At 36.4% G+C, this 227,686-nt stretch overlaps 4 protein-coding genes across 16 annotated transcripts; 2 read left to right on the forward strand and 2 right to left on the reverse strand.

Annotated features, from left to right (window-relative positions):
- The first annotated feature begins 3,005 nt into the window (after positions 1-3,005).
- Positions 3,006-183,077, forward strand: LOC145681091 (ankyrin repeat domain-containing protein 10-like). 13 transcript variants are annotated; one of them, XR_014130725.1, is made up of 8 exons: positions 3,007-3,376; positions 63,143-63,295; positions 95,280-95,371; positions 99,422-99,531; positions 103,144-103,578; positions 120,088-120,261; positions 126,827-127,047; positions 178,479-178,613. XR_014130725.1 is itself a non-coding variant. In XM_081752470.1 (7 exons), the coding sequence occupies exons 1-6, from the start codon at positions 3,164-3,166 to the stop codon at positions 112,790-112,792; spliced, it is 1,116 nt and encodes a 371-aa protein (XP_081608596.1). In that variant the 5' UTR covers positions 3,007-3,163; the 3' UTR covers positions 112,793-112,828; positions 178,479-178,616. The 13 variants fall into 13 exon arrangements, 8 of the variants coding, with proteins under 8 accessions (XP_081608593.1, XP_081608599.1, XP_081608596.1 ...); XR_014130726.1 differs by lacking the exon at positions 178,479-178,613 and adding an exon at positions 133,473-133,637; XR_014130724.1 differs by lacking the exon at positions 178,479-178,613 and adding an exon at positions 130,898-131,036.
- LOC145681090 (uncharacterized) lies at positions 29,943-37,160 on the reverse strand. The gene is made up of 2 exons (XM_081752465.1): positions 33,997-37,160; positions 29,943-31,064 (listed from the first exon to the last, which is right to left on the reverse strand). The coding sequence occupies exons 1-2, from the start codon at positions 36,107-36,109 to the stop codon at positions 31,051-31,053; spliced, it is 2,127 nt and encodes a 708-aa protein (XP_081608591.1). The 5' UTR covers positions 36,110-37,160; the 3' UTR covers positions 29,943-31,050.
- Positions 183,078-189,240: 6,163 nt separating the features above from the next.
- LOC145682238 (general transcription factor II-I repeat domain-containing protein 2A-like) lies at positions 189,241-191,049 on the forward strand. Its single transcript, XM_081753821.1, has one exon. The coding sequence runs from the start codon at positions 189,241-189,243 to the stop codon at positions 191,047-191,049; it is 1,809 nt and encodes a 602-aa protein (XP_081609947.1).
- Positions 191,050-222,401: 31,352 nt separating this feature from the next.
- LOC145682239 (uncharacterized) lies at positions 222,402-223,259 on the reverse strand. The gene has a single exon (XM_081753822.1). The coding sequence runs from the start codon at positions 223,257-223,259 to the stop codon at positions 222,402-222,404; it is 858 nt and encodes a 285-aa protein (XP_081609948.1).
- Positions 223,260-227,686: the final 4,427 nt, after the last annotated feature.

Below are 227,686 nucleotides of genomic sequence, written 5' to 3' on the forward strand. Positions count from 1 at the left end.
AATTAGTGCCAACATGCGTGAAGGGAGCTCGGAAAAGCAGTTCATTAAAATGCAAGAGACAAATAGCCTGTTAGTTCCTTTAATTTTCGACGTATACCTCCCTTCCAACCAGTGTTAGTGTTTGTTCCATCACACCCAAGAACCTCTACTTCATCAAAACAATCTTCGATTTGGTTCATGATGCACTCGAAAATAGCCGTGGTCTTGTCATGGCCAGAGCCAGAAGATGGTGTCACGTCACCAACGTATTGAGAGTTAGATTCAGCCACAAGTGATAAGTGCTCTTCTCTAACGATGCCTGCGTGTGTTTTAGTGTCTTCCCTACCATCAAAGTATAGGCTTTTAATGGGATCATCATTTCGAGAACTTACTTTTAAATTCCGAGCAACCTTAAGTTCCGCACGCCTTATTTTGCTCCTGTCCACAATTAAAGAAGAGTTATGTTGCTAGATTGTTGAGAGGTTATAATTCCAGCTTTTAAAGCTGCCTGAAGCACAGTTGATGTTATATGTCCCACAGCCCTTTTGATTACATTGTATCTCTGAGCAATCACAGCAGTTTCAATCAAATCTAGCTTCGGTTTAGATGTTCTGTCTCTGGGTTTGGTCTCTTCCTCAGAAGAGCTTTCCTCTGCTTTCTCTTCAAGGTCTGCTTCATTGTCACTGAAGTCATTTTTGTGATATATTAAATAATATTGACTTTTAAAAAAAAGAAATACAGAATTTTCTGTGAAAATAGTGTCTAGCAAACTATTATCTGTAATGGCCAATTCATATAAGCTGAAGGCAACAGTAACCAAATATAGCGCTTGAGAAATGGCGCCCAATTTGAAGCGTATCCGGCTCATTCCTGATAATGACGCTGAGTTACGCAGATCGGGACAGGAGAAGGGCGTTGCAGCTGGGAGTGTCATGGTGAAAAATAACAATGCTCTGCTACCACTATGAACCACCAGTAGAAGGAAAAGGCAAGGACGAAAATAGCTGTAGAAACGCTTAATTGTACTGAATTTACCCCCTTTGCCGGCCCCAGAGTAGGCACCCCTATCCCACCGCAGGGGCATATAACTGACATTTTGAGACTTGAATGTCAGTTTTCATAGCATCTGGCATGTATAAATCCAAAAATATGTTTACTTTAACATAGGGGCCTAACTAAAAATAATGAACAATTTTGGTATTTTTTGTAATTTTCAGTAGAATTTTGAAATTTTGAGGCAATAGTTCTCACAGAAGATATTATCTGATTTGAAAAAAAAAAAAAATCTATACCTGTAATGTCCATGTGGGTGGGCCACTTTTGCCAGGTATTACATTTCGTTCCGAAAAAAAAAGTGGCAAAACGACCCACCCTATTGACAATCAGTGGTGGTACGTACGTTGATAAGCAGACCTCCGCATTTTCCAATAACTTACCCAGCTTACATCCCCAACCTCTTGATGTTCTGACTGTTCCAATCAATCATGTTCTTGCTTCAGTGGACCCGTGCACAGCTACTGATCACACATATAATTTAGCAGATACAGACGTTTTTACCACACAAGAGAGAATGCAGAGGATAAGGCAACACCTCTTAACTTGCAAGTGAGTACCATTTTGAAATGTGTGCAACATTTACTTGTTTCAAGGGGATTTATATCACACTTAAAAGATTCTTACATCATATCAACCCTTGGCATTTTTATTGAAATCTGCTAGGTTCATTACTTTGTAACTACTTTTCCTGCAGACATCCCAACATGATATTTACACAACATGTGGACACAATGACACTACATAACATGTGTTTCCTTCACAAAAATTAAAAACGCATTTTTCAGATATTTTAGGTTAAAGACCACAGTGTGTGACCTTAACCCCAAAAATAACAGAAATTGTCTACACCTATTTTTTTTATTGAAAGGGCATTCCTTTATCTTTATGAGCCCAATTTGACGTTTCTACCTAAATTAGAAGCGAAGTTATGATTTTTTTTTTCATTCAGCATGTTTGCGAGAAATGGCACTTTTTGTCAGGTTGGCGACACTGCTATCTGACTACTTGTCAATGGGAGCTTATAACTTGGTAAATGGTGTTTAATTAACAAGCTCTTGCTTTTCATCACCTTTCATCACAAATTGAGATGGTGAGGTTAAAAAGTCCTTTTTCTGTGATGATTTAGCATGGATTACCCAATTATAACTCTAAATCGGAATTGATTTTGCGAAAACAGTCAAGATTTTTTGTCAATCGATCTGTTTCGTCACCCTGAATAAATTGTTGAACATAATTATATTTATTGGGTCACTAGAAATATTGATGACTCGTAAAGTAAATTGAGACTGTAATCCGAAAATGATTTCCCACGAATGCCCAAAATATGTCAATCGATTTCTTTCTTTGTCCTGAGTCGATTGATGTCTATTATCTATAAGAATTATTATTTAAAATAGATTTAACCGTTTTGTGTTGGATTATGCCGTTCAAATTTTGGTTTGAGGATTTTCGTGATAAAATAGAAAAAGTAACTTATGGGTTCTATTTTATAAAGGTTTGCGTTAACGCAACGTAAAATCTGCGACAATCTCCATGAACAAGTCATAATAACTTCTTAAACTTTTGCATTGCATTCCTATATGCAGAAGTTTGCGAAAACTGGTACAGAGAAACCTCTTTATTTGCTAAAATTCTTAACAGTTTAAAAGTGGGGAAGTGATATGGATGGAAATGCATATGAATTTAGAAATACACCTTATATTGCTTGAATCAATGGAAAATTCCCAGAGGTGTTAAGGAGATACCATTTCAAAGGTTGTTATGATTTTAAAAATTATTTCAGATTGGAGATATTAAGCTCAATACTTTACTTTATATCACAAAGTAAACATAACTATATTATTTGTAGACTCATGCAATAATGTTAGTTTTTCGTAAAATATTAGATTCTAATTTCATTTCCATTTTAGCCAGTGTACAACTTCCTTCAGGTTCTCATGTCATCTGCTAGCAATTGTGCAACGGGATTGGTCAACAGCCGGTTTGGTTCTGCCAACGAGAAAAACAAGCAGACGTAGGAGATTAGAGGAGGGAAAAAAGCCGGTGTCTGGCAGAAAAGTGTGTGTTTAAGTTGTATGGTTATTTACTTCAAAGTTCTGAATATTATTTAGAACATTGTTTAATCAAAATGATGAATTCTGAGTCGAATAATATTTTCGGACAGTGGAGTGAGCAAAACGAGATCGTTTTGCGTGAAAACTTTCCGTTACACAAATCATGCCGAGATGGTGATGTACAAACCCTTTGTTTACTATTACTTCGTGATGGCGAGGCAGCTTTATTGAAAGAAGATCCATTTTATGGATGGACAGCGTCACATTGGGCATGTTACTTTGGAAAGGTAAGTAAATATACATAGTTAGAAACAAGGGGGAGTAGACGTGTGTACACATGTTTACTTTCTTTACGACAGCTAGTCTCGTGCTTTTTGTAATCCATGCATGTGAAAATTATAGATGCTAATTTAGGCTTAAGATCGGATATAGTTTTTATCTTGAAAAGTGTAATTTGTGTCTTGGTCGTTCAGGTGGAACCAATTAATCTCTATTTTAATTAGGAATAACTGAGTAATGAATGAAATTGCTTAATATTCAACGTGTAGAACATTAAAAGACATCAGTGGCGCGAAAAGTAACTGTTTAATAATTTAGGCCTATAGCCAAACAATACATTCAGTATTTATTTTAGTAAAATTTTACTGTGCGATACGTGGGGAAGTGCAGTAGAATACATTAGATATGAAAGTCCAAGTAATGTTTGATTCCACTTTCATATACGCTATGTTCCACTCTTCATGATCTTAAAATGAAATTATTATTATTTGCTTTTTAGTTGAACGCCCCGTGGTTAAGTCCGTAAGGCAGAAGGAAACATTTCTAATGAAAGTGCTCTCTCTTACCGGGGATCAAACCCAGGACCACTTGCTTTAGGTACACGCGCTAGCCACTAGATCAGCGGGAAGGGTTTGTCTTGTTACATAAGAGTATTACAGTGACAATATGTCCGAATCAACAAGGGTCGTTAATATTTAGATATTTGGAGCATCAAACATTTATCTTGTATGACGGAGGGGGCGTAACTTGCATTAACCCCCACTAGATTATAAAACGTCCATTAGGATAAGTTTTGCTCGGTTTACCATATTATAAATAATCCTGGCGATGAATATTCTAGAACACAGGTCAATCTCCAGTCCACCACCAAGAAGCCAAATTAGGTGGATTATGACAAAGTAAACTATTTCAAACTATTAAATAACCAAAATACTACTTGCATAAAGGGAATTCTTCCAGTAACCTACCTACATTATAAAATAACAGTGGGGGCATACCCGACATATATATTTTTTTCGAACATATGTTATTAGAAGAAATCCTTCAATGTAAGTAGACTGAAGTTCGATATTCTGTTTCGGTAATATATTTCAACGATAAAAAAAAGTCCAAAAAGTGGGAGGAAAGAAGACAGAAAAGAATGAGGAACAAAATAGCGAACCAAAACAAAGTTCGTAAAATATATTTCATTCGTTTCATAAACGGAGACCTATGTTCTAGAACCATCCCGCTTGCTTCGTTTCTTTACCAAAGTTTAATATTTAATTCACATGTATTGCCGAGCGAGCGTCAGTGAGTGAAGGCGGGTTAGAGCCCCGGCAGGGCACGTTGTTTTGTTATAATTACAGCTAAATGGGAAGGGGGATCTGTGTTCTAGAACCTTACCCATCATGGCTGGACTTAACGGAAGTTAACGAAGCTATTTACAGAACTACTGGGGCTCTAATACTATGTTCAAATTTACAATTTTATGTATACCGTAAAATCATCACAAGTTAGAGGTATCAGCATTAGTAGTTAAAAAGGTCTTTTACTACCGTATTATTCTAGAATTTCTACTTTATGATATTTTACTACTTGTGAACAACATATTATTTGGATATTGTAGTTCTGGCGCGCCACATTTTGGAAGATTTAAGGGTATTACTCGAGCAGACGGTTCTACCAAATTTTGACACATTTCTTACATTTTCAGATTGTTAGCTTTGTATTCCATTTAGCAGAGCATGCACTAAATGAGGAGCTCCCATTACTACTTGTAGATTGACTTCAGGAGGGCTTAGTAAATAGTGTGGACATATGGCATAAAAACTACAGTGCATAAAATACGAACCAATTTGTGCTATATGGCCACTAACAACAAGAATGCTATCCAACAGATTCAGGGCAGGAGCACAGCAGAGGTACCGTGCGGTAGCGAGGAGATGCGTCCGTAGGCAGCAGGCGCGTCAAGGACGGGAGGTATACGTATAAACGAAAGAAAGTGGAAGAACGCGCACATACGCTACTTTCGCTATTACACGAAATTCATTTCAATATGCTGTGCACTGGCAGTAATGACTTATTCATATTCTCATTCCTTCATGAGCTTATCCGTGCTTAAGCGGTTAGCGTACGCGCCTTTGGCGTGGGAGGCCCGGGTTCGATTCCCGGCGGGAACTCATGTGGTTCGGATTCCACGTTAATCAGTAGGTCCACGTCTCATAGCCTCGCCGCTGAACGGGACGTTAAACTCAAATTCAACTCAACTCTCATTGCTTCATGAAAAATGTTTCACATCTTATTTTACTAAATTTTCTATTTGTTAGAACTGTCTGCGCGAGTGAACCTGATTTATGGTAAAATTGATTACTTTGTATGAAATGGCATATTTGTAAGGTACGAATTTCTGCAGGCGATAGATTTTGTATTTCCGGTAGAACTTACCTATGTGAATTTTAGATGTATGAATGATGTCCACTGCAGAAATAACGAAGAGCGCGGCTACGTTATTTATTGTTTTCCCAAAAGTTCCCTCGCGTATGTAACTGTAGACATAAGCCGCTCTCTTGCTTTCAGCTTTTACATAGAAATTCTTTAAGGAGTATCCCTAGTGGAAAGAAAGAATGTGAAATCTTTCATTCTTACGTGTCCACGATATTGCCGTGTTGCTAAAGGAGACTGATTAGGTTGTCTACTGATACTGAAAATACTGGAAATAGTCTACTTGCATTATACTGGAATTTAATTTTGATACTGGAAATATTGGAAATCCACTGGAATTTTGAAGCACATGCTGGAAAAATCATGAAACTGGTAATTTGTTAACAATACTTTTTTGTAATTTTTTTAAGTCTTAGAAACAATTTTGTATTCATTGAGATTGTAAATTTTTCAAAAGCAAGAGTTGTGTACATTTTGTAATCAGACATTTAAAGCAATTGGTGGAGTGGAGAGCTGTTAGGGGAGTTGGGAGGCCCTTTAAAAATGTTAAAAATAAAGTATAGCCTACTTTCGATGGTAAAACAATTACAAACCTGAAATCAAGAGTGTGAGTATCCCTAATGAACTTTAAAAAATAATTGTATTAGGTACAGGAATTTTGCTGATAATTATACTGAATATACTGGAATTTTGAAAATGAAACTTAGTAGACATCCTGCTGATGATGATAATGAATGAAATGGTAAAATAAAATGGAATAATACGATATTGGTATTGAGAAAAATGAAATGGAATAATACAGATGAAAATGTCTTAAAATTGAATACATTTGAACAGCGCTTTGCAGTAATGAGGTTTAACCTGCTACTGTTAATTTGGTCAGTTTTGTTACTTATACCATAGTCCAAACTTCAAATTTGCTTTTGTGTTATCCGTACGTTTTTTCCTACCATTAGGTCCGAATATCAAATGTATAAGTATGGGTTTCTGTAAAATGTTTTATTTCATGTTCAATATTTTGTGTGGCGAAACTTCTAAAGAGACTATAATGAGGCAGCATTTTGCTGCTATTTAAATGCGTATGGGTTTAATGAAAAAAAAGTTCAGATAAGGCATTGGACCAACTTTCGCCATCAGAACCAGGGTTGTTGAAATTTCCTCAAGCACATAAATGTCTAGCTTTGTTTTTTTGGGATAAAACTGAGTAGCTCTCCCTCTTCCCCCCAAAAAATAGTAATTCTAAAAATATATTTCAAAATTTGGATTGATGACATTAATGTGATTATAATTACTTTCTTCAGTTGTGTTTCTGTGTACACGCCTAGTTTCAGAATCGACTTAAAATACCACATGAACTTTCGCCAGGGTGAAACCTTGGCCTTTCGTACCGAAGACGTGCGCTATTCTCATAGCCACGAGGGATTTCACTTAAAAAGGATATTGCTAAAAATACCTCTATTTTGTCAACAGTATAGGTTATAATTATTTACATACAAATGAAAAGAAGTTATAGTGATAAAGAAAAAAAATATTTTCGTATGATAATTACAAATTCGGATTTTTTTATTTATTTATTTATTTATTTATTTTTGTAGTACCATAATTTAAATTAAAAGATTCTATAAATGCTTCATTTTAAAAATGAAGCTATCGAAAACCTATCTCTGTTTTCTTAACGACTTCGAAATCTACACTTGTGAAACGGAAAAGAGTTGCATTAAAAAGGAAGTGGGGAAGGAACGCTCAAGTTCTTCTGGCTCATTTTGTGGGATTAGTGATACATAGGTAAAAATAACTTATCAACCAGAAATGAGATATTTTTCTTTTAAAGTTTCCAGCATTTCAGTTCTTCCAAAAGGGCTGACATTATTATTATTATTATTATTATTATTATTATTATTATTATTATTATTATTATTTAAGAAGTTCGTGTATTAAAACTTTTTTTTTTTCATTTCTGGCTCCTAACTTCGAATATTTTTCCTAGCGTGTTTGATGAAAGTAAAGTAGTCTTTACTCAAGGTAGCTGGCCCGCAATTTGAATCCTGAAAGTAATAAGTGGTACTGTTCTATATTTAGCCTCAATAGAATTATCTACATCTTTATTACTGTACGTATTTCCGAAATAATAGTCGAGCGCCAATAGGGCATGGTGTGTCTGGAAACTTGGATGGGCGTCGCAGTTTTCCTTTGTGCTACAAGGGAATTCCATAGTGTGTGTGCTATTGAACATGAATGCGTAAATGTAACTTTAAGTAGAAATTCGCTTCTACAGGTCGTGAATGGTTGCAAGTGGAATATTACACCATTCCGCATGCAGTGTATCACTCAATTCTGTGAGAGAAGAAATCTGCGCTGACAACTTCGCACTTCATTGAACGTGTTAGTTTCATCCTGATACCCTCAAACCCCACCGCAGCAGCTTCAGCTCTGTAAATAACTGCATTATCTTACTGGAATATGGTCACTGCCTGGAAATATTTAGAACATAGGATGCACGTTGACCCCCAAAATGGCTACAATCACAGGCAGTGACACGAGCGATAAATGTCAGCACAAGACCCATTGGAATCCAAGATATTGCGGTTCCCAACAACCAAGGTCTCAAGTGGGTCCAGCCCGAAAGAGAAAGAAAGAAAAAAAAAAAAAAACGCGTTAACACGCACCTTGGATTTTGAGTTTAACGTCTCTTTTAGCAGCGAGGCTATATAAGCTTTTTGTTAGAGACGGTTTGAGCTTTTTGTTAGTATATTATTAGTACAACTAAGGTGATCACATTGAAACTGATTTTTGTCAGATTTTAGACTTCCTTTGGCAAATTAGATGCTTTCATATTAAAGTATACAACAACGTTCCACATAAGACCTTTATAAAGTTCAGAATGCATTGAATGAATAATTAAAAAAAAGAAAAGCTCACCTTAGCTTGAGATAATTATAGAACAAATTAATGTATGGATCATGCTTATAACCTATTTGAAGTAAAATATGTAATTGTATATTTTAGAAAATACTTTCCGTGAATAGTGTGATTTCCGACTTGACGATGCCGCGGGACGTTATCTTTCATACGTTTGACGGGCTTAAGGCCGTAGGTGCCGGTACTGCCAGTAAATACGCGAATACATTAGTTTGGTAACATAAGTATTCTTCAGTAAAAATTTGGTTTTCCAGTTTGGTCCAGTCAGTTGTTGCCACTCTTTAAATAAGCATTCTGTAAAATCAACACCAGCAATAACGTAAGTTGAATGCTCGGAGTTCCGAAGACTACGAAATGCTATTTCAAGTACTGAATTCAAACTTTCGTAAATAGTGGAATATTCGGTATACAGTAAAGAAAGCTGCATTTTTCGGGAAAAACCCGTCATGAAAGAAGTGGTCGGGAAATTTCCGTAATTGAATACAGAAAGCATCGGAAGTGAATACTTCAAAAATAACTGTTTATTTTGCGCTGGAAGATATTTAATATAAGACATTGTGAAACATTTACTTTATAAAATATGAATTATATCTTTGTTAATTGTTTTAAATTAATTTTCGGGAAAGAACAGTCTTGCAACAAATGCTCGGAAAAATCCCGTAATTGAACGCACAAAGTATCGGAAGTGATCTTCAATAATAGTCATTTATTTTACGATGGTAAATATTTTTTATGTAAGACATTTTGAAACATTTATTTTATAAAACATGAATTATATCTTTGTTTTAAATTAATATATTTGGTGTTCATATTTGGCGAATGTCTCAGGCTTCTGGGATGACTCGATATATATTTGTTAGTTTGTCTGCCTGTACTACATACTCTACATGTTACAACTTTCGGTCTTTTAAATAGAAATTTTCAGAGCAGAAGCACGAGACACTCTAAATTAGCTGTACGTATTTTGGCGGCGATCCAACGTAAAATTTCAAAATGTCGGTCATTTTTCAAAAACCGCAATGAATAGAAAATTGTTGCAGTTGTGACAGTGACAGTTTTGAAATATTAATACAATTTTAACACTTTTACCCTGAAGACATTGAAAGGTTTCGAAAAAAAAAAAAAAAAACAAACCCGAAAATACCCATATGGGCCCAGTTCTTTCATTTTTTTTTTTTTTTTTTTTTTTTTTTTTTTTTAACGGGTAATCCTGACAGCATCGCAGAGCCACCACCGTATTTCACTGTTTGGCAAACACACTGCAAATCAAACATTTCTTGGGCACCCGCCACACACAAACACAGCCAGTGGTTTGGAATAAGCATATTACGGTTCCAGTTATCAGCAGTCCATGTTGCGTATTGGCGGCACCGTTGGCTTCACCCGTTGAGTCCAATCGCATATATTCATGTCATGTAGCTTCCTGTGGATTGTGATTGTCGACACAGTAGTGGCCTGAGATCCTCCGTCACTTACCATAGTAACACTTCACTGAGCTTTAATGCTCTGCGGAACCCCTCTTTGATCTCCTTATTCTACATGGATTGCAACTTTTAACAGTAGTTATTTCTGCATGTTGACAGGCACTGAGTTTTATTCCGACCACTGTCCCTCTTCGATGTAATTTTTCCATGTTTTGTAGGTCATCATGATCGTGGACACTATCCCTCGCGATACTCTTGACATGATTGTCATGCTCGTGCAAATAACCGAGCCCCATCAGTTTTCAATTTTTCGAAGGTAGAGGGGTCTCCCATTTTACACTATCACCGTCTGCTCAGTTCACTGCACATTGTTCTACTGGTTCTCACGTAGTCCAGAACTTACCTTAACACCATTCGTCCAGCAAGTCCTATGTCATAGATTATTAGCACTGGGATGTGAGGTACAACTCTTGCAAAATTCCGAGCCATGTTGGCATAATTGGTAATGAAGAGGCAGATTGTGGAACGAGAGTTGGCGCCCACGGGGGAAGAGAGCTCTCTACGCATATTGAGCACAGATCTGCACTCACTATTCACTGCTCAGTTCCATCAGCGCTTGCATCTCGAATGGGACTAGGCTGCTGTAAATTACTTAGTGTCTGGTGTACACTTAAAATAATGAACTGGTGTCTGCATTACCAGATTAAGATCTCGATAGGAGGAACTTTGCATCGGAGATTCATGCTTAATATGCGGATGTATACTGCGTAGCGACGACTCACCATTGTGAGGGTCCTGTGGAGCTAGGCAAAGTATTCAGCATTTGCTTGTGGATTGTGCTTATCTTGGTCAGCCTCAAGCTGACTTTGCCTTACCAGTAGCAACTTACCAAGAGTACTCGGAGATGTCACCGAACGAGCTTCCTAGCTTTCTTCGTCAACTTCATGTCCTATCATCATTGTGATTGTCCTAGTATTTATACTTAATTCATTTCTCGCTCGCTCGTATGTGTTTATCTCTTGTCTATTGCAGTCACTAAATACGTTCTTAATTTCAAGTGACAATCCTGACATGTATTTGACTTTCATTTTATCGTTCATACTACCTCGGGCCATTTGTATTCACCGTTATCGCGTAGCCCCAGAAAGAAGATTAATATCCCAGTGTTACTGATTTTACCTTTGTGCTTTTGTCAATGTATCCGCGTTGTTTCTATGTACTGTTCTTTCGTGGTAGACTCGTTACTATGTTTTACATGTTGACTGGTGCAAAATTACCTTTGTAATATAACTAGAGGTACGAGTTTGCGTCAGAAGCAATGCGCGATAAAAGGAAGTGCGTCAGAATTAAGTATTTCAGTTTCTTGACGTTTTATGATATTGTGTGTACTTTCATTGGTTTCCGTTGTGCGATAAAACGAAAAATTGGCAGTTTTGCGCGAAATTTCTAACACACGATATTTTAAATACGATTTCATTAATTTAAACGCCAGTTTTGCGCTAACGAAACTGTGGAACATGGCATGAACGGTGCGTTTTGGGTAATTCGTACACGGCTGTTGAGAACATTGATTGATTTTGAGTTTAGCGTACCTTTCGGCAGCGAGGGTATGTGGGACGTGAACCTATTGATTAACGTGGAATCCGAACCACATGAGCTCTCGCCGGGAATCGAACCCGGGTTTCCCACGCTAAAGGCGCGTACGCTAACCCCGTAGCCACGAGGGAGCATGTTGCGCGTTAGCTATCACCATCACAGCTAGATGGAGCAGTTTTAATTAGCTAGCCAATGGCATAGACAGGTGATAAGTGACAAACGTACAACAATGAAGGAGGAAAATGTGGAAACATGTAACATACTTATGTTTAATGCCTAAATGTAACTTGTGCGTATGTGTTTTCAGAAGACATCAAAACTTTCGTACTCAGTAAGTTCAGTTTTTGATTTTCCTTCAGTTTGATTTAAAAGTGAATATATAACTCTTTATAAGTGAAATTTACAATGTCAAATGAAATGTTTAGTGTGTTTTTAGGTAATGGTTTATTTCTGTAGTAATCAGTGAATAAAAGGAACAATTTTTAAAATGTCAGGGAATATCTTTTCCACAAAAGCTACAAAATGCGAAACTTTATTTGGTAAATGTGACAAAACACGAAATATGAAAAACGAAACGCAAAAGTTTGAAATTCTTAGTTCCAGAAACTCGTGCCTCTAAATATAACGCACCCAGTTTCATTCCGTTTGCCCTTACACCAGCAGCAGCAGCCTGGCGCTGTGGTCGTTCCTAATTGTTGCCAACCGAGACGTCTGACGTATTTCCCACTCCAGGTGTTCCTATTTAATTTATAAGGGTATGCATTTTAATAACCGGTAAATAAACTTCTATGAGTCTCGAAAGCACTAATTCTATAAAGAATGATAGATAGTTGACTGGAAGAACGAAATGGCTTACCGGTATCGATCATATTTTTTTTTTATGAATTCTCGGTCACGTCGGATTTGAAAGAGTTGTAAATTCCAAACGGGAAGTCTTATTTACATAAAATAACTTGTAAACTTCATCTTAAACATGACATAATATCTCCATTTCTCCTGATAACCGATTTTATTATTATTATTTAAGCGGCTGTAACTGCACCATAAACATAAGCAATACCTAGTTTAATTCGTAATAAAGCAGAACATCAAATGCTGGTCTGGTAATATGGAACTAACAAGGAGAAGTTTACTAAATTTAAATATGCTCTCAGAATTCTTCTTTGCGTTTTTATTTTCATTTGTTTAAAATTCTTAATTATCTTGATTTATACGCAGCAAAAAGTAGAAGCGCCAGGCAATAAGTCAAATGTTTTTTTTTTTTTTTTTTTTTTTTTTTTTTTTTTAGTTTACGTCCTACGACTCTGCCCTTTAGAATAATGGAGACAGATAATTAATGAAATTGAATACTTGTGAAATTCAATTTTTGTGCTCCTATTGGGAATCGAACCCTGGACTACATGCGGCAAAGAAATACGTGCTAGCCACTAGATAAGTGGGGAGGACTGAAAAATAAGGGTAGCTTTCCGTAATCTGTTGGATACCTCAATGGCAAAACCTGCCAACTATTGAAACTTGAAAAATATTGGTGTTGATAGCTTCACAGTAGGCATATGAACATTTCTTTGAGGCTTTCCCACAGTCATTAGTGGTTGGGATAAAAGCTTTCAGGAGTGGACGGTGAATGTAATCCCCTGATATTTGGCAGATATCTCCTTTCGAACTATAGTATTATCTGTCAGGAAAGTAAATGTACACCTATTTTTCGAGTCTGGCATTCCTGCGCTCCATCCGTGGAGAGTATGAGAATTAAATCAATCAAATTTTTGCTGAGGGGCAAAAAAAAAAAAAAAAAAAAGTTTAATCTGAATAAGACATTGCAGAGGGGAACAAGCTGTGAATACGAATAGTGCATAGTGTAAATAAAGGACGACACCGAAAGAGAAAGCCAGAAACAGCTGTTAAACTTAGAAAAGAGAGTAAAAATTGTTGAAGTGGGAACATGAAACACAAACACAACAAATACGCCGACAACTAAAAGTTCACCATGTCATGATCTTGGTGTAGTGGTTAAGGTGATGGCTTACAAATGCAAAGGTCGACAGTTCGAATCTTCAATGAGGACATTTTTAAAAATTTTTGTTAATAATACATGCAGCTCATGAGAGATGGTAAAAGAGGTCGTATTTAGTTTTTCGTAGCAATTATTATTGGTAATGTTTAGTACTGATAATACTTTTTGTCTATGCGTATTGCTTTTATTCTTTTCTTCATTTCAAAAGAGAAGAATATCCGAACAAATGCCACAAAAAATCCTCATATTTTAAATGTAAATGCCATTTGCAATTAGTAAAGAATAAAAATTCAACGTTCCGATGTAGCTGCAAAAAGTAAAAAGAAAAACATGGAAGTGGACCATACTCATGGTTATTAAAAATATAATTTCTAAATGCCTTACACCTCCCGACCACTTTTCTACGTTAGCAAGTAAGAGGTTTGTGTTTAGGTTAGGCTGGTCAATACGTTTTGCAAAGGGGCCCGGTTTAGCTCTGACGCACCACAGGTGCGAGAAGGGAGCAAAACACTTTTTCTCTCTCCCTATGTGTGTCTATTTATCTATCTATCTGTATATATATAACGCTATTTGTCAATGCCATAACCACCCTAATTTTCAGCGGATTGAGACAAAACTTTGCACAAACATTAATTGTTGAAATATCTTTTCGTTAACCAGAATAATGAGATGAAAATGTTCAAAATGGCGGCCCTTCAAACTCTTAAAGACTTTCAAGGGAACCAAATTTCGCCCATAAATAGGTATTCAGAAAGTTTGAATAACTTTTCCTCTTTTACTGAAATATTTGTGTGCAATGACTTATTGAAACATTGGACCCGATTAATCGCATAAAGAAGGTTCACGCCCTTTTCGCTACGGTCAAATTTTTTTGCAGGAGGGGGTTATTTTGGTATCGGAACAAGATGATTGTTAGTGATGATATGAAATTACCCATTGAAAGTGAAGTAACTTGTGAAACGTGTTATTTGAAAGAATAATATAATAAATGTGCTTTCCTCTAACACAGAGAACTGTAAATCATGTATTTCGAGTTCGGGTGCGTGAATGGCGAGGAGTGTTATTTGATTTGGTTTTTAGTAACACATTGCATTGCAAATAAAGGTAGGCAACATTAGTGGTAAGTAAAATAATAATAATAATAATAGGTGTTGTTTGTGGCAAGGCAATATCTTCCTCAATTCTTCTTCAAACGTAATGATTATAACGCAATATCTCCCTTACAAACAAAATATTAGCAATTTATATCGAGAGAACGGGAAACTGTTGAGTGATGAGAGCAACGTTGGACAGTATGCACTCATAGTACTCAGAAAAATAAGCGATTTCAATGCAGAATGAACGAAGAGTCATTGTCATGGGTAGTCATGGATCCACGGCAGAGCCCTCTTTAGGGAAAATTTCGATAACTTATATCGAGAGAACAGAAGGTGATAGTGAGATGGGACCAACGTTGGACACCGTGGACCCATAAGGCGCATCGAAAAAAATTAGGGGGGGGAGGCGCCAGCCAGCCTTACTTATTTCCACATAATAATATAAAATTATATTGTCGAAATACACACACGAGTTAGCTAGTAATATTTCATATTATTATTATTAGTATTATCGACAGCGTCTTTTTATTACGTGTGCATGTTTGGCATGAAGCCAAAGAGAAGATCCATCATTCGTAGAAAGAATAAGAATAGTCAGTTACTTTACTGTGAACGACAGCGAAAAATACGAAAAGATTGGCTGTAGCGAAAAGAAACAACACTTTCTCTCAAATAGAAAAAAAAATCAAGCCGAGATAGATTCGAACTCATATGGATGGCGCGAACAACCAGTTCATTGTCCACATTTTTTTTAACTGACTCACCGAACGTGTTTTAGTAACTTACTTATTGCTAATTTTACTTGCTTCACTCGTTTAACTTGCTTTTTCTAACAGCTTATAAATACAGGGACACGAACACAGAAACATAAGAAACAGTTAAAAATCATAGATGCTCTCCCGCCAGGAATCGAACCCGGGACACCATACACCAAAGGCGCACGTGCTAGCCACTAGACCAGCGGGGAGGGTACCGCTCACTCTCTGTGTCTTTAGGGATTACGACCACTGTATTGCCAGTTATCACTTCTGTGCGTTGTATATTATGATCACATGTTTCTTCTTTGCTGGAAGAGTTAAACCTACATTCTATGTAATACATGAGGTATTTAGACCTACATGCTCTTCATATAATGTAATAAAAGGGTCATGCTGGGAATAAGATAAAGAACATTCCTTGGACAAAACGGAAACTATTGGCATCAGAAATATTTATCTAGGAGGCATGCGCAGTAGTATATTTCAGAATAGTTACTGTTTAGTTCAGTAAACGAAGAAAGGGGTATAAAAAAGCAAATATCGCACCCCCACTAGAAGAGTGTTACATCTCGAAATTCAATGTTTTTAGAAAACGGCGTTTGAAATTTCAAGAAGCTTAAGCTCTTTCTGCTGGCTACAAGTACAAGTAGCCGGTGATTGTATAGCTGCAAGGGGACTTCCTAAACATCAATGATCATGCGCTAACAGAAAATACCTCAGTATAACAACGTTATTACTTAAAAAAATATAATAATCTTAGATGTAACACTATTCGAATAGGACTTTTCATGTAATTGCAGATATAACATACAAAATATAATGGAATTTTCATGACATTTTCACATTTTTATGGCTCTCTTATCCACATCCGCTCCAATTCTCTCTCTCTAAACGTCTAATGTGTGATTGGGGTGAAAGGTGGTGATGTGCAAGTAAGATATTAAAAAATAGAGTAGGTGAATCAAAAAAATAAACAAAAAATATAGTATAACTTTTGTTATAAGTATCTTCAAAAATATTTTTAAAAAAAAATCTTGTTGAAGTGAAAACTAACATGAATCACACATTCTTTTTATTAACAAATCTATGCAGCTTCTATTTATTTACAATAGTAGAATAATGAGGATTTTTTCCTTAAAAATAATTCTTCAGTGTTATGCAGTTCAATAAAAACACAATTCGGAATCACTGAACGTGTAAACTTAATAAAATATAACTACAACATTAAAGTGTGTGATAATTTTAAACAGATTTTAAAAATAATTCTTCAGTGTAATGCAGTTTAATAAAAGGATACACAATTCGTTATCACTGAGGTGTAACCTTAATGGAACATAATCACAACATTAAAGAGTACAATAGTTTGAAACAGACTATTATAAAATTTACAAATTCCAATTGTTAAGAATTGAGTTTATTTTGTGATGTTCAAAGATGCATAAAAACCCTTATAAGCTTGTGGTATGGCGGAGCAGTTCACCAGAGACATAAGATCTTCCTTCTTTCGTGCAGGAATGCCCGGAGGTGTTTTGTATGCTGGTTTTATTCCCCATACGTTGAATCTCTCAATCCCAGAATAGGAAGCTGGGGTCGCAGAAACAGTATGCTTTCGGGTGGTTCTTGCTTCATGAGTCGTACGTTTAGATTGGTCAACAAACACTTCTTCGAAATCAGATGCACCATAAGATGTTTTGTAGTAAAACTTCAATGGGTTATCCTTCTCAACATTGAAAATTCTGATATCATTGAAACTGAAGCATTCAAATTTACTATTCACGTTGAAATTATTGCCTACTTTATCGGCTAGATCCTTGAAATTCACAATATCTTCATGAGCGTGCTCAATAACATTGAAATATGGCTTTTTTTTTTTTTTTTTGGCGTTCCTTATTATCTGGTAATACTGGGAAGGAACATAAATTGCACCAGCCTTACGTGATCTTTTAATTTCTTTTTCTATCACAGAGTGGACAGCATCACCCTCGTTTTGCGTGTGACCTTTAACAAGATATTTATGTGTGATGCTATTTACATTGTCCAGTTTGTAAACAGCATACATGTACATCACAAATAAGTACTTATTTTTCTGTTGTCCTCCACAATTGTCTGAATAAAATATAAAGTCTACCTTATTTGAAGACTTTTCAGAAATATTTGCCATGTACTTGTATACACAAGTTGAAATCTCAATAGAGCCCCTTTTTCCTTCTTCCTCGTGCCACACATTACAAACAGTTTCCTTACTCTTGACATCATAAAAGGTTGAAGTTGTATGTCAATAGTTTTGACTTATAATAAAAGAGTGATACGTCACCATTAGGTGTTGGCAGAGCTGCTTGCAAATCATAGCAACAGACGATGACTCCAGCTGATTCCACTCTCTTATCGGCTTCTTTCTCTGCTCTACAGAGATCTTTCTCTTTTAGATGAGTGTCATATTTTAATGTAAGCTCTGCGTCAACACAATTAGCAGATTTGGCATTGGAATATTCTACACACAACTCGCACAAGTCTTTTTTGGGGACAAAAAAGCCTAGGTTAAATTCGAAATTGAAATTTTTTTCAAACAGTGATTGTATCCCGTACTGTTTTCCTTCTTTCTTACACATTTCGACATAATCACGGTAAATACCTACAATAGTTTTTCCTCCATCGATATACTCTCTATTACTTTGTGATCTCAAGTAGTGACTCTCAATTCTAGGGATTGAGTTAATGTGTTTCCGCATATCATCTTTTATTTCGTCGGGTATTTTCCGATGGCGATCATGCTTCCCTCTTAAATCTTGCTCAATAAAACCATCTTCTGATTTCTTCTTCATTACCGTGCTAACAACTCTGTGATTTATATCTAACGTGGACATAAAGAAATGTTTGCATACACGTATTTTTTCTTCCCCTTTGAAGAAATAGTACGCCACATTTAAACCTCTTTTAGTCGTTGTAGTTCTTGTTCCTCTGTTTACTTGTGTGGTACATCTTGAAATAAATTCTCTTTGACGGTTAATGTCTCCCATTTCCCAAAAATCTGAGAATATCTTTCTCCGATAATCTTCATCCATTTTGGTTGAACAAGCAAACTTACAATTCTGACAAGCTTTTCTCAATGATCTGGTTGCGACTTCCTTATGTGTAGTCCTTGATACATATTTTTGACCAGCATTTCTAAGTTGTTTTACAACATTTTCTTTCCATAATGTGTTGCTGGAAGTTGCACGGAACTGTCACATTTAGGGAAAAACTTGTTTCGCAAATTTCTAATAGTTCGATAATCAACCGATTGGAAAAAAGAGTCGTATTCAAAAGGCATCGGTTTCCAACACTCTCCTTCAAATCTTAAACCAGTAGTTTCAGTTCTTTTAGTCTGCTCTAGGTTTTCTTTACAATCATTACCAGAATCACTTTCATTCTTGTGTGCACTGGATAGCCCATCATAAACCATATCCACTATACGTCGCCCGCGCTCCATTTTCTGAAAAGATATAAAAAATAACATCGTAAAATTCTAATATTGATTAGTATTATTTTACATTAAATTACCAATGTCATGTAGCATACAAAATGAACCTGAAGCTCCTGGAAATGAATACAGAAAGTTAAAAATGAAATGAACGCTCCACACGGGAATTGAGATTATTTTGTCTCAAATTGAAATTACAATTTTGCATTTTAATAATCAAGGTAGTATTTATTAAAAACAAAACTATAATAATGGATCTGAAAAAAAATACATATGTTTGGCATTCTGATAATTTTTAATACCATTATGTCCGGTGGAGACAAAAGTGATTCGGATTCTACGAAAATGAAATACACTTAAATTCACAGAGAAAACATAATAGAGCACTTATGGAGGCGTGCTTTTGAAGCTGGAATTGGCAGGCGTCAAGGCATGAACTAGATGTCAGCGTAATGTCACTCGTAACGTCATTATTTGCTTTAGTTCTTCATAGCACCAGCCACAGCAACTATGGCTGTTTCTATCGGCTTCAATATGCGCAATGCTTTATAAAAGGAAATACGAGGATTTAATTCTCCATAATATCTATGGTTAAATTTCCCTACAACATTTGCGGTTGGAGGAATAAACAGCAGACAGTAACCCAATACCAGGAACAATCCCACTTCTGTAAGTTAGAAAATGCAGATGAAAACAGACAACAATGCTATTCCTGTAAAATAATAATACTAATAATAATAATTCTTCGTGAGCCTCAGCGAAGTTTAGATACTCTTATACTATTCTGATATTTAATTGATTTTTAGAAGGGATATTTACGAAAAATGTTGTCGGAAACAGCATACCTTGGAAAATCGAAAATAGTATTACGATAAATTTAAAGTGACATTATTCAAGATGTAATAATATTTCGTCGTGTTATAATGCTAAGTGATGTAACTGTAAAGTAGGTACATTATTGGAAACATCAATATCCTTTTACATTAATACATTTACCTCCCATTTAGGTAAAAGATGACTGTTACATAATGTTAGATTACAACAAGAAGAGTGAGATGGGAAATAAATACTGTTTTCAAGAAGTCGAATATGGGTGTATCTATATAAATAACGTTGTTCTACAAAATGCAATCAATTGAACATTTAACAATAGAAGACGAATACAGTTGCATCTGCATATGTAACGGTCATCTGTTGAAGAGAATTCAAAAAGTAACTTACCTTCAGCCGAATACAGTTGCAACTGAGATGTAACTGTCCTCAGCGATGTTCACCCTTCGGAAGCTCGCTCACTACTGACGTATAGATGATGCAACACTACTAGACAGTCGTAGGCTGTCATTTATCCAAAACCGATGACCGTTATTAACGCTCCCAAGCGGAAACCAGACGAGATATCATTATAATTTTTTTACAGGTGAAAGAGCGCACTTTTCTTTACTAGATTATCGGTTTATCTCAAAATCGCTATTTTCGGAGATGTAACACTCTTCTAGTGGGGGTGCGATATGTCGCGTCAACGAGATCGACCAAAGTTGACAGAGGAGGAAGCAGATGTGTAATAATACAACAACTTGGTTAAATTGATAATTGGTTCTTTATTCTGTAGTAGATCGTATCACAACTTTACGGGAGAGCAGAGGAAGACTTACTAACGCTGTCATAGTAAGCTTTAGTAACACGATCATACAGACACAAATTGATGTAACTGTGAGTACTAAAACTTGGATTTAACGAAAGCCGTTTAGATATTCAGTGGTTTGCAGGGTTGTATAAGACACAAAGAGTTAAGTCACAATACAATTCTTCATACCTCAGCCTCCAGTAGCTAGATACATGCAATTTCTGGTTAGATACTGAAACTGCTGTCGGATTTTAATACATGACGTATTGCAGGATACAAAATGCTTTGCATTACTTATTTGTTTGTAGACAGCTACTAGCTTAGTGTTCTGAAATTTGTGTATAAACTAGGGGTAGCCAATTCCGGAATTATTACTTTCCGGACTCCCGAAGGCAAAATTGGACGATTGCCGGAATTCGGAAAATTTCGATTTTGGAATAATTCCGGAATTCGGAAAAATCCGGAATTTAGAAATTTCTGATTTCGTTAACATTCCGGAATTCGGAACAATCCGGATTTTTTCGAAGTCCGGAGTTTTTCTCAATTCCGGAATTTTCTAAATTCCGGATTCTTCCCGAGTTCCGGAATTCTTCTGAATTAGGGAGTATAACTGAATTCCATAAATTTCCAAAATCCGAAAAGTGAAAGTTCCGCTTCCGAAAAATGAATTTATTTTGGTTAATATGAATCGTGGTGGAAATAAGTCTTTGACCAGGTAATGGCGACTGCTTTGAAAGAAATAGAGCGTATGAGAATTCAATCTGTCATATTTGTATTTTCGTGTGGAGAAAAATTAAACTTGTGAACCAACGGTTTAATTAAAACTCAAGTTATGTAAACTTTGCCGACATCATAAAAGAAATACATTTTGAATCGAAGAAATATAACATACAAGTTTGCAAGCGGAGACAAAGAAACCTAACGTAACCAGACTAAAGACGAATCGTTTACCGCGTAGCGATCAAGGTCAAGCTGTTTTCGAGGGCGAGTTTCGAGTTGAGTCGACTTTGATAATGGCTCGCTTGGTCGTTCAGCTCGTTTTAACTCATTTTGAAATAATGGCCTGATTAGACTGGAAAGCGAAAGCCATGAGAAATGTAAGCAGTAATGTGGAATACTTTGTGTTGCTCACGGCAGGGGTGCGTCTCGTGTCGTAAATTTTAGTGCATCTCGTGGGGCACTTTTAGTGTATCTCGTCTCGTCTAGATAACAAGAAGACAAGTTTTTTTTATTATTATGAGACAGCCTTAAATGTCGTAAGACCAACTCGGGTAGTGATATCAACCTGCTCGGTTCGTATCAACTGAGCGAACAGCTCGAGTCGGCTCAGTAGGGATGAGACGATGACCCGAGCCGGCTCAGTTGGAACGACCCATCGACTCGGCTCAATTGAGCCGATGGCTCGAGCTTTCTCGGTTGGGACGGGTCCCCTACTCGGCTCATGTGAACCGGTTCAAGCCAGCTAAGTTGAAACTAAACCATCGGCACGTTTCGATTCAGCTCAACTAAGCCAATGGCTCAAATCGGCTCGGTTGGGTGAGCTGTTGGCTCGGCTTACTTCTGGGTTCGGTTCGATAGTGAATGAGCTGTAAGCCGAGCCGTTGAGAGCCCTAAACCCGGTCCCAGCTGTTTTGAACATGTTTGGCTGAAGCCTATAACTTTTAACAATTTTTGGCTCGAGCCCGAATACTTGCCCCTTCGGAACTCAAACCCAGAACGTGACCGATGTCTTTGCCTCCTGAAGACTTCTCGACGACCGAGATCGACAGTCAATTAGCTTTTACTATTCAGATACAAACAGTATATCTTTTAATTATACACGGTGTTGATATATTATTATTATTATTATTATTATTATTATTATTATTATTATTATTATTATTAATAATAATAATAATAATAAAAGTTTTAAACTTGCCGTTGAAATTTGGCAAAACTTACTTAAAAGTAGATTTCGGGGAAAGGGTTCCGTACCTTCAAGACACACCTCTGCAACTACCAACATTTTAAACTACAACTTTAAATTGAAGTTTCATGTAGAAAGTATTCTACTGTATGTTTTAAGGAAAATAACTGTAATTAATATAACTGAATATCACGCAACAGTAAGCTATATAATAAACTAATTTTTAGGATATGCAGAGGTAAATATAAAAGCTTTGCTACAAAATACCTACACAGAGCATAATTCAATGAGCTCTGAAATATAATGTAACGAAATAGTCTATGAAATTAGTCTACAGAGCAATTGTTACTTAAAGAATGGACATACACTATTTCAAGAATCGAGACAAGACGGGAAATGTTTACCATACTTTTCGTCTCGTCTCGGTTCTCATCTCCAAAGAGAGACGAAAATTTTGAGTTAGCCTTGACCCGTCTCGAATGTAAAATGTTTATTCTCATGTTATTTTATTTGTTTTAGAAACGAGATGAGAAACTCCTCTTCTGGTGAGCAACATTAAGCCAAACCGAAATATTCTTTCCAAATGTCACGTTTCTGCTTGTAATGGTATGACCTGAGCGATAATTAGCTCCTAGCTTTTAATCTTCTACGAGATGATAATAATTATTATTAGTTTATTATTATTACTATTATTATTCCTGAAGATTTGATAGTTCAAGTATTGAAACATCCGAGTATTCAAGTTTCTGAATATAATAAAACGTATGTTATCGCCGATCAATCGCCATCAAAAATCCTAAATAAGAAAAAAATTACAATGTGCATTCGCACAAGCACCTTGATCACTGATCCGCGATCGCTACGCGGTAAAAGATTCGTTTTTAGTCTGGTTACGTTAGATTTCTTTGTCTCCGCTTGCAAACTTGTATGTTATATTTCTTCGATACAAAATGTCTTTCGTATTTCTTTTATGAAGTCGGCAAAGTTTACATTAATAACTTGAGTTGTTCTTAAAAAGCTGGTTCACAAGTTGGTTTTTTCTCCACACGAAACTACCAATATGACAGATTGAATTCTCATACACCCCATTTCTTTCAAAGCAGTCGCCATTACCTGGTCAAAGACTTATTTCCGCCACGATTCATAATAACCAAAATAAATTCATTTTTGGAAGCAGAACTTTCACTTTCCGAATTTCGGAAAACTATGGAATTCAGTTAAACTCCGGAATTCAGAAGAATTTCGGAACTCGGAAACAATCCGGAATTTAGAAAAATTCCGGAATGTTAACGAAATCAGAAATTTCTAAATTCCGGATTTTTCCGAATTCCGGAATTATTCCAAAATCGAAATTTTTCGAATTCCGGAATTTGTCCGGTTTTATTTCGGGAGTCCGGAAAGTAATAATTCCGGAATTGGCTATCCCTAGTTTATACACAACCTTTCAGAATACTAAGCTAGTAGCTGTCTACAAACAAATAAGTAATGCAAAGCATTTTGTATCCTGCAATACGTCATGTATTAAAATCCGACAGCAGTTTCAGTATCTAACCAGAAATTGCATGTATCTAGCTATTGGAAGCTGAGGTATGAAGAATTGTATTGTGTCTTATCTTTTTGTGTCTTATACAACCCTGCAAACCACTGAATATCTAAACGGCTTTCGTTAAATTCAAGTTGTAGTACTCAGTTACATCCATTTGTATCTGTATGATCGTGTTACTAAAGCTTACTATGACAGCGTTAGTAAGTCTCTCTGCTCTCCCGTAAAGTTGTGATACGATCTACTACAGAATAAAGAACCAATTATCGATTTAACCAAGTTGTTGTATTATTACACATCTGCTTCCGCCTCTGTCAACTTTGGTCGATCTCGTTGACGCGACATATTTGTTTTTTTTTACCCCTTTCTTCGTTTACTGAACTAAACAGTAACTATTCTGAAATATACTACTGCGCATACCTCCTAGATAAATACTTCTGATGCCTATAGTTTCCGTTTTGTCCAAGGAATGTACTTTTTCTTATTCCCAGCATGACCCTTTTATTACATTATATGAAGAGCATGTAGGTTTAAATACCTCATGTATTACATAGAATGTAGGTTTAACTCTTCCAGCAAAGAAGAAACATGTGATCATAATATACAACGCACAGAAGTGATAGCTGGCAATACAATGGTCGTAATCCCTAACGACACAGAGAGTGAGCGGTGCCCTCCCCGCTGGTCTAGTGGCTAGCACGTGCGCCTTTGGTGTATGGTGTCCCGGGTTCGATTCCTGGCGGGAGAGCATCTATGATTTTTAACTGTTTCTTATGTTTCTGTGTTCGTGTCCCTGTCGTTATAAGCTGTTAGAAAAAGCAAGTTAAACGAGTGAAGCAAGTAAAATTAGCAATAAGTAAGTTACTAAAACACGTTCGGTGAGTCAGTTAAAAACAATGTGGACAATGAACTGGTTGTTCGCGCCATCCATATGAGTTCGAATCTATCTCGGCTTGATTTTTTTTCTATTTGAGAGAAAGTGTTGTTTCTTTTCGCTACAGCCACTCTTTTCGTATTTTTCGCTGTCGTTCACAGTAAAGTAACTGACTATTCTTATTCTTTCTACGAATGATGGATCTTCTCTTTGGCTTCATGCCAAACATGCACACGTAATAAAAAGACGCCGTCGATAATACTAATAATAATAATAATAATAATAATATGAAATATTACTAGCTAACTCGTGTGTGTATTTCGACAATATAATTTTATATTATTATGTGGATATAAGTAAGGCTGGCTGGCGCCTAACCCCTAATTTTTTTCGATGCGCCTTATGGGTCCACGGTGTCCAACGTTGGTCCCATCTCACTATCACCTTCTGTTCTCTCGATATAAGTTATCGAAATTTTGCCTAAAGAGGGCTCTGCCGTGGATCCATGACTACCCATGACAATGACTCTTCGTTCATTCTGCATTGAAATCGCTTATTTTTCTGATAACTATGAGTGCATACTGTTCAACGTTGCTCCCATCACTCTACAATTTCCCGTTCTCTCGATATAAATTGCTAATATTTTGCTTGTAAGGGAGATATGGCGTTACAATTATTACGTTTGAAAAAGAATTGAGGAAGATATTGCCTTGCCACAAACAACACCTATTATTATTATTATTATTATTATTATTTTACATACCACTAATGTTGCCTACCTTTATTTGCAATGCAATGTGTTACTAAAAACCAAATCAAATAACACTCCTCGCCATTCACGCTCCCGAACGCGAAATACATGATTTACAGTTCTCTGTGTTAGGGGAAAGCACATTTATTATATTATTCTTTCAAATAACACGTTTCACAAGTTACTTCACTTTCAATGTGTAATTTCATATCATCACTAACAATCATCTTGTTTCGATACCAAAATAACCCCCTCCTGCAAAAAAAAAAAAAAAAAAAAAAACTGACCGTAGCGAAAGGGCGTGAACCTTCTTTATGCGATTAATCGGGTCCAATATTTCAATAAGTCTCTGCATACAAATATTTCAGTAAAAGAGGAAAAGTTATTTAAACTTTCTGAATACCTATTTATGGGCGAAATTTGGTTCCCTTGGAAGTTTTTAAGAGTTTGAAGGGCCGCCATTTTTAACATTTTCATCTGATTATTCTCGTTAACGAACTCATCAAGATATTTCAATAATTAACGTTTGTGCCAAGTTTCGTCTCAATCCGCTGAAAATTAGGGTGGTTATAGCATTGACAAATAGCGTTATACATATACAGATAGATAGATAAATACACACACATAGGGAGAGAGAAAAAGTGTTTTGCTCCCTTCTCGCACCTGTGGTGCGTCAGAGCTAAACCGGGCCCCTTTGCAAAACGTATTGACCTGCCTAACCTAAACACAAACCTCTTACTTGCTAACGTAGAAACGTTGTCGGGAGGTGTAAGGCATTTAGAAATTGTATTTTTAATAACCATGAGTATGGTCCACTTCTATGTTTTTCTTTTTACTTTTTGCAGCTAAATCGGAACGTTGAATTTTTATTCTTTACTAATTGCAAATGACGTTTAGATTAAAATATGAGGAATTTTGGTGGCATTTGTTCAGATATTTCTCTCTTTTGAAATGAAGAAAAGAATAAAAGCAATACGCATAGACAAAAAGTATTATCAGTACTAAACATTACCAATAATAATTGCTACGAGAAACTAAATATGACATCTTTTACCATCTCTCATGAGCTGCATGTATTAACAAAAAATTTTAAAAATGTCCTCACCGAAGATTCGAACTGGCAACCTTTGCATTTGTAAACCAGCACCTTAACCACTACACCAAGATCATGACATGGTGAACGTTTAGTTGTCGGCGTATTTGTTGTGTTTGTGTTTCATGTTTCCACTTAGACAATTTTTACTCTTTTTTTCTAAGTTTAACAACTGTTTCTGGCTTTCTCTTTCGGTGTCGTCCTTTATTTACACTATGCACTATTCGTATTCACAGCTTGTTCCCCTCTGCAATGTCTTATTCAGATTAAACTTTTCTTTTTGCCCCTCAGTAAACATTTGATAGATTTAATTTTCAAACTATCCACGGATGGAGCGCAGGAATGCCAGACTCGAAAAATAGGTGTACATTTACTTTCCTGACAGATAATACATCTAATGTTCAGTAGATATATACGAAGAGCATCCAGAAAGTAAGTTCCAATGTACTATAAAATGAGAGACAATCATGAGAAGAAAATAGTCTTACTATTGTGGAGTTAGTGATTGGTAACCTACTTTTCAACATATGCACTGTCCTTGTATATGCATTTCTTGTAAAGGGGCACCAGCATCTTGCCGATAGATCTCTGATCCTGGGGAAACCTGATCGCCGCGTGTACCTCTTACTCAATGGGAGAGTGCGCACAGTAATATCCCCATATCACAGTTATCTCACCACCCACTCCACTCCTGCGCATGCGCGTCCAGCTTTGACCACTCGTGCCATCTTGCGGCATTTTTGGAAATTACTTTCTGAACGCGCCTCGTATTTTTTGAAGTGTAGTTACAAGCAGGGATAATTTAATATAATGGATAGAAAGTAGAGGTTATACGTCAAACTTTTAAATAACTACGGGATTTTTGAAAAAGTATAAGTTAACTGTTCCCTAAGCTTATAAGACATCGCTAGCTTATTATGAGTTCATACGAACCAGTATTTTTCTCTTTTTTTCCATTGTAAATTTTGTAGTGCAGAGTAAAGCTCATTTTCTCTCTCTCTCTGAAATAGTGAATGAGGAGAAAAAAGTGGTTTGCTAAAGTATTTTGCAGCCATTTGGCGATTGTGATCAGTAAGTAGTAAAACGCGAAATAGCCAGCTGTAATTGTATTCGTTGTTCAAATGGTGATTAACTCTTTGACTAACTGAATTGAGAAGTAAAGTTAGTACAATTGAGCGAAGGGACTTGTGAAAGATTGCATTATGCTGTTTTCGTTAATGAACTGCCCTGAAAGAACTGGCGTTAATTTCAACAATAGAACAATGAGGATGTCCAGCACATACTCGGCACATTTTAAATGGTAATGAAAAGGCTGCAAACCATTGTAAGATACGAAACAAGCAGCATACCTAATCAAGGATTACTAAAAATTTCACTATATATTTCTAAGTTTAACTTCGCTCAGTTTCAGTGGCGTAACTAAAGGCTAGGCTTGGGAGCCTCCCCGTAGACAGCGTGGAATGGGACCCCTTCTCTATATCCTACTTCACGATTTGAGGCCCCCTTGATGGCTTTCCCCCCCGCAATGCGGGATCAGCGGGGCCCTTATTTACGCCATTGCTCAGTGTTTCTTTTCTAAATAAAAAGAAGTAAAATTCGGAGAGAACAATCTTATGCTCCATTATGACATCACAGTGACATGTTCAGTTTCACCTATCCTTTTCGTAGTATTTTCTACATTGTAAAGCACCGTGTCCTTCAAATTTTATTTTTCCCGTTTGTTTTACATACAATTTGACTTCTTTTTCAACGGACGAAATACATGCAAGAATTGTGACGATAAGAGTATCCGAAGCAATACAGTCATTTATAGGATACTAACTGAAATACCCTTTATTTGCTCGAGAAGAAAAGTTTATGAAAAGTAATGAAAAGTATAGTTTTGAATCCCTTTCTACCCTTAGGCCGAGTCGACTCAAGTGCTATCTATGTTAAAAAGTTCATTTCAAATGGTGCGGGCATTGTTCTTTGTAAAAGAAAGAAAAAAACTATGGTACGCATTTCAATTAGTGTAATGATAAAAATGCAGATCCACTCAGGTGCTAATCTTTTCAAAAATTGATTTTAACTCTTAACTGTTCTGGTAAAAAAATTCACATTTGTCTGCTGGTGGGGTATCTGAAAACCCCACATTAAAAATTACACTTTAAATCTTGTAGTAATAGTTGCAGACATGATTACACACAATCAGGACAAGGCTACAAATTATATTCCTTGCAAATTCTTGCACTTGTAAAAATACACCTTACAAGGGACATCACTCAAGTGTCTGGCTCCGATTTCAATGATTTTTTTTTCTGATGAGGGCATGCATGCATTATTTGTCATGACAGAAATTTTTATTATTAAAATGAGGTGTCACATGCTATGGTTTTTATTTTTTCAAAACTTCACTTTCATTCAAAATGGCGGATTTCAAGATGGCTGCTGTCAGGTTACCCTTACCTTACCACTTCCCTCTAGGCCTAATATGTATTACTGAAGATTTTTTTATTCACTTATCATTAATACGCGGGTTAGAAGCGGAAGTAAGGGACAGATGATGAACTGTGTTCACTTTTTTTCTGTATGACATGAATGGTCACTCTCAATGTTAAACTCACTATCCGTATTTGATTCAACGTCAGATTCTAACTCGTTCTGATTTATGGTAGCGATTTCGCCCTCATCTCAAGGCTTACTATTACCGTAACCTTTAGTAGTACTTTCAGTATGAAGATACAACCTTGTTTTTTTTTTTTTTTATAACAACAATTTTCTTTGAGAGCAAAAGTAAAATTTAATAAAGAAAATAAACTTCCGTAACTGTGCTCCTGGGGTATTTTTATACCCCAGCAAGATGTTATTATTACCGAATTCATAAGGAGGTTCAAACAGCATCATATGCACAAGTCCACTACAAAATGAAATTACGTTGAAAAACAAACATCTGCCGACAATAAGAAAATGTACATTGCTGGAAGGAGGCGGTGGGGTATTTAAATACCCCAAAAGCACGGTTAAGGGTTTGTAGCGATTTAGAGGTTAAAATACTCCGAAAGAAAAAAAAAATGTTTGCTCATACAAATTAAGTGGCGGCGGAATGAGATATGCATGGAAATAGTTTGATTAACACTATCTGTTTAGTCCTCTTTTTATTGTAACTAGTAACAGAAAATATATATATATATAACAACAAGAAGATAAATAGGTAATACTCATGAAAAATGTTCTTTGGCTGTAATTCTATTTTCACTTAGATTTTAACAATTTCAATTTTAAATTTCCACAACACTAAATATAGAATGTCTCTCATAGGTTCGTTCGATTTACTAGTTAATTTCACTTCGAAAGTTCCTTTAAATAAGTTCAGTCAACAGCCATTAAAGCTTATTGAAGCTAACAAACTAACACATGTTGGCTCGAGTTTAACAAGAAAATTCTTAAATAGCAAAATTACCTCAGTTGAGCTACTAGCACAAAAAAAACATATATGAATACACCAGACATATATAATAAGCACATTAAATATTAATAGACACTAGTTATAGACATGAGGACTAAGAAATGTAATTTAAATATATATAACATGGCACGAAAGAAGCAAGAAATCACGTAAATTCTTTTCTCTCCTAATATCCGAAATTGCCAAACGCATCGCCTGAAAAGTTATTTCTATTAAGAATCAAACCTGATTTACAAAATAGCATGCTTTAGAGTATTTTCATTGCCGAAAAATCATGAAAATTCATGATTGTAGAGGAGAGTCGTTGCCACCACGTTCTTCACTTAGTTCAGAAACCACAATGGCGGTCATTCCTTCTACATCAAGGAAGAAGGTTTTATATTTCAGAGAATCGCCAGTAGAGGCGCTCACATTACAGGTGAGCGTAAATGTCCTCATTCTATAACCTATTAAGTTTCTAATATCAATTTACAATATTTTCATTTATGTGTCGATTACGTTACATAAAAATTCCCTGTCCCCGCCAAAAATATATATGTATAAATACATATATATTTTAGACTACAGAAGTTAATCGGCACATAAAGGATAATAGACTATGACCATTGCAAAAATAAAAAAAATATAATACATACAGTAATTCCAGCGACGACCACTTACAACTTATGGACACAATACTTATGGATGAAATACCGCGGTATTATGATAGATGATACACTCTTTCACATCTCACTACACTAAGACACTATACACTTCACTGCCAGATATCTGGAAAATACAAAAATGAAAAACACACAAAATAACTGTACAGAATATTATTGTTACATTTAAAAAAATTTTTTTTTATTACATTTTACGTTTGGCTTACTGAATTATAAGGCTTAACGTGATTAACATTTCTCTTAATGATACGCTTAGGATTTGCAACCTCTTGCAACCACAATGTATTTAAATTAGGTTTGCTCAAAACTTTAAAGGGACCTTCAAATAAAGGACTTAATTTAGGAGTAAAATGATTGATAATTGAGGCCTTTTGGAACTTCTTTACCAAAACTAACTGGTCTCTATGATAATTTGGCAAGTTTCTGGTTTTAGAGTAACATTTCTGCTTTCTCTTCCAAGATCGATCAATATTTTCAACAAGTTTCGCCATTTTCTCTTCTTTATCAGGAGTACCATCTAGTTCTTCCAAATTTAATTCCCATAGAACATCCAAGGGTGAAGACAACTTACGACCAAGATAGATCTCCGCCGGCTCAAATCCAGTCGATTCTGAGACACACATGTTGAGCGTATACTGTATTTTCTTAATGTATTGGGCCCAATCTGATTGATGCTCATTAACATACGTTCTCAGAATGTTCTTAATCGATCGAATCTGTCTCTCCGCCTGGTTGCTGCTAGGTGAGTAGGGAGCCGTAGTAATGTCCTGAATACCAAGGCTAAAAAGATGTTGCTTCATGTAGAAACTTGTGAAGATCTGCGCACGATCGTGGACGACTTTATTAGGAATTCCCAGAAGAAAGTAAAGGTTTTCCAGCTTACTGCAAATAACCTTGGAGTTTAAAGATCTTAGTGGTTCAATCATCACAAACCTGGATGCAGCGTCACAAACAATGAATAGATGCCTAAACGGTCCTGAATTTGGGAACGGCCCGGCGGTATCAAAATACCAGCAGTGGTTAGGTCTGGTTGTTTTCCGGGAGTAATAAACACCCTGTTTCTTCCTATTACCATCCTTGCACGTCTGACATCGCAAGCATCCTTGGACGTACTTCCTTACGTCGAGGAATAAGTTCTTCCAACTGCATCTTTGGGCAATCTTGGCTGCTGTCCGTGAAAAGCCGGTGTGACATCCACCCACTTCATCCTCGTGAAAGAATTTCATGATGCTGTATTTCATGGCTTCAGGCACTAAAATCCTCCATCCTTGATTTTTCCTTCCTTTAGTTTTGACAAAAAGAACACCATCATTTATTTTGTATTTGTCAGCAAGCTGACCCTGCTTAACCTGCTCTATAATTCCTTTTATTTCTTGGTCTTCACTTTGTAACTCCTTAAGAGGACGACTGAACACAGGTGCATTCCAGAAATTAGCCAAAGATAAATTTACTGTTTGTCCTTTAAAATCTTGAATTTCGTTATATTGATCGTCAAAATTATGAAATTCCACCCCATTGTTAACTCTAGACCAGAAATCTGCCAAAAAGTTCTGAGACGTTCTTAAATGAATAATTTTAAATTGAAATCGCGATATTTTTTCAATTAACGTTCCATACTTCCTCATTCTTTTGTGATTACGCAATAGCCATGTTAAGGAAGAGTTGTCAGAAAATATAGTACAAGGCTTAATCAAATACATTTCAAATTTCTGGAGCGCCAAACAGAGAGATTTAAGTTCCAATTCAAAAATGTTCTTAGACCAATCGGACTCAGGAACAGCCTTAGAAAACAAAGCTACAGGTCTTAAAAGTTTTTCCTCATCATACTGCGAAAGAATTGCAGAAAATCTTTTAAACGAGCTGTCACAATGAATAACAAAAGGTTTATCCATATCAGGCACACGCAAAATTACATGATCTACAAAAGCCTGTTTTACTCGTTGTAAGGCTTCCTGTTCTTGTGGTCCCCAATGAAATTTATTTTTTTACAGAACGTAATTTATGCAAAGGAGCCATAATTTCGGCATAATCCGGTATGTATTTCTTATAATAATTAAAGTAACCACAAATGCGATTAACGCCCCTCCTGTTTTTAGGCTGAGGTAGATTTTGCACAGCTTCTACACGCTCGGGATCTATTCCAGAAAAGCCACCTTCAAATTCATATCCTAAAAATTTTATCTTTGTTTGAAATAATGATAATTTCTTTTTCGAAACAGTTATACCCCATTTACGCAATCTTTCTAACACTTCTTCTAATATTTGCTTGTGCGTTTCAACATCTTTGGTGTGTATAAGAAAATCGTCACAAAATACTTCTAAGTTTTTACCTATCATATCACCAAAGATCTTGTGCATAAAGCTAGTTAAAACAAACGTACTACATCTAAACCCCATTGGGAGTTTACGATGAACAAGCAAGCGAGTGGGCGTGCAAATGGTAGTATATTTCTTGCTTTCTTCAGAGATGTTCATCTGAAAGAAACTTTTCCGAATATCTAACCGAGAAAACAGAGTATCTTGGCCTAAATTGGCTATAGTAGCCTCTACATGTGGGCTAGGAAAACTGGTTACCCTAACTTTCTTATTAATTTCTGAGAAGGCCACAACTAAACGTTTAGATTTATCGTTATTCGTCACCAAAAAACATGGAGACGAATAAGGAGAATAGGGAACCTCTTCTAAAACGCCCTCTTTTATTAGCTCATCAATATGGGATTCCAGTTCTTTTAATTTACTTCCTGTAACTTGGTACGGTTGTAATCTAACAGGTGTGGGATCTTCCATTTCTATCTCATAAGTAAAATCTTTAATTTGGCCTAAAGAATTCGAGATAACATCTGAATAGGAATTACATAAATTTTGAACATATTCTACCAATTCAGGATACTTCTCTTTTAAACTATCTGAAATTTCAATATTATCTACCTCATTATTTTCATTCTCGACCAATTCGTAATTTTTATTGGTGTCCTTATATAATTCCCTGGAATTGAAAACATTATTAAAACAACATAATTGATTAGGAATAGTGCTACCTGCGGTTTGTCCTTGGACTGGCTCCTCCTCCCTCCTTCCTTCCTTCCTAGGATCCTCATTCAAACTCCGTATGGTGCTACTAGGATAGTTCCTTTTCCTTTGAACAGGCGCCTTGGGTTTGGAATAGGTGGATTTTGGTTGACTAAACACAGATTTAAACTCACTGGAAGAAATATCTGAACGTACAACGTTAGCAGGCACTAAATCTTCCCTCCAGTGTAAAGGCACTGTTAGGTTTAACGTGGTGATAATAAGTTTCTTTTGGGATATGTCTATAATAACCTTATTGTCCAAAATGAACTGATTTCCCAATAGAAGATCGAAATGGGTTGAGTTTGTTACGTAAAACCACAAGTGAAAGTCTGTATCACCAATTTTGATGGTAATTTTGACCTTTTGATGGAGCGTTACAACAGTCTCACCTATTCCCACAGTGGTGAAGTTCGTGGGTATAATGTTTACTTGTACCCTATTACGTATAAGGTTCAGAAATTTCCTACTTATCAAATTTACACAAGACGCTGAGTCCAAAATACAAGAATTTGAAACACCATCCACTATTACTGGAATAAATAGCACTTGTTTGTCCCTTTCTAGATGATTTAACAAAGTTCGAGGTAAGAATTTTCCTTGAGATGTAACTTTGGGTAAGGAAGGACAGGAGTTCTGAAAATGTCCAGTTTGTTTGCATCTAAAGCACTTAATATTCCTTTCCATACGGGATTTTTGAGGTGAAGAGTTTTTATCCGAAACATCCATTGGTTTAGAAAAGTTCAAAATACCTTGAGCGAATTTTACATTCCCCTTTAATTTACTATAATCATTATTATACCTGATAAAGTGGTCGCAAGATTGAGCAATGGTCATAAGCTCGGGTACAGTAGTAGGTATCTGACTTGTGAAATATCTTGCATAAATATGCGGAGGTACTAAATTTGTTACTATGTCGCAAAACACATGATCGTCATAGTGAAGACCCAAAACATTAGCAATACTTAGTTTTTCTTGTAAGAAGGTATACATATTTTCGTGCTCTAACATAATTCTGTAAAAATACTGACTCACAAATTGTGTTCTACTAATTGTAGATACGAATCTTGCAAGCAAACTAGAACAAATCTGTCCCCAATTATTAGATATACTCAAGAAGGAATATAAGGTGCGGTTAAACTCACCACGAGTTTGTTCTAAACTCGCAACTAAAATTACCTCTATAGTCATTTCTTGACGCCTAATTATTTCGTCTAGACGAACCAAAAATATGAAAGAAGAATGACTTTCAGATCCGTCAACCACCGGTAAAGAATGAATTTGTTTCTGCAATGCAACATAGGCACTCTGGGATACATGCTTTCGAAAGTCACATGCTAAGGCGGGTCTAGCCATAGTGAAACCTAAGTTGTCATTACCTAAAATAGGCCTACCAGTTTCAAGATTATTACTCAAATGATTTTGAAATATATTAGTACTCTTAATATCAGCATAAGGCTGTTTTACGTGAGTTTCTTCAGTGTCACCCCTAATTACATCTGTGCCACGAGGCATATTAACAGTTACATGTGAATCTAAATTTTGACTTCTTTCAATGTTAGACCTAAGAAAATGCGGGTTAGATTCAGATAAGATACAACCATGAAACTGAGTTTCGGGGTAATGAATATTTCTTACTTGTGATTCCTCAATTGAACCCACTTTTCTTATGCTAATTCTCTGCCCTTGCAAAATATTAGAAGTTTGAGCATGAGCACCCATTTGCATTCGAGAAAAGGTAGACATTATTTTGTGCGGTTTGAATTGATTAGCTCGTAATAAATGCGGCGCAAAATCGCACCCTGTAGTTTGAATTTCATTATAAGATGAAGAACTCCCTTCTGAATAATTACCTACACAGTGATTTAAACAATTTAATGGTTCACACGCACCCCTTACTGGCACATGTTCCGTAATTGGAAATGTGGTTTGAATTCCTACATTACAAGTACCCTCCATTTCATTTCTATGGCGGCCTTCATCTTTACCTGCACTCAATTCAGATCCTTCTACTGTACTTTCATAATCAGACATGTTCTCACTATCAGAAAATTCTATAAGTAAATTCTCTCGTCGTGCCATGTTACCCTTTTCACAATAATTACTAATTTCTTTTTTTTTTTATTTCCATGCACGCACAATGTGTAGCCCTTTTTACCAAAGCTAACACAAGGCGATTGTGGTTTCTGAACTTAAAATATAATTTGTATGTAGCGATTTAGAGGTTAAAATACTCCGAAAGAAAAAAAAAAAAATGTTTGCTCATACAAATTAAGTGGCGGCGGAATGAGATATGCATGGAAATAGTTTGATTAACACTATCTATGTTTAGTCCTCTTTTTATTGTAACTAGTAACAGAAAATATATATATATATAACAACAAGAAGATAAATAGGTAATACTCATGAAAAATGTTCTTTGGCTGTAATTCTATTTTCACTTAGATTTTAACAATTTCAATTTTAAATTTCCACAACACTAAATATAGAATGTCTCTCATAGGTTCGTTCGATTTACTAGTTAATTTCACTTCGAAAGTTCCTTTAAATAAGTTCAGTCAACAGCCATTAAAGCTTATTGAAGCTAACAAACTAACACATGTTGGCTCGAGTTTAACAAGAAAATTCTTAAATAGCAAAATTACCTCAGTTGAGCTACTAGCACAAAAAAAACATATATGAATACACCAGACATATATAATAAGCACATTAAATATTAATAGACACTAGTTATAGACATGAGGACTAAGAAATGTAATTTAAATATATATAACATGGCACGAAAGAAGCAAGAAATCACGTAAATTCTTTTCTCTCCTAATATCCGAAATTGCCAAACGCATCGCCTGAAAAGTTATTTCTATTAAGAATCAAACCTGATTTACAAAATAGCATGCTTTAGAGTATTTTCATTGCCGAAAAATCATGAAAATTCATGATTGTAGAGGAGAGTCGTTGCCACCACGTTCTTCACTTAGTTCAGAAACCACAATGGCGGTCATTCCTTCTACATCAAGGAAGAAGGTTTTATATTTCAGAGAATCGCCAGTAGAGGCGCTCACATTACAGGTGAGCGTAAATGTCCTCATTCTATAACCTATTAAGTTTCTAATATCAATTTACAATATTTTCATTTATGTGTCGATTACGTTACAGGTTAAACTCTTCAATCATTTTTATATTTCACCATTTTATGAATTCAAAACAAGAAAATGTAGAAAATACATCCTTTTCCTTTTTAGAAGAAAAATTTTCTCACGTTTGAACATGTTTATTGTTTTTAATAAGGAGTTTATAGGCCTATAGCAAGTTTCGTCTGTTTAACTTGGTGGGCTCCAGGAGTGCTTTATTTTTGGCAAATTTTTAACCCTCTCCACCGCATAGGATACGCATCTTAATCTTACAGCTTGCAGTTTCTTCCGGGGCTTCAAGAATCGCCTAATACCTTCTAGCTATGCAAATGTCAATCAAAGTTAATTTTCTTATTAGGCGAAAGTTGAATTTTTTTTTTTTTTTAAACTTGGTTTAGCTCGCATATGTTGGTAGTTCTGCACCTCATTAATAGTTAACATTTCCTCTTGAAATTATTTTCTCGCCCTTATTAAATAGTCCAATATGTAGGAAGAAATTTTGACAAACCAAGCAAAAATTAGTAGCTTAACGAAACTTGCAGGATAGTTTTCTTTCATCAAGTATAGTAAAATCCTAAAAGTCCCCGAACATCCCTCTTGAGCTTCATCCAGTATGGCTGCCATATCAATTTGGCCGCTATCTTCTACAGTACAATCATCTTTTCCTTGATTTTGTGCCTTAGGTTCAATTATACGGTCTTTGAACCTACACAAAAATGTTTTGTAAATAAAATTTCCTTTGATATATAATCCATCTCTGTAGGTCAGGTAAATATAAAGTTACAAATAATAGAGTAGTCTTGTATCGCTTAATCTTTGTTTTAATTCCACGGTTATGTCGGCTAGGCTAAAGGACACAGTGATGATGAGAAATGAATGAAATGGTGGAATGAATAGTGGGAGAACCCTGAGAAAACCCACGTACACGGTGTCCACCACAAAGTTCACTTGGCGCGAGTTGGAATCGAACCAGGGACCCTGTATACCAGAGGTGAACGCTCTACCATTTAGCCAGCGTGGCCCCTCGCTTAATCTTGTACCTGTGTTTGTTTTAAGCGTATTGTTCTGATTCCCTTGTTTTTTATACATATAATGTTAATATAATCAAAAAAGTATAGGAAATGTCAACATGCTCTGCCAGCTTGCCAGTTTCATCCTGTTATTTTTTGATTCCCAAAATGGTATTTCCCTACAATTAATGTGCATGTCTGAGAAAAACAATTTGAACATGAACAGTTGGACTAAGTACATGAGAGTTTTACATTTGCAATACACCAGTTTCAGAAAAAAGAGTTTGGCGCTGGCATTTCCAAACAAGTAAATGGATAGCATTATTCATTTTCTTCTCCAATCCTCAATCAATTGCTAGAATATCTTGCTCCTGCCAAGTTTACTCCTGATGGTACACTTTCAATACGTGTCGTCTGCTCGCATTTGCTCTTATGGACAAATCTAAGGAATGAGTGACAGGGTGAAATAAGTCTTCTATATGTGAAATATACACAGAAAGCCAGCGCGTCACATTATGCGAGGCATAAAAGTGTTATTGGAAATGTTATCATACTTTTACTAGTTCTTCAGAATTTGTTGCAGATTTGTTGAAAATACTCACAACTTGATGCAATTACCTATTCATTTCTCGAGTAGTTTCTAACAAGTTTTCTTCCATTTTTGGAACAAAGACAGTCATGCCACTTTCTAAAAATTCATGTAAAAACACTATCACATCTGTATTTTTCTGTATTCCCTCCTGTATTTTCATGTATTTAAACATTCTGCCTGGTTGACGAAATCTGGCTTCTTTATGAAAGTGTTTTAAAAAATCAGAAAAATACGCTTGAAAGAAACAGATAAAAGACTAAGCGATACAAGCGTACTCTATTATTTGTAACTTTATATCTACCTAACCTACAGATAGGTGTTATGTAAAGAAATTTTATTTACAAAATGTTTTGTCATAAGTTCCAAGGCCGTATAATTGAATCTAAAGAAGGTTCAAAAGGAGGCTTGAATCACAAGAAATAGACATAATAACAGTACCTTAATGCAGCGTCTCACTACATTTCGTTTAGATGTGACTGGTGATTCTTGATACTTTATTTTATGATCTATGCAGCCTCTCATAGGATGTCACTTCATTTTACGTTTTCTGTAAGATGTTTTGTAACTTCATATAACATTATCACAGCTCGATGTCAAGCTTATGCAGGGAGTCTATCGGTCACGAATGTTACGAAAAAGTCACGAAATCAGAAAACGGTCATGAAAGTCACGAAATTTAGCTTTTGGGTCACTTTTTTGTTTTGTAACTGTACAAATGTAAGTACAGATTGGAAAGTTTTGTTGTATAAAACGTCAAAATTTACCACCAAAAATGTCTATGATCGGCTTTAGAAGCTACCAAATCGCAAGCAAAGTACGTTTCTATCGCATGGATGAAAATTTGGTCAAATTCGCTCTTGAAAATGTTAGGAAATTTTATGATTTGGTAAAGAAAAGGTCACGAAAAAGTCACAAAATTTTTGGAATTTTAGTAGACACCCTGTTATACTATCTATTCATATACCGTATTTGTGCTTATACTGATTCTTGGTGCTTTGTTTAATTTATTATATGATTTATGCAAACTCGTAGAATTTACTTCATGTTATGTTTTCCGTAACACATTTTGTAACTTTATGTAACATTTTCTTATCTTGATATCAAGTATATAACATCTAGTCATGTATTGTAATTGTGCTTACACCATTTTAATAAATACTTTTTGAATATATTTTTTCTAAATTTAGAAACTGGGTCATTTCTTGTCAGTACTACCAACATAATTTTGCATTAGGCAAATCTTGACTAGGCGAAAGTTGGTCACAGTTTCTTCTTTACAGTTAGTTACTTCAAGCTTACTATGTGGACAAGCACACACACACACACACACACACACACATACACACATACATACATACACACACACATACATACATACATACATACATACATACATACATACATACATACATACATATATATATATATACATATACATATATATATATATATATATAAAAGAGAACGTACAAAATCCTTTGTTCCCTCATCACGCTAATACGGCTGAACCAATTTCTTTTATTTTTGGGGGGTTATTAGGATTTGGACCCTAGATGGTTTTTATCATATCACTTTAATTTTTAATTACCAGTGTCTTGAGATAATTGACCATTCAAGTGTCCATAACGTACAGATCCTTTGTTAGTTCATCATAGGTAAAAATAAACGTATTTATATGCAACCCGCATGACCGTGTCACTCGGCGGGTTAACATAAATGACAGGCGATATAATGTTAACATTTACTGCAATCTACTATGGTTTTTATCATATCACTTGAAAGCGAAAACTTCCGGGGTGACCGCAGCGAAGCGGGGCGGGTTAACATAAATGACAGGCGATATAATGTTAACATTTAATGCAATCTTCTATGGTTTTTATCATATCACTTGAAAGCGAAAAAGTAAAAATTATCTAAGTAACAAAGTTTATTGCGTTCCGGGGTGACCGCAGCGAAGCGGGGTGAACGCTGCTAGTATATATATATATATATATATATATATATATATATATATATATATATATATATATATATATATATATATATATATATATACCGGGTGCACCATTTATAATGTCCCACCTTTATAACAGAGTAACCAAGAGAGAGAGAGAAGCGAAACTTTGCACAAAGCAACTACACGAAGGGGGACATCTATCCATATATTGGGTAACATCACCAGGTGAATAGTGTTGCCAACCCAATATAAAGTTATGATTTTTTAAATGGAATGACCTAAATTTAATTTCATAATTCAAATCAGCAATGAAAATAAAGACGAAAGAGATGACACTCGCCAATCAGTGTTGCATACTTTTTGAGAAATATTGTTAAACATGTGTCAAATTTAAACACCTTTAACACACACAAGGAATGAAGTAGTAACTATTTGTGCACATTAAATGAAATACTGGGAAGAGCTCTTTAAAATGACTTCAAGTTTAGAAGGATCAGTTAAACAGTGGTGCCACAAGAGAAGAGAGAAAAATTGAATTTGGAAATAGTGCAATAACTTGGAAAAGGTCCCTAGTACAGTATGGTTTAAAATTCATAGAGCAAATCAGTATGTCATAAGGAGCATTGTCACGTTTATTTGAGATCGATAAGTCAAGTACTTACCGAGAAATTCGGTACTCTGTAAAAGCTGAGAATTTTGTGCTGTAGAAGATGGTAACGCTGTTTCTAAATTCCCTTTTTTCTCTCAGCCTTGGAGATATCGTGAAGAAATGATTAAAACGAAATAAAACTTTAATCAATGGATATACAATGAAATGAAACCCATTTGAGATCCTGAAGGGACTAATTAAACGTAATGTGGATATAAATTATTCTTGAGTTAGTAATACGAATTCACATTTCAACAAGATGGTAGAAATACGTTTACGAGAATTACCTAATAACTATTTCGTTCGGTGAATATACTCATTCTCGTGCAACTTTAGGGGAGTAATATCGAAACAATTCAAAATTATCTGTAAATATTACTGACTTGTTACCACTTCTTTTTTAAACACGAATGAATGAAGTAAGTAACAGTTTGTTCCAATTGAAGCAATACAAAGGATGATTTGCAAACACTATTTCTTTGGTTGTGTTGTAGCTGGTGGGTGTAGCCAAGTGGTGTAACCAAGATAATTACTCACTTTCTTCGCTTGCACGTCTAAGGAGATCATTCGGAAGCAATGTTCAAGAAATTGTACATACAAGAAATGCAAGAAGTCAGTATAACTGCTATGCTGATGATCACTAACAAAATGTTAAATATTGCTTTGCGTTGACGCAATCCATATCCGAATAGTTCCCCAAGTCTCTCGCATTACCTATCAGGTCACAAGGAACTTAATATTTTAGTCATTGGCCCTAACTGAGTATTTTATTTATTTATTATTATTTTGCTACCATATTATAAATCTCTGCAAAGGTTAGCTATATGAATTGTAGCCTATATGCACCAATGAAATAGGCATTTTTCTGATAATACCTAATTATATGTACCATAAAATTCGCGTATTTTTTTTTAAATTTCTACTTTCCCGCCAACTTGTCAATCTGCACGTTATCTTCTGTATTTGTCAGCTCATGTATTGAATGTGTAGTTATAAATCATCGAATAAGTTTGAAACGCGCTACTGCCTTTCATGTGACGCTCGACATAATGTTTTAAGCACAGTTTTAGGAATATTCCTCGTGCAGCTTTACTTTTACCGCGCCACTCGAAATAATTGTTCAAAAATTACAATTCTTTCACAAATTCCTTCTTATTGTTTACTAAATGATTTGCGCTGACCGACATGGAAACATGTCAAATGGCATATTTAAATTTCAATGGGACCATCATAATCAATTGTAGAAAAATTAAAATTCTTCTAGGATTTGCGTGTAAATACGGCATCCGGTTGTATGCATAAAAACTGCAATGCAAAGAACAAGAAAGAACCTGTGCTAGTACCTAGTCCGCTAAAAAGCACGAATGCTATCTTAAGAAGTCACGGCAGGGCGGGAGCTCTAGAGAAGGGGTGAATCCGAAGAGAGCATGTGCGTCAGCGAAGGTTGGCATATTCAAAAATGAGGATAGTGAAAACGAGTGGATTTTGGCATTGATATGAGTTTCAATAATAGTTGTCACTGTTTCATACTTGTAGCATTCCAATTGTAAACATAAAATACAACTTCTGTACACTGCGCACAAATACAGCACCGGTGGAAAATAGTTTTTAATACAACCATTATTTATATGCACTCAATTATTTTATCCGTAGTAAGGATTTTACACTATACTCCGCGTCACGCGAAATGGCGTGTGGCATCAACCAATAAACTCACAGTGCGCTGTTACTAAACCTTCAGGGAGGAATCCAATCATTCATAATTAATTTTGTTGGTATTTTTGGACAATTATGAATGATTAGGTTCCTCCCTGAAGGTATAGTAACAGCGCACTGCGATCTTGTTAGCTGATGCCATACGCCAATTAGAGGGACGCGAACTATAGTAATCTACACTTGTAAACATAAAATACAGGTGTATTACTTTGTATTTTACTCTATCGCCTGCAGAAAATTGTTCTTTATATCTTTTCATGCTAAGTACGGAATTTTACCTGTAAATCTTTCAAAATTTGGTGCGCCAAAATAAACCAGCACCATATTTACTATAAATTCAAAGGTAAATAAATTGACCAAAATGCAAGCAGTAAGACTGATATAATGTACTATACAGAGGCTCACGCACAACAATGCGTGATATGTTTAACTTTTGTAATATAGTGCTGATGGGGTTCACTAATATTTTACTTAGGTGTTTTTTCTTTCTTTTTGACCTTGAACATAAAATATGACTTAGGATATGTAGGTTGGCTTTGGTTAGCTTAGTTTAGTATACATTTGGTAAACTCCTTGTATGATACTGCAGCAAACGTAAAATTTTGTGAATTCTGCATTAATATAAAATCATAGGTTCAAGTTTTCTCTTACACACAACTGCTAGGTCGTAATTAATGAATGTCTTAAAATGTGTTATACGGCTTCATTCTACAAGGGGTTGTGTTAGCGAAATGTAAAGTATGGCTTTTTTTTTTTTGTTTTTTCTTTGCGATACTCGGTATGCAATTATAATTATTTATTGCATTATGTGTGTTCGTTTGCGAACATTATTAGGAAATTAGACTCATATACTGATATTTAGCTTGGCACATAGACTTACTTGTTATGGTACCAATAGTTTCTAATGTTTCCATTTAGTGTTTAGATATACCGTTACGTACAATATTATGTCCTAGTAACTGTTCGAAATATTTTTTGCAATATATTGTACAACAGTCATTTCAATAGTTCTGCACACTGAAAGATGTTATGCAAGCTAATAATTTATTGTACAAAATACCTTTACAGGCCTTCAATACAATCTCCATACTTGTTTATGACAGCTTCCCAATATTTGGCAAATTCTGTATTCTGGATAGGGCACCTTCATTGTTGAGGTGTCTGATCACTCGGGTTACCTCACTGAAAGCTTCGCCAATCGAATCTAAACGTTTACCACAGTATGGTTCTTTTGATCTGGGAAACAAATCAAAGTCTGGTTGGCTCAAATCAGTACTATATTGAGAAGGGAAGTATTTCCCATCCATACTTGTTAAGTGTCACCCTTACTTGTAGAGCAGTATGCGGCCTTGCATTATCATTCAGAATGAGGACACCAGCTGCAACCATGTCACGATTCCTTTCAATAGTTTTCGGGCGCAAAACATTTTGCAGAAAGAGCTTGTAGTATACGCCTGGTATAGACATCCCCTGTGTCACTCTATTGTAGCCATCTCTCCATTTGTATCATACACGAAGATCATCGTGAGTTAAACGTTTGATTGTTGCTAGCGAAATTTCTTCGGGCTTGAAGAGTCTGAACTGTTTTATTGTGACGACTGAAACTTCAGTTCTGGTTCAAACTCTCGTATCCAGGTTTCATCAATTGCAATAGTCGTTTGGAAAAACTGATCTTCTTCTGTTTGATAACGTTGAAGCAATTTTTCTGCGATTGTTTTGCAACATGCTTTCTGCTCTTTACTCAGATCATGCGGAATTCATCTCATCTTCAGCTTCACCTTCTCAGTAATGATTCTGTAAAGTGACAGATATTTTGGCCTCATATGCAATTTTCTCACATGTTTTCGTCGACCCTCTTTCAAAATGTCATTCAGAATAATCTCAGGAGTGTAGTCTGTTGCAATTGATGGTCTTTCATTTCTTGGGGTGTCCGCAGTGCTTACACGATCTTCATGAAAACGAGCTGAGCATCAAAATACAGTGCTACGATCCACTACACTATTTCGACAAACCTCCCGCAAAGCATTGTAAATTTCAGTTTGATTTTTTCCACATAGAGTTTCGATGTTGATATAGGAACGCTTATCATCATGTGTAACCGAACCTCAGTCCGGTTCACCACTGAATTTCTCATAGCACAACTATGCAAACCGGAAAACACAAAAACAGTCGTCAAACTCTGACCCACAACTAACCTAAAAATGAACTTGATCAAACCACTCAAACGGTCGTGCATAGGCTGTGTGCAAGACTTTTGAAATGACCCTCGTACTTATATCGTAATAGTCCTCTCATTTCGTAATAGTCTGCGTCAACACAAAGCGAAAATAAGTCTTTCGGTTTTACTTTCACATGGTGACGTGTTTGTTTCCTACGGACACAGTTCCACGTTTGCTTATCCTGAACTCCAAAATATGTTACATCATAATGACCACATAGGACAGGATGGTGCTTGTCTCTCTCCCTTGTCTTCCTTTATGCGTATACACACTGTCGCTGACATGCCTCCTCCATACGGACAAAAGCCCGTGTGAGTTTCCAACTTCATTCTGTTCAAATAGATGAAATTATAGTTTCTAGTGACCAATATGCAGAAATTTGTACGTATTTTTCCGAGAATAATCGTTTTTCAGACATATCATTTTGCAGTATATCATTGTGAAGAATTATGCAAAAAGCAAAAGATTTTGATTGAATTATTATAGGAAAATAATGTGGTTATGCCTTCTTAAAGTTAACCCTTTATGGACGGAATTATTTTCCTGTTGAAGAAAAAAATTGTTTTCGGTATCAAGCTGTGATCCACACTGAAGACGCCAGGCTTCGCTACTTGTCAAATATAATCCTCGAAACGTAACGGATATGAAACGTTCGTCGTTTCGAATAAAAAAAATGCTCGGGCTTGCAATACAACAATGCGTTGAAACGTTACAAATTTGTTTTCGTCGTCCATATCGGGTTAAGCTGCGAGGGCACGGTTGCTCAGTGGTAGAGCGCTTACCTCTGGTGCATTGGGTCCCTGATACGATTTCCGGTCCAATAAGTTTGTGGTGGATAACATCGTGTCCATGGTGTTTTCGGGCACTCTCGCTTTCTCTCACACTCTCATCCCATTAATTCTTTTATCATCAGTCATTTGCCTTAATCACTGTCCACCTTAGCCTAAATGGCATAATCGTGGAATGTTATACAGAAAGTTAAGCTGCGCAAAGGAATACGATGTTGCATATAATTTACAGAAGATCTATGGAATATTCTTTACACAGTAAGTTTACACTATTTTGCTTACAAACATTCCCACCTTTGCTAACGCGCCCGGTGCCTATAGACACCTTGAGTTTCCACTACTTTAGGGCCTATGTTTACCAGAAGGGGTCCAGCTCTTTTCTATAAAAATGTTACAATTTTGGTAATTTCTGTTCACATTCGGTTAGTTTAGAGTAGGTTACGTTAGTTTAGACTAGCTTAGGTTAGTTTAGTTTAGTTTAGGTTAGGTTAGTTTATGTTAAATTAGTTTAGGGGTCCCGCATAATTTTCCAAAAAAATGATAGAATTTCGCTTATTTCTATAATATTAGGTAAGTTTAGGTTAGTTCAGGTTAACTTACGTTAGTTCATGTTAGGTTAGGTTAGATTTGGTTACGTTGTTACGTCTAAGTACTTGCATCATTCATTTCTCCTGTAAATTTTGTGTTTTTTACGTGCTTCTGGACCCCTTGTACTAAACATATTCCTACTTTAGCCCTGACTTGGTTAAATACTTTCATGCTTTTTGTGGCCATCCAGCACAGATTTGAGTTTTTTTTTTTTACAACTACTCGTTTACTCGTCAGCTCACTACGAATCCAAGTGTTCATGGACCCACCAGGTTCTCCGTTTCTTAACCGATCAGATACATTTCTTGTTTTTAATGACCACCTAACATGGGTTGTTTGGTGTTTGTTCCACTATAGCTTTTATGGCATATTTCTATATGCTGTACTTTTACTCATAACGTTTGAGTCCTCATAAGGAAATCGGCACCTATGAATGCATAAATGCAACTTACTTCTTAAAAAACAATTTAGACATTATTTGTAGGTAATTTCGTGGTGAATGAAATACAAAATAACTTGTGTATCTTCCTCTAAAATTGGACAGTACGTGTAAATATTGGATGATCTGAAAAATTTTGCTACCATTTAGGAGAACTTAGCCTATGTATTGTCAATTAAAATTTTACAACTATTAATAACTACGTTTTATTGTCTTTTCTAACTTATATTCAGGAGAAAGAAATTAAATGATCAAGAAACAATTATTCATAACATACATTACAAAATTCATGAAACAGAAAAAATATACTGTTTCCTTTTTTAAATAGTTTGCTTTTATTAGGCATGTCACAGAATATAACTTGTGTAACAGATTAGTACTTTAATATTTCTCCAACTCAGAGAGAAAAAAGGGAATTTTGAAACACCTTTACCATCTTCTACAGCACAAAATTCTCAGCTTTTACAAAGTACCGAATATCTCGGAAAGTACTTGATTTATCGATCTCAAATAAACGTGACAATGCTCCTTATGACATACTGATTTGCTCTATGAATTTTAAACCATACTGTACTAGGGACCCTTTCCAAGTTATTGCACTATTTCCAAATTCAATTTTTCTCTCTTCTCTTGTGGCACCACTGTTTAAGTGATCCTTCTAAACTTGAAATCATTTTAAAGAGCTCTTCCCAGTATTTCATTTAATGTGCACAAATAGTTACTACTTCATTCCTTGTGTGTGTTAAAGGTGTTTAAATTTGACACATGTTTAACAATATTTCTCAAAAAGTATGCAACACTGATTGGCGAGTGTCATCTCTTTCGTCTTTATTTTCATTGCTGATTTGAATTATGAAATTAAATTTAGGTCATTCCATTTAAAAAATCATAACTTTATATTGGGTTGGCAACACTGTTCATCTGGTGATGTTACCCAATATATGGATAGATGTCCCCCTTCGTGTAGTTGCTTTGTGCAAAGTTTCGCTTCTCTCTCTCTCTTGGTTACTCTGTTATAAAGGTGGGACATTATAAATGGTGCACCCGGTATATATATATATATATATATATATATATATATATATATATATATATATATATATATATATATATATATATATATATAATATATAAAAAGCTTATGAACTTCCCCGAAGTATTTCAAAGGAAATTAAGAAATGCTTAATCAAATCTTTATCTGGAGCGTTGCGTTATTCGGGTTAGAAAAATTTAAGAAAAAAATAAAAGTTGGAAGCTCTTGATGTATTGACGCAGAATGTTAATTCGCTTCTGATCACAAATGAAGAATGAGGAAATTTTGATAGAGAGAAAAAGGCAGATTCTGACAACTGTAGAAAGAAGGAACTATTATCCATCTAATACGTCATCCAAAGTTGATTCATGTTTGAAGGAAAAGAAGGGAGGGTCGGAAAAATACCTCGATTACAGTAGGTAGGAAGCAAATCGTAGCGTTGGTAATGTGTTAACGAAAGATTTGCTCAAGTTTTTCTAGTTTTTGTTATTTGTATAATAATCGTTGTAAGCACTGGTGAAACCAACTAGATGCAGTATAGAAATAGTAACGATTGGATTTATTGAAGTAGTGTTTTAACAACAGAAATATGAAACAAAGTATATGGGTTGCGGAATTGAGCTGAGTGAGCGAATGTAGTGTAGCATAACATTGCCCCTTAAGGATGATTTAAAGGGATAAGTTTTGGCGATATATGCCACTACAGTCTTCGTATCTCTCTAATGTATTTTTTACCTTTCACGAAAATTTACCATTTCTCTTATAAATTTCAACCTAGAGACTTCAAATTTTTAAAGAAGGAACTTCATAACCTGTCAAAGGCAACAACCCGTGCCGACTTTTTATTCAGAATTTTCTTCATTGTTGAAATAGTTTCATTGTTAAAGGTTTGGATATCCATTCCAACAATCAAGCTATTTCAACAATAAAGAAAATTCTAAATAAAAAATCGGCATGGATTGTTGCCTTCGATAGGTTACGAAGTTTCTTCTCTAAAAATTTGAAGTCTCGAGGTTGAAATTTGTAAGAAAACTCGTGAATTTTCGTGAAAGATAAAACATACACTAGAGAGTTACGAAGGCTGTAGTGACATCTATCGCAAAACTTGTCCCTTTAAACTAACCTTAGTTTGTATTTTCCAAAGTCCAACTGCGAGTCAGTATTAACAATAAGTTAGCATTAACAGATTTTCGCTACCATTCCTGAAGTGTATGTAGGCTGTCTGAAAAGAAATCAGTTTTAAAAATTGCAAAACTCGATTTTAAGTTTTGCACTGGTTTTCGAAAAACTAATAGCCTAGGCGCCAGATATGCCTGGATGTTTTGGTATTGTATTAGCTAAGCGCCAAACTAGTAATTTCCTAGCACCTGAGATTTTTCGAGCTCTGCTATATACCATATTTGATGCTTGAATTCGTTGTTCATTAGTATTAAAATGATATATCTGATATAGTGAGAGAATAACTATAAAAGAAATGCAGAAAGGGAACATTTATATGCAGTAAATCAACCTCCTCCTATCGATAACAGCGGAAAATTGAAAAAAAAAAAAATAAGAGAGCGGAAAATTGAAAGAAAAAATAGGGAAACAAAAGCTAAAGTAAGTTTAGTTTTCGTTCCTGTGTTGTCCTTGCATAAACCATGCTGGAACCAGATTTCTTTCCTTGCAAAAATTCAGATGTTCCTCAGCTGACGCAGTTTCGTTCTGAGAAATCTTTCAGGGTCATTGGAAAAGTTAATGAATAAAACTTTTTTTTTTTTTTTTTAACAGTTTCGTGGGAGTTCAGTGCTCATTTGTGATAATTGAAATAGCTGCTGCCTCACTGCAGTATGAAGTAAAATTTTAAGCGATGCAATTCTGCTAATTAGAGTGACGTAACACAGGGTAGGATTCATTGTTGGCTTCTGTTTCTGTAATTATGGTTCTTTGAGTCTTATAAATTATCTGATAGCCTTTGACTATTGTGGTATTTATGCAGATTGTCGAATATATACTGCAGTGAAACATCCTAATAACGGACGTCGATAGGACACAGTTATTTGTCCATTACTGAGAGGCTTCACCCATTTAGATTACTCACAGCTGATGCGGTAATTATATAATATATACCTAGTTGTAGTAAATGTATTAGTTACAAAAGAGAATATAGGCTGATGTTGGAATACTGTTTATTGTTCGAATTATTGGGGAAGTGAGAGGTAACGAAATAAAAGTATCGATTGGAGGGGGGGGGGTATGTGGATGTGTATTGCGAAATACAGGGTGACCCATAAAACCACTCACAGTTTAAAGGGTAATAAAACAGAGTATTGCAGGTAAAATTTGCTTATTCAAAAATATAAAATGGTATTGAAACCAATTTCAAATGAAATAATTGTCAGTACAATTTGAAGACTATTTCTGAAGACTACAATTTGTAATTGCTGAATATTCTTAGACATACGAGCAATTTTAGGTCGACTAGATTATTTTTTCAGCGCTGAGCTAGTTGTTCGGAAATTCTCGATCCGCTGCAAGTTAGTCTTCCGATCAGGAATATTTTTTATTACATGGAAAACAGCCTGTAAGCGAAATGCTTTTTAGACAGTAATCACAGAACTGCTGCTTTTGAAAAACATTTCGACTATATACGTGATGAGCTCCTGATCAAATCATAATGACGACTGAAAACAGCAGAAGAGTAGTGAGCAGAAAGGATAACACTTGGCTTGCTGTTCCGCTGATAGTGCTACAACAGATAGAGATGTTTTTTTTTTTTTTTTTTTAAATTTATTTATTGGGTATTACTGATAGTAACTGTATTGTCAATTGATGTCATTACAACGAGAACAAAGTAATTACAAATTATTACCAATACCATTTTATGTTTTCGAATAAATAAGTTTCTATCTGCAATACTTTTCGTTGTATTAGTCATTAAAATGTGGGAGGTTGTATTGGGTCACGTGGTATAACTCTTGTGATCATTTTCTTAATAAAAGTCATACCACTATAAAAGGACTTTAATTCACTTACTGACATTTAATAAAACTAACCCAATAAAATAATGAACATTATTATTAAATAATAAAAAATATATACAGAACTAACCAGTCATGGCGGTTTATGAATTTACTGCAAAAAAAGTCTACAATAGTATAACCTATTGAACCTTAGTTTCTGATCAAAAGAGGGATGGAGGAAGGAAGGGATATTGTTGTAAAATTCAACATGGGAAGCTCAAAAACATTTGCCGAACTGCACTCATATTGAGTGAACACACTATATAAATGTTGCGGGTAAAAGTGTGTCCATGTCCTTTACTGGGAGTGTCCATAAAAGGGAGGGCTCTTACAATAATACACATATTTGCCGGAACAAAAAAGTTTGTCCATATTATGGTGTCCGTCAAGGGAGGCTTCACTGAGTTAAGCGGTTAATATCAGCAACTCGTTGCTCGTCAACGTAAGAGAAATTAGTGAGTGGGCCGAACGTAAATTTTAAAAATCAAATTAAGTAAGGAATATGAAAATTTAGAAATCATTAATCGCAATGAATTTTGTTCTGAATGCATGTAGCAAAGAAATAAAATTTCTTCTGGTTATTTTACTAATTTGGACTACAGTTATTTAGTATTTGGTTCATACGAGCCTATAGACAAATGTAAACTAGTAAATTGAGGCTTTATCAGTTTATCATGTTTCGTACGTTTACATAATTTTAGTTTTGCTCGGGAGGAAAGTTCCATTTTCTCAGGCCTGTAGTCTGCGGCGCGAGTGTATATGAAAAACTGTGTCATTGCGGCGATAGTCTGAAGTTTCCTTTTTTTATTCGTCCGACGATAGTGAAAATGTAGGTCGAGCAGTTGAAAAGGAAAGTGGTTCTTATAGTACACACATATGTAATAGCATTGAACTGTGGGTGTTACGTAAAGGAAGTAGGTTCTGAAGATCCGGAAGGTGGAAGATTAATTTCAATAAATTTGAGCTGCATTTTTTGTGCATGGATATTCTATTAATGATCACACTTTTTTCAAGCTTCTTAAAATAGTGCAAAATAGTATTCAGGGGATGCTTGTTATTATTGAGCGAGCAGTTTATTACTTAATCATGTTAATTGATTTGAAGTTGTTTCGATAGAGTATTTTATAAATAGTAAAATGCTGCGCTGAAATTTTAAGGCGCGTAATCTGCCTTTATATATCAGGAGAGGTCAGAGACTAGGTAAACATTCACATTTTTTTTTTTTTTTGCTATTATCTCACTTTAAAAAAAAATAATTTAAATGATCCACATTATTGACAATAAATCATGCAAGTTTCAATGCAATCGAGTGGACAATATCAAAAGAAATAATATATTTAACAAAATGTGGGACCTAACTTCTTTGTTTCTACCACTGTGCCAGGGCTGGCAAAAAACAAGTTTTCTGGTTTAAATAAATTTGCTTTAATTATATATGGATAGAAATAAGTTTGTTAGGCCTTAATATCCTTATACAACAACTGGGTTACGAAGAATGGGACATACAGATTAAATAGAGGTAGTTTTTTTTTATTTTTTTTATTTTATTTTATTTTATTTATTTTTTATTTTTTATTTTATTTTTTTTTTTTTTTTTGGTATTAGGTTACCGTATACGTTTATATTTTCACATATTGATTTCTTCCGTTATGTTAATAAAGGAAATAGCCCTGGGCCTTTTTAAAATGGTTCTATGCGATTTTGTTAACATTTTTTTAAAGAAAGAAAAAGAGGAATTTATTTCTAACGTACCATTAAAAACACAACCCAGCAATGTAACTTCTGGAATTCAGAGCGAAAATGTAACAGGTTGCGTTTTTACCTCCTGTCTAACCGGCACCTCAACCTTATGATTAAGAATAATTTCGTTTTAGCATCTGTCAACATTGTTTCGATCATATCGCAGTTTGTCTATTGTAATATTACCGTGAGGAACAGAAGTTACTGTGAACTAATAATCAGAACTCAAACTGCTTCTGAATATCGATATGTCTTGCAAATATTTTGAACGCATACAAAAGGATGCAGGACTGTTAAGAGATGCTTTCTTCATTAAAATACTGTTAGAAGGCAACACAGATTTGTATAATGCACTTGGTTAGGTTTGAATGTAGCGTCTTTCAGTACCGAGTGATGAGACAAGGATGTACGGGTTGACGTTGAATCCAAGCTGCATGATCTCCCACCGATAATTGTAATATACTTCTTTGTGTTTTGTGTGTTGTAGTTCTTTTTAAAGATGCTGCATCAGTTTTCAATCAAAATTATTCTGCGTTACTATGTGAAACCATATATGTTCGTTATATGTAAATTCGCAGTTTCGTATAGTATTTTCAATTTTTTCCTGGAAAATGGTAAAATCTTGTCTCAAAACTCGGGCAACCCTAACTTGCAGTGGAATGGTATCACTAGTCTGTTTTGGCTCGAGAGAAATCGTGCTACATCGGGACTCGAACGCGAGGCCCCTTGATTACAAAGACAGCGTGGCTACCAACTTATCCATGGAGAACGCTTCATAGAAATACGTTGTACTGATCTTGCATATTTGTGAATATTTAGAACCTCTTCAGGACAAGAATACATACGGCTGCACAAGTGAAATCGCGTTACACAGTTATACACGTTATTAAAATAAATGGATAATTTCAAAAGACAACAGAATACCTAATTTAGTCCAAGTTAGTTCAGTGAGTCAGAAATAAACGACCTAATTTGCATGTCAATAAAAGAAGTGAATAAAGATACGAATCATTTGAGTTCACTCTGGCTCTAAACCATTATACGTGCACAGAAAATACTTTTGATTTCAAAAAAAATAGCTTATATTCTCGTATCTGGGGTTTGTAACGTATGAGAAAAAAAGACCTGGTGGTTTTGAGATATGAGGAAATTTCACCATGAAGTTCACACGATTTTTGCTTTCTTTTTGTTTAAATGAATTTAAAAATGTTTAAACCAGCTAAACCTGCAGTGTACGGACTATAATGACCATAAAAATATTAGTCGTACTTCATATCACAATGGAGAAATATTTGAAGTAATGTCGACTGTGTATAGCGTATGTGTCAAGAGACTTCAGGAACTTTGTAAGCTAGTAACCCGTGAATATATCCCGATCGATATGTCCCACATCGTTGACACGTCATTCCGAAGCTCTCATTAGCAATAGAAAGAGTATGGTTTATGTTTTCGCATCTAGTACTAGTACAACCAATTTAATGCTAGAAAATTTAACTTTAGGCTGCCATTTTCAGAAGAATGTGTAATATTGGTTCCATCAGATACTATTTATTGAATTGCTAGTAATGTGCATGATTTGAGTACAAATATATATATTCGTACTCAAATCATGCACATTACTAGCAATTCAATAAATAGTATCTGATGGAACCAATATTATACATTTTTCTGAATTTTCGGATCCAGGTCTGGAACCGGTTCTGAATTTATGTGCGATGTCGTCTCGTAAGGAGGAATGTGTGTAATCAAACAGGAATTTTTTGTAAGGTAGAACTGATTATAAGGATGAATTATCTCTACAGATTTTGTGGGACCCCACAGACCCGTCATTTTGAAACAGTTATATCGAGAAAAAGTGTTTGGAGTGCAAGTTGGTGGTATATTGATGAGTGCTACTAACGTTTGCCAGTTTTCAGTTGACCCTCCTTTCCATTTGTAATTTCTAAGTCCGTCACCCCTCTTTTCGGGAGAGGGAGATTCTGCAAAAATTTATACATTGTCAGTATATTTTCCCATGGCTTATTTGTTACGTCCAATTATTCCTAAGGCTGTATAATCGGATTTTCCAGTCGGCTATTTCAGGTGTAATGTAATGTAAACATTTTCGTCCAACGCCCTGTATTACAAATTTGTCGTTATTTTCTCAAGGTGTAACCGCTAAACCCGAGCTGCCGGCAGGCTGTGAACAGTGTGCTAAATAAAGTGGTGGAAACGACAGGCAGGCGGCCGCTTGTCTCATTTGGCTAAACAAACTGGGTAACTGGCAAACTCGTTGGCTGAACAGGCAAATTGTTAAACTCATTTGGCTAAACACCTACTGGTGTACCGATATTTTTTTTCTGAGGGACACAAACAGGTCTGGGCGAGGAGGGCACAAGCCGTGGTTGTCTTTGCAGTGTTTTGAAGGTCAACTTTGTGCCTCCTTTACGAGTCTTTGGGAGGTGTTCGAATCCAGGTCTGGAACCGGGTTTTCGAATCAAGGTCTGGAACCGGTTCTGAAAACCGGCTCTTCAAGAACCGGTGGAACCGGAACTTCGTGGCCATTCCTAATTGCGATGACATTAGGACACGTCAACTAGCCCGGTAACTTCCAGAGACAGTTCCTTCATTATTTATTTTAAGCATATTGACGAGGGTTAAGTCGAAGTCCTTATCTTCTCTTTATTTCTTTAAGATATTTTGCATAAATATTATACTACCACGTGCAAACAACGAGCCATACTTGTCGTTATTAGTTTATTTCACTGATATTGACAGGAATAACACCGAAGTCATTGCTGTCTTTTTTTTGTTTCACTCATTTCTTTTTGCAGTATTTTGCATAAACCTTATCCCCTCTCGTACGAAAAAAGGGCATTTTAGCTGGTCTTGTATAAAACTGAAGTAAAGGACAGGGAAACTAAATTCATTAAAAAAGATGTATTATTCTGTCTCAATTAAACATTCTTTCTTCCCAATTGTAACATATTTACCCTTGATAAGGTGTAAAAATGACGTGTGTGTGTCTGTCATCAGATTTTCGCATAAGAAGGAGTCGCTAAGAGCCACTAAATTTCGTACACAGATAGATCTAAGCGCATACGAAGCTGTTTGTTCGATTTTCGACTCGAGGGGGAGGGGATTGAGGACGTCAGGCATTTCTAGAAATTCAATCTCAGAAGGTTCTCAAGGTAGACAACTCAAACTACTCTCCTGTGTTGCAGGTTCCATACTGTTCGCCCCCTACAAAGAACTGACACTTCCGTTAGTTTAAAATATAAAAGTAACCAAAAAGGTTCTGTCGCTTTTTTACGCACTACCATCGAACATCGATATGTCACCGAAGACGTACCTGAAAGATCAAAAATAGTCCTCATCAGCATCGACGACCATCTGCCAACGTTCTAGAAAGCCATGGATTCTATCGCGGAAGAACTTGATGGGCCGTGAAGCGAAGATATTTGATGGGCCGTCAAGTGCATTTTGCACTTCTAGGGATTTGAACTGACGTCCTCTAAGGTGGCTGTCCAAGGAATGGAACAGGTGATAATCGGATGGTGCAGTGTCCGGGAAGTAAGGTGGATGCAATAGTGTTTCCCATCCAAGGCGTAGAATAGTGTCCCGGGTAGTGATGAGCAAATGCAAGACCAAGACCCGGGTGGTCTTGGTCTTAGTCTTGCACTGGAACCTTTGTTCTTGGTCTTGATCTTGCACACCCAGTCTTGTTGGTCTTGCAAGTTTTGCTTTTGAGAAATCTTACGCTTTTCATAAGTAAATTTTACTCTGGATATAAGGGATAATAAATTCTGCAAAGCGCCAATAGTAACGGAAATACAATATATGTTTCTAAATATAATATACACTGTAGTTCACCTTCGTGAAAGTATGATGATAGTGTACAACGTAGGCGATGACCTTTATTTTTTTTAAAATGGTATCCCACGCTTCACTACTTATAAGATAAATCACAACGTTTCGTAATCTATCTTATATATTTTTAATAGATCCAATATTCCACCGGTTCCCAAACTGGAGGGCTACCCCTGAGACGCTTAAGACGGCACAGATTACTGAAATACCATGAATTGCAAACTTACTTTTACTTTCTAAATGCGTCAGATTTTTTTCTTTTCAACCACGATTAACTAATCGTCGTATTGAACATACTTCCAATTAAATATTGAGATTTTATTTTACTGATTCCAATATGTACTCTGTGGGGCAGAAACATGGACATTACTCAAAAGCGAAGAAAAAAAAATGAGGTTTTTTGAAACGTGAGCAGGAGAAAAAGGACAGAATTAGCTGGGCTGAACGGAAACGAATGAGGTGTTAGAAGTAGTAGGGGAGAAAAGAAGAATTTTAGATGTAATTAAGAGGAGAAAGAGGAACTGGTTGGGACATTGGCTGAGGAGGAACTGTGTTATGAGGGTTCGTTCTAGAGGGTATGTTGGAAGGAAAGAGGGGGAGGGGTGAAGGAGGAAGGTATTAAATCAAGAGCATTGCTACGTCAATAGAGAGAGACTAGCCGAGGACCGCTGTACATCAAAGCTTCTCAATTGCAGCAAGTGATCTGCCAATAATGGGATACCGGTAATAATGATGATAAGTTTAGCAATATTGGCCAAAAAAAAAAAAAAAAGAAAAGAAAAGAAAATGATTATAATCAAACCTGTTAGAATAATTAGTGAAAACTGAAAACGACTCAACTGTCTGTCTTTTGTGTAAACTCAATTTATATAAATACTTTTGACCTATGTTAGAAATAGAAAATAACGGCATCAAATTCCAAGTTATATGAAATAACTGTACATAATCACACTCATTTTGATTATGGATTATTTATTGTTGTATAATGTTAAATCGCTCAACCCTCGATGTGCCGTATACCTAAGGAGGCTAAAAGTTATCTTTATAAAGAATTATTCAACGTAGTATTCAACGCATACGCCCATGAAATCAAACTTGCGGTTACATGCACTAAGTTTTTGTCAGTGTCATGAAAATGTTCTTTCGATATTAATTTTAGGAGCCCACATTCAAAATTTCCAACGAGTGTTTGAGCCTGGGAGCCATACCCATGTTGTTGGCAGCTATGGTATACAAAATTACCGATGTTCAATACTATATTTCTCTTTAGTTTTGGAAGAAGAACAGGGTTCATGACATTTGGGCGCAGACGTTAGGGCGCAAAACCTTTTATTCAAATAATTTACCTATCTGTATATGTTATACTATATTTCATACCTAGAGGCCGGATGTTTAGGCACTGGAAATTTCGAAACACTTCCACAAATAATTTTGCAAAAACTAAAAAATAACATCTTAAACACAGCAAAGTTTCTGCACATCATGCACAACTTGTCTACTCTCCACTATGCAGGTCGCGATATCCGAACTCTGTACTATGTGGCTTACTTTTAAAAGAATATTTCTTTTTAATAAAATAAAACATATGTAATAAAGAAATGTAATTTGTGTACAAAAAAAAACTTTTTCGTTAATGTTTAGTTATTTTAAAGATGTAAATGTGACTATATATTCATACTGCACTGTGTACTTGATTTTTTTAAAGTTAGACATTATAGAATTTATCTTAAAATGTGTACAATACTGTACACTCATGTCTAAAATTATTGTCGCATATATATACATATGTTGTTCTAGGAATATAATTTGATAACGAATTCGCCCGGTATTTCTTATAGTGTTAGTATGTGTATAATCGGCAAAGACATGTATGCGGCAAATTTCACGTCAAAAGAGCAGTAAATAAGAACAATAAAACGAAAATAAAATTTTCTTGTCGATTTAGCAACATTTCGTTTTACTAATCTTAATTTTTGTATTTATAATTCTTTTCCTATGAAATTTACCACAAAGATACATTTACCGATTATATACATAGTATCAATATTAAAAGTATCCTGCAAAATCATTATTAAATTATGTTCTTACAAGAAGAGTTATAGATTTGCGACAATAATTTTGGACATGAGTGTACATATTTTCATTTTTGCACTTTCATTTTCTACCTAGTCGTACCATAAATACTGACACAATATTGGAAGTGAATTATTATGAAGATGTTAGATACTTTAATATCCTTAATATATAGGTTACTTACAAGTTTAATGAACTCATAGCACCAACTACTTTTCAAATCGGTCACCTTTGGCAGTCACACAGTCCTTAAGTCTCTGCGTCCACTCATCTATAGAATTACGCACTGTCTCTATAGAGAAACCCGCCACTGCCTTTACCAGGGAAAGTTTCAGAGTGCCAATATTAGTATGTCTCTTCTTACAGACCATGCCCTCAAGCACTGACCACAACTTGTAGTCCAACGGGTTGAGGTCAGGGCTGATAACAGGCCAATCATCTGGAGCAGTGAAGTCCGGGTCATTTCTTCTCAGTTACTCCTCGGTAAAGCGTGCATTGTGGGCTGGTGCGGAATCCTGTTGTAAGGTCCAATGTTGGTTCCTGATCAAAATGTCACTCAAAGGCTTCACAACAGGATTCAAAACGGTATTTTCGTACACTCTTGGCCGACATTTTCATCCCCCGCTTCCCCCCCCCCCACAAAAATGCAGCTTTGTGGTGTCATCATACGCCACCTTGAGTGAGGCCGGATGATGGCCTTTCTGGATCTTCGGGGTTTTCTCCCGAGCTTCCTGGGAAGTCCAAGCATACATTTGGTCATTTTGTCGATTGAAAGCTTCCTCAATGTTGAATATTTTTTCATCTGTGAAAGACTTCTCCTGTGTCCATTGTTGCGTAATGCTGCAATAGTTTTTTGCTTTTATCACCCTCTGCTCTTTATGACGTACATTGAGGAAGTGACCTGTACTTCGTCGGTAAGCCTTCAACCCCAAGTCACTTCTAAACACACGATACATTGATATTTTGGAAATGTTCAGCTCACGAGAAAGCTGTACTGACTGCTTTCGTACAGGATTTTTCTGAATACGGGCTGTCATTGGTTCCAGTAACTTTTTGGTTCTTACGCTGCGTGGGAGGCCTTGCCTTGGGCGATCATCAACTGTCCCAGTCTCTGTGAATCGCTTAATGGTCCGATACACGGACAATTTGCTAATATTCAACTTCTTACGTGTTGTGAATATCACGGGGGCTGATTGACACAATTTATGAAGAGTTTTTCCTGCTGCATGATTTTTGTAATCGACCCACTCCATAGCTACACTTTCTCTATGACAGCTCAACTCAGAATGATATACTCCACTCGCTTGCACAGGCGAATTGACTGCGACCTTAAAAACTAGATGTACACCCTACCTCAAAACGTGTGTCGGTATTTATGATATGACTAGGTATAATAAATTATTTAAACGCATGGTACAAGAAGAACAACGTTATTTCCAATAAAGATGTGGAATCTGTGTGACAGAGTTCTCAATGACCATAGTCAAGAACAAATAACCACGCCGAAGCAGCTCATCGTGGACTGCAATCGGAGCTTCAAATGGGCCATCCGTCAGTTTGGCGCTTTTTTGATGCACGTAGGATACAAAAAAGCAGGACTTACTGTACGAGGAAATGCTTCGAGAAGAAGAGTCGCCCAAGAAAAAGAGAATATATTCAAACAGATGAAAGGATTCGCTATTTGTACAAAATTTTGAAACTGTTGACATCGTAGAATACTTACGGGATTTGGCCAATAATTCCGCCATGGAATGATAATGTCATAATAAATGTAACATGTCAAGACAAATAAATTATTCAATATCTATAGTATATTTCACTGTCGTTTCCTTTCCAATTATCTCTATTGCAAATATAGTAATAAACAGTAATACAATGATATGGATAGCTACGAAAGTTACGAATATCCAAAATGCCTGTCTGTTCCTTTGCGTTAGAGATGATACAGACTTCGCAGAAGTTTATTTTGAGGTGTCATAGGATGCCTGCAGCAAATTTTAAGATCAGTACAGATTCATACTAAAAAAAAAAAAAAAAAAAAAAAAAAAAAAAAAAAAAAAAAAAATGTACGGGTCATGCTGCTATTTTCTTAAAATTAGGCTATATCATTCTAGAAACAAAATAATTAGATCCGTGTATTTTTCTTTCTGCGTTATACAAAAATTTAGTAGAACTAAACCAAGCATTTAATGCAACTGAGACTTTCAATGACTGTTTACCTTACGATATAGTACTATAACGCAGTGGTGCCCCCCCCCCTTATGTCCATGACGCACCCTCCCAATTGTCTACCCGTAGGTGTTCTTCCATGAAAAAAAATCTTCTTTTCGATTAATTTTTACACTTCCTCAAACATATTTATTCAGATTTTTACCCCCCCTTAATATTTCAATGACGCACTTTGCGTCATAGCCCACCCCTTGTGGGCACCCCTGCTATAACGTAACGAAAATTTAGAGTTTTTAAAGATAAATTTTTAAGGAAATTGGGATCAAATTTAATCTTTCTGAATTTTTAATTTTAAGTTGTGCAGTTATTTGTTTATCTTTGTGATATTAATGCTATTTTTCAAGGCTTTTAGTGCGTAGACATCCGGGTTCTAGTTATGAAATGCCTGATAACTCATTTAAATAGATTAACCTATTCAGATAGGGCTTTGCGCCCAAATGTCTCGCGCCCAAACGGCAACGTAAATGTCCTGCTCCGGAAGAACACCACTAATAGGTTTTGAAATGAAATGAAATATCTAGTTTAACGTCCCAAGAGTATGCAGCGAGGCTAAGGGACACGATAATGAGAAATATTTGAAATGATGGAATAAAGTAGGAGGAAAGGGGGAAACTCCGACAAAACCCACGCACACGATGTTTGTCCAGCAAAAAAGCTTATATGGCGCAAGATGACACATGTGTGGCTTTAAAACTAGTAATAACTACAGAAAACGCAAACAGCTGATTCAAAAAACGACATACTATAGCTATATACTACAGGGGCAGACCGACACTCACGGATTGCATAAACTACGGGAACACATTCACTCAGGCGGCATTTTTACTGAAGCCAAGAAATTCAAGTGAAAAATATAATGATTTTTCCCCTTCCTTTTTACATTCTATATATATAAAAAAAATAGTAGTAGTACCGGTACTTGTGCAAGAGTCTTGGTCTTGCATGCAAGACTTGCACAAACTGCAAGACCAAGACTCTTGAGCTCATCACTAGTCCAGGGCCATCCTAGCCACGTGAGGCTTAGCGTTATCCTGTAGCAGGAGGACCCTTTGCGATTCAGAAGTGCTGGCTCCAGAGTTTTGAATTTTTCTTGAATACGGCTCGCGTGCTGACAGTACATAGTTGCATTGATGCTGTGGTCACCTGGTAGCATTTTCCGATGCACGATGCTGCGAGCTGTCAACCAAACACACAGAAGAACCTTCTTGTGGTGCAGTGCTGGTTTCGGCTGTTTTGGAACCGGTTCATGGGGTGCTAACCAATTATGACGGCGCCGTGGAGCTTCGTACAGGACCCACTTGTCATCACATGTCAGCATCCTGTCCAGAAATGGCTCCTTCGTCAGACGATACAGCAAAGAAACACAGGTGTCTGCTCGCGTTGGCTTCTGGCCCGAAGTCAAATCATGTGGGATCCATCGACCCAACTTGTAGTGCTTCCCAGGTTGGTGCTGCCGAATGGTTTTTCCACTTACGCTGAATTCCACCACATGTAGTCCTAGTTCCTCACGTGTCTGGCCACTATTCGCCTCAATTGTTGCCTGAAGATCTTCATTTTGTACATGTGTGGTCTTCCGGCACATGGTGCGTCTTCGAGTGTTTTGTCACCGTCCTTAAACTTGTTAAACCACCGCTGCACTGTCCACGTAGTCACGACAGCCTCACCAAAGGCCTGGCATATCTTTCTCCCCGCTGTAGCGGCGTTTGACCCCAGGTTGAACTCGTACAGCATACACGCCCTTATAACGCTCTGTTTAGGTCCTATGTTCACTTTGTCCTCGAGCAGGTTCACGGTGTAACTGTCACAGCCAGGTAGTATGTTGGATAACTCACACAACTGATCTTCGCCTTATCTCCATTCGCATTCAACTCACGGTTTAAGGGCCAATTGAACACAAACCTCCACAAAAAGCGACAGAAATTTCTTGGTTACCTTTATAATAAACAGTATTTGTTTCTAATAATGCAACTTTTTCATCCTGAGGTCATATTGACCCCACGGTACTCTTAACTTTTTTCAACGTAAGAGCAGGGTTAATTTGAGTTAACAATGTGGATTAATGTAAAATTTATTTTGAGACACACTACTTTTGTTTTTCAGTTGGAGTGTTTAAGGCGCCTGGTGCACGTGAACCATTTTGTGAACGTGAAAACATCTCGCTTCAGTCAGACTCCATTGCATATTGCTGCATTTGGCGGTCATCCTCACTGCGTGCAGTGGCTTTTGCAACAGGGCGCAGATACAGATTTATGTGTAAGTATAAGTATTTCATACATCAAAACTACTACTATAATGCAAACAAATATTTTTTTAAATATTCCCTTGTCGGTAATGAGTCGTTCGCTGAGTAATACATTATAACATTAGGATTTAGGAAGAAATTTCGTGGTGGAAAAGATTGTTGGAAACACTCACCGCTCAGTTCCATTTTAGTCTTATGCTCTAGGCCGCTAGTTTTCAAATTTTGTCTTCGCATTTTGTTTCAGTTATTGCAGTTGAAAAATATACAATGACGGAGAATTTTATTGTAAATGATTATTTAAACGAACTTTTGATAGCAACTGAATAATCCGCTTAATTAACGTAATCATTAAGGAACATTATACGCGTGGGGTTAAACAAGACAGCTCTTATTCACAATTAGGCTTAATTGATTCGACAGTCGAATTACTTCAATTTTCATAACACAGATCGAAGAACATTGCTCGATTGCAGCAGTGGCTTGAGTAGCACACGTGTTAACAGTCATTACTCAGAGAATTACCTCCAGACTGCATCGTCCCTTCCATCAGAACTTTTTAAAGACCAGAAATAAACACACATGACACTGACTAGTTTACTCATAAATATAAAACACACTCCCCAGAACGGATTTCTTAAAACAGTTTTCTTTTTCTTAGTTGACTTGTAAACTATCAGTGAAAGACTCACCAAAATTATTCAGTTGTTCTAGATTGTTAAATGCAGTTCCAGTTTGCTTAGTACTTAGTAGTTTTAGTCTTATAATTAGCATCAGATACTTAGTTTTCAAATCTCAAGAATTGTTCATAATGTGGCAGTCCTAAATCTATTATGAAAACAACATATTCGTCACGCGCAGTTTGATGCCTGAATGAAACTCTCTTGACCTGAAATTCTCTAAGCAATCACAGCAGGTTTTGATTTTACCATCGAGTTGAGCGGTAACAGGGCTGAGAACCCCATACCTTGCTTAGTAATAATGGTTGACCCGCGACAGAGGCATGAAAAGATAGGAGTCGGGATTTTAATTTTTTTTCTCCGCCGGTAACATTTTCCATTGACTCACATAATTCATTGAACAAGAGCAAGCAAAAATACTATTTTATTATTCCTTAAAATATTGAGGTATTTCAGCTACTACAAACTTTAGTGTTATTGCCGATAACGCTGGTTACATGAACGCCTTTTGACTTAACAGAAACATGGTCAGCTAAATGGATAGTCTTACAACTTTAATCTTTGAAGTAGCAAAGACCATCCTTTACTCTCCTCACCCCAGGCTAAATAATCGAGGAAGAGGTACCGCTCATGGCAGTGATAAGAATGCGCACTCTTGGATAAATTTCTAATTGCGCTCTTTATACTAACTTGACGGTGCAGAGTCCAATGAAACTATTGCATGTACTGTATCTATTCCATCCGTGGGTTCACGAGAAAGAGTATCTCAAAGTTGGGATATACTTAAATATAAATATCCTAACTTCTCGTAATCTCGTTCTCTTGGTCCCAGGGTTGGCAAAAACCATGGTTTTTATTTAAAAAAACCAAAAAAACGGTTTTTTGGTTTAAACCAGGTTGTTTTTTGGTTTAAATCGGGTTTTTATGGTTTAAATAATTTGCTCTATATATTCATATCATATATGGACAGAAATAAGTTTGTTTCGCCTTGATGTTATTATGCAACAACCGGGTTATGCTGGAAGGGGTCACATAAGCTTAAAGCGGAATAAAAACCGCTTCTCGAGTTACATCCGAGAGAAATTGTCCTCTATTTGAACTCGGAACCAGGACTAATTGGCCACAAATGCGATACGTCTGCCGACTCACTCACGAAGGAATCCTCACTCACGTTGTACTGATCTTTACATGCTTCTTAATATAACTGTCAAGACTAATTTCAGAAGGACAAAAAGATAAACAGTTGCACAAGTGAAACCATTATACAGAATTACATATGAACAATTTCAAAGTACTACGGAGTACAGAAGAACTAATTTAGTTCAAGTTAGTTAACAACGACTTTTATTGATCCAAATTAAAGAAATACAACGACTTAATCTGCATATCAATAAGAAAAGTGAATAAAGATACGAATTTTTTGAGTCCACTTTGGCTCAGACTCATTTATACATAAATAGATACCAAAGATACTTATTTCACTAAATGCCTCTCGTGGGGTCTGTATGACCCCCCCCACACACACAAAAAGCACGGCATTTTCGGTGTATTTTATCAATAGTAAACATTGAAACGAAACAATATTTAGAATTTTTCTTCAATTGCAATTACATAACAAAAATAACTACAAAAAAATCACAAAATAAACATTTATAAACTTTTGCTTTTGTAGTATAATCTTTTTGAGTAATGAATGGGAAATTTAGGTCTGAATATAATACGAATAATACACGGGAGTGAAACGCGATAACCCACAAATGTGTGTTCATCAAGATTTTACAAACACTTACACTTTTACGAACATTTTTTTTTTTTTTTTTTTTTTTTTTTTTTGTTTTTTGGTTTAAACCACCTTGGTTTAAACCAGTCAACCCTGCTTGGTCCCATTGACAAATGTGTTTAAAAAATGTTTCATTGAATTCCGCGCCCTCATGTTTGAATAAAAAGCGCAATTAGAAGTTTATTTAAGCGTGGGCACTTTTATCATTGTATGAGCGGTAGTTATTTGGTTACACAATCTTAAGATTTTCATCACTACCTTTTGTAGGAAGAAGTAATATGTTCAAGAAGGCGGCACAGTTTGTTATTGGTCGACAATATATAACATTTAGTAATTGGATTGTGTTAACGTGACCAATCCCATTCCGGAACACAAAAGCATTGATATTTTTTCACAATGGATTAACATGCTAAACGGAAAATAAATAAATAAAAAAGCGGAGGATCGTTGCTTATATTCCACGACGAACTACTAACTGTCGTGTGGGTCCGGACCTCTGAAAAATAAATAAATAAATAAAAAAAAAAGTAACTGGATATACATTTTGACACTTTCCTAATGAAACTAGACTTGTTTAGCAGAGAAATAATAGATGTAAAGATATGATCGTACCTTTCATTCGTACTTTTTCTCATAAAGACAATCTAGTTCTATCATTTTATCTGAAAATATTGTGGCAGTATTTTACAATAACTTAACCGTGTTTCCAAATGCAGAGTAACACTGGTTCAATATTTCATAGACGAAGTGTGTTATAGTATTCGACTCTCCAAACTTGATCCCTCCCTGCCAGTGCCGGACTGCTCACGTTGGCTACTTGGCGATCGCCAAGGGCCCGAAGCCCAAGGGGCCCCGTAGGGATTACGAGGGGCAGGACGAATTTTTGCGATCGCAGATGCGTTCTTGAATCTTCCTACCAAAAAGGTTGCGGAAGCCTAAGTTCGTCCTTCCGAAAGAAGTCTTCTCAGAATATACAGAAAAAGATTTACTTCAGAATGTAGACAAGAAAAAGTAATTGATTTTATTGCCTCATCAAGTGAAGAACTGCATAGAAAATTGTCAAAGTAACCACGGCTGGATTAATAAATCTGGAGGCCCGGGGCTAGAAATACAGGGTGTCCAATACACAATAAACCCGGAGTTTGGGATAGTAGAACTTTTGAACCTGAAGTGATACACAAATAATGGTTATACCGAACCACACAGTGTTGCCAGATGTAACCGAAGGTGTAAATCAATTTTTTTGCAAAACATGTAAATCGACTCATAACTCATACGTATGGATGTTCTGTCGTTAATTTTCAGTTTGCTTAGTTGAAGTAGCTTGGAAACTTTGGAGCAGAAAAAAAAAATTTTTCATTTCCACCGATAATTAATCGGATGAGGCCTGTGTAAGGGGGAACTAGAGAAATTAACACTCCGAAATGGCAACTTTGCTGATGTTTCAGTGCATCAAAAGGTGTGTTAAGGATCTGTAAAGTAGTGTAGTTTTTACCCGGGGCCAGAAAAATAACGGGCTATGAGGAATAACAAACACCATTGACACGAAGAACAAAATTGTATATTACTTGCTAATATATCATGTCTTTAGTTCGTAGAAAATGAGAAAAGGTAATACGAAAATGTATTAATTATATTGCCAAAGGAACAGAGACGTTATTATGTGAACAAAAATGCAAATTACAAATCCTGTTTCACATTTTGACACAGGGCTGCAAGAAAGAAAAAAAAAAGTAGATCCTTTTAATTACAAACGGCTGCCAGTTTGAAACTTTATTGTTGAATTATGCTGATGCTTCTAATCGTCTAAGGCAGCGTTTCCCAACCGGTGTGCCGCGAGGAAATCGAAACAAACTTATTAATAGCTATCAAATTGCAAGCCATAAGGAAAAATGTATATTCGTATTTCACATTACTATGAATCTACAATTTTGTTTCATACCGTGGTACTTTTCTGTACATTTTTAATGTTGAAATAGTATTTATCATTATGGCCACTATTGCTTCTTTCTTGTTGCAGACTATTTCGTAACTTGAAAGTTTAAAATACCATTCAGTCCTTTCGACAAAGCAAACATGCATACAAATTACCTACATTTGTGTTTTAAAAGTAAAAGAGATTTATTTGTTCTTTCATTACTTAGTGCTTCCTTCTTAGTGAAAGGTTGGATACAGTTTTCGAAAAAGAAAGCGTATATGTAAAAATCTGTGTCCAATATTTCATTGCAATTGTTTTCTATTTTTAAATTGGAATGAAAAATAAGCATAATGATTTACCACGGGGAAAAAACAGTGATCGAGCTTTCTTCTCTGTGGGAAGGAGATCAGTAATCTCAGAAAAAAAAACACAATATTTTATATTTAAAGTAGTATCTATGAGTGTGCCGCGAGAATTCAAGTTACACCCAAACTGTGCCGCAAGTTGAAAAAGGTTGGGAAACGCTTGTCTAAGGTATTCCATAATCATTTTTGTTCCAACTTTGATTCGTATCAGTTGATAATTGCGGAAATCACAATTTCGAAAGTTTAAACGGCTGTCATTTTCACTTTTTCTCGATGGATCATTGTGATTTTCACCCTCAATTATTGTATAGTAAAACGCACTTTTGGATCATTTTTCGTTCTGATCGGTTAATAATTTTAGAAATTATGAATGTTTAGAAAGTTTGGGCGGCCATAATGTTTTACATTTTTCACCCTATTTTACCTGATCATGCTTTTATTCATTCATCGTACTAAGAAATCTATACATAGACACCTTTCACGCATACTTCGGACAACAGTGAAACTCCATTATTTTCGCCTTCTCTCTCCAAAACCTACTTCCCCTAGAATTTTTATGGACTCTTCGATTTTCAAGCATCATTTCTAAGGCGACGTACTACTAAAGTTTTGTGGATGAAGGAATTCTTCATTTTTAAAAGTCTCTTTTACTTGTACTCTCGCTACATATTCAAAATTGGCAAAATATGGGAGTACCAGGGTTGAGATCGAGGGTTTTTCCCTCTAATGGGTTTAAAAACACTTCTTTTGCGCATAAAGACGTACACAATTTCGTGTCATGTTTGAATCGGTTTCCTCGTAAGTACTTACGTTATTTCTAATTGACGAACAAATCATTTTGCTGTTTACAACAGTTTGATCTCAAACCCGTTCCGGAAATGAGATGAACACTGATAAAGTTTTCAACATTACCTAAAATGTTATTTTTGTGGAAAATGTGTAAAATAACTAGTTTTTCTTTTATAACATTATAACAATAACTTTTGGTAGTTTAATTACAATTCTCACAATGACATAATTTAAAATAGTGTTGCGAACTACCAATGTTCATCATTTCTCCGGAACGTTTTGAAATATTGAATTGCTGTAAACTGCAAAATGATTAGTTCGTCTGTAGAAAACCATATAAATAGTTAGGAAAGAAATTGCCAGTAGTCTATTTAGTGTTACACCATGGTGCAAAGTGGGAAGTGTTTTTTGAAGACAAATGTGAGTGGGTTTGATGACATCTTCATGTTGTCAGTGTTTCAGTTAAAGTTACGTCGGATGTTTTATTTAGGTCATCGTTGTTATGATAGGTTTCCGTGAAGAAGTGAAATCAGGCAGGATCTTGAAATAGATGACCCTGTGCCGTTGTCATTTGTTCCAATGTGCATACAGGATGTTGGATCCAACTCGTTCTTCCTTTCTTTCAGTTTTTCGCAGACTCTGAGCTCGCACTTTCTCGCTCTGCCGGGCACGAGGCGAGCGATCTGTTTTGTTGCTAGGCGGGCGCTTTGGCCTCGGCAGACAGCCAATCAGGAAGTGCAGACGACCACACAGACATTGCAGCGTTGCAAACTAAACACAATCAATGATAGAGAATTTGTCAAAAATGAAACAGACTTTCGTGTGTTGCGATTCGTGAAAGTTGTTGCATGATCAGCGCAAATCCCAGCATTATACTTTCTTTCTTATACAAATTCGCTTTTTTTCAAATTACAATGCTTCTTAAATGCATATTCTGATGACGAATTGTATTAAGAAAATTACTGTGTTAGAAACTGACTTGGTTTATTCATGTTGTCTTTTATTACTATTTTGCTCACTTACCCTAAAGAGGTAGGGAGGAACCACGATTCATTCTTTTTGCGTTTAGTTCTAAAGAGTATATAGAAAATTGATTAAGGACTTGGAATGGAAGGAAAGATTGGGAATTCAGGTTGGGAATAGCACGAATATACAAAAAAAGTGAGCTAGTTAATTGTCATTATATATCTACGATATAAATGCTGCAACTTGATATAGGCCCTATCGAAAAACTAGATCGTTGACAGGCGGTTTGATTGTTTTCGTGTCCTCCCTCAATTATTGTATTTCAGATTGAGTCAGTTTCTGAATCAGAAGCAGTAACCTATTATCTGAAGCAGAATAGAATTTTTATAAAGGTGAACGTAACGTATCTATTATCTGAATGTATTATTATTATTATTATTATTATTATTATTACAACATTTTTATATGGGGACTTAACAAATATCTCATTTGCAAAGATTTGCTAAATTTCACCCCTACAAAAAAAAGCCAATGCTTTTTTTTAACATCGAACGTTTTTTAATGGTATAAAAAGATACGAATACGCAAATGCTGTATGACAGACACTAGGACTAGGGCCTGATGATAATGGTCTGTGCCTGGAAGAAGGTAAGGTCTGTTTATTCATCTAACCAGGGTGTCTATTATTGGTCACGAAAGTCATGAAACCAGAAAACGGTTATGAAAGTCAAGAAAAAGTTACGAAATTTAGCTTTTGGATCATATTTTTTTAAAAAATCTGTCCTAATATAAGTACAGATTGAAAATTTTTGTTGCGTAAAACGTCAAAATTCACCACCAGAAATGTCTGTGGTCGGCTTTTGACGCTACCAAATTGCAAACAAAGCAGGCTTCTTTCGCGTGCATGAAAATTTGGCCTAATTCGCACCCAAATTCGCTCTTGAGAATGTTACAAAATTGTACGGTTTGGTAAAGAAATGGTCACGAAAAAGTCAGGAAATTTCATTTTGGAATTTTAGTAGACACCTTGCTAACAAGTATTCAGATACAACCCCCCCGAAGCCTATTTGCAATGGAATAATTCTTCTTGTTCACCTCAACCATAGGTTGGTGGGTAACATGAAAATTTTAAAATTTTTCTGTCGCTTGGGAGAGCTGTTTTATACTTTGATAAAGCCTCTTCTTTGTAATGGAATAATTAACAACCAGAAAATAAGTGGGAAGAATTCGGCTAGGGCCTATATTTAATGGTACTAACCCAGTATTCGCCTGGTGAAGCTGAGAAATACTTGTCAGGATGGCTACCTACCGAATTCGAATCCAGGTCCTTCTCATTTCCAAAGCAACAACGCCGACTGCATCTGCTCAGTTTGCAGTGTTGAAACCATCGCTAGAAACCTTACCTATTTATATAGGTATTGGCCATCATTTGCGTATTTGAACTGAAGAGCGCTTGCTGCTGATTGCCTTATCTTGGGATGGAACCTAGGACTTCTCAATAACGATGTTAGCACAATTATTCCAAGTATCTATACAATCCTGAGATGACTGTCTTGCTACCATATCTGTAAAAGTAAATATCAGACAGAAAGTTAGATCCTATTATAAGAGAATAAAAGTTTTACAAAGTAAACCGACGGGCATCTTTTAGTATATGAACATTATTTGAATTTGATCTAAGTGGAAAGAAACTCGGGCTACGGAATGTAATACCTGACAATTAATACATGTGTAAAGAATATTAATTAGTATTTCATAACATTGATGCCCTCCTTATATTTTAAAAATCAGGAATATAGTTCAGTAAATTATGCATAATAAAACACATTTAATTTGAAATTTCATAAGAGAATGTAGTATATCTTGTTGTTCTGTCAGATACTCTATAGTTTTGCCACTGCGTTATTTTGGGTACATGTCGCTTGTCAGTCAATAGTATATCGAAGTCGAAATTGACATGTATGAGGAAAACAGGAGGAAAAGGGTATTTATTTACCACTTGATACATTGCAAAGATCACTGGTTGATTTGCATGTTATGAATTTTAGCGTGCTTAGAAATCGTAACTACTTCGCATTTTCTTTCGCTTGAGAACTCTTTGAGTAGTCAATAGAACAGATAAAGCCTTTTATACTAAGAACAAGTGTATTACATTGTAACTCGTACTGGTAAGACTACATTGCTTTTCGAAAACAAGAAGACGTATATAGGTTTTAAATCACGCCATATATAGTAGATTACTGAACCTTTATTTAATAATTTCCCCGCTAGTCTAACGGTTAGCTAGCGTCCTTTAGTTTGATTCTCTGTGGAAGAGCTTTAAAATTTAAACGTATTACGGTAGTTTGGATTCCATCTTAAAGTGTAAGCCCATCTCATATCTCGTTGGTACTGAAATGGATGTTAAACTCAAATCCATTGAATAAACCTTTTATTGAATAACAAGTTTTCAACGTCTTCATATTTTTCCATAATCTAAGTAAAGTAGATCCGTGTGTCTTAAATTGTTAGCGCGTTTGGTTACGAGTTCGTTTCCGGTTAAGGCGCAGTATTTTCGGTCTGATATAGCAAACCAGAAGTAACGACAGTAGTATGCTAGCAAACATCATCACACAAAATGCAATCTGCGCAGCTGTGGCCTTTCGTAGAGTATAGTTCCAGTGAACTTTAAAAAACTAATTTATTTAGGGAAAGCAGTAATAGAATTTTCAGTACTGGGCTTGGCAACACTGAGTAGAAGTGTGGGTTGCGAGTTACATACACTCAGCAGCAGTAGAAGTAAGTGTGCTAGTGGTGAAGCAAGATATTGAATTGGCATTGGTTGCGAAATTAGTGATTTGTTGTGCTAAAGATTTATTGTTAGTGACTGTGTTTATGTATTGACCAAGAAGGCTTCACTTTTTTACGAAAATTCGTTAAAGTTTGGATTTAGGAAGCTATAGTATACACATCATTAACAAAGTAAGTTTTATTGCTTATAAACATTTTTTTTAATTCAGTTTTTACGAACATAAGTTTCAGTAGCCCGATACAAAAACAGTTGGTATGCATAAATTGTTGTATGCTCTGAATTCGAGTCTAGGTGTTTCTTCATTGTGGTTTTGTCATATTTGCTGTATTGAAGTTAATTAATTTATCATCTCAACCTGTTGCAAAACTAGCAGTAATTGATTTGGCGTAAAAGATATCTTGTAAGACCATCGAACGGTATTCTTTACTTTAAATACCAATATGTTCTTTGAAAACTAACTTACTGCCACAAATAAAATAGACGGTTTTCGTAAAATGTTGTAACATTAAGGTCTCCTTTTAGTACGTCGCTACACTGGTCTTTCAGCTACTGCATTGAGAATTATCAAAATTTTATAATACGATTTACTATAAATTTCATATGATGCGTTTGATAAAATCTAACACACTTTTATAGACGAGTTATGTTGAAAATTTGTTTTAATTCAAATATTTTTGTTAAAGAAAATATAGGGAGTTGAAAGAAAAGCTGAAGATCGAGAAACGTGGAAGAAACATTTTCAAACCCATTTTTTTAAACGAAAAAAATAGTCCCAGAACCTACCAGAAGGCAGAATACTTTACTAATAATAACAATAATATAATGTTTATCGCCTGGCATTATCTGGAGCGGCATTGTTAATGTAAATGCAAATAGCTGAATATTGTAGGGACAACTTTAAAAAAAAAAAAAAAAAAAAAAGGCAAATGAAAAGGAAGTCTGTTAAAATAGCCTACAATTTTAAAAAGACAGGCAACCCACCACCTCTTCCTGAAGAATTCTATTCTTAAACCAAATTATTAAATAATAATAATAGGAATTTTCTTGGACAATTAAGCTCCGTATTTTAAAGAAATTATTAATGTTTCCTAGGTTCAGTTGCAAGAATATGGCTTTTTAGAGAGTTTAAAACAAGACTATAATACAATCATATTTACTACGTGAAATCAGTATTTTCTCTATAGGAAACATGAGTTTCATGCATTTTGCGGTTATATATATGTGGTGTATTTGCGTGTTTTTTTTTTTTTTTTTTTTTTTCATGCCTCTATGACATCAGCAACTAGATTAATAGAAATATCGAAGCTAAAAACATGACTTTAAATACTGTGTACCTAAAGCATTATCGAGGGATTTTAAGTTTTCTTTCAGTTACACTGTTACCATTGGTGTCCAAGGGAAGAGGGGGGGACTGGCTCATGGAAATGTATACGTAATATTGCAAACCACGTATATTAAATACCAGAAATACCAGACGTAATATAGCAACCATGGAGATGCCCCCTCTAGAAAATTTTCTTCGGGCGTCCCTGTCTGTTACCTATTCAGATTTTAGCGATTTTTAAGGTGTTGCAGAACTCCTCGAATAATTTTACAATTTTTCTAATTTTTTAGTGGTTACAAACTACTTTTTCATTGAAAAAATTACAAGCTAGCTCTACTATTCCACACGATATATATTCGTGTGTGTAATGTATGTTTGCTCCACGAAAGCCTTTGCAAATTTTATTCAAATTCGATGAAATGTGGTGTATGCTTCTTTCAGGATTTCAGATACACCTGTTGCTTGAAATCAATATAGCAGGTGTTGCATCTTCTACTCCTACCCAACTTGAATAAATACTATTTGCGCACTTTCTCTATGCACGGCCCCATTGCTATATTGCAAAAGGATTCCCATAGGCAAGAAGTGTCGTTTTGACGTTTACTCTTTAACGACCTACTCAACAATAGAAAGCACCTAGCAGATTCTGTTAACGAAATGATACTAATATTACTACCACTAGTATTATTATTAGTAGTAGAAGCAGCAAAAAATACAAAGAGAAGTTGTAAGGTTGTATTTTAATTGTGCTATTTTCAAAAGTGAAGCAAAGTCGAATGTACGATAAACATTCTTAGCAAATTGAAAACCCTACAATAATTGATAAGCTCATTGCAAAAATTCTAAAGAGTGATATTGAATCGAGATGCTAGCATTTGATACCTAGTATTCTAAAGAAAGTCTGGCACTGGAAGTAGATTCCGAAGTAAACATTGCCAAGGCAAACAGGATGTGCGAACTTTGAAGTACCGGGAAAATCTTGGTTGCACAACTAAAACTAGCAAAGCTTTTTTTTCTTTTCTCGTTTCTTTCTTAAACGAAGCATTTGCTCCTGAAGTTTAGAAAACAAACTTCCCTTTGCGAATGTAGATCATCACAGTTGCAAACTAACTTTTAAAATCTTCTTTAAACACAGTTCAGCACTTTTTTTTAGACATGGTTATTCAGTAGCAGAGTACTACTACCTAGGTATATTCCAGGCTCTGATATGAAGTACGAGCCCTTCGTTGTCAATCCCAGGCCATGTGTGGTGGGCAGCAGTGTAGCTGTAGTTTTCTCGAAATTTTTCCGTTTCCTTAAGCCTACAATTCAAATCGTGTGACTTTCAACTGGAGATTTCATTCTTGTATCAACCTTGTAGCTTTTGTATCCAAGATTGAAATAATTAAATAATAATTGAGCGATGAGTAGGGGATTTCTGATATATCCGAGAAATGGAACTCATTCTTGACGGAGCTTGACAATATTTTCCATATCGTTTAAGATCATTGGTGAGAAGGCTTACGAAAAATAGTCTGGAATGGACACAGAATAGAACAGACGAATAATCACCAAAAAGACTTTCCAATGGAGAGAACTAACACCTAATCATATACAGCCATTTATAAATGTAAGTTTGCTAGTGTTGTATAACTTCTAGGAATAAAAGTGCTATCGTGAGGAATTTTCTTCGTTCCACCGGAAAACGTATGACACGAAGAGAGCGAGAAGCAGACGGATGGACGCCACTTGTAGTCGTTGTGGCCCCCGAAAGACAGTAGAGGCAGATCAGTAGCACAGAGGGTGAAAGCGCAGGACCGAACACTACGCATTGTTAATTAAATAAGTTTGGGGTAATGCATACACTGATTATACATAGGTGTGAGGCTGCGTGGGTATTAGGCGTACATGATTCGAGCGGACCTGTAGTGTCCCCTCGTAGTGTAGTCGCTAACGCTCTCCCTTCGTTGCGAGCGGTCCCGGCTTCGATTCCCCGTGGGGCACTCGGTCGAAAACGTGTCAAATTTTTTCAGGCTAGCCATCCTGAATGAGGTTTTCCTCATTCACACCAGGTAAATGGCGGGGTGGTACCTAACTTCCAAGTCCCAAATCGCTTCCTTCTCTTTCCCCTGGATAGTGTGCTCGTCGAGGGACGTCGTCCCTCATACATGACGGGCTAAATGGCCTTAGATGCCGAAAGCCCAGAAATCTAAATTCTAAATCGAGCGTAGCTGTATTCTCCCTCGAAAATGAATCTCATTGTTTTCTTCTAAACTTTTAGACTGATCTCAACGAAATTTTGCGAAGCCTCCCTTTCAAAATGAATATGGAGAAAGTCTTTATAGCAATTTAGCCGCTGTGCTCTAGCTACAGTTTTAAAAATTTACCTGTGGTTTTGATAACTATTTTTAATGTTTATGCATTTTGTATAGCATATCCGAGTATTAGACATTTACTTAAAGTAGCTGACTCAGAGCATTAAGTTAGTAAAGAAACAGTCAGGGTGGCCAGTCTCTTTCATGTGCAGTTTAAGATGCAGTGAGGATCTGGATTCGGATTCCCTGTGTACAAGAATTGATGTAGTTCCCTTATGGAGATATGCGCGTGCGTTCCTCCTGTACTGTGTAAGTCACTCGCACTTATAATGCCAAGAAGATGAAAAAGGTGGTGAATTCTTTGTTAATGAAGAGTACATTTAAAATTCATAATCCAGATGTTCTAATATATTTTAAATTCGATTGTTAATTAAACGTATATTTTAAATTAGATTGTTTAATCTTAAAAGTTTGCTCTAAAAACTCAATAAATAGTCCCAAAATGTCCCTTTTGGACTGAGTGGTTAACCTGCGTTCGTGTGGTACGGAAGTGGTAACTATCAAAGCAAATAGAGACAAAATGATCATCAAACTGGAACTGAAGATGATATATGTGAACAGAAGAGTACTCTTTACTCTTCGGTAGCAAGTAAAATGAATTCCTTGGAACAAAACCTTGAAGGGTTTAAATAGGCCAGCATACAATTTAAACAAATTTCAAGATCACTACCTCCTTACAGAAACTAAGACTTAAGGAGTATCTTATGGAAGCAAAAGTTTATTTTTCTCAGTAGAAAAGCCTACAGTTGGTTCATAGAAAATGAAATAAATGAAACTATTTTTTTTTTTTATACCTAATTCAGTGAGGCTGATCTCTTCTATCCTCTGTGCTGTAAACATCGTATAACCTAATAATGCGCTCTTGAAACTGATTTGAATGTGAAGTCATTGAGAAAAATTGGAGAATGAAAACAAAGGTAAAAATAGACTCTGAAGAACCGCCCCCCACCCCTCCAAATTGCATTGTTTACTGCAGCTGCTCTTAGAATGTCTCAGTGAATCATTTTCGCCGAGGATCATGCCAATAACAGCGCCACTGTCAGTCGGGAGTTTATTTATTCAGCACCGTCGAGGACATGGTCATATTTTTCTCTCTTCATGCTGCTGAATAATCCAGGAGTACTGGTGAAGGTTTTGGCCACCACTTTGATTCGTGAAACTTCGAAGGTATTGAACTCCGTAACTCAGAACACAAGAGCATACAGGTACTTTGAGAAATATTGGTTTAAATGCAACTGTTCCCAGCTATTAATAATCAATACATTATGCATGAGCGTGTCAGAAATACCACCCTATCGTACATCTCGATTCTTATCGTGGTCCTTTAGTCAGCTGTCTTTGATGTGAGAAAACATGCTAGGGAATGATCTATACTGTGAGTGTTGATCTCAGATTTGCCTTATGGTCTGGCGCATGACATTGGAATCCACAATTTCAAACCACACAGGAATGCAGTACTACATATTCTTTCAGGACAAACTAGCACTGCCCATGCTAGGGATGGGAACAATGGCGCAAATCCCGGGGAAGGGGTTCAGGGGGACGTGTCCCCTCCATTCTTGGAACTGGGGAGAAATTTGATTTGTATCCGATTGCCACAAAGGAAATTGAGATGAAATTGATGTCCCCCAGAATAAGCCTCAAATTTGCCTGCCTCCCAGTGCTGAAGACTGCTCTGCTCCCCTGATCCTTCACAGTATTGGTTTTCAACTTCATCAATATTTTGAACATCGCTTAAAAAAAAATGCACATCGCTTAAAAAAAAAAAAAAAAAGAAACGGTCTTATTAGTCCCCCTCAATGTTGAAGACAGATTTGGGACGCTGAATGGGAAAAACCGGTTCAGTTTTTACTGAAGCAGTTTTCTCCCACAGATTTGTGTATTTTTACTGAAGCCAGTGCAGTACTCATTTCCAAACAATTTAACGAAAACTCAGTTTCTGATCAAAAAATAGAACCGTTTTAGAACAAACCAGTTCGTGAGAAGAAAGAAAAAACTGTTTTTGTTCGACATTTTGGGTGGCTTGAACTGCTTCGGTCACGTGATGTCCACTGTTTATATTCGTATAATGCAATACATTACACCCATGTATAATCCGGAGGTAAAATATTCCTAGTCGAATCTCTGATGCGTGACTGAAGGGCCTAAAGAATAAAACTACTAAACTTATATTCTACATTGAGCGTAAACGTTAGGAACGTGAAACTTACTGTCAGTACAAAATCGGAAAGTGAAATAGTAGATGTTGGTAGAGGTTCTAATGAGGATCTCGGAAATGATAGCCTCTCACAAGAGAACATTCCGATTTGGTGAATTCAATTGCCGAAAATGATTGCCAGCACTGGATTCAGCACCAAAAGAAACCGAGAAAAAGAGGGTGTTTAGTGGCAGGCCGTATACAGGGTGGGAGATAAGTTAGGGCAAAGTGCGAAGATAAAACGTAGAAAATGTCTAGAAATGCCATGTTAATTTTGAAACGAGTAGTGATTGAGAGGCCAAATGTTGGATATGAGGAATGCATGTAGAGCTCCACTGAATCGTGTAATGTCAATCATGAGGGACATCTGAAAGAAAGAAAGAAAAAAAATGGAAACTGATGCAAATAACTAAAGAACTGCACTTACCCAGTGGTTCCCAACCTTATTTGACCGACGTCACACTTCACTGAGTTTTTACGAAGTATTGGCTCTATATAGTTCTTGACGTTGTTCTTGTGGCTGAGGCGTTGAATGATCCAGTCTGTCTAAAAACTGATTTTAACTAATCATTAATTGCTTCATGATTTTTAAATTTAAAATTTCACGACACGCCCTGTGGAATTTTGTGACACTAGTGTATCGCGACATACCGGTTGGAAACTACTGCTTTAATCTATACTTCGTAAGATCAGTGGATTCCATACCACATGAGCTCTCTCCAAAGTTCAAAGACATGCCATCTTAGATATTTGTTCGTATAAAGGGGAAAATTGATCATTAGAGACCGAATGTTTAGGCATTAAAAACCAGTAAAATAGGCAGGCAAATAGGCACTTAAAATTTAAACAGGCAGTAAAATAGGCACTAAAATGTAACTCGAAATCGGAGATAAATACTCAGTACAATAAAAATGAATAAATTCAAGTGCGTATGGTCAAAATATATAGAAAAAATACTTGTTTGTTAATATCTTCTTTTGTTGTACTTATAAAAAAGATGCTTGACATGTATTCCATGTATATTTGGTAAATACATTCTCTATAGCACTTTATCACTACATATAACAGTCCAAATTTTATACACTTTACCAGTGCGTACATTACAACGACTCACCAAAGGTAGCCGTTAACCCTGGTTCGGCTAATAATATAAGTAAATCTTTAGTGGCAGTAATCGTTTACACCTTAAAATATCTTCCGTAATTATATTCACTAGTATTATCACCTTTCTATTGAAATTACAAGTCCATGATAAGTGTTAGATGATTTATTCGTTGATTCTCTTTTAACGTATATTCACACAAATTGTCTTGCAATCATACATGTTAATTATATATGTATGTATAAACAACTACATAGCAACCAACTATACAATAATAATGTATATTTCTTACATCTTAAAAACATTCTTCTTTTGTTATTTTTAAGTAACATTATATCAGGTATAGTGCTTGTGTAGAAGCACTTTCTGCCCAAGATACAGGTAATTATCGACCGATACAAAGTATCTCGTTGTAACATCAGTCCAAAATTTTACAGCACTTTATCAGTACACATAACAGTCAAAAGTTCTACATCTTATCACTACAAACAACACTTATATTTTTCGGAAGAGGCAGAATCACTTCTTGAAATACTAAATTATGTATTTTCCACCAATAAAGTCTTATTTTGACGATAATACCTAGAATAGGCAACGTTAGGCACTAAAGCAGTTATTTAGGCAGGAATGGGCGAAATAGGCAATATAAATTTGGCTTTAATTGAAACTATAACTCCCCATATAAACTTTAAAACGTTATTTTTGATCATATCTTTAATGTTAAAGAATTACTGGAGACGTTGTGCCTGAATCGTAGTGCGTTCACCTGGTGCGAGGGGTCCCTAGTTCGATCTTACGCCTGTGAGTTTGTGGTGGAGAACATCGTGTCCGTGGATTTTCTAGGAGTTCTCCCGTTCCCACATTCTTATCCCATCACTTTTTTCATAACCATTTATTTACTTACATCAATCATCCGTCTCCTTTAGTCGTGGGATGTAAAACGAAGGATTTCAATTCTCATTGCTGACCACAATATCTACATCTATTCCCGGATTGGTCATGCCGTAGAATTTGTCTACGCAGCATCGTAAGGTGATTGGGAAGCTACCTGAATTAGAAGGAATCAATCTATCTATATCTAGCAAGTTAGAAGTTACGACATCAAGAGGTGATATGTTGATCAAGCATCTCAATTTGAACTTAGCTATCTGGCCGGCCATATAGACTGTAAAATCAGGGAATTTAGTTTATTCGATATTGTATTATCCTTTTTAGTAAAGGAAGCTCATGATTATTTATCATTACATTATAGTATTTATTTAATGTCATTCCTAAATAAAATATAGCTAATTTTCTTTTGTATGAGAATCAAAATGTTAAAAAGTTGGCTACATATCATTCATATTACGATCCGTGTAGAAACTTACTCGAGCACAATCTGTTGCGTGCGAGTATGCGCTTTTCGAGTGCTGCATCGCGTTAGAGTAAAATCGATACTGCCCGGTGCCAAGGAAAGGTCATAGTTCATTGACCGTCGTGACCGAAAAGTGTGAAGGAAAGGAAGAAGAAATGTTATTAACTTCGTTTGCGACTTCTTGTCTGCAGCTTTTTATTATTATTGTTAATGTTATTTCACAATTTGATTGATTTTTCAGTCTCGTAACATTATTTGTATCGTTTTTGGTAGCTGCTCCAAAAGGTGATGCATGGAAGTAGTACTTCAGTTAGTCATAATTTTAAGCTTTTTTTCCCCCTGATCAATTTTTTTTTTAACAAAATCAATGAAATTCCCTTTAACTGTGATGTCAATAACTGCTACTTAAACAGTTAGTTCTAACACATTAGAGAAAAGAAAAAAAAAAACTTTAATCCGTTTAATATCCATAAACGCTTATTTATGTGGAAAAGCTTACCTTTCCAGATTTTCTTGGATGTGGTGTCACTGAGCGCTTTGTAGATAATGAGCTACCGTAATTTATATTTGTTTACATTCTATTAAAAATAATACTTAAAGACAAAGTAATACATTTCTAAATCATTAAAGTATGCGTTAGAGTAATACTTGATAAGAAAATTGAGAGTCGAAACTTTTCACATACACATGACACCACAAATAAGTGCTACGTTAGCTAATAAAACTGTAAAATACTGATCCCCTCTGAAGCTTGGATTTAATGAATTGGCGCATTGTGTACACTTTTGAACGTTATCTGCTTTCCCAATTCTTACTTAGTGCAGATAAATGATTACTGTATAAAATGTAACTTCAGTTTAACGCGTAAATTACGTCATTATACATGTTCTCAAAATATGCGTATAAGACTGACTTCTGTGTTAAGAGATCATTGTCTCTTCCTTCACAATAAAAAGTTCTACATCACATGCACCTCGAAATTACTAAAGGTTATTGTCCTTTGCTGTATATATACAAATGAGCTTCATATACACTAGACAAAATCTCGATAACATTGAAATTATTGAAAGACAAAGCTCTCAAAGTTCCTCTTCAATCCATTCGTCAAAATTTAGAATACATTTATCAAACATATAACATTGTAAAATCACATGTGCACCGATGTTGTTTGATCTACCATTTTTTCGGCAACACCGTAATATCGTCGCTATAGAACTCTTCTGATTTCTGGTTTTAAAAAAAATTACACGTGGATTTTAGAAGCCTCTTTTGAAATTAAACTGAACACCATTCAGGAAATGTTAGAAGATGAAAAAAAAAATAGTCGGATGGCGCCAAATCCGGAGTATACGATGGATGTGTTAAAGCTTTGCAGACAAGTTTTCTCAATTTCTGACCGGTCGTTAAATATGAATGTGGTCTAGTGTTATCAGCAGTGATATACTTAGTCCTTTCTGTTGATCTGTTCCGGCCGGTCTTGTGAATTGCTAGGTGCACTCGCGTTAACTGTCGACTATACGGGTTCGAGTTTCTTTCTGCCCGGCGGCAGCAGCTCGTGATGCAGAATGCCCTTCCAATTTCATCAAACGCACAGTATAATCTTCGTGGGCGTCAATATGGCGTTGGCGCAGACTGTCGAACTACACTAATGCCACATTGACTTGATCCCTAGTCTTCCGTTGCAAGTGCTGCTATCGGCTGAAGGAATTCCACTCGCTTTCTCTCGCTTAGCAACAGCCGAACCCTTATTGGCTCAACGCGTGGGTGTGTGAGGGTGTGAACTTTAGTTCACATTTTTGCCACGGCTCAAGACATTTTGGCAGCACAATAGTATGTGTTCTGTCTAAATATCCATGTTTTACCATCCTCCGTTATCGGTGAAAGGAACAGGAAAAAGGAAGTTGAAATATAGGGATACTCCTTTGAAGACATAATGGTGCGTTCGTTTCGCTGGTATCGGTGAATTCTGAAACATGGATATTTAGATAGAGCGTATACCAGGTCCTGTGTAATTCCTTAAACCGCTTGGGATAGGCGCTATAGTTTCTAAGCCAGGGCGTTTTGAAACGTGATATTTCGAATTTTCGGTAGTTCATAACTCTGAAAGGAGACGTTTTGCGACCCATGTTTATTAGAACTTTTTTCTTTCATCTCGTATAAGGAACCGCCTCCCAAAGTTTTTCGGTAGAGTTATCTACCACCCTGTATATAAAAAGAGTAATTTCTGTAATAGGGTTGATAGAATGGTCGGTTAATCATTCCGCACCTTCAATGCCCGACAACTTAGTATTACACATCTCGGTTATAACGACAGTAATTTTTGTCTGTGGTGACGGTATAACAGAGTTCAGCTGTATACTGTCCTTGATTTTTCAGGGAAAAATAAATTAAGGACGAAAATACTTTCTTATACGACGTAGCTACGTAAGTTTGAGATTTGTGTATTAACTTTTGTGTTTCGTGCAGTCACTGTTCCGTAAACTTCTCAGCAAAGTGAAATAAATATTTGAATTACTTATTCTGTAAAAAAAATATTGAATACATATTGTAACGTTCTGTTTTAACGTACTGCAAATAATTGTCTAAAACCTTGAAAGATAGGACATGAATTTCTTGACGTTAATGTCGATTAAGTTACAAAGAAAGAATTATTAAAAAAGGCTCACACACATTTTTCTCTATCGTAGACATAAGTGTTACGAATCATGACATCCTTTTTCTTTCTCCTTGGATTTATTTAGCTCTTGTCAGTTTCGGTTCTCTAAGATAAAAATGTCAGTTATAAAATTCTTGACTAAGGCTTGTAAATTGATAACTGTTATCACATGGTTCAATGTGATGCCCTGATGTGACATTAAGGAAACTTCCAATATCTAGGTTTTTTTTTTTTTTTTTTTTTTTTTTTTTTTTTTTTTAAATTTTAATGTACGCCAACAAATTGATAGTATACTATTGGTACAGTTTGGTACAAAGTGTGTGTATATTGACGAGTGAAAGCTACAAATTTGTTTGGCTTAGTTGATTATTTGCGACAAATTGCGAAAGAGATACTGTCTTTGAACCTAGATGTCAAACCTGCCTGATTATTTATAATCGTTTTACACTGTTTAATTTCCTGTCTTCTTTTGAACAACAAACATGACTCGAGTAAATAGTAGTTACAGAGGAATTGATTAGAGCTAAACGTCTTTTTCAGCACCCATGCCATGGAACGGGACCAAATGCTTTAAAATTAGCTTTCGATCTATTACTTGCGTTTGCATTCGAGACTGGTATCCCCATTCAGAATCGCATAGTGCTCAGCTTTAGGTCTCGAAGTAATTGAGTATGCGTCCAGCACCCTTTTCCAACATTCCTGCAGCTGCGCAATGCCCCGGCGATAAAATTGAGGGGGGGGGGAGTTTGAACGTAAATAAGTCCGTGAGTGCATGTTTCAAATCTGTCATTGTCGAAGGATTCTCCACAGAAGTTGTCCAGGTAATGAAGCAGATGGTACTCTCATGTGATAGGTCTGGCGAGTATGGCAGATGGTAATATCCCAACCAAGTTGCTGAGTGGTATCCCTAGTGGTCCTAGGGGGCGCGGTGGCTCAGGGGTAGAGCGTTCACCTCCGGCGCTTGGGGTCCCTGGTTCGATCCCAGCTCGCGCCGTGTGGACTTTGTGGTGGACAAACACCGTGCTCGTGGGTTTTCTCGGGGTTCTCCCGTTTCCTCCCACTTTCTTCATTCCACCATTTCATTCATTTCTCATCACCGTCTCCTTTATCCTAACCGGCATAACCGTGGAACGTAAAACTAAAAATTTCATTTTATTTTCCCTAGTGGTCTTTTCCATGTGTGGTCATGCATTGGCATGGGCCCTTCCAATTTACCAACGTGGCTACTACTGCAATGCAACTGCTGTTAGTACAGGTCAGCAGTGATCATGTGGCCTAGTGGTAGGAACTCGTGATGTACGACTTGGCAATTTTGACGTTTCGATATTCGATTGACCCATTAAACAGAGCACGATCTTGACGGGTGCGGAGGTAGTCTTAAAGTGTGAGGGACAGGTGGTGACAACCAGTGTCTGGTAAAGTTGGTAGATCTATCTTTCGTCACTCGTGAATACTCTGCCTAATTTGGATGGGTTGCAGTGCCGAGATGGTGTCGACATTGTCACTCTTTCCTCATTGGAAGCCGACAATGTGTGGATACCCACGCGCTCAACTTGTACATTTTCCCTTTGCGATGCAGGTTAGACTGTGTTCTCGGAAGCCTGGAAGCGTTCAGCAATTTCATTACACGTTTGACTGCTGTGCTTCTAACCGCATTCAGCTTCGTCATCCAACACCTATTGTCGCCTACTCTGGCGTTCAACTCATAGGAACAGGTCTCCTGATCTGAGCTAGCATCAGTTAATATCAAAATAAGTACATTTACTTTGAATCTCTTAACTACATATAACTGAAACAACAGCATAAACGTTAAAATCACACTACCTTCTTTTAACAACCAGATAAATGCTTGTGCCTTTTCCTTAAGCACTTATTAGTCAGCTACTTAACATTATCCTAGACCATGTCAAATCGTTTTAGGGATTCCAGTATAGGAAGTCACATGGAGCTACATCTGGTTAGTAGGGGGCATGGTCTACAACGAATATGTTTTTGGCCAATTAGACATAATTCCTAAAGTGTGACGAGGAACATTTGTCATGGTGGAAATTCCCCTTTCCGGATGCCGACTTTTCTGACAAAGTATGATGGAAATCACGTAACTGTTGGAAACAGCTGTGTAGACTTTCTTATTGATAGGCCACGTTTTAACAGATCCCTTATGCATGATCCTGAATGTCAGATTATAGTCAGTAGCATTTTCACTTGTCTTGTCTTTTTGTGTCTGATATCCATGTGCTTTCCATAATTCACTCTCTGTGATGATACTAGTCAGGAATATCTATCGTTGAGGGCTGTTTCTTGCAGTACCCAGTTGGCTACCCCAGTGTCCTTCAGGCCTGGATAAGAATCCTCCACGCGAATTTCGCCAATACATGCCGCATCCCTGTCTTCGTGTAGTATTTAATAACATGAGTCTGTGGAAATGTTCAGCTCCCCTGCAATTTCACTAAAAGTCAGTCACCATCGAATGTCACAAGTGCAATGACCTAGGGGTATTTCCCATTCCTATTCATGGCCAGAGCGGGGATCATCCTCCACGGACATTCTTCTAGCTCGAGAATTTCCAAACTGCTAAATGTCATTCTGCTAATCATTAATGCGCCACAAAATACTACTTCAAAGGTTCATATGTCTGCAGCTGTTTTTCCAAATTTACTACAGATTCACTGTTTCTTTCGGTCCTTACTTCATAATCCGACACGGATCACACAACACATCCGCTTAGTCACATCTCACTCAGTACTGTGTGGATTCAGGTGAGGATAATGCTGTGATGTTATCCTGAGATGTTGGTTGCCAAGAGTACCTGCAGAGACGATTCTGAAGTACAATTAATGCTTTTTTTATTTATTTAGAAAACAATTTGGGAATTAAATGAGAAGCACATTTTTTAAAGCAAAGTTGTTGCCCTAAAGAAAGTAAAGGAATTCCAGAAAACCGTAACCATCATCTTTCCTGCTGAGGGCACTGCTTCTTGAAAGTGGGGATCAGGAGTGCTACGACCGCTTAAAACATTTGTCATGTGTTCATAGTATTAGACCCACGTCTCGTTTGCTGTTACGAATCTAGTCAGAAAAAGAACTTTATTTTCTCGAAAAATCAGAAAATTATCTTCTGAAATGGTGCGCTTAGTAATTTTTTTAAGTCTGTGATGAAAAGTTTGGGTACCCATTGCGCTGAAATTCCTTATCCCAAATGCTGGGTGATAATTCTGTCAACGCTTTACAGTTGGCAAGCGTACTCTCTCAGCAAATTTACTTATAGTCAGTCTGATTATTTGACACTTTCATGAACCTTAATATTTTCCTGATTTAGTCTTCAACTGCATTTCTGGTCGAAGATATTCTCAGTGCCTGTTCTCTTCCTCCCCCGTCTCCCTCAGCTGTTCCATTTCTCTACTGTGGCAGAAGAAGCTTTTTTGCCTAATATAGAAAGAATTGTAGTGCCAGTGATGGCATGGGTCACTAAGTCATGTCTGGTCTAGCTTTTCAGATCCATCCGAAAGCAGCTAAAATAGCAACTCTACAGCATTATTGCAAAATTTTGTAGCATTATTGCAAAATTTTGTAGCCAATTAATAATATCCACTGCTCGAGCTCGCCCTATTCACGTATTTGACTCTCGATGTTTTTATACCCCCCGGGTGAGTTTATCGTGTCTGGACTTCTTCAAATGTAATTTCGTATTTATTTGTCTTCTTATATTGGAAAATAATTAGGCGGTTTTAAACACACGCTTTAGAAAAATATTTAACAAAACACAATTTGGGCTCAGTGGTATCTCTTATATTTACCCAAGTTTTACAGGCTCGTTCGATTGCATTTTGACAATCCCTCATAAGAAAATCAATTAGCTCAATTTTTCTTTTTCTCACGTCTGTCTACTTTGATACTTTCTATCTTTCAGTCCAATGCTTACACACTACATGAGAGAAAGAAAATTATACATTTTGTGAAGAAAGAATTATGTTAGAATTACATTAACATATTCACAGATAACCCTTCATGTGTATGACGATGTTTTGCCCCTGGATCTGGTGGGTCATGGCTTAACTGCTTCCGGGTCACGGTCACAAGTTCGCTTAATTTGCCGAAGTAACGACTAATTTTTCTTCTCTCTTGATCAAGTTCTTTTCATCATATTTAAATAATCGAAAACAAACTGTTATCTACAAAGAATATAAATTAACTGATTATTCTGGAATTCCCCAGGGCTCTAATCTAGGTCCGTTATTGTTCCGTTTATTCATTAAGGGTCTTCACTACAACGAAATTAAACTACCGCTAAGTTTAGAGTTTTTCTGTAATATCTTCAAAATAAAAATATTCGAAAAGTAGAAACGTAGTGAACTAGACAATATGATTTTGCATATGATACAGTTATCACAACTCTTCTATCTGCTTTCAATTTGCAACTGTAGATAGATTTAACATTTTTTGCGCGTTCTGTAAATAGCGGCATATCAAAAGCAGATAGGTGAATTGTGGTAACGGTATCACATGCAAAATCGTATTGTTTAGTTCACTACGTTTCTGCTTTTCGAATACTTTTATTTGTTTTGAAGATATTACAGAAAACTAAAATTAGCGATAGTTTAATTTCGCTGTAGTGAAGACGCTTAACGATCTCCCTGATCATATATTGTTAAGTAACAAATTGCTTTTTGCTGATGACCTACGGTAGGATAAAGACCATCCATGACACTCTCAATTTACAACCTGACATGGAAAATATTGCTAATTGGTGTTAACAAACTGAACATAAACAAATGTAACATTTTATCAAATAAAGTTTGATTATTCAACGAATCAGATCTTACTAAATAGATTAAATTGAGTCAAAGAGCTTGGAGTTACATTTGATACGAAACTGACATTTAATAACCATATAGAAAACATAGTTAATGAATCTCTCAAGATGTTAGGGTTCATAATTAGAACTGGAAATGAATTTAACAATATTATCACACTAATAAAATGTATTATTCCTATGTCCGATCAAAACTAGAATATGCTGCAGTGATCTGGAACCCATTTCAACAGCAGTACCGACACCAACTGGAAAAGGTCCAATCTAAATTTATCAAATACTTGACGTACAAGAGAACTAGAATCTATCCATATTACGAAAATTATCTATCATTAATAGACAACTTCGGTATCCCTAGACTTGAACAAAGGCGAAATGTGATAGATATGGTATTTCTCCGTAAAATAGTACAAAACGAGTTTAATTGTACGGATCTCACATCAATACTCAATTTTCATGTCCTGACACTTAAAACTCGTCCTGATAACTTTCGCCAGTTCTATTACAAAAAAGCAAGGACCAAAGTATTGTTGAAATCACCAATCTGGAGAATGTGCTCTACTTATAACAAAATATGTACCGAACAGAAAGAAATACATATGTAATATGAACTCTGTTGAAGAAGAGTATTGTAAATGTATTATGTAATACACCAACACTATAATTGGGCTTATGCCTATTGTGTTGATGGCAGATAAATAAATAAAATAATACAGTGCAAAAGGGAACAAAAGATATCTGAACACACACTCTAATAGTGTTTTCGCATGCTTCCCGTAAACCTTATTGAGCACATGGCATTGTAGGTATAGGTACAGTATGTGTGCGCGTTCGTACTCGAAAGATCATTAGTTGGCGAAGGGAGAATTGATCACAACTTATTGGTGGGTCGATTTGTTCGCGAAGAAAGAGGTTTAAATTGTAAATGATCTGTTATCCTAAGTCTTGATGCATTTTATTCCATTAGTGACAGCTGCCGTATAAAATATCCCTAAAACTAGAGAATTCGTGAAATACGGATAACTCAAATGTTGCTTCGCATTCGCATCATAGTATCTTTTACCCAGTGACTTCAACTTCTTGGAAGCTTAATAGTTCTTAGCCGAATATGTTGCATGATTATTTTTACATATGAAAATAAGTTAAATGCTTTTAATTTTTATGAGTTACAAAATTTGAATGATAATTAATTGTAATTTTAACCGTGCCGGAAGCGGTTGTTTGTTCCGGGTGGTATAGCCTAATCAAAGTCTTCTGTCTGAAAGTGAAAGCGGGACAACAGTGTACTTGCGAGCGAGCGTGAGAACTTAGTAAATTGTTTGACAGTAAGTTGCGTGTTCTGCTTCGTGGTTGGATGTCACGCCTTCTACATATAACGGGAACGAGTGCCGTAACCGACCTCGTTGTCAGTGTTGCCGTTATTTAACTTGTATGTTTGTAACATATAATCCTGAACAGTGGCGAAATGTCTTGTTTATTTAAAAAAAAAAAAAAAAAAAAAAAAAAGTATCACGTTATTTCAGAGCTAATTCGTGCTGGAAATCAAAACTATTACTGATATTAATTAGAGAACAATAACGGTTACTCGACATATTCAGTGCGTAATTTTGAAATTCATATTATGCAGTTCTACAATGTACAGTCGCAAGAAATGACCACCCTATTTGTATTTAGTCAATAATTGTGATGTTTTGTCAGTTTGTTCGTTCGTAATGTGATTGATTTTGTCTTTCACGATTTATTATCATAAATTTCTTATCTTTAGACGGTATATTTTTTGCTAAGATTGTCTTGTTTTAATTCTTGTAGTACTTCCTACCTTTTGTAGCTGTATTCATTCAATTTTACTAATCTTTCTTTAGATATGACAATATCAACCTCGTATACAGAGATTTGGCTGGATTTGAAGAATATAGTATCTAATCATTATCCTTCATCGCGTAGCTAGATCCAAAATAGGGCATCTCCTTGTTTAGTTCCTTTTTATTATTTTCACCTTGACTTAAATGTATTATTCGATCACTATCATTAATCTATGTAGCTTTATCGCTACTCCGACGTGAAGTATTGTTTTGTATAGTTTTCTAATCATAATAGCAAAGGGTTGCGTAATATCTATAGACAAGGTGTATTTCCAGGCTATGCTCAGCATGCTTGTCCAATAACTGTCTTACGATAAAGATCTGAACCGCTGTGCTCTTATTTGTTCTAAATCCAAAAGTCTGTTGTTCAATATATTAAGAGAAAATCTTAAACTCGTACTCAAGAGCAGTGGTTCTCAACCGATGCGTCGCTGGGAAGATGATCAACTGGAACATCTGTATTACGCAGTTCCCTAAAGTGTGTCGCGAAATTTTAGAATTTAAAACTCATGAATTTAATAATAATTAGTTAAAATCGAGACACTGTATCAGTCAGCACCTCCAGCGGCAGCAATAATACTCGTGCTACATAGTCATTATAAAAACTAATTGGTTTCATTATAACAATAGATATTATTTATATTATTTAATTATTATTTATACTAAAAATATCAAACAAATATGTCACGATGTCCTGGACGTTCAGTAAAGTGTGTTGTCAGAAAAAAAAAAGTTCTTGAAATGTCCATATCCTCTTTCGAATATGGCGAAATGGTTCTTTAGTTTCATTTAAAATATGTTACGCTCTTCAAGAATTTTGCAGTCTATACGTTGCTATCGTCCTACAAGCTTTTTTCCTTCCTATTGTGTTCTTACACCTTACCATTCGAATGAGTTACACTTTCTGTTGAACCTGTTCAGGATATGCAGTCTTCAATTCATGTGTCTTAAGTTTTTCTATGATCCAGTCAATTTCACTTGTTCTACTTGGATGTCCCCATGCCTATTTTCTGTGAGGCTGTTTCTCGAAGTAATTAATAACATACATCTTCTAAACTTCTGAAAATTCTCTTAAGATTTAAGTTGCTCTCGTTCGCCATATTCGAAATTTCACATTGATCTGATCCTCTTGTTATCCGGTTCAGACTTCAGTCTCCTATGTTAGTTTTTACGAATTTGTTTCGTCTGTTATTAAACTCGCTAATTTCTCCATAGAATTCTTCCGCTTCCTCTTCTGAATTGTTTGTTGTAAGAGCATGTTTGAATCTTCGTAATTTTTATCTTCGAGAGAGCTTAATAATACACCTTGTTCATCAGTTCTTCCATTAGAGGGAAGTCACTTCCGTTAAAAAATAAAATGCTACAAGTTAAGAAAGTAAATAACCTTTGTAACTTCCCTCAAGACCCGCCACTGAGCTTTTCGTTGACGAGAAATCCAATTGTCTGCTTAGTCCCACACTGATCTTCAGTAATAGAATAAGTATCCGCACTTCAATTACTCTTTTGCTTATTTCGCGTAATACAGATGTTCCAATTTATCTGCTTTCAGCTCTTATGAATCTTCAGTTGTGATGAGAAATTTCGCACTATTACATGGCAGTGGTCAGTTTTAAGTGACAATCGAGTCCATAACTTCCGACTGCTTTAATTCTCTCTACCTGCATGTGATTTAGATCATTGCCTTATGCAATCTCAATTCGGAGAGTGAGGGCCACAATACTTTCCAAGTATGTTAGTGATCAACCCTTCTTTCTGCCCGTCTAGCGTTAGTTTCTAAGGTCCACCGTGGAAAAGAAGTTTCCAGTGTGCATTATTCAGAACTACGAATAGGACCTTAGGTGGCTGATCCAGTCGGTTTCACACATCTTAGACTTACCTCAGCATGCGGATCTCCGCCAACTAAGATACTATAGACACCATTTGCAGACTGTATAGATCGAAGTATACGCGGAGTATTTCGTTACAAATGCCGTACTTGCCGCACGCGAAATAATGCAAAATAAGGATATTGACAACATTAAAACTTAAACAAAACGAACTAAAGGAAGGAACTTACGCCTTCGTCACAAGTCTCAAATTGTGAAAGGTGAACGTAATAAGGAGGGAGATGGCACTAAACCCATATAAGTCCCATACAATCTATCTGTAATTAGAATAAGTTTATTGGTGAGACCCGCAGACAATAATCAGTTATTTCCGAAGAGCTACTTTAAACTTACGTAGGCCTCTGGGAAAGATGTTCTTATACCTAGTTGGCCAGTACCATGATTAGCAAGTCACTCACGGACGAGGGCAGATCTGTGTATTCGAGCAAAATTAATTCAGGACCAATAATACCCTGAAACTAGTCACATGCTTCTCCCAGTTCTCATGTATCTTACGTGATTAAAGAACCACTTCAATAATGTTGAGATCGGTGAGATCATCAATCATGCCACCTCACATCAGTAAATCACCATCATGATTATTCCTTTCCTAATGTTCGACGGGGATATCTTTTATTTCGGCTCTCGCGAGAAGAGTACATGTTGGGAATCGATGAATATATATTTCCGAAAGTTTTTTTTTTTTTTTTTTTCATTTCATCCTTCTGTCATTGGGTGAATTTCTGTCGCCCCCTAAAATGGTGGATTTTGTATTATCGTTACTGTTTATTGTGAAGTCAGTAAAATATTGATCTGATACCTAATGATAACTTGGTTACCATCGTACTGTAAATACGATTACAGTGGGACTTGAAAGTATCCCGTGAGAGATTGTTTTTTGAATAGTGGTTTATCTTCATGACAAACATGCTTACGTCATAAAACGAAAAACACAAAGAATATATCTTTGTTGATATTTAACACTTTTTAGGAGTTTTTGTTGACTTTGTCAAGAAGGTAGAGCACCATCCCTAATTATCGTAGGATTATGATTCATACGCCATTTTGTTCAGAATAGAGTAGGCTTTCAGATAGTACCACTCGCATGTCCCTATCATGTACCTGAGGGAATTTTTTTTAGGGGAAATCGAGATTTTTTTTGGACAAAAAACCTTCAAAGTTTGGGGCCCTTGAGCCCCCCCCCCCCCGGGTCTGCGCACAAACCTAAAAAATTCTTGAAAAATACTACGTAGTGTACTAATTACTTGTGACAAATTAGAATTTCCTGTACATCCCTAAGGAAAAATTAAGGAAAATAGGGATTTTTGTGAAAAAATCCCTTTTTCCGATTTTGTGGCCCTCTGGCGCCGCCCTGGGTAAACATACAGATCTGGAAATCACTTGCAAAAATAGTATTTGTGGTACTAATTACTTGTGACAAATACCAATCTCCTGTCTTCAATACTAAGGGCGGGAAAAATATTTTTCCATGTGGGAAAAGCTGGCAAAGCGCTCCAAATTACAGTAGTAACAAAAAGGATATTATGAAAAAAAAAAAAATCCCTGATACGTTCCTAATTATCGTAGAATGATTATTCATTCGTCGTTTTGTCCAGAATCGAGTAGGCTTTCAAAAAGTATTAACTGAGATGTCCCTATCATGTACCCGAGCAGAGCAATAATCGTGAAAGTGGGATTTTTGGTCAAGAAATATCCCTCTTTTACCCTTTAGTCCTCTGAACCCCCCCTCCCTTCTGTGTTAACGAAGAGATCCGAAAAAAATTGAGATAAAAACTAAAGGATCCACTGATTGTTTGTGTAAAACTTCAGAAATCTAGGGTTGAAGAGAAGCTCACCAAAAAATGTTGAAGTTAGACCTCACTAAATAAAGGGAATTTGTAAAGTGATGACGTCATACCCCCTATGTTCCGACGTTCTGAAGCGTATAGATCCCTCCAAGGCTTTCTTCAATGCCTCCTGTCTTGTAAAATAATAATAATAATAATAATAATATTAAAAAGTCCGGAACTTAATAACTTTCTTAGTTCTCTTTTAATCGAATTTTGAAGACACTATCATTTCGTAGTAAAAATTACGATATATCTTAAAAGGGTTAATACATTGCAAGTGTTACAAGGACAAACTTCATTAAAAACTTTATGTTAAATGATACTGACCTTGCCACTTTTCTTTGAAAAGAGTAGCTGCATAATATTCTTCACATTCGAGTGACATTTATTACATTATTGAATAACTCTTTGTAGGGATGTTCTGCTCATTGGCAGGTTCTAACCTATTTACGTAGCCTGTAGAGGTGCTGCAATAGGGTGGCCAGGCACATGCATTGTATTTCAACACTTCACGGGACATTATAAATATATAACTACATTAATTTTGAATTTTATAGTATTTATCAGTCATATGCTGATAGTGACACTTCTACTGAGAGGTGAATAACACAGCGTGTGTAATGATTCTGTGGAAATGTTATAACTTAATAGCTACGTCCATGGTACACTTTACTGGCTAGTTCCAGAAGCTCGATACTTCTGTTTGGATGTTGAATACAAAGGTATTTTCCAATAGTTGAGTCAGTTGGGAGTTTCCTTTAATCAACAATCCTTTTAATGTGAAACATGTGTACAGTGAAGTCCCGCTAATCCGAACTAATTGGGACCGAACCCTGTTCGAATTAGCCGGAATAATAGTAAAATCGCTGTTTGAAGCGGGTGAACGGGTGTATTGTGTTGTAATACATAGCATATAGTATTTCAAAAGAGGTTTTCTGACCACAATATATGTACTGTACTGGAAAAATGTTTAAAATGATTGAAAAACTTATTCTATTTCTATTTATTCTATTCTTATTCTATTATTCTATTGCAAACTTTGTGTAATTGTCGTAATGTGGCGTAAGGCTATTAGGCTATTAGGCTTTAATATACAGATATTAAAGGAAAAAAAAACTGCATTTAACGAAAGTTTACTTTGTTTTCTACGAAAACATGCGGTCATTTTCATCCTTTTAGTTATTAATTTCCTAAAACTGCATATTTTCGCCACAATAATAATGATAAAGTTTTCCTCCCGCATCTGTTCGGATTGTCGGGACTCCACTATTTAATAGTGTGCTCCCAGGTTTTAATAGTATTATATATGGTAATTTTCTCTATTCTTTTGCAGGACTATTTGGGAGAGACAGCTCTGCATAAAGCTACACGAACGAAGTCAATAGAATGTATTAATCTTCTTGTTTCTCGTGGGGCAAAGTTAGAGTAAGTCAACTTTTTAAGTTTGAAATTATTTAAAATTGATTTTAACCCATTAGTGCTCGTAATTACTCAGTTCAACAAAGGTACCTTCTTATAGTTGAAAGCTTCAAAAACAATACATTATGTAGTAGCTGGAAATTCGTATAACCTTATAAAATAAACATATTTGCATATGGAAACAGCTTTTGAACTAGGGGTCATCACTACAGTATTCTTTTCTACACAAGTATCTTTGTAGTATGTACTCTATCCAAATGTTACGTTTACCATGAACGTGATTACATTGTCACAGATTCATAGCATGTGTACAAATGTAAATTTTTCTTTTTCCATTCCTGTAACTCATTTCTTCCTGCTTGCTTAAAAAATCAGTCTTGGTGGTGGTTACTTAGTTTTTAAAAAATAGACTATTATATTATTATCTTTCGTTCTTATGTAATATATAAATCACAACAATTTTCATATCTCAAGTTACACTTAATTGTTTGCCTTTTTTAAATCTGTAATCCACTTGGAATCATCTTACTCCAAAAATTAATTTTACAACTCACTGTGATCAGTAGTATTAATATTTTTCTGATTGCTGTTGTACGTTACTTCTATTCTAAATCTCAATAAAAATTTCTTTATTTTATTAATCTACTTAATTTCTATATTCATAATTATATCTTCGGTATCTACTCGTCATTCTCTTGTCCTTTGATCGTGCGCGTTATATGCATATGGTAAGGTACTCGACGAAAACTCCGTAATCTGGTTACGTTGGGTTTTTTTTTTATTTTTTAATTAGTTTCTATTCATGAGATTACTATTGATCGGACTATATAACAAAAAAAAAAAAAAAAACTTTATTTCTTCAGATCTAGTTACATGTTTCAAAAGATACATTGTCAAATTTCAGCCAACAAAATTTTAGATATAGATTTTTATATTTGGTTGTGAACTAGGTATTGTTTTCAGTATTTGTTATAAATTTACATTTTTGAAAACAACCATGTAAACTTCAAATACAAGTGAAAGTACGAGGTAACCAAAAAAAAAAAAAAAAAAAACTTCTTCCAGTTTTAGTTCAGTAATGAAGAGGAATACCATGGATGGTGTACCTTTTTAGGTTTCGAAGTAATCTCCATCAGCATACAACGCCTTTTGTCAACGTTCCTGCACGTGCCCAGTACCCTGGTGATAAAACTCGGCGGTCGTGGATGCAAGGAGGTCCGTGAATGTGTTCCGCAGGTCTCCTGCTCACGGAAATGGTTGTCGAAGAAATGAAACAGGTGATCTGTGGCGCAAGTCCGGTGAATATGGTGCATGACTTGTCTCCCAGCCAAGTTGGTAAATGGTCTCCCGGGCCCTCTTCCCTACATATGACCTGGCAATATCGTGCAGAAACAGCACACACTTGCGATTCACCAATGCCTGTTTCTTCTGCCGCAAAGCATGGTGCACCCTTTGCAACTGGTGAGAGTAGAGGTCAGCAGTGGTGGTCTAACCAAGTGGAAAGAGCTCGTAACACACCACTTGCCGACAATTTCATCATAGAGCATAGCCTTTTTGTGAGTGCAGAGGTGATCTTGAGGTGTGAGGAACAGGCGACAACCAATGTCTGGTACGCTTTTCGTCACCAGTGAGCAAACGATCAAAGATGGGTGTGTTTAGGTGGCGAGTGAGCAAGATCAAACAGGTTGTCACTCGTTGTTCCTTATTGGCTGCTGACAATGTAAAGGGTACCCACTTGCTTAACTTGTATTACTTTGCTATCCCATGCAGGTGCAGTCTGACATTTTCAGCGGAAACATGGAACCTTTCTGCAAGTTCATCACATGGTAGACCACTGTTATCCTCGATGGCTGCTTTCAGGGCCTCGTCGTCCAACATATGGGAACATCCACTGCTATGAAAGGCTCACATCTCCCGAACGGAATGAATTCCTGGTGGTGCATTCCTTTATGACATTCTTCCCAAATGCCTAGCATATGCGGCGACTTGATGCGGCAGCTGACAGACCCACTTCAAATTTACACAACACACACACGCGCGAACAAGCTGCTTCAAAACCTCCGTTTCTCTTCGATACTGGACGAGCTATGACTGCTGTGTGTGTGCAACGTGCCTGTATTACTGAAAGTCGATGGTCAGACTAACTCCCGATTGCGTGGCAAGTACGTTCGTAATTTCATTTCCTCTCTGTGAGCGTATGATTAATGAAACGTCAAAAAGAATTACTTTTTTTTTTGGTTACCTTGCATTTTACGATCAGAATCTACACCATATTGCTTTTCTTACTTTTATTTAAGTGTCGGGTGCTTATAGTTTTGTAGGCATTTCTATTTAACATGTAATTTAGTTCTTGTAGGCTTCAGAAGGCCCATTTTTAATTAAATAATTGCAAGAGAAGAATACTTATATATATATATATATATATATATATATATATATATATATATATATATATATATATATATATATATATATATATATATATATATATATATAGAGAGAGAGAGAGAGAGAGAGAGAGAGAGAGAGAGAGATAAATTGCATTCGACACTGTTGACGGTCGTTTTAGATAATTTATTTTTTACCTTTTATCATCTACCGTGCCGATGGAGCTGAACGTGGACTTTAGGAACAATGTTAGATGGGAGTGTTGACATTTATCTTAGCGGTTCCGAAAACTATGGATTCGACACTAATATGGAAAGTCAATTAAAGTCTTAGAAATCGTAAGAAGGATTATTGTTGTACGTACGTGGAATGCAAAAAACTAACAAATTTATTTCGTGCGGGGGGTCTTAAGCCCAATAGCTCCCTAAATACGCCAGTGGTACAGGGATATTTTCCTGCGAGTAAAAGTTTCTTTTGGAATGCGTTGAGAAATTACCGCCTAATCTGCAAGAGTACTCCCCTAGCACAAGTATATTTTAGGCACACACTAACTCCCCCATCTCCAAGTGCTTCAATTTCCGCACTGTGTTAGACTTATTTGTTCTTTCCTCAAGAATCAATACAGACGATTAGTCTTGATAAGAATGATTAGGACCGAATCCTGTAAAGGTAATTCGTATACACTTACAAATTTGTATACTAATATTTATCAGTATGTTCTCTCTGTATGATATAGAGAGAGAACTATTCCTTTACATAAATATCGACAAAAGATAATGGTCTTTTGAAGGCAGTAATTGTAATTTGTAGCGCGTGCATTTTTCCTGTAATAGCATATTTTGTTGAATAAAGGACATTTCATTCGAATCATATTAAATTTCTACCTATTAAACACTTGAAGGTAAACATGTCAGCAGTCACCTTTAAGTTGTCAATTTGCTATAGACCTGTTGGTTTGTGAAAGTGTAAGAGAAGAATCAAACACGGAATAAGCCCTACTACCATGTTAGATGAGCATAGCAATGCGGAAGGATAAATCCAATTAACGATTGTTACAGCGTTAATGTGCTTATTCTACTCAGTTATGTGCCCCCTGGAGAGGAAGGTTTTTTAACTCTCCCCCTTCAGCAACGTAATAGGAAAACATATACATTTACCATGTTAAGATTTAAGCACATTAACGGTAAACAAAGTGACCAAATTAATTTAAATACGATTATACGATAAAGCAATGTAATACCACTTTAAAGTGTGATAGTATTTTTATGGACACACTGTATGCCAAGTCCTGAAAAGATACGAACTTGGAAGCTAAACCTCTTCTTTCTTTCCTTCAATGGCTCCACCGAACATTCCTTTAGATTCTGTTTAATATTCAGAATAAAAACGGTGTATGGTATTAAGACTATCAGTACTTTCAAACTAAATTATGTTCACAGCTGAAATTAAAATGTGTTCTTTCTAATTTACAAGATGTCCACTAGAGGAATTCTTGAGCGTCTTAAGTTTCCATAAGGTAGAATTATATTTTAGTATATATAAATTTCCCGATTTTCTGCTGGCATGGATTTAAGCGATATTATACATGTTTACAGTACTAACAAGTAAGTAGGAATTTTGTGCCTTTCGTTGAAATGTAATGCATCTTTTCATGATCTTATGCTTCAGTATTTGCAGTAACAGTGGACTAACCCCTTCAAAGTTAGCAATGAGCTGTGGATACTCTCAGGTTGAAGCACATCTTCTGCTTCTCGAACAGCAGCAGCAAATGCATAATGGTGAGTAAATTAAAAATGGTGCCAGTTTTGAATTAAAGATGGATTGTTTAGTTCTTTCTAATAGGTAGATTTTATGGTGGGTTTGCGAGGACAATTTAAAGGTTTTTAATTCTCTAAGTAAGAACTTAAGTAGCATGTTTCACGATGTTGTAATTGGAACGTTGTTTTCTGAGTACCGCAAAATTTCCCCTCGGCAAGTGTCCGTGTGAGTCAGTTTATTCTTGGCCTGCATTAGCGAGGTGTAATAGAAGAACTTCAATTTTACTAGGAAATTTAATGAGAATTATGTAGGAAGAAATAACAATATTAAAAAGTTATGCAAATGAACAGTCCAGTTGAACTTTCACTTCATAATTGATGAATCGTTGTGAAAATTACTGAAGCATAATAAACCTAGCCAAAGAAGAAGACAAGAAGCATCAGTCAACAACATATTAGTTTTTCTTGATCAGAGTGGCTTGTGGGAGAGGAAGACTCACAACGTTCCTCCTGACTGCGGAAGCTAGATGAGAGCCAGTGTAGACTACCCGATGACGTCATAATTGACTGGTGACCTAATTGTATGTGTGTGTGAACAACATTTGAAAGTACTGACCACTTCGTTTCGTCATTATCGTGGTTGCTTAAGTACTGTACCACCACTATGATGCTCAAATTTTGATAGTCTCCATTTTACAATAATTTCAGAATTACACAAAAACCGCGAATCTAGAGATACGTTATTAAACTTCTATTTTTATGTCCATGATCATAGTTTCCTTAGTTGTAGAACATTTTATTTATAATTTCAATATTGCATCAGTCATAATTTACAAGCATACTCGGTAAAATGTAGACTCGGTAAGTAGTATACTCAGTAAGAAGCATCTGCTATTTATTAAAGAGTATTTTGTGTTAATTCTATATTATACACTTCTTAGAAGACAATGTACCCAGGTTTCTATATGTGTACTGTATGAAGTAGAAAACTTAGTTTAGAAAGTCACTGTTCACATAGTAACCACGTGACTGGACCTCAGTTGCTGGAGTACTCTCTTTAAGAATGGTATTCTTTCATCAAAATTGTTGCTTTCTCCTATATGCTTTTTTCTTGTTACATCAGAACTTTTAAGGTTTGAATACGTTTTATTCACACTCAGTGATAACAAGAAATGAATCCTCTTAACAGAAATATTGGCTTTTCATTCCATCCTTGCCACGACATTATACTCGAACAGGGTATTCTGAAAGTTGTGCCATGAGAAATGTGTTGAGACACCTAGTACCTATGTTAAAAAGTAGCTTTAATATGAGCTTTTACTTTGTTACCTTTTACACTTTTTCCTGTACAGAAACTGTTACTTACTTATTCGTAATTTCTGATCATGATTTTGCATGCCCACTTCATGATTCCTGTGTTTCAAGTTGCGAAAACCAGAAGTAATCAGAATTTTCCAATTATCTTCAGCAAATTAATATTATTGCTAATGCACACTTGTCGCCTACTAAAGAGGGCGCAGTGTCTCGGTTTTCGATATTTGGTGGAATTCAATTTTCAGTGGTAACGACCATCAAGAGGTGAACGGGAGCCAGTTGGATTAATATTAGGTATATTCATATAACTTTGCAAGTCTTGCTGGATGACGATGCATCTCAAACGCAAAAGCAGCTTGCAGAAACATTATAAGTTAATCAAGCAACTGTTTCTAGACGTCTAAATACCTTAGAAAAAATCCAAAACGAAAGAAAATCGTTGAAGACGAAAAACAACTTCCCAAATTTTGATTGCCAACCGAAAAAGGAAGTATTTTCTTTTTCGAATTGTTATTGGCGATGAAAAATGGATTTATTTTAACAGTCCAAACGCAAAAACTATAGGTTGATACAGGCCAGCTGTCAACATCTTAAGCAAAACGCAATATCCACGGGAAGAAAGCTTTACTCTGCAACTGATGGGATCAGAAGGGTGTTTTGTATTTTGAGCGGTTGAAACCTGGTCAGACAGTTTCTGAAGACCGCTACCATCAACAACTACTAGATTTGAGCAGAGCTTTGAAGGAAAATCGTACAAAACTGACCAATAGACGTAAAAAGAGTCGTATTCCTTCATGATAATGCTCGACTACATATTGCTACGCCTGTCCAGGAAATGTTGGAAGGACTAAGCTGGGATGCTTTATCCCACTCTGCGTTTTCATCAGTCATAGCCCGTTCCGACTACTACTTGTTTCGTGTGATGTAGCGTGGAGTCTCGGAACAGCGCTTCAGTTCTTATGAAGAAGTGAAAAATTGACTATGAGGAATTATTCAAGTGAGGAATCCGTAATTTAACTGAAAGATGGACGGAGGTTGTGACTAATGACGAACAGTTTATTTTAAGTAAATATTTTTTTCGTTTAATCTTGAACCAACGTGTTTCACTTGTCGAAAAATCCCGTAAGGTATATGGATACACCTAATATATAACGACCTTCGGTCTAGGAAGAAATAGTGAAGGAATTAATATCTGATCACACATAAGTTAACTAAAAGCGATATGGTCGGCCATTAACCTGTAAAACTAGAAGTTATTATGAAGTCGATGTCTCCGCAAATGTGGGAACACTTCGTATTTAACTTTAAACCGGTCCCGGGTTCGATCCCAGCCCCCGCCAAGTGAACTTTGTGGTGGACAAACACCGTGCTCGTGGGTTTTCTCGGGGTTCTCCCGTTTCCTCCTACTTTCTTCATTCCACCATTTCATTCATTTCTCATCATTACCGTCTCCTTTAGCCTAACCGGCATAACCGTGGGACGTAAAACTTAAAGATTTCATTTTTAACTTTAAACCTTGGAGTATTAATAAAAATACATTTCTTAATTGCTATTTATATTTTGAAAATGGTTTAAGTCCCATTCTGATTGAACGTTTTTCTTCTTGCGTGTGCGCATCAAAATATGAAATAATAAATTTTACTTCAGAATTAGACAAAGAATAGACGTAGTGTGTTCTTGCAGACAGGAAAGACTGCTAATGAACATACCAATTTCTTTCTTTCTTTAATATTTTATTTAACTTACACCAGTGCCGGCATTTCAGCAGTTGTGGGGTGCTACAAAAGTCATAGGACACTAAACTGATAGGATGTAATATTAGAAGCTGCAAGAGGGTTTAAGGTTAAGAGTGCCAACTCTCCTTTTATTTGCGTTTAGAACTCAAGTCTGCTATACAAATAAAGGACAACTCTAGGTAGGCACGAAGCCCGGGAAAAGAATGTGAAATGTATTTGCTCGGTAAGTCAGGGGATTTTTGTTTTCTTTCTTTCTTTCTTTCTTTCTTTCGTCGTAATTCCTTTCGAAGGTTTTAAACCTCCTCGTGACGGGTTTCAGTTTAAGAGCTTTTCCAAGTAAACTTTGAGTTAAATTTCTTTACCGAACAGTCCAATTACTAGATAATGTAAGTTAGGAAGCCTCTTACGAAGATATTTGGGTGAGCCATAAAGAGATGGTTAAATTTAAAAACAGAGAGGTGAGTAGTAGTATTCCTAATAGACTAGGACACAGAACTAGATTCAGTCATGCGTTTGTTTCTTGATAATGAACTTACAGATTTGTTGAAGCCATAAAATTAACTTCTCAATTTTTATTTCACAGGAACGAATGGATTCGGTAATATGAATGGTCTTCCAAATGGACATACAAATGACATTGCTAAAATGCCAATAAAGAATGGCTTAAATGGATTTAAAACACCTAGTGTTTCCAATGGCTATTATGGTTATCATCCTGTAACACAGACACAGAATTCAGACGATTATGAAATGGAAACAAACGAAGGTTCTTCTGCAGTTGCGAAACCTACACAAAATGGGATTGGTATAAATGGATTTCATTCAGATAAAGTACCATTTTCACTAAACGGATCTTTGAGCCATTTTAACAATAATAGTCTACACTTAAATCATGGTCCTCAAAATGGTGATATTCTTTTGGACCACGGTGTTTCAATGAACGCCGTTCCAGTAGCTGGTCGCAAACGAACAAGGGAAGATCTATCAAATGACACTGCCAAGAGAATGCGACAAGAAGGTAAGATTTTAAGCTGACTAAAGCAATTCTAATTACATTTGAAAATTACAATCGTTCGCAAATAAAATATAGTTGTTACGAAAATAATTATGAACATAGCAAGCATGGTGCAATTTCTTTTCTGTTTATATAAAAGCGTTCTTGTGTCAAACCAAAAATTCTGTCTAGTTGACTTGCTTAGTACAATATTTGATTTGTAAAAGTGAAAATGGCATCAGCCTGAAGTGCAATAATTTGGCATTATTTAATGTAAAATATACCGTAATCTATCTGTCATGTTCTGGAAATTCTGTCTTGGCTTACAAAGTTAATTGAAAGCCTAAAATGTATGTACAAATTCTCGAAATTATCTTGAACACCCAAAGAGACTAATCGCGGGGCCAGGGAGTAGGAATACTACTACTCCCTCCAACAGTCTTTAGACATGTTCCATATTTTGTAACCTGTAAATATGCTTCTTTGTTCCAAAGCTCTCCAATACTGTCAACGCAAGACGTGTATTCGTAATCTTTCAAGCCTAAGTAGCTGTCTGAAGCCTGTTCCTGAGTTTATATAAGTGTTGAAAAGATGAGTGTTCGGGACATATTTGAACGAGAGACTACTTTGGAAACGATCACGAATTGACAACCTTAAGATTGATTTTTTAAAAAATAATTTGTGTATTATATATTATACATAATAGTTTAAAAGAAAAAAACTTCACCGTGATCAATTTCAACCTGAGGTAGTTTAGTCACTTCATCCCTTAAAGATATAACAAAATAAAGCTTCAATAATTGTGGGCCAGAAATGTGGTTCACATGGTGGTGAGAAAATATACACAAAACAAAGCGAAGAGCTTTTAGACTGTTTTATGTGATGGTGTTCAATGACTTCTACGCTATTCTTTTCGGTTACTATAATGTGCAGGTATATATATAAGATACCGAGTAATACAATAGCAAATAAAATATTGGTGTCTACTTTTTTAAATAACAAAAAGGAAAGGACAACTAATATAATCGGTGATAAAGTAACTACCGTCAGTGATGTTTTGCCAAAATTTCAATTGAAGCAATCTCCAAAAACTACACAGAAATATGCTTTATTATTATTATTATTATTATTATTATTATTAAAATAAAGTAACATTCTCAGCGTTGACCAACGTAGAGTGTTAGGGAACTACTCAAGTTAAAAGTGAAGTTCAGTCTTGAAATAATTACATTAGAATTCAATAGGTGGCCAGATGTAGCACAGTCACACAATGCCATTGGCAAGCTATAGCCTTCTTTGGCTCTAATGGCAAAAAGTTTAAGATAACAGCTACATTAATATTTTCTGTGCTGTAAAATTAAATTTATTTCTGTAAGAAGTGAAAAATAAGTATTGAACGACAATTGTCTTGCAATTTTACATATTAGGACAGTGCGGAGGTTTGAGATATAAACATGCTGCACATTCACTTTTCAACTATATACTTGTTTTAACTTGATAATTCAAAACTCGCAAATTACGTAAGTTTCATTTACTATGAAAAATACTGTGCCTTTTTGACCCGTGAAACTTTCTATACATGAGAAAATGTCACTTTATTGAGTATAAACTACAAAAATTTGCAGCTTTTACCAATGCTGATTTGAAGTATAGATCTGTCAAGATAATTTAAATCTATTTGAAAGTAGTACAAAGATTTTTAATGAAGTTTTTAATGATTTAGAATCAAATATTTGAGGAAACTTGCTAGAAATGGTCCTTTGTGTGTATCTCCAACTACAGTGAATACTGAAATGACTAGTAGTCTTACTAGTACAATTTGTGTGCATAGGAAATAGAAACCATGTAATTTTCGTGTGTGCTAAATATGACTGTCATCATCGTGGGCAGTCTCCTTATTACTTTTATCACAAAAGAAAACTCAGCTGCTGCAAAACCTCTATCTGGGGTGCTTCATTTATCTGTGCATGTCCTCGTGTGACTTGTCGGATACATGCACTTCGGACACAGACTTTGGGAAAGAAGTGCTCATGAATGTCCATCTTTCCACAGCAAATATTGATATCTTTTTGTTGCAAGGTTCCGCTTTGTCTTTGCTAATTCTCAAGAGTAACTTTTCGACACGTACGATATTTATTCAGTTGGATGAACATGTCTATGTAGTTCATTTGTCACTTGTTACAGGATTCGTTCTAGTGTTTTTTTTTTTTTTTTTTTTTTTTTTTTTTTTTGCGTCGGGAGAACGTGCATTTCTATACAATACTGAAAACTATATGCCAAGTGATCAGTTTTTTTTCGGAAATCCCTGATAAACGAACATATATGATGTTTATACCCATTTATGCCTCGGACTACACAGATGTCACTTACGGCATCATTTGCTAACCATGCTATCCTGTTACTTCAGCGTTCATATGCACAGTTTATTATTATTGTCATCTTGAACAGCTATTCCACAGCTGCAGAAGTAGTAACAGCTGTTGCGCATATCCCAAATTCAGGCGATGAGTTATGTACTGAGGCGTTGACTTTGAAACACTTTGATACATGTAGAATTTGTCATCATTTCCCCAGCTGCTAGCAGTTTTTTGTATTTATTAGAGAGTCGAGTTTAAAAGTTAGTTTAAACTATTTTTTTCTAAGACTTGCAGTTACACAAAACTATTCGTTTCGAATGCTTAGATTCAATGAGAACTAAAGAGTTGTAATTCATAACATTTGGCATTAGTGAAATATTTGTTTCTTCGTGGCTATATTGTTAACATACATGTCTTTGGTGTAGGAGACCGGGTTTTGTTCCCGCCGGAAGCTCATAAGGTTTGATCCCGCGTTAAGCTGTAGGTCCCAAGTTTCGTATAGCCTTGGTGCTGAAAGGGACGCCGAAAACCAAACCAACTAGTAAATTACTTCACTGATGCTACCAACAGGGTGTCTATCATTCATAAAAGTCAAGAAATTTAGCTTTTGGGTCACGATTTTTAAAAAATTATTATTTATTTATTAATTTGTACAGATGTAAGTAGAGACTAGAAAATTTTGTTCTATAAAACATCAAAATTCACCGCCAAAAATGTCTATGGTCGTCTTTAAACTCTACCAAATTGCAGTCAAAGCATGGTTCTATTGCATGCATGAAAATTCGGCCTAATTTTGACCCAAATTGGCTCTTGAGGAAATGATCTACGCATCTAACCAGTTTATTCAACTGTGAGAAGACGCCAATTTTTTATCGCTCCAGGGAACAGCTTTTGAAAGAAGAGATAAGATAAAGATAAGTGCTAAAGAATATAAGCACTGTTAGTTTTTGAATGTTACGAAATTTTATGGTTTGGTAAAGAAAAGATCACGAAATATCATTTTGGAGTTTTAGTAGACACTCTGTACCAAGCTAAATTTTAATGTGCTAGGATTGTGCGAAGGAATATTGGCCGTGCCACAACATTGAATATATCGAACTCGTAACAATACGCTAGCCGGCATAAAGAAGGTTTTTCAGTTTGTATCGAACCGAAGTAGAAATGCCACTGCCATTTGGAGAATGGCGCTAGAACTAAACGTCTGCTGTCGTGAGCAGTAGAGGTCTGAAGTCGTAGGTGGATGGTGAATGTAGACAACCCGTTACCGGAAAATTAAACCGTTACTGGAACAAGTATTTCGTGACTTTTTCCGTGCTCGTTTAACCAGAAACGCATAGTGAAACAGTGTCGAAGGAATGAGTTCACACTTGGGATGACTGCTGCGAAAGCTATTTTAGCCCGTTACACAAACCAGGAACCCTTGGCGAAATAGTCGATATGAAGAGAGCAACAAGAAAAATAATAGTTCCCTCGTGGCTAAACGGTTAGCATAGCGCTTTTTGGCGTGGGAGACCCAGGTTCGATTCCCGACAAGCGGTTATATGATTCGGACCGTACATTAAGCTGTAGATGGCCTTAAGTAAGCCTTTCGTAAGTGGCTCCAACAGGTGCGTCTGTAAAGTTCGCGTATACCTCCTGCTCTCGCACCACGTTGTAGAATAAAAACTGCAGGAAATTATATGAAAAGCACTTGGTGAGATTCAAATGGCACAGTGGATGGTACGCATCCATCTCTCTGATTGTAATTACATTCAACCACGAAAATACCGTTTTAGCGACCAAAGACCACTGCAACTTTGTTCGCCACTACTGGGAAAGTTTCCCTGTTGGCTTTTAGTTGTTATGGGATTCAGTTATACGAGGAAGTTTATACTCAAGCTTATAAAAATGTGAAAGTGAATGGAAAATACTTCAGGAAAGCACTGTGACGTCTGTCTTCCGAATCTATATCCGGTGGGGACGCCAAGCAGATGAAAATCCGTGTAGCCAAGACTGCATCTCTACGTATTTATCAGGAATGAGGAATTCGTATCATTCCGTTTCAAAACCTCCCTGTGATGCCGGTCTAGTGGCTTTCTGTGGCTTTGGCCTGTTGAAAAGACTGCTTCACCGTCACCATCTGTTTGTCTCTGGAAAACTTGCAAAGAGGAGTGGTACAAATTTCACTGCCCGTGCTATGCCTAAGTTTGGCCCAATGGAAACTTCGATGTTGGGCTATAGTCCAGTGCTGGGGGTCCAATAGAACGCTATTAATGGTGGCAACGAGATTTCTTGTAAGGTGGGTACTCTTCAAAATCGGTCCGATATAATTCGAACAACCTTCTGTAGACCCAGAATAGTATAACTCTTCAAAAGATTTTTCAAGGTAACGTCACACTTGCAATACTAATTTGGAGACATACTTCTGATGAAGAACACATACTAGTTACTACATAAAGTATTTGTAGATACCTAATTTAATCCAGGAGGATTATACTGAAACTGTGATATTTTACTTTTTATCATTTGCAACTGATTCTTTACCAGTTAGGTGTAGTTTTATCGTTGATGTTGTAAATGTGGGATATAGATTATATTAAACTGGGATAAAGTCCATTGTCCTCTTTCTGCAAAGTGTGTTTTCGTTCCTTTCATTTAAGTTTGATTTTGAGTTTGCTGTTGCTTTATGTGGCAAGTTGGAAGTAGAAGTTAATCTTGGGTAGTAGTGGATTTAAGTATGTTTGTGTTTTTTTTGAATTTACACGTGAATTATTTGTCAGTATTGTAGATTGCACATTGAGTAGTTGAAAAGTCTATTGGCATAGGTTTAAATATTTACTGAATAATGTATCTAGTTGATTCTCACGGCATGAAGTGAAATATGTGCTTATTGCATTGAATCCTTATATATATATATATATCCTAATGTACATAAATGCGAAGCTCTGAAAGATTTTTATATTGGCTTGTAGTGTAAGCTCGCACTACGACTAGTAAATTTCGGTGGATTTACTTCCTCTGTAATGGATTATTTATCAGTTTTAGGAACAGTCTTGATTAAAAGAACGAATTATTAATACGAAAACTTTGAATTTTTACGGAGCAATCCATTTTGTGATTCCTTGTATTACATCATTGCGTCCAGTATTTCCAGGAGTCACTTTCATCATGTATGTAAAGACGTTCGTCCTATATTTGCTAGAAATTGAGTAAACTAGTCGCATTTAGTTGTAAAACGCATATTATTTTCTACTTAAGAATTCCAAACATGTTGGTGCACTTCATCTTGAGATTCACTGTTTTGCACTGATGTTAAGTTCACTTCAGAGAACCCTGCACTTTTCTTATGGAAAAATGTCTTCCATTAAATTTCTTAAATGTGCGATATTTCAGTTCTTCACGCCTTTCTAAACTTAAATAGTAATGGGAACAACAACTAGGAAGCCTTTACTAAAGCCTGAAATACTGTTAGTTATGCCCTGTAGGAAAAAAAAAAACCGAATAATAAATACAAGCGAATGATGGAAGAATTGGTAAAACAGCAGGAGAACCCCCAGAAAATATATACAGACACGGTTTTCTTCACAATTTCGTGTTCGAAGGTTTCCTTTTCTCGTGGGTGGGGTGGGGGATTCTATACCCTCATAGTCAGTTCCACTGCTAGTGAACACTATACAACGGTATTATGAGGATGAAAAGTGTTGATTTCGATAGGTTTTATTTGAGATTTTAGTTCTTCCCATAGTCAAATAAATACTAGCCCGGCTAGTATATACGCAGGTTAATATGTTTTGATGTTTGTCGAAGAAGAAACTGAACTTTCTAAAAATACAATCTACGAAACTACCCTTGATTTTTCTGCTTGCCAGTGCCGCGTAGTGAGATTCTTCCCCAAGCAGTTAATAGTAATTGCATCATCCTGCCTTGTACCATTGAGACTGCGAGTGTTGGAATGTTGCCTTTTGTACTTGCAGCGATTTCGGGATATTAACGAAAATTAAGATTATGGAAGATTAGCATATGCATCAAATTTGTTTTAGATTTTGCAAGACATTTGTAGAAACTTTGAAAATGTTGCAAGAAGTGTAAAGGGAAGAATGCATGATCCGAACCCAGTGTTAACGAGAGGTTTTAGCGTTTCATGCAGGAAGAACATCCATCGAAGAGAGAAACGTAGATGCCATTCATATCATGTGATGGCGTTCACGTTCAGAAAGTGCTTAATGTTGTACGGAAAAACCATCGTTTGACCGTTGACAAAGTAGAAGTAAGTAAATCGTCTTGTCATGTAATCTTAGTTGAAAAATTGAACATACATCCTGTTGCTGCAAAATTCTTTCCAGGATTGCTAGCCAATAAACAAATATATACACGTAGAAATCTGAGAAGATCTGAATTGTGCAAACGAAGAACTGAAAAGCATTATAACAGGTGACGATACTTACGATACTAGGATCTATGTCTATGACGTTGAAACAGAGGTCATCCCAATGGGTACGCAGAAATCTTCACCGAGACGGAACAAAAAAATGTGAAAGACACTCCAACGTTAATGATGCTTATTGTTGTATTTGTGTTTTGAGGTGGTGGTCATTATGAATCAAAATGTTCAAACTTGCAAGTCTGGCTCGTGGACTCAGTCGCTCTCGAGCTCAATACTTCAAAGCGGGCCCGTATGAGCTCCGTTCCTATGAAGTAGATGGTTAGCCAGAGACCTGGTTCGAACGAGCGCAAGTCCCAATAAGACCAGTGAGCACTATCACAAGGCCGGTCCCTTAGTAAGCGCAAGATTGAACTAACGCAACCTTCATGAAGATAGAGAGCCCGAGTACGAACGAGTGCAAGTCTGAACAAGCGTGAGCCTCATTGAAGTTAGTGAGCGTAAACCCATTCCGCCTTATAAAGAGTCGTTTTGACGTATGATTAGCGTCATATTAAATGCCTGACTACTGCAGGAAACATATGTTAGTCGAACTCTTTTGTATGGCACTAATCGCGCGTCAGATCGATTCTGTATAATGCCCGTTGAGTCTGACCCCGCGTGTGTCCCGATTGCAAAATAGCAATCTCTGTTATAAGTACGTCCGATGTAGACCGTAAGCTTGGAAAAATGAAACATGGAGGTTGCATCGTGACAATGGTTCTAGATTTTCGACACTTATTAGAGTTTTTGGCGAAAAATAATAAACAATTAATCTTAACCGCCTTACTCAGCTGATTTGGACTTGCAGACTTCTTTCTATTTCCTACGTTGAAATCTACCCTGAAATTGGCGCTGTTTTCAATCCATAGAAGAGATAACAAAATTCTCTACGAGGCCTCCCGGCTATTCCAATAAAGACGTTCCAGCAATGGAGGATGCGCTGGATACGATGTATTTTGTGCTTTAGTAATACCACTGTAAGAAGTCGGCTGGGAAATAAAATTACCCCGTTTCCCTCACAGCAATAATAATGAGTAAACCTGACAAATCAAACTATTCGAGTGATTGGAATTGTTGCAGCAAAGGAGAAGGATTCCAGCAGCTTGCAGAGCGAGTCTTGCTTCCTCATTGTAGTAGTAAAAAGAATGTATGTAGGAGTTAAATCAGAATGAGCTGGATGACAAATTTCTAATTTGATCTGGTTGTATGATGTTCCTTCTCTTGCTTTGTTGAAAGTGTTGTGCGCCTTTTTGAAATTTGTTTGGTATAAGGTTATTCCATTTTAATTAAGTTGTTATACTATTTATATTGTTTCCGAACCAGTAAATTAAGAATTCAGATTACGAATAAATTTTTCGCAATTAGACCACAGATTTGATCTCTGATCAGAACAGTGAAAGATATTCCTCTTCTGACGCACAAAACTAATTCGGGAACGGTTTACTAAAATGGCTCATATTGAAATGTAGTGTTCTTCTTGAAGTTTTTATTTTAACCACCTTGTGTCTGAATAGTCGTGCTTATATGGAAACGTTTAACATTCGCTCCTACGTGCTCCGAGCGGATCCAAAGACCATCTGTTTGCTGTGTAGTCTCTTGAAATAAATAAATATTGTGAGAGCTTGAGAGATTTGTTAACCTCGTAACAAATTCAACAGTCAACGTATTCCAGAAAATATACTTACTGGTTAGCATTTGATACAAGACCTACAGTTATGTATAAGGAAGATACTTTTAAATAAATAAAATTTCTTAAGGAAAGTTAAAGGAACATTTTCCATAGGATCAGAATTAAAAAAAAAAAAAAAAAAAAAAAAAAAAAAAAAAAAAAAATCCTGACATAAATAGACTGTCATCAGTGATTTTATCTTGACTCGTTATAATATGTTTTATACTAAAAACTTAATTTCATAAAAACTGATGTGCAATCCAGTCTTGTTTAAACAGGAAGAGTTAAACTCTAAAATTTGACTCATTACATTTTTCTCCTTAGCATCTTAAAAATACTTATAATGTGTTGGCAAACTGTATTTCGTAACAACAAATTAAATATGTTTCAAAATATTTAGTTAGTAACTCCTTAAAATGAATGCACGATAGGGCATAACAGTTTAAAGAATGTAACGTTAGGTTCAAACATTAGATCATTATATTAAAAATAATTAAAACTTGTATCAAATGGTAACCAGACCTTACTGGTTTTAAAACGTGTATAACGTTCTGTAAATAATCGTGTAATTAATTCTCAGAGAAATGTTATCTTAATATACTATATTGTACAAGCCGTATGTAATGAAGAGTGGAATTGGACTTAATATTTTTTGCGGAATGTAAGGCTAGATAATGTTTTCTTTTATTTTAACCAGAAGAACAAAATTTACCTGAAACAAACTCTGTTCAGGCATCACTACCTGTGTCGACGTCATCTTCTCAGCCTTGCAAACTCCGGAACCCAAGATACTGGTTGGTTGTTGTCTAGGATATCGCCTTGTGTATGTACTTCACTGTACGATAGGTAGGGTGCCATTAACGTACCTGAAGTTATGCTTTGATTTTATAGTAGTAAATAAATCAGATGTTGGTTTTCTATTGCTTAGGCAGTAAAAGGTATAAGCACTTAAGTAACTTTGGAAATGGCACGAAATTCTTCACGGATGGATTCCAAGCAGTAGAAGGTAAGTAGAACACATGCAGTTATGAAGAGAAATATTTTAAGATGTTGGAAATATAAGTACCGTATTATCATTTGCTGTTAAAAGATTTAATATACAGCATGTTGCAATAAATGTTATTTACAGCAGCAAATTTCATATTCCTGAAGAGATATCTCCGCCATTTTTGCCACCGTTGGTAGGATTATTTAATTACCCTTTATGTAAAACAGAGATATTCGAAAATGCTTGTTTTATATTATTCAATCGAGTGTATGGAATTTTCAAACTGGAAAAGTTTAATACAATGCATTTTTGTATTTTTTTGCGAGGTATGAGGATCCTGGCAGGTTATTTGAATATTATTTTCTCTAGTGAAGAAAAAAGAAGGCTTTAAGGTCTCTTCGGGTCTTTTACACATAATGCTCCCAATCTACATAATTGCTTGTATCTATGGATTGATCGTCCAGTACATTCTGAATTTGTGTCCGTTGTTGTATAGTTAAGTCTTGCTTTGCTTCTTTTTGAAACGAGCATATCCAATATTAATTTGAATAACTGTTAATACAAGTTTCCTTTTATTTTAATCTGTATCTTATTCATAGGTTTATTTCATATTGGCCTTTGTTATCGTATTCATAGATTTGTTTTGTATTGGCTTTTGTTATCGTATTCATAGGTTTGTTTTATATTGGCTTTTGTTATCGTTCTCATAGGTTTTTTATATTGGCCTTTGTTACCGTTTTCATAGGTTATACTTTTGGCCTTCTTTATAGTTTAGATACATTCATGCAATTTATTTGTTAGGTTAAATATGGTTTTGTAGATAGTTAAATTTTTTCCCGTGAGAATTATTGATAACAATGATAAGGATCAAACATATGGTAGTTACTGAATGTATGTAAGCATATACAAAATATGACACGTTGTTAAGTCAAAGCGCCCTCGCGATTAAGTGGTTAGTGTACGCGCCTTTGGCGTGTTAAATTCAGGTTTGATCCCCAGCTGAAGCTCATGTGGTTCGGATTCCGTGTTAAGGTGTAGGTCCACGTCGGATATAGTGTGCTGAAAGACACACTTAACTAAACCAAACTATGTTAAGTCAATCTAAAGATAATTGATCTTATCTATTGCACTACTTTATATATCTAAAACAAAACTATCCATGTATGGAATTGAATGCATCATTATGAATATTCTTATCTTAAAATAAAAATTTAGCATTAATTATTGAATTAACAAAAGTTGGTTATTTCGTGTCACAAGCATTCGCTGATGTTTCTGATCAGACTTAAATGCACTAAGAATGGTATATGTTCGTATATCGGTGAAAGCTTGCTAAGGTGATCGTGATAATTATATTCATTTAAAGTATTTACTTATTGAAGCTATAAAGTACATATTCACAACAAACGCGACTTACCTTGTACTTCTGTTTTCTTTCATTAATTGGATATCACTAAACAGTGCGTACTAAACTTTATTTTAGATACATGAAGTGTAATCAGAGGATTAAGTAAAAATTAAAAAAGTTATATTTACTAGTCTTGCTATATAAACTACTACCAAATGCCTCCCTTCATGTCCATTTCTAGAAGTGAATTCCAAATTTGCGTTCCCTGAAGCAAAAAACAAATTACGTACTGCTTTTACCAATGATTCGAAAGTAACTTAGAAAATTACAACACTTCTTCTGTAAACTTCGAGGTGCAATAATCAAATATAGTGTCTTTTTGTGCGAGCTTCAGAATACACAGACAGTAATTACATTCCCATCTCTTTCCTTTACCTCTTGTAATGGAATTCTAAACACGGTAGATATTGTAGCTGTTACGTTTATGAACACAGATTTATTGCGTGAGGAGTGACGTTTGTACTGATCACTTGACCCAATATAGCACCCATACAGGAAGAAACACAGTGTGTACTGTGATTTGCGGAGTTAAAAATTTTGGGTTTCAGACCGGAGAAAGTTCTAAACAACGCATGGGAAACCACCCCCAGCAGATACAAGTATCAAAAGATAAAGTCAAATGCTACGGGAAGTTATTAGATTTGCGTTGCAGTTGTTGAATGCCAGGAGTAATGACAGTGTGATTCAGAAAATGCAGGAGAGTGTGGAACTGGCAATGATGATGTCAATGTTGCACAAGATCAAATTTAAGAAGGTGAAACACAAGATTGTACCCAAAAGAGATGAAACACAAGATTGTACCCAAAAGAGATGAAACACAAGATTGTACCCAAAAGAGATGAAACACAAGATTGTACCCGAAAGAGATGAAGCACAAGATTGTACCCGAAAGAGCTGAAGCACAGAATCGTACCAAAAATGTAAAGCACAAGATTGTACCCCAAAACGTGGCAACACCGGCCGTATTATCTATCTACCTATATATATATATATATATATATATATATATATATATATATATATATATATATATATATATATATAATATTATTAGACGATGTGATAAAGACTGCGATATGAGAATTGAATTTTATGAGGCAGTGCTTACTCGTTTACAAAGTGATCGTGACCTCTCTTGAATTCTATTCTCAGATGAGATCATGGTTCATATTTCGGGAAAAGTAAACAGGTACAACTGCTGAATTTGGAGAGTTAAAAATCCATATGAGTTTGAGGTGCATATGCAGGATATTCCCAAAATCAATGTATGATGCGCTGTTTCAGTGAACCACATCGTTGGTCCGCTCTTCTTCGAGATTGACGCGGTAAATTATGACAGCTCTCTGAATATACTACAAACAGTCCTCGTACTTGAGAGATGAGGCATAATCAGTGATGTTCACATGCAAGATTTGGCACCGCTCCGTTTTGCGCTTGAGGCTTTTCAGTTTCTTAATGAACAATATCGGAAGAGGGATTGATCAAAGAGGACCCACACCTTGGCCTGCACATGTATTAGGTTTGTAACCTTCTGATTACTAGCTGTGATTAAGGACTAAGGTGTTTGAAGAGAAACCAGGTAAGCTAGATGACTTAAAGGACGAGATAAGTGGTGTAATTCTGAATATCCTGGGCTGAACCAGTAACATACAATCAGACATTAGGAGATAACGTCAATTTTAAGCCCATCACCCTCTTGTCTGTCGGTGACAAATTCTCTGGGTGATACCCATGAATGATACGTTTGACAGCAAGCTATGGTTATCGATTGTGGGACCGTCTAGAAGAAGTTACTCAGTTTATTGCTTTAAATATTCTTTTGGGGCAGCAGCGACTGATTTCTCAATCGAGCTCATCCGTGTTTAACTCTTTGAAGCACGGTGGTATATAAAATGTGGTATAATATTAGTACCACCGTGCTTCAAAGAGTTAAACAATTGCATAACCAGATATACTTAGTTCATAAAAAATTTAGACATTCTGAATATTAATTTGTATAATGTATGTAGGCATAAGATCAAGTAGTATGTCTAAATTTCTACTCATTCATTAAAATGCATGTGACATGTATGACAAGCCTAGCTAATCGGGCTAGTAGTGATATTAAGTTGGTTAACCATTTTGAAGGCATTATGCCAAAAGACACTTAAGAAAACTACCATATGTTTGATAGAACTTCGATATCTTAGATATCTCGATTCAAAACGCGATAATGTTTGGCAGATGTTCCTTATCATGATTAATTTTATTCCGTGATTATTCGATTCATTCAGTAAACTTACTTATTTTGATTGTCAATAATTTGTTTGTTAAAACACACACATTTAATTTTCAGATTATTATTTTATTGTCGACAATGTGTTTCGGTTATTCGATTCAAAAAATATTTGTACAGTTGCTAGAGGTTTCGAACAAGTGTAGTGTCTAAGGTAAGTGTTAAAACGAAATTCCTCTACACACATATATATACACTGCGCAATTAGAAGATTTTCTGTCATTAATAGGTCTGTAATGGGTTATTTTCAAATACGCATTTAATTATTTAATTATTTATTTATTTATTTAATGTTGGACAATCAAAAAGACTACTCGTACACGTCACAAGCCATTGACTCTAGCGTTGGTCTTTTGAATAATTATATGAAGTCTGGACAGCATAATACGGTATCTTGAGTTTTTCTGCATATGTTTGTATTTCGTCCGGCTTTCAGTAGTTATTCGTTGAAATGTTCGTTCACAATAAAGTAGATGTTCATTTACTTACGACGACATACATTGTAGATACCAAAATACAAATATTTAAGAATTACACCAAATGAAAGCATCATTATGATGTGAAGGTATTTAACTGGTATATGTTCTTAGTTTAGCCATGCTCTACTTCGAAATCTAAAATTTCCTTTTGGCCGAGTTCAAATTTTATTAATACCCCATATGAAAAAGAAATCAAATTATTTTCTTAATCTTTCTTCAGAAAGCAGCTGCATTGGTAATATCAACTTTTGGTATAAATTATTGAAATTTTCCATTCTTTAGAGTTCAGTGTATTGGTCGAAGTTATGCATGTTTTCGTTCATATTGAATGACTTGTGTGTTTTTCGTAAACATGTAAGAGCGTTCTTAAATAAGCAAATTGAAATTGTTCTCTGATGCATTACGTCGTCCATCAAACTAAAATTTAATATTGCGAACGAAGTATAAAATGTTCACTATTATTTCTTTCATTTGTCAGTTCTGTGAGAACGTGTCATTTAGTTTTCTATTTCTAAATCCCTGTATTGTTACATAAAGTGGACCAGTTAGCTTGATCAGTACAGATGGTTATCAAAATAATAGAAACCCTTGGAGCTGTAAACACGTCAGATGTCTTATTTTCCAACGGTCAGGCGGTAACTTTAGCGCCAGGTTGGTTGTGACGTGTTAGGACAAACTCTATACTACGTAAGGAGCAGTAGACCGCGAGTGTGCAGTGAGCTGAGTAGACGGTAATAGTAGATAATGGATTTCCAAAGAGGGAAAATTGGCGTTTGGTTATATGGTGCGAACGTGACAAAAGTGGCTCGTATGTTGGGTTTATCGCGAGGTGATGATGGCTTTAAAAACTCGGAGCAAAACCAGATAAAGGAAGAGGAACATGGGCTGGGAGGAAACCATTGACCGGCCCTTCCGAGCATTGAAACAGATTATCACTCAGAACTATCATGTGATTGCGGTGCAAGTGACGGAGGGACTCAAACCAGCACCTCCCTCAACCATCGTCAACAACCACGTTCCGCCTCGGGTTACATGACATAGACATACGAGGTCGGATCGCACGGACGAAATCGCTTATAAAGGACCATAACGCTTTCGCACGGCGCCACTGATGCCGTGAGCATGAAAAATTGATCGCTGATGACTGGAAATGTAAGATATAATTGAGTGAGTTATCGTTCTTCGTATTTCAAACCACAGTTCATGTATATGTGTGGGGCAGAGGACCAAAGAAGCATATGATTCGTAGTGTGTCCGCCCAATCGTGAAGCATGGCGGCAGCAGTTTAATTCTGAGGCCGCCATATCCTTATTTATAGTATATCATCTTGGTGACGCTTACCGGTCGCGTCACAGCCCGTGATTGTAGCCATTTTAGGGGCCCGTGTGCATTCTATGGACCAGATGTTATCTACCATATTCCAGGTAGATAATGCACCCATTCACACAGCCAGTGTTGCGGCGTAGTTAGAACAACATGGGGATAAAGTAAAACATCAATTCTGAGCCGCCCAATACCCAAACTTAAACATAACTGAACATCTGTGATCCGTTTTGAGAAGCGAGTCCGTCGCAATTTCGACCTCCATCGTTTCACAGAACTGGGTGATACATTTCACGCAGAATGATGTAATATTTTACTTACTACTTTTCACGACCTCCGACTTCATTTCACGTCGCATCAGAACTGTTTTGAGGGCGTGTGGCCGAATGGCATATTAATTTGATCAAGTTTCCCTTTGCAGGTATTTCTATTATTTTAATAATCTTCGTGGTTTTGGGTTTAACATGATAGATCATTGTCAGTAGTAAGCATTTCTGTGCGATTCTTACCCACTTTGTGAGAATTAAAATGGTTAATTCGTGGTTTGCTTTCGTAATTTTACCTTTAAATGTAAAACTATAATACCGCTTACTTGCATCTAGTTTGTCACCTGTATTTTTCGTATATGATTGATTGTTAGCACGTTGGAATCTTACAATAATTTCCTTACAGTAGAAAATGTGTAGGTTTTTGACATCGTGGATATATAAAGCGATGATGGCCAGATTGTGGCCCAGGAGCTTGGTCCGGCCTGCAAGTATATTTCATCCAGCTTGCGAATAAAGTTGTAAAGATATATAATTTGTTCCTGTTCGTAAGTTAGTGCGTTTCAAGAATAGTAGTTGGCCATCATACTTCAACCTAGATTTGACTTTAAAACCATTGTCTCTAAACTTTGACACACTAACACACATTGCAACGTAAAGTCGTTGGTACCGAACCGATTTTAGTTTTTCACTTGATTTTTCCTGAAAAAAACAATGACGGTGACACTGTATATTGTATAGGTTAATCCACTCATCTAATTTGAATCAAACGTTGCATAGTGTTAATCTTGGCCTGCTATATAGGTTTGTTCTTACGGTATACGTAAAATAAAAATCAAATGAAGATTTTTAAGACTATATGAGAGTTTGTGTAGTTAGAAAATTGCAGATTTCATAGCTACTTTCGAATGTTCATACCTCAGACCTAGGCTCTGATTGGCCTAGCTACATGAAATACGGTGCAGGGAACGCAGAGTAGAATAATTCAAACCAGAAAGCACTACTTACGCACATTCAGTGTACTGTTATCTCAGGGGAACAAGGAAAATGGTCCCTAAATAAGATTCCAATTTTGTCCTGTCCCTGATATAGAGGATAGCGTTACGTTTTCTTAATATTGCTTATTGTATATTGGCTTTTATTAAACATGTTCAAATTTAAAACATAGCAGTCAAAAAGAAAAAGCCAGTGTGTGTTTAAAGTTACATTTTTCAGTTGAAATTGCCTTGAAAAGCACACAATGAGTTACTTATTATTTAAAATTAGTTCCTGGTATTTTGAAGTAATTGATTCTTGTTTCCAAATACATTGCATTATTTTGGTTGTCATTCTTTCCTTCCGTGCCATACAAAATGTTACTTTTCAGAATCATCGAGTACTGTTTCCATGACTCAGTGTTCACTTTCAACAGGGGACTTAAATCTTGTTTCATCGTATCGACAATCGTTTGGAATATATAATAATAATAATACTAGTAATACAGATTTTCACTATCCGAGATGTCTTATGGGTCATTATGTCTAGATTTCACGTCTGGAAGGTAAGGGCTTTCTTTTCAAGAATTCTTGATTCCTGTTTGCTGAATTTGGTCCACTATTTACTATACAAACTTGCATTTCGAAATTTAAGTATTCCAACCAGGTAATATGGAGATTTTTTTTAAAGTGTTTCCGAATAGTTAAATTTAAAATAGGAAAATCTGAGTTTCCATCATTAGAAGTAAGGAAGTTAACTTGCAGAACTTGCAGAAAGTTTAATGTGTATGTCTAATATTCTCGAACTCTCAGATTTGTTTGCGATCATTATTCTGGTTCAGCAGGATAACGGTCGATTAGTCTGAGACATGCTGGCCATCGTAAGACCTGTTTGTGGTAGCTTTGAGTCCCGCTCAAGGTGACTTGAGTTGTGTATTGTTCTTTCCCATTTCATGTTTCATCGATGTCTTTAGTCTAAATAGTAGAATCGTTGGACGTAAAATTTAAACTTACAAAAAAAAAAAAAAAAAATCATTATGCTATATTATCTTAAACCACTAAGATGTAATACCTCGAATTGGTCAAGAGCAGTTTTCTTCAGTTCTTGACAGCAGCAGGGTGATGATACAGTATTGGGTTTCGTACTATGAATTGTGTTGGTGGAATCCCGAAGGTTAATCACCGCTGGGCGAATACACATGTGTCTAATTGAACTGAGCAAACTAGAGACAAAGAGCTAAAGGCAATGAAATTCCTTTCTGTGCATATAATGGTTGTCATGTGAAATCGAACACCATGTTGAATCGTTATGTGTAAACTTTGTTCCTCTGAGTGGAAATTGAAACTCGAAACCAGTGTAATGGAGACAAACATAACAAACATTTGGATCTTGAACAATCAATATGTGGACAGTTAGCATTGTTTCAAAAGTTCCGTAGTGGCAATATCAGTCTTGAAGATGATGATCGGAGACGGATGCCGATATGTGTGAAAAATGACACTTCGAGGACTGAAGAGGCAAGGGATCCATATTAAACGATACGGCTTCTTGGAAAGATGAACATCTCCAAACGTCATTTCGAACCATCTAAAGATAATAGGATAAGGGAAAAAAAGATGAGGCAGTAGGCGCCACTTCGAACACTGCAAGGTCAACTTCGAACAGCACAAGTAACAGCAACTACAAGTTTGTTAGGGAATCAAAATGGGTACACTAATGCTTCGTATCGTGATTTGCGATGAGAAGTAGATTCTGTATGACAGCCCCAGGAGATCAGGGGGAATGATTGGATGTAGGGAAGCCACTCGCAAGTAAACTATAAACTACTTATGGTTCCAGAGAAGATTATGGTCATTGTTCGCTGGATTGCTGTTGGTATAGTGCATTAAACATTCTGGAACCTGATCAAACAGTCACAGTAAGTCATACAGTTCAAAATGCACTCGTATGCACCAGTAGTTATGCCAGCAGCGGCGCTCATTAGTAAGCAGAAAAGGACCACTCATCCTACATAACTATGCTTGCTTACATGTGGCAAGAACAATTGTCGCATGCCTCCGTAAGTTGGGATGCGAAATCCTCTCCTATCTACAATATAGCTCTGATCTCAGTCCGGAGGCATATCTCAGTTTCGGATTCTGCAGGCACATCTCCGTGGAAAATGTTTTGACAATGTAGACGCCATAGAAAAATTCATCATTCGCTGGAAGAAGTATATTGGTAGCATAGGCGATTATTTTGATTAAATACATGCTTTAGAAACAAACTTCTTGCTGTTTTATTTCTTATCCCTAAAAACATTTCATAGTACATAACCCAATACTTAAGACTAAGAAAAAATAGCCAGACACAGTTCAAACAATTGTTTTCGTAGTATAAACGAAAGATGAAATGAAATTTCTAGTTTTACGTTACATCATTGTGGTTTTTAGACTAAAAGAGACAAATGATCAATGAAAGTGAAATATTATGGAATAATTGGTGAAATGACAATGTGGTTGGAAACAGAACCCCGAGAAAACTCACGCACACGATGTTGTGCACCACAAACTCACTTGGACGGGAATCAAACCAAGGACTTCGCACCAGAGATGAGCGGTTTACTGCGGAGGCACCGTGCGTCTTGATTTAACTTGGGTTTTCCTTGTGTTAGTACGATTCGTTATTTCTATCAGTCATCATTGGCCGTTAAAATACTGTACGTGGTATATAGGAAATATAGCTAGTCACAGCATGCATTTTTTTCGAAACAACTGAAGTACTAATTTCATTTCGCTTAGTTGAATTGCTGGTGGACACTTGCCTATGTTACCTGGTTGGTGGTACTGTAGATTTTTGAAAATGGAATGTGTTTTGATGGCTAATCATTTAATTTCAGCATCGATGTTTATTTGAAATGGAACATCACATTTTTCTTTCTTAAAAAATAAAATTACTCATGGAATAAATTTTTCTAATGGAAGATACCAATAGATATTTTTGAATAAAGAAAAGCTACTAGTAGAAGATGAAATAAATGTTACCTGAACTGTTCCAATAACTAAAAAATCAATAATAAAAACCTCACATTTTTTTCTGGTAACGCTTCATGTGATGATAATAGAAAGGCGAGAAATGGTGTAACTCTGCTGTATAATGTACAGCCCACTAATTGTCAGTTCTTCAATTTTTTACTTGCGACTGCGTCTAACAGACATATATAGATATTACTGCCAGTAGTCATCAATATTTAATAGAAGATGCTTTAGTTTTTCTGTTTTCCTCCCGTAACATTGTCTTATGAAATTGTAATAAAGTAGGGGAAAAACTACAAAATCAATATCGTTGGTTTCTGCATAAATAACCGGGATATATAGGATGTTGCCTTAACAACCATATTATCATTAACAAATGTTTTAGAATTGGTTACAAATAAAGTAGCGAACGATTCTAAGTTCACTGGTGATAAGGGAAAAATACACAATACGCCAGATTTCGATTAACGCCAATTATCGAACTATCCCTTAGGATCGAAGATCTACGTACTTAATTCCCTAAATTATTTACCTTATCCGTATTTCGAATTTATTATTACTATTATTTGCAAGAGTTCATATTAGTTGAGAACATCAGTTGTAAAACAGGGTTCCTACGAAACTTGACAATGAAGGGAAAGAGTTATGATATGAGAGAAGTAGTTAAAAGTTAAAGACAGAGAAACAGAATAAATTTCCGTAACAGGCAAAGCTTTCAAGGACAAAACCTATAGACACTGAAAAAGGATTCTTTTATTTGAAGTTTACATTAGCTTCCTACAAAGCGGTAGCTATTCCGCAAGCAATTTAAACATCAAGTGTAATGGTTTCAGATCTATTCAAATTGTAAAACAAAGTTAATTACTGAATCTTGTGACGAAAAGACAATTTCAACTAGCAGATATTTACATTAGATTTTTAGCCAAAGATTCTCTGATATACATAGGAGACAAGTAGCTGGAAGCGTTGTGTAACTCTTGCTGCATTCTAACTTCAGTGATATCAAAACATCAAACAAAAAGGTTTTTTTACTGTGTAAGAACTGTAAATGTCTTCGTTAAATCATCATGTAATTCAGCATCCACTCTTCAACATAGGACAAAGTAAGTTTTCTCTGGAAAACTTTGTGCTTCTCGTACTACTGATACTGAGTTTTTTTTTTAAGGGATGAGGGGATTGCATGTTCCTTGGCACCAGTGAAAGGAAGTTGGAGGAAAAAAAATGCATTGTCGCATGATCAGTCTTCAGTCAGTATATTATTCTGATGGAAAATATGACTGAAAGACAGTTACTACAGACATTGTTTTTCAGATAGGTTACGAGAGGCAGAAGGTATTAAAGATATTCGGATTAATTATTTGAGGTGTAATATACACACAAACGTACTTAATTTACCTTTCATAAACGAAAACAGTTGCAGTAAACTAGTTAGTGTGTGTTGGATCATCGCTCCCTTTTGTCTGTATGAAGTTTGGACACGTCCAACTTCAGCAGTTCCGAGTGAGGCATCTTCTGTAAACACGTGCAACTATACTGTCGAAAAATGTTCACTAGTTTGAAAGTAAAATCAAGGATTAAAATGAAATTGTGTGTGAAAGTCGCCAACTGAAATATCGAATACTAACCAAGCCATACATGATACTTGTGTGTCCAGGGTACAAGTCCTTCAGTAGCATAAATATTTATCGGAATGGAGGGAAAGTATTGAAGACAATGATCATTCAGGCAGGCCGCGATGTGCAGTTACTGACACAAACTTCAAGAGAGGACGCAAAGTAACCAAAAGTGACTGAAGACTAAGTGTGCGTGCAATGGCGGCACTAGTGAACTTGGATAAGAAATGAGTTCGGTGGATTAACACGGACGAATTAATCTGAGAAAATAATTGTACCAAGATTGTGCTGAAAAATCTCGTGTCGGAGCAAAGTGCCGTCAGTTGTTTGCAGACATATTACAGCACATTGAAAATGAACCAAACTAGTTTCGTCGAAGTTGATTCGCAGATTCCAACATGTATATTTTTACTTGCGACGTGAAGACTAAACGGCAGTCCATGCTGTAGAAGTTCCCCGATTCCCTCAAACTAAGCGAAGAAAAGGAAACAGAGGCTTCAACTGTGGAAAATGGATAGATTCTTCACCAGAACAACGCATCAACCTATAAGGCTCCATCTGGCGGACAAATTTTGGTAGGTAAATACCTTACTTAGTCATGAAACATCCCTTTTTCTCGCTGGGCGTTGTGCCGTGTGACTTTCTTTTCCGACACTAGTCTAAGCTCAAAGGAACACATTTTACCCCAGTTGAAGTAGTCAAATCGAAAATGATTGATCTCCTTCGTGTACACACAGATGTCTTAATATTTTTACCGACAGTGGTAGAAATGAGTAAATGTTGAAGGTGATGACAACATAAGGCAGTAATGCGATAAGTACCAGATGAGTCCAGTATGGTTTTATTGTGTCTACTTCGTATATGTGAAATGTCACACGACATCAAAAATATTTAAAACAACAGAAAGAAGAAATACAAAGCATAACAAAAAGTAGCTGCAAGAGAAAGTTGTAAGTACATTTCTGGACAACAAAGCATAGCCTTACACAAGTCACAACTCTTCATTGCTCAAAAAGATTACTGGTCGCGAAGTTTTCGGAGCAGTTTTCATCAAAACAAAGCAATACAATTCACAAACTTTGACCAAGGAAATTTTTATATGAATTTGCAGATTAGATGCAGATCGTTAATCAACTACAACGTAATCCAATGCTGTACTGTAGTTGGAAAAGCTTAATATGTCAGTTTCGTCGGACGGCGCTAATCTGAAATAAGTTTTTCTGTTAAGCTTTAAACTCTTCATTTCCGATTTCTTTCTCCAAAATAATAATAATGATAAAACTTCCTGTTATGTGGAAGACAGGAGATATTCGGCTGAAATATGCAGTTAGAAATAGCAATGAAAGAAGATTTTATTGTTGATTGTTCATATATTCTCCGTGCATAAGACAAAACTTCGTTTATTTAAATTTTTATATATTCGTTTCAGTTAGAGAATCAACCGAGAGAACACTGGTATGAAAGTATTATCTGTTAGTGGAAAACCCAACTGTTATCTTATAAATGGAAGTTGTCATTTTTACATGTTGTGTAGAGATATATAGCATTGTCTGTGACATTATTGCAGGAACATAAGCACTAACACATTCATACATACATGTACGCAAATGTGTCTGGTTATTTGTAAAGAACTACGATTGTACACTTGCGTGCGACAACTTGTATAAGAAGAACAGTAAACTACGTAAGCAAATGAAAAATTTCGAGATTTGTGAGTTAAGATGTGCTATAGAGTAGAACAAGAAAGATATTCTCTGTGATCATGGAATTGCTTCCTTAATGGGAAATACGGGATTCTTTCTTTTTTTTTTATCTGAACCTGTAAAACAGTTGAATTCTATAAGACGTATATGCTTGTAGACTGCAATCTCAGAACTTTTTAGATCAGAATATTGCAAAAAAAGCCACTAATTATTCTTCACTACTAATAACACCGCGGCAAACCTTTCCCATCTTGTGTGGCGAAACCCAGTTTTCAAAAATGATATAACATACACGTCAAGTATAAAAGCCTAAATCAAGGAGCAATTCGTGTAACATTCTAAACATCAGAGAAAATTATTTTAAATTGTACATTTTTGTTTAACCATTCTCATAAATCAGCTAAAAATAATTGTATGTTTCTTATAGAAAGAAAAACTAAAGCATCTTTTTTTCTTGTAAATATACACTTTTTTTATATCCTCAAGATAGAAAATTCTTATACCCTATAGCGATTGTATTATACAAAATTTTTAACACAAAAAATCTTTAGAGGAGTATTACATTTTTTTTAAAAAAAATCTACATACTCTAGATGGAGAGAAATAATAATAAACCTTTATCTAACTAGTCTGATCACGTTACCCAAATGAAATTAATATAATTTATAAAAATCTACTTTCGTGGTAGATTTCTATTTTATTTATTTATTCTTAAATTCCTTAAGAGACCAATTCCCAGATATTCGAAATAGAAGAGGCAGCGAAATGTTGTAAGCTGTGCTAATTTTATTTCATTGCAGTTTTAATTTCACTACGAAAATCGTTGGGAATTTGTTCTATTATTTATTCAGAGATGATGTGAAGAAAATGATGATAAAGTAGAGCACTACAATGTCTGATGTAGAAAAAGAAGTAAGCTTTCTGCCAGACACCTTTCAAAGGATTTCTGAACGTGCAGTTATGGTAAATGTGCACTGCATGTAAATTCCAGGAAGGTGTATACAGATCGTTGCGTTAGCATGTAAGTTCAAGTACTTTGTTCTAGACGTTAAGAGAATCTAATATGTTTCGAATGTATAACATTAGTTTTTCGTTAATAGTTACAAGGTAAAATAAGTGTAGTTTTAAGAGTGACTGTTCATCTTTGAAGTTAAACATACTTTGTAGTTTATTCATGTTTACACTGATTCTCCTTTATTTTCTTGTGTTCTTTAACATTGAGTGAATGTTGGTATTAAACGCATTGTAGTTTTATAATTATTAGTAGTAGTGCATATACGTAACATTCAAATACGTAGATATCCGTTTTTGCAAGTTCCACTCATTCATTCAAATCGAAAAGTTCCATTGCTTGGATATATCTGAGCCATTGTTTCGAGTTTGGTGGCATCAGGTTATTTCAAGAATATTTTGAAACCCAGAAGCTCCTGCAAATATTCCAACTATCCACACCGTATGAGGAAAGATTTCGCCTTTCGATCAACTGAGAAGCTGTAGTGCTGCAGGTTTTAATGTAAAGAAGAAATACTGCTTGGAAGGTATTGCAAGGATGAAGTGAGAATCGCCATAGCTAACGAAGACGCAAAATATGAGAAATGCGAAGGATACAGAGGGTCAAAAAGATACAAACGTAAGAACTTTATCGTTGCTTTGCTCTAATCATCATTTATATTCCTCGTAATATCCAGATCTCGAATCAATAATAGTTTTTGAGTGTCCGAAGTGTTCGTGTATATTAGATAATGTGTGGTGCGTAAAAAATACTCATGGTGTATTGAAGAAATAGTTCTGCTTTACAATTCGGACTCGCCAAAATTCACATTGAAGGATGAAATTCAACATCCAGATGCGTCGGTTATGCATGAAGGAACATATGTGAAATGAGTATCACATTACTTAAATATGCGAGCCATTCATGGACTGTGCAATACCTAGGAGAACTCATCTAGTGAAAAGGAAAATATATAATGGTGAGTAGAAGAGAGTGAGCATTTGATGTGTATTGATCAAGCATAGATCATAGATTTTGTTAAACAACTTAAGGTATTACTAGAGTTTTTTGTTGTTGGCCAAGCCATTTTACAAGGTCAACTTAAGTGTGCATTACACTACTTGTATTTATTTTTTATTTTAAGATATATCCAGAAATTATCCTTTGATTCACAAAATGTGTAAGTGGTGTTAATAGAATTTCGAGTAATGCACCAATCGAGTAATCTTCAGTTAGTTCTTACTTGCTCACGGCTAAAAGCGAAAAACAAATGGTCTTCTTTTTGTATAGTCAGTTCTTTACACTATAGTCACGTCAGTTTTTTTTTTTTTTTTTTTTAATGTCATCAGTAAATGTTCATGGAGAACTCAGTTATATTAAATTATTCATCTAGTGAGTTGTGATGATTTCACTGTAAGGAGGTAAAATAATTATTACGTTGCTATAAATCACTGTTTATGTCCTCTAAATGGTGAATATATTAATATTTTTGTCAGTTCTATGGCGAGAGTGTTCTTTTGTTCGTCTTCAGAGCTTATCTTGTGAGTATTCTAGTAGTAAAAGAAAATTAAGAATACTTTGTAAGAGAACAAGCAAAATAAACGTAACTATGTATATTGAGCTCATATGTCGAACGTTAGTACTTTAAAAAAACTATTTAAACTCCAAATAGTCTGTCTCTTGTACAACGTTCTGTATCTTATTTGTTGCATGTTAAGATACATATTAATTTAGCGTTAAAAAGTTAATGTAATCACTAATAATAAGATCATTTTTTTTTAAACCTACTTTAGAGGCAATGTTAAAATACTAGTGATAATCAACTATCCAAATCATGAGTGCAATATCAATTATTTTACATTAAGATTTTTTCATGCACTGTTTATTGTATTTGTGTACGTCGATTATTATGTTACATTAGTTTTAGTATTTTATGTTAGAACTAAGTGTTTAATGTTAGTTACACTGTAAACTTTCTGCTTTCTGAAGTAAAGTTCCAGTGTGATATACTAAGGAAATTTGTGCATAGAAATTGAAGATAAGAAATGTACTGTAGAGCATCTCATATGAAGACTATAACAAGACTGGATCAGCTGCTGATGAAGTTAACTTAAAGGTGTTTAATATGAACATAGCGAAGTTCCATTCAAAAAAGACTGCTAAACAGCTACATTTTTACTTTGTAAATAATTACATTTGGAAAGCTTGTACGATCGAAGTATATCTGTTGCATTCCAATAAGAACTCCATGAGGCATGTCATAGATTGTCTTGAGAAGAAATAACTAATACCAAGCTGGCTTGTTTGAGATATATATATTGAGGATCATACATTTCTTGAAGTTTGCATAATTTTAATACTGAAGATGGAAACACACACAAAATGCTTGATTGAATTTATTTTTAAAAATTTTTATGAAATGGCTATGACGAAATGGTGGGTATTCTTTTAAAAATTACTTAACTCTAAGAACGCTTGTAAGTAAGTATTGTGGAATTTTGTGACCTGAATGTAATTATGGCATGGATTTCGTATCTTTTTTAAGCCAACATACTTTAATACAAGTTGTAAGTAAATTTTCTGTTTTCTGTAATTCCTGTGATTGTATGTTCATCCTATGAAAGTGCCCATCATTTGATACGATTGGTCACTTTTTTTTTCTTGCAACTTAGAGTACTTCTGGATGGTCTCGCAAGGTTCTACTCAGATGTATAGGATGCAGCTATATATAATTTTAATTGTCCTTAAAAGTACAAATTGGTTACTACTTAACAATTTAATATATATAACTGCTAGTTTCTGTAAGATTTTTATTGAGTGTTATTAAATAGTAGTATTTAACATTGGTGATGGATGCTTGTTATTATTGTTGTCAAACATTTTAAACTGTTGAGTTTTTACTATACGAAGTAACTTACATTGCGAAATACACTTAGACAATGTAAGAATATAACTGCTAATTTCTATGAATACTTTACTATCGATAGATACACTTCTAACTCAGTAGTACTGTATTATTTCAGTACTAATAGTAATATTTGTAAACTAGCTTGAATATAAGTACCTAATAATTATTATAATTTTGCAATTACGTGTATGAAGCGGAAAATACATAGGAGCTAAAATAATTAGTTAAAATTGTTAATAGTTTGTATGTCATAAATTATAGTGTAATTATTTTGAATTAGAACAATATTAAGTTTCAAGTTGAGTTAAGTTGCGGTAAGTACTGAATCATTAACAAATGCTTTTGATGGCTTTGTAAGATGCCACTAAATATAAGATTCTAGTTAATGCTCAGAGTTAAGATTCTAATAGTTGAAATAAGTGAAAGTAATTATTCAAAATTGCTCAATGTTTGGTATGAATCTAGTTGTAGTTGTCTGTTTCTATACTAGTTTTCTTTTGCATATGTATTGGTCTTTCAAGCAAGTAATTTTGTTAGCCCTTGTTTGCACTAATTGTACGTTATGAACCTTTTTAGTTTTTTCTTATTGTATTGATAAATTAATAATTAAAAATGTTCAGTAATATAATTACAAAAGACAAAATTGCGTGTATAATAGTGATAACAATAATTACAATTTTATTACATTTGTATTTTGCCTTAAGTAGTCTTCCAATTAGTGACTACCACGTTTAATTATAAATAACATTTTCTCTTGTTCAGCGATAACATTTGTTATTTCAAGTCGAGTTCATCTTCGTATTTCGCTCCTAACATACTATATTGTGTAGAAAGCAAGAGAATATAAACTCATTCAAATTTAATGAAAACAACTTAACCATTCATAAGTGTTTAGAACGTAAATGTTATTTTGAGTTCATGAGTTATTTTTTTATACTTTAAGTAAGCATCAAAAGGCATTCTTACTTACAGCTCCAGTTTTAGAATGTAGAGAGAGGAGGAGTTCATCTCAGAAGTCAAATTTGAGAAGTGAACATGATGTTCCTCGTAGAAGAGATGAAGTACCAGGTATTGAAAGTTTGACAAATCTGTGTTTTGTTTTGGAATCAGTTCAAAGTGATCCCATGAAAGTAAGAGAACTTGAATTAATTGAAAGCTTATTGAAGAATACTCATGGTTGTGATGTATACAATTTATTCTGCTACGATCTATGACGTTTGTAGATTTCGATCTCAATATATTTTGTACGTATATTTTTGTATTTTATCTTAAACATTAGATATAACATTTAGTGTAAAGGGCATGACAGGATTGTGGAAGATACCTTGTATGTATGTGTATAGGTAACGTCCGTATGTTAAGTGTGCAAGTGTTACGTCAAAAGCTTGCGATGCCTTAAGTTATTTAAAAATGTCGTCATCTGAGTTTAACGTATATCAGTTATATAGAAGAATGAAACTGAAGTGTAGAAGGCGGTTTATAGTACGCTGTACTAATTCGTATGTATATATATTAGAGCCAGTTTACTCAACATGAATGTGCAAAGAAGAGCCTGGGAAGGAAGAATATACACTCGGTAAAGATATGTAATTAACCCAATCCTTTAGGTGGTATTTAACTACGCAGGGAGATACTTAATTGTCATAGTAGAACAAAATTTGACAATATGTAGAAAATACCGTCTAGAAGACTTGAACATAATAAGTTCAAGATTAGAATAACTTTATTAGTGGTTTGTCTAATGAAATGAAATACTGACGTTACGCCACCATTAGCGGTTTCTTCCGAACGTACACGCGTATGACGCACCGGCTTTGAGGAGTTTAGAATTGGAGAAAATTAATTAGTAGAAATAGAAGCAGCATTAGAAGCGTGGAAGAAAAAGGCTTCTGTGGTTAACAGCACAGAATTGATTCATAAGATTCACAGCCATAACATCACTTAAGATAGCATTCTTTGGAGTTGCTGGAAGAACTAGCGTGGATTTGAGTATTACCGTGTTCTAGTTGCTATGGAAATTATTAGAAGTGAGGTGATAGATGGGTACCTCTTTAACACTAATTATGACGTTATGGCTAAGATCGTAACTTTTTTTAAACCGTCATTAACACATTATTTGAGTGAGTTCATAGGAGGAAAAGAAAAGTATAAATCTCGTTATTAATGGATAGATATCATGGGCGATATATAATTTAATAATTATTTCCAAATTGTTCAAAATGCTTTGAAAATCTCAAACAGCACCAGATTCGTGAGATAGAACCTTGAAGTTAATTTATTTTAGCCACCCAAGAATTTGATTACTAGGTTAAGTAATGAAAGTTTAAATGCGCATATTGCTTTCATTTATGTTTATAGTATTATCGAAAACAGTTGTTTTGATTCGGAAATCCATGAAAAAACAAGAAGAAATTGAGGAGTGACAAGGACCAGACTAAAAAAAAATACAGCTAATTTGAAAAGCGAATAACCCATTATCAAATTTAAAATAACTCCGTGTAAATTGTTCAACAACAGTAATAGTTCTTCCTATTCTTTGACGTCTAATATCTTTTTCAAAGAAGCCAGTTTTAATTTTCATTTTCAGTTGCTTGGAAACAGTGAATGTGATTTGATTGTGAATGTGAAACTAGACTCGAAGAAAACAATTATTTTCCAACAAGATATTTATACCTCTGATTTACGGCAGATGGATGCATCGAACGGAATTTTTGTCACTTGGGAAACTTCATATCGCGATATATTATTTCAAACATTCATGAAATGTTGTAAATATGCTTGCGTGTGGTAATACCTTTGGGATAGTTTTCTCATATTTGGAAGCACAAAATTAAATAAATGTGATGGATGACGTTTCTTGTGTGCGTGTGTGCGTGACTGTGTATAATGGTGTTCGCTAGTGTGCAATTTTCCTCGGAAGCGTAAATTGATAATGAAGAAACCTCGGAAGGTTGCAGTTCTCGTCTTAAAGCCGTAGTCACGAAGTTCAAACCAGGAATATAGTCCATTAAGTTGTCATTATCGCGGATTCTTGTAAGTAAATGATTTTAAGCATTGTGATTCTGGTGAAGAACGGACTGCTGCTGATGATATGGGCTATTTTGATTTGTGAAATAACAGAATACTGAAATTGATATGCAAAACACGGGCACAGTGAGAAATCGTGTAGTAAATATTTGACAAAGTTGAAAGCAGAAGGAAAGACTTAAGATGAACGTCAAGTATATGCTACCCATTACCCAAGCTACTTAAAATTGTGATTTGCTAGAGTTCCAAAGTATATATTTTATGTGGTTGTGATATATATTATTTGCGGTTTCAGGAAGACTATGACTTGAGTTTTTAAGTAAACTAAAATATGAGAACGTATTACGGTCATACATACAAAAACATTCTACCACAATTTTCGCTATGCCCACATGCATTTTAATTTTTAAATTGTGTTCAGTTAAGATCTCAATGGTTTATACTAATTAAGTCCATGTATTCAACTTTAGTTACGTAAGTAAATATGAAAGATGTGAATAATAATTGTTTATATTTGCAGAAGTGCTTCCTACAGCATAGTGGGTGTAATGTACTTCCATGAGAGTACACACTGTGATAAACCATGCTCCTATGGAATTATTTTTGTAGACTCATCTGTGATATATATACTTTTTAAATGCTTTAATTTTTACTAAAGAAAAATAAATCATTTTACTTAAAAAATTGCATGTAGTAGTTGCTTTATAAACTGTATTATTGATGTAAAAACTGAAAAATCAATGAAGTCATTTAATTTTTTTGTTTTTGTATCTACGTTTAATTTGTTTGTACTTCCTTCAAACTAAAATGTATTAATCTATATAATCAGAACTACAAAACATAATAGAAATATCATTCACTTTAGAGCTTGCGACGATCATATATGATATTTACGAAACTGTAACGAAAAATAAAGGTAAGTGTTTAAATTTAAGAAGGATAAATCTAAATGGACAGTGAGATTCTATGTAACTTATCCAAATATAAAGTTATGAAAGTTTTAGAAGCAGGAAACAATTTTTTTTGCTAAGATTTCCAGAGATGCTAGGTTGCACACGGACGAGGCATTCAGAGTGCACCGTAAACTATGAAGAAAACTGTGCAAATATAGGCGAGGAATTCGACAACTCTAAATTTTGCATAGTAGATAAAGGAATTATTATTATGACAATCATTGTGATAAAGTCAGTAGATTAAATTCAGTTGCAGTATTTTCATTCAAGTCAGCTTATTTGATTTCGCTGTAACACTTTGATGTTCCACAAATGTTTACACCGGCAGAAGAAATATCCATAAATTTGCAGCGAAAATTGTACTCTCAACACTTGCCTGCTACATTATACCTATTAGGTTTTTTTCCTAAATATTTTTAGTTACACATGTTAACTAGAAAGTAGTTGAAAGACACTAGTTAAGTAACATCTCTTCGAGTATTCTTTTCTATTTTTTTTAAAAGAATTAAAACTGACTGTATTGAGCTCAAGTAAAGAAAAGTGAGATTATTTTCTAAAAAAGTAAATAAATTAGTTAAACTGTGTCATAGAGATTTCCCTGAAATCTTTAAAAAACTTCTTTTTAAAATTCTTTTGAAACAGAAATAGATCCAGATTTAATTATCTTTAATTTCACTCTAAAAATTTGATTATTTAATATATCTATCTTTTTCGAAATTACGATTTTTTTTAACTTGTTTGAATAATTGTAAACGATTAACTTGTGCTCTTTACTATGTAAAACGTGGTGGTTCTGATGCACTGTGCAAAGACATACTTTTACGTGATTAAAGTTGTACAGTCTTCATTTCTGTAATTATGCAGTGTACTAGTTTTTCCTTTAAACTTCATCGTAAATTTCATGATAATATTTACAATCTTACAGAACAGACCAAATGTAAAGTTCTAATATTACACTATTTGATTTCTAAGGCACGAGTTGGCATGTTAACTTTTCGCTGCAAATTTGATATATAATTATGATTGCAGTTAAGAGCCTTAGAACCCTTGGATTCAAAAATACAACTCTAGTGTTACATACAGCAGCACATTTCGAGGCAGAATAATATATCAACAGAATGTTGACAAGTCAAAAGATGAAGCAAGTCTGAGCTGGTTTCAGGTTCTTGCATTAGAAATCGACAAAATCTAACTAGACATTTAAATTCATTACTGTCAGTATTCTTTATACGACACGATATATATTGGACAAGTGTATCATAAATAATGTAATCAGAAGTGTCGTGTGCAGTAATATAATGATTTAACCAGTTAAAAAATGAAATTATATGTTATGTGAGTTTGATGTTTATGATAAACCAATACATTGATCACACTTTAGTCACATACAAGGTTTTGTGATATTTTCCACCGCTTACAGAATTTGTGCGCGCTTATGAAAAATACAAATTTTATACGTACTATATTCCACGTAGAAATCGTTAAGTATAAACAGTTACAATAATATTGGACTGTCAGGTAAGTTCAGTTTTTTGTCTTTTGTTTTTTAACCTGTAAGATCCATTTTAGATGTAATGAAGAACCAGCAACTAATAATGAAGAAAAAGTTATCTCCATGAATATTTACTTTAAAACTATGCGTGTGCATTTACTTAAGAATGATCGCATGATTGGAAAAATAATGTTTATGTTAAAAATATATGTTACCGTAAAGGACAAAGCGACATGTTACAAATCAACATGAAATTTATTTAGTCATAAATTGTATTTTACAATATTTTTAAACATTGTATGTTCATATCTAATACTTCTAAACAGCAAACCAAGGAACTCAATAGGTCAGTCATTATTTTCCTTGTTCGTCCGATAACATTGAAGCTTTTCAACGTAGAATTATCGAAATTAACCTATTGAACAAGTACAGCGTTAATTTCAGCATCACTTAGCCTTAAGTCAGTGCATCAGCAAATAAGTCAAGTTCGTCCATGTGTTCTTTTTTGATACACCAGGAATTCTGGAATCGTTTATGCAATATTTCTGAAGTATATTCACCCTCATGAGTTGGTGTATTTTTATGTGCCAAATGTTTCCTTACCGGAATCAGCATAATCTTGCGTTGGTAAATCTCACTGCTTCAGCTCGAATCAGCTGGAAGGAAAGCAAGTGCAATCTACAAGATTTGTAGCAATGTTTTTATTTAGGGCGCTCTTCATTATCTCGAGATAAAAATAAGATCAACAAGCAAAATCTTGCAGTGCCTACAGACTTTTTGAACTTTGAAATAGAAAATGCTACTTCGTTATATCTACAATTTAATTAAAAGATTATAACGACAAACAAATCTGTGTGCGAAATACCTACCACTTATTTAACAATAGGAACAAATTCTGCACACTTTTCTAAAGATGAAAGAGAAGAACGTTAAAAGTTCAGCTGGAAATAAATAGCATTCCTTTTTCTTGTATTCTTCGATCCAGAACTTCTCCAGATCTGCATACGGTGCTCAAGAGGAATCTTGTAACAAGAAAAATTGAAACCAACATGGGCCTAAACACGAAAGCAAGCAGAACCTAAGCAACGGACGGAAACCTGATCGTCTACCTGAAAAAGGAATGGTACAATTATTAAAAACCACAAATGAACACTAAGGGATACAGCAAGTTATATTCAAGTGATTGGGGGTGAAAGAAAGCGAATATGAAGCGAAAATCGATACATCTGAGTTGGTAGAAGAGATTGCATACGCTATAAGGAACACGAACGTATACGTACACACCTAAAGGAAGCATGAAAAAGCGGGAGAAAAATACCAGCTCATTTTTTTTTTTCAATAAATGTCTACGAAATAGTTGTTCCCGAAAAGTGAAGAAGTGCCGTAATTGTGCTGCTACATAGAAAGGACAAATGTGTAATTATAAAATACAATTATATACTTACAAGTCTGCAGTTTGTAAAATGTTCACGAAAGTACAGACACTCTGATTGTCAGTTTGACCTCCCAAAGTCAACCAAGTCAAGAGATTAGGCGTAGTTCAGTTGTTACAATATAATAGATCATATCAAAAAGTGAAGGAAGATGATATCAAGGTCAAACTAATGTGGATTACCTGCATACAAGGATTTTTTTTTCTTTTCAGAAAAGTTTAAGTTTCAGAAAGTGGCTGGGAATCCTCACTGCGGGTATATGTAGAAACATCTCATGGTATCGTCACAGTTATCACCCACTTGAGTGCAGCGAGTGTTGAGTGAAACATGATTGCGTGCGGTTTGTTCTGTGTCGGATTGTGAAATGGATGATTGAAAGGTACAGCGAAGCTGTTTTAAATTTGGAAAACTGCTAGAGAGACGACTGAAATCCTGTATCATTTGGTGTTGGACCAATGAGTTATAGTGACTTTAAATGGTTTGCACGTTTTCAGGCTGGAATGGCTCCCATTCTGATCGCCCGTCCGTTACTCGGAATTTGGAGAGAATTGCTCGTCAGTGGACGTCGGATCCGATCATGGACTGACTGACACCATTAAAATTGCAGAAGAGTTAAACATCTAAACCAACTCTCACGAAGACTAAGGATTCGGCGAAATTCGTGACGAGAACTTCCACAGGGCCAGGACATTCGTGTTACGATCAACAGAAACTGGAAGGAACAGCCGCATACTGACATTCCTTGCCAGTATCAACACAGGGAGATGAGTCGGCTTTATGGGTACGACCGTGAAATCAAGGTAATGTCGCAATGCAATTCGTTGGATCCCCGACTCAAAAATGGTCCTATAAGTCCGATCCCAAGTGAGAGGTGTTACTAATTATGTATTATTGATATGTTCGAGATCATGCATTATTAATTTGTTCTACCCGACTAAATGGTCGATAAGGAGGTATACACAGTTACGCGATTCCTTTCGTCGTAAACTGCCGGACTGCAGCGTCTGCAGTGACAATGCTTCCTCTTACTCTTCAAGAAATGGTTAAGAACACCCCCCGTCGTACACCGTCCCTCTACTCGCTGGATCTGACTTTATGCAATTTTTCTTACATTGAAATCTATTTTAAAAAGGAAAAAGATTTGACAAGTCCAGAATAATGTCTGCAAAGTAAACATCGAAGCGTGGAGAGACGTATGGAAGAAAACACGCACAAAGTTAAATGTATCAGAAAGACAACAGAATAAACTAATTTATCATGACAGTGGGCTGGTCATATTGCAAGAAGCTGCAGTTGGTAAACAAAAGGAATCAATATCTGGATACTGAGAAAAATGCAACCTAGGAAACGTCCTCAAAGAAAATAACCGCCTAGCATAGATGGTTGTGGGGAAAAGTTGGAGATACTTTCATCGAGCAGTAGATTGACAGTTGTTGACTATCAATATGAGTGTAGTTACATTGCATCTTTAATAGACAGTGAACACCTGGTGATATTACATTCACCGTGATTTGAACTTAAGAATCGATAAATATTTTACCTGAAAATGGTAAATTTTGTTAATTACAGGAACACTTCTATTGGCATATTTTCTCGCTGGCGAATAAAGAACTATTCCCAACTTTGTATTTTTGCCGTAGATTTGTATGATACCTTATTGGAAAGTGTTCCATTTCTGGATGGATACTGTAAACTTAGGAAGTGTCATCCACGAGTTCCAGTCGAGCGTGGTTTAAGAAGGTCTTTCGAAGATTGTCAAATCTATTGTGTTAATGTGCATGGTTGACAGTGTGTAGGTGAATATACTCATAGAAAAGAAAAAAGTATCCGTAAACATTTCCTCGGATTCACTTAGTTTCGGAGTTACAGGTTGCAGAAAGCATGGAAATATGAACATGGGAGGTAAATATCTTCAAAACTACTAGCCATTGAGCTGAGGCGACATGTTACCATCTTAGACTTCTGACCTGTTTTATCCAAAAATACGGGATTCGAAATCTTTTAGCGGCGGTGCAAGGGATTCTCTAATGTTCCGTTAGGATAGGCGGGTCCGATTAATGACGTATGGAACGACGTCCCAGCATGTAACAAAAATTCATTGACAAAACCTAGATATCTTGATCAGAATCAAGATGGCGAAGAGTTTTTTGTGTTGTGCGTAGTAGCATATCTATAAAAGGGAATGATTGTAGTGGATAAAATGAAATCTTCAGTTTAACCCTTAAGTACTCATACGGGGTGGGGTGTACACAGACCCCCAAACAAGTACATTTTGTGTTGCTAGCCAGAAGTCCTGATGAAAAAATATAACAAAATGTCTCAAAACTAGTACAAAAAATCTAATCGCAGCAAATACTTTTAAGAACATGTCTAGAGTTATGCTAAATTGTCTCAATTATTTAAAAATATTATTTATTGTAAAAACATATCAATTTGAGGGTCTATTGGACCCCTACGCGAGACTGCTGTCACAAAAAAGAGCGCGAGTACTTATGGGTTTCACGATCATACTATCTGGGTTAAGGGAGACATAATAATATTGAATGATTTTGAAAATTCAGTAATGTGCAAGAAAACTGGCGTTTCTGACCATGTCAAGATGTGCAGGTACGCCGTCGTGTTGGAACCACATTCGCTACCTACTTGCTGGTGGCGCATTCTCCAGAAATTCTAGCAAGACATCACGTAGAAACTTAAAGCAATTGCCGCCACAAAGATAGGCAGCCAATAAAGACCAATTACATAGTCCTGCACTATCACATCATACATTTCATGAAAAATTTGCTAGTGGCGTTGCAAAAGAGTAGCATGTGTATTTAAAAATCCACATGTGATTGTTGAGCATGTCTGTCCTCGTAAATATTTCCCTAGTAGTTCTACTAAACCAGAGTTGGAAAGTTCGATACAGCAGTAGTTTGCTGTAGAAACAATTGGCAGAATGCTTGTTGATATTCTTTCTGCTATAAATACTACACTGTGCACAATTTGGATTCATCTCTTATTGAGGATGCACCGAACATTTGAGATAGTGTTTATCGCCCGGCCTATAACGTATATATTAGTATCTGGACATGCCGCTAAGGTAGTAAATAAAGTAGCCTACATCTCTTCAAACTGATCTGTGTGTACTGTACGAGACCATCTATGTTCCAGTCGAAGTGGTAAAACCGATCCAGTCTCCCTCGAAGGCGAACATCCAGTTGAAAAAAGTACCTGTGACAGTACCTCCGACTCAGAAATGGTTCACTGTACAGACGCTTCGCTTCCTGGCCGTTACATCATGCCTCTGCATAAATAAGGTGCATGTCTGCCAACTCAGACTTATTATAGCCCGTCATCCTGACTTTAATTTCTGTATTTTACAAAGGAGACTCAGATGTGCGGCACTCCCACAATCAACAAAGATTCACTGTCGTCGTACTTCTCCGCTATAGAGGAGGAAGGGTGCATGTGAATCAGTGGTAGAGCGTTCATTTCTATTACAAGGGGTCCCACTTTCAAACCTAGGTCTGTGCTGGGAGAATATCTTGTGTGTTTGTTTTTTTTTTTCTTTTTTCGGAAGATACTTCCATTTTCTCGCCCATTGTTATTGTACTAATTCTTTCAAATTCATTAAATACCATAAATATTTGTCTCAACCCACGTGGCATGATCGTGAGATACTAAACTTATTTAAGTAAACGATCTTATTTAATTTCGTTTTACCAGTACAGTTACTCCCTTCTGTAGACATTCAACAACGTACAATACACCAAAAACCCGTCTTCATCTTGATTCTGATCAAGATCTCGATGTGCTGTCAACAAATTTGTTACTTGCTGGGACGTCATTTTATATAGCATGAGTTGGACACCTATCCTAACGAAATACTGGGGATCCCCTTGCACCGCCGCCATTAAAAGATTCTGAATCATGCATTTTTGAATAGAGCAGGGCACAAGGCTAACATGTCACTTTAGCTCAGGGCTAGTTTTGGCGATATTCACCTCCAAGGTTCATTTTCTCACGCTTTCGGCAGCCTGTAACTGAAACTAAATAAATCCGAGGAAATGCTCACTGATATTTTTCTAGTTTCTGTAAGTAGATTCACCTTCCAGCGTTGTCAACTGTACACATTAACACTGTTTCATCCACGCTGTAAAGTTTGTGGAAGAGCAGCAGTTGGAAGTATACTTCAGGGATATTCATCCATTCATTTCTTCTTGAAGACACTGCAAGTGATTTCAGTTGTCACTACGTTTTAAACGATGCGAAGCTCTGATTCATAATACAATCCATTTTCATATATAGAATTTTCCTCTATTTTGAAATGAGAAGTATCTATGGTATTATGATAGTAAACTATATAGAATTAAGAAATTGAACATTAACTTGCCTCTCAAAAGTTGCATTCCCGTTCGTAAGATTATAATAAAAGATACTTCGTTGAAGCTTTCCCTTAACGAATTCATCAATATAGCTATCCAGAACACGAATAAAGCTTTCAAGGGGAGTTTGAAACACCTACAAACACCTAAGAATTCAGGTGAATTTCTTCCCTCAGCTTATCAACTTCAACTTTGCCGACAGCTAAGACATTGAATGATCATATTGTTCTCACACCGATCATGTGCGGCGTTATTGCAACAAGTTGGAGAATAGTAACCAAAAAAATAAAAGAAAGAAAAAAGTGAAAGTGGTGGTATAAATCAATTATATTAGTACGTATTAAGTAGCCAAAGAATTTATGTCGAATTTTGACCCAACAAAGGGAAAAGCTATAAATTGTTTATAGAGCTTTGTGAAACGTAAACCATAGAAGTGGTTCAGCGTCGTCAAAAGTTCGGAACAGTCACCTTCGCAGATGTCTTGATAAATGGAACAAATGGTAGTCCGACGGTGCCATTTCCAGGAAATTTGAGGTGCGTTACTTTTGTTTCTTCATTAAGATTAACGCCCTTTCTTAGCACTAAGATTATATGAAACTTGGACCTACAGTTTAAGATGGAATCCGAACTCGTAATATGTTCAAATGACTTTCCCCAGGTACTTCATGCAGAAAAGGTGCGTGCTAGCCATTAGATCAGTGAAGAGAGCATGATATGCTTCGGTGTTTACCAACCAAGCCGGATAATGGTATCACAGATGGTTTTAGTAATGCGTGACTTCGCGTTTTACTGAAGCAGAATAACTGGTTGGACTCATCTTTTTTATGCACAAGTTCCAGTTTCTGCAAATTCAGTTGCGTTGATAGTCTGCTCACAATCCATTATACCTGAGTAGTCCACCATACACAACAGGATTCGTGTTTGAGACTGAGTTGGTGTGATTACTTTGCTATTGAGTATCATATAGAACTCAATTGTGTTCACACGTCAGAATGCAGGAAAGGCTCCTTCCCTGACGAGACGACAAAAGTAATATTTCCTTTGGTTCTACACTGCAATTGAATACTTACCCCAATGCTCATACTTGATTAAATAGACTCAGTAGCCACTTTGAGTGCCTTGTCCGTCTTTGGACTTTTTTTGTCCTCCTCTTGATTTTTCCCTGAAAAGATCAAGGACTCTATATCATACGACTTGAACCAAACGAGATTCAACTTCTATGGCATGATGGTAACCTTGCCCGGTCATAAGCGTGTGAATGAGTATTTCAAGAATTGTGTTTCCCGATCGGAATCAAACTTCGCGGTAGATATTGATGCGCTGTATAAAAGTGTAAAATATGTTGTGTATGATTTCGGTTACCAAGTTACGGGGGTTCGATGTTTGAGTTCTATTTAAGCCAAATGAAAGATTCCACTTGTGCTACCTCTATCAAACACCTGGCATGGTTTATTCAGTTTCAGAACCATTTGTTCTTACTTAAAACTTCTAAATTACACCGATTCAATAACGCTGTAAGATTTTCCATGTTTGATCTGCTTTCATTAACCACAGCCAGCACACTACAGGAGGAAACACTTGACGTATTACTTTCCCTCTGTTTTCATATCGAAACGGAAGTGCGTAGAGAGTGTATGTAGTACCGTCTCATGAAATTCGAGAGAACTTTTTGGCTACCTAATACGATTATTAACGTCCTAGACAGCCTTTAACATTTTAAACTGATATTTACAATAAAGTTTATGTATTGGATTTGGAAGTATATCTTACAAATTTTGAGCAATCCTGCAGGGAAAAGAAGTATAAATAAAATTGGAAATAAATTATGTATGATTCGGAAAAGTTATTATTTGTGTGTTCCTTTTTATGTTTTGGCATGTTTCTGAAATGAAGAAAAGGGATTTCTAAAGCTAAAGGGTTTCAGATAAGGACTAAATTCAGTATAGTTCTCGAATACGTGAATGTACTAAGTTACACAACACACGAGTAGAACAAAAAATAAAGAGAAAACATATTACTGCAGCCAGGACCTGCAATGTAAAATGTTCACGAACTTCAATTTCGTCAATATACTACTTACTATACACGAGACCTGCGTTAGATTCTGTGCAGAAGCTCAGATGTGTAGGATCCCATGCACAAACTACGTCCCATCTCATGGTACAGCTTGAACAAAGTTCTTATTTAATATAATAGACCAGAAAAAATACTTTTTCTGTTTAGTGAGAACATGGAATGTACACTCATGTCCAAAATTATTGTCGCATGTCTATAAATATGTTGTTGTAGAAATGTAATCTCATAACGAATTCGCCCCATATTTTTTTATAATGTGTATAATCGGCAAAGACATGTATGTGGCAAATTTCATGTCAAAAGAGCAGTAAATAAGAATAGTAAAACGAAAATAAAACTTTCTTGTCCATTTAGCAACATCTTGTTTTACTCATTTTGCTTTTCGTATTTATAATTCTTTTCCTATGAAATTTACCACAAATATACATTTTCCGATTATGCACATACAGATGGTGATCAGAAAAATGGAAACACTGGAACGAAATTGCAACTTACCAGATTCGTGTGTCGGGCCACCTTTCGCCTTCAGAACAGCCTTGATGCGACGTGGGATGGAGGCATAGAGGTCGTGAATGGTAGCAAGTGGAATTTTACACCATTCCTTGTGCAGGGCATCGGCCAGTTCTCTGAGAGAGGATGCAGGTTGAAATCGTCGCCGGAGTCTTGTTTCCAAGACGGACCATAGATGTTGAATTATGTTGAGATCTGGGGATTGGGCGGACCAGGGGAGGTGTTGAACTTCATCCCGATGTTCCTCAAACCACGCTGCAACAACGCCAGCTGTGTGAATGGGTGCGTTATTATCCTGGAAGATGGCGTCATTGTCTGGGAACAACATCCGGACCATAGGATGCAAGTGGTCTCCTAAAATTGCAACATAATCGTTGGCAGTGATTCGTCCGCTAAGTGTGACCACAGGACCCAATGAAAACCATGATATGGCGGCCCACAGCATCACCGAGCCGCCGCCATGTTTCACAGTTGGGCGAAGACACTGAAGATCATAAGCTTCTTTGGGCGTTCTCCACACATAAACACGGCCCGTGATTGGGAATAGGGTGAAGGATGACTCATCCGACCATATCACACGTTTCCAATCCTCAACGACCCAAGTTGCGTGGTCGCGGCACCATTTGCGGCGTGCGAAAGCGTTATGGTCCCTGATGAGCGGTTTGGCCCGTGCAACACGACCCCGTAAGTTCATGTCATGTAATTCGCGGCGGACTGTGATTGTCGAAACAGGGTGGGGGAGGTGCTGATTGAGTTCCTCCGTCACTTGCTGAGCAGTGGCACGACGGTTCTGCGTGACAATGCGTTTTAATACCCGGTGTGACCTGTCACTCATGAGTTTCTTCCGCCCACTGTTCCGCTTCTCCGATGTGATTTTCCCGTGTGTTGTGTAGGCCGTCATCACCTTCGACACTGTCCCACGCGACACACCTAATACAGTAGCCACTGCCGTCACACTCACTCCACATAACCGCGCACCAACAATTTGCCCTCTTTGAAAATCTGAGAGGTCTCTTATTTTACGCTACCTCCGTCTGCTGCAGCCACTGGACACTGCTGTTCCACTGCGCCTGACGTAGTATGGAGACCGACCTAACAAACCACCACCAGCGGTCCGGCGCTGCGGACGCCACGACACCACTGCCAACCCATACATCTGACGTGTTGCCAACTACAGGTGTTTCCATTTTTCTGATCACCATCTGTAGTATCAGTATTAAAAGTACCCTGCAAAATTATATTCTTACAAGGAGACAATCAATTTGGACATGAGTGTACATACCTGGCTACAGGGTGGTAGATTTTAAAAATCTTCAAATAGAAAATAATCTTAATATAGTAGTATCTTTTTTAAACCAAAGGGTAAAGAGTAATTGAGAAATACAGGAGGTTCCGAAAGTCCATGTTGCCAAAACTACGTCCATTGAGTACTTTTTTGATTCAGGGGAACAAAAAGGAGTCGACTGGAGGGTTTCTATGGCAACGTTTCCTTCGCCAGAAACTCATGGACGCGCAAACATGTGTGGCTTGAGACATTGTCATGATGCAGCTGCCAGGTAGCAGCGATGTCTTTTCACATGCAGATGGCCCTTTTTTGCAATCTTTCTAGAACACTTACGTAGTAGGCAGCGGTAAGTCTCTTTGAGGTACGAATTCTTTGCGAACTACGCTCTTAGCATTGAAAAAGACAATAAAAATTGTCTTCAATTTGGATTTTCTCATCCTCGCCCTCCTGTTTCGGGGACGCCGGGGTGTGCCATTGGTATTCTGGGTCGTATTGAAATATCCACATTTCATCACGGGTAATAATGTTCAAATAATCCGGTTCAGTTTCCAACGTTCTTTCACTACTCGCGATCAACACTCGATTGGCTGTTTGCTCGTCTGTGAACAATTTGGGAACCTGCTTAGCGCAAACCTTTCTCATGTTTAATTCTTTCCTAATGATGGGACGCACAGCAGTTTTCGGAATGTCCAATGTCAACTAACATTCAGCGGTCAGTGTTCAACAACTTACGCACATGGGTTCCATTTTCATCAGTTTGGCTTGTTGATGGCTATCCAGAGCGGTGGGCCATTGTCCATCCCTTCCTTACCCTCCCCTCCATTAAACTTTATCCACCTCTTAACTTGAACATTCGAGAGAGTGGACATCCTTAGGTTTGTTTAAAACAGTTCCTACAGCAGTTTTGTCGAGTTCTGTGCAGAATTTGATCGCCCAACATCGTTAAAAAATATCAGCCAGGACGTGATTTTAACAGACGTGCATTAAATCAATGATCCTAATGCCACCGATGCTCGGAGTAGACTAACCTCGAATGCACCGCACAGCTGAGTCCCGCCCACCTAACTCAACATGCTCGAACGTGATGCGATCTGGCGGGGCATGCCAAAAAACATGTAACGACTTTTGGGACATCTTGTAAATAAAATATATGGATATATCGAGAGACGTTTCGCAATGTTGTGGGAATGGTTGCGACCTAAAAGGGTAACTTGTTGGTTAGGATTATGATGACTTGAATAATCTAGTAACGATTCATCGACCACAGCGCAGACAATTGAAGATGTAAAGGGAGATTGAGAATAGGAGAAATCATAAACACGACGAGAGGAGCATATGTAATAATAAGATATTTTAACGCAGTTGTCATAGGAACGATAGGAAGATAGTGCCGTAGGCAAAGGAAATTAGAGGAAAGGAATTAGTAAATTTCTCGGGACAGAATTCACTAGTAATCGGAAACCCTTCTTTTACCATGCACGAAAGAAAATATGCTTAAAAATCTCAGTAGGTGGCCGGAGGAACAGATGTTATGATTCAGGAAAAATAACTATGTAGGCTGAAAAACGCAAAGGCTCTCCCGTGACATGTGTTCTTTGATCATAACCTTTTGTTGGCCAAACTTAAAACTAGCCAGAAGAAAACTTGAAAACAAGGTTTAAAATGACAAAAGATGTACAGTAATTTAAAACAACGAATTACGAAGGGAGACAGGCAAGGAAAGGATTCTACATAAAAAGGTATTAGGAGACAGAAGAAGTAGAAAGTTAGGAAACAAAATGTAGAAGAAAATGAAATTATGGAAATGAGATATTAAGATTTTAACCACTAGAAACTAAGAATGGGAAGGAATTTTCTGTTAAATCGAAAGAGTCTGTTCATGACTTGTATGAAAGTAAGGCCGTAGCTCAAATATAGAAAAAAATGCAGTAACCGAATATTATAAATTATTGACTACGAGAACAATTGGTAAAGGCAAAAGGGGTATAGATAATAAATACCATTCGAATTCATGAAAACTGCAAGAGATAAATGCACAAAATAATTGATCCGACTCTGTGACAAAATGGATGAAACAGGAGAGTGGCTAATAGATTTCTTGAAAATTGCAATGATAACCGTTGATTAAGGAATGTGAGAAATACGTGACTATTAGTGAAGTAAATGAGGAAGTGGATGAGAATCAGTTCGTCTTTACGAATGGTAAGGATTGATGAGATGTTATTCGCTTGTTAAGAATTATCGGCGAAAGATGCATGGAAAGGGAAAGTGGAGTATGTTACGTTTATTGGTGTAGAAAAAACTTTCGGCTGAATGATTAAGGAATTGTTAGTACAAAGATGGTTGGGTTGGAGTGGAAGGATCGGAAGAAACATGTATGAAGCAACAAGAATATGTTAGAATTACATTAGAAAGTTTAGAGGATAGTGTGATTGGAAAGAGCTCGACATGGATGTCTCCCAAACATTACTCAGTTTATAATGTACAAATGATCTAATTTGCTATTCGAGCCCTGTAAGTGATAAGCCGGTGACCGAACAATGATCTGAATGAGTGTACTTGAGTAAATAATGATGTGGGAAGCTAGTCGAGGCCAAAAGTAGTGTAACTATCGCGCTGTCTGGTGAACAACCTGTTGAATGATATAGTTGGTGATTACGACGAGCAGAGGTGGAATTTTCAGTCTCGTAGAATGTCTACAGGCCTCCGTACTTTTACGCAGTGTGGGGTAACAGTGCCCCGTGATGTCCAGTAGTTTAACTAGGGGAGTAGATTGGAAGTGGAGCTGCAACAGTGAAAAAAGAGAGCAGTGGTCGGCCGTCCACCTCCCAGATTGACACAAACATTGCATGTGTTGGAGCTTATTGCCAAAATTCGGCGTCATATGTTGCATCTAGTCATGCATAATGACCTGAAATTGTTCCGAAAAACAGGGGGTTAACATTGCATTCTATGATCTTTGACACCGGAGTAAAAAAAAAACAAACAGGTGTCCTAAGCTGCTAGCACTGCACAGTGCTGATCTGGACGAAGTTTTCGCACGGTTAGTAACCGGCGGTGAATTTTGGGATTCATCATTTCGATCCGGAAACTAATGCTCAGTTGAAGCAGGTGGTGGTCCCGCGTAACTTAATTGCTTTCTCACCTTTGGTGCCAGCGATACCGGGATTGATTTAATGGAATCACTCGTCGAAAATGTGTAAACGCTTTCTCAGTCCAGTCATTCTGAGTAAGGTTTTCCTCATTCCTACCAGGCAAATGCCGAAATTCTCTCATTCCTTTCTTCATCCAATTCCTTGGGCAGTGGGGTCATGGAGGATCGTCATGCCTCATATGACAGGCTTCCGAAAGTCAGAAATTATATTCTAACCAAAGCAGAGTAGTAATCTTATATCACAAGTTCATGTCCATTCGATCCTGTAGAGAGCAAATGGCAGCGGTCTTCAGGTACGAAAATGGCTTCCTGATGGATTGGCTCACACTGAATATGGCTAAACAATGATAGTTATTACGCTTCTCTGCGAAATTGTTGCCGGTGCAGCAGTATCATAAGGAAAAGCTTCATTACACATCAGACAACACACTCAGGAGCCGAAGTACTTAAATTCATATCCTCCATAGTCACCAAGCGTCGCAACTGCAACTACGCTGTCTCCAATTAAATGAAATCCTTACGTGTTTTCAGATTCCCACTGACGTCCTGCAACCAGCTGCCAGACTGAGTACATGATATCCCTTGAGAATGGTACGGTCTTGCCATACGAAATAGATCACAAACTGGCAACGATCATCTCATCAGGAAGAACACGTGGAATGGGTTGAAGTCTAACATCAGAGTGAGGACCACGACGAAGTGTCATGAGTCCATAGGATCTACATCGTTTGTAAACAACCCTCATCCGTCTAGGAGAGACGAAGTTCTAGATAAGAAATATGGTATTTTGGTAGCAGGTAGGGTTAGGCATATACGAGGGTCACTACAAAAGTTTTGAGATGTGAAATAACTTACATACTTAAAATCAATTTAACACATTTTCTCAAACTATTCACCATTACACTGTACACACTTTTGCATCCTCGAAAACCACTTTTGGAAGCAGTGTTATCAGTCTCTTTCTTCAAGTGTTGTTGCATCCTCGAAAACCACTTTTGGAAGCAGTGTTATCAGTCTCTTTCTTCAAGTGTTGAAAGTTTATTATCGTAAGCCACTACAGCTTCTTCAGGGCTACAAAATCTCTTCCCATGCATGCGATCTTTGATCCTGGGGAACAAAAAAAATCGGGGCCAGGTCAGGGCTATACGGTGGATGAGTCATGTTTGACCTCCGTAGATTCTAAAAACTGAATTGTGATGTTGGCCGTGTGTGCGGACGCGTTGTCATGAAGCAGGATCCCACGCAATCCAGTTCTTGGACGCAGTTCCCGAAGCTTCTGGAACACTTTTGTTAGGCAAACAGTGGTGTACCATTGAGCAGTAACAGTCCTTTGTTCTTCAAGTGGAACAATTGCAATATGGCCAGATTTGGAGAAGAAAGTTGGGACCATCTTCTTCCACACTTCGCGGTCGCTTCACTTTCGTGGGTGGATTTTCGTCTGGAAAGATCCAAACTGTAGACTGGCGTTTATTTTCAGGATCAAGTTGATAGATCCAAGTCTCACCACCAGTAACAATGTCAGAGACGCGTCGAGAATTGTCTCCATCAAATCTTGCAAGCATTTCTTCACACCATTCCACACGCATGCGCTTAAGCTGTTCAGTCAAAGTGTGAGTCACCCAACGAGATGAAACCTTCCTGAGCCGAAGATGATCATGAAGAATTTTTGATACTGCTGGCGATCCAATGTTCACTGTAGATTCAATGTCCTTGAAAGTTGTTAGAGGATTTTCTCGAATCATTTGTTCCACAGCGGCAGTTTTCATCTGACACAGCTGTTGCCGGACGTCCAGCTCTCTCTTCATCTTTAAGCGATGCCCGGCCTCTTCTGAATTCACCAAATCACCGAAAAATTGTAGCACGGGAAGGAGCAAGGTCCCCAAATGCCCTCTGCAAACGGTCAAGGCTTTGTTTCTCTTTAAACCACTTTTGAAATCTTAAAGGATAATTGGCCGAAAATGTCCCCTTTCGAGCTCCATTCTAGACAGCCGAATACTGCTCACATCAACAAACAAGTGAAGACGATACGGCCACGCCGATAAGCAAGGCGAGTTGAAACTTTCTTCGCTCTGGATACCACTACCGAACGTAATTGTTGGAATGCAAATACTGTGCCACAACAATGCGTATTTCAAAACTTTCGTAGTGACCCTCGTATAATATGTATGGTTTGCAAATGGTATGGCTCCTGTGAAATCGGGAAATGGTACGGCTGAGGAAAATGAAGCAACCGGTGTAAAATGTTAGACAGTGGAACAGGTGACTAGTTTTTGACACCTGGGTAGTATTATAATGAAGACTTTAATGCGAATGTGAAACAAGTAAGGATTGGAATGAATAAAGCATTTAGTAAGAAGAGAAATATATTTTCTGGGTCTTCAACACTAAGCAACTGTTCCGTGAGGAATATTATGTTATGGAGCAGAAACATGAACACTATGCAAAAAAAAAAGGGGTTCCTCTCCGCACATGGTGCCGGGGGGGAGTGAGTTCAATTATATTACTTTCACAATCAATCATCCGTATCCTTAGCCGAAATGACTTAACCATGGAACATTAAATTAAAAATGCACTTCCATGTACGCAAAAGGGATTCAAAAATTTGAGGCTTTCGAAATATGGGTGTGGAGAAGAATTTAAAAATAGCCAGGTCGAACGGAAAATTAGTGACGGAATATTATGAATGAGGGGGACGTTGTCACATTTTTCGATGTAATAAACGAGAAAGAGAAACTTGTACCATTGGCTGAGGAGAATTGTCATGAACATGATCTGTGGTGGAAGGAAAAAGAGGGAGGGTCAAAAAGGTTACAATTGATGGACAATAACATCAAAATTGCTATGTGAACATGAATATTGGCTTATGAGCACGTGCTTAGAAGCTAGTCAGTTTGCGCATGTGACATGCCATTAATTATGGTGAATAATTAGTTTTCTCCCACCATGTTCGACGTACTCTGGATACCAACATCTTGCGAGTGACCTGCGTTGGTTTTCGTCAATGCAATGCAAAATTCGCATTTTGGTTCATATGTAATACTAATTTTGCGTTGCGGTTCGCAAAGTTTGCGAAGACCTACGGAATGAGGCTTCTGCCTCTGTCGATCTCTGAAATTTGGTATATAGTTAAGTTTGTACCACTTCTTACCTTCGCTTATTTGTAATGTTGATTAGGATTCTAAGGATAATTTTATTTGATCTTGAAAAGTTAATAAACGGGTTCCTTGGCTGTGATAACACTCATCTCTGTTAATTTGGCAGAAGGCTTCCAAACAAATTAATTGTTCCTCGTGACATACGAAGAGTAAAGGTTTGAAAACGATATTAGTTCATTGATCCGTTTGTTCCGAAGTTATATAAGAGAAGAAATGGAACTTAAACTGAAATATGAACCAGAAGCATCCAGCGGGATTGAACCCAGTTCTACGCCAGAAGCGATGAAATAGTCTTTTATACGTTCCGTCCCAACTTTTTCTTTTCTTTGAAATGTTGCAGAAAACAATAGTGCTGATATTGTCAGTTCAGTAGGCTGTTCGCTTGGGTCTTCCTCACACGAGCAATACAGCATTGTTGGAAGACTGATTTGAGGTGTTCAAGGCTCCCCCTCACATAATGTGAATTTTCCCCTATCATTTTTGCGTTTCCTTGTATTCCGTTCGAATAGGCTGTTGAACTGAAAACGTTGCTTCTCCATTTAAACTGAAAAGAACCCCAGTTCTTGGAAAAACACGGAACACCCCCACGACTCTTTTCCATGCCAACAGGACACAAATCTAAGAAAACAATAGGCCACTCTGGATTAGAAAGAGAAATAGAAATTGCTAAACGTCCCTTTTCTTCAGATTTTTTTCTATTACAAAAAGTAATAACATGCCTGTGTTTTTTATTTGTTTTCCTTTTCTCTTGCTCGAAGTAATGACATCGGACATCTGGCAACAACCGCCAAAGACCATCCTAACAATTTTTTTTTTTTTTTTTTTTTTTTTTTTGTAGTCGTGTGAAACAAGGCTCTTATGTTTTGAAACAAAAAACAAGGGCGCCACATTTTAAGTTTTACGCCCCACGATTATGCTTGCTAGGCTACGGGAAACTGATAAGAGATGAATGAAATGATGGAAAGGGACGGGAGAACCCCGAGAAAACTCACGCACACGGTGTTTGTGCACCACAAAGCTCACTTGACATTAGCTTGGATCGAATCAAGGATCCCCTGCACCAGAGGTGAACACTGCCACTGAGCCACCGCGGCCAGAACGTCTGTCTTTTGGGGGGCATGCGCCTCGTACAATGAAAGACTAGGATGTGTAGTAAATTTCAATATTGCAGTAATTTATTTGAAAATATGTATGTAATGTCTTCCTATTAAAGTAAATGTCTTAAAGATAATTTTAATAGATTTGTTGAAGTAAAAATTCAGTATCAGCGTGTTTCAAGAAAATCAGTTTTAAAATATAATTTGAGGAAAGTATTCGAGGAGAAATATTTTCCCATGCAACTATCTTTGTTTTAAAAGTAGCTTCATACTTTTAAATATTGCTTATTAACTAAGCATAGGAATACTACAGGATTGCTCGTTTTTCCATGGAAAAAGAATTATTTATAATAAACATAGTGGGACATTATGTATAATAAACGCCTTATACGGAGACGTTCTTGACGCGTGATGAGTGCCATACTAAAGAATTCGACTAACATGTTTTCTGTAGTAGTCGGGCCTTTAGTGTGATGCTAATCAAAACGTCAGAACGACTCTGCATAAGGCGGAATGTGCCACGCTGTAGGATTACCAAAGGGTAACAACGTACGTGTGCTCGATGGAGCAGAATTTTCGTGCTCCGCCCGTAAGCTTCTCTGCTGATACAAGTAAAAAAAAATATATCGTCTGTCACGGTCATTGAATTAAAAAGTACCAATGTTCAATTACTGTCAGGAATGTTTGATTTCCTGTTTTCTCCAACCTTTTCGACCAAAATATCCCACTGTACAGTACTTAATTTTTCCTCTTAAAATGACGCAGGAATCTGTTTCCCGCTAATGCAGACATTGATTCATTTATTTTGAGCTGAATTTTAATGTACCACTTACCTAGGAAATACCGTGTTTCCACCACCAGGTGTGTGCGATCTGCAGGCCATCTCTATCTCTATTGGCTACTGCCCGGCATCGGAATTACCATTGCAAGAGACTGCGTTGAAGCTGGACCATGGGCATTGCATCCTGCTCTTTACTAGCTTTCCACAGGCAAGAGACGACGTGGACACGACTATGGGGCAGGTGCTTCTTCAGGTGTCCGAGAACACAATAGTCCATTTGGCTGGCACCTGGACTCTTGACTGGGATGTCAGAGAAGGAATTGCCGCAAAACCAGTCTCTTATTCCATACGGCAATAGAATTCCAGCAGTGTTCTTGCCGTGTGGCTGGATGCCATGTCTTTGTGCAGTTCAACCTGAGTCCCGTTGGCCGTACAATGCTGAGAATTCTTGCTGGTACATTTCAATCGGAACATGAGTCTGATAGTACGCAGAATACGTTTACACGTTTTGCTCCACCTTTCGGAGACGCAGTTTGTCCCTGTATCAGAAATCGGCCACAATTATAAACCTTTTTGGGAAACCGCACTGCGGAGGGGCGTGCTTCTGCCCTTTATGGCAACAGGTCTATACGTAACGACACGAACTTCAGCGCAGTCTGTGAGGTAAATTCACGTCTTATCAAGGGTAACAACAAACTTGCAACGATCACCCTCGAGATGACGTTCATATAGCATCCTGCAATTTGTTTTTCGCTCAGCCATATTGCACGTTTTCAGGGTGTGCACCCTACTCTTACGAACAACTTTAAGTCGTAAATGCCTGTGAATGGTGCGGTTGATTGTCACTTGCAAATGCAGCATTTGTGATTGGGGATTTTCGGAGTTTGCCACACGTCGAACCCCACACAATAGCGGTGATGTGCTCTTCACAGGAGGCTGTTTTTAGCTGCTTGTTTTGACGTGGCAGGTTCAGAACTGTGCCGCACATTTCCGTACAATACGATTGACAGTGCGTGGACCAACACAAAAATAACGCACTTTACAAATTTCCACCATGCGCGAAGGCATGAGCTTAATGTTGCAGAGGGCAACAATGAAGCCCTTCCAGATCCTGTTCAGTTTCGGCGGCATCAAACTACGCTCTATCACACTGCTCTACTGCGTGAGTAACGAGATAATGTTACTTCCTTCGTGCCAATTTCACGGCGATGGGTTGCGCATGCGCGGTATAGTTGCACATTGATTGGCTCAATATAAAGGAATCAACCTTTGTACAGCATCTTTTTACTCGAAAAGTACATATAAGGAAATTGACTTATTTTGAAGTTAGTTGCAAATATTTTCAAAGAAAGTTTTCTGATATTTTGTTTTGGCTGCATCCTTGAGAGTACTAGAATTGAATAGTAATGATAATAATCGAGTTGCAGTGAATTATTGCAAGTATATTAAAATAATTCACAGGGAAAGTTCTTTGCCGTTAAAACTAGACTACTTCCAATTGTTTAAAATCTGACTAAAAATCACTTTAAGCTTCAGTTTTCCTATATTTTGTTTACTGGCTTTGCACTAAGGTGACTGAAGATACCAGTTATGACCTTTTAAAATCTTAATATGAATGATGTGTTATGAAATTAAGAGCAATTAATATATTTCTTTATGGAGGTGGTGTTAAATCAATTTACGCGGGAGAGGGGATGTTCATCATCAGTAATAAGAAAATTTAATTGGACAGGGATGATTCAAATGTAATTATTATTATTATTTGACAAATTAAAAAAATAAACCGAAACATGCTTAATATTTCGACGTAGTCCTCCATGACGTGTAACTCACTATTCCAGCCAGTTCTTGGAAGTGTGTGTGTGGATACGCCATAAGAAAGTTTAATCGTAACTATAGCTACTCATATGTCGCTGTTTTCACCTCTATCGCTTCGGAAATGCTTGCCTGTTTAAGCGGACCAAAAATGAATCCCTGGAGACGAGACGTAGAAAATAGTACGGATGGATGATACAAGATAAATTTCGAAGTGTGCTCTCGGGGTTCATGTAAAATCGATTGAAATGCAAAGTTCTTTGCGGCCCATACCGGTAATTTGCATATCTATGGGCCTTCATATATCCGGAATTCAATCACACACCACTACAACGTTCGGACACAAAATCGCTTTTAGTAATTATAGATGTAACTAGACATGAATGTGGGCATATGCAAAACAAATTGGATCAAGTACTGGTTGTCTGATACATGTTTCCCAGTCAAATGGAAATAGTTAACAAATGATACATGATATTTGTGTACAATTTTCTCGGAAATTCATTGGTTTAGTGAATTTTAGCGTAGCTTGGACCCTTTGCAAGGTATTTCATGTTAAATCCTTCCAGGCACTTCGCGAATAGACATTGTAGAGTAGTATCAGTTACGCTTACGTTTTTGATGTTGACAAATCAAAACAATTTCCACGTAGCAAAATACTGTAGGTATAAACAACTTTACAACATTGGCGTTATAATCTTATTACATTTTTATGAGTGATTATTTTTACTTCCATGTTATACTATAACAAGGAAGTATTGTATTACGATCAAAATGCCTCATGTAAATCTAGATACTACCAGATTTGGACGAAGACTTACCATTTCCGTATTGACGTATGTGTGTCTGCATCTATGTATGTTCAGAGAATATTTCGTCAACGTTAAATCACGTAAAAAAAATTACATATGTACACGGGGCCTTGCACAACTTTCTATTTGGTTCAATATTCGTGAAGTGCCTGAGACTTAACATAAAATACCTTGCAAACGGTTCAAGCTACGCTAAAACTCACTACACCAATTAATTTCCGAGAAAATTGTACATGAATTTGATGTATCCATTTGAAAAACCGAAATTAAATAAAAGATGACGGCCGGGTGGGTAACATGTCAAACAAGCAGTACTTGATCCAATTTGTTTTGTATGTGCACACATTCATGTCCAGTTACACCTAAAGAAACTAAAAGTAATTTTGTGTCCGAGCGTTATAGTAGTGTAGGGGAGACCGGGGATGGTTGATACTTTTTAATTTATCAGCTATAACTCGTGAGGTAAATTTTCTTACAAGGAAAGGAAGTATTGGCAAACTCGCGATACTTTCTTCTACTAATTAAAATAATGTGGAATATTATCTGTTATATTATGGGAGCTAGACACGTGAAATTAAGTGAAATGTGTCAACTAGCCCCGAATCTGGGTTGGTTCACACACTGTGTGGGGTAAGTGTACACACTCATATATTAAAATAGTTTGTACCTATTTCTTTCACATTCAATGTGTTTCCAAAATACACATTCTAGTTAATAAGCACAGAAATGGCTAGTAGGACTATTATTTTAAACAGTTGAACACAAATGATGCAAATGGAGTGTTAGGTCTACTGTAGGCAGCTGAAAACTTGTATACTATGCAAGTTAACATTCACGATTTCTTAAAAAGGATATCAGTCCTGCCAAAAGTATTATCAAAACCGTATTCTTCCAGCAACTAAAGGAACAATTGCAATAGGCCCACAATTCACGTTAGGTTGTTTCCACAACTGAAACAGAATAAAGCAGAACAAGATTCAAAATATTTTTACCTATAACTAATGTAGACCTGGTAGCAATTTCAGTATAAAGTAGGCCGGTTAAAGTAGCTACACAGAATTACAAAATGTTACATGCATGTTTTTCACTCAAATACTATCCATTGATTATGGCACAAATAGAATTTGCTTCTGTCTATACATGCCTCATGAGCCTAGTTCTTGCAACATGAACATTGGATCCATGATTCGTTTGGTTTATTATTAGTAAAGATAACGACACGTTGCAATCTGTACTTTTTGTGGGAGCCTATTATAGATCTAATGACGTAAACGAAGGAAAAATTATTGTTTGAATATGTTTACTTCTCTTCCTTCACTTCCCATTTTACTTTCCCCCTATTCTTCATTGAGTATTTAAAAAAAACAGTAGGTCTCTGCGTATCTATATTACAATCGAAAAATCATTTCACCGTTCCTGGCTCCATCTTACGTTATAAAAAATCATACTCTTCCTCTTGGCATCATACTCTTATTTATTTCAATCTTCTGCTGCTTTAGAAATGAAAGAAACCGTTCGTCTCAATGCTCAGAAATGCAAGACAAATATGCACCAAACATCCCTTCGAAGTTCTCCCCCCCCCCCTCCTTTGCTATCGTTACGTGCTTGGCCAATGAAATAAAGTTGAGAAAAATAATGTTCTCTTAGACAAGGAAAAAGAATGCTAAATCGGAAGCGTTTGGGAAGAGGGTAGGGAAGTGCTGGTTGACGTGAAGTGAAGTTTCGACCAATAAATAACAGAAATACAGTACCAAACTGAAAGTAGGAAATGTCAAACTTCTGAAAATGAAACAGCATTCACCATAAGACTTAACAAAATGCATTCAAAATATCTTTCATTACCACCTGGAGTTGGTTGACACACGTATCAATCTACCCCAAGCCTTTTGTGTCGACCAGCCCCAGTGCGCCATGTCAGCTTATTTGTTTCCACAAACAATGACCATGATTCATACGCTGTTTACCTCAATACCTCTTATAGCCAAAATAGTAATCTGAGATCTGACATTCGTTGTTTTCTATACTAGTAAATCACTACCTCAAACCACACAAAAACTAGAATTATAAAAATTTACTTGCCCCTTAAAAACTTTTTTTCTTCTTAACTCTTGAAACATTTTCCTATATACATGAAAGTACAACAGAAACTGCGCCGTATGAGCCACTTCTATGACATGAGTATTGAGGTACCAACCGCTGAACGTGGATTTAATTTGTGTGTCAAACAGCCCCAATCTCCCCTATGATTGAATTCGGATATATGAAGGCCCTTAAATATGGAAATTACTTGTATCTGCCGCTAAAATTAGTGCATACACATTGGGCTGCGGAGAACTTCGCATTTGAATCAATTTTACACAAATCCCCACGGGACAATTCGCAAATTTACCTTGTCAGATACGATATCCTGGATTGTAGAGACTACCCCATGCCGTAAGCGTAAAAGCACCACCGATGGGTAACTAGAAATATCTCGCCAAAAATTGGCGGCCCCGCAGCGACGATCCACGGTGCCCCACTTCCGTTTTGAAAATTATACCACCAGCAGCAGAGACGCGACGAAACGTCAATGAACAACAAAATTTCTACCTCAAAATATGTTACATCGCCTATATGCGTAATTTGTTTACATTACGGAGAGTCTGAAAAACACTTTAAAAAAGGTTTTAAAAAGTGTCCCGGGGTGGGCGCGAACCACCAACCTTTGTATTATTAGGCGCGTGCTCTTCCGACTTGGCCACGGAAGGGATGAAGAAAAAATCGCTTGTAGAGGCATAAATCCGTGAGGTATTTTTAATTTGGCTAATCAAAGTGCTCATTGCATGGTTCTCCCATATTCAGTTTCAAATGATCGTCTACAATTGTCATCTAAATTCATACAATTATACGCACTCATCTCAAGATTTTTCACTTCATGATGTCGAGCCAGGGGTTACTCTTGATCCCCCATAGCTCACTTTAAGAACTATTCGTCAGGAAAAAATAATATAATAACTGCATACATATGACTGGCGATAGTTCGTGTTGGTCCCTTGGCGATTCTCCGCGACAAATCGAAGAAGCTCGGACCAAAATGAAGTCCTCGCTGCTACGCGGTGGTAACTTCAATACCTCGACTCTAGGTATCTATTTCGACTCGACGTAACCCTGCCGCCAGTGGCAGACTAGCGGCAGTCCTTCGACGCGTCGCTATAGCGACGATCGACATTTACCGGCAAGTTGACGACGTTTACGGCATGGAATAGCAGACGGGTAATATGAGATAAAGCGTTCTCATGAAGCAACCAAACCTCTCAAGTTAAAGTCTTCATTTACTTGTGATTGCATGCCGAAGATGATTTAGGAACAAATCTGCACTTAAAGTTCCGTTTTCCATGTAATGATCCAAAATTACCAAATTTTCGTTTCAAAACAGTAACATGGCCTTTTGTGCTGAAGTTGTTGTTGTTGTTGTTTTTTTCCCGAGATGCTCTGGTGCTGTTCCTGCTCTCCTCTTTTAGTTAGGTAATAGTCAACCCAGGGTCTGTAACAATTCTACACAGAAATCAATCACTCCGCTCGAAAGCGATGCAAAAGATTCTCACAAGAAAGTCTCTGCATACAGCAGTCAATCGATGTGGCATCCATCAATCAAACATTATTGAAGGGGGCGCGGTGGCTCAGTGGTAGAGCGTTCACCTCTGGTGCTTGGGGTCCCGGGTTCGATCCCAGCCCCCGTCAAGTGAACTTTGTGGTGGACAAACCGTGCTCGTGGGTTTTCTCGGGGTACTCCCGTTTCCTCCCACTTTCTTCATTCCACCATTTCACTCATCTCTCATTATCACCGTCTCCTTTAGCCTAACCGGCATAACCGTGGGACGTAAAACTTACAGATTTCATTTCATTTCAAACATTATTGAACAACAATATTATATAATAGTGTATGCTGAACCATCACTGTCCGAAATGATTGCGATTTTGTTTTCTACTTTAAAAAAGCTCCATTACATATTACTTGTGTGGCATAATTCATATTTTGCTTAGGATTACCCATCTTCACGCACACACTGCTTCCTTGATTGTAGCTATTCTTCCAACATCAACGATACTCCTGTGAACTTAATCAGTCGTACAACTTTCCGGAAATTTATGGCTATTTTCATTTGAATTTTCCTCATACACTCAACCCAGGGGCAATGAACAGGAAATAATTTTTTTCTAATACATTTCTTTAACAAAGAAACACAGATAAATAATTACTTATATCAATTGAGACGAAGACTCTTCTCCAACTTTTCATGTGCTCCAATTATTATTAACAATATGCTGTTAGTGTAATAGGCAAGTATGAAAGCATTTTGCTGTTCGAGGGCTTCCAAACCTATGAGATATTCAAAAACAAGTAAATTGAAAGTTAAACCTTAAAATTCTATTATGTCATTGTCAAAATTACTCGATAGCGTTTGTTTTAATTCGGTTTGCAATGTTAGCTGTAGCGTACGGAAGGAATTCGTTTCTGGGTTTTAACCCTCTCCTTTGTGCAAGATAAGCAAAAATTAACATTTACCGTATTAAAGATTTGTATACGAACATCTGAAATGATATAAACTTGAAGTTGAAGCCCCCATTTGATGTCTGCGTACGCTGCTAGTCACCAGGCTAACATAAGTGGAGACCCGAAAAATTAGCCTGATCATTGCCACGTAGTTAGCGACAAAAGTTCTTTCCGTTTGATAAAATTAATTTCGAAAAAAAAATTTTTGGTAAATTAAAAAAAAATAATTTTATGTACGTTCCAGTCTTGAAACTGGGTGAAACTGTGTACGTGTCACCGTTATTCCCAAAATAAATTCTACCAAACGGAAAACTTTTGTCGCTCACTGTATCAGTGGACAGAAGAAAATATCTTGATGCTGCAGTTAATATTTGGGGGAATCACGAAAGCTTCAGCCTTCCGTGGCATGAGCAAGCGAGTCGCCACGTTACAAGGCTACTTGAAGTAACTGCAGATCTGTGCAGCTTTTTCAGCAATTTTAGTAGTAATGTCAAACATTTTCTGCAGGAGTCATGTGCGGGTATTATCTGGATCAGGTCAAAATTCGAACCCCTTTTGTACCCTATTTCGGTGTATTGTCGGCTTTGTTCTGTGATACTTTGCCCCACTGTCTATGAATTACGTAATGTTCACCTACATTTAACCCGTTCCAAGAGCTAGCAATACATTTTGCAATACTTAATGCATTTCGCTGCATTAATGTGCTCATTGAAGAAAAAGAATCCACCTTTCAAAATTGTACCCGAAACCATGAGACGTTGCCGTATTATACCGTAGAATGATGGAATTGTCTTATCGATCGCTTCTGTACCCACTTTTGGGAATGCGTAAAATTTGCTTCCATCAGAAAACGCAGTATGGTGCCAAAAGTGTTGTACACAGCGGTGCCCCAATCATGACTGTCATTCCTGCTTTGTGAGGAGAGTTTTCGCACTTGTGACGCGTCGTTGATCCCTTGTCTGTAAACACGAGACAATTCGTGCTAGTTAGGGATAGCCACGTCCGAGTATTTTTTATTATTCGAATATCTGAGAGAAACTTGACCGAATGGCATAATTTCTACATAGTAAATAATATCAATGTGGCAAATAAGAGGCAATATCAAGAACATAAGTTATTGATGTCCTTAAAATAACTGTAATATAGAAAAATACCAATTCCAAGAAACGTCCGAGCCATAGACCGCATTGCTCGAGGTGTATTTCCATTTGATTTGAATTGAAGCTGTTCGTCATGAACATTTAGGATAATAAACATGTTTTAAAACGAGAAAATAAATAATGAAAAAAGTGAATGAATGAATTAATGGAATGAGAATGTGAGAGGAAACACTCAGGTACCAGTCGCACCGGAGGTGAGCGTTCTACTACTGAGCCACCGTTTCTCAGTCATTTGCTTTCGTTAATCATCCGTCTCCTTTAGGTTACAGAGTATGATCGTAGGACATTGAACTAACAATTTTATTTATATTTCCAGAAATACGTCTTTTAAAAAAAATATTTCACGTTTAAAAGGAATTTTGTATTAGTTTTATAATTTATTTATTTACTTTTCATTTTAAAACTTGCATATAATCCTACATGTTTGTGATGAATAACTTCAATTTAAATAAATTAGGAATAGACCTCGAACAACGCGGCTTAGTAGACTTGTGGCTCGAACATTTCATGTATAACGTATTCTTGTATATTGTAATTATTCTGCAGTCATCAATATATCTCTCTCTTATTCGTCATATATTATCCGGATATTTTGGTCATCACTATCCCTAATGCTGGTCTATTAACGGCATCTGCAATCTTATTTGTAAATTTGGATTGGTAGGTTTTTACATTCCGGACAATCATACGTCCGTGGTGTTTGTTTTGGTCGATTCAATATTAGTCTACTCAAGTCTTTGTATTCCGTTTGAAATGCATTATAATCCTGTTAACAATTGCTAAAGTAGTCATAACATAGCATTGGTGGGTTACTTCTAATACCCAGTTGTAGTCAGCGATAAGAGTTCTTTCCGTTTGGTAAATTTATTTTGAGAATAACTGTGCTATGGCTGGAACGTACAGATAATTACATTATTTTTAATTTATTGAAAACTGCATTCAAATTGTCCTTCCATTCTGACGAAACTAATTTCATCAGAAAGAACTTTTGTCGCTGACTATGCAACGCCGGGTGAATTCCGTTTGTTTCTCACTGTTTGTTCTGTTACTTATTGTAGTGGATGTTCACAGTACTACCTACGTCATTCTCATTGGCCGTCAGTTTCTTCTAGACACTTCTACGGGTGAATTCATTTTAGTCCCAGTTACAATGTAAATCTATTTATATTTGTAGTCTGTATTGAGGTTTCACATGTAGCTACACGTCTAATGCTCAACCTTGAAGCTGATAGAAGGGGGAAAGTTCCAACTATACGTAAACAATCTTCAACGGAATATTTTACGAGTTCTATCATTGTCTTATAAAACGTAGTCGAAACATATAACTTATTCTACTTATTGACAATTCGTTCGGAATGTGTTACCCTACAAGATAAATATTACGACTAGACAATATTAAACAGTGGAAAATTTCTTATCGATGATTACAAAGTATTTTCCTTGTTTGACGTAATATACGGACGCCATAGGTATCAAAGCTTATTTAAACAATTATTGCTGAAATACTGCAAAAGACTTACCCTAAAGACTTCTACAATAGCAGTAAAAGGAAGTCACGGGGGACAAACGTGGGCATCCTCATAATTTTCAAGCAAGAACGTTTAATAAAATTTCTCAAATGACCAGTAGCTTCGAAAATGGTAATTTATACATGATAAAACATGGTTTATACTTTTTGTTTGTTTGTCGAAGATTATAATGTTGACCAACATAAAGAAAAAAGGTATTGTGTTGAATGAAAACCGGATTTATTGCGAGGTTTGGAATAAGTTCATCTCTTAAGATAACTTTCAACAGTAAACTACTATATTGAGAAACCTTGAAAACAAAGAATGCTTAATGGAAAAACTCATTGACTTCATACACAAGTGAGAAGCTTCAAAGCTTACGCCATATTTATTGAAAGTTAGGTATTTTTAGTTACCATTAAACATATTTTTGTGAGAGTAAATTTATCACTGCCTATGACTTAACCCCAAACAATAGGGTATGGAGTATTTGAGTTTTACTTTCCACGGTTATTCCGGCTAGGCTAAAGGAGACGGTGATGATGAGAAATGAATGGTGGAATAAAGTGGGAGGAAACGGGAGAACTCCGAGAGGAAACCCACGTACACGGTGTTTGTCCACGACAAAGTTCACTTGGCGCGAGTTGGAATTGAACCAGGAACTCCATACACCAGAGGTGAACGCTCTACATTGAGCCCTCGCGGCCCTGCCCAAACTAGGGTTAAATCTTAAATCTCAAGCAAATCTGTTTCATAAATAAAATCAGAACTTATTGCGAGTTTTGTGGTGGAAAATTTACATAACTTTAATCGTTGTCCTCTAAGACTTTACCGATTTTTACATTAATCAATAGGGTGATTAAGAAACCTTCAAGCGAATATATTGCGTGAAAATGTATTATTACGAAAAGTATTTTGGAAACTTTCTTACGTGTATTAGAACTTCAAAATTGGTGTTTTAAAAAATCTTGTTTACTCCTTATTTCATGGACCAGTTTAAAGTATAAGCGATTAGAATCTTCGGCAAGCCCTAAAGAAAACATGCACTATTACGTTTTTACGAAACGTGATGTTTTAAATCTAAAATAATGGAGTTTTCCAATCGCACCAGCCGTTTATGTTCTGCATTGGTAGGGAATCCTATGATAAATAGAAAGCAAAGTAACTAATTCAGCAGGTGGTTCCCTCGGACAATCTCATGATATGTGAACGTACTCAGTCATTTTTTCTGTGCCCTTACGTTCAGTTCTATTGACCGACTGAAACTAGAAACTACTTTCATTTAAGGTTGCTTTAAAGGGACAAGTTTTGTCGATAGATGTCACTGCAGTCTTCGTATCTAATGAATTTTTATCTTTCACGAAAATTCACGATTTCTCGTACAAATTTCAAACTACAGACTTCAAATCTTGAGAGAAAGTACTTCATAACCTATCGAAGGCAACGATCCGTGCCGATTTTTTATTTGATTTTCTCTTAATTGTTAAAATTGGATATCCAAATTTTAACTTTTTCAGTACTATTTCAACAATGAGGAAAATTCTAGTTAAAAAATCAGCACGGATTGTTGCCTTTGATAGGTTATGAAGTTCATTCTTTAAAAATGTGAAGTCTATAGTTTGAAATTTGTAAGAGAAATCGTGAATTTTCGTGAAAGGTAAAAAATACATGAGAGAGATACGAATATTGTAGTGACATCTATGGGGGAAACTTTAAACCAACCTTAATATGGTCACCTTGCCAGTGTCAAGCCCAAACGGCTGGTGCTATTGGAAAATTTCCATAATTTCAGATCGAAAACCATTTCAGGGTGTAACAAATGCATGGCCAAAAGTGACGAGATGGTTGCGGACATCCAAATAAGTAAAAATGTTCGTATAAATATGGATCCGATGCCGCTTCGTTTCCGAGATACAGGGTGTTCAAATGTCTAGTCCTTCCAATGGCTCATTATGGGAAAGTGAATGAAAATATTCAATATTACAGGAGTAATACCATCAAGTTGAATTATGCCTGTGCAAATACATTCACACTAACATAGAGAATAAAACTAATCAACATTTGAGGTTATTGGATTATCAGTATTGCCAACCTGGTGCAATATGTTATGGATACACTTGCAATACATTTCGTCACTATTTTTACGAGCATTGTCTTTCGAAGTTTGTATGTGGTATAAACGAACGCTGTGGCCTCCATTGAATACCTTTCTCAATTGTCTTTGGAAACATGCAGTAGTTGTGATCTATAAACCGTTTACTGTTGTGAGCCGTTAATTGACATCACACTTGGACGCCTTGCCTTTGGAAAACGAAGCGGAATCTGTCCCATGTTTACAAACTTTGATCTCAGCAATCATATGCTAACGTGTGGATATATAGTGCTATTTGAAAACAATACTTTGTACCAGGTAGGCAACACTGACAACCAAATAACCTCAAATATTGATTAGTTTCATTATCTATGTTAGTGTAAATGTATTTGTACATGCATAATTCCACTTGATTGTATTAATCCTGTAATATTGAGCATTTCCATTCAGTTTCCCATAGTTAGCCATTGGAGGGATTCGACATTTCAACACCCCGTATCTCGGAAACGAAGTGGCATCGGACCCATGTTCACAAGAACATTTTCACTTACTTAGATGTCCACAATCACCTCGTCCATTTTGGCCATGCATTTGTTACACACTATATATATATATATATATATATATATATATATATATATATATAGTCTTCCAAAAGTCCTGCAAAAAAGTAAAAAGCTGTAATTTTAAAAGTATTACTTACAATTTTGTATTTTTGTAATGTTTAGTGGTAATGTTAAAATTTTTGTTGGCAACAATGAGCGGATGTAAACGTTGATGTCATAACCGCAAATCACGTGACAAAGATGTCGTCTACTCAAGAGAAAGCGTAGTGTGTGACGTGGTTTTGTGAGTTAAAATCTAGTGTTTTGGTAAGAAGAAAATTCCGACAAAAATATCAGAAACAACCACCTGCAGGTTCAAGTATCAAGAGATGGTACGATAAGTTCCTAGCTACCAGAAGTGTCTTGGACTTGCCTTGTAGCGGAAGGCCAACAACCAGTGTTGATGTGATTCAGTCCGTGCAGGAAAGCATTTTGCGAAGTCCAAAGAAATCGTTGAAATGCAGATCCTTGGAGCTGCGAGTGCCAATGACAACGCTACACAATATCGTTCGAAAGAAAATGATACAGAAGTTTACAAGCAAAAGCCGAAAGATGTTCAGGACCTCCGGAAGAAGATAGGTGATGTGAATGGGAGTATTACGGATGAAGCACGTCGAAATGCCATTCTTGGATTCCCGAAAAGACTTGAGCAATATTAGGACGTAAATTGTGCTCAGCTGGAGATTTGGTGTTGAAAAAGTGCTTGGAAGCAAAATTTCACTTTCTTAGAAATCCACTAAAAGTTTTGTACAAATACAATAAATGGTTACAAAGTTACAGCTTTATACTTTATTGCAGGACTTTTGGAAGACTCTCTCTCTCTCTCTCTCTGTATATATATATATATATATATATATATATATATATATATATATATATAAAATTTCATTTACATTTGATTCTCAAATTAATGATGTAAAATACATCTTAGATACGACATACCACCTATTCGTTCTTGTCTCATTCAAAGTACCTTGATGCTGCATTTCACCGCTTCCAACGTTGTCGCCATTGGAAGCAGTTCTTGTATACCCATTGTAGAATACAACAATGAGTTCCTTCTTCGAGATGTTCTAAATGGTGTCAATAGTTTCCTTTTTAAATTCTATTATAAGTTAGTGTAAGGAACAGGAAAAAGTCACGGAGCTAGTTCCGGCGAGTAGGGAGATGCTTTGGCCAAGAAGTAGGAGACTTACTGAAATGTGGCGCGGGCAGTGATGACACAAATGCCACTATCCAAATGCCTTTCCATTCGTTTACAACGAATGGCATCGTGTAACTGTAGTAACACATCTGTAAAGACATTCAGTATTCATGATGCACGATCCACAACATATCAAAAACCAGACAATAGCACTTTCACCCAAGATCGGACTTGCCTGGCCTTTGGGGTGTCTGGAATCCAGGTGACTTCCGTAGGGATATCATTAGTCATTACTTTTGTTTCTTTGCTGGTAGTAACATGTGTGCTCCGTGTAAAAACTCAGCACGAATTTTACCGATATACGTCTCACTGATACTTAGCTCTTTGTGTAGGATTTGGTGATATGGTATGAAAATGTAACTTCTCCGCAATTTCACGAGTAATGAGTCGACGATAGGATCAAAAGCGCACCGCCTCAGGCAATTTTCTGTTTATTTCGACTTACGAACGGGGTTCATTCCCGCGGGCATTCTTCTAGCTTGAAAACGTTAAATCAACGAAAGATCATTGCACGACACATTTTCTTCATACGCCTTTCGTCCGTTCTAAAATCTTTAAATACTCTCACAGATAACAATTCAAGTGATTTAGATCTGGTAAGTGTGGAGGCCAAGTAGCTGGTCCTTCATGATCAATCCATTGAGCAGGAAACGCTGTATTTAGATACTGGCGCGCTGTAACATTGAAATTAGGGTTTGTCCCGTTATTTATGAAATGCAACGATGGTTACAGTACCAATTGCAAGTTATCCACTGCATCCGGAACGTAGGTTTCCAGGAATGCTCGATAGTTGCTTCTCGTAAGTCTCTCTGGGAGGATGTAGGGCTTAGTAAAATGTTACTGATAATCACATATCGAGCGCAAATTGTTGTTCATATCTCCTGGCATTAATTGCATGAGGATTATCATCCGTCCACACATGTACATTACAGTAACTGAACATGTCCTCTTGCATGAACTACGCCTCTTCTATAAAAACTGTGCAAGATGGAAAAAGGGGTTGAACGGCACACTATTAGAGGTACCACTGACATAAGCGCACTCGTGGCGTATGGTCGGTTGATAATAAAGCCTGGACTCGCTGCAGCTGATATAGATAATAGTTAAACAAATTTTGATTTTTGCTTACGATCACCGAATCATTATCATAACGGACAGAGTTCCATGTAAACTAAGTCACAGCAGCGTATTGTGAATTCTTGCAGAAACTGCACAGAAACCCAATCGCAGTTGCTTAGGGCGGCTCTACTGATTCTCTGCTACAATGCTTGCTCGCACACCGCCAATGCTGTGCGTACAAAGCTTCACAAGTACGATTAGGAAATGACCTCACCCTCCCTACAGTCCGGACATGAGTGTACCAGACTACGACCTGTTCCCAAAGTTGAAACAATGTATGTGTGAACGTCGGATTCTGTCTGGAAGAACTTTCTGCTGCAATTACCCGAACCATTCAACAGCTTCATAAAGGCAATGTCCTTGATGGAAACCTGGAGGTTGGGATTCCGTCATTGCGAAGCAGGGAGATTATATTGAAGGCCTGTAAAGGGATCCTTTTTAAACAATAAACGTCAGAAGAAATAGTGTGCATTATTTATGAAATAACTCTTATATATAATAATAGTCCGTCTGCCCATAGAAGTGATCCATACAGTTGATCCCAGGATATGCAGAGTCAAAATTCGGTTCTCCTTGTATATCCATGGGAATAATTACAGGTAGACTACCTACAGTGTTGTTGAGTAGCGGACTAGTATAATGACCAGCAAAAACTAACTAGTTCGTGAGATACAAGTCCTAAATGATTTTCTACTCGATAAATTTAAAGATGTAAATATTGAAGTCTACTTCATTTAGTTTGAGATAAAATGACATATTTAATGCTCTTCGCTAAGTTCACCCCACTTTTTCTTAACTTTCAGTGAAAAACTTAGATAATTAAGAATATTAAAAATTTAGCCACGCAGTATATATAAAATAATCTTAAATTAATAACTTAGGGTTTTCCCTTTTCTAAATAATTTCTTGTAGACTAGAAATGTGGGAGCGCTGTTTATGGCGTCATAAATGTTGGGCACCCAAATTTATAGATTATACAAAATATCTAACGACTAATAACGTTTTGTAGATTCTGTCTGGATTATTTTCTACATTTTTTGGATCAAAATATACTATATATTCCAATCAAAAATTTTCTTGTACGCCTATGTCTGGACAACTACATATAGTGTAGCCAAACCCAAACTATTACTTAACGCAGTATGATGTGCTTATTCTGTACAAAAGACAAAAACTCGACTTAGGGGCCGTTCAAAAATTTTGTGGCCCCTGATATAAAAACTAATTCTCGACCAAGATCTTATATAGTTCATTTAGTGCAGTAAATGAAGATCAAATTTTAGTGAAGAAAGCAACAAATTAGTAACAAGCTATAAATTGGTACAGATGTTGGGAATAATGTTCTAAACAACATACTAAAAGTCCACTAAAATCCCAGGTGACCTTCGCCGCCATATTGGAATATGGCCGCTGGAAGTGTGAAATGAACAATACCCAGATAAAAATAGCAATATCTTCGCTATGGTTGAACATAAAGAGATAAACTTAGTGTCGTTTTATAAAACATATCTAACACAATATTTTTAGAAAAACAGTTTTTCATGAAACGCATACTTTTAGAAATATTTAGCTCTAAATTCTAAAATTCCGAAAACTACCATCAAATTGATTTAACATTTTATTAAACAGGAAGTAATTATTAACATTTTAAAATTTGACATATATGTTGATAAATGCTAAATATTTGAGAAACTCTAAATGCAGTCGATCCGAAGTCAATTGGGATCAATGGTAGTGCAAAGGGGGAAACATGACGTGTTTAAGGGTGTCCTCCGCCATCTTGGAATCAACTTGTTTATTTTAAATGGCAACATGGTCGTGTGGCATATTAAACATCCTCGTTCGAAGAGAAACCCAATGGCAAGGTTATTTTTCCGAGAACTGCAACACTTTTGAAGTTGTGAATAGATTTAGGATACATTATATGTGAAATGCTGTAAAATGTGCTGTGCGAAGTTTCGAAGTGAGGGATAAAATAAAAAACAAGCTTTGTAACATCTCACATTACGTATTCTGTAATAACTAGGAAAAGAGAGCTAACACAAGAAAACAATTACAATCATGACATGTTCAGCATACCCACCGTTCTGTTCTATGCATATCCTTAACCGTGAGACCCAGTGCTTGTGCACTCTGCGAAGCATATTTGTTCACAGACAGTAGTGATTCTCCTTTTCATTTAGCCAATGTCAATAATTTTACACTGGTAGACAATAGCTTTAAAGTGCCCCCAAAGATAGAAATCCAACGGAGGTAGATCGGGGGACCTTGCTGGCTACTCAACTGGTCCATGCCAACCTCTCCAACAACCGGGAAAGTGTTTATTCCGCCATCAATTGCATTATGACCATAATGCGGCGGTGCCCCATCTTCTTGCCAGTATTGATAAAATCACCCTTCCTCTCCTCCCCCCCCCAAAAAAAAAGGCATAACTGTTTCCAAGCATATCTCCATATTGTGCAACATCCCAGGTCCCATCAATGAAAACAGGTCCAATGATTTTTTCGCCTCATATTCGACACCACACAATTACCTTATCTGCATCTTACATCTTTGATGCATCTATCCAATTAAGATTTGTATTAGCCTAGTACCGGACAGTTTGGTTGTTAATGTCACCTGTTACATAGAAATTTGCCTCATCACTAAAAACAATGTTATGAGGAAACACTGGCTCACGAGTTATCTGGGCCAGCGCCTACTAACAAAACTTCATTGGTCTATCTAAATCATCCTCTGGTAATTTTTTGTTTCAACTTCAGTTTTTAAGGGTGCCACTTTTCCCTTTTTAATATCCTTTGAACATTTGACCCTAACATTATATTCACTTGATAGACGTCGCATCTCTTTGTAGGACTTTTCACCAATACACCCCAACACAGCTTCTGATGTGTATGGATCAGTCACATATCGCGGTTGTCCTGATCGAGGCAAATCAATATTTCCCTTTGCCATGAATTTGCGGATTAGTTTTCGTACAACACTGTCTGTCACTGGCTCACGATTAGGATGTCGCTGTTTGAAGATGGCTGCTATTATTGAATAACTGCGTTCTCCAGCCAAAAGGAAAATATCGATTCTTTCCTCTCGAGTTAGCATCCTATCCTACCTACAAGAAAGAAGTAAAGAGACAGTCGGTTCCCGTCTATACAATGTTCCACACACAACAAAATTTAAGTCTAAATGATAACATATTCTAGCCTAAATCCATTCACAACTTCAAAACCGTTGCAGATTTTGAAAATAAAAGCCTTGAGCCTAGGCTTGGTAAAATATGAAATTTAACTTCTTACTATGAACTTTGGTTTATATATCGGGTGTTGCAAAATAAGTGTTACAACTCTTGGGAGGTGAATCCTGCCACTGAGACAAGAAAAAAAGTTCTCTTGAACTTTCGGCTATCGGACATAGTTTCAGATCTACAAGGTGCCGAAAGCGTGGGAAAATGACTTTCCGACGCCAATAGTTCGAAAACTATCCAACGTAAAGAGGGCGCGTAAAAAATTCACTGAAGAAGTCATACCTACTGTATTGAATTTTGCATGTTTCACAATCCTACCATGCACGCGCAAGGGATTCCCCAAAGGAACGTAGGGAGTCCCGGATAATCTGCTAAATGAAAGTTGGTCTAAATGGATATGAATTGATGGAGTTTCTACCAGGTAACAATAATTCGTTTGTATTAAGTCGATATCTGGAACAAATACAAAATGGCGGACACTTTCTTGCCCGTTGTGTGTGGTTGCATAATCGCCAGGTACGGATGCTGGCCAACAGTGAAGTTCTGAGTATTAAGTGTAGCGAATTTGTACTCAAATGCTCTAGAAAGACATCTGGAGTGTCAGTAGAGCACAACAGATGAAGCAGGGTGATTCACATGTGTGGAAACAAGGTAATGAAAAATGCCCAGAAATGCACTCATACTCAGTAAACGTGAGTTCAAAGCGTCGGAAATGTAAGGATTAGCGTCAAGAACATGAAAACCAATTCACCAATAATATTCCCTCAAACCGACGCAATATGATGTGCACGGTTGCATATCAATAAGAATGCAACAACTGAGGACAAGTTGAAATTGTGCAAAGGGACTCAATAAGAAACTGGGTAAACTAAATGAATGTCTCTAGTGGGATCACATGATCGATATTGAAATGCGGACAATTTGTGTGTTGATATCGATATGTAGCTAGTGGAGAAATGTCAACATGTGCCACTACTGCTGAGACACCGTCTCACGTGGGAAAAATAGGAAAATAACTACTCGGGTCTTGAATCTGAGGCCGTGGGCTCCCAATAGGATTGGAAACTGCGACCACGCGAGCGCTCTAGCCCAGAGGCTCGACGGAGCCTGACTTTCTCTGTATACGTTTCTTTGAGGAGTACCCACTTTGTTTGGCAAGCGCTCTTGTACAGCCTCCCGACATGCTTGTTTGTTACATTTTGTTACTCCCACTGCACAGTTGTAAACAATCAGAGCTTTAAGACGTTTCTTCTTATTTCTCGTGTCGTTTTATTTTCCATGTGTATGGTGTTTCAGCTGTAGTGTTACATGTGTCAAATTGGTTCTTTTCGTCTTTGTCTTGGCATGTGTACTGTGTGTAAGATACATATTTCTGGAGGTATTTTGATATCGAGTACGTCATATGTCCCAGAAGACGTGAGACATGATAAAAGTTTGTTATTTTCACGCTCTATCACAATTTGAACCATGAATTAAGAGATTTCTTTTCATATGTGTCGACTGTAAGACAATGTCCCAAACAAAGTGGGACATTGATACAATCTTGTTCTAGTTACGTTCTACCAAAAAGTGCACCAGATGTAATAGCACAATGTACGTTATTTTCCTAGTTTTCGCATGTGAGTCGTTGTCCCAGCAATAGTGGGACATGTTGACATTTGTCCATTAGCTACATGTCGATATCAATACACAAATTGGCCACATTTCAATATCGATCATGCGATCCTACTAGTGACATTCATTTAGTTTACCCAGTTTCTCAGTGAGTCCCTTTGCACAATTTCAACTTGTCCTCAGTTGTTGCATCCTTATTGGTATGCAACCGTGCAAATCATATTGCGTCGGTTTGAGGGAATATTATTGGTGAATTGGTTTTCATGTTCTTGACGCTAATCCTTACATTTCCGACGCTTCGAACTCACGTTTACTGAGTATGAGTGCATTTCTAGGCATTTTTCGTTACGTATTCCACACATGTGAATCACCCTGCTTCATCTGTTGTGCTCTACCGACACTCCAGATGTCTTTCTAGAACATTTGAGTACAAATTCGCTACACTTAATACTCAGAACTTCACTGTTGGCCAGCATCCGTACCTGGCGATTATGCAACCACACACAACGGGCACGAAAGTGTCCGCCATTTTGTATTTGTTCCAGATATCGACTTAATACAAACGAATTATTGTTACCTGGTAGAAACCCCATCAATTCATATCCATTTAGACCAACTTTCATTTAGCAGATTATCCGGGACTCCCTACGTTCCTTTGGGGAATCCCTTGCGCGTGCATGGTAGGATTGTGAAACATGCAAAATTCAATACAGCAGGTATGACTTCTTCAGTGAATTTTTTACCCGCCCTCTTTACGTTGGATAGTTTTCGAACTATTGGCGTCGGAAAGTCATTTTCCCACGCTTTCGGCACCTTGTAGATCTGAAACTATGTCCGATAGCCGAAAGTTCAAGAGAACTTTTTTTCTTGTCTCAGTGGCAGGATTCACCTCCCAAGAGTTGTAACACTTATTTTGCAACACCCGATATAAATTTCACGATTACTATGTACTTTCATTCATATTTGAAACTATATGGGACCCGCCTTGCCTCATTGAGAATGTTCACCTCTGATGCGTGGAGTTCGGAGTTATATCACAGCTTGCCCCAGGTTGGTTTTGTGTTGGACGGACACCGTGTGCATGATTTTCTCAGGGCTCTTTCGTTTTCTCTCCTTCATTCCAACATTTCATTAATTATCATCACCGTATTGTTTAGCCCACACAGTATAATCGTTGACCATAAAACTGAAATGTTTCATTTTTGAAGTTACACATACTCATTTTATAAAAACACTTTTTGAGTACCAAGTTGTTTAATAAACGTACTTCGCATGGCAATTTCACATGCATGGAAGTTTTATATAGCACTTTCGGCAGCGAAAGAAAATATTTACAGATACGTATCAATTTAATGGAAACACTTTTTAAAAAGTATAACTTGAATATTAATATGGTGTTGGAACACTTTCTGCCCTCAGAAACGGAATGACATGTCGTGGAATGAAGTCATAAAGATAGTGAATGGTAGCAAGTGGAAGATTACGCCATTCCACGTGTAGTGCATCACTCCGTTTCGTGAAAGAGAATGACGGAAATTGGACTGATCAGAGCAAGTGTTTAACTTCTGGTGTTCCTCAAATCACGATGCAAGAGCTCCAGCTGTATGGATGGTCGCATTGTCGATGGATGTGGTGTAATTTTCATCTAATCATAGGAGGCACACAGTCTCCTAAAATGACGACGTAAAGTATCAGCATAAAACCCACTTGAAAACCAGGGTATTGTGGGCCACAACACCACAGATCTGCCAACATGTTTCACAGTTGAGCGGAGACACTGTGGCTTATAGGCTTCATTGGGTGTCCGCCATGCACAAACACGACCCGGGGTTTGAAATAAGGTGAACGACGACTCGTCCGACCATATCACGCATTTCCAGTCATCAGTGGTCCGTGTCGTAAGTCCACAACAACATTTTTGTCATGTTAAAACGTTACGATCCTTTATCAGCAGTTTCACCCTTACAATCCGACCCCGCGTGTTTGGCACGTAGCTCGTTGCAGACTGTGATTGTCGACGCAGGCCGTGGAAGATGCTGTTTTCCTCTTGTCACTTGTACCGCAGTAACAGGTCAGTTTTGAGTGACAATTCGTTTTAACCCTTAAGAGATCCGGGGTTTCTGGGCTATTTTTTAGACTTTCAGTCAAGCAGCTACTGCATCGTCACTATTTATCCTAGGATCATGGTTCATACCTCATTCTCTTCAGAATGGAGCTGGCTTTCAAATGATACCACTTGCATGCTCATACCATATACCAGAAGCGGGAAAAATGATGTCAAAGGGAAAATTTCGGAGGGAAATTTTTTCTCGCACTTTGGGCCCCCCTGGAGCGACCCTGTGTAAACGTAGCCATTAAAAAAATCTGATAAATAGTACTTGGTATACTGAATGTGTGTGCCAAATTTCAAGTTTCTATCGTGAATACCAAGGGCGGGAGAAATTTTTATCAGGAATTCCCACCATACCCCAAATTACCGTAAAACACCATGATCTCAGGTAAAAATTTCCTGAGACATCCCTAATTACCCTAGGGTCATGTTTCGCCCATCATCCCCTTCAAAATAGAACTGCCTTTCAGGCGGTATGACTCAGGTGTCTCCATCATGTATCTAAGGCGGGAAAATGAGGAAAAACGGGATTTTTTGGGTCTAAATATCCTTTTTTCAACTTTTAGCCCCCATGGACCTCCCTGTTTTAACGCAGAGATCTGAAAAAATCTGGTAAATATTACTCGGTGGGCTGAATGTTTATGCACAATTCCAATTTTCCAGGTGCAAAAGTAAGCCCGCCAAAAAAAAAAAAAAATACCGACAATGCCCCATATTCCCGTATACAGAGGGAAATTTTTAAACATTCCCTGAGACATCCTTAATTACCCTAGTATCATGTTTCGCCCATCATTCTCTTCAGAATAGAACTGCCTTTCAGGCGATACCATTCACTTGTCCCCATTATGTATCTAAGGCGGGAAAATGCCGTGAAAGAGATTTTTTGGTAAAAAATTTCCCTTTTTCAACGTTTAGCCCCTCTGTACTCCCTGTTTTAACGCAGAAATCTGAAAAAAATCTGGTAAATACTACTCGGTGGACTGAATGTTTGTGCACAATTTCAATCTTCTACGTGGAAAAATAAGCCCGCCAAAAATACTTTACATAAACCCCCAAAAAAGTATTACACGAAAATATAAATTTTAAACTTATGACGTCATCACCTCCTATGTCTCGACACAGGAAGGTGTGAAACCATACGTAATGTCTTCTGCAATGCCTCTGGACTTGAAAAACAAAAAAAAAAAAAAACAAAAAAAACGGACGAAAAAGCTCAAATAGGAGAGTTATAATGCAATGTACCATGAAACACCCCGTATGGTACAAATTGTACCATGGGATCCCCAAAGGATTAATGCTCGGCGGGACCTCTCACTCAGGATTTTCTTTTGACCACTGTTCTTTGCTGATGGGGTTTTTCCATGAGTTTCGTAGACCGTCATCTCCTTGGACGCTCCTTCACGACATACCAAACGCACCAGTTTCATCACGCTCGTACAACCTAACCAAGCGCACCAACAAATTGCCCTCTTTGGGAATCAGAAAGGTCGCTAATCTTACAGTATCACAGCCTCCTCGCACACACTGCCGTTCTACTGCTTCTCACATAGCACGGGGTTTGTCCTAACACATCACAACCAACAGTCTGGCGCTGCGGTTGCGAAACCAGAATTAACATCCTTCATTAAATTGATACATGTCTGTATTACTGTATTTTGCTGTTGTAAAGGGAAATTAAATGTTTTAAAAAATTAATCGCATTTGTATATCAGCTTTTCACACATTTTCTAAGCTGATAGCTGATTTTCAGTGTGTTCATAGGAAGATTTTTATTAAGTGTTGTATCTGTAATACTGTCAAGAAACTCGAGATTGGCATTACACAGTCTTGAGCTGAACCTTCATTTTTATGATAAAAATACAGTAACGTAACTTTACATACATATTAATTTCTAAGCCCATATTGTAGCCAGATGTTACATGAATTGTTACATTTTTCATTTGTTTTTGAACGTTGAAGATGGAGTACTAAGGGTTTCGCCATTTTAATTAAATACAAAAAATATGTGTGTGTTAATGCTATGAAAAAACTAAATGTATCATGAGCCGCTTATCGGGGCTTGAATCATGTGAGAAAAATGTGCGATGTACAACTTTCCTTCATGGCTTAGTCCCGTCTCTCTCTCTCTCTCTCTCTCTCTCTCTTTTTTTTTTTTTTTCAGTGATTTAATTTCCACAAGGCAAGTGATTTTTGCACTTCGGAAACCTATTGAAGCACTATTGCCAGATGCAATGAAATGTCAAAGTTCACAGTGTCTTTTTGTCATCAGTTGTACGGCCTACTTCCAATAATACGGTGTGTCGTCCATAGGGATTGGTGTAGGATAATGGGATTCGAATATGCATCTAAAAGGAAAAGTCGAACATAGACTATATGTGTGATCCAAAAAGAACAGTTTTGTCGTGAAGGAAAGATGATCATGTACTTTTTTGTCTCAGAAATAGCTCAGTCAAATTACATAGTCAGGGCTTAGTAGGCCAATCAGCCCTCGATTCAACTTTCAAGTAGATAACTTGCCGCGCCAAATTTTGGCAAACCATGATATAAAGAAGCGTTCGTGTTGAGAATTTGGAAGTTCAATTTCAAATAATGTCGAGAGACATCACTTTTTCGAGACTGTAGTCTCTGTTGTCTCATAGGCAACTCTATCAGCAAACGCTTCAATAACTGTGCTTTATTTAAACAATTTCTAGAATCGTTAAAGAAGAGTCGCATGAAAATGCTCCAATAACAGCTCAATTATTTCAAGTTAACTTGAGCGTGAGGAGTCGCCGCTTGAGGCTTTTCGTTCCAGCATTGCTCTTACCCGAAAACATGCTGCGACATGTATTTCTATACATAACAACCAGAACTACGCCAGAAATTCCACCGTGTATATCATGGATTGCCCAAGTCGCTAAATTAGTAACCCTTTTATATTAAAATTTATTTGAATTAAATTAATATCTTTGCCAACTAATATTGTTATACTTATTTTTTTTCTATAAGATCAGTTTTGTTGAACTATTGTGAATCAAAAGAATCTGTGTCAAGTAAGTTATTGCAGGTCTGTTCGTAAGTGCGCCCAACATAATTGAACGTCAAGCGAAAGTGAAATGGAGTTCAAAATTACTTTCTCCTTAATATCAGAAAATCAGATCTATGATCTATGCCTGGGGGACATGAGGTAGACCAAATGAAGAAAAAAAAAGTAAAAATGATCTTATTAGTATCTTCATCCAATGGTGGAACGCACTGTAATTCAAACGTTTGCTTCTTTAAGTAGATTTCTTCACAATTTGATGTATTTTCGACATGAGATTTCTAGTTCTAAACTTCCCTATGCTTGAAGTTAAGAATTTTGATTCGAACTTCCTTATTATCCTTTTAGTTCATGACTTTATTTTACTGTATTTTTTTTTTTTTTCAGAACCGCACATGTTATCCAACGAGTGTTCAGGAAAACTTTTCCAGAACGGATTCCATTCACCACTTCCTTCACAACAGCCTGTGTTCCAACTCTCCACAACATGCTTCATCCAACAGATAGCTGACAACAGGAAGGAACCTGATCGAATGTGCACATCTGTTGAAGAACATCGCACTTCAGTTACCATGGAACAAGGTTATGATTCTATGTTTATGCATACGCTTCTTTCATCATATCATGGATCATAAACATTTATTTTGTGTTCTCGTCACATTGCTTCGTGTTATTTTAATCGATATTTCGATAAATGTAGCGACAAGAGGAGTTGCTGCTGTGAGTGATGTTTAATTTTCATTGACTGTATATTTGCAAAGGAACTTATTATCGAATTAACAGACTCGTCTTGTTGTATGATAGAATTAATAACTTAATTGAATAAGTTATCTTATCACTGGAGTGTGATTTTTGTCTTCGTACTGTGGAGATGAAAGGAATCTCATGGTCTAATTTAGAAATACATATTAAAACCAACTTCCTTTTTCATAGAATTATGTACGTAGTAATAACAGTGTGATAGATAATCTAATAATAATACATCTGTGTATATATACACATAATCATCTTAATACTTGGCTGCTGATGCAGAATACTGTTTGTGTTGATCGTTAAAATATTCAAGAAGGTGTCAGTTTTTCCAAACAATAAAATTCAAATATATAATGTTGTAGGTGCTGATTATTTATTATGTATAAAAATATTCATATTGTAGAGATATTGTTCGTCAGAAATAAATTTGCTAATCCCTTGTAAGAATCAAAATTGACGAGCAATAATCTTAGCAACAAACAATATCCACAAAATCTCAAAAACGATTATTTATTTTGTTTCATAGTACTTTGAAGTACTATGCAGATACGTTTTCATATTTTAATGTTATTTGGTTTTTCATTATTTTGAAAATGTTAGGATCAAGTAATCCATTTTGACACCATCTTACTAACAATATACTGTATAGTTATTCTTGAAGATAGTCATCATACTAATAGGCCGTGATTTCTTTTAAATTTAATCAATAAAAGTTCTTATATTTGGTTAATAAAGAAAGTAAATTTGAGTGTTTTAAGTTACAGTTTTTAGTAGTTTCATGAATGTTGGCTATTAGTTTATATTAGTTTAACAAGTACTTGCATATTTTTGCGCTTATGTGAAAAATGATTATGTAGTGTCAGTTTTGCGTTCATTTTATGCCCAAGTATGTTGGGGAATATTGGAAGATTTTTTTAGTCTACAGTACTCAAGCTATTTACGTTAATCGGAATGTAGACTAATTTGTGAAATAAAAGTATCTAGTAAGACAGGGAATACACATATAATGTCGAAGTTAAGACAATGTTCAGTTTGAGAAGTTGAGAAAATGTAATTAAAAGATTTTTGTTTTAAACCATTCACAATTTGGAAATGGTGCTAACGAGCAGATCGAAAATGAATTTATGTTAAGTTTTTCTTACACAGAAGATAATTGACTTTATGTTGATTTTCTTACCTATAATCCTTAATTAAGTTTTTTTGTTTCTTTATCCATATCCTAAATTTTGGACACTGGATTGTTGTGAGATCGTTCGTTAGTTTAATTTCTTGAATATTTTAAATTCATATGAACCGAGAATAACATTCATGGGATAACCATTTCTCAGCAATGATCCTTAATTCGTGATTTCCAGTATTTCGAAGATTTATATCCAAATAAACTAATGACACTGGGGAAAATCCAAAACAACCTCTATCAGTACTTAACATGGATAATTTCTTAGTTCTCTAAAATTAAGTTTTGTTGATTGTAATTTTCATTTACAATCTAGTTTTCATATTTTCTCCTTGAAGTAACATTAATTTCATTGCGTTTGTTGCAAGTAGTAAACACCCTTATAAATTTGTTAAAACAATAGACTTGTAATGAAATACAGAACTGTCATATATTATATGTAGTACATTTTACAAGTCAAAAACATTTACTGTCTGAATCTGTAGAACATCGTTACATAATCTCAAATGCCTGTTGTCTCTGAGGATGGCATTGGGATTTTTATGTAGGTGTAACTATTATTATTCTGAGTGTTTAAAAGAAAGTTTCCCATTTGTGTAATGGTGGTGCATTTATGATTTGTATCAGTATTTGTGTGTTTGATCATGAATGGTGGTCTCAAGAGTGACTGAAGAATTTGTGAAACTTTACATTAACTGCCAATAATAAAAGTATAAATGTGTAAACTGTGACTGATTTATTAATTAAATTGAGTGCATTTAATATCTTGTATCCTTGTTAAATTTAAAAGAAACAGTTCGTTTAGTTTGTAAGTCGGTGCGTAAGTGGTAATGATATGAAGAAATTTAAAATATTTCATGTATTTTATCTTTGTTTCTTATTTCGCTTCATCTATACTTGTGCATATTTCGTTAATTTCTTGTTTCACAACCAGATAATTAAACCTAAACTTTCTCAGAAGGAGTTTTAAATCATGAATTCAGTAATAATCTCGTATGCCAATTTCAATGTATTTTTCATTCTCTCTTCTAAAGTGTTGCATTCTCCTGTGCAAAGATAAATACAATACCAATATTTGCACTACTATTACAGGAATTGAAGCAATTTACCACTTGGCTTATATCACAGATTGAACCGTGGACTTCCCTCTGTAGTTATATATAATCTTCTTATCTTAGTTTCTAATTTTTGCTGTATTTTCTTTTCAGATTTTTACATTTCCTCTATTAAGTTCTTTGTGTCATTTTCCTGTAAACATTCTTCTAGAGTGTTCTTTCATTATTTCTATTTACCGAAAGCACCTTTCTCTGGATTATAATGTTCAGTTTTTATTATTATTATTGTCAGTAGTTCGATTTGAACATGGGTTAACAAGTGATTTGACGCATCAACCTATTGTACTGATGTGAATAAAATGCTCTGTAATGAATTATTTGATAGTACACGATCAGTATGTTTAAAGCATAAAATGGTACCATTTTAAAAATCGTAGGAACATTATAATTTCTTTCATACTTAGCAAAGAACGATTCTCTAAATTTCAGTTTTTGTGTTCGACTATTTCAGCAAAGATTCGCTTTTTCTTTCTTATAGCACTTACATGACTGCTGCTTTTATAAAGGTATTAATCTCATATGTTTTAAAACTACCTAGTTTACGACATAATGAAAACTTCATTTCTCCATACTTTAATGTGTTGGCGCCTTAAGCTCTGGAAAACTTTTTTTTTTTTATAATTTATCTTGAAGTCTTCTCAAAATTTGTATCGAAAATGTAATACATATGAAAAGTACATATCTAGTTATTTTAATCATAATCCGCTCTACTGACTGACATATAACATTGAAGGGATAAAAATGTAATTGTTTCTAATACAATGTTAATAGCCTATTAAAGAATATTTTCGAGGCTGATCAATACATTTGTATAGTTACAACTGTATTAATACTCTTACTGTTACAACAAGTCTGTGACTTAATATCGACAGTCCGATAATATTACATATTCATATTTTAATATTTTTGCCAGTCAATGAAACAATCGAAATAATCGACAATTCGATACGATTTTCAGTATCTGTTCGCATTATACTGCAGACACTACTATCTACCAAAGAAATATTGTTTCTGAAGAATAACAATTATGTAACAGTTAATAGCATTTTTGTATTTTTCAGATAATTTTTAAAACTAAACTATTATGAATTAAATGCCGTCTGTATTAATTAATGAATACTTATCCTGACTGTCGTTTCGCTAGCTTGGGTTACAATCACGTCACTTTTTTGTCAATTTGTTTTCAATTTAACATAAACAAATGTCTGTTGATTTCATAAGGTGAAAAGTTTAGCTCATTTCTGACATAGTTGACACGAATTATAGAAATGATTATTGGGTTATAGTTCAAAATTGTATTGTACATTTATAATGATTACTCAAAATTTTCAATGCTTATATTTGATACATTTCTAAAATATATCAGAACTGTTTCCATACCAGTTTCCAAAAAAGTTTCCATACCATCGTTTAATAAACTGTTTAGCTAACCAACAAGGATAAATGAAGTGGCAATATAACTACCGTATAATCTTTCTTTTCGAACTACAAAATGTGCAGTTAATGGTATATTATTGAATATTCTCTTGTATGTACTTAAATTAGGAATGTTTTGCTTATAATGCTATACGAAAATAAGAATTTAACATTTATTTTTAAACAATATCCCAAGTTTATTGGTATTGTTCTTACGAGAGTATGTTTGGTTGATGTTAATAATTTTGTTTTTAAATGTACAGTATATTATATATATATCAGAAAATTCTATGTAAAAATGTTTTTTTGCGTGTGAAATTTAGTCTTAAATAACAAGCTATGTTATACAATATTAGCAAAAGTAATTGTAGTTCCAGAGTTACCAATTTCTTTCAAAGTTTTACACGAATTGAATATTGTGTAGTTTACTTTTGCGAACTGAACTATAAAAGAATAAAAGTTGTTTTATGACCTGCTTCTTATGCTAATGTTCTTGTAAGAAATAAAGTTTTGACATTTCTTAAATTTCTTTTTTAATAAAAAAATCACGTGGATATTTGAGCTATAAAAATCAACCTTATATGTTCCTCTTTAGAAATTCAGTACCAGAGTTACATATATTACGACAAATTAGAACATTATAGTTGTTTTCTTTCTTACTATTGAAAGAAATGTTATCAATGATATTAACTATAATTTCCTTCTTGAAACTTGACAATTTTATTTAAATTCATTGGGATTTTATTTAAATTCAAAATTTATGCTTTCTCACATGCGTGTCACTTCCCTTTAGTTCATTGTAAAAATAAATATTTCAAAATTCAAGATGTTTACAAGTTGATACGTATTTTTTTTAATCTCAAATACAGTAGAAACAAATTTATTGCATTCATTAATGGAATAATATGCTATATAAAGAATTCATTTTGATAAGGATTCATGTAAGAAATTTGAATTAAATGAGAGAATATATTGTTATACGGTTTGTTTTCTTGACATATGTTAGAGATTATATTAGTAGTAATTTAGATAAATATTTAAAGACCATAAACAACCTAAATTATATGGAAAATAATACAAAAACTAAATAGAAAAATTATCCTGCAAAATTTCAAATTTGATACATGAACCCGTATACAAATCACCGCACACATTTTATATTCCATAATACGAGCGAGAGGTTCTACGTATATTTAAAAAATTTCCAATTCTCGCTGGCTTTAAGTGAGGTCTGTATAAAATCAAAATTGGTTAGTATGGTAATGGGGTAGTATAGTCATACTTTCATCTAAATATGTTTTTATTGCATCACTATGAAATAATTTTCACAATAAATTATAGTCGTTTAATTCATAAATTTGCCTTCGAATTAAAAATAGGACTCAAAATAATTTCTATTATACCCTTTTATTTTAACAATATACAAAACTGAAACTTGCTAGTATCCAGATACTATAGAAACAATACAAGAGGTTAAACTTTTACTGAAAGCGAAAATATCTGATAAACTGATTTACGTCGTGTATTCAGAATTGTTTAGTATTACGACCTACGAAGGAATCGTTTCAAAATTTCCATTAATGCCTTGTTACGTAACTCACTATAACAGTAATTTAACACCGATTGACATTTCGTCATCTAAACTAGGGAATCTGAAATATATTAATAAACGCATTTAGGACTCACTTTGATGAAAATTACCTTTAAACTGTATATTAGTTTTCTCACATGCCTCTAAAATATAAAGTAGGAATTTTAATATGTTCCAGATTTGAATAGGATTGAGCCTTTAATATTGGCAACTATTTGTTTGCAACTGATAGAAAATAAATACATGTTACAAAGTTTTGCAGTCTTCCAATGTGGTCTCCAGCAGGTGGGATGAGAGAAAATGAATGAAGCTGAAAGTACTTATCTGGAGGAAATAAAAAAAATACGAAGAACAAATTATACATGTTGTTGAGTGAAACATCTGAATGCTGTGATATGGTACTTCTTTGTGAATGTAATAGTCAAAATTCATCTCCGTTGACAGTTTGACTAAGGAACCTGTTTCTCTCCCGCTCGTAACGCAATAGAATCTGTACTAGCCCAACTAACCAAAATGGTCAGTCCAACGTTGCTTTGTGGTTGAGTTGATTTTCCGTGCGTAAACTTTGCGACAAATATTTTATGGTAGTCAAACCCGTTGATTTCAATCAACGAATTTTCGCTTTTAATTCAAATACAATTTACGATGGCTAATTTCATTGAATTTAACCAAACAGTATTCACCGTATGACCAACGTTTACTTTTGGTATTATATTGAAAACTAAGTTACCAATTTGGTTGCTTTTCCTGTGAAAATAGATTGAAAACTACTGCGGCAAAGTGGAGATCAACGTCATAGCAACCGTTGAAAAATTGTGATTCTTCTAAAAATCAACCGTTTGCCAACATTTATTTGCTTGATTACCTTGGGAAACGGTCATCTTCGTTAACTTGTGATCAGGAGCCAACTGATGAGGTACCCATCGAGCGGAAACTTTTCGAGAATGCGGAACATCCTGAGTAATTGCAGTGTTCATACATTCCCAATGCTAAGCTCTTTGGTAATTTTATTTACTACAACCTTCTGTTCGCTTGAGTAAGTTTATTAACCCTTGTAATGTTCTCTGCACTACTGGATGTTGTTCACTGTCCTAAGCCATCATCAAGAACATTTTCATGCTCAACTGTAGACTACATGTACCACCGCTTTGTGCACTGGCAAGACCTGGAGACCATAAACATATGAGTCATGTGTGAATTTCTGGACATGTTCCACCCCCATTTATGTCGCACCTCCGTTTCTATCCAGGATTCCAACACAGTACCATCTGTTATTAATGTCGGGCACGCTTTCTTGTAGCTGTTATTTCCTCAAACCAATATGCCTTTACTGCACATATGTCAGCGAAAAGATCTACCTGTTTTATGATGAAATTAAGATAATTAAATCATCATTCATTGGACAGAAAAACAAGGAGACTTATTGCAGGAATATTTCTCCTATATGTTAGGTGGGCCAATTATCTCAAAATGCTCCTATAAATTCTAAACTAATATATAAAAAGCTATGAAGTTTTGCTTGATGCAAATATCAACAGGGTGATATTGTTTGGTATATTCTGTAATACCATGTAACTTAGGTTATAAATTTCCCCTAGTGACAGTACGTTAGATAGTTACATATTATCACGGACGCTAATAACTTAATTATTAAATGTTTGTATGTGATAGTATTTTTAGTTCATTACTCTTCAAATGACTTTCAAAAAGTTTTAAAATGTTTAATATTTCAAAATTCAATTGTGATTAATCTATATATATAAAAGAGAACGTACAAAATCCTTTGTTACCTCATCACGCTAATACGGCTGAACCAATGTCTTTTATTTTTGGGGGGTTATTAGGATTTGGACCCTAGATGGTTTTTATCATATCACTTTAATTTTTAATTACCAGTGTCTTGAGATAATTGACCATTCAAGTGTCCATAACGTACAAATCCTTTGTTAGTTATTCATCATAGGTAAAAATAAACGTATTTATATGCAACCCGCATGACCGTGTCACTCGGCGGGTTAACATAAATGACAGGCGATATAATGTTAACATTTACTGCAATCTTCTATGGTTTTTATCATATCACTTGAAAGCGAAAACTTCCGGGGTGACCGCAGCGAAGCGGGGCGGGTTAACATAAATGACAGGCGATATAATGTTAACATTTACTGCAATCTTCTATGGTTTTTATCATATCACTTGAAAGCGAAAAAGTAAAAATTATCTAAGTAACAAAGTTTATTGCGTTCCGGGGTGACCGCAGCGAAGCGGGGTGAACGCTGCTAGTTAATATATAAAAGAGAACGTACAAATCCTTTGTTAGCTCATCACGCTAATACGGCTGAACCAATTTCTTTCATTTTTGGGGGGTTATTAAGATTTGGACCCTAGATGGTTTTTATCATATCACTTTAATTTTCAGTTACCAGTGTCTTGAGATAATTGACCATTCAAGTGTCCATAACGTACAAATCCTTTGTTAGCTCATCATAGCTAAAACTAAACGTATTTATATGCAACCCACATGACCGTGTCACTCGGCGGGTTAACATAAAGGACAGGCGATATAATGTTAACATTTACTCCAATCTTCTATGGTTTTTATCATATCACTTGAAAGCGAAAAAGTAAAAATTATCTAAGTAACAAAGTTTATTGCGTTCCAGGGTGACCGCAGCGAAGCGGGGTGAACGCTGCTAGTTAATTAATAAATTATTTATCTGTAAAAAAAATGCAATGTAATTCCTTCTTTATAATCGTTGGCAAGCACTGAAGTCATCGTGTAAGTTCGTGCATTGAAAAATGTGATGAAAAAAGTAAATTCATAGGTACACATTCTTATAATTTCACCACATACAAGAGAGTCCATGACCCCAGCTCGAGTCAAATCAAAACTACTCCGCTTTCCGAAGTCGGGAGTAGTTGCGACGAAACATTAAGAGGAGGACATAGTACTGAAGCAGAGATCGAACCTGATTAATCTACGTGTGTGAAATTTTATCAATCATCTATTCACTACAATCAATAATCTGAAATGTACCTGTTTCATATTTTTCAATGTCTAGTCATGAGTTAGTGCTTGGGAAGTTTCAACAGATACCACTAGACGTAAAATTACACACATTATAAACATTCCCCACAAATCTTGTTCTTTCATTTTAAAAAAATCATAAATATTGGTGTACAAACTATCAATATCTAAATTTCTAAAAAAAAATGGTGGATTGAGTATAGCCCGCTCCCCCCAGTGATTTTTAACGAATCATAGTGATTCTAACGATTCATACTAGTTCATAATGAATCGGAATCGTATGTTATAAAGATTTAAGATGTAAATCTTGCGGTAAGGAACCTTTAGTATAAGTCAGACCTGGCCACGGCGAGCAGATAGTGGAAACTCTCCTCGTGAACGCTCACGAGCATTCTACGTGCAAATACCATTGTTCGTACTTCGTACATCTTCGGGTTTCGTCCTTAGAGGAGCGGAAGTGTTGTCAACCTTGGCGGTAATCACTAGGTTACCAAATAAAAAAAAAGTATGTATGGTAACTGATTGCCATTTAGTGTAAAGTGTTTTTTACAATTTGGTAACCGTTAACTATAGACAACACAAACTTGTGAAAGCAATCAAATGATAAACTATGTTCGTTCCTTTTCTTCTTTTTTCTTTCCTTTTGTTAAAGGATGTGGTGGAACCAAACCATCGCTTACATTTATAAAAATTTTCTAGTTTGCCCATGTGGGTTTGTTATATTATCTTGTTTCGCTTTTTAGGAAAAGAGATAATCTGTTGATACGAAAAAAAATACTGTAGCACTTGTTTGTAATTATCTAAGTATTATCTCCAGAAAATTAGCTTATGCATGTATGTGTGTACGAATAGGCTTAGCAAGGGGTTGGTTGTGGAGGTTAGAAGCCACTATTACACTATCAATAGGAAGAATAGTATTTCTTACTCCACTTTTAAAGTTACTTTGATCGCAAAGAATCAAACAAAATATTAAGAGAGCCAAAGAGATTTTCCATTTTTAAGACCATTAGTGACCCATTAGTGTTTTTTTTTTAACAAGGAGTGTCTTTTTAATAAGGAAAAATATATTGTCCCTGGCTGGTTGCTTGCCGGTGGCTTGTTAAAAGTGAAAAAGAATGTTAAATCATATCAACGACTGAAGCTACACGCTTGTCTTTCTTCGATAGTTATTGACTGATTTTGAAAGTCACAATGTTGTAGACCTACTGTAACAGCGTAAACTCGGAAGGAAACGTTCCAACTGATTGATACGAACAATTATTCCCAATGTCTTGAACATGAAACGTGGGTTGCACGGATAACGCTTAAAGTGGGCTGGACTGCACTGGAATTTCCTTCCGGAAAATTAGTGTTTGGTCGGAACTCAGTTCTACTGTGTAGTTGTCTCTCAACAACATTTGAACATTTCTTTTAGATAATAATAACTAACTAACTAACTAACTCTATGGCCTATGGAACCCGAAGGTTCAATGTTTACAAAATATTTCCACTAACTTCTGTCCTTAGCCAACTGGATCCAGTTTCTACTCTGTACTCTTATTTCTGCAAGATCCATCTTAATATTACCTTCCCATCTACGCCTAGGTCTTCCTAGTGGTCTTCTTCCAATTAGGTTTTCAGTTAAAATTATGAAAGCGTTTCTGGCTACATGGCCTGCCCTCCTGAACCTTCTACATTTAATGACCCTAACAATGTTAGGTGAGCGGTATAAACTATGCAATTTCTCGTTATGAATTTCCTCCAATCCCCATTTTCATCCCTCTTTGGTCCGAATACTACTACTACTACTAATTATTATTATTATTATTATTATTATTATTAGTAGTAGTAGTAGTAGTAGTAATAGTGGTAGTAGTAGTAGTAGTTGTAGTAACAAAAGTAAAGATTAAGTATATGACGAAACAGCTTTACTAGTGTATAGCAGACAGCGACTAGTGCCACTTATGCTCTGCCTACTATCATCCGTGCTTCCAGTACGGTAGTTATCTAGCCACTAACTCCCACTATTTACATCTGCTTATAGAGACCAGTATCGAGTACAGTCGTTGTAAAGAGTTGAAAGCAGTAAGATGGCGAAACGACGCTGCCCTACACCTACACTTAAGTTCAACACGCAGTGGGAGGAAGATTATTTCTTTGTCGAAGATGACGGTGTAGCCAAATGTTTAGTGTGCTTTAAAACATTACACGGATTTAAAAAGTTCAACCTTCAACGTCACTACAATATTTATCACGTGGAGCAATACGGGGAACTTGAAGGACATTTTCGCAAAGAAGAATTGAAGAAGTTGAAAGAGAGTAAGGTCGCATCGGAAAAGGAAGGCAAGGAGAGAACGTGTGAAGCCTCTGTGCGGGTGAGTTACAAAATTGCGTTGCATATTGCGAGATTGTTGGTCCCTTTTACAGACGGAGACCTAATAAAGGAGTGTATAGTAATATCAGCAGAAGACTTTTGTCCATCTCGAATACAGCAGTTCGAATCGGTTCCACTTTCCCGACAGACTATTACGCGACGCATAGAACATCTTGCAGATGGTGTTTTGAGCCAGCTATCGGAGCTTTCGAAAACGTTTATTGCATTTTCCCTGGCGCTCGACGAAAGTACGGATGTTACAGATACAGCGCAGGTTGCTATCTTTATTCGTGGTGTACATAGTGAACTGCAGATTCGAGAGGAACTGTTGCACATAGTACCTATGAAGGGCACCACAACGGGCGCTGACATTCTTGCGTGTGTTGAAGAAAGTGTCGAAAATACAGGCCTTGTGTGGAATGCACTGGTCTCTGTAGCGACCGATGGGGCACCTGCTATGGTTGGGAAGGAAGCAGGGTTCGTGGCGCGACTAAAACAAAAACTGCAAGAGCTTGGGGTGTCGCATGATATCAGGGGAATTCATTGTATGTTGCATCAGGAACAGTTGTGTGCAAAGAGTGTAACGATGAACGATGTCATGGATGTTGTAGTTCGTACCACCAGCTACCTCAGAAAACATGGACTGCGACATCGCCAATTTAAATCCTTCCCCGAAGACCTAAACAGTGCATACGGAGACATACCTTATTATACTGAGGTGCGCTGGCTGAGCCGTGGGAACTTGTTAAACCAGTTCTTTCAGTTACTAAACGACATTGATATGTTTTTCGGTATGAATGATCATTCCGTGCCAGAACTGAAAGACGACCAATGGAGATGCAATCTTGCGTTTTTGGCAGACATAACTACTCATCTCAATGCTCTTAACCTCTCATTGCAGGGTCAACATCTGCTAATTACAAATATGTGCGATCGCGTCGAAGCGTTCAAAATGAAGCTATCCCTTTGGGCGCAGCAATTTGAAAAGAAGATTTTGGTTCACTTTCCCAGCTTAGGCACCTTACAAGAATCCGGTAAACTACTTGACTTGACTCATTACCGCAGTTTGCTGCTTAGCCTTAAGGACGAGTTTGAAACCAGATTTCAGGACATAAAATGTTTGGAGATGAGCTTCAGAGTATTTGCCACTCCATTCTCTACAAACATTACAGACGCTCCTTCTGATGATCAGTTGGAACTTATAGAGTTAGTGTGCGACAGGAAAGTTAAAGAGAAATTCCATCAGAAAAACAATTTACAAGAGTTCTATAGGAATTTCCCTCGATGTCCATTTCCGCGACTGCATAGAAATGCTGCCAATATTATGTCAATGTTTGGTTCGACGTATGTGTGTGAGCAATTATTTTCAAAGATGCGACTGACGAAATCAAACCAGAGAAGTTCATTGTCCAACCATCACCTGGAATGTTTGTTACGTCTAAGCTGTGTGCAAACAATATCACCTCGTATAGAGACACTTACGAAGAAATTGTGCGGTACATCTGCCTCAGAGAACAAGGCTTGAAGTAAAACACTTGTCAATAACTAGTGTTTATAGTGTATTTTCTTTTTTCTGTGTTTCTAACTTTATACACATTCGGCCTCTTTGTGCGTTTTATGTGTTCTGTTGGTTTGAATTTTGATTTACTACTGTCAGACATTTGTCTCTTGTGGCGTTAAGATACTTGAGTACGCTTCGGCAAATGTGATTGCATTTTTCGAACCTTTGGGAATGTGCAACAAGTGTTTTTCTTTTGGGACCTTTGTCTACGATCTCGGATTTCTGTGGTAAGTTATAAAAGCTATTACAATGTTTATATTTTGAAGCTACGGAAATCTAATAAGTATAGACTATTTGGATGATTTCTAATTGAATAATATATTTTCGAATAAAATCTACTGAAATAATCTGATTTTCGAATTGTTCCTCATCTCTGTTTCTTTGCCTACATTAGCATCCAGTGGCAATTTACGGCAGAACTCAAGCAGGTATTATGCATATCGAACACGATCTTATTATATTATTATTATTTTTTCAACCTCCCGTCGTTCTGCTATCAATCTAGCAACGAAAGGCGTTTACAACTTAGCAAACGTGAAGCGAGTGACAAGTTACAGACCGAGTGCTAATGTAATACAACGTCACGAATTGTGTAGGCAAGCTAAAAAGGCCTGAAACAATTCGTTTCCGATATTTGCAGTCGTTTTTACGTCTGTAAGCTGACATGTTTAATATTAGTTTCTTTCTTTCTTTCTTGTTCATTTGTTAGTTACTTCAACGCTAACTGTAACCTCTATCATGCGTCTTCCTCGATCAAAAACGTACCAATTTTATTTCCTGCAGTGTTTTCGCGGTACTGCTTTCGAAATGGGGAGGGGGAGAGCACACCTGCACATTTCACGCTTGCGTCTGCTGAATGCTTCATCATCGTGCGAATTTTTGACCAGGCTTGGCCGTAGGTTTTTTGCCATCATGTGTGGTTGGCAACACTTATCGGATGCAATGGAAGGGGCGAAGCTACCAGCCACCTGTGCTCACCTGTTCTTATCTCCGCTCGTGCTCGCTCACGCTTCGGCTCCGGGAGCCAATTCATGGACAGGCCTGGTATAAGTAGTAGTAGTAGCAATAGTAGTAGTGGTAGTTAGTAGCAATAGTAGCAGTAGGAACGGGTTAGAAGCCCCGCACGGGTTGGTTGGGTTCTGTTCTCGATATAAGTAGTAGTAGTAGTAGTAGTAGTAGTAGTGACTTTTCCAGTTCCGGTGACAAAGAACTGGGGGGAGCGGGCTATACACAAGCCAAAATGGTTTTTGCTATAAAATATGATTACGATATCTCTCGCGTACGTCCCGTTCTGTGTAAATCATAGATAAAGCATAGCATAACCGCAATATATTTCAAATCTACATACTAAGTGTTAGAAACTGCATAAGGTACATTATAGCAAACATTAAGATTGTGGAGGCCCCTAAAACATTATGAACACAAGTAAGATGGACGCGACAAACCTTACAAACGCACATACAAAATACCTTAGTGTAGAGTTCTATGGTCATGATACGAAATTTTTCGGATAAATAGGAGATAGGGCCGCGCGATGGCTCAGAGGTAGCATTCACCTCTGGTGCATAGGGGTTCTTGGTTCGATCTCAGCTGGCGCCAAGTGAGCTTTGTGGAGGACAAACACCGGATGCATGGGCTTTCTCGGGGTTCTCCGGTTTCCTCCTGCTTTTTTTTTCATTCTACCTTTCATTCATTTCTCTTCATCACCATCCCCTTTAGCCTAGCTGGCATGATCGTGGGACGTTAAACTTTAAAAAGAATAATTTCATTTCGGATAAATAGGTATAAGGGACTGAAAAGTAGTGTCTACAAGTTTAAGTTGGATTTAAAAATCGTAACTAACTTTAAAAATGCTTTATTTCGAAAATTTGGTTAGATGAGTATCACATCTCTTCGTGATTTTCAATTGACGTAAAAATCATAATGCTATTTCTAACAATTTTAGATTGTAAACGTGTTTGGAGATGTAACAAATATGGGTAATGGTTACTATACTGGTTAAAATATGAGTCATTTGATCATAAACTGAAGATTGCCCGCGGTAAAAATAGTCGACTTTCATTGGCTATCCCGAACGACGCATTTAACTTAAGTCCCAAAATATTACTGACTATACTGGGGTCTGTACTTGATAACATCATTTGAGCACGAATCGTGGAACGATTAGAGTAAAAGTGACAGCTTTCTGATGGTTAATTTGTGGAATTTTTACCGTCCATTATAGACGCTCAGAAATAGCGAAACAAAACAGAGAATTTAATAACGAAGCTGGTGCGGGTTTCATCTGCGGAGCGTGGTCGGAAATTATCAAGAGAACACAGCTCCAATCTGCTTGAACCCCCAATAGAGCGCGCCTTTAATAGAGTAATGACAGGATAATCCCTCAATACAGAGAAATTTGGCCGTACTACATGGAATCTCAAACAGAACAGCTTCCAACATAATTCAGAGAAACTTCACATTGGAAGCGTACAGACACCGCCTTACAGAGCCCTACATTCAGGAGAGATTTACAAACGCCACAAAACTATGAAACAACTTGCAAGAGGCGAAGTGAAAGGGGGTGTACCCTGGATAAGGGGTGGCTCTCGTAGATGAGACCAACCGACTTCAATAAATTTTCTACCGCTAAATAGACTACAAGAGCCGATCTGATACTGTGCTGCAGTGCAAGGGATCCCTGTGCGGTGACCGGATATTGCAGTCGGGGAACGCTGCCATTCGTTGAAAAACCTTCCAACACCAAAGTCAACGCAGCTTATTTCTAGAACATTATGGATCCTCTGTATGCCACACACATTTCCGATCTACAGGACGAGTCCAATAATGTACAATATGAATCCACATGGACAAGGCGTCTAGCAATGGTGCTTGGTTATCCCTTGCGTTCTAAGCATGGAAGCCAGAAGAGACGAGAATTCGAGTTATTCTATTTTCGTCTGTTCCTGTGAAATCTTCGGACTCCACGAATGAACTACTTGGTTTGATCTTCAGTCACTTACTGCACGCCGTCCCTATGCTATGCAGAATGTTCGGAAATTTGCCATAGCGGTACAGCAAAACATTTCCTTCCCATTCTATGCAGGAGTTTGCTACAGTGGAAAGTAAGCTATCGGGCAATTGTTGGGACCTGTAACCGACACGTCGACTACAATCAGTAGCGGAGAAGGGAATAAACTAAGTAAGTGGTTCAAAGTCGACTACTTATATTATGGTCAATCTTCTGTAAGAATCATAAAATAAATAGCCATAAAGTAAAATAACCAAAACAACGTAAGAAAAGCAAAATGTTATATATACTAAAAGTTGGGAGGAAACAATACTCAATGGATACATTATTATCCCAAGGTAATACAGATGATGACAATAAAACATAAATAGAACTAAGAATAAACACGCAAATAGGGATGCGCTCGAGTCGAGACATGTCTCGAATCTCGACTCGAATTCGAGTCGAGACACGTTGTAAAATTCGAGACGAGTCGAGACAAACCTATTTCTCGACTCGATTTTTCGAGTCGAGACACGAGTCGACTCGAGACTGCTCGTGAAAATCTCGACTCGACTGGAATGTCTCGAAAATTTTTCTATAATTTTTAATATTATTTTGAAGAAAGTATTCACTCAGAAACAGCCTTGAAAACAATTGCAGCATTTATTACTTTAGAAAATCAGAACGTATAAACTTAATAGAGATCAAGATTTAATTTTTATTATTATTATTATTATTATTATTATTATTATTATTATTATTATTATTATTATTATTATTATTATTATTATTAGGTATTCTGCCTTTCGGCAGGTCCTGGGACTAATGAGGATTTTTTTACTCAATTTTATTTTCTCCTATCTTTCAAATCTTGGATCAGCTGTGTTCTTCTTCTTCCTATTCCTTGTTTCGTTTCCATCTTTCCTTCTATGGCGGTGTTAAGAGGACAATTTCTTCGCAAGATGTGTCCATTCCAATTGGCCTTTCTTGAAGAATGGTGGCTAGAAGTGTCCTCTTCTCCCCTATCCGTTTTAAAACATTTCCGTTTGTTGCTCTCTCTGTCCATTTTATCTTCTCCATCTTCCTCCAACACCACACTTCGAAGCTCTCCAAATATTTCTTCTCTAATTTCCGTAATGTCTATAATATATAATGTAACATTTGTTGTACATCACATATTATGATACGAGACTATTTTACATGGTATATTACAATAAATGGACTGCTTGGATACCAAGAACTAGTAGAGATAGGTACCTTTCACTTCTATAGATAGGTATTTTTTAAAAGAATTTTTGTAAACACTAAATCATAAAACATTAAACTACATACAGTAGTTACGGTTTTGGTTCCCAACATAAAAGAAACTTGGATTGTCCATGAGATATTGAACTTCAACTTTCACTCATTGAAAATTTCAATTTTGGAGTTAGGCCACTTGGCATCAAAGCAGTTTACTGTAAGATAAATACACTCCTTACTTTACTCTAGTAACATTGTTGTTCAGGAACCTGGGATTTCCATCTTCTCAAATATCAGCTGAACGATTGCTTGATAGATAGGAGAATAGTGTATTAAGTTTTCCAGCTTTGGTGCGTCTCCGTATTTACACACTGATATAACTTTTAATATAAATTTATTTACCTTTCTTTTGTTATTGACTTAACACCGACTTCTCTCTGTTATCATGGAGGTGTTCATTCGCTAGACATTGATTCTGCGCACTGCTGAAGGAGAAATGGGTTTAGTAATTTTTATTTTCCGAAATTCACGTCTGAAATGTATTTCATTTACTAATCTTCCTGCAACGCTATTTGCTTTTTCTTTCTTTCTTTTCATGGCAATTCCAAATAGTTTTGTTTGGTGCTGGGAGTATATTTTATATTCACCTAATAAAATTACGGGTTCATTTTGTAATCAGTTTTAAATTTACAGAAACTATTAAGTTCACAATCAAATCGCACTAAGTGTTTAATGCATTTCGTAGGCTTTTGTTTTTATGCAGCTCATTAAGGAAAATCTATTTCATAATCGTAACATTCATTACTTTAAATACTAAGAAACTATAACGGTAAAGGTGACTCGACCTAGCCCCGGGGCCGCTGTGACTCAGTGGCACAGCTTTCACCCTTGGTGTGTGAAGACTCTAATTCGATCTCAGCTGGTACCAAGTGGGCTTTGTGGCATAGAAACACCGTGTGTGTGGACTTTCATGTGGTTCTTTAGTTCCCTTCCACTTACTTCATTCCACCATTTCATTCATTCTCAACATCACTGTTTTCTTTAGCTTACAAAAGACTGTTTACTTGCCCACTAGTTTTATTATTGTGAACTGAAACTCAAGTGCGCAGTTATCTTGAATATTTCTGTCCCTTTTTACTTTACATCTTGAAGTGGGATGAGGGTCAGGATAGATCTAGTGATATACCGCTGAAAGAAATGCTTCAGTACAGTGTCGGAAGTGGTATGTATTGTTTATGTTACCTACAATGTTACTTCCCTATAAAATATAAATTCACCCTTTCTCCCCTTCCCTTATTCGAATACAATGAACCGACTCTTTTGCTGAAGAAAAATGCTAAGAGAAAATTGAACTATCTGTGTCTTAAAACTTTCTTTGAAGTGCAGTCTTTTGTATTTGTAAGGTTTTGCCACTGTTTTCTCATCAATATGAAAAGATAGCGAGCCAAATGTTTAACCATGGACTCCTGCTGCGAACTGACCGTGACTAAACACCTGATCTCGCTCTGCTCATTTTCTCTCGCACACAGGTATTATTGCTATGTTTTAATGATCAGAAGAAATATCAAACCATCCGATACACATGATACGAAAGAGCGAACAGAGGGAGGCAAATATTATAATAGACCAATTTTTCCGCGTGGTAACAATACTTCATACTTCTATCATTTGGTGTACATCTCTATGAAGTTGTTTTCCACATAAGTATAGCTTACTTCTTTTCGAGGTAGCTTCTAAGTGTCACAGCTGTGTTTAGTTTTGTTTCGTGCTAGGATGAAAGGGAGAAATGCAACATTTGCTTCTCGGTGAACTTATATATATTATTAAGATGAGCGGTAATAAGCGAGGTTTAACAAAGAGTGACTTTCGGATCTACAATTTAACGTGTAGTTGCAGCCCGTGTTGAGAATCGAACCAAATCTATGTAAGACCTGTTAACATTGAGCTCTTTTGTGGTAAAAGTGAACTTCAGAAACATACAAAAGACTTGAAACATCAAGCTAATGTAAAGGAATTGCAAAATGTACTGCATCTTTTCTGTAACAAGGAACATGTGATGCACAGCAACACAAGAATCGTGTTAAGGCCAATATTTTTTTTCTTCTTCCGAATTTAATATCCCCTTCCACACCATAAAAGAAAATATAATGTTTGTTAAAAGAAAGTGCACCTAATATTTTAAAATTTTGTTTGTGATCTTATCATGCATAATTATATATAATGCCTTTCATACACCGAGAATGAATTCAACTGTACGTCATAGCACCTCTAAAGCGATATTTTTCAAACTTATGTATTGCTAGATATTGTAAATTTACGGCATATATCTTATTTTGTGGGAAATTTTGCGTCTAATCGGAAAATTTCATGACTTCGGACAGGAATTCGCAGTTACGAAATTTGCATCACTGTCTTCTGAAAGGATGTCTAGAAAAAAATACTACTGGAAAATAACTGAAAACACAAGATGGATTTGATAGCCAAATTTACGTCATCTTGGTGCGTCATCATTTTTCTTTAAATACTTGTATTTAGTATTCGATTAGAGTTTAGTATACGTTTTAGCATCGAGGCTATATGAGACGTGAACTTACAAATTAACGTGGGATCAGAACCACAGGAGTTCCCACCGGAAATCAAACCTGGGTCTCCCGCAACAAAGACGCGTACGCTAACAATATGGACACAAGGGGATTCAATATTTGGTAATGTGTACATAAAGTTGTGGAATTGCGCTTGTATAGTGTTAGAAGTTCTACCTAGGTACTAACATAAATTTTCTCAATACTCAGCTTAATAAAGTATCTTTAAAAAGAAAATGTCTCTATGTTTCAGTTCCTGGTTCGACTGAAGGATGGTACAAATTCCAATGACCTTTTTTGGGATCCTACTTTATGCAGTAGATCCATCATAAACTGGGTGTTTGATAGGGATATAAACTAAAAACTTACAAATATAAATTTAAGTCACATTCAAATATCTTTAAACTAAAACTGAATGTATACATGTGCCATTTACTAATTCATTTTTATCGTTTGTGTAAGAGTCATGTTAGTTCTTTAATTCAAGTACATGAATACAGTTAGCTCCTCTTAATGAAAGTAAGTGGTGGCTGGTCTTTAAAATTAGTGTGGAAAGATAAGTAAAGAATCTGACATAATTTAGAAAAATCTATCATAATCCAGTCCCGTGTTTGGCATCATTGATTGTCTCAAATGTAGCAACCCTGACTTAAAGGTTTTGCTTCAAGAAAGATGGATTCTCTGTTATGTATCAGATATATAGTCTCAAGTTGGAGCAGTATTCTCTATGACAAGCATTGAAGCAGGCAGTATATCTGTTGAAATAAGTTATTTCTGAGTGTATGACTGGAATTAAGAACTATTTTGAGTCAGTTCGACTTGTTTCTAGTTAAGGCTAGGTAAATCAATCCCCAAATAGAGAAATAGATTACTCTTATGTTATTTCTTAGCAAGGTGGGAAAAATCACGATTTTTTAAAAAAATAATTTTTGTTGTTTTTTTATTTAAATCGATTTCTTTGATTTAAATCAAATCTTTCTTCTCGTATAATACAAGTCGCGAACTGAAGAAAAAGCATTAGGAATTAGTATTAAATGCTAATTACGCCATTTAAGTGAAAGTATTGGGGTTGAATTTTGAATTATCCCCAATCGTTAATCTATTCAATCCCAAACAATGTTTTTTTAACCCTTTTAAATTATGGCTCTTTTTAAAGGTAAATTATAGACTTTCAGTCAAGCCGCTACAGCATCATCCCTATTTATCCCATGATCATGGTACATACATAACTCTCTTTAGAATAGAACAGTTTTTCAAACGGTAACATTCACATTTCCCTATCATGTCCCTGAAGCGGGAAATTTTGAGAGTAATCGGAATTATTTTATTTTTATTTTTTTTAAATTTTGATCCCCTCTGGACTCCCCTGTGTTAATGCACAGATCTCAAAATCAACTGGGAAATACTAAGGGGTGTACTAAATGTGTGTACAAAATTTGAAGCTTCTATCTTGAGTAGTAAGGGTGAGGAAACTATTTAACAATGAGCTAAGAACATTCCCACAATGCCCCAGATGACCCAGATGTAATGTAAAAATTTCCTCAGACATCCCTATTTATCCTATGCAATATAATGATTTGTGCATTATTCTCTTCAGAATAAAACAAATTTTCAAACGGTACCCTTCAGATGTCTCCATCATGTATCTGGGGTGGGTAAATCACAAAAAAAGGAATTTTCTGTTAGAAATACCCTTTTTTTAAATTTTTACCTCTGTGGACCCCTCCCCCTGTTTTAAGGCAGAGATCTGAAACAAATCTGAAAAATACTGAGGAGTGCACTGAATAAATGTGCAAAATTTCAATCTTGTAGGTGCAAAAGTAAGCCCGCGAAAAACAATATTCCCCAAATACCCCAGATTTCCGTATAAAACAAGATCTCAGGTAACAGTTTCCTGAGACATTCCTATTTATCCTGGAAGCACAGTGTGTACATCATTTTCTTCAGAATGGAACAACCTTTCAAACGGTACCATTCATATGTCTCCATCTGAGGAGGGAAAATCACGAAAAAAGCTATTTTTGTTAAAAATATCCTTCTTTTTAAACTTGCCCTCTGGACCTCGCTGTTTCCACGCAGAGATCTGAAAACATCTGAAAATTATTAAGGGGTGCACTGAACGATTGTCCAAAATGTCAGTCTTCTGAATGCAAAATGTAACCCGCCAAATAATAATAATAATAATACGCATAACAAAAAATATCTTTTTAATGTTATGATGTCACACACTATGCCTCAACGCAGAAAGGCGTGAAAGCATTTGTAACCTGTTCTAAAATGGCTCCAGTCTTAAAGAAAACGAAGTAAAAAGCCTTATTGGTACTTTTTTAATCGAATAATGAAGATTCTACCTTATCACCTAAAACTAGGTGATATAATTTAAAAGGTTAAGCATTAAGGAAAAAGTACAGCAACGTTTATCAAAATGACACTTTCTTTCTCAATAGCTACTGATATTTGGCAGGAGCCTATTTTTAAAATCTCAGAACTAGCTTTTGGCATGAAATACATAAATTTCGCCTAAAGTTATAAAATTAACAAAAAATAAATAAAAATTGGAGAAGGGATAGGACCCCTCTAAATACGTCCTATTATCTGGGAACAAACAAACCGATACGCACACACAAAAAAATCGTCTTAAATGTCAATGGTGATTTCCCCGTTGGAATAGTTAACGATTTTAAAACCCAAACCCAATGTTACGAAAAGAATAAAGCAGGATTGCTCCGTTACCTGTTCAAAACGGGATTTTCCGTAATCATCCTTTGCATGACATTTGTTATCATACTATACTCTACATTTGAGTCTCATTGTATTATGATTATTAACTTTCATAATCGAAATAACAGAACAGAAACGGGATTTTACTTATTTTCACTTTAAATTAATTTATTTCGTAATTCGATTTAAATCAAAGATTTTTTTTAAAAAATCAATTGATTTAAATCTTGATTTAAATCGTGATTTAAATCAGACTGATTTAAATCAATTCACCCTGTTTCTTAGCAGGGAACATCTAACATTTTCACGGGAGACAGTGTCTGTTTATGGATATTGACATTTCTACGTTTATTTAAGATTGCTAGCAATACCTGGTTTCCATAGTAATGGAGCAAGTCATAGGGATTTTAGAGTGAGAGCCTTATTTGAAACGTGAGTAACGAGGGTCCTTGTTTACGAGGTTCAAATACTTTTTTTTTTCAACCGCAGTCTGACTGCATTCAACTGAGTGCGAACTTAAAGAATACTGGACTCAGTTTTCGGTGCGAGAACTTGACGACTGTTTTTGTAGAAACTTAACCTCAAATGAAGATTCTGTTGAAGGCGCTTCACTTCTTTTGTGAGAGGAATTTTCTTACATTCAAGCAACTCAATCCTATAAGTAACAGAATTAGCCTTTTTGATGGAGAGTCTTTATAGACCATTCCATGTTTAGGACTTTAGGCCAGACAGCTTCCTGATTAATGAAATTGTCTTTAAGATGTTGAGGGAGTATGGTGTAAGAAAACACATGTCCTGCTCTCTCATGATTAAAGCACAACTTAGCTGCTTTAGAGAAAATCGGTTTGAAGTTATGGTTTTATGAAGGCTTAAGTAGGCGACTTCACTCCGGACTGAAAAGTTGGTCTGTTATTTCATGACAGTTAACTTAAAGAAACTCTTCTCAAATCAGATTACCATTCTTAAGCACCAAAATATCCTGTATGGACTGTAGAAATGCTTTATTTATCAAAGTTTCCCTAACCGTGTGGTGTGTACTACTCTCTGCTTGTTAATTACCCTACACAAACTTACCGGGCCGTTCAAATTTTTACAGGTAAAGAAGTACTATCAAATATCATTGGGCGCCCCCCACCCTTTTACTGATGTCGGGCGTCGTAGGTGGGCAGACTGGTAAAACAGAACAGGCAGCGAACTGTGGCGGAACAAACATCAGACTTTAATGCTGGGCAAAGAGTACACGTGTGTCTGAACACACAGTGCACCGAACACTCCCAACGATGGGCCTCCGCAACCGACGACCCATCCATGTGCGAATGTTCACAAAACGACATCGGAAACTACGACTGAAATGAACACGTGACCATCGCCACTGGACCTTGGCGCAGTGGCAGAGCGCTGCATTGTCTGATGAATTCCGATACTTTCTTCATCATGACGATGGGAGGGTACGAATCCGTCGTGTTGCAAGGGAATAACTCCTTGACACCTGTACTGCGGGACGGAGACAAGATGGCGGCGGCTTAATTAAGCTCTAGGGAACATTCACGTGAGCATCCTGTTTGGGTACAAAACCACGCGGCCAGAACCTCGCGGACCAAAACCTCGCCGCTCAAAAACCTCACGGGACAAAACCTCGCGGGGCCAAAACCTCGCGCCCCAAAATATCGCCATACCCAAAATCTCGCCTGACCAAAACCTTGTTGTAATGATCCCGCGACACAGAATCTCGCCTGGTCTAAATTAAGCGAGACGTAGTGTCGCCTGGGAAGAAATGTCGTCAGGATAAAACCTCTTCGCGACGATTTCTTCAATGTAGAATGTTCTATATATTACTATATGTATATATGTAGTAATAACATATAATTACATTAAAATAATGACAAGAAAAATTCTAATGCATGCTTTGGAAATCTATATATATAAAATTTAAATGACTATCTTTGTTACATTATACCTCTTGAGCCATCCTACCGATCTCAATCAAATTTTCAACATAGATGAGGTTCGAGCTTAGGATGTCTTTTATAATTTCACTTTGTCGGCACAACAAACGGGAGGGGGAGGGATATATATATATATATATATATATATATATATATATATATATATATATATATATATATATATATATATATATAATACGGAGCCGTAGCTAGAGATTTCGGCGCCCGGGCCGAAGTAGAATTTGGCGCCCCTAGTCTCACCACACTAAGGTTGTCCTTCCTTTTTTTTTCTTTTTACTTATAAGAAAAGCAGCAGATATTTTATACTACACTGAATTTTTATTAAGCTGCAGGCGAGATTTTGGCCCACGAGGTTTTGGACCCGCGAGGTTTTGGGCGGCGATGTTTCGGCCGCGAGATTTTGTCCGTATTCCGAGCATCCACGTGTCTAGTGGAGCTTGAGCAAGGCACCATGACGCCGAGGTGTATCGCACACTGCTTGCAGACTACGTACAGCTCTTCATGACGACCATGTTTCTCAACGGTAGTAGAATTTTTTGACAAGATAATGCACCATGTCACAAGGCCAGGAGTAATGGAGTGATTCAAGGAACATAGGGGCGAGTTTCAAGTGATGTGCTATGCCCTCCAACTCGCCGGATCTGAAGCAAATCGAACGCATCTGGGATGTGAGTGAACGTGACGTTAGAGCGCATCATCCCTTCCCCGGAATTTACGGTAATTAGGTGACCTGTGTGTGCATATCTGGTCCAACTCTCTCCAGCGACCTACCAAGGATCATTACGTGCATGCCAGACGAGTCGCCTTTGTTATCCGTGCCAAAGGTAGATACTGACAATTAGGTAGATAGTCATAATATTCTGGCTGATGTGATTTTAACATGTATATTTTGTCTCGACTCGAATTTCGAGACGTCTCGACTTGAATTCGAGTCGAGTCGAGACAGAACATGTCGAGTCGAGACAGAAACATATTTTCGAGTCGAGACATTTTCTCGAGACGAGTCGAGACAGGCTTAAATTTCGACTCGAATCGACTCGTGCGCATCCCTACACGCAAATAGGGCTAATGGAGGACAAACAATTAATTGCAATATATTAAGCTACTAAAAAATAGGCACCGTTACTAGACGGGGTTAAATGTGAAATCTTTGTAAAGATAACATCCAGACGAATGAGTGTCAATATTTATCAAGATTTTAAATGTGTTTTACAAAACGACAAGTTCTAAATAGATGGAAAGAAACATGATTGTTTTCAAATAGTCAAAAAAAAGAAGAAGAAGTGACGACCTCAAATATTACCGGCCAATATGTCTTCTGAATATAAATGGAAAACTTCGAAAGAGCAATAGTAAATAAGATAAAGGAACAAATAACAACAACTTGCAATATTGACTCCGAAAAGATAAAAGTACAGAATGGGAGTCAGAAGCCTACTGAGCCTATTTAATGAAGGAAGGCTGGAGAAATATTAAGCAATCATATACGTAGACGTAAGTGAAGCATTCAATAATGTATGTTGGCCCATGCTTTCTCGGAAATGAAGAATGTTGAAATATTGAAATAATACAAAAATAACTTTTTTTAATTATCATGGGGAAACAGCAAAAGGAAGTACCAAAGGATGTCCACAGGGCTCATAATGTGAATTCGCGATATGGGACATAACTATCGAACCACGTCTGAAGAAATAAAAATGACTTGGAACAGGAATTGTAGTATTTTCCATAAGTAGAAGCTTTGCTTTGTATATACTTAAACACAAACCAACTATTTGCTGAGCAAAACAATATATTCACATAAAAAACTACATGCGGGTTACAGTTTCGCCAACTAACATTTTGGCTTCATCAGACACTATGAGATACACGAGAAACGTGCAGCCTTATATACACACAAGAGCTGAGACATCTTGATTCTGATTGGCTCCTGGCAGCAGCCAATCCCCTTCAAGTATTCTAATTTGTATTTCCCTATACCGAGGCTTCCTATCTGTAGGAATTGTAGGTTATGCAGATGACATAGCCATTGTATTATCAGGTACATCCAAGAGAGAATCAAGAGGAGCATCTCTAGAGAAGTGGCACTCAAATAATAATCTATTTATCTACTAACAAGACAAAAGTAACTATTTTCGGACAAAATCTTCAAAGGGATCCAATACTGACAATAAGCATCAAGATAGAAATTGTAGAAAAATATATTTATCTGAAAGTACGGATTGATAAGAACTTCGCAAAGCACGTAATAGACGCACCAGAAGACACTTTAAAAAGTAGCTAACAAGCTATTAACGATAGCGACTAGAGACTATAGGGTAGATCGGAAAGTTCTCAAATTGTGTAATACTATGATATTAATGGTCAAGCTAGTGTGAGCATATAGACTCTTCACAGATAAAACACACGTTAGAAAGAATTAAAAATTAATGACATACTAACAAGAACGCGGCATATAACAAGAAACATATATCTAGAAACTGCAAATTTTAACGTATATAGATATTACTACACATACAGACACTCAAAAAGTGTCTCGAGACCTGGAAGAGAAAGTGGGAAAATCTAAAAACGATATAAATAAGTGGTGATTCCACACAGATACAGACATAAATAGAATAATTAAACAAAAGTAGAAAAAGCAATGAATAGCATCACCTAAATGACATTGAACATGACATATTATCCCCAGTTTAACAATTAGAGAAATTAAAATGAAACAATGGAATATATCTCAGAACACGGCTCATTCAGAAAACGCCTTACAAGACTGAACATAATAAATTGAGAAATGTATTTGTAGACAAGATCGAATTTCCAAACACGTGTATTTCAAACGTGATCTTGTAATAAATGAAAATTCAAAAGTTGAAATATTTCAGAGGTTAGCAAGACACGTTTCAAGAAATCTTTGGAAATAGAGGAAAGGAGATATACTGAATTAAATCAAAACAGTAACACCGAAAATAGAAGACAACTCAAATGAATATAGGAATTCTTAACAAACTAACACAACACTCTACCAGAAATAGTTAAATTAGGTAGTGGGTTTCTATATTTCGTCTCATTCAATATCTATTCTATTTTATTTATTTTGTTTTATTTATTAAATATTTTATAATCCATCGTTGTGTTTTGTGTTTCACGAAAAACATTTCTACAAAACTCAATGTCAAAGAAAAGTAAGAAAACAAGCCAGTCCTGATGAACATTCCAGATTTAAACGCAAAACAAAAGAAACACCAGTGTAGTGTTCAGTGTTAAGTGTTATAGAGTGAAGAAATCAGGTGAAACGCAAATAAAACAAAATACAAATAGTGAAAAGGAAATACAAGGGGGGAAAATATATGAAAACAATAGTAACAAACAAAAATAAGTCTTAAGGAGAGAAATTGACAAAACAACAAAGAGAAAAAGAGTGAGAAAGAGAAGCCAATTACACGTGCAAATTTTCAAATACTAACTTAAAATTTAAGTTCTTTCAGTTTATTTTCAGGCCAGTAGCAGGATTCGAGATTTTGTTATTCTTCTGTAACGTAAAGTAAATGACCAAAGAAAAATAAGAAAAGAGAAAACTAAGACATGATTTAAAATAAAATATGCAATAAAAAGAAGTTAGTCCCTTCTTATCCTGTTGAGGCTAAAGCATAAAAAGAGGAGAAAAAACGAAATAACAGGAGTATTAGAAAGGAAAAATATGAAGAAGAAATTACCCTAAATAAGTCGAAAAGAACTTGGCCAAGGCAGGGAAGTGAAAGCTGAAAAAAAGAAACCAACCTTCTGTGTTTATTTTACATGATTACAGGGGTAAAAGTGGATCTGAAAAGGTAGGGGAACGCATGACATCACGCCGTCCCCCGTGCCTATCCTTGCCATTGTATTTTTTAGGAAGTGGAGGGACGTCATAGCTATTTTCTGGAAGTGGAGGAAGGACCTTCCCCCTCACTTTTATTCTTGCTTATTGTTTTCGTGGCTTCTTTAACATTACAGGAATAGTTTTTGTAGTTTCAATCAAGGGCTTCGATCCTGGGGGGAGCGAAGGGGCCCGGGCCCCCCAAAGCTCATGAAATGAAATACTTAAGTTTTACGTCCCACGATTATGCCTGTTAGGCTAAAGGAGACGGTGACGATGAGAGATGAGTGAAGATGGTGGAATGAAGAAAGTGGGAGGAAACGGGAGAACCCCTAGAAAACTCACGAGCACGGTGTTTGTCCACCACAAAGTCTACCCCAGGGACCCCAAGGATCGAACCAGGGACCCCAAGACCGGAGGTTAACTCTCTACCACTGAGCCACCGCACCCCCACCCCAAAGCTCATTGTGGGCCCCCTCATTGTATTTATAAATTTATATTTGGCATAATTTGAATGTAATTTGTCTTAAAATCCTCATATAGGTTTTCTGCAAATTTACAGAGAAATCGGCGTCCTCGGTTCCAATTACAAGTACTCGCAATTACATAGCTTCAAATGGTAATATAATTAACCCAAGGAGCTATATGAATCAAGACAAAGGTGTGACATTATTACGTCAGACGCGCGCAATCAAGTTTGTACCTAACATACGCACAAGCATGATGCGATGTAAAGAGAACAATGGTTCTTGCTTTCTTGCATAAAGTTCTTGGTAATAGTGAACTTGACAAGAAAAAATATCAATTCAGTTGGTAATCTATTATTATTATTATTATTATTATTATTATTATTATTATTATTATTATTATTATTATTATTATTATTATTATTTAACGGAGGAGGTAGAAAAAATTAGCCTCTATGAATTTTGTTTGACTACTGATTACAAATTTGCAAAATGGACTAACCTAGGATCTGCTGAGATGTTGTTTTAAATTATATTAATTTTCCTCTTTTGAATTCGAATATTTTATTTATTTATTTATTTATGACTTCTTTTACGTGGCGAAGTTAAGGCTCTGCAGCCTTCTCCGAGCACTTAACCACGTGCATACATTAAAAAAAAAAAGCACCAATACATAGAAACTATTAAAAATTACAAAAGAAAAGTATTGAACCACATAAAAAAAAGAATATATTACTTAAGTAAAAAAAAATAGTTAAATACTTCAAAAACAAAAATTGAAAATAATATACAATAGAGGAAACAAAATAACATGGAGAAACCTACAAGTATGAATATATAGGCAGTACAAATTAACATAGGTTACCTATTGGTTGTGTGTTCATATGTGGGTTATTAATAATCTGGTAAAACGAAGATGTCTGATGTGCTACCAGTATCCTTATCTTTACTTAAGAGAAGGGAATTTACAGATTTTTTAAAATTTGGCAACTGTGGAAACGTTATGTATTAATTGAGGTAAACTGTTCCAGAGGCGTGTAGTACTTACTGTGAAGGATTTTGAGTATGAGTCAGAATTGTGACTAGGTATGTAGAGCAAGAAATTATCTTGTGATCTTGTGCTTCTAGTATGAAAGTCTGATAAATATAAAAATCTACGGGCTAGGTACGATGGTTCTGACGTAGTAAGTATTTTGTACAATAGGGTAAGGTTATGTAAATTTCTTCTTCCAACTAACGTCAGCCATGACATTTTTTAATAAAAAGATGTGAGATGTTCCCTGTAAGTTATATTGAAAATAAATCTAATGCAGGCATTTTGGATTCTTTGCAAGCGCTTTGCTTGATTTTCTGTTAGATCAGAATAGACTGAGTCGCAATAGTCAAGATGTGGGATACCAGTACCTTGACAAGTTTGATCTTCAGAGATATTGGTAAGAAATTTCTTAGTCGATTTAAGGTATGCAGGGCACCAAATGCTCTCTTACAAACTCCATTTATTTGATCAGACCAGGAGAGATTTTGATTTAGTATGACTCCCATTTTTTTTTTAACATTTGTAGAGAATGGAATAACAGTATTGGACAATTTTATATTTGGGAGCTGATAGATATTAATAGAAGAGAGAATTCTTGGGGAGCCAATTAAGATGCACTGCGATTTTGTTGCATTTAATTTTAACCCGTGAGCCGTAGACCAGTCGATGATTTTGTTTAACTCAGTATTTCTTTTCTCAATCGCATTATTATCTTGTTGGGGAAAAGAAGCATATAACTGAAAATCATCAGCGTAAATATGGTATTTACAATATGTGAGAATTTTAGGGAGATCATTAATGTAAAGGGCAAAGAGAAGAGGACCTAGTACGCTACCCTGCAGTACTCCACTGTTGATTCAATGCCATGTCGATATGTGATCCTGATTGATCACTACTCTTTGTTTACGTTCGTGAAGATAAGAATGAAACTATTTAACCACTGATTCAGAAAAATTAAACAATAATGATAATTTCTGAAGTAATATGTCAAAATCAATCGTTTGAAATGCCTTACTATAGTCATGTAGAGTAAGGAGCGTCAGTTTTCTGTTATCAATAGCCCATCTTATATCCTCTGTTACGTTTACTAGTGCAGTGCATGTGCTATGATTACTTCGAAAACCAGATTGAAATGTATCCAATAAATTATTTGTTGTTAAATATTCCCGAATTCGATCATCAATATATTCAAAAACTTTGAAAGCATGGGAACGATACTGATAGGACGATAGTCTGCGATATTGTCAGCGTTGTTCTTTTTTGGAAGTGGGCGGACCTTAGCGAGTTTCCATACTGTGGGAAAGGTATCTGTGGCAAGAGAGTAATTAAATATGTCAGTGATAGGATTAAGTACATGCGGTAGAATTTTCCTGATCATGGGTATTGAAATATCATCTGTACCAGTGGCTTGAGATTTAATTCGTTGGATCGCTTTTAATACATGTGCAGGCTGTACGTGAGAAAACGAGAACAGAGAGTTAATTTCTGAAGCTACAATATTATTCATTGTTTGAAGTTTCGTGGAGGCTGGTATCATACGGCTTTGACAGAAAAAAGTGTTCAATTCATCTGGCGTATAGTTAACTGCATTCTTGGCTATGTTTCTCCCAGCGGCTAATACTTTTAGCCGTTTCCAAAGAACTGCTCCATTATTTTCGAATTCAAGTATTTCGTAGGCAAAGCGCCGTTTTGCCTTCCTTACTTCTTGAGTGCAACGGTTTCTTAATATTCTATAGTTTTCGAATTTTGTATTGGGATTTATTGTACTATCACTGGAAGGATCACTATTTTTAACATGTCTCCTGTATGCTCTATAAGTTTTATCTCTCCGCGCCATTAACGAACGTAATTCATCAGTTAACCATGGTGATGGAGGTCGCGAAACGCGTTTCTTAACTACAGTGGCGTGTCTATCATACAAATTTATTATTAAAGAATTTAGAGTATTTACCTGCTCGTTAACTGTAGGGAGGTAGTTTATTGAGTGCCACGGCAAGTAGGCAGCATCGATGTTCAGGTCTACTTCATTCATGTACCTAAAGTCTCTGTATGATGTGAATTTAGTTTTATATTGCGGAACTCGAAGTTTGTAGGATATATATAACATATCATGGTACGAGATGCCGGGTGTGTGGATTTGACCGTGACTAATTACATGTTCTTCCTTGAATACCAGTATCACATCTATCCATGATTCTGAGTTCCTTATGTGATGGGTTGGACTAAGAGGACAGATAGCAAGGTTAAGGCCCGAGATCGTATCCCGATATTGCAAGACTTCGTCTTTCGTTGTTAAAAGATCCCAATTTGTATCACCCATTATTATGGAATGCTGGTAATTGGGTAAATGTTTTGCAGTATCGTCAACAAAGTTTGTGAAAGATGTACGGGGGGGGACGATACACAACACTCAAAAGTAATGTCTGGTGACCTACAGTGACTTCGAGTTTAATATATTCTGAACTACTGTTATATACACCAGCTTACTGAGACAGAAATTTGACCTGGAAGTTGTCTCGTAAGTATATTGCCACACCCCTGCCGCGTTTACCCTATTCTATTGTTTGTAAAGAGATGGAAACCTGATAAATGAACGAGGTTGTTTGAGAGGGAATCCCGTAGCCAAGACTCAGAAATAAGTATTGCATGCACATGTTTAAAAGAGGATAGAATGCCTTCAATTTCCACGAAATTTGAAAGAAGGCTTTGCGCGTTGAAATGAATAGCGTTGAAGTCCCCTTCGGCAAATTCTGGTTTCTGGTCATGGGAGGTGCTTATATAGATTGTATAATGCGATTAATTTATTCCGAGAAATTCTCACGGAAACACGTAAAGTGAATTGATTTTAACATGCGTAACGTAAGGATAAGTGTAACTTGGAAGGAAGAAAGTAACTAAAATTTCTTAATATGAAATACACTTGATATGAATTACCTGTACTTTATTAACTGTAGAATTATAGAAAACTGCAAGTTAAAAGCTTACATGCTTCAGTCACGCGATACCGGAACTGGTTCCGATTACTTCTTTGCTGTTTTGAAAGCCCTGAAATGGAAGCCTGATAATCTTCGGCTTTTGTTAGAAAATGATCGAATTCATCTGACGGGCAACATTCTTCCTCTATCTGCATAGTTCTTTATAACAGCTTAAAGAAACTGGATCTCCCTGGAAATGTACTTCTGTTGGTGTTCAGACCATTCTTCTCAATGATTGTAATTGCACTGCCAATATGTCTAAAGCACTTACTCATATGTAGACAGGGACGTATGCATGAGATGGGTCCTGGGGGCCCAGGCCTACCTCAAAATCCCAACTTATCTGTAAGTTCAGTCTAATTTTAATATAATTTATCCTAATATTGAATTTAGACCTCCCGGAAAGCTTTGGACCCCCGGAAATAAATTTCTACTTACATGACTGATTATAAATAGATATTTGATGGATTCAATATTCAGCTTCCTCTTTTTATGATTTCCATATCGTTTTCCGTTAAGATCATGATTGGTAAAGTATGTCGAGGGGGATTGGATTAATCCATACACATTGGCGTAGTCTACATCCTCGATTCAAGCAGACCTTGCCATGTCAACAATGCCTTGTCTTGACGATTGTCTTCGAGATTAAAGTCACTGAAGCAAGGATGCCCCGGCAAGTGCACACGCATAAGCCACACCACGATTTTACATTGTGATTGATATATTGCTATACAATATTTTCATGTTTTCCTCTTGTTTTCTCTGCATAAATCACGTTATAGTGACAACGCGTAAAGGAGGTAGCGTGTAATGAGGGACGTCTTATTTGCACAACTAGCAAAGTGCCCATTTTTCACGCAAGAAAAATAAGATTTAATAAATATAAAACGAAATTTGAATGTTGTACTTCCCAATTTCTCTTTAGAAACGGATTTTTAAAAGAGAGAAAGAGAACATTAGCAACATGTGATTTCTTGCTTTTTAAGTACAAATGTCATAAGTAGAGATCCCGGCGTTCATCTCCGTGGGAAAATTTTGACCCTAAAACCGTTATCAGGGGGCCCTAAACCGGTATAAACCAGTATGTTGCTATGCTAGAATAAGGAAGTATACTCTTAGACGCCTACTGAGGTGATTTTCGGACTACCATAAAAAGCCGAAATGAAGAAAAATGAAAGAAAAATTCTAAATATTTGTGTATATATACATAAATTAAAAATAAAAAGAAAAAAGAATTTAAATTCCCTGTAGATAAAATTTGATGTTTTATTTTAATAAATGTGAACCTTGTTTTGATTTGGTATATCTAAAAATATGATATGATTAGTTGTTTATGCTGGAAGAAGCAAGATGTATTGTTGGGAGTGTTTAAATTAATGTGGCTACAAGTCACTTGTTTTAATGTGTGTGTGTTGCTCTTTACCTGTAAACTGAAATTCTAATTTGATGTTTTCAGCATTGAGGCTAAAGGAGAGAGAAACATTTAACTTTATGATCGATTTAAGTTACTTTTTAATGTGTGTTGCTTTTCTTTACCTGTAAACTGAAATTCTAATTTGTTGTTTTCAGCATTGAGCCTAAGGGAGACAAACATTTACCTTAAAGAAACATAGACACAAAGATTTACGATTCATAATAAGCTTTTAGATGTATCGGACCATACTGCACGTTTCATTTTCCTTATAGGAAATACTACTTTTTCCTCTTCCGTTTCAAAGGTATTTTTCCCTTGACGATGATGCTACTGGTGATGCTTTGGATCATCGTCTGATTTCTAAAATAGCAAACTATACGGTTAGAAATAGAAGGGTTTTCACAAGACTATGTTAGGTTTGTGGTAATTTTGGTATTTTTTTATTCTAGTATGTATTTAAAATAACAGCCGAAAGAAACATTTAAATAAGAAATAACTTATTTTGTTGATCTTTGAATAAGAAGAAGTTAAGAGAAAACTCTATGAAATAGAAACATAAAGGTCACCTACACTCACACGATGTTAGTACATCACAAAGTTCACTTGACGGGAGCTGGGATTGAACCCGAGTCCGTACAGAACAGTTGAGGTACAATTCATGTTCATTCCTGTTGTTCGTTTGCTGTGATGAAAAGACCTACAGCTTATTGTGAAATTCATGCTTTCATCCCATCGTGATCAAATAAGAATCTTTTAATTCTATACGCTCATAAATCATCGGCATGCACTCAATGGCATATGGCAAACAACATATGTGCGGCACAGAAAACGACACTAAGACAAACTTAATTTAACTCTAGATCGTGAAGTATCAAATTCGATCCCAGTTCCTACCAAATACTAAGGGGCAGGGGATCCAAAATAGATACCCAATGCAATGAGAAGCTTGCGTTCTTAGCTTCAATAGCTACCCAATGTTATTTCTGTCAAATTACAGTAAGAAAGTTAAGGGAATATGATTCATATTTTTGGTCATATTTTATTTTATAATAATGATTATATCGTTTATACATGTACCATACACTTACGAAGGACCACGATCCTTGGGGTTCGGGTTCGATTCTCGGTGAGAAAGCATTGAATATTTTAAGACATTAAGTTAATTCGTTCCTTTCTGTCGTGAAACGAAAATCAATGCGAAGTGCTATATACGTGAAATTCTTTTTTTCATGCAAGGATTAATTCAACTCTAAATCGAGGTGTGAGGTGGGATCGAACCAGGACCCCAAGCACCGAAGGTGAACGCTGTACCACTGAGCCACTGTGTCCCCCTATTTTTTAATAATTCTATATAACTTACACATATGTCATTCCCTTTACATACACGCAACTTTTCCACATTATCTTCCTCGCCACTATATCGTAACAAGTATAGCTCTTCGCGAAATAGTCTATTCGCCTCCACATACAGTGAAGCTTACATCGAAAACAACCACTTTCGTAACTTTTAGTGTTATCTGACTTTCACTCATTCTTCCTCACAAACTTAAACAAATTCTCAAATTGACCCAGTAAATATCCTAAAATTGTTTCGGCAATACAGCAATTAACCCAAATTTAGTACCTTGAGTCGTAGTCTTACCCACTTACTCTTACTGTGTGACTTGTTCATGCGTAGCTGAGAGCGATTATGCAATAGTAACCCAACGTTCTATTGCGCGGGAACACGAGCGTCTGGCGGGGGACGCGTCCCCCCAATATTTTTAAGTACAAAATATTCAATATTTTATTCTAATTTAATTTATAACGACAGAATATCATATAAATAATAATAATTGTATTTATTTGGAATATAGTAATATTCAGGCATTGTAATCGAAAAATGAAATGAAATGAAATCTTTGAGTTTTACATCCCACGCCTATGCCGGTGAGGTTAAGGACACGGTGATGATGAGTAATGAATGAAATGGTGGAATGAAGAAAGTGGGAGGAAACGGGAGAACCCCGAGGAAACCCACGCACACGATGTTTGTCCACCACAAGGTTCACTTGGCGCGGGTTGGGATCTAACCCTGGACCCCAAGCACCAGAGGTGAACGCTTTACAACTGATCGACCACGGTTCCTATGATTGTAATCAAGTTCTTGATATACCTTAGGGGGTTCGTGAAGGTAAGCAGAAAGGTAACAAATACAATCGAAGTTAATAAACAGGTTGGGCTACGTAATACAATTTAAATCACTTTCTATGATGTCCCCCAAATTTTACATGCCAGAGACGCCAGTGCGCGGGAACATACTATAACCGAATCTTTTCATGCGCAGCAACATTTAACATATGTAACACAAAACACAAAACCATTATTTATTTAGTCTTATTTTACATGGCGAAGTTAAGGCTTCTGCCTTGTTTCCCACTTTACCATGCAATACAATAGTATCATAATTAGTAATACAATAATAATAATAATAATAATAAAATATATAAAACACTCCCAATCATACGTACACACACACACACACACACACACACACACACACACACGCATCACATCACATGCACACATAGATTACGTAGGTTACTTCAAATAACCACATAATATAATCACATACATTTAGCGAACAAAAGAAATAAAAAGGTAGGAAGTATAAAAACCAGATTTTTTTCAGATATTAGTAAGCCTCTGCTTAGTAGACTTTTGGAGGATCTGCTCAACCGACTTCTTAAATAGGTTGATTGACTGAGATTGTCTTGTGTTGCATGGAAGGTCATTCCACACACGGATAGTGGATGCAACGAACGCATTCGAGTAGAATTTTTACGAATGTGGGGGAACAGAAAGTAGTTTATTTACACCTGATCTTGTATTGTGATCGTGGTGAGCATTTAGTGGTTGCAATCTTTGAAATAAGTAGGAAGGTAGGTAGGAAGGTTCCGATAACATTTGTCGCGGTCGGTCCGTCCGCTGTTTGCCGTCTTCTTCTGAAATCTTTGTCAAGGATCCTCTCGTACTTGTAATTTTATTTACTTCTCATATACCCTTTACGTGCAGTTCCTTTACTACATTTCTTTCCAGATATCTACCTTTTCTATGGTCGGCACGTCGTCAGCGTTTCGACATCTTTACAACCATCATTTGTCGTCGTCGTTCCGTCCGCTGTATGCCGACTTAGTGCCGACTCCGTTTTCACAAGACATATTTAATGGATTAGTGTCCACCCACAAGAAAAACCTTCGGATAGTTTCAATTTTTACTTCATCATTAAAGAAGATACAGGATCTATTCATTTTCCAAAATTCGACTTGTTACCGCTGGTACGCAATATTGAAACTTTTGCTGACGTCATGCCGACGTCGTTTTTCAAAATGCCGGCAGTGTCTTTTGGCAATCGTAGTCCGACTGTATGCCGACTGTTTTGAGGTAAATTTAACCCCTAATTCGTATTTTAAAACATCTTCTAACTCTCTTTGTTTTCTTTTGGTGAACGACTCTGTTTTTGCTCGTCACGGTCGAAAATCGCGCGGAAAGACGGGAAAATGTAGAATTGTTCGGGAAAATCTAGGAAAATCATTTAGTGAATATACAGAGCTTCTGAGATTGATATTAACTGTACCTATAGCGTCAGCAGAAGAATAAAGGTGTTTTTCCACATGGAATAGAATTGTTTTTTTTTTTTTTAAGTAGAATTCCATATTCCAAGAAAAGTTATCAGCATTGGCATTCATCCAAAAAGACCTGATAATGAAAATACGAGACTTCAACCAGCGTGTAATAGACAAATTGCTGCAACCTAAAGGAAGAGAATGGTCTGTCTATTCAAATAAGATGCGCAATAGAATAAAATGTTTAGTCAATGAGTCCAGTTTTTATCTTCTGTCTCTGATCATTCGTTTTGCAACACCTGAGACCAGACCTGAGACCTGGGCGCCCTGCTGGTACTGCGAAAATCAACGTCAAGTGGCGAATGCGAATGATCTCAACATGCTAGGATTGTTTTTTTTTTTTTTTTCGAATTTCTGCGAATGGAGCGTCATTGCATTCAGAGGGATGCAGTTGTCAACGCGGGAAACGCCTATAGAAGCAACAATTTGGCATAATTACAACTATATCAATTTCAATTATATATTTTGGAAAATATGAGAATAATACAAGATTTTCCATTTGTTTATGTCAATTTATTGAAAATATTTGAGTCGGAATAAAAGTCTATTTATATAAATAAAGACAGGACTCAGTCGAAGATCGAACTCATTTCTATGTAGGGTAAATTTACCAGTAGTCGGCCAGTTAAGAGGTATCTCAAAAATCAACTGTAATAATTTAAAACATGCAGAATGAAACCAGACAGAAGTAGGCACAAAACATTCATAATTTAAGTGATATTACATCTGAATACTCATTTTCTCTGTTAAATAATTAGCACAGGGAAATAAATTTATTGAAAGTAAAATGTACAACTTTTGCCATTACTCGGCCGCCGAAATTCAGTACTCGGCCATTTTAAATCCTAAAGTCGGCCACAAATCCTACAAACAAATAATATCAAGAACTTGTTTAAATATAGTAGTGTAGTGATGGTCATACACAAAATGTAGTTCCTATGAACAAATGGAGCTTAGTGCCACCTCCCTCTTCCTCCAAAATTGGGATTTTTATGGAACCTTTCATGTTGAAATTTAGAACATTTAAAGCCTTATAACTACTGGCTCTAAGATGTTACCTTATCTGTTCCAAAAATTCATCATAGTCTTTTAAGAAAAATAAGCCTATCACTCCCCCCCCTCTCAACACTGCAACAAAAGCTCAAATCAGCAGGCTGAACCAATAATTTAACTCAAAGTTTTGTTGCTTATTAAAGAAACAATTGAGAATTCAAATAATGAGTTTACTTATTACATACGCCTATCATACATATGTTACTAACAACTTTTATAATTATTACAGTAGTAGGAAATTTAAGGCTTTCCGTGTTAAAAAAAAAAAAAAAAAAAAAAAAAAAAGATTAAGAAATAGGCTAAGTGAAGAAGTTGCATGAGGAACTTTTTCATTGAAAAGTAAATTTTTATGCCCTCATTTTCCATTACTTGATATAATACTTTCAAAGAACTATTTCTTTAAACAAATTATCAAATGAAATAAAACTGTATAAATATTTTCTAATAATAATAGGCCTAATAGATTATCTTGGTGGTGTTTCAGGTTCTACAATTAACAGCAGCACTAACAGAACTTCACTCAGAGAACAATGTTGAATTTACGAAGCTGGACTTGTACCGGAGCAATATGAGCAAAAAAATGCTTTGTCTATCACAGTTTCAAATGATTGACCAGCAAACATTGTGCACTTCAGATGGAACCAATTTGGGCATTTATCACAACCTACGTTCTTCTCAGGATCGTCCTCAGTATCACTGTAAAGTTCTTCGTTGCATTCAGTGCACAATTTACGTTCGGTATTTGGGACTAATTGTTGTTTTCCAGAATCTGTAGAATCTTTGCTTCTCACCAGGGATGATATCGAAACTGCACCTTGAATTGGGAGACATTCTATTTATTTCCTGATAGGACATCTCAAGCAAGTTTTAAAACAGGTGTTCGTTTCTTGCCCGGAAGTGACCCTGCCTTTGCAGGGGCTAAAATATATAGAACATTTTGACCTATTTTCTATAACAGGTGTACATAAAGTACGTTGCTACACCTAACAGTTGAAACCTATGCTAAAACGCCAAAACACCTGTTTCATCATTGTAAAAGCATAATTTAACGAAGTGAAAATATTTGCTCCAGGGTCTCCGCAGGGTCCCAGGTGGGGTCCAACTCAAAATTTGCAATTGAAAAGAGGGGCAAGTAGCATATCGTTTGAAAGCTAGTGTTAACAGAAAAACGATAATAGAAGTCTCACAGCTCTAATCAAATTATGTGCGAAATGGCGGAAGATTCAAAATTTGAAAACAGTCTGCAGCTAACAGTGCAAGGCCACCACTAAAATTCCAAAACGATGAAACAGGTGTCAAAATTCTAAAACACGTGTTTCATTATGTGAAAAGTGCTATTTATCGAAATGATAATGTTTACCCCAGGGTCCCAGGTGGGGTCCAACTCAAAATTGGCAATTGAAAAGAGGGGCAAGTAGCATATCGCTTGAAAGCTAGTGTTAAAAGAAACACGATACCAGAAGTTTCACAGCTCAATGCAAACTCTGTGTGAAATGGCGGAAGATTCGAAATTTGAAAACAGTCTGCAGCTAACAGTGCATGGTCACCACTAGAATTCCAAAACTGTGATACAGATGTCAAAATTCTAAAACATGTGTTACAGTATTTAAAATGTGCAATTTATTTAAATGAAAATGTTCGCCCCAGGGCCCTCGTAGGGTCCCACGCGGAGTCTACCTCGATGTTTTCATTTGGAAATGCTTCAGAAAGTATATCGTTTATAAGCTATCGCTCTTCAACTTTCCGACGACCCGTCTGGTAGAAGCAGTCTAGAAGACGCGGCTCCGTCGAATGTTGTTTCCTGAAGCTTGGCTTTTGTTCTGGTCTATGTGTGAGAGCCACGTAAGTCACACGCCACGGTTGTAGCAACGTGGTAGCTGCCAGGACTGTATCCTTGTTATGCAGGTATTAGGGCCATATGCATGACGATCACTCTACGGCATGATAGTGAGGCTTGAGTGTCTCGTGTAGGGGTGCGGCCATGCTATTGTTCATGAAGAAGTGATAAATGCACAGTGGTTGGTGACACCAACTGCACTGAATAAAACTCTTCTTCATGCAGTGTTCGTCGTCCAGAATCGAACATGTCGAGAAAGCTGGATCCTTTGTGTGGAAACAGAAAGACAAGTCTCTCACTAACGGGTAACTAAAATCGTCAGGAAGGTCGATATATCCACATTTGCCGAAAGCGTACTTGATCATATCTTGGAATCTGGGTGATTCCAACTAATTTCGTGTTACCCCAATCAAGTGAGCACTGGAATACCGATTTGCTCCAACGTCTCGAACGTCTCGAACAAGATGTGGCAGGTATACCTTGAATATTGCCTTTTGTCATCATTCCTGACTTGTTGGCTCTGATTATGACTCCAGGGATCTGAAGGATTTTACATTGGACCCTTGATCCAAATTTCCTGGATGGTTCGCGGAGAACAATGACATTCGGACCCACGAGCTTTTCTGATGCCGAAATCGCTTCCTGGACTGTGTAAGAATGTGTCACTTTTGATTCGCACTTGAGTTTCGACATTTTTTACTTCACGTTGAGTTAGAGTTCATGGTGTTAGTAATTCATAATTGAATCAACTTTGAGCAAGATTCACAATTTGACCAAGGTTGTAGTTATCCTCTTCAATCTCCCACCTGATTTGTTGAATGTAGCTGTCGAATTCGTTTGAACGTTCGAGTGCTTTTGTTCTGGCTGGCATTGTCATGTTTTTTGTGATTTTTCTGGAACCCCAGTTCATTTCTCTCAATAGTCGGCGGATCCAGAATCGGGATGCCTTGAAACCAGTAACCCCCAGCTTCCGCGATTGTTCCAAGGCTTCCACGGCAATGCCTTCTTCAGTGATCCTGAAAAAATTCGGAGCAGCGCGTTGATTTTTGCACCATGCTTTGACAGATTCTCGGAGTACTGCTAGCTTGGTCCGCTTGGATGCCTTGTCCAGGAATAGTTTCATCCGAATGATGTCACTTGCACAGATGTCAACTCTTGCTACACGTTTCTCATCCTTGAGTTTACGACCACTGGATGCGTTGTTATAAGCTGCTACAATATCCCTCAATTTCGTTTCACTCCATGATCTCCAAAATGCGGTTTCCTGAAAAGGATTTGGGTCCAGGTAGTCGCAATCAGGATCGCCTTCGGTACCCGAAGCAGTTCCTTGTTGATTTGATGCCGTGTCCAAGGGCTGGAATTGAGAATTATCTTCGAACGTAACATAATCGTCTACAGTCATTGTAATGTCCTGGAGGACAGAGTTTGTCACCATCAACTTGATGAGCTTGTGAAGCTTCTTTGCAAATCTAGAGGATCAATTTTCTAGATGTAAATTAACGTTATTGCAAATTGACTAATACAGCTTTTCATTCAAGCTAATCACGGGCTATAAGTCAGGGTTGCTGGATTTCTAAATTCGTCATTGCAAATGTTCAATGTATAGAAATGAAAACGTATGTCCTGGAGTCCCTATATGCGGGCAGCGGTCAAACTACACATTTTCAAATGGGTTAAGTAGTATTTTCTTTCAAAGTTTCTCAAAACAGACAGCGTATGGAACCAATCTTTCCTCTCTACGCCAATCCTGTGCAAAATGGTGGGGTGTTTACACTACTTCTACATGCTGAATCTTAAAGTTCATGACCACCTCTTACACCTAAAGCTTTGTAACAAATGTCGAACTATGTGATTCTTCACATCAAAACGACACTTGTAAATGCAAAACAGCCACGTGGTCTAGAGGTTTCTAGATCGCTTCTACCAGACGGGCTGTCGGTAAGTTGTAGCGGGATAGCTTTCAAACTATATGCTACGTGCCCCTCTTTTCAATTGCAAATTTTGAGTTGGACCCCACCTGAGACCCTGCGGGGACCCTGGGGTAAACATTATCATTTCGATAAATAGCACTTTTCAAGTAATGAAACACGTGTTTTAGAATTTTGACACCTGTTTCATTGTTTTGGAATTCTAGTGGTGGCCATGCACTGTTTTCAAATTTTGAATCTTCGGCCATTTTGCACAGAGTTTGATTAGAGCTGTGAGACTTCTGTTATCGTTTTCCTTTTAACACTAGCTTTCAAACGACATGCTACTTGCCCCTCTTTTCAATTGCAAATTTTGAGTTGGACCCCACCTGGGACCCTACGGAGACCCTGGGGCAAATATTTTCACTTCGTTAAATTATGCTTTTACAATGATGAAACAGGTGTTTTGGCGTTTTAGCATAGGTTTCAACTGTTAGGTGTAGCAACGTACTTTATGTACACCTGTTATAGAAAATAGGTCAAAATGTTCTATATATTTTAACCCCTGCAAAGGCGGGGTCACTTCCGGGCAAGAAACGAACACCTGTTTTGGAACTTGCTTGAGATGTCCTATCAGGAAATATATAGAATGTCTCCTAATTCAAGGTGCAGTTTCGATATCATCCCTGGTCAGTGCCCGGTTTAAGCTTGATTTCGTCTTCTGCTTTTGACCGCATTTGCCAGTTGCTGTACACATTTCTTCTTTCTTTCTTGATTTCGTATTTTGTTTTGGTGCCTTTGCTGCATCTTTCTCCTTCATAAACTTCCTCCACGCAGCTGAGGAAATGGCTTGAGGAGGTTTATCTCGTACAGTCTTTGCTTTTTTCTTATGAAGATCTGGTCCTGTCCAAAACAGATGATCTGCAAAAGCAGGAGAAATTGACCCAGAATCTCTTTTCCTGCGACTTGTAGAACTGACATCAACTGACTTCAAAAGCTCACATGATGCTTCTGAAGAAACTACTGTATGAGTAGGAGTTGATGCACTTTGGTTTTCTTGCAATGTTTCTGGAACATCATCTGCAAGTTGAGTGAGAATACTAGTTTGTTCTTCTAAAGTCCCATCGTTTGAAATGGTATATATCCCAGTATTTAAGTCCTTCAGAAAGCTTGTGTCTGGAGGAAGCTCAATGGTTCACTTACATCCAAATCAGCTGTCTCTGTCCTTGTTTGGATTGGATTAACAACAGTAGGCTGATTTGGATACTGATGACGTTTTGCCTTTTCAATTTCTTGCAGAACTGTATCCACATCTACATTTCTTTCCTGGAGTGTCTCTCGGAGAGTGTTAATTACAAGTGAAGCACTATCAAAAGCTTCCAAAGAAACAGTTTCTTTAGATACTATTGGAGTTTGTAAGCATTCAACGACATTTCTAATGCATTTGGAATAGTCAACATTGTCTTCATTGAAAGGAAAAAGTCCGCAACGTCTAAATCCATTTTTGATTGCCTCTGGCATGGATATATTTGTCAATACTGTTTTGAGAAGCGGGCAGAATTTCGATTTTGTTAGAACTGAATTGACATTCTCTGGTTCATTTTGCTACTTCCTAACTGTAGCTTTCCATTCAGATTTCAGTGCTTTAAAAACACTGACATCTGCTGGCTGCAGCAAATGAGTTGAATTTGGATACAGAGCATAGAGGATTATTCCATTCTCTGAGCAAAACTCACTCACCTGCATTGTGATGTGACTACTATGTCCATCCACTAAAAGAAGAACAGGCCTTTTAACATTTTTATTACACAGCCATTGATTAAAACTATTTGCTATGTATTCAAAGAATATGTCACTTTTCATCCAGCCACTTTCAGAACGTCCTAAGATCCATTTTTCAGGCATACTCTCCACCACATCTCGCGGAGGTCTCACATAGGGAAACACAACGACAGGCGGAAGAACCTGACCGTCAGCGCTAAATACAAGAAGAACAGTGATTGTTTCCTTTTCATTTCCACGCTGCACTATGTAGACATTTTTATAACCCTTAGGCGCCAAGACTTTTCCTGTTTTAGGACACATACTAAATGACGTCTCATCACCATTAAATATCCTTGTGGCGTCCTGCAAGATGTCTTCTGCATCATTCTGTCGGAGATATTCCTTTAGGTTGCGAAACCAAATCCTGATGTTTTCTTCCGACACTACAGCACGATTCATGGTTAGTCCCTCAGGCACTCGCAAGGACAGTTCTGGGTGTCTTCTTAAAAAACTATAATACCACTTATTACCTGGAATGCCGTCTTTAAATGGTGTTTTTCGACCATCTGCTGTAACAATTTTCCCAACCGTTTGAAGTACTTCCCCTTTCTTCAGAGGGAAACCTGCTTTTGCCAAATTACATATCCACTCGATTAACTTTGCTTCTTCTGATTTAGTCAATACCGTATCTGGTCCCATTTGTCTCACTTTATCCGGCACTCGACCATGCAATCTGTCCTGTTATGTTGCTCTGGGAACACCAAACAATCGACTTGCTTCTCTGATCTTCATGCCACTTTCCCTTATTTCCTGTAGAGCTAACTTGAGACTTTCCTCAGGATATTGGTGAATAGGCCTTACTGTTTGTCTCGGCATGACAATGAACTGAAAATAGAATAGGAAAGATATGAATTAGTGAAAATTAAAATATATAATTATTCACTGCTGAAAAAGATAGACAAAAGCAAGATGTATTAGACAGACGGAGGAAAAACTACGAACTTACCAGTAAAAGCAATGTGACATGTGAAAACAAGTGAAGCATGAAAGTATAAAAAGCATAAAAAAGTGTATAAAGGATCCTATCGCTAAATCCTGAATTTTACGTTTTTGTTATAACGTTTATGTAGTTAGAATAGGATAGGAAATGCGAAAGACAAGAAGAATTAGAGCAAATTAAAATACAGGGCAATGCTCAGAAAGACAGCGAACAAATAAAGGAGCAGAAATGCAGCGGACAGAAGTACAAGAAAAGGCAGTGTGAATGCAATATGAAAGCAAGTGGGCATGGGATTAAAAAAAAAACATATGAAGAACTTATTAAATCCTTTATTTAACTGTTTAGCATTAACGTTTATATGGTTTAACCTCTCCCCCTTCATCCCAACTATCCACACACCATCACCAAAATAGGCTATTGTAAAGTTGCAGGCTATTGTGGCTCTGTATATGCAGAAGGCCGATTACTGGACGAAACATGTTCCATTAGTCGGCCGTTTTCGTTTGACTAGGCCGACTACTGGGTAAATACGTTTTGTAAAGGGATATTTTCATATCATTGTTTAAGGGCAATAAGGTTCATTCTCTGTACCGGAAAACACTAAGTTTCAAACAATTTGCGTATTTTCCAGTAGTCGGCCATCATGGCCGATCTTAGGAAAATACGGGGTAGAATATAATCCAGTAGTCAGCCCCCCCAAGGTCACACATCAGAACATGCTTTTCGATGCAAAGTGAGTACACACACGATTTGAAATAAATATCAGCCTGTACTACACATTAATACATCCATTTGCACTGAGAAATCTGATTTTACTTACCTCTTATGTACAGTCTTCACCTTAGCAAATCTCTAATGAATATCCACGTTTTTCAATGCTGCAGCAACAGTAGCACAATGGTGTCTTGCCTCTTCTGCATGTAGACGACAGAGTGATAGGAGGAGGTGGGCCGACTACAGGAGAATATCACGTGGTTCTCCTGCATAGCTGATTGTTGCCGATACTTAGTTAGTTTTCTTATTTCATGCAAAAATACTTTCGCGTGGCCGACTTCTGGAGAAGGCCGACTTTAGGAACCACTACCCTATATGTCCTTAAATATTCTTCTTATTAAAACACAGTTCATTTATATTTTCATTTTATTTGATATTATCAGTGTTACCCAGGCATATTATGGTGTAGGGGAAATGAATGACATCTTCATGGCTCTCTAGAAGAAACTTAGGCCAGCAAATTAGATTTGTTGATAGGTAGCAGAATTGTGCGACTTAAGGAAATACTATGGTAATCCCCACTTCTGTTGAAATTGGGTGGAATGAGTTAGGACCAGACCTGCGAACAATATGTAGGTATCCAATTTGTCCGAATTCTACACAGATGGCAATGGTATCTTGTTGTGTCATTGCATTGCATTGCGTGAGAATATTGAACTTTCTTTCTTTACTCGAAAGTTAGAAGATATGACACACCATGTCTTCCCCAAGCGGCTCAATTTTATGTATTTTTTATTTATTCTGACAGCAGTATAGTAGAAACTGAAAATTACTTATTTCTCTAGTTAACTAGTATTTTGTTACTACTTTGACAGATGTTTAAAATTCAGATCTTTAGAAGAGATAATTTGATGTAATTCGCATTCCTAAGTTTTCGAATTCAGTGTAGACAGTTAAGTTTCCATTTAACTCCACTGGACTGGCGGCCGTTTTTCGTTCCAGATTTTGCAAACCTTGCAGAGCACAGAGCATCACATAACCTACAGACAGAATCGCAAATTTAAACATATATTTTGGGTATCGTTGGCGCATATGGTTACGAAATTAGGGTCTAGGTCCCCAGACGTTCAGGAAATAATTTAGTATCCATAAATGTAATCCATAAATTTGTGTTTTAGTTTGCGATAGTCGGCATAGCAGTTACTTATTGCATTAATTATGTTGCTTTGCAGTTTGAAAATCATGCAAAGTGTGCTATGGAAGAAGGCGCCTATTCGATCATTCCGTACCAGTCTTGGTGCAATTCTGCGTACAGCAAAACAACGTAAAAAATACAAAAAAAATCATCATAAGTGCTATGTAAAATGTCGCAAACTAACTCACAATTTTGCATTGCATTGACTGAAATTGTTACGGAATATGTTCGCAAGTTTTGTCGGGTGCTCCGGCTTTTGATGAGAATTATTCAAAGCACCAAATCGTAGGTTTCTCCAGTCGTTATTTGAGAAAAAATGTTGCGGGGGGCACACGTAGTATTCCGGGGGAGCAATGCTGGTACTATTTTCTTTATTATTATATTATAGACGTATTATTTTGATCACGTCTGGGGGGCACTCTCAGAGCTCCGGGCGGGCAGTACCCCCCAAATAACATTTCTGGAAGAAACACTGGGTTTCTCTCCAAAATATAAATTACTACCATTCGTGCGGTGTTGAAAAAATCTCGTTCTTTTTGCTAAAATTTTACACAGGTGCAAAGAAATACAAGTAGTTGCACTGAAATTTCTTGTAACTAAGTGTCATAAAAAGGATACATGCATATCATTCCTCGACGCTTTATATTTACTAACCCTTCATTGAATAAAACACGCCTCTTTTTCTATCCCATTTCTGTACAATGGGTGTCCAAAGCTCTAATCTGGCTGGTTGGTCATGTGATAGCCTAGTTGTTCTCAAAACCGAAAGCTTAGTTCTCAAAGATTGTGTTTGTGTTATAGAGTGGTAAGGCGTGAAACGTATTCATATTGTAATATAACTGATTGTGAGTAGTCAAAGTAAATTCCTAATTAGCACTAAATAGAGTACATTTTAAAATAGAATTATCACCGAAAAATATTTGTAATTAATTCTCAAGGAGAATTAATCTATGTACCCTTGTACTTGTTTTTCAGGAAATGGGATAGGAATCAGGAAATCTTTATTCCTCATAAACGACAAAGTAAATTTGATGTAGATTGAGAACAAAGATCATATTGGAGATTCATTACTCACATCTTGTCTGCGTACAGTCCCAATTAGGGGATTATAGGCCTACATGAATTCATGAGTTATGCAGTTCTTTAATTATGAAATGCACTCGTACTAGGCGCATATGTTACGGATAGGGAATTAATTTCCGTTCAGTTTTACTATACAGACCCATAGTATAACTAGTAGTAGTGGTATCACTGCTGTATCGCCGGACCATTTTCGAAATCGAAAAAAAAAAGAAAAAAGTACTAAAATGTACTGCGTTTCTTTACATTTGGTTGGATTGGGCCTACATTAAGTTGGGGTTAAGTGCCGTAACGCCGTACCAATTTTAGGAAATTTACCGGGGTCAATTGGAGGATTTGTTTGTTTGTCAGATAGAAAGAGGGATATAGTATACATGAAGCTGCATCAGTTCCCGAAGGAGAAGGACGCTCATACTTTTAGGGATTATTCATTGAGTATGTACGAACTTACAAAGGGGGTAACAAAGCGACTTTTATTTACTTATCGACTGATACGAAAATAAAAAATAACGTACCTGTACTTTATATCTGCATGTGTAGTGCCCTTGTACTTTATCTATGACTATGTGTGTGTGTGGGGGGGGGCATTTAACGCATATCTCGTCTTGTGCACATAGATACTTCTTACTATTGCACTACGTATTAAATTTATGGTATTTCATGTAGAAGTGGTAATAGAACACAGAAGAAACGCAGATCAGGGGGTTCTCATGTATACTATTACCGTAAGGGGAATAGTAAAAGTTAAGAAAGTGGTTGTACTTGTTGAAAGTTTTTGATGTTAGCGGCACTGTGTGTGGAGGCGGATCCAACTTAATGTAATCCAACAAAATATAACCGAATGCGATACACTTTGGTGTTTTTTTGGCCTATGTTTAGCAGAAGGGGTCCAGCTCTTTTCTCTAAAAAATGTTACAATTTTGGTAATTTCTGTTCACATTCGATTAGTTTAGGTTAGTTTAGTTTATGTTATATTAGTGTAGGGCTCCCGCATAATTTTCCAAAAAATGATAGAATTTCGCTTATTTTCTACTAATATTAGGTTAGCTTAGGTTAGTTTGTTAGGTTAGGTTAGATTTGGTTACGTCTAAGTACTTGCATCATTCATTTCTCCTGTAAAACTAAACTAACCTAACG

Source organism: Thermobia domestica, chromosome 3 (assembly GCF_964235325.1).
Source record: "Thermobia domestica chromosome 3, izTheDome1.hap1.1, whole genome shotgun sequence".
NCBI lineage: Eukaryota > Metazoa > Arthropoda > Insecta > Zygentoma > Lepismatidae > Thermobia > Thermobia domestica.

Bases quoted from the DNA above. Each gene is read 5' to 3' on its own strand.
- LOC145682239 (XM_081753822.1), bottom strand. From the start codon at position 223,259: ATGGGACCAGATACGGTATTGACTAAATCAGAAGAAGCAAAGTTAATC.
- LOC145682238 (XM_081753821.1), top strand. From the start codon at position 189,241: ATGGCGAAACGACGCTGCCCTACACCTACACTTAAGTTCAACACGCAG.
- LOC145681090 (XM_081752465.1), bottom strand. From the start codon at position 36,109: ATGGCACGACGAGAGAATTTACTTATAGAATTTTCTGATAGTGAGAAC.
- LOC145681091 (XM_081752466.1), top strand. From the start codon at position 3,164: ATGATGAATTCTGAGTCGAATAATATTTTCGGACAGTGGAGTGAGCAA. The intron at 63,296-95,279 runs GTAAGTATAAGT...ATTCTTTTGCAG, and splicing joins GCGCAGATACAGATTTATGT to GACTATTTGGGAGAGACAGC. The intron at 95,372-99,421 runs GTAAGTCAACTT...CTTATGCTTCAG, and splicing joins TCTCGTGGGGCAAAGTTAGA to TATTTGCAGTAACAGTGGAC.